The sequence below is a fragment of the Artemia franciscana genome, chromosome 9, assembly GCF_032884065.1.
Source record: "Artemia franciscana chromosome 9, ASM3288406v1, whole genome shotgun sequence".
Lineage (NCBI taxonomy): Eukaryota > Metazoa > Arthropoda > Branchiopoda > Anostraca > Artemiidae > Artemia > Artemia franciscana.
The window spans coordinates 2,707,938-2,992,965 of NC_088871.1; the positions used below are offsets into that span (position 1 = coordinate 2,707,938).

Consider the following 285,028-nt stretch of genomic DNA (forward strand, 5'->3'; position numbering starts at 1 on the left):
ACTGTGTTGCCACACTTGGCAAAATTTTACTAAACTTAGTAAAAAAAAGCGGACCCCAGTTAGTAAATTAAGTAAATCGAGGTCAGATTTAGTAAGTTTTTTTGCAAATTTGCCAGAAATACGAGAAAAAAAAAATGTCTGATAACTTTTGAGACAGGTTTTATTCTGTTTAACAGAATTTGAACATTTGTCTCTGTCTGAATTGATATGTTTATTCTATGGCTTCAGTTTCAGTCCCTTTTACCTCTTCATCAGCATCAGTTTATCGCGTGAAGCTTTGAAAATGTGAAGCGTGGATACAGCCAACAAATTTCGCTATTGTTGAGGAATCAATTCTGCAGTCAGTAATTCATTTTTAATGAGGTGGTCAAAAGTGGTGAAAAACTGAACAACAGAAACCGCAAACTATCGAGTCCTCCAGACAAATTTCGACTGATTTTTCCAAAGGCTGTTTCCTCCCAATGTAGGTAAAACGTACACTAGGCCGGCTATTGTGATGCGCATGGAAAAATGGTTCAAATATAGGGGATCAAGAAAGCCTATATTTCTAGTTGCCAATTGACATAAATACGTTTATTTTCAGGTCCTCTGTCGTCACGACACGTCTGTCTTATGCAATCTGAAAGCAGTTTCCAGTCCTATTGAATCTACTGATAGCGATTATACCCAGGAATAGGTAGCTCTAAGCGGTGCTTGACCCTTAAAAATGACTTGAAAGGTTAGAAAATACTGCCTGGAGGGTTTTCCATTATTATTATTTTTTTAAAAGAAAAGTATTGGCAATAAGTTATTAACTTATTGGTAAAAATCTGTATTGAAAACAATCGCTACATACTCAATGAACAGGTGCCTCACCTGTTTACCTTATACTGTTCTAGTCACTCTTTGGCACTTCTCTCCTCACGATTCCTGAAGACAGCTTTAGAGATTAAGAAAAAGCTTTCAGCACACATTTACCAAAGTGCCCAACAAATCTGCTACACTTTAGTTCTATAAAGGTTGCTTCATTTAATCTTGGCTGCAATACACTAATTTGTGAGATCTACAAAGGTTTGTGTATATTTTGCCAAGGGCTCAGCTGGTAAAATTTCATTTCTACAGTTTTGTTTACGTTTTTGACAAATTCACTGATATTGGTGACAACCCCGCGGTCAGTTCACTTTTAAGCTTCTTGGAGACTTTCCTGTCTCTGTCACATCCTCTGCAGCAGTGGAAAGAGGATTTTCGCTTCTGAGGTTGAATAAAGTACCACTGAGAGACAAGTCGGATCCTAGGACGGTATCGGCAATCATGAAGGGGAATGAGGATGTATTGGCCCAACATGTGTTCAGTGGCGGTTCTGGCCTCTCTTGTGCCATGGGGAAAATTTCCATTAGCCCCCGTCTCCTAAAAATTGTCAAGTCAAACATTAACAAAATTGTCATTTATAAAAAAAATTCTATATGCAAAATTATCAATTATTTCGTCCCAAATGATTGTTTATAATTAAGGATCAGTGTTCATGAGCATAGAACGCAATGCTCATTAACGCTAAATCCTTTAGTTGCTCCTTGACCATAGTCGATCTGAGGCACTACAAGTTTACTAAATATTAATTTAAGTTTACTAAACGACTATTCATTACCGGCCACCGAAACTGCAATCACTAATAATGCTTGAAAGGTAACTTTTACATTTGTAAAGACCACTTCATCTCCTTGTTGTACAATTATTTATAACAGTATTAAAATCAATTAATCTTCTTCTATTTGCTCTTTATTTTCAAGGAACGGTGATGAAGATATAGAAAAGATAAAAATTTTCGATTTAACTTGCTTATACTTGCTGCCAATTGCACCCTTTACTTTAATAAAAATTAAGTTTCAAAAATTACAGAATGATCACAACTGTTAGTTTATTTATCTGGAATTTTCTTTCCTACACCTTCTGCGTCCGGGGCAAGTGCCCCCTCTTCCCCTCTAAAACCACTTTTGTAGGAGTTATATATCCATGATTCGTCAAGGTGCCGGAAGTGAACATAAAGGGTGGTCAAAGAAAAAAAAAACTTTTTAGATTAGGCTGTGGTGAATTTTGAAGTTTTTGTTTTGTTTTGAGTCGTAAATTGTTCAGTGTTTGGGCTAGTCTATGCTAACTAGTGTCTTTTGTTGCTATTTGCTGTTCATACGAAACCGTACTTATTGTATCTTGGTATCGAATAACGCCTATAGCGAACTCATTTTTCTTAGCTTAGCTCAAAACCACGCCTTATAGCGCTTCGATGAGTTTTAAGCGGATTTCCTATTCTGATCTTGAGAAAAGGAGCTAAACGGCAAACGAAGAAATTAAACTGAGCTCTGAACTCATTTTATTGTCTAATGAAATAGGGGAGACTAACGAAAAAGGAAACGAACGGTTGATAAGGAAACAAATTAGACCTAGTTCTGGAGAGTTCGAAAACTCCTTAGGTAGTGAGAAGCGCCTTAGTCAATCAGGACATAGATACGAGATGCTGCATGTGTATCATTATTTTGACACACATGCGGTTCCGAAATAATGAATGCGCTTCAGTCTTCAAAAGTCAGGTTTGCTGGTCGAATCTGAACTTGCGACTTTGACGACAACGGATTTGTTGAAAAACTCGACGTACCTGGTATCCCGCACGATGCAGAGGGCTGCATCCACAGTATAAGCATATACCAGTAGCGAAATCTTTTCCAAACATGAAACACATTTCATAGTGCGTAAAATTAGACTCTGAGCACAAACGTCAGAACCATAGTTTCAGTTGGTACTTGGTTTTCCATCAGAAACATTTGCCATTGTGTGAAGGCGGGGTTATGAATCTTTTGTTGTTTTAGATCTGTGTCAAAAGTTTTCAAGGAGGAGTATAGGACTTTTTGCTTCTGTATATTACCTCCACTTAACCGCATACGTGTGTTTTTACGTAAAGAGGACTTGTTTGTTGAAAGGCAAAATTTTGTTCCCTTTAGCAGTATGTTTGCCATGGATAGTTTTCTTCATCTAGTTTCAATCTTCGGCAGGCCCCTCATATGCGTAATAATTTATGTTTCTATAAGTTCTAATGTTGCTTCTTCCTTTCAGTTGAAAACAGTTCTTTTTTGGTTTTGATTTCTGACCGTTTTTCCTTCCATTCTAGGAAATCTCTTTCGCCGTGTAAAATTTCCTTTGGAATTTTCCCTCCGCATAAAATATTCCCGGCGTACCCCGCCCCCTTCCCCAGAAGAAAATCTGTATATTTCCCAATAACAAATACCAGACTACATGCGAACAATGGACAAATTACGTAACTTGCAGCCCTTTCCCTGAGGACTGTGGGGATGCATCTCAATTCAAAAAAAAATTACTGGACAGTTCATCTATGCTGAATCAAATGGCTGTCTCAAAATTTTGATCCAAATGTCTTTGGCGAAAGAAAGGCGTGGTAGGATGCTAGTTGCCCTCCAATCCTTCTGGTAACTTGAAAAGGGCCCTAAAACTTAATTTCCGTTCAAACGGACCCTCTCCCGGTCATCTAGTACCATTGGTTCGATACGATCGATACCTGAAAAGTAAAATAAAACGAACGTGCAACCGTGATCTTTCTTCTGGTAAAAATACAAAATTCTGCATTTTCGTAGATAAGAGACCTCTACAGCATGGTTCTCTGATATGCTGAATCCAATGGTCTGATTTTCAATAAGATCTCGTAATTTTAGGGAATATCTCTACTCCTGTTTTGAAATTCAGGTGAATATTCTCTTGCTCATAGCGTTTGATGGGTAACATTAAACTTAATAAATTTTGTATATTTGGAATCAGCCTAAAAAACTAGTTGTTTTTAGGTATCTGTTGTTACCAAAGTTTTGTTTTTGTCACAATTTTCGTCTGTTAGGTCAAGTTGCCCCTTCCCTGCAGTCCGTTACCACGAACTGTTTGAAAATGCATAAAATATCCATCAACGAAAATATACTCTTTCTCCTAGTATACGAATGAAAAGAAACATTTTAAAAATTATTTTAAGATTAATGCTGCTTTTAGTTGATTGTTTTCCAGCGTTAATAGAGTACCAATCTAGGCTAAATATAAAATCCTGCTATAAATGCCATGTTTTTGGTATAAAGCGCGTTGAGGATGGCCTATTGGTCTTTAAAAATTCAAAACTATTACTTTTGTTTCCAACTACATAGAATTCGGATTAAAACGAAAGTCACAAAATTCAGCTAGACTTGACAGTCTTTATTTTATGTTGTGTTTTCTTCTTTTTTTTTACCTTTTTTGTGTGTTGTTCATTGAAGGTTTTTTTTTTTTTTTTTTTTTTTTTTTTTTTTTTTTTTTTTTTTTTTTTTTTTTAATGACCTAGCCCTTTCGTAATAAATCTTACCATTAATCTTGGTATGCTGTCCAGAAGGAAGAAATAATATTAATTCATTTTGACAGTTAAGAGGAGAAAAAATCATCTACAAGTACAAGCCTTAACTTACTACTATAGTACAAGACGAGTTAAAGGTGAGTCAGCAAGGTACTGCATGATTCAGTGGTAAGCTCTTGCTTTTATCTAGCCAATTTTAGTCCAGGGGTCAATTATTCTGTAACTACTAGCATAACCATTTGAAACCATAAGTGGAAATATAGTGAAAAATTTTACCAACTTATAACAATGGGTGCGTATCTGTCTTTTTTTTGCCTGACATTTAATAATTTCAATAGTGAAGAAATATATAGTATAGAACGTATATGCATATTTAGTATAGAACATGTATCTACAGCGTTGAATTAGATAACTTCGAAGACCACACTGCCTTTCCATGACGAAAGTAAAACAGTTCAAAATAGTGATGAATCCTTTTTATTGATAGTGAACAGACATAAAATTTAACTGGATATTTCATCATCAGCAGTAAAACTCTGCTGTTTTACTGCTGATGATGAAATATCCAGTTAATTTTTATGTCTGTTCACTATCAATAAAAAGGTTTCATCCCTATTTTGAACTGTTTTACTTTCAGCGTTGAATGTTTTATCAAGAGTCGGTTTATTAACGGTATTTCTCAAGCTTATGGTTTTTTCGTAGCATTTTGATAGCGACCAAGACACGTTATCCTAGTTATTTTCAAATGACGAACAACTGATATCAAGATTGAAAGATTCATTTATCTTTATAGTGGCTGTGGTTGTAGCGCAATTGAATACAGCGTGGCTTAAACAAGCGTCATGCCTTAAAACTTCAAGCAGAGATATATCTTCTGAAAGAGACGTATCTTTTTTATCCCTATAATTTTTGAGTTATCTTATTTACATGTATTTTATCTGTTTGTACTTTTATATCCGGAAATATGTTACAATTTATAATATAAAATTGCATGACTTATTATTATTGTTTTATATATATATATATATATATATATATATATATATATATATATATATATATATATATATATATATATATTATAACAACCGAAATTGCATTATTTTGATTACCATTTTTCAACGCAGTTAATTGCTGCAGGTGAATAATCCCCTACCAATAACAAGATAAGTGATACGTGATCAAGTTTAGTGAATATTGACTGAAGTGACACTCAAGCAACCTAGTGATTATATAAGGCACAATAAGAGAGAGAGAGAGAGAAAAGTAATTTATTAACAAAAATAGCACTTACATCATCTTTCAACAATTATTGGTGAAACCCACTGGGTTATGTATGATGGTTGTTTCCATTCGTATAATTAAATACTATTTATTCACACTTCAATTATAAATCAAAAATCGCAAAATAATTAATATAAAATAAAGATAATTAAAATAAAATCATTAAAAGCTTCCCAGGAGGTAGCGTTTCAACCCACTCTTGAACTTGCTAACATTATCTACCACCTTTATACCCTATGGGAGGAAATTCCACAGCTGTGGTCCTACAAAAGGCGAAAATAAACATCCTCGTTAAGTAATCTGAGACTCAGACCCTATCCCTGAAGAATATATAGTTTCATAACAACGAAAAAATTAGTTAAATTTAAAAATTTCTCAAAAGCACTCCGATGAACAACGATCCAAACATTGATAAACAAAAACAGTTAGTTGACAATCTCTTAACTTAAATACGTTTTGAATCTTTATTTCAGTGAAGTAACTCCAAATGCTATTTTCAAATCTCACGTAATCTCCTAACACATGAACAACTTTATTTTATAAAATTTGGACTCTTTTAAAAATTGACACAAAAGAACTAGTCTACAGCAAAAAACAACAAGAAGACAGATACCGATTGACATGAGAATGATAGATGATTGTTAGAATTCTTGGTGGAAGCTCATTCCTTAGCCTTATACGACCCAATTTTCTAGCCAATTTTGCTGCTATTACATTACAGTTTAGTTTCCAACTCAAATTGCAATCAACATAAGAACCTAAACATTTCACACTAAAAGCTTGATTTAAGAATGCACCATTCAGGCAAATTTTATCATTTAAAATAATGGGAGTACCAATTCTACAAAAAGTCTTGAAATTCATCTTAAAAACACTAACAGATAGACAGCTACATCTCGCAAAACGTGCCATTTCACTTAGAGCCTTATTGGCCTTATCAATTAAAATTTTTTCGCAAGATGATGTTACTGTAAACGTAGTGTCATCAGCAAATGACGTGATTAATGTCCCAGAAATATGAAATCGCATGTTATCTGCATAAATTAGGTGAAGTATGGGCCCGTGTACCGAGCCTTGTGAAACCCCTCGATGGACTCTATAACTTCTTGATTTGCAGCCATCAATATTTGCTTGCTTAAAAAATTGAATTTATTGAGTCTGATGCAAAAAAAGTGACAAACTACAAAGATTTTGGTAAATTTGAAATATAGGACCATAATGAGATAGCTAAGAAATGCAACTTTTGATGTGAACAGAGTCTGAAATTTCACTGTTGCGGCGCATAAAACCTACCGCATTGTGTTTTCCACAACTCACCTGTCTGTGTGACTAGTAGGTAAAATAATAGGTATAAATGAATTACTATACCAGTACCCGTTTTTTGGGTTACGCTGAAGCTCTTCTGAATGAATTTCTCATGCCTTAGCTGCGATACTTTCAACGTAGGGGGTGAATTGCTTTTGAGCTAATTTTTTGTAAAGGAAGACATACTCAGACTGAGGCTTGTTACAGTCTTTCTACGCTCGGCACCAAAATTTCTTGTGGTATTTTGAGCTTTAAATAGCAGGGTCATACCATCAAGGTTTTGTGGCTCTCGAAATAACGCAGATTATAGACAGATAACTTTTCTGGGCGAATGTTTCAACATGAATAAATTTGTATATGTAGATTTCTAGCCCAATTCTATCGTTGCTTGCACTGTGTGCTGGGAGAAGGAAATGAACCCCAATTTTGGCCAGTGGCTTATTAAGTAAAAAGTGCTAACACTCTTTAATCATGTCATCATATTCAGTGTACCGGAGAACCCTACTGTACAAGTTTTAAGCCTTTATCTGCAAAAAAGGAGAATTTTGCTATTTTTGCCAGAAGATCGATCACGGATGCGCGTTCATTTGTTGTTGTTTTTTCCTAGGGGGTGTTTGTATCGAAACAATGGTCCTAGGAGATCAGGAAAGGGGGCATTCGGACGGAAAATAAAAGTTCTAGTGCCCTTTTTATGTGGATAAAAAGATTGGAGGGCAACTGAGCCCTCACACGCCCATTCCCCCTCCCTAAACTTATCTGATTAAAACTTTGAGATACCGATTCTGTTCAGTATACTTAAAATATCAAATAACTATGTCCTTAGGTTGAAAACGACCCCCACAATCTGTGTGAAGGGGCCTGTAAGTTATTAAAGTTGCCCACTGTTTACGTATAGTATTTTCATTGGGAAGTATACAGACATTTTTAGGGGACAATTTTGTGATGGGGGTGGATTTTTATAAGGATAATATTCCTTGGGGTGGGAGATTTCTGGGGAGGTGAACAAAGATGACCCCCTTAAGATTAATGTGTGATCTTTCATATTCCAGGGAAACTGTTACACTGGGGGGATTTGACAGAACTACTATACGAAATTCTTTTACTTGTCTTACATTCCCTTTGCCAAATTTTTCATGTGAAGGTGTTCTGGGGGATTCGGGGACTATTTTTTGTGTGTTTTGATGTCCGGGAAATAATTTCCACGGAAGGGAGCGCTTCTGGAAGGATTGATTAGATTGAAGTCTTATTCAAATGAAAGAATGCCAAAGAAAATTTTTCGGGCGGAATCGTCCACAAGCATTTTTACACGGAGTGTGATTTTCAGCAAGGATAGAACTGTCGGAGTGGAATTTGGCAGGGGGTTTGGGGGTTGGCGTTCACTTTACGTTGGAGGAAATTTCCATGGAGGATGTTTCAATGAGGGAGAGGGGTACATTTCATAGAGGCTGATTCAGATTTATCGGCATCATTTAAAAAATGAACAGAAATTATTCCATATTTAAAGGGTTGCCCCCTCCTCAATACCTTGCTTTTGTACGTTATAGTTTGACTGTTTGTCCCAGTTTTGTAAGAGCAGCTGCAGAAACACGGGCCGTTTAACTAGAATAGGAAGCTTTTCAAAAATGCTAACAGGCTTAGCCTAAAAAACAAGGTATTTAGGAGGGGGTCAACCCATCATGTACGGAACAAATCTGCCAAAATATTATGCAAAATTCATTTTAGTTTTTCATGTACGGTGAGCCAAATTCAAACCTGCATTAGTTGAGATATGTTCAGAAACTAAATAAAAAACAAGTTTTTTTAACTGAAAGTAAGAAACAACATTTAAGTTTAAATCGAACAGAAGTTATTCCGTTTATTAATGGGGCTGTCCTTTCCTCAGCGCCTCGCTCTTTGCGCTAAAGTTTAACTCTTTACTATAACTCTTGTTTTTAAAACTAAAAAAACCTTAGCGTAAAGAGCGAGGCGTTGAGGAGGGGACAACCCCTTTCATATGCGGAATAATTTCTGTTGGTTTTAAGTTTTAATATCGTCCCTTACTTTCAGGAAAAAAATTGCTTTTTTTTACATAATTACATCTAAGACTAAGGTTATAAGAGTGAAAATTTCACCAAATTCTTGAGGGGGGAGTTGAACTGAATAAAATTGCGATCTACCAAAAATATCTTAAGGATGCCTGGAGTATGAAGTTGAAACTTACAGTTCTTTTTGTGAGGGATGTTGAACTAACCAAAAGACAATATTGGCATGGTACTGCTACTACTACTGCTACTGCTATTATTACTACTGCCAATATTACTACTGCTACTTATGCTAAGGCTGCTACTATATCATCTACTACTGCTACTGTTGCTACTGCTAATACTATTACTGCTGTTACTAAGTCTAAGGGAGAATTTCAGGGAATAGTGGGACAGTGTTGATAAAGCTCTCGTCAAACGAATGCATAAGTCATATCCCAGGGATTACTAACGGTGTTAAGTTGAAAGTTTCAGCGCGTGGTTCGGGTGCCATCTAGTATATCAATTTCGCATATTGGGGTTCCACAGGGGTCCACACTCAGCCTCTTTCTTTTAATAATAGTTTTATGTAAGCTCTTTCTACAACATCAAATCACTTAGAAAACCTTAACAATGTAGAAACTTAATATGTTGTAGGACACCAATTTCGAGCGGTACGTCTGGATCCAAGACTGGCTTTGCAAAATTAAATTAACTCTGCAAAAAAATAATGCATAGATTTATTTATCCATTATAAGCGAATTATTTATCCATTATAGACACAAGCGAAAGGACATACATAAGTGATTTTGAAACTTAATTTGACCAAATATTGTCACTTACAAAGTTTGGCATCTATGAGTCATGGGAAAATTAAACAAACATGTTCCGTCTCTGAAATTTGACTAATCCTGTTTTGGTTATTTTCCTCTCCCTCCAGAATGGTAAATGTGACTTTATTTACTGGGTTATTAACTGTGTCAATACAGTTAGTATCCTTACAAAAGACAAACTACCTGCCAATGGAAATTCAGGCACTTTTTCATGCAAAAATTATCCTTCTTTGTACAGAGTTTCACCAAATATATGCTAATGGTTTGTAAAAAGTATCGAGTGTCTCTCAGCGTCTTTTATCTTCAAGGATTCATTAAATTTATAACAAGACTTCCTGATAATACTTCTATCCTCAATGCTGGGCTGTCAGCCATAAAAAGGGCCTTAAAGGTTATTAATATTAATCCACCGGCCTCTAAAAGAGTATTTTTGCTGTCAGACTCCAAAGTTGCCCTCCTTCTCATTGGTAATGTCAACAGAAGTGCAACGAATAGATCAAATTGCAAATATTATGATGCCGTAGGAAAGCAAAATATTTCTGTATAGTCGTCTTCCAGTGATAGCTGGTTGAATTGAAAGCAGCCATACGTGGATGTCAGTCTGGAGGTTTGCATTATTGAATATTTTCTTAACATTAACTACTTCTTGCTGAAGAAATTGACATTCTAAAATAAAGCGGCCTGGGATCCTGGGATTGAGTCGCAAAATCTGCAGTATGGATCGGCTCGTTTATTACGAGTAAACTCTTGTTTTCTCAGGATTAAAGCCGTGCTTTTGATTCTATAAAAAAAAAAAAATTATCTGCCCCTGACGAAAATAAGGATGGGAACGGTACTTTTTTCTTTTTTTGAAGGATAATTTGTGTGTGGTTTATTTGTATTTTTCCACAAGTATTCTGCTATTGGCTGAACTTTGTGGCCTATCTTAAAATAGTTAAATAAGGCTCAAGTTTTTTTTCCGACAGCAAAAAGGCAACACAGCTAAGCGAGGAAAGCGTTCTTTTAAATTTCCGGAAAGCTTTATTAACTTCATTGATGCCGTCGGAGCACTGCAAGATTCAACATTAATGTGGGGCTCCCACGGCATCAATAATGCTAATACATTTTTTCATGAAAGTGCGAATCATAAAGTTTTTCCCATTCACACAAGGATTTCACCTTTTTGGCTTTACAGTAATTTTTCATAGAAAGTAACTGAAAAGACATGGAGCTAAGGAAACAATTATTTTAAGCATTTTTCCCTTTAATCTATATATATATAAATAAGTTGTTTGTCGACTGACGTCATGTTTGTCCACTGACGTCATTATAAAGATTGAGCATTATGACCTCATGTATGTATTTTGTATGTTTGTATATGACGTCAAAGTCTTTGTATAAGACGTCAAAGGCTTTGTATATGACGTCATTGTAAGTATATAAGAAGGCGTTTCAAAGAGAAATTTTTGGTTTAGATCTTAAAATGACAGAAGAAACAGCCGAGGATGCTGCTCAAATAGTTAATTCAAAGAGAAATTTTAGTATAAATCCTACAATTGCAGAAGAAACAGCCGAGGAAGCTGCTCAAAGAGTTAATGCCAAAAGGATTGCGGCTAAAGAACGCAAAACCTCGCAGTTAGATTAAAATCAACCTGGACAGCGAGAGGCAAAACGTATCAAAACTGAAAATGATAGCGATGATGATTGGGTTTGGGATTTTGACTTGGAAAAGGTCATCAATACCTGCCAGATTTTAGTTAAAAAAAACAAAGCTTTGGCGATATTTATTTCATACTGACGAAAGACAAGTCAAGGTAGACAGCTTGAAAGTGATACCGATGATAAAAAAAACAACGTTGAAAGGACTATCGTTTCCCAGTTGCAACATCTTTTCCACAAAAATAATAATTTACTGCTTCTGTTCAAAACAGCAATCGAATTGATGCCTACTGATAGGCAACTATCAACCAAGTGGCAATCGTTATGGTCGGTGATCAGTTCTTACCTCGAGATATTATTCTTTATAGGCGAAACAATCAGTTGACAAGAATTGCTTAAACTCATCGATGCTACGATGCCCTACAATATCCTTTTATTTTTTGGGATGGAGCCGACGGCTATCACTTTAATACTAAATTGATAAATCCAGCCACTAACAAAGAAATGGATAAGAAATGCAGCGCAATGAAATATTATGCATATAGATTAATGATTCGTCATTTATTACATTTACATATAATCCATTTTGGGATTAGATACAACAGCTTTTACATCCTGGATAATCACCGGTTCATAGACATGACATTACGGCCCGTGTCTTCCGGCAAAAGTTGCTCTCCTTCATCTCCTACAGAGTTATGGGAGAAATACAAATCGCAAATGACTAAGAATATACTCCACCGAATACGGCTAGAAAGGTCAAATATGACTTTGGACTTTACGACAGAAATTTATAACTGCACTTTAGTTATGAGTGAAGATTTGTGCTTATCTATTGCAAACAAATTTCTCAAGCATTTGGGAATGCCTTCACCTAATCGTACTGCTTCTATTTCTACATGTGTAGAATGGGATCGTGAACAAAGTTACAACACAATTGATCTATTGTCATATGTTACAGACCGGGACACCGGGACACAAGAAATATAAATGACGACCGGGACACTCAAAGAAAAATTACAGACCGGGACAAAAAACTTGACACTGCCCTCCATGCAATTTTACGAAGAGCCCTTGGTGGCCTGATATCTACTCCCATTGCAGCTACGTACTGTGAATTGGGGATACAGTCTCTTCACTCCAGAAGAAACTATCTCTTTGCAAGATATCTTGCAAAGAAGATGAGACTCTAGGACAACATTACTACAAAGGAATCATTAGCCACCATTACCCTGATGTTCGTTTTAAGCCAACAGAGATGCCCTCTTTCCAGAAATTCCTTTGCCTTCCTGGCATGAAAAAGTTCATGATAAATGGCAGGCTAACTACATTTGGATGAAGATTCTCCTAGCGCCTCCAAAGGAATTGAGGAATTGATTATTCCTAAGATCAGCATTGGAAAAAAGGAGGACCTTCCCCAGGCACTGGTGAAAATCATATTCCTGGGAAAGTTGGCAAAATATCAGGACTATATCCAAATTTACACAAATAGCTCATCTGTCATGAGCTGTCATTCGCAATTTGTTCCATTTTGGGACACTGCATGTCTCCTCCTTGAGCTAGACAGCTAAGCACAAGCCTTTTAGGTAGATTTGTTAAGACTAATGATTTGGTCCATTCTCTATAGTTTTTTTTTACTTTTGTAATAGTTGATTTTAGAGTTATCCTTTTTACGATTTCATTTATTTTTATCATCCTTATTTTATCTGGTTAAATTTTTATATCTAGAAGTATGTGACAGGTTATAATGTGTAAAAATGTATTATCTATTATAATTGTGCTGTATATGTATTTTAATTGCTGTATGACAATGCATAGTTGCATTATTTTGATTCCTGCTTTTCAAAGTAGGCAGTTGCTGCAGGTGAGTAGCCCCTTACTGATAGCAAGTGAAGTGCTAAATGATCTGGTTCAGTGAATATTGACTGAATTGACACCCTTCTGTAAGCTAGTGCTTACAGAAGGCACAGAATAATCGAGTGATACGAACGCATATGGACCTATTGGCTAGCGTGTCAAACCCCAAACAACAGCAACAAGGGATTAGAAAAGGGATTTCAAATTCTTGCATATGCAATATTTTTCATCATATTCATTAGTCACTTGTGTTTTAACTGTGAAATTGTGAAATAAAGGTTTGTGTAGGTTGATCTAATAGAGTGGAAGAAAACTAGCAAATCGTTTGGGTAAAATTGAAACTTTTAAAACAAAATTCACTCACTAAGGCAAAGGTAGGCTAGGAGTAGTCTTGTAAGGAAATGCTGCTACGTTAATTTAAGTGAAGAAAATGATGGTGAAGAGGTCATTCTTGTGTAATTTTGTTTAAAACCACAGTTGTTAGACAAACTATGGTTTTATTCAGTGGTTATCCACTTCAGAATGCAATGGTGTAAAATTTTAATCTCCCATTAATTTAGTGGTTATCTGTTTCTGAATGCAATGATGTAGGCTACAATTCCAAAATGCTCATAGCCTTAAAGTTTTAAAGCATGTTCCTTAACCCTCTTTGGTAAATGTTTACTTTCATTCCAAGTGCATATTAATGTATATAGCAAATCACATTGTTTCCTTGTCATTATTAGGGATGTGCATCCGTTTCTGTTTGACCCTCCTCAATGGGGCAGACTAAAATTGCATAAAGTGGGCTTGCTTGCAGGTAAGATTACCTGTAGAGCAAAGCATACTAGTCCATAAGCCCTACAGGCAGCTGGGTAAGGTCTGTATTCTATATTTATTCAACAAAGAGTGATAAAACTTGAAAAAACTCAAATAAGGTTTATTGAATAAATATAAAATACAGTCCTTGCCCTGCTTCCTGCAGGGCTTATGGACTTATATGCTTCTCTCTAGGTAATGTTACCTGTAAGCAAGCACACTTTGTGCATTTTTAGTTTGCCCTATGGAGGAGGAGGGTCAACCAGAAATGGATACACTTCTAGAATTAGCATTTCTAAGTGTTCTAGACAAGAACAGAAGTAAACATTCACCCCCTCTTCCTCTTATGGGTAAATTTGAAGCACCAATCTGTACTGGTTAAGGTCAACATTATGGGCTTATGGACTTATATGCTTCTCTCTAGGTAATGTTACCTGTAAGCAAGCACACTTTGTGCATTTTTAGTTTGCCCTATGGAGGAGGAGGGTCAACCAGAAATGGATACACTTCTAGAATTAGCATTCCTAAGTGTTCTAGACCAGAACAAAAGTAAACATTCACCCCCTCTTCCTCTCATGGGTAAATTTGAAGGACCAATCTGTACTGGTTAAGGTCAACATTATGGACTTATATGCTTCTCTCTAGGTAATGTTACCTGTAAGCAAGCACACTTTGTGCATTTTTGGTTTGCCCTATGGAGGAGGAGGGTCAACCAGAAATGGATACACTTCCAGAATTAGCATTTCTAAGTGTTCTAGACCAGAACAAAAGTAAACATTCACCCCCTCTTCCTCTTATGGGTAAATATGAAGCACCAATCTGTACTGGTTAAGGTCAACAGTATTTAGACAGCACATAATCTCTGTTAAATATATAACCTTAAATTGCAGCTGGGAGCAATATAAGGATTATCCATCCTTGTGATGCTCCATGAAAAAAAGAGTTCATTTGGTGTAGACTATGGCTGTTAGACTAGACTCTTGTGGAGGACTCTACAGCTTCCCAATTGTAAAGGAACTCCTGGCAGAGCCATTCCCCATCAAGGTGAGACTTGAACATGTCAGTTGAAGTAGCAGAAACTGTTTCTTCAGAGAGCTGGTTCCACATATTGATGATTCTTTGGCTGAAGAAGTGGCTTCTATGTCTACTTGTGGAATGTTGCATGGAGAGCTTCAATGAATGTCCTCTAGTACCTGGATTCAAGGGCTGTGCAAAGAGACTGGGAAGGGTGTTTTTAGAGAGGATTTTTTTGGTTAAAATAATGTCACCCCTTTTCCTTTGGTATGTCAGCACAGCTTCAAACAATGTAGTCTTTCTTCATATGGAAATTTATTCATGCTGCTAATCATCTTAGTGGCACAACAAGTGTAAAGTAGACCAATCAAATCCAATTGAAATAATAAGAATTAGGCTACATTAGGATATCAAAACCTTAAACTAGGCTAGGGTAATAGAACTGAAAATGGCTGCAAATAGCTTAAGGTGAAGAAGTCTTTGGTAAAATTCTAGTTAATTGACTTCTTGCTATCTACAGGCTACAGGCTAAAGTATATCCCAGGAAAGTGATTTAAAGTACCAACCTCTACTCCTTCTCCCTCTAGAGGGCCCTGGAATTTGCCTACATGACAGGTTTATACCTATTGAAATTTTGACAAAACAATATTTTATGTTAATTTTCAGTTACTAGTTGCTTTTTCCCTGCCCTTACTTCTTAAAATGCAATTCCTGTTATTTGTGTAGAATTTTGAGCCATATCAATGTTTTTTTTTCAAAATTTAGGAAATGTATTTGCATATTTTTAAAACCTTATAAAATTGAATTGAGCAAAGTTATGAAGATTTTTCTAACCTAGACCCTTTCTGAGATAGCAAGAAGTCAATGAACTAGAATTTTACTGAAGTCTTCTCCAAGAATGGTATTCTTTTAATTTTTTGCTGTTGTAAATATGCAGAAGATAACACCATGTTTCAGATAACAGGGGGAAAAACCATAATTTTGATTAGTATCAGAGATAAAAAGTGTTTTTTAGTTGAAAGAAGTAATTTCAGTGAATATCTTTAGGATACAAGAAAGTAAACTTTTGATCACTTACAGTCCCTAGTATGCTTCTTTTACAGATTGATGACATGCCAAATTTTGTACGATTTTAGGCTAGTTGGCTCAGTAAACATGTACTCTGCTTTGACTTTGTCAATGTCATCTTTTTTGGCCAGTCATATTAACAGTTGGCTAAGCTCAGGCAGCAAAGATATTTTAGACAAACAAAATTTTTGTCAGGAGAATCATACCAGCAATGTTGATCAGATTTGGTATTATATAATGCAGCATAGTGTGGTGTAGATAACATTCCAAGGGGGAACCATGTCCAGATATGTTCACAAACACTCTTGGACAGTGGCTTGAGTTAGTCCTTTTATGGGTGCTAAAATTCAATTTTTTGTCTACAGTCACTACAAAATCCCTACTTTCAGAAACTATAGAAAGTAGGTTGTCTTGGAGATAATATTGTTGATGTTATTTATGCTAGCCAAAATGTATAGCATGGCATTTATCAGCATTTAAGGTGAGAACTCATGTGCCAGTCCTACTACCAATGCTGTTGAGCAGCTATATCCATTAGTTTTTAATCTTCTGTATAGAGTGTAAGGAGATGCAAGTTTTATGATCAGGAACTCATGGCAAATTTACCCAAAACTTTTAATAAGTCTAATATTAGTTAGTGGACTTTAAACTTTATAATGAAAAAAGAAATCACCATTGCAACAGCACAAACACAGAAATAAACATACAAAAAAAAAAAAACAATAGAAACAAAAAAGAAAGACAGAAGGAGAAAGGAAGACTGTTTTCCTGCTTTAGTAATTAGTTTAGATCAGTACTTGAATGAAGCCTTAACCCTACTCATACAGCCATACACAATCAACCATAAAGAATAATCCATGCACAGGCAGTTTTGTTGTATCAGTTATACCAATGTTTTTTTTTGTTTAAAATCTCACTTTAGAAAATGGTAATAATCACATAAATCAAATCCAAATATTATGTTGAAAATCCAATTGTAGTGTTACAAGATATTTTAGATGATTTTTTTTTTATAAATGAATACTTATAAACTTTGAACAACAAAACATTTCAATTTCTTGTCTTGACTTGTGTCAGGGTTCATTGTGCTGGCAGGATGTGAGCCTTGTACCTATTTCATGTAGAGAGTTTAATGTTCATCAAACTAGATAATGTGTAATTTTTTCACTTTTCACTTCACTTTTTTTTCACCTCCCCCAGATTTTGAAACAAACTCGGTTTGGGGGTATTATGCTGTTTTGGTATTGTTATTTACAAACAAGAAAATTTAACCTATCTGTCTTGATTTAGAATTTTTTTTTTGACCCCTCTCCTGAATTTTTGTGAGTTGATCCATTGTGTAGTAGTCTTGTGACAACTATGTCTATTATCTTTAATTATACTTACTTAAACCATAATTATTATGAAAAAAACACTGTAAAGACAACAAAAGCTATATGTATTCTGAAATTGGGTGCTTACTATGTATTTTGCAAAGGTTTTTTTCTCAAAAACTTATAAATGCTGCAATATTTTCTTCATGTGCTTTTAGACATAGAATGACCACATTATTATTATTTTTATTTTTTTTGTTTTAGTTCCTGACATAGATCAACATGAAATATGATAGGAATAGCAGTTCCAGGGACTCAGAGCAGTTCAGGAAACTATTTATTGGAGGTCTTAACTACAAGACTACAGAAGAGACACTTAAGGCTCATTTTGAACAATGGGGCGAAATTGTAGATGTTGTGGTCATGAAAGATCCAGAAACAAAAAGGCAAGTTTCCATTTTGTATTTTATTTGGTCATTTATGTCTATGTTTGAAGGTTATTGTCTATGTTGAAAATAAACAATGCCAGTAGGACTTTGTCCTCCCGGTTGCAGTAGTTTCAAAGGCAGTATGTTACACAACACATGTTTTACAGGATAGTAAATGTTTGGGTTTTACAGAACATAAAAATGTGTTTAGTATTATTTTGACTATTATTTATAATTAGTAGTTTGTAAAATTATAGATTTTTTTTCTAGTAAAGTAAAAACAGGAAATAAAGTAAAAATAAATATTGATGTCATTAAATGAATAAAGTGTAATTAAAAAGTGTAGTAAATAAAGTAAAAATAAATATTGCTGTCCAAAGATCCAATACCTCTGATATTTGTATGTTCTATGATGTTGACTGTTTAATTTTTTACTGACTGTCAGTATTGTGCTTTTGTTGTCTAATCAAACAATTGACAAAAGTAAAACAGTTCAAAATAGGGATGATGCCTTTTTATTGACAGTGAATAGATATAAAATTATTTAACTGGATATTTCGAACACATATACAGTGTTCATCATCAGCAGTAAGACATGAATAAAAATAAACAAAATTTATACCTAATAAACTAATTACATATAGTTTATTGCTCTTATTTTTTTCAATGCAACAGCAGAAGCAAATCTCTTTGACCTTTTTGGTTCTGGTTCATTAGAATTATCTGACATATTACGTGGACAGAGGTCATAGCTCTTAGGTGAGGTGATATTTACTTTATTTGACCTCAGTAAATTATCATAAATTGAGTTCAATCCAAATTCACCTGTACCTCTGTTTATGGAATTATTCTTGAATAGAGTTCAAGAATATTGAATTATCCAGTATATTGAATATTGATTAATATCCAGTTAAATAATTTTATATCTATTCACTGTCAATGAAAAGGTATCATCCCTATTTTGAACTGTTTTACTTTCGTCATGGAAAGGCAGTGGGGTCTTCAAAGTTATCTACATCAAACAATTGTAGACAGCTGAGCTAAATGTGTCCTGAATCTTAGATCATTTGACCCTCTTCTTTCTTGGTTGGTTTGACAGTGTCCCAATCTTTAGTTCTTTCTTCTTTTTTTTTTGCAATAAATTTGAAAACTTCTTCTTTGGGCTATTGTGGCTGACGGCTAAAAACTGACTTATATGTCAGTTGCCATGGCATGCTATGTGGCATGCTGCCATGCCACATAGTTGCTATTTTGATGTAGTTTTGCATTAATATTATTCTAATTGCCTAAACACTGCTTATTAAACTGAATGTTCAAGATATGGATGATTATGTATAATAGGCAAATCAAGTAATAAAATTAATAGGTAACATTATGATGTTGGTTTACCCTTTTCATAATTGCTTAATCAATATAGACTTACTATATATGGTGCTAGTGTAAATCCATTAATAGGTTAAAAGAACTTATGAAAAATCTCCTTTTGGGGATTGGGCTAAGGTTTTTACATCCATCAGTGGGTTTGATTTCAGTCCTAGTTTAGTTTATAAATTAAAGAGATTAGCTTGTTTTCTTTTCAGTTTTCTACAATTAAGTAATATAAGTTCAGTAGTTTCTTCTTCATGCTTATAATACCTTCAAAGTGGGCTGTCTGCCACTTCTCCTTTTGGCTGCTTTATCTTATATGAAAAGGGAAGGTGCTTCAGGTTGGCTCTATTTGTACATGGGCAATGGAACAAGACTGATTGCGTCAGGGTTGGAAAGGGGGTTGGGTCTGGTGGCCTTAATTTAGGTAATATTTTCAGTTATAATCTGGTTATATTGCTTAGACTTAAGGGGTTCCATTTGGATTTTTGCTCTGTGTCTTATTATCCTATCTAATTTTTCATTTTCATCTAAACCTAGATGACTTGGTATATTGAAATTTGATAACACAGCCTACTTTTCCAGAGTAGTTTAGGGTTTTCTTTTGTTTGGGGTAGATCTATATGTAATGATTCAGAATTTGCGTCTCTTAGAATAATAAAGGCAGATATAGATTCAGAGAATTCCATTATACGTTTATTGCTCTGATTCAGTTTGATTAGGGTCTGTAAACCCAAGTTGATTGGAGCTACTACAGCTTTTAGTATGCTGGTCCCTGCTTTGTGTTTCTCCATAATGCCATAGACTCTGCTCTTTTAAAAACATCTACTTTCAGATCCCTCTTCACTTAAAGATTCATCTACACATAGTTGAGTATAGCCACTGTACTCTTTTTTAGAAGCTGTTTGAAATGTTGGATTGCAGTTTGAAATTCAACTTCTTTTTTTGGGAGGGGATATTCTAGCTTAACCCCTGGAGTGGTTGATGACCATGGTGGTTCTTTGCTCACCTTTGAAAAAAATAAATCCTTCTTTTTCTCTGTCACATCGAGAGCTATTTTTGTGAAAAAAAAAAAAACTATTTCTGAGCTAAAAACAAGAAATGGCACATTTTGAAAAAAGAAATGGCACATTTTGAAAAAAAGAGCTTCTTAATACAGATTTATAGAAAATGCTTTGTTACTGGTAATGTATATAAATTTCTCACTTACCTAACTCCCATCTGGCCAATTCAGGGCTTTTCTTCCTATGGCATCATAACAGTATTTTGGGAATGCCTCCTTGTTTGTCACAGTCTTCAGCATTAATGTAAAGCAATGAGCAGAAAACTTTCCTGCCAGTGCTTGAAAGGTTGTAATCTTGGGCAAGAGGGATCAATTTTCCCTTCAAAGAAGCATGCTGTGGCAAGAGGTAGGCATAGTTTGATTTCTTTGAGGAGTCATTTATGGTGTATTGAGGAGTCATTTATGGTGTATTGAGGAGTCATTTATGGTGTATTGCTGGCGTTTACCTTCATTCCAAAGGAATTAGCTGCATTGTCAATACAAAACTGTTTGCACTGGTTTGGAGCTCCTGTGTTTTTCCATTCAGAGAATCTCATTAGCATATGCAAGCAGATCCTAAAGGTATCCTTCTGAGGCTATTCATGTGCTTATTAGGGATAAGTACCAGTTTACTGTTTAGGATATGACATAAAAGAGTGGAGATAACTGTAGAGGTAGAAGATTTTAGTGATTCTTTCACTAGTCTGAACCATGCTTATTGCCTTCTCGTACATACTCCTTGTCATATAGAATTCTTTAATGAGCCAAGATGCGCCAGAGACCATCTCGCCGAGCCAGGTTCAAGGTGTGCTTGAAGTCAGTGAACAGTTGATATAGTTCTTTACCAAATTCCAAATATTGTTCTATCATTTGTTTATTGACAGATATTTAGTCTATGGTGGATCTCTTCTAATGGAATCCAGCTTGAACCTCAGGTATCTCATGTCTTGTCATGTTTGTTATGTGATCTAGGAATATTTTCATGAGGATGTTAGCTGGTTGGGAAGTAAGCAATATGGGTCTAAAGTTTTTTCTGTTTACTTTTGGATCCTTTCTTGTGCATGGGGACTATGACAGTAGTTGAAAATGATTGATGCATATATATTTACACATATCCTATATATTGAGAATGTATGTCAATGTTTAAAAAAAAATGCCACATAGCACCTTTGAAACTTTGTCATGCCTAGTCTCTCAGCACTTCAAAGATCTTACTAAATTTGTTTTCTGTACTAGAGACTGTCTTTCAAATATGAAACTAAAAAAGGGTATTCAATCAAAACTATCAACGTTTGAAGATGTCATACAGGATTTCAGAGTGTTGATACAGGGACTAATCCCTGTATCCCTAATGGCACTGAGGATCCCTAATGGCATTAGAGTGCCATTAATGGCACTTATTAGTCCCTAATGGCACTGAGGATCCTGTAAGTTAATGATTGTTTTTTTTTCTTTTGTTTGGGATAAAGAGTATTTGTGTCATATTTCGCAATTATCCCATGACTTGTTAAATATGCTTTCACACAGTATAATAGTAGTGTTGAAATAAAGCTGTCGAACAATCCTACTTTAGCCATTAAGGGATCTGCATAGATGAAAACAATATTTAAATCATCTGCATAGATTGAAATAACATTTAAGTCAGTAACTTTGAGCACAGTTTTTCATTTTGCTTCATGTCTAAAATTTTAAACCTTTTTTAATTCTCAGATTTATAAGTGTTAACTCCTTTGTTTTCCCCACCTCCTTTAATTGCTTATTTCTAAAAGTCAATTATTTATGAAATATTAACATCCTTACATTTACATTATTTCCCCTTTCCCCTGATATAAAAACTTCAAGTTTATGTTTGCCTGTGCAAGTTTTCAGTATGTTATTTTCTGTAGACATGTGGTTCTGATTTTTCAATGTTTTGCAGTTTTATGTTAGCTGAAATTGGGCTTGGTGCACCTATTTAATAAAATTATAATATTTTCTCCAAATATTCAGTCGAAAATTAATTGAAAATCATTGGAAAATGAAAAGTTTTCCTAATTCCTAAGCAAGTTAATTCGTTCCTATTGTAAAATTCTAAATAAAATAGTTATTGACAAACAAACGCCTCTAATGATGCAAGTATCTTGTCCTTTTGGTGAAAGTTTCAGGCATTGGCTTATCCTGAATTTGCATTTTCAGAAAGAAAATAAACAACATCTTTGATTTTCTGATTTCCTTTAACCTTTGATTTCTAGACATAGATTGTTTTGGATATTTTCATCATGCTAATAATTTAAATCCTTTTCTTTATTCTCTGGTTTCTAGCCTTTAACCCTTGTCCCTGTCCCATGTTCTTTTGATCTCTGTCCCTTTGATTTTCTGATTTCCCTTAAATTGAGCAAACTCTTAACTTAACCAGTTAACCCTAGCTTAGTCCATTGGTTGCTTGGTAGAAACTCAGAATATTGATGCTGTTCGTCTCTATCTAGAACTTCTCCCATCTTCAAGGCTATAGTGTAATATATGGAAAAAAAGATGAAATATAAACAGAATTATCAAATTTAAGTTAATGGGAAGAATTTGATCGTTTGGGGTTTGATGTCAGACAAGAGGAAATTGAGCCTCAGCATCTACTAATAAGAAAGATTGAAATTGACTATAAAATTATTACAATCACATTGGTACTTTTTGTATATTGGTATGACATTTTGTTGCAATTAAAAAAAAAACAATGTTATCTGAGCTTTTGTTGTGATCAATTTCAAGTTTATGCATGGTTGGCATATTTCTTGCACTACATCCCGTTTCTTCAGCTGATTTGGCGCATATTTTATTTTAGTTCTTTTTTGCCACTGCGATGTTTGAATTAAGTCCAAGTTCTTCACACTTATATCCTTCCTTAAATTGTTTTACTAACAAACGGCTTCAAAATTCTTTAATTACTTTTTTTTTTTGTGATTAATTACTCTATTTTCTGTTCAGATCTCGTGGTTTCGGATTTGTAACATATTCAAAGGCTGCTATGGTGGATGCTGCACAAGACGCTAGACCTCATAAAGTCGATGGTAGAGAAGTTGAACCAAAGAGAGCTGTTCCTAGAGAGGTATGATTGATAATGATCTACTTTGTTACAGATTGTGTAGTGTACTCATTGCTTTGGATTCTCTAGAGCAACTGATGGTGTATAGTGTATTTTTGAAGCCTCTCAACTCATCTCAAAGCTGCGCTGTAGCGGGAACATCTTCCTGTTCTGGTAATAACAGTATCTCAACCATCCTTCGATATTTTTCATAAATGAACTTGTAGATACACATAGATTCTCGTTGATGCAGATAATTTAGAACCTAGGACCTCCCTTACAGTATTCCTTTTTTCCCATAATTCAAGAAGTGGCTTCAAGAAACCACTTAGAGCCATATTTGAGTGAAACTTTCTCATAATCAAAGTTTGATTTGTTCTCAGGGGCCTTGTTGTTAATGCAGTAAACTTAAGCATATGGAAATTATCTTCCGTCACTGCCCTTGCAGGTAATTTAATAGAGCTAAACTGGGAGAATTTCTTTGTCAATGAAACAAGGAAATTTAAATCATTATTCAGAACCTTGGATTACCCTTACAGTATTCCTTTTTCCCCATAATTCACTTCGAGAAGTCACTTGAAGCGATGTTTGAGTGAAACTTTCTCATAATTAAAGTGTGATTTGTTCTCAGGGGCCTTGTTGTTACTGCAGTAAACTTAAGCTTATAGAAATTGTCTTCCGTCACTGTCCTTGCAGGCAATTTAATAGAGCTAGACTGGGGAGAATTTCTCTGTCAATGAAACAAAGAAATTTAAATCATTTCATGCTTAGTAGTGAAATTAATTGGCATATATCATCTAGTAATATAAGGCCTTAAGTTATTTCATGATATGACTCATAAACCAGTCCTGAATTGAATAATTCAGATCAAGTTTAGCTGAACTTTGTTTAAGTAAAAATTTAAAGGTATTCAGGCAATAGTGAGAGTGATTCGTCTTTTGTTTGATTATGGTTTGATTTAACGATGGACCTGCATTGCCAAGTAGAGTTCAATCCATTGTATGTCCACAAGCTAAACCCTGGGATAGATATCAGGACTTTGTTTTGCGAAGTGGAGTTTCTATTGTGTCTGTTGTCAAATTCAATCCATTATGGCGCCAAAAGCTAAATCCTGTATTGGGCACTGGCATCAATTTGACTCAGTTTAGGGTGGTTATGAGACTCCCTGGCTAATTTGAAAAATACTTTTTGTAGGTATTTTCGTTGAAAACACGTTTTTGGTGTCTTTTTTAATGAAAAAAGAAAAAACGGCAAATTTCCCCTCCTCCCTCCTCTTGATAGATCTCTCCTTCAAATTTTCGATAATTGATGCAATTAGTTGTGGCTCAATGAATTGATCTATGCTTAGCAATACAAAGCTTTGGGTTTTATCACAGTTGCCCCAGGGTCTGGAATTTCTTTGAGGTTATGCATTAGTGTCTCCAAATAATTAAGCAAGAACAAGAGCTACACTCACTATTGTGTGTGTGTGTGTGAGAGAGAGAGAGAGAGAGAGGAGAGGAGAGTTTTTTTTTGTTTTTTTTTTTTTTTACGAAATCATGCATTTAAACAAAATCACATACTACAACTCAGCATTAAAAATTGATGTGAAGAAAGGCACAAATGAGTTGGCGTAACGATTCAAGTCTAAATCAGTTCATTTTAACTTACAAGTAAGCTACTGTATCTATTAAAGCTGTTGTTGGATCTTATTAAAGTTTTTTTTCTTAGCTCAATGGGCAAGCTGAAGCTGCTGCTACTGTGAAAAAGATTTTCATTGGTGGATTGAAGGATGATGTTGAAGATGAGGACCTTCGGGACTATTTTGGAAAGTATGGCACAATTACTGATGCTGCTGTTGTTTTGGATAGAGACACTAAGAAGAAAAGAGGATTTGGTTTTGTTGAATTTGATGATTATGACCCTGTTGACAAAATTGTTCGTAAGTGCAGCCTTTTTGCTTTTTTCTTGTCTTATTTAGTTGCACCATTCTTTACCTTCTCTGCATATATATAGCTAAAAAGAGGTATTTGATTGAAGAAAGGAGAGATCCAGAAGACAAAGAAAGACGAGAGGTGTTTTCAGAGATACAGAGGACTCGGGGAGTTTTCAGAAAAAAAAACCCACAGAAATTAAGCTAAAGAAAAAAAAAATGTTGGCCCGTTATCGAAAATCAAACTAGCAACGTAGTACTTCATTATAGTCAAACCAGTGAAATGAGAACAGGACTTAATAGTATAAATTGGTAAATCGATGTCCCTAAATATAAGGAAAAGGAGCAGCTCTTCTCTGTTTTATTTTCTCTAATCTTATTTTTGTTCTTTTCTCTCTGATTGTTGTTTTAAATATTCAGATTTTAGTTTTAAAGATATTCAGAAAAACGCCTTTGAACGAAACTGAACAGCTTAGATGGCCTAAGTTTTCAAACTTTCTCATTTCGAATCCCTAATAGAACAGGTCTCACCCCTGCTTATAAAAATTTCAGTTTCTGCAACGTTTAGAATGAAATCATTGACCATTGCTTGTTTGAATTGAGAATTTGCTGAAACATAGTAGCCTTTTCAGAACAAAATGTTCAACTGCATCAGATTCTACAAAATGCCATATCAGTTAATTACATGGATGACCCCATTTAGTGCTGAACTCCAAATATTCAACTTTATAGTCCAGTGTCTGGAATCTGAAGGGCTATTGCATGAGCTGCAAGAAGTCTGCAGCTAATAGTCGCAATATAATGCTCCGCTTTAAGACAGAGAAACATGAACAGGGTCAAATAGTCCTGACTGAAAAGCTTAGAATAACCCTCATAGAAGAAGAAGAATCAGACTTAGCAACATTGAAAGACTGAAGAAGAAGAATCAGACTCAGCAACATTGAAAGACTGAAGAAGAAGAAGAGTAACTAAGATGTTTATTATAAAGTTCTTGTGAATATTTATCTCGATTAATAAGCAGTCAACCTAACCAATCGTGCACCAAACCATCTTCTGGACCAAACTGGTGGTTTTTGTGGATGGTGAAGTCCTCTCTTCATAGGAGTGTAGACGGTCTGGTATTATAATTGGTCCAGTCTGGTATATAAAATTTCTTGTGCATATTTATATCGATTTATCAGCAGTCAACCCAATCAATCGTGCACCAAACCATCTTATGGACCACACTGTGGTGGTTTTTTGTGGATGGTGAAGTCCTCCCTTCGCAAGAGTGCAGACGGCCAGGTATTACAATCTCCTTTTGCTAATATTAAAGCTTATTCCAATAGGCAATGCATAGAACATCCCCCAAAAAAGTCCTCCCGAACCCTTCCCCAAATACTACCGAAAATGTTGTACATCTTGGCTGGTCAAGCTCACTATCTCTAAGCTCACATAATGGGTCAAATTCAATGGATAACAACAATAGTAGAGGTGGGGGTGTTTGTCTATCAATAATGAAAATGAAAATGACTTTCAAGAGGTCCTTTCTAGGATATCCAAAAAAGGAAAAAAATTTCCCAATCAAAAATAATTCCCCTTCCCTTGACCCAGCTCCTCCTTCACAAAACCTCGGAATATACTTAAAAATTTCTCCTTATACCACTTTTGAGATCAATATGATAACTCTAATATGGGTTGCAGTCTTCAAATTCTTAAAATCGATGTTTTCTTTAAACATTAACCATGATGGATCTTTGCTAATAGCTCTTCAAGATTCTAAATCAGCAGACATACTACTTAACTTACAAATCCTTCATAACATCCCAATAAAGTCTGCTCTATGGACCCCAAACCACTACTCGACTAAAATAGTTGTGTATAACATCCCTTCAGAAATGCCCATTCAGGAGCTATAGGAAGGACTCTATGACCAGTAACCCAATCCCAGTTGCAAATGTCACCCAACTGGGCAAACCAGATGCTAATGGCCGAAAGTCAAGCAAGCCTTTCTTAAGAACACTCAGAGGAAAAAAAAATATCCCAGGCCAGATATTCCTCTTGGGACAAATGAAACCTCAAAAGCCCTACAAGCCAAAACCGATCGAGTGCCAAAAATGTCTATGACTTGGAGACACAACAAACAAATGCAGTGAAATCATACAAACTGGCAGTAAATGTAAAAGTTCCCATCCCAAAGGAATGGCCAATTGTAAAACGTTCAGCCTACATGTATAAACTACAAAGGCCCCCATGATTCTTCTAATATAACAATATGCCCTGCATATAAAAAAAACGAGCATTAAAACTCCAAATAACAACAAAGAAAGCTATACATTACCCATGTGCTCTGGAAGCAAAACGCAGCCCAATCACACCAAACTAAACCCTTTATGAAACCGCCCAATAGTTTCACTCACAGAACACCCAACCTATCCAAAGCAAGAAGTACCCCCATAAGATTCTTTCCTCAAAACACCCCAGCTTAATTCCTATCGGAGAGAATCGCCAAGACTGATCCAACTAACCTTCACATCCAATGATAAGAGGTTAGTCTGGCCACCCCTCCCAAGCAGAAATGAATCAAAAGTTAAGTAAATTACAAGCAGAGGCTAATCTCAAGAGGACTATAATAAATGCTTAATATAATTACTGGAATAATTTTGCAAATAGTCCTTCCATAGAAACACGTAAGCCAATTATGCATGAACTCATAAGCCACATCTCTGGGAAAAGAATATTGCCCAACCCAGTTCAGTATAAATCTCTATATAGTAATACCCATTATGGTAATGATAATGAAAAGGTAAAGTTATTTGTAACTCTTTCTCAAACAAGCTGACATCAAATAATAACAGCATCACCACCCAATCTCGACAAATCCGATATACCAGCCTCGCCCAGGATCAGAGTGTATAACCTGAACCTTCTCAATTCATAAACTGAATAATGCAATACAACATATTAGGGCTAACGCTATTAGTAGCTACGATAACATACACCCTACCTAGATAAAGAATCTCACCCCTTCTTATAAACAGGAACTCCTGAATTTCTATAATTATGCATGGGTTACATCCGCATTCCCCAATATTTGGAAATGTTCATCACTCCTACCAATATTAAAGAAAAATTAATGCAAATATGACCCTGAGTCTTGCAGACCTATAATGATTACTCCTGTACTGGGAAAAGTAATGGAGAAAATGATTTACCATCGACTCCTTTGGTTCGTTGAGAAGAATAACATGATACCTTATACTCAAACTGGTTTCAGGAGACACCACTTCTCAATAGACGGTTTTATATTGTTAACAAATGCAATAAATGAATCCCTATCTAAGAAAAATGTCCTAGTTGCTGCATTCTTAGACTTTGAAGGAGTATAGGACAATGTGAAGTAAGTTTCATTGTTTGTGTAGGTTCAGCCTCCTCACCTAAAACTACCATAACCAAAGGTCTTCTACAGGGTGCAGTCCTGAGCTGCCTCCTCTTCTCCCTATTTCTCTGGGACATGAGTATCCCACACACCAATTTACAATATGCTGATTATCTGGTATTATGAGCAACCGGCAACACCTTTGAGATTGTACATTCAAAGTTGCAAAAGTAAATTTTCCAACGTGAAAAGTTTTCTCAAAATTCTAGTTTACCCATTGCACCCACCAAGTCGAAAATCATCTAATTCCACTGTAAGCGAAATAAGTTCATGCAAGACTGACTCTAAATGGAATAATTGTTCCAGAGGACAGTCAAATTAATTACCTAGGTCTCATATTTGACCAAAAACTTGATTTCCACCTTCACATCACAAATACAATGAAAAAACGCCATAGAAAAATAAGACTAATAAAAAGACTACTATTCACACCCTGGGACTGTAATGAGAAAATTTTATTCCAATTTCATAAATCACATATAAGACCTCATATTGATTATGGGTTCATTTGTTTATGGTGCTTGTGTAAAGACCCTGATGCAAAAAGCTGAAACAACACAAAATGATATAATCCGTCTCATATTTGGTCTTAAGAAACTAACAAGTACTAAGTTTGTGCTTACTGAGAGTGGATTATCAACAATAAATGAAAGACGAATATATCTTTTGATAGTGTATCTGACAAAAATTGAAGCGAATAGCTCACATACCCTGCATAACCGGTTAAGAAATCCATCCATGTATAGAGGCATTGCAAATTAACATGCCAATACCCAGAAGAAATTCCCAGTGCCATTAAAGTCTATTGCACCTACATTCCTCCTCCCATGTAGTTGGTCAATCCCCACAATAAACACTTCCTTAAAGTGGACTAAATAACTTACCCGCATTGCTTTTATCCATAAAAAATTTGCTAGACTTAATACAATTACATGTAAAAACTATTTCCAAATTTTTGTTGATGGGTCCAAAATGAATGAGAAGGTGGCAAGTGGAACTTTTCTCCCCCCCTTAGTATTGCAATGGTGAGAGATTGTATAATAATGTGTCTGTAATGTCTGCAGAGTTAAGTGCTATAATCATGCCATTAGAGTACCGTTTGAATAATCAGCTTTGCTTGCCAATTTACAAAATATTATAGTTTAATCTGACTCTTTGTCAAGTCTTGAGCTGCTGTCTTCAGCTTCTCAGTTTAAGATGGACATAGACACATTTCATTGCACTAGCATTATTGATAATTTTGCTTCAAGAGGCATAAAAACTTCCTTCAGTATGTTCCAAGCCACTCAGATATAATTGGCAACCTTCAGGTGGATGAAATTGCAAAAAAAAATACTTTAAATATTGACCAGTCAAGTGGGAGACCAATCCCCATTAGTGACATACACCACTGGAGATAATCAGATGTATTGTTAAACAAGAATAATCCAATTTTTGCACCCTACATCAATAAGAACCTTTAAAAATTTATCATAGAATTTGGTCTGGCTCAAATAGGCTAAATTTTCAGGCGTTTTCATATCAGTTCCCCAATTCAAGAGGATCAGTTCCCTCTTCCCTCTTCCCAGTATTATAATTAAAAAAAATAAAACAATTGAATATTACCTGTTTGAATGTAATATTCTTACGTCTGCATAGTATATCCTGTAATGTAAATTGTTAAGAAGTGTTTCAAACACCACAAAATCTCACTATCTGCTAAGAGTCCATCTGACTATACCTGCACACAGAGCTGAGAACTCAATGTTTATCTTCTTAAATTTCAACTCCTAAAATCAAAGATTCACTTAAAGAAATCTGAGTAGATTCAAGACAAATAAGAAGCAACCAATTAAGTAGTCCCGTTTATCTCACAGAGTGAATCAAAAGGCTGAATAGTCTCGACTGAAAAACCCTCGTTTGCTTAAACAGAAGAAAAGAAGGAGACTATTCATTCATTTATATGTTTATTTGGAAGAACATTCCATCCAAAATTATATGCTAGAATTTTCTTTACTTCGTCTCCAATAATCAATACTGCAAGCCAAAAATAGTTGATTACAGTGTTGAGCCCGTAACCACGCAGTCCCTGGATCTCGCTTTATTGTTTTTTTTTTTTTGTGAATTGGTAAACACGCGTATAGTACAAAGCTAAGCTTCTTTCTATTTTTTTTTAAATAGATAATGATGATAAAAACGCCCCCAAAAGCAGTTTTTACCCCTACCTCAAACAATTTCTAACCTAATACCAATTTCACTTAGCTTTGACTGGTCAAATCAGTCTGTTACTTTCTAGATGAAACAACTTCATTAGATATAACTATGCTTAAGGTCTGTGAATCCATATATAAATATAATATATAATATTTAAACCTGAACAAGTTTTTGAGCTTCTTTCAAGGAGCCCAAAATAAAAGAAAAAACAATCTTACCTACTAAAATTATCCTTCCAGATCCAATAACCCTTCTCAATCAGCACCAGCTGTGTTCTCAACAATGGATTATTACTAATAGTCATCTAGAATATTGAAACTGGAGAAAACCTTATATTAAAATACACTATTAATCATACACCCAATTTCGCATGCTAGAGTCTCACTCACAGTCCCAACAAAATAGTTGCATTCAATATTTGTCTTGGAATACCCTATTATAAGGTAAAGGAAGGGCTCCTATAGAAATGAGATTCTGATCCCAGTTGCGTATGTCTTTCCTATGGGAAAACCAGATGCAAGTGGTTGAAATTTCTATTCAGTTTTAAAGAAACAATGCATACACAGATATTCTGAATAATGTCATAACCTGGATATGAAACATTTGCAGCAAAGTTGGAAATTAAACAAATCTAATTGTCAAATTACCTTAAAACAACGCCTTTTTAATAGAAGTCGAATCCAAAAAGTATACAGCAGCATTTATTGACGCTGCAACGAAAGAAGCTGCCACTTGTGAATTTTTCACAAGGGTATATATTAAACGTTACCCTCTAGGGCAAAAATAAAAGTAATGTTCTGATGGCTAAGTCACATATTTCGGATAAAGGATGATAGTCTGCCGGAAATTGTCGTCCCCAATTTGGGTGAGAAGAGTCTACATAGAAGGATTTAAAAGATGCTGAATATTCATGGTAGAGGGTAAAGAGTCAAGTTTTGATTAGATTGGGGTAACGGAGGAGCGTGCGTAACTGCGACGAAGGAGCGTGCGTAACTGCGATGACCTCAAAGGCTTGGTACTGTGCTGATTGTTCATTAGTAGTTGACTCAAAAAGATTGTTAAGTATATTTGATATCTTTGATTCTTCGAGTTGAATTATGGAATGTTGTAAAATTCTCAGTGGTGGGCTTGCAACAAACATGTACTTGAATGGGGCCTAGCCTTACATAATTGTCCCACACCCTAGAAGAGCATTCAAATATCAGTAGCCTACAGTATCCACAAAACAACCTTGTCTTTCAGATACTACAGGAATAGTCAAAGAAGCTCTCCGTCTCATTTACTTTTGCCCACGTTTATTTTTATTTTATTTCAGTCGAAGGTGATCACTACCTAAAAGGTCGTAATCTTGTCGTTAAGAAAGCCCTGAGCAAACAAAAAATGCTTGATCACAAACAAGGGCAAGATCGTTCCACCACAGGTGGTCGTCGTGGCTGGGATAGTCCAAGGACAAATGAGCAACCTAGTTGGAGTCGACGCAGTGCTGGAGGTGGTGGTTATAACCAAGGTCCTGCTGGCGGCTGGGGTGGTGGATATGGTGGAGGAGCACCTGCTCCACAGGTAAAATTTCTTCTAGTTCATCTTTCTAATTATGAAAGTAACATAACTATTATTTATATAGATAGTCGTTTAGTGAATTGGGGAAGCAGTTTGCATAGTTGTGTTGAAGTCAAGCGGTTTGGTGCTGCAGTGAGTTGTTAGTAGTAGTAGTAGTAGTACTATTATATTGAGGTGATCTGAAGGATGTCTTATTGAGCTGTTCGTGGTTAACATTTTTTTTTTGCAAATTGGGTTTTTGTTTTGTCTATATTGCTAAAGCTGAGAATTAATGTCGTGTTGGTGACACCTCCAAGTGTTGGTCAACGTTCCAGATAACAATTCTGTGCAGGTTTTACACTTAGAAAGGCATTAGCCTGACTGTGACCATATTTGTGTATTACTGACGCTAAGAAAGGAGATACCAAAGAAAAATGACCTAATTTCGTTGGAACATTAGAACTTTTGAGACTGTGCAGTCCACTGGCAACTCTTTCTTGAATGTCAGTTTGTAAGACAGAATTAGAATTTGGAATGTCTGAAATCTGATTTTATCACTGTAAAATATATATTTAAAAACATCTTGATGTCTGTATACAGTTTGGCATCAGGCATCAGGATTTGGGAAGCCGCAGTCCGGGAAGTGAAAATACTGAACCAGAAAATACTGTGCAAGAGGTGAACGAATTTCTAGGAATGGAATGGAACTTAACCCTAGGGTCTCCAAAATTTTTTCTTTATAAATTACGAGAGTTTTTTTTTTTTTTAATCATTGTAAAACAGACATTTAAAAACATCTTGATGTCTATATACTGTAAGGCATCTGATTCAAATTTTTTATCTTTTTTTGCTATCTTGTTTACTGTCAACACTTATGCTTCTGTGGCACTAATTTTATGTTTTAGTAAATAACGTTTCATGTTCCTAATTTCGTTTGAACATTAGAACTTCTCACTTGCTAAATAGCCGAACTTTTGAGACTGTGCAGTCCAGTGGCAACTCTTTTTTGAATGTCAGGTTGTAAGACAGAATTAGAATTTGGAATGTCTGATATCTGATTTTGTCCCAGTTGGCCTACTGGAACATTCGGTTAGGAACCTACTGAGGATTTGGAAAGCGGCAGTCCGGGAAATGAAAATACTGTGCCAGAGGTGAACGAATTTCTAGGAATGGAACTTAGCCCTAGCGTCCCCAAAATTTTTTCTTTATAAATTACGAGAGTTGTTTTTTTTTAATCATTGTAAAACATATATTTAAAAAAATCTTCATGTCTATATACAGTAAGGCATCTGATTAAAGAATGCTATCTTTTTTTTTGCTGTCTTATTTATTGTCAACACTTAGGCATCTATGGTACTAAATTTATGTTTTAACAAATAACATTTCATGCTTTCATCTTCTTCTTTTTTCTCTCATATTCTGTAATACTTTAGCCATTTAATTTCTCGCACTTCAAACGCTCACTTTTACCGTTCTCGATTGAGCTACAGACGTCTTTTCATAGCTACTGATGAGGATTGTATTTATGACCACCATTGAAACCCTATTAGTTCTACTTCTTCATTGTAATAACTTGTTTCACAGCTTTTTCAATCAATTCGTAAGCATTTCAGAAGTTTCGAAGGCGATGACGGAATTAGATGTCTAATCATCTGAAATTATATGAGTCCTACCGTTTGGAATTCGATTCCTGGGGGGATTCAAAGTGCGGTAAGTCTACCCCAATTCAAGGCACGCCTGAAGAAACATTTCTTGACAGACCAGCGTTGAAAAAAAGTGTTTGTTATAGTGATTGGAAGTTGTGAGACGACAGCATGTTTTTTTTTCTCAGTGTCCTTTTTTCTCTTTTTTTATAAGTAGTATAGATGAAGTTGATGTGAAGTAAGAAATCACTTTGATTGTCTTTACAGGCCCATTTGGGCTTTCCTACACTCGAAGGTAGTGTATGATTTATAGTAATTTTGTTTAATAAATTATTTATGAACTTTAATCATATTGTTTAATATGACTTCGTTTATTGCTAATCAATAATTAATCTAAGAAGAGCCTAAAAAACCTTCTAGGTGGGTTCAGGGGGTTAAAAAAAGCTTAAATTTTTTATGTCGTTGGTATTTAATACATTTGCAACGTCTTCTTTTATTAAATGATTCCAGTTGTCTTCAATGATATAAAGTATCGATAAATAGACAAATATTTCATGTTTTCCTTATAAAAATTGCAGAAAATCTCTCATTTTTAAGGTTTGCGATATAATAATATAAATATAAGTATATTATAATATAATAATAATAGTATAAGCGATATAATAGTTGAATGGCTCTTTTTTTTAATTTTGGAAAATAAATATTAAGATCTGAGAGATTAGACATCTGATGAGATGTTTAGGAATATACAAATTTTTAACGTATAGCTTTATTGCAATAAACAGAAGAGGACCTTAGCTCGTAGATTTAGTTGTATATGAGGATATTTTTAGTCAAGTTATAATTTTTAATTTATAGGGAGGCTACGGTGGTGCTCCGCAACAACAATGGGGTGGTCAACCTCAGCAGTGGGGATCCAACCCGCCCCCAACCACTTACCCTAATCAACCTTACGGCGGGGGTGGCTATACCACACAAGGTGGAGCAGTCGGAGGAGGCTATGGCTCAGGTTACGGTGGCCCACCCCAAACAGCAGCACCTCAAGGATGGAGTGGTCAACCATCACAACCAATCTTTGGTACTGGATATGGACAAGAGCCAGAATACGGAGGTGTAGGACCAATGCGAGGAGCTGGTTACCAGGGTGGCTCTCAAAGACCAGCTCCATATTCTGGTTAGTTGTTTTTAATTTTTTACTTTAATTAAAAAAAAAATTAATTTAAAAAAAAAAATTTATGATTTCTTTTGATTCTTTACAACTGAAAAGCTAAAATTGATTGGTAAGGGGAAGGAGCATCTTTGAGCTCTATCATAAGGAGATTCTAAACTATTGTATTTTTTTGGGGTGCTATATTGCTCGTCACTTGTGACTCACTCTATCCTTGAGTAATGATGAGCTGTCATGATTTTTTTTTCTTGGGGCTGGTCGATCATTGTAACAGTACGGCCTCATTTGCGTAAATGGTTGCTGTTGTATGAAATACAAGTTGGAGTTTTTCTATTTTTGTGTTTTCCTGTTGCTCTAAAAATTTATTTTATTGTATTTCCCTCTTTTAAACCTGAGGAGTAAGTTGATCTAAAATTTGTGAAACAACTGATAAACTACAAGATTAAAATTGATTGTGTCTTGGAACTATGTTTCTTGGAACAGTCTTGAAAAGTACAAATAAAATCGAATCGAATTATAAAGCTATTAATTATTGAAAGATCATCAGTTCAACATTTTATTTCACTTTAATTTTATTTTCTTTTTCAACGCTGTTATAACTGGAAAATAAAATATTTATAATATGATTCTATTCAGTGAACCACCAATGACATAGTAGGCTTTAGACTTTTACAGTTAAGGGGGCAGTATCCAAACTCTTGCTTGTATTAAAGCTATATTTGTCTTGATCAGTCTTGAAAGAACTAATAAAATTAAACTAAATGTTTGAAATATAATGATATTAATTGCTGAAAGTTCATCAAGTTAAAATTTAATTTTACTGTAATTTTTTATGTTTATTTTCAATGTTGTAATAAGTACGAAAGAAAATATTTGTAATATAATTCGTTTTCAGTAAAGCGTTAATGATGCAGTAGGTCTTAGACTTTCATTGTGAAAGGTGGTTAAACCCAAACTCTTCTTTGTAGAAATTTTGTTCGTTTAAGCTTGATTTGCATATTCAATTTAAGTTTCACTCGTTTTAAGATTTATTTACTCACTTATATTAGTAGCTATTGTTTGTTTGTGTGCTATGATTGTTTATTTAATTTCTGTTTGTTTTAGGTTTTATTTATGCCTCAATAGCAAAATATTTTTGTTCGTTTTGATCTTTCTTTGCATATTCAACGTAAGCTTTACTCATTTTGAGATATATTTAGTCATTTATATTTGTACCTGTAATATGTTTTTTTTGCTATGATTGTTTATTTTTTTCTGTTCGTTTTGGGTTTAATTTATTCTTTAACTGTAATTTCTGGTTGTTTTGAGTTTGAGTTATTGTAGCTTTATATTTCTTCTGATCGTAAGTTTAATATGACCTTTGCTTTTCTTTAAAAATTTCTTTTTCGGAAAGTATTTTTAAAAATTGATTACTATTCGTTTTTGATTGTCAAAGTTTAAGTTTTTCAAGATTCCCTATTTCAATTTTTTTTTCATTTCAAAATAAATTAACATTTTTGGTAAAAACTAATAAATTAAACTGAATATTTGTATACATAATAATATTGATTGCTGAAAGCTCACCAGCTCAAGATTTTGTTTCCCTTAGGTGGGATTTAAAGCTTTGACGCCCCTAGGTCCAAGCGTTTTTGCTGCTCTGTTTTTGCAAGATTTTCGGGGAAATCCCCGAAACTTTGGGAATAGTGAAAGCCGCAGGGGCTAGTGGGTCTATTGGTAAATACCGGTCTGGTTTCACTGTAACTATCATTTATTTTCAGTGTTGTAATAAGAACAAAAAAAAATGTTAGTAATATAATTTCTTTTAGTAACGCTCCAAATGCACAGTACTTTTACCATTAGAGAAACGGGCAGTAACCATATTCTTGTTGGTAGTGAAGACATCATAAGTAGATAACCCCTACTCCCACAAAACGACCGCGATCAAACATACCAATCCTTAATCAAATTCCCACTTGTGTTTGAATTCTGTTCTCCCAACTCTTATAATGAGTAAATATATAAAAAACTAGTTTTTTTTAACTGAAAGTAAGGAGCAACATTAAAACTTAAAACGAACAGAAATTACTCCGCATATGAAATGGGTTGTCCCCTCCGCAATCCCTTGAACTTTACGCTAAAGTTTTTAATTGTTTTAAAAAGTAGAATTGTGGCAAAGAGTCAAACTTTAGCGTAAAGAGCGAGGGATTGCGGAGGGGACAACTCATTTCATATGCGGAGTAATTTCTGTTCGTTTTAAGTTTTAATGTCGCTCCTTACTTTCAGTTAAAAAAACTATTTTTTATATATTTAATTTCTGAACGTTTTTGAATTAATGCATGTTTGATTTTGGCTCTCCGCACATAAATTATTAAAATGAAATTTGTATATTAATTCTTTTTTTTGGCTAAATGGCTTTCTCTTAGTAATGATCAGACAATTTTGAGAAATAAGGGGTGGGGAAGGAGGCGTAGTTGCCCTCCAATTTTTCGGTTACTTAAAAAGGCAACTAGAACTTTTAATTTTTAACGAACGTTTTTATTAGTAAAAAATATACTTAACTTGAGAATTGACTTACGTAACAAACTTTTATATTCTTATATTTTTATTATGTATATGAGGGGGTTTATCCCCTCGTTAATACCTCGCTCTTTACACTAAATCTTAAGTTTTGTCCCAATTCTTTAAGAATGACCCCTGAATCAGAAAGGCCGTAGAATAAATAGTTGAAATTACTAAAAATACTTTAGCATAAAGAGCGAGGTATTTATCTCCTCCTAAATACCTCGCTCTTTATGCTAAAGTATTTTTAGAACCCCTCATATGCTTAATAACCTCTGGTTTTTTCAAGTTTTATTGCTACTTCTTACTTTCAATTGAAAAAACTTTTTTATGTTTATTTTTCCGTTGTTTTTTTATAGCAATGCTAGAAAATACTGTGCCCTTTTCATTGAATTTCTCTTCCCCAATGACATATTCCTTCAAGGAAAGATCCTCCCACACAGTCCCCTCTCCTCAACCCCACCCCCCAAACCAAAAAAAATCCCCTAAAAACGTCTGTACACTTCCCAATAACCATTAGGGGAGAGGTGGGTACAGTGGCGCAGTCTGCTACAGTGGCGCACTTGATCCCACTGCCACCTGTAATTAGATTAAATTCAAAAAAAATACGCACTAGGAGGGCAGTCACATGGTCTATGATCGTCAGCCATTTTCAATTTTTTGGGGCGATTGCAGTTTTTGAGGTGTGTGATTAAGTGCTTTGAAAAATAAAATCTTGGACAAATGGAAAATATTTTTTGACTTTGCTAAGGTTTGTAGGCTACAAATAGTGTCGAATTCTGGCGAATATTAGTTCATCTGGAAGCTCCAACATTTTTAAACATAGTGCATCCATCTGTTTGTCTCTCGGTCATTATTTCAAATTTTGGTTCACAAAATGGATAAAAGAGGGCATTTCGGCTACAGTGGCGCATTTTGGTGGAGGGTATAGTGGCGCACCCCGAAATTTTTTAAATTCATAAACTTCACGCGGTAGGTAGCCTATATGATAGTTTTGACTTCTACTACTACTACTACAAACTCGTCGCAGCCTTAAGCCACATGAGACCGACACACTGGCGAACACTTCTCCTCCATACCACCCTGTTTAAGGCTTCTGCCCCCAAAGATTTTGGGTAATTTCTTATGATCTCGTCCCAGTCTAACGTGGGACATCCTGTCCCCCCCCTTCAGACCACTAAGTAGAACTAATCTAGGAATTCGATCGCCCAGGTTAGGCTGGGGTTCTAGGTTAAGCTCGGTTCAGGTTAGGCTACAAGTTCTAGAAGTTCAGTAACAAAGGCTACATCCCCCAAACATTAAATATTGGTCTTTCGCAGAATGCCTAATGGAGCAGAGCGTATGAAGCTTGCCGTGCACGCGGTACTGGAATTGAAGCTTTCACAACGGGCTGCTGCCAAAAAATACGAGATCCCAGAGACAACACTCCGTCGATATGTAAATAAGGCTCGCAACGCGTCGGACGATAAAAAGCTGACTTTAAAATTTGAGCCGAATTACCCAGTCGGTCAAGTGTTAAATGATGAACTTGAACAGCAACTTCACGATTATTTGATAAAGGCATGCAAAATGCACCATGGTTTGACACGGCTCAACGTCCGCCAATTCGCTTTCGAAATTGCAAAGATGAACCAATTGAAGGTGCCATCAACATGGCATGAGAAAAAGATGACGGGGAAAGACTGGTATTACAGTTACATGAAACGCTTCCCAGACCTGTTTATCCGCAAAGCGGAGGGAACAAGCTTGGCCAGAGCCACGGCATTCAACAGAACAACTGTAAACGAGTTCTATGACAACTTGGAGACTGTTATGAATAAGTTTAAGTTTCAGCCTAGTGATATTTATAACTTAGATGAGACGGGGGCAACAGCAGTGCAGAGACCACCAAATGTGATAGCACCCAGGGGGCACAAACAGGTGGGCCAAGTGACTTCTGCTGATCAAGGCGAACTGACCACAGTCTGCTGCACCATCAATGCTCAAGGTAATTTCTTGCCACCTTACTCCGTCTTCCCAAGGAAAAGATTTGGCTCCCAGTTGATGAATGGTGCACCACCAGGCAGTGGCGGTAGCGGTTCTGCCAAAGGATGGATGACATCTGACATCTTCCTGCTTGTCCTCGAACACGTTGTGAAACATGCCCGCTGTACAAAAGAGAGACCCATATTGCTGATAGAAGACAACCACTCTTCTCATGTGTCGATCCAGGCCATTCAGTACTGCAAAGATAACGGGATAGTGGTTCTGACTTTGCCATCCCACACCAGCGGAAAGCTACAGCCACTGGACAGAACAGTCTACAAATCATTCAAAAACTACTACAACATCGCCTGCAATGACTGGATGGTCAACAAACCCGGACAGACGATTGGCATCTCTATCATCGCTCAACTTGTTGGAAAGGCCTTCCAACTCTCCTTCACACAGAAAAACATAGTCAGTGGCTTTGCTGCTACTGGGATTTTCCCCTTCAACCGCCTACTTTTCACAGACGACGATTTTCTCGCATCAGCTGTGACCGACAGACCAGACCCTAATCCCAGCGCAGCTCCAGAGGCCGAAGAAGTCGAGCAAGAATTGAATAGTCATAACGAAGCGGGTCCAAGCTCTGCCTCCCCAAGCGCTGCCTCCCCTACCGCCGTTACACCCGAAGCTGTAAGGCCCTACCCAAGAGCGCCCCCCAGGAAGCTGCCAGAAGGAGCTCGGAAGAGGAAGAAAACTATCATTGCCACGGATACCCCAGTGAAAGATGCTTTAGAGAAAGAATTCATGGGAAGGGAAGCAAAGAAAAAGGCCAAGACTTCTAAGATTAACCCCAAGACAAAGAAAGCGGTTGTCCAAAAGCCAGTGCCAAAAAAACAGGATGTCTAACCTAAGAAAAAGGGCAGTGCTGTTGGATACTTTGGTGAATTTGACCGCAATTTCAAGAGAAATAGTCATGTAAAGACCCTGTTTTCTGATTCTTCGTCTGATGATGACTTTGGTGACTCTGCCACAAAAGGCAATAGTAGCTGTGATAATGATGAAAGCCTCCACTGTGGCCTAGAAGACCAAAACGATTTTTTGTGTGACGATGAAGTCCGTGTTGGAGATTATGTTCTTGTTTGCGAGGGGGAGATCAAAAAGAACAAAATTTACTCCGTGGGCGAAGTCCTCTCTGAGTCCAGCTTTGACATTGAGCTCATGTATATTAAGAGAATGGTGTCGAAACACGTCGAGTGTCGAAATGAAGGTACCTGCTCCGAATATTTCTGGTGGAACAGAAAGATAGGCGGAGCAACTGGTCTTCCCCATTGACCTGACTGCTTACAATATTAACTAGTGTGCCTTCTTCTTTTATTTTCAGTTTATTATTTTTTATTTCCTTATTCATTATACGAAGAATTCATCTTTTAGGTATTTTCAGTTCATTATTTTGTACTTCCTTACTCATTAAACGAAGTATTCATCTTAGCAGTTTGATTGCGCTACTGTTCCAGATGGGTGCGCCACTGTTCCAGATGGGGTGCGCCATAGTTCCCGCCTAGTCGGCAACAATGGCGCAAAAAGTGGCTGTCAGAAAACATGACTCCATCAAAAACTGGTTCAAAGAAGAAGTGTGAAATAAATCATCAGTGTAGAATAATAAACTGCTTGCACAACAGTTTAAAAATCGTCCAAAAATGTTAATATTTGCCAAAGTTACGATGCTTTGACCTGAAAGTGCGCCACTGTACCCACCTCTCCCCTACTGTGTGTAAACACTGGTCAAAGTTTATAACTTGCAGCCCCTCCCCCAGGGACTGTGGGGGAGTAAGTCATCCCCAAAGACATAGTTATTATGGTTTTCGACTATGCGGAACAAAATGGCTATCTAAAAATTTTGATCGGTTGACATTTGGAAAAAAATGAGCGTGGGAGGGGGCCTAGGTGCCCTCCAATTTTTTGGTCACTTAAAAAGGGCACTAGAACTTTTCATTTCCGTTAGAATGAGCCCTCTTGCGACATTCTAGGACCACTTGGTCGATACGATGACCCCTGAAAAAAAAAAAAAAAAAAAAAAAAAAACGCACCCGGGATCGGTCTTCTTGCAAAAAATACGAAATTCCACATTTTTGTAGATAGGAGCTTGAAATTTTTGCTGTAGGGTTCTCTGATGCGCTGAATGTGATGGTGTGATTTTCGTTAAGATTGTATGGCTTTTAGGGGGTGTTTCCTCCTATTTTCCAAAATAAAGTAAATTTTCTCAGGCTCGTAACTTCTGACGACAAAGACTAAATTTGATGAAACTTATATCAATCATGAAAATGTTTTGATGTATCTTTTAGCATCAAAATTCCGATTTTTAGAGTTTCGTTTACTATTGAGCCGGGTCGCTCCTTACTACAGTTCGTTACCATGAACTTTTTGAAAAGAAGATAAACTGATTTTGCAGAAATTTGTTGCCACTTAAGTAAGAGAATGATAATTCTAAGTAAGATAATTAGTTATTTAAGTAAGAGAATGATGCTTATACCGTTTGGGAAACGGGCAGTAGCCATACTCTTCTCGTAGTGAAGACACCATTCATTCGAAGTATATAACCCCGAATTCTTTTGGAAAGAATTGGGAAAAAAAACTTCCGGAAAGTTTTTTTAATTAATTTTTGTTCGTTTTTAATTGCGTAAGTTTCAACTTTTTCAAAAACTGTTTATTTCAAGGTAAGATTTGTTTTTTGAACATCAAACTTTCATCAAAGTATCAAAACTAGTACAAAGTAACGAAAGGATCAAAGTTAACACAGTATCAATGTAACAGTAAGCAACTTGCACAACTTACAACCCTCACGCCGTAAATCGAAATCGAAAAAAAAAAATCGAACTTTAGGGTAAAGAGTGAGGATCGAACCCCCTCATATACGTTATAATTTCTGTTCGTTTTAGTTTTTAATGCTGCTCCTTACTTTCAGTCGAAAAAACTTGTTTTTCATTTATTTAATATCATGAAGGAAGCAGTTAATTCTTCGAGAATCGATTAAACTCTATTAGAAGTACTAATTTGCTTGAGTTACCATTTTGAGAAGGGGAAAAAATAATTATTACTTTTATTTGCAGCACCAAGTGGTGGCGCTGGAGGGTATAGTTCTCAGCCCCCAGGTGGCAGAAGATACTAAAGTGGTAAGTTGCTAACACTATTTATTTATTTTCTGTCTCAAAATATTGATTTTTTCGCCATATATTGTTGATTCCTTCCCTGTTCTGACGAAACATTTTTTTTTACTGTTATGATGAATATATTTAGATATGCTTGTTTCGTAATTTTTCTAAGTGTAGATTCCAAATCATCCAACATTATTTTTCAATTTTTTTCTTTACTTCAGCGGTCGCAGTATCTGTTTTGACGTTTCATTTGGCAAGCGTGGTGGCGGAGTAGTTGTTTTTAATCATTTCTTTAAGTATTAGGGGGACTCAGCTGAAAAATAGTTTTTTAAAGCAGTTTTTAATTAATTCTTAGCAATGGAGGTGGCAGGATTTTTAGCTGTGTTTTTTTAACATGGTTTCGCATATCAGCTTTATTTTTATTTATTTTTAGTAGTTGTGAATAATTTATTTAGAAATCATATATTTTATTGTGTTGGAATAGTTTTCGGTTTGTTTGACATATTGAGGAAAAAGCGTCTAGATATCGTTTATCAAAAGGCTGGCAGACAGGAACAGGTCAAACACCCTTACTTCTTTTTTTTTGTTGTTTCCAGGCTACCCTGCCTGCTATTTTTCTCTCTCTGGGTGTTAAAATATCAAATTTGTTACGATCACTTACTAATGAGACAACTTTTTTCTTTGTGGTGAATAAGTTTCGAGTCTAAGGATTGTGTTTTATGGGAATCGTTTTCAGAATATCTGATATGCTTTTTAATTTTTTCATCTAGGTGTCGTTTATCAACAGTCAGGCAGGCAGGAGGCTTAGAAAGAGGATTTACGTCATCAAGTGACCCAAAAGTGCTGACATTAGCCATTTTCCCCTCCCCATTTTTATACTTAAATATTGTGGTAAAACAACTGTTGTAAAATGCTCTTTTTTAAAGAAATATATAGTCAGGAAAAATAAATTAATTGCATATGTTGAAAGAAAGGTGTTCTAAGTTTCAGATATTAGTGTGGAAGTGTATTGATTGAGGGTTGAGTTTCCCCTCGATTCAGGAAATCAGGAAAGTTTATGGAAGGACAATAGTCACTTTGAAAGGGAAATCTTCAACTCGTGAAAAAGACAACCGTTTATGATCAATCCTAGTTTCTTCATCCAAACAACAGGCTTGAAAGATTAGCAAAGTTAGAAGCAAAGGATCTTGTCGACATGACTGTATAGAAGCTCCAACCCTGAATGGAAGGGAGAGGGCTTAAAACCGAAAGCAACTCCATTGGCTTGAATACCCCCGCCCCAGCATATATGCTTGGTGGACATAGTTTTTTAGGTCACGACACAGCCTTTCTTATAGCAGGAAATATATCCAGAAAGATAACTAGGTATGATGTTGGCAAGGAGGATAAAATACAAGAATGGACTGTTGTCGCAATTTTTTTTTTTATAAATTGGTTATATTCTAAATTTAAAGTTTGTTTTCTTCTTCCTAATCAGAAGATGTGAGCTTCATGAACGCCAAGGGCAGGTTTTTTTTGTTACCGCTTTATTGAACTAGCCTCATCATTTGGACGTGATTCCGAGTTGTTAAATTAGGCAATTAAGGTGCCATAAACTTGGAGCAACATAGAGATCAATAGCATATTTGTCTCTTCTATAGTTTTTCAATGGATTAATTAGGGAGGCTATAATTCAGAGCTGCATTGAAAAAATCAAGTATTATAGCCATGGAGTAGTGGCGCTTGAGGGCAATGGTCTCCTCACAATGGGGCTGGTAATTTAAGCGGGACATGCTGGATTGTTTCGTCAGTTCTGAGGCAAATGGGACATGGTGGAGAACATCGATGGCTTCATTTCAGTGTGATACTATTAAGGCTAAGGGCAATAGATTTCAATCAGAAATATAGAATTGTATGATATCTTGAGTATAAGGGCGAGGGCATCTATTTAATGTGAGTTATTTGAATTCTTTGTCTAATTATATGACTTGTATTTAGACCCCGTGATTCTCAACGTGGGGCGTAAAGTCGACCTATGGAGTATGGCTAAATCTTAGAGCCTTAATTTTGAAAAACGAACATTGGTTTTATGAATGACTACACATTTCTATCCATTTAAACAGTAAAAAAGATTCATAATTGTACTGCAATGACATCATATATTGTAAAAAAAGGTGTTTTGTTGAGACAATAATTGTCATTAGTATAAAAACATTCCAGAGGGTGACAAATAAAGAGATACCAAGTTAGTTAAACAGAGGACATTTTCAGTCTTAATGCAATATCTAAGAGCTCATCCAAACCGAATGACACACAATTCAGTAGAGAAAATTGATGATCTATATGGGAGTAAAGTAAAGATCGAGGTTCAGAGAGTAGATATATGCAGATGTACCTGCTTTCTCACTATGTACAGACCCATCTGTATAAACTTTTATATGACTTGAGTAACTCTTAGAAGTCTGTTGAGCAAAAATAATCTACACAAATGGATTTTTTATCAAATTTATATTTGTAGGAATTATATCAGCTTTACAATATAGTGGTCCTTGGCGGTTTTATTTAAGGGATAAGCAAAGGGGGTTTGTTGATACAATCGCGGAACCTCTAATGGAAAGAGATTCCAAGATGAGTGAGTGTTGGGGCAATTTACTGTAGATGGCCATTTACTACATGCTCACTGCCTCCCTTCAGCTTTTTGGATATTTTGCCAAAATCAAAACTTTCGTTTTTGGACTTGTGAACGATTTCTCTTTGAACTTGACGATGAATAGATAAGTTTTCCTTTTTCTGAACGGAGTATTACGTAATCCAGAATATAGGTTAGATGGAAAAAAGAAGTTGCGAAAGGTTGAGATGGGTCAGAAGAAAGGTTACTTTTAAAGTGAGAAAACTAGCAAGGATTGTAAATGTAATGGAAGATTATTCAAATCGGAGGCAAGCTTTGGAACTATTTAATTAGAACAGAAAATAACTGAAATTGGAAGAAGAAGAAAAATGCAGGTATACATTCTCTCTACAAAATCCAGAAGGGTACGTAGCCAAATTAGATACTTGTTTTTTTTTCATCCCATATATAGACATTGAAATTTTTCCCTAATAGTAATATTTGGTTTTACTATATTCTTTGGACTGTAGGCTAACTTTGTCTTTAAAAAACTTGAAGTACCAATGGCAGTAAAAATAAAATCTGATTGTTTATTCTTTTGTGTAGACAAACAAATAAAAGTCCAAATGGGGATAAGTCCTTTTATTAGACAGTGATATTAGTGATACGAAAAAATCTGGATATTTCGACCAGATGAAACAGTGGTCGTCATCAGCAGTAAACCTATAGTATTACAGCTAAAACAAACGAGAACAAAATAATTACTTTTGGGTCAAAAATAACTTCCTTTTCATTCACTAGATTTGTATGAGAGGGTTCATTAAAAGTCTTGAGTCGTAATTTTTTTTTACCACAAGAAAATAGTCTGCTTTTTGAATGGAAATTTTTGCTAACATTTAAATCTTTAAAAAATTAGGGTAATTTTTCAACAGCCAAAAAGAATATTCTAGAAGACCATGGTTTCCAGATGTGATTTGACCTAAAATTAGTTTTTGGGCAAAAATTGCTTTAATCTTGATGTCCTTGCTACTTTAAATGTTTCTGTGGTTTGTGATGGATTTCCCCCAAAAAAACGAACTTTCCTTTTTGAAGAACGAGCTTCATATTTTTGTATCAATATTCAATTTGATGCTAGAATTGCTGACCTGAAGAATAAAAAATATTAGGCAAAACCCTACCTTTTTTATGGCACCTGGTATTTACCAAGTGACATATAACGATCGCAATTTCTGTCTGTCTGTTTGTCCTGGTTTTGCTAGTTCGGGCACTTCCAGATAAGCTAGGACGATGATATATAGCAGGCGTAACAGGGACCAGACCAGATTAAATTAAAAATAGTCGCTTCACGGGTTTGACCATCTTGGAGGGAGCGAACGAACGAGATAGTTAAGAAGAATTTTATTTGCCGATAAAGCAAATGATTGCTGTATTTTTAACTTATGAACGGGTGATTGGATCGTAATCAAATTTGATATTTAGAAGGACCTCGTGTCTCAGAGCTCTTATTTTAAATTTCGACCGGATCTGATGACATTGGGGGGAGTTGGAGGGGGAAACCGGAAATCTTGGAAAACGCTTAGAGTGGAGAGATTGGGATGAAACTTAATGGGAAGAATAACCACAAGTCCTAGATACAATTGGCTAAATCTGGACCAATTTACATAATCATTTGGGCTGTGATTGACCTAATTGGACCGGATCTGCTCTCCTTGAGGGAGTTTAGGGTGGTGGATCTCCAGTGCTTTGGCGAGTTTCGGTGCTTCTGGACGTGCTAGGACGATGAAAATTGGTATGCGTGTCAGGGGCGTGCACAAATAGACTTGATAACAGTTGTTTCCTAAATTTAACCACCGGGGGGAGCTGGAGGGAGAGGAAATCGTGAAAATTGAGGTATGTTTATCTCACGAATGGTTGATCGGATCTTAATGAAACTTTATAGATAGAAATATATCATGTCTCAGATGCTCATTTTCAGTTCGAATCGGATCCGTGGACATTGGGAAGGAGGGAAACGGAAATTTTGGAAAACGCTTAAAGGGGAGAGATCGGGATGAAACTTGATGGGAAGAATAAGCACAAGTTCCAGATACGTGATTGACATAACCGGACCAGATCCGATCTCTTTGGGAGAGTTGGTGGATTTTTAGTGCTCTGGCGAGTTCGAGAATAAGCACAAGTTCTAGATGCATGATTGACATAACCTGATCCGATCTTTCGTCACAAAAGTCATATGAGCTCTTAGCTCTTGTTAAATATTACATAAAGTATTTGTGAATGCATCTGAGATTGCATTAATTTGTCGGTTGTGCTGGAGAGTGAAAAGAAGGTTTTAAGCCTATCATGAGACCAGTCTTCTGTTATACATTTTTGACAAGAATAATAAATAGTAAAAATCATTCAAAATAATGTTATTTTTTCGTTTGGTAGGCTCTTTTATGACTCAAAATGGCGCTGTTTTTGGGGACAGTACGGGAACAAATTGACACAGTGTGGGAATAGTTTTTATTAAAGTACTAAGGACAGAGAAAAGATATGAAATTTGTTGATTGGGAACTTCCTCAACAATATACGTCTTAAAAAATTGTGAAACCCAGGAACTCAATTTCTAATTGAAAGATTCTTCTGTATGCAGTTGTGTTGTTTAACACTTACAGCTAGCACTACTTACAGCTAGACACTCTTACTGTCTAGCTTTTAAGTATTCCTACTAGCTATATTTGTTCAGTAGCCAACGGTTGTAACTTTCTATTGATGATTGTAATTTTTGACAATAAGATGGAGATAAATCGAGCCTTACGACCGTTTCGTTTGCCTTGTTTTGTAAGCAGTAAAATTTTCTGCTTATTCCTTCTTACGATTAAAAAAAAACAAGTTTTTTCAACTGAAAGTAAGAAGCGACATTAAAACTTAAAACGAACAGAAATTACTCCGTACATAAAAGGGGCTGTTCCTCCTAAACGCCCCGCTGTTTATGCTAAAGTTTGACCCTTTCTCACAACTCTACCTTTTTAAACAATAAAAAACTTTAGCGTAAAGAGCGGGGCGTTTAGGAGGAACAGCCCCTTTCATATACGGAGTAATTTCTGTTCGTTTTAAGTTTTAATGTAGCTCCTTACTTTCATTTAAGAAAACTTATTTTTTTATATTGAATTTCTGGACGCTTTTTAATTAATGCATGTTTTTATCTTGGCTCTCCGCACGTAAATAATTAAAACGAAATTTGCATATTAATTTATTTTTTTGGCTCAATGGCTTTCTCATAGTTTTAATCGGAAGATTTTGAGAAAGAAGGAGAGAGGGAGGAAGCCTAGTTGCCCTCCATTTTTTTTATTACTTAAAAAGGTAACTAGAACTTTTATTTTTTTTACGAACATTTTCATTAGTAAAAAAAATATACGTAATATACGGATTATCTTACGTAACAAACTTCTATATTCGTATGTTTTTATTGCGTATATGAGGGAATTCATCCCCCGTCAATACCTCGCTCTTTACACTAAAGCTAAATTCTGTCCCAATTCCTTAAGAATGACCCTTGAATTACAAAGGCCATAGAATAAATAGTTGAAATTACTAAAAATACTTTAGCGTAAAAAGCGAGGTATTACGAGGAGGTAAACCCCTCATATACGCAATAATTTCTGCTCGTTTTAAGTTTTAATGCTGCTCCTCACTTTCAGTAGAAAAAACTTCTCATATCTATTTTTCATTGTTTTTTTTTAAATAATGCCAAAAAATCCTACGCCCCCTTCATTGAAAGTCTCATTCCCCATGAGAAGTTTTTCCATGGAAAGATCCTCCCATGTACCCACCTCAACTCTCCCTCCCAAACCAAAAAAATCCCCCCGAAAACGTCCGTACACTTCCCAGTAACCATTACTATATGTAAACACAGTTCAAAGTTTGTAACTTGCAACCCATCCCACGAGGACTGCGGGGGAGTTAGTCGTCCCCAAAGACATAGTTATTAGGTTTTTCTACTATGGTGAATAAAATGGGTATCTCAGAATTTTGATCCGGTGACTTTGGGGAAAAATGAGCGTAGGAGGGGTCCTAGGTGCCCTCCAATTTTTTCAGTCACTTCAAAAGGGCACTAGAACATTTAATTTCCGTTAGAATGAGCCCTCTCGTGACATTCTAGGACCACTGGGTCGATATGATCACCCTTGGGGAAAAAACCCCAATAAAATAAATAAACACGCATCCGGGATTTGTCTTCTGGCAAAAAATGCGAAATTCTACATTTTTGTTGATAAGAGCTTGAAACTTTTACAATAAGGTTCTCTGATACGCTGAATCTGATGGTGTGATTTTCGTTAAGATTGAATGACTTTTAGGGAGTGTTTTCCCCTATTTTCTAAAATGAGGCAAATTTTCTCAGGCTCGTAACTTTTGATAGGTATGACTAGTCTTGATGAAAGTTATATATTTAAAGTCAGCATTAAAATGCGATTTTTTTATGTAACTATTGGTATAAAAATTCCATTTTTTAGAGCTTCAGTTACTACTGAGCCGGGTCGCTCCTTACTACAGTTCGTTACCACGAACTGTTTGATATCTTTGTTTTGGGTATCGTTTATTGATTTTTGGTGATTTATGGTTGTGTTCCTCTTTAATTGTCAATTAAATTTACTTCAGCTCATTCTGTTGTGGAATAAGTTTTTTTTTTAACTAATTTCTTTTCTAATCCATATAGTTTTTTATGGCACTTGGTTTTAACCAAGTGACATATAGAAATCGCCAATTCTGTCGGTCTGTCTGTTGGTCCCGGTTTTGCTACTTTAGGCACTTCCAGGTAAGATAGGACGATGAAATTTGGCAAGCGTATCAGGGACCGGACCAAATTAAATTAGAAATAGTCGTTTTCCCGATTTGACCATCTGGGGGGAGTGGGGGGCCGGTTAATTCGCAAAAAAATAGAAAAAATGAAGTATTTTTAACTTATGAGCGGGTGATTGGATCTTAATGAAATTTGATATTTGGAATGATATTGTGTATCAGAGCTCTTATTTTAAATCCCGACCGGATCTGATGACATTGGGGGGAGTTGGAGGGGGAAAACCTAAAGTCCCGGTTTTGCTACTTTAGGCACTTCCAGGTAAGCTAGGATGAAATTTGGCAAGCGTATCAGGGACCGGACTAGATTAAAATAGAAATAGTCGTTTTCCCGATTTGACCATCTGGGGGGGGGGGGGAATTCGGAAAAAATAGAAAAAATGAAGTATTTTTTAACTTATGAGCGGGTGATTGGATCTTAATGAAATTTGATGTTTGGAATAATATTGTGTCTCAGAGCTCTTATTTGAAATCCCGACCGGATCTGATGACATTGGGGGGAGTTGGAGGGGGGAAACCTAAAATCTTGGAGAACACTTAGAGTGGCGGGATCGGAATGAAACGTGTTGGGAAAAATAAGCACAACTCCCAGATACATGATTGACATAATCGGAACTGATTCGCTCTCTTTGGGGTATTTGGGGGGGGGGGGGGGTAATTCTTAAAAATTAGAAAAAATGATCTCAATAAAATTTGATATTTAGAAGGATATTGTGGCTCAGAGCTCTAATTTTAAACCCGACCGGATATGGTGATATTGGGGGGGGAAACCTAAAACTTGGAAAACACTTAGAGTGGAGGGATCGGGATGAAACTTGGTGGGAAAAAACACGAGTCCTAGATACATGATTGACATAACCAGAACGGATCCGCTCTCTTTGGGGTAGTTGGGGGGGGGGGGGGTTAATTCTGAAAAATTAGAAAAAATGAGGTATTTTTAACTTACGAACGGGTGATTGGATCTCCATGAAATTTGATATTTAGAAGGATATCGTGTCTCAAAGCTCTTATTTTAAATCCTGACCGGATCTGGTGACATTGGGGGGAGTTTGGGGCGGGGAAACCTAAAATGATGGAAAACGCTTAGATTGGAGGGATTGGGATGAAACTTGGTTGGAAAAATAAGCAGAAGTCTTGCATACATGATTTTCATAATTGGAACGGATCCGCGGAATTGAGTGGGGGGTTGGGGTTGGTTAATTCTGAAAAATAAGAAAAAATGACGTATTTTTAACTTACGAAGGAGTGATCGGATCTTCATGAAACTTCATAATTAGAAGGACCTCTTAACTCAGATTTCTTATTTTAAATCTCAACCGGATCAAGCGTAATTGGGGGGGCAGTTGGGGGGACCGGAAATCTTAGAAAATACTTAAAGCGGTGAGATCAGGATGAAAATGGATGGGAAGAATAGAAACCTGTCTAAGATACGTGACTGACATAACTGGACCGGATCTGCTCTCTTTGGTGGAATTGGGGGGGGGGCGTAACTTTGAAAATTGAGTTAGTTGTAACTTGCGAAAGGGTGACCAGATCTTAATGAAATTCGATATTTAGAAGGATCTTGTGCCTTAAAGTTCTAATTTCAAATTCCGACCAGATCCTGTGACATTCGGGGGAGTTGGAGGGGGAAACTGGAATTCTTGGAAAACATGAAAATTGGGGTATTTATATCTTACGAATAGATGATCGGATCGTAATGAAATTTGATTTTTAGAAGGAATTCATGTCTCAGAGCTCGTATTTCAAATCCCGACCAGGTCTTTGGACATTGGGGGGGAGTTGGAGGGGGAAATCTTGGAAAAGCACTTGGAGTGGAGGAATCGGGATGAAGCTTGGTGGATAGAATAAACAAATGTCCTTGATACGTGATTGACAGAATCGTACTGGATTCGCTCTCTTTGGGGGAGTTGGGGGGAGGGGTTCAGTGATTTGGCGAGTTCGGTGCTTCTGGACGTGCTAGGGCGATGAAAATTGGTAGGCGTGTTAGGGAGCTGCACAATTTGACTTGATAAAGTCGTTTTCCCAGATTCGACCATCTGGGGGGGGGGGCAAAAGGGAGAGGAAAAATTAGAAAAAATTAGGTTTTTATAACTTACGAGTGGGTGATTGGATCTTAATGAATTTTGATATTTAGAAGGACTTTGTGACTCAGAGCTCTTATTTTAAATCTTGACCGGCATTAAGCCTCTTATTTTCCTTTTTAAATCAATCTATTGATTCATAGAATTTTGTTAGAGCTCATACCATATAATCTCTTGGCTCTTAGCTCTTCTCGCCTCGTCACAAGTGCCATATGAGCTCTTAGCTCTTGTTTGTATTGGCTAATAAAATAATATTTTTAGATCTGTTTCTTGCTGTTCTCCATGAGAATCAAGAGTTTAGCTTACTATTTATATTTTTACCAAGATTTTGGCATAATAATAGTTGCACTATAGTGCTTTGGATGGATGGAAATCTGACCACATCATGTTACAACTTTTGAGTATAGACAAATACAAATCAACTACCCCCCTCAACATGCCCAGGATGCCTCAACTTTATTCACCTTGCCTTTCCTGAGATATCATAGATATTTTTTGATTCCCTTGGATGAACAGAGTATCGCTTGCTTTATTTCGATATCCCATTTAACATGCCCTGAAAGTTTTAACGTAAAATCCTTAGGCTGGATATTGCGGATACGCCCTTTTGTTAAATGTGGATGCACACAGTGTCTTGATTTAGCTCAACATACACTGAAAGTTCCCAACCTAGTAGCCTTTGCTTTTTCTCGGGTATTGCAACATACGCCCTTTTCACGATCGGAATGTACATTGCGCCTTTTGATTTCTTTTCATATTCCCTTGAACTTTTTTTTAAAGGTTCAATTAAACAACCAACCCTGTTCCTGGGGTATTGCATCTACACCAAGTAGTTGCAGTCACAGTCGCAAGTATTTTCTCACGCAGTCACAAGTAGTTGATGCTATCGGAGCCACAAATGGTTGAAATTGGGGTAATAAGTAGTCGCAACAGTATTATTAGTAAAAGTTTCAACTTAATACCCTCAACTGTTCCTGAGATATTGCTGATACACCCTTTGGACAACCTGCATGCACGTTGTATCTTTTTGGCTAGTTAAATATTCAACTCAACATTCTCTGAAATTTCCACCCTAAGAAGATACGGTGCCTTAAAGGATCAATACATCTCGTCCACTGTAAACTTTTTTAATAGGTATGGCAAAACTGTTCAAAACTGTTTAATGGTCGGTCTTGCCATAAGCGTAGAACTTGGGGAAGAGATCCGAATAAATGACGGGAAACTAAAAGCCGATCCCTAATTTTCTTTAAATATTAGAAAAACAATTTAGATTTGCACTTCTTATGCTAGAAATCAAGACATTCGGTTCTAATGAAACTGACATCATCAAAGAGAGTCAATTTTGTTTTTTTGATCAAATAGATCAGAAGTGTATATAGGAAGTTCAAGAAAGGGTAGTCGCTAAAAGTTGTTGAGTATACTATCTGGGAAAACACTAAAAATCAGGTCCAACGACTTAGCATTCGAGTAATTTGGTCACTTTGGGAGTTTTCTGTGGTATCACTCGCTTTGATTGACCAGCTCGCCGACAAAAGAGACGAAAATTTTCTTTATATTTTTAGCAATACCTACGATAGACGCTTGCTAATAGATTTTTGCTCCTCAATGTGAAATATTAAATGTTGTACCGTAGATGCTTTGCAAAACTTACAGAGTTGGATGTGTGACAGATCTTATTGGTATAATAAACGTGAAAGATATAGTAGTATTCGTATAGATCTAAAATATTTTATTTTTTTCCAGTCTTTCCACCCTTGTGGACTGTGAAGACCAAACTGTGATATTTAATTGTGATGATCTTTTGTATTCTAACTTCTATTGTACTTATTGACATTCGTGTAACTTTATGCCATTTTTTGACATTCGTGGTTGTTATAGTTTGTAATTTTGTCAATTTTAGCTTAATTTCAATATTTTAGCTGGATTTCTCTAAAAACTGTTTGGAGGTTGAAATTAAACGATTCGCTCAAGACATCTTTTATATTAAGTATTCACCAAGTTAGTTGTCAGTTTGTGTTGAGCATTGCAAATAGATGGATAATGCGATGTATTCGATGGTGATAACCACCGCCGGTACCCCTATTTGATATGGGAGATCTTGAGCCCATGCTATTTGCTCTCGAACGCCACACCAGTGCCGTCGGCGGTGTCGCTAGTCTGGTAACGCGATCGATAGATTAAAATGGTTTAGTAGTTTCTTCGGGCACTGATATTGCAACCAGTGTGCGTGTGAAACGTATACTATCTTTTCAAGGGCCAAACTATTGGGCCCAGGGTGCCACAGTATGTATAACCACTGAAAACTAACTATCTCTTTGAAGGGTAAATGGACCCTCCTTTCGCTATATTGATGACGGTACTTCTCGCCCCGCTTTTTCCTTCGCTGCCTGGGTTTCGGGAAAGAAAACAATCTTACATGGTTGGAGAAAAATAACCTGCTTGTAATCTCCAGAAGGTCAACTCCAACAAAACATGCACTCTGAACTTTATAACTTAGACTTTGCAGTCTAGGAACAAACTGACTACAAAATCACTATACTTACACAAAGAAACCTGGTGTAGGGGGCGCACCCTAGATTAGCCCAGGGCCATCCTATAAATAAGGGCTTCAAAAGCGAAATCTTTTTGAATAACATTAGTTTTCAATGGCCATATCCAGAAAGATAGAAATAAATTTTAGCCCGAAAGTTTATTTATTGCAACACCACTGGCTTAGCAGCGGGACTTTAAACTTGCAAATGAAAATTATATTCTGGGCAAATCTAAGCAAGTGCGATCACGAAAAGGAAAACAGGTCGCTTATCTGAAAAAAGTAAGAAAAGGGACAGGGAGCTCCAACACCTCCCCCTGTAAGATAAATGACCACCCTCCTGCCACCCTGGTCCAAACTTACAAACATAAAGACTGAACTTCAACTTTAAAATATCCATTTGCCATCTTTCTTCCACCAGCGTCTGTGCTGCTGCTTCCACAGCTTGACTGTTGGCTTTGTCGCCCTCCACACATCTCTATTGCAGAACAACTAGGGTCAGATCGTGTGGGCATTCGCATGAGGTTTCGAAAATTTAAGTCCACAAGATTAGCAGCAAATAATCGCGCCAATCCAGTCAAGCAGTATTCTGACCAAGCCAGGGTGTATTAAAACCACCCGATCCACAAATATTGTTGAACCATCCCGAACAGGATAATAAAATGAAAATGCACATTGATACTGTTTAAAGATGAAACTTGGATCCGTAGCTCGGGGGATAAGATTTGGGTAAAGTAAATGCTGATTTCAATCCAGAATAGTGAATTAGGCTACTGGACAAAGAATGGGGTTAAATATGAAGTGACTGGGAGAGAGTTTCTCCCAAGGACTCCAGATCAGAGACACAAAATCTCGGTAACACAATCACGACTGGCCAACCAGTTGTCCCATGATTCATGGATCCCCCAAAGGGCCCTCCGCTATAAAAGAGATATAACCCCTTGTTGAGCTGATAGAATCAATTCAAGGTTCCTTTCCAAGGTTTTCCAATCCCACCCAAAATACAATATCTAAGACCTGAAAGTAAGTTTACTTATTACAACACCGCTGGCCTGGCAACGGGACTTTAATTTATAATTGAAAGTTATATTGTAGGCAAATCTTAGCAAATAATTACGAAAAGGAAAACAGATCATTTCTAGAAAAAAGAAAGAAAAGGGGCAGGGAGCCCCAACAGGATCATTTCTACATCTTTAGGCAGATGTTTTTGAATGATTTGCTGTATCTTAGTTTCAAAAGGATGCCTATTAAGAAATCCTTTTCGTTCACCAAATGCTTCAAGCCTTGAAGATTCTTCAAGATTCTTGAGCTTGAGCTTGAAGATTTTTGAGCTTGAGCTTGAAGATTCTTCAAGATTCTGCTGAGTGAGTATGATTGCTTCCATTTAACCTTATAGAATTTGCTTGGCACAAGTGAAGATTACTTCGGATTTAACCCTGCAATGTGTCGTAGTCTTCCTTCTTGGGAAATAGAGGCTGAATGGACTTATCTGGTTGGAAGAGGTGTAAATTCAGGCCGTCTTTTAGTGTAACGCAAATGACACCAGCTTTAATGTAGGTTTGAGGGATTGGTATCCTAAGTATTAATAGCTACAATTTTTGTTTTTGTTCGTCTAAAGTATGAAACAATGTGGGTTAAGACGTCTCATCCCAAAACTAAAACATTATCTCAATAAAAACAATCGTTATGGGATTTTGACCTGTGTTTAGATGTCTCAATTTAGGAAGCTAATGGTATTTAATGAGTAATACCATATGAGGCAATACATTGGATGATTAAAAAAAAAGCTAAAAATATACATAAGATTTGGAAAGCGTAGGAATCTATGGATATTTAGAAGAGCAATCTGCCGGATATTACCTCCTCACGTTTTGAAACTCACTTTCAGACATAGTCTTTTCAAACCTTGTTTTTTTTCGAACGAGGAGAAGAGTTGCGTAAGATTAAATAAAAAACACTAAGTTTTGTCATCATGCATGACATCAATAAAAGGTTTTCGTTGTGGTATTTTGACCTGTGTTTATATGCCTCAATATTTGAAGATAATGTCTTATTGAAGAAAAACTTTGTTTTTTTCCGAACGAGGAAAAGAGTCGCATAAGAAAATTAAAGACAATAAAGATTTTGTCATCATGTATAAAAGATAATATAATTAGTGGGTTGCGATCTTCGTAAAGGGTCACCTATGTCTCAAGTTCCTGTCTCCCTCTTATTATGATTATTGTTAAAAGAACATCGTCAGAAATGCTACCCACGAGATATGTGGCCCAAAGCGTTGGTTTCTTTACCCCCACCCCCTTTGTGAAGTCCTCTGATTAAGTAATAAGGACAGTAAAAATGAAATGTGATTGTCGAGAAAGAGTTGTTACACTTCACTAATTAGTTTTCTTATTTATTTGTACGGTTCATCGTGTCAATACTGACGAAAATGTGATGCTTCATAATTCTGAAACAGCAGTACTACGGGGGCAAAATGTTTCTAACTTAGTGTTCTTGATATGTTACTCAATCCCCAGGAAGGAGATTCAGTTTAGTCCTTGCACTTTTGTCATTCTAGACCATTTTAGGGACAAGTGATGGTTTTTTTGCTAAGATTGCGCTATGTATATATAGTTCAAAGTAATCGTATGCACTATGTTTTGTTATTATTAAGCTCAGAATTGGTGCATAGTATCCTTATGCACTTGCGCCTATGGACTTGGTGTTCCTTTTTTCCAATTTGTGCATAAGGGAAGCAGGAGCGGATCTAGAGAAAAATCTTGGGGGGGTGGGCTCTGGACCAAGGGCGCCAATATGATTCGAGCGCAATGATAGGGGGTGTGTAGATAACGCTTTCGTCAGACCAGTTCGTTTGTGTGAATCTGGTTGGTGCTGATGTAAAATGACAAAGAAACCTCTTTGAAAGCCAATAATATTTTGCTATCAAACAGTTCGTGGTAACAAACTGTAGTAAGGAGTGACCTGGATTCAATAGTAACCGAAACTCTAAAAAACGGAATTTTTATAACAATAGTTACATCAAAAGAATTGCATTTTAATGCTGATTTCAAATATATAAATTTCATTAAGTTTAGACTTACCCATCAAAAGTTACGAGCCTGAGAAAATTTGCCTTATTTTAGAAAATAGGGGAAACACGCCTTAATAGTCATAGAATCTTAACGAAATCACACCATCAGATTCAACGTATCAGAGAACCCTACAGTAGAAGTTTCAGGCTGCTATCAACAAAAAAGTGGAATTTTGCATTTTTTTTGCCACAAGATAGATCACAGATGCGTGTTTATTTACTTTTTTTGTTGTTGTTTTTTCCCAGGCTATATAGTTAAAATAAATAGATACACAGATTTATCACACGAAAGCCCTATAAGGCTATCCGCTATTTAATTAGTTACAAAACTAAAATTAAGGATTCTTTGAGTGGGGAGTGGACAGAGGCAGTTCAAAAAAATTAATCTTAAAATAAATTAATGTTGTAAGTTGCCTTGTCATATCCCCATCATTGACGCCCAGACACCATACCCTAAATCGACGGACTCACAAGAAAGAGAACAAAACAAATCTACCAAAAAAAGAAAACATATTCTGAAGATGAAGATCTAGCAAGCAATTTTTATTATATGATTAATTTTTCCTGAAAACGAGGTTTATTTTATAATTTTATTACGAAATGATTCGTAAACTGATCGTGCAAGCAGTTTCATGTCTGAATCTCTAACAGATCAAGAGCAAAATCTTGGGTAAGGGGGCTACTGGACCGAGGGCGCGAATTTGACTCGAGGTGGGCTCCAAATTAAAAAGTTTATTTTAAAAAAGATACAAAAAAAGAAAAAAGAACGGAATAAGTGTACCAGAAGTGTCTTAGGAGGAGGGTCGCCCCTCCAACCCCATGTATCTTTTCCTGGCCTAAATCGCTTTCAATTCTTTCATTCATCTAATTTCAACCAAATTAGCTATATAGTTAAAATAAATAGATAGATAGATTTATTCACACGAAAGCCCTATTAGTCGCAAAACTAAAATTAAGGATTTTTTGATGGTGGAGGGGGTTTATTATTAGTCAAAACTTACCTTCCGATTTCTGGGTATTTTCGGATATTTTACCAAAATATCCGTAAATATCCTTCTATCCGCTTACACAATAGCTATCAGTCTTCGTCTCTTATCCATTCTATGCTCGTGTCCAGGTTTTTATTTTCAACCATTTTGAACTTTTGGCTACAAGGCTACTTTTCAATATGTCATTGTGAATAGACAAGTAGCTATAACTGTGTTACCACGCTTATGAAACGTGTTGAAGATACCACTTTAATCTTCAACGGGTGTTCCCATTTTCGTGAATTAGGGGAAAGTTCCATTTTCGCAGAAAAATTTTGCAGCAATCAAAGATCTTTTTTGCCGATTTTGCAGATATCCATACTGAACCGGCTGAAAATAAATAATTTGTGTTCGTTTTAAGTTTCAACTTTGCTCTTTACATTCATAGGAAAGATTTGCTTTTTGTCGTTAATTGGGTAAATCACCTACGAATAATTGATCAAATTGACAAGTTTATTAAAAAAAGAGTAAAAAAAAAAAAAAGAAGGGAATGCAAATGAGGGTGCCAAAAAAATCTTGGGGGCCTAAGGCCCCCCGCCCCTAGGATCCGCCCCTGGAGGGAAGAACAGTTTAAATGGAAGGGTAGCTGTGGTAGCACTCAAGAAATCATATTTAAAAGTAATTTGACTGTCAAAATTAATAGCTTTGTGGAGGTTTTATTTGTTGGCATATCTACTCTCTTTATAATAAGTTTTATTAGTAGGTCAACCAGATTGTGGTGTTCATGTGGGACCACCAAGTCATTAATGGCAGTAATACTTGACTTAGATCCTTTTCAGCTTTATATGGTGAATTATGCTTGAATTGGGAGTGGATATCTTGAGTATAGGTGTGAAAGAATCAGTATTCTTGAAACATATCTACAGGGACAAACCATGAAGCTAGTTGCATTTCACGCTCAGGGGCCTTCTTTTTCTGTAGGAAGAATTTTCTATGGGCTGTTCGTTTCGTCAATGTAAAGGACCAATTTGATAAGAAAACGCTTGGTCAAGTGTATAACTTCACTTACCTAGGTATAATATTTAGTGCAGACCATGGATCCAGTGAAGATGCTAAAAGTAGAATAGCCAAGATCCAGGGTATTTTTTCACAGTTGAAAAAACTGTGAAAGAATAGAAAAGTAATTCTGTAAACAAGATTGGAATATTGGAAGTCACAGTGATGACAGTGGTCAAATATGGTTCCGAAGTGTGTGCACTCAAAATACGCAGGAGCATTTCTTTGATGTTTTTCAGAAAAATTGTCTGGATTGTATTGGATTCCCTTCTAACTGACTCTATTTCAAACAGTAAGCTTCACTAAGAATGTGGCTCACTCTCGCTTTTTAGAGCTATAATGAAAGAGGGGCTGATTTGGATTGGACACGTTCTGCGCATCAAGGATGACATATTGCCAAATACCGTCTTATTTAGCCAACCATATTGGGCCGAACGAAAATCAGTTGGTCCCTGAGCCGGGTGGGAGGAGGTCGTAAAGAAAGACTTAAGGCAAATTGTAACTTCCTGAGGGGGGTATTAAGAGGCAGGTTTTAAATATTGGGATGGGAGAGGAGGGTGTTTAGCTGTGTTGGCTTCGGGCGTTTTGGTGGTGTAGTGAGTTCTTAGTTGTTGTTTTCATTTGCCATACGTTCCCTTTTGCTGCTCAATTTTACACATGGGAAGAACTTTTCGCAAGGGGAAGTGTCCAAAGAGGAGGGGGAGCAAACATCCAATAATCAATAGGTCGAAAAGCCCATTGTCTAAGTAAAGATTGAAGTAGAATCAATTTATTTGTTTTTTACCTGGCCCTTCGCAAAGAAGGAGTTGTTGTCGAAACTTCAGGTAGCTTGTTCAATTGGAAATTGAAATTTCTAGTGCCCTTCTAAAGAATCAAAAGTGGGTTACCCCATCCAACGCCCATTTTCCTGTCGTCTCCACAAGGAGATCGGATCAAAATATTGAGGTAGCCATTTTGTTCGGTATTGTTAGAACATCCAGTAACTGTATCTCCCCGGAGGACACGACCACACAGTTCTTAGGGCAAGGGATGGAAGTCTAAATGCAGTTAAATACAAATAACCGTAACTGCCATTTTTATTTTACTGAAAACAAAATATATTTTAAGCGTTTTCTCTTTATAGCGTTAATAAGTACAAAGCTGCCGAAACATTCAAGCATATATATTAAACTTCCAATCTTCATTTCCTTAAATCTGTTGAGTAATCTTGGTTAATATGATCTTTCCTTTTGTTAGTGCTATGACAAATAAAAGCTCACAGCTCGAAAAAAGAATTGATATCAGTAAAGCGCAAATGAAGCTTAGCTTGTTGCTTTTTCTTGGAAGACTTCTTTTGTGGGGAGATTTTTTATATTAATTATTAGGAAAGGACTGAACGATTGATCCTGGGTATGTCCGAAAGAGGTATTGAGGTGAAAATTGAATAAAAGTGGGGGGGGGGCATTGAACTAAACCAAAAGACAAAATGTACATCAAGGATATCAATAGGGATATGTGCAATTAGGAATGGCTATGGTTATGAACTAAAAACTGTCAGGCCTACTACTAGTAATACTCGACTGCATCTGCAACTTTGTGCAAATGCAAGTGTGACTATGCTTGCGACTATGACTAATTGTGGATGTGACTGCGACTACTTGTGTCTGGGATTACTTGCATCTGCAATTACGATTACACTTGTCACTACGACTATTTGAGACTGCGACTACTTCTCACAGCAAGTTCTTGCGACTATTTGCGACTGCAACTGTAACTCCTTGTGACTGTGACTGCAGCTACTTACAACTGCGATGGCTTGTAATTGCCACTGTTACCTCTTTTGTCTGTGACTACTTGGGACTACGTATGCGACTTCTTGCGTCTGTAACTACTTACAATTGTTACTGCCGTTACCTTTGACTACTACTGCTGCTCGACTACTACTACTTGTAACTGCGTCTATGACTACTTGCGTATACAACTGTGGCTGCAACGTTGATTTCTGATAATTTTGCTGCTACCACTACTACCACTACCTCTGATAGTTGTAAAACTTGCAATATGGATGGGTATGTTCACAATCCAGTCATGGGTATGTTCACAATAACAATCCCATCACAACCCAGTTTATGCCAAGTAAACTCTTCTTTTCTCAGGATCAATGAGTTGATTTTAGTTCTGTAATAAAGAATATTATCCACCCTTGATGGAAATAAGGATGGAATATGTGTTTTGTTTCTGAAGGAACTCTTCTTTTGAGTATGTCTCTGAAGGTCTGGGCCTTCAAATTGGGGTTGATTGAACTATACAAAGAGCTACCTGCTAGCTGGTCTTCAATCTCATTATATTTAATGCCTTGGTGGCTAGGGATTTGCTGGAACTTGACTTCAATAAGGCTATTTTGAAGACTGATTAAACGGTCTCTTGATTGTCCTTAGGTCTGTATCCATGGCAGTCCAAAGGATATTATCAATGAGCTGAAGGGTGCTTTTAAAATCGGAGAGCAATACTACTCTTTTGGAAGCCGGTGGGTTAATATTGATGACCTTTAAAGCCTCTTTTATTGCCGACAGCTATGCTGTAAGAATGGAAGTATTATCAGGAAGTCTTGTTTTTAAGTGAGTAATTTGGGATAACAGATGCAGAGCCGCATTTACTGACTTTAACTGATCCATCAGTGTAAATTTGGATAAAATCTGGACACAAAGTGGTCATTTTCTCATGATGAAGTGCCTGAATTTGGATTGGCAGGTAATTTATCTTTTGCAAGGTTATTAACTCTAGTGAAACACTTGGAGGTGACATTAGCCATCCTGGGGGACAAGATAATGACTGAAACAGGTTGAGTCAAGTTTCCAAGATGGGACAAGCTTGTTAAAAGTTTTCCATAAGCTTATAGATGCCAAACTATGCGAGATACTGTCTTTGGCAAAAGTGAGCGTAAAAATATCGTGCTTGTGACCAATAGCTTGTATCCTGCTGTAATATCTGATGATCAGCGTATTCCGTCGTTCTAAAATAGAGGGCAGACCGGTTAAGTGTTTCACTTTATTAGAGGGGCACTGAGCATGAAGCCCTAGGGCAATTTTGCTAGCCATATTTTGGATTGTTTCTAGTTTGGCAAAATTAGTCTTACTACATTCTCCCTATGATTCAATTGCATACTCAATCTTTGAACGAACAAATCTCTTGTAAAAGTAAAAGAGTAGGATTGGGAATCAACCCACTTTGACCCCGCCAGTCGCTTAAGGATGATCAACCTTCGCAGACATGAATTTTTTGCACCGTTGATTTGATTTTGCCAAGTCAGTCTTTGATGGAGGTATACTTCTAGAAATTTGGGTATTACAGAATATTCTATTTCCTCATTGTTGACAAATAGTTTTGGTGGTGTGACGGACTTTTTGTTACGAAATATGATTGTATTTGTCTTATCCTTGGTGATAGGTTGGGAGAATGCAGCAGAAAAGGCTTCTAACTCCTCTAGTGCTAAATTAGTATTGTTGGCAACAATATTTATATCTCCACCTGCGGATCAGATAACTAAATCATCTGCAAACTCAAGCTTGGACATTAAATCGCTGCTGAACTGAAGCTCCCTTAAAACTAATAAAAAAAGTAGGGGACTCAGTATGGACCCCTGTGGGAGCCTAAAATGCGATGCTGAAATGCTGGATAGCTCACTTTGTAGCATCTATCAGATAGATAATTGAAGGGGAACTTAATGACTGCATCCGGGAAATTCGGGAAATTTGTAGAAACTCTTGTGCCTTTTTCGAAAAGTTTGCCACACAATGCTGTTGTAGAAAAGATCAGGTCGGGCAAGTAGAATGTGACAAACATGTCTCATGCCTTTAGGACCATAATACAATGAAATTTTGTGTGATCAGTTGATAGTGACTCCTTTTTCTCTTATTATTGACGGTAGAACTGATGTGGCTGTCAAAAATCCACTAAAAACTGTTGCAGTTTTGTTCGGCAATAAGGAGTTCGTAATACAATTAGACCTAGATGGTTGATTGTTGTTATGGGAAAGCGGAAACCATTTTCAACCTTATTTGTAATGTTCTTCAAGATAAAAATATACCTACAGAGAACAGGGTTTGATTCTGTATGGATACATGTAAAACTGTGTTTTGGTGTGACAACATTGTAAGCAGAATCAAAGAAATTTCGTCAGTGATATACCAGGTGCAGCAGTCATTCAATTCATTCGGTTGTTTCTCATTCTTGCAAACAGTTGCCAAAGCAATTGGAAGATAATTGTCGCATTGTATATAATCTCTTCAGCATGAGGGCTGAAAAACGCTCTGAGTTCAGATCGCATCAGAAGTTCAGGGACACCCCAGTCCTGAATGTCCTTGCTCAAGGTAAGACACGTTGGCTGTCTCTTTGGATGTGCGTTGAGTGACTATTGCATAATTGGGATGCGCTTAGTCGCTACTTTCAGAAAGTAGCCAGAGGATCCAACTCACGCAAATGACAGGGCATCCCAAGCCCTAAAGAATCCATTGCTTTTTGAGTGAACTTGAGTTCCAGCTCTATGTGCTGGAGCTGTTTACAGTTTTCAATATTATTTTCCGAAAAAAGATTATATTTCACAAAATACAGTTAGAGCTGGAGATACTTCCGAGAAAACTAACCACGGGTTTCATTAGATTAACCTTACCTTTGAATCTCAACCGACAAACCAAGTGAATTCCTTCCAGCTGTAGATGTGTACTTGGGAATGGCTGCTCGCAAGTCTTAGAACCTTGCAGTTAAATCCGAGGACAAAAGCAGAAGAACGCGAAGTGAAGATAATCTACGAATGCGCTCGTAAGGTATGTGTGGAGGCGATGAAGTGAATCAAGCATTGATTCTCGTTTTTAGGAGGAACTGTTTATGTTGTGTGAAATCTGTAACCCTTCGAAAGCTTTGGATATAGGTGTAATTGGTCTTCTGCATAAGATCCTATTGAGATATGGTGCACCGTCTTAGGATGGAAGAAAAATAGTAGACGAATTGCGAAGTTGACTGCTTTTGATCTTCCAAATGTGACATGTCTATGATTTTTTACGTCACGTGGCTTTTATAAATACTACAAATGGTGCTCAGAGGCTCCCTAGCATAGTTGGAATTGTTTAGTATTCGACTTTGCTATTTTCAAACGTCATTATGGAGTGGTCCTTTTAACTTTCAAAGATGTTAAAAGATATCGTAGAAACTCAATCTAAAGTGTGACCCTTACCTCAATTATACACGCTAAGTCTAGCATTAAAAGAGAGACATGTTTCCCATGATTAAGAAGTCGATGCTCCACTCTTAAAACTACTCAAAACAGTAAAAACTAATGTGACGGCAGACGAGTGTGTTTAGTGTAGTAAAAAACAATTTAGTTAAAAGAGCGCAGAAAAAGAAAAAAAAGATGACAATTTGTTTTGTATTTGAGAAAAATAGATTTTATATCAATTTTTTAAAATATAGGAATTGAAGGAACAAAAGTGAGTGCGAATAAGGTGCATTTTTTTAGAATGGTAGATATTTATGTTACAGTTGACGAAGGAGGGGTCGTAGGACAGGCTAGTGCGAAGCATGTCTGGAGAAAAGAAATCAATTCCTATATGACTGAATAATTGTCAGATTTTTAGGTTATACTCGGAAATTTGTTGGATTTTGGGCAAGCATGGTGTCGAAAGTCCGACTTTCTTTTATCGGGTCTCGGACTTTTCAGGATTGTTCAATATACACAACAGTGATCCGATAGGAACAAAGGGGAAGCACTGCCTGATTACAATCGTGGTCATATTCATCATTCCACCATATTCAGCTCTCAGGATTTATTTATTAGTGGTGGAATAGCCTATTTTAAAAGGTAACGACTCGTAGAATAAATGAACGACTCATCTAAGAAAAATTTGAGGTTAGAAAAACATATGATAAAATTTTGAGATTTAGTGGTTTTTCCTGAAGAGGAAAATCCTGAATAGCCTACTTGCTTTTACCATTGACGGAAGTAGCCTGCTTTACTTTATCACCACGTGACCCCCTCTTTGCTTTTACTGATAAAGCATATAGCTCAAATTATATAGGCCTATTCTGTGCGTTCCTGGATGCTTGATGTGGTTGACACTGCTTGTTTGCCATTAGGCCTAATGTGAGGAAAGTAATATCCCAGTAGCTTAAGGTATTTTTAAGTACCTACCAAGAGTAATGCTATGTTTTCTCAGTGCCATCATTTCTCTGTCATATTTGAAAAAATAATGCTACATTTTTTCAGTGCTAAAATTAGGATTTATTATAAGGTTAGGTTAAAAAGTGCTTATATTTGAATTTGTGGTAGAACCAATTATTATTTTTAATAAGAACTTAAAAAAAGGCACTGAGTGGTATGTTCACTTTATTGGTAAGTCAGTTATATGAACTGTCATAAATTTACAAGCCTAGCTACCTCCACTCCTTCCTCTAGAGGGCTGGATCTTTGACAACTTTAAAAAAAAATTGTTATATAGCCTAATAGTGAAACCTTGCAAAATAGATCTTCCACTGGAATTAATTACCATAAAATTGTTTCCAACTTCACAACTTTGCTCAGTCTCAATTTATGAGCTTTCAATGATCTGTATGTAGGCTGCTTTTCCTAAATTAGGAAAATAACCTTTGATATGGCTTAAGATTCTACTCAAATAACAGAAATTGAATTATAAGAACTAAAACCAGAGAAGAAGAAACTGATGACTAGAAATTAAGGTAAAATGTTGTTTTGTCCAATTTTCAATAGATAGTCCTATAGACCTGTTAAGCATTCAAATTTCTAAGACTTAGAAATCAGAAGAGAGATAACTTAGATGCTTGGCAATACTGTTTCAGAGTATGCTTTTCACCCTGAATTCGTTACTGAAACTTGCATTTTTCTAACCTAACTCCTTTCCAAGGTAGTAAAAAGTAGCCAAACTAGAATTTTACCCCAGCATCCACCCCTTCTCTCTTTAGAGGGTACTGACCTTTGATGGCCTAAAGAAACCTTGATGTTATTAAAGTAAAACCTTTCAGAATGGATCTTCTGCCTAAAAGAAATACAAGAAAAGTATGGTACTTGTGTATTATTCAGAACACACTCAATAAGTGAAGAGGTGGTTAGGTTGGGTTAAGTTAGATATTTGATATAATGCACCCCATCCCCCCTAATGTGCAAATATATAGCTTTTCCTTTTGACTCTGTGCAATGTTCAGAGCTACTGAATAGGTTATTTTTTATTTATCTTGAATCTGTTCTGATTTCTTTCAGGAGAACTTTTAATTCTAGGAGTAGAAATATAAGATGATAATTAGTGATTTCTAAGCTCTGTGTGCAGGTATTACCAGCTAGACTCTTGGCTAATAGTGAGATTTTGTGGTGTTTGAAGCATTCTAACAGTTTATATTGCAGGGTAAACTGCAGACATCGGCATATTATATTCAAATAGGTAATGGTCAATTGTTTCATTTTTAACATTACAAGACCTACAAAGAGGGGAAGAGGGAACTTTGCCACTTGAATTAAGGAACTGATATGAAAACACCTGAAAATTTAGCCTATTTGAGCCAGACCAAATTCAGTGATTAATCTTAGAAAGCTACTTTTTTGGGAAAGGCAATAGGATTTGATTACTCTTATTTAACAGTACCTCTGGTAGTGTCCAGTGGCAGATATCTCTAATGGCAATTGGTTTCTCACTTGGTTGGTCAATATTTAGTTCATTTTTGCAATTTCATCTGCCTTATGGTTACTACTTATACCAGAGTGGCTTAGAACATAATGGAAATAAGCTTCTATTCCATTTGAAGCAAGATTATCAATAATCCTAAGACAATGAAATGTGTCTGTGTCCATCTTATACTGAGAAGCTGAAGGAAGCAGCTCTAGGCTTGATAAAGAGCCAAAATAAACTATAATATTTTGTAAATTAACAATCATAAGTTCATTATTGATAAGGTACTCTAATGCCATGATTATGGCATTTAGCTCAGCGGACATTACAGACGTGTTGTATTGCAATCTCTTGAACAAAGCAATATCATTGGTTGGGATAAGCATTCCACTTGCCACTTTGTCATTCATTTTGGGCCCATCAACAAAAATTTGGAAATTGTTTTTATATGCAATTGTATTAAACTCATCAATTTTTTTCTGTATAAAAGGAATGGGGGTCAGTTCTTTAGTCCACTTTGAGAAATAAGTATTCATTATGGTGATTGAACAACTCCATGGAGGGGGGGGGGGGGTTGGAAGAAACTGGGTGCAATAGATTTTACTGGCACTGGGAATTTCTTCTGGGTATTGGCATAATCATTTGCAATGCCTCTATACATAGATAGATTTATTAACCATTCATGCAGGGTATGAGAGCTATTGGCTTCAATTTTGTAAGATAATTAATTAAAAGAAATCTTCTTCGTTCATTTTTGTTGATAGTCCACTCTCTGTAAGCAGAAACTTGGTGTTTGTTGGTTTCCTAAGACCAAATATTAGATGGATTACATCATTTTGTGTTGTTTCAATTATTTGCATATGGGTCTTTGCACAAGCACCATAAACAATGAGCCCATAATCGATATGGGGTCTTATATATGTGATTTATAAAATTGGAGTAATGTTTTCTCATTACAGCCCCAAGTTTTGGCTAGTAGTCTTTTTATTATTCTTTTTTTTCTAGCTTTTTTTTATTGTGTTTCTGATGTGAAGGTGGAAATTAAGTTTTTGGTCAAGTGTGAGGCCTAGGTAATTGATTTGATTGTCCTCTAGAATAATTATTCCACTTAGAGTTAGCCTTGCATCAATATTATTTTGCTTGTGGTGGAATTGGATCATTTTCAACTTGATGGGAGCAATAGGTAAATCAGAATTTTGAGAAAACTTTTCAAATTGGAAAAAGTGATTTTTGCCACTTTGAATGTACAATCTCAAAGGTGTTACCAGTTGCGCATAAAACCAGATCATCAGCATATTGTAAAGTGGTGTGTGGGAGGTTCATGTCCCAGAGAAACAGGGGAAAGAGGAGGCAGCTGAGGACTGCACCCTGTGGAAGACATTTAGTTATTGTAGTTATGGGTGAGGAGGCTGAACCTACATGAACAATGAAACTTCGATTTTCTATGAAAGATTTTATAAAGGATACAAGTTAGGGTAAACCAAGATTTGCAAGTTTAACTAAAAGAGTGTGGTGGTTAACATTGTCATATTCCCCTTCAATGTCTAGGAATGCAGCTACTAGGACATTTTTTTTTTGGATAGGGATTCATTTATTGCATTTGTTAACAATATAAGAGTATCTGTTGAGGAATGGTCTTTCATGAAGCTGGTTTGAATTTGAGGTATCATTATTATTCTTAACAAGCCATAGCAGCTAATTATAAATCACTTTCTTCATTACTTTTCCTAGCATAGGAGTAATCATTATAGGTCCGTATGACTCAGGGTCATGTTTAGGTTTATTTTCCTTTAAAATCAAACAGTTTGTGGTAACAAACTGTAGTAAGGAGCAACCCGGCTCAATAGTAACTGAAACTAAAAAAAAATGGAATTTTGATACCAATAGTTACATCAAAAGAATTGCATTTTAATGTTGATTTTAAATATATAAGTTTCATCAAGATTAGTCTTACCCATCAAAAGTTACAAGCCTGAGAAAATTTGCCTCATTTTAGGAAATAGGGAGAAACACCCCCTAAAAGTCACACGATCTTAACAAAAATCACACCATCAGATTCAGCGTATGAGAGAACCCTATTGTTGAAGTTTCAAGCCCCTATCTACAAAAATGTGGAATTTCGCATTTTTTGCCAGAAGACTAATCATGGATGTGTGTTTATTTATTTATTTTTTTCCAGGGGTGATCATATCAACTCAGTGGTCCTAGAATGTCACGAAAGGGCTCATTCTAACGGAAATTAAAAGTTCTAGTGCCCTTTTTAAGTGACCAAAAAATTGCAGGGCACTTAGGCCCCCTCCCACGCTCATTTTTCCCCAAAGTCACTGGATCAAAATTCTGAGACGTTTTCAGGGTTTTTTTTTTGGCTGGGGGGGGAGAGTTGAGGGGAGAGGTTACATGGGAGGATCTTTCCATGTGGGAAGAGACTTTCAATGGAGAGGGTGCAGCATTTTTTAGCATTATTTAAAAAACAATGAAAAAATAAATATTTATGTGCGGAGAGCCAAGATCAAAACATGCATTAATTCAAAAATGTCCAAAAAATTAAAAAAAAAACAAGTTTTTTTAACTGAAAGTAAGGAGCAACATTAAAACTTAAAACGAACAGAAATTACTTTGTATATGAAAGGGACTTTTCCTCCTCAACGCCCCGCTCTTTACGCTAAAGTTTTTTACTGTTTTAAAAAGTAGAGTTAAGAGAAAGAGTCAAACTTTAGCGTAAAGAGCGGGGCGTTGAGGAGGAAAAGTCCCTTTCATATATGGAGTATTTCTGTTCGTTTTAAGTTTTAATGTCATTCCTTACTTTCATTTAAAAAAACTTGTTTTTTTTTGTTTTTGGTAAAAGAGATGAACATTTCCAAACATTGGGGAATGTGGGTGTGGCCCATGCATGGTTATAGCAACTTAGGAGTTCCTGTTTGTATAAAGGGGTAAGATTCTTTATCCATGTAGGGTGTATATTATCATAAAACTACTTGTAGCATTGGCCCTAATATCTTGTATTGCATTGTTCAGTTCATGGATTAAGAATGGACAGTTTATATACTCTGATCCTTGCTGGGGCTGGTAGATTGGATTTATCAAAATTTGAGTGGTGATACTTTTATTTAGCTTTTTTGAGAAAAGGGTTGCAAATAGTTTTGTCTTTTCAATATCATTGTCATAATGGGTATTATCATATAGTTCAAACTGGAGTGGATTGGGGGATATTTTTTTCCACATAGTTTGCTTATAAATTTATGTATAATTGGCTCACATGTTTCTCTTGAAAGACTATTTGCAAAAATTATTCCAGTAATTGTATTTAGCATTTATTATTGTTCTCTTGAGATTAGCCTCTGCTTGTAATTTATTTAAATATGTGACAGGAGCTGTTTTTTTAGGTATGTTCCCCTAGCTGCATTTTTTGTTCTCCAATTAATTTGGCATTCTTTTGTCCACCATGCTTTAGGAGTTTAGAGATTCTTTTCCTGGGTGTTAGCATGGTTAGCTGTATTAGTTAGTATGAATGTCATTACTTCAGCATGGGTGTCAGCTGTTACAACTGAGATATGTGATTCCTGGGTGCAACTTAAAATGTCATCATTAAGCTTATTTTTAAACATAGACCAAGTTTCTTTAGAGTTCATATATTTAGGGATATGTGGCAGAATTTTAGCTCATTTAATGAGGAAACTGTAGTGAAATGGTTAGAACAGAGGTTATCAATTTTCTTTGTATAAATTTTGTTCAAAATATTTATTGACACAATTTGTAGGTCAATAGTTGAGAATTTGTCACTTTTGGGGTTAAAATATGCACTTAGATTTGGAGGGGTAGCAACTGCTAATTCAGTATTATTTGATATCAAGCTTTCAATAAGCTTACCAGCTTTATTAGCTGGCTAATAAATAATTAGGTTTTTTAACATATGACAATTAGTTATAAATACGTTCTGAGACCATACTGGCTATGCATGACGTATGAAAACAAAAAAAGGAAATAATAAATGAAAAAAGAAAAAACAAATAGGTAAAAAATGAGGATTTTATCAGCCAGTAGCAAAATATGAAAAACAAGCAAATATTTCAACAAGGACCTCCGCCAGTGCTAAAAAAAATCATCCTCAGTGCTCAAAAAAAAGAAAGAGGAAAAAAAGAAACAAAGAAGAAACAACAGCAAATTCTAACCTTTTTGAGTGAACTGCACAAGAGGAAAAAAGACACTGAATGAAACAACAAAAACCAACTTGAAATCAACGAAAGAAAAGTTACCAATTAGATTGAATAAGTATCCTTTGCCTTGCAACAGATTTCGCCTGTCTACAATTTCGGTTTTCTCCAGACAGGTTGTCTTAAATTAGACTGGGCGAAAAGTCTTTTAATATTAAATTATTATAAATTGGGCCTAAGGAAATATCTCCCATGTCTCTATTTATAGCCAAATTTCTATTTATATGTTTTATTTATCTCAATTGCCCCTTTAAAAGATTGCGGTAGGCCATTTATGGTGGATATTAAAGTTGCCTCTTCAAAAAGAACTAAATAATCAGGATTTTCGTGTATATGCTGGGCCAGAGCTGAATCAAAGTTGTCATTTTTATTTTCCAATCTCAGGGACTTATCTATTGGAATTTTGTGTTCTTGTAACACAAATTGTAGACAGGCAAAATCTGTTGCAAGGCAAAGGATACTTATTCAATCTAATTAGTAACTTCTCTTTCATTGATTTCAAGTTGGTTTTTGTTGCTTGATTCAGTGTCTTTTTTCATCTGGTGCAGTTCACTTAAAAAGGTTAGATTTTGCTGTTGTTTCTTGTTTGTTTCTTTTTTTTCTTTTTTTTTGAGCATTGAGGACGACTTGGCGGAAGTCCTTGTCGAAATATTTGCTTGTTTTTCATATTTTGCTACTGGCTGATAAAATCCTCGTTTTTCACCTATTTGTTTTTTCTCTTTTCATTTATTATTTCCTTTCTTTGTTTTCATACGTACAATTAGTTATATAACTGAAGAAATCCATGGCATCTGTAGTCTGGCCATTAGGGTTATAAAAACTTAATATGTAAGTTTTGGTATTATTTAACCAAACATTGATTCCAATTGCATCAACATCAGTTATTGCCACAAAATTTGATGTTGTTATTTATTATTAAAGGTACATCACCTTCTTTTCTCTCTGAAGACCTATCCTTTCTCAGGATAGTATATCTTGGAGACTTTGTTTGCTGGTTTTTAGTCAAATGGTTTTGTGAAGACAAGCAAAATCAATGGAATGATTATTCACAAAATATATGAGTTCATTCAACTTATTTTCTGAGAGTGATCTTACATTCCACTGAAGTATTGAGATATGCTGCTTTGTTGTTTTAATTTTCATATTGCTGTATGTCAATGTTTAGCTTTGCTAGGAGCAGAGCAAGATCTTTTTTTGTCTTGGATATGCATGTGATTAGGTAGGTACAATTTTGGCAATTCATTTTTGATTTTTGCTTTTTGTGGCTGTTCTAGGTTTGTTGACTAGACTGCATTAGAATTTAGTATAAAGAGGCATATATTAGGTGTTAGTTTGTTTAGATTTTCATCTGGCTTTTTGTTGATTAGGTGATCAATTCCTGGTAATGCTTCTGATTCAGTTCTGCTTCAGAGGGGGTTGCCAGTCTAATCTTCTATCATTATTTGTAGAGGCTAGTTGGTTTGTCCTTGTTGATTCTCTCTGATAGGAAGGTGAGCTGGGGTGTTTTGATGAAGGCGTCTTGTGGGGGGTGCTTGATGCTTTTGGTAGAATGGACTTTCAATAGGTGATAGTGTTGGGTGGTTTCATTGAGTGTTTGGTGTGGTGTGATTGAGCTGCATTTGCTTCCATTGCTGCAAATGGGTAAGGTTTGTCTTTTTCTATTTGGAGTGTTAGTGCTATTTGGAGTGTTAGTGACCTACAAATAAAGTGCACGCAGCACTAATTGCCGTTTTTACGCTCCTTCTGAATATAATAATCACTTCTCTTGGAAATTCAGTTTTGAGCCTTTTTTGGACCCTTAAAGATAATAACTTCTTTCTGTTTTTGGTTTAAAAAGGGTTAAAACATTGGTTTCAAGCTTTCTCTTTCATCATAAAGTCCATTTTTTTAGAGCATTGATTTGTCACAATTATAATGAATAAAAAAATTCAAAAAGTTTTGTAATTTTTCCATCCACCATGTTTGTTCTATTGGCTTTATTATTTTTCAACATATAGGTGAAACTGCAGTTCTTAAGCAGCCTAACAGAATAGAAGAAAACATTTCGTTTTTTTTTTTTTTTTTTTTTTTTTTTTTTTTTTTTTTTTTTTTTTTTTTTTTTTTTTTTTTTTAATGGGACTTAATTTTTTAGTTAGTATAGACTAAGTGCTCCTGACCAAACCAGTTTTTTTTTAAGATCTTACTTTAGAAAATATTATTAATTTCTTAAATATAATCCAAATTCTTTGCTAAAAATATAGTTATGGTGTTAATTAAGGCAAGGTAGTAAATTTTTTTATTATTTTTTTTTATATAGAAATATGATCCAATAATGTTTTATGTAAGGCTATTTAAATTTTGGACATTTTGAATAGTAAGAAATTTCAGATTCTGCTCTAATTGGTGGCAGTGTGCTCAGTGCAGGGAGCAAGTGAGCCTTGAATCTGCTTCACAAATAGGGTTTGATTCTCACCAAGGTTAGCATTGAAGGGTTTCTTAATTTTGAACATAAAAAATTCTGAATCTAATTGTTGGTGGTAACTATTAAGAAAAGCCCCCCAAAAAGTCTGGACTAGAATGCACCAAAAACGTAAATTTTGGACACAAAAATTGAGTTTCTGTTACAACAATGATTTCAACTGCAGGAGAGGGGCTGTCCTCTGAGATTTTTTTGTCTTCCCTACATTTGCCTCCCTGCCTGGACTTAAAAAAATATTTTTTGCACCCTCACCCTCCTCCCTAAATTCCTGTGAAGTAGTGCCACTGTGTTACAGGTTGCCTCAAAACAGCTTGGCCCATTTTCTTTAAGTATTCTTAGTTAAAGCTGAGGTATTGTCTTAAAAAAAATCAACTGAATACTGTAAACATTTTAAAAATCTTATGCATTCTGAAATGGGAGGCTTCTTATGTCTTTTGGAAATGAATTTTCTGAAAAGCTTACAAATACTATAATTTTTCTCTTTTGTGCTTTTGTAAATAGAATCAATTTGCAGTTTTCTTTTCCTGTTTTAGTTCCTGACATAAGTCACCATGAAGTATGATGGAAATCGCGATCACAGGGAGTCAGAGCAGTTTAGAAAACTGTTCATTGGAGGTCTTGACCAGAAGACTACAGAAGATAGTCTTAGATCTCATTTTGGACAATGGGGTGAAATTGTAGATGCTGTAGTCATGAGAGATCCAGAAACAAAGAGGCAAGTATTAGTTTATATTTTGTTTGTTTATTTCCCAGTGGTTGTTTTTTGATTTTTTGAAAGTATAAGATATTGTGATGACCCTGTGCTCCCAGTTGCAGTGATGTAAAAGGCAGTTTGGTATACAGCACAAGTTTTCCTGGAATTTAGGAAACTAAAAAATGTATGTTAATATGTTTTGGATATTATCAATAAGCAGTCATTTGTAAAAAGGGGATTTCATATTGCTGTTCAAGCTACAATAAGAAACTCTAATGCAGAGCAATTTTTGAGCAAGGACGTCAGAGAGAATGCATTTTGAAAAATTAGAGAGCTTCTAAGCATTTATGAATGGAATGCAGGAGCTGTCCTAGTCGAGTGATCAGTGCCCCAGGCATAAAATCCCGAGGTCAGGAATTCAAGCTTTGTTGTTGGCTATGGTTTGGAATGGGGACCAATGGTGTGACCCTGTAGGCTCAGCCAGTGTTGGCCCAACTCCAAATGGGTACCTAGAGACCGAATGGGTACGTTGAGAAACCCGGGAGAAAAACACAGGAAGAGTTGGGTGATTGCCCCCAACCGCACGTTGCACTCCTGGCAAATGATATCAAATCACGAGATTGATACCTGTGGAATGCAAATCATTAGTCAGCATGCGAAGAAGTTTTTTAAGCAAAACGCATAATCGCAAGGAAAAGAAGAACGAGGACGATTAACAGCCAGTGAAAAAAATCGAAAATTATGCAAATATTTCGGTCAAGACCTCCGCTTGGCCTCAGTGAAGAGCCCCCCCCCCATTAAAGGCCTCGTTCAAGTTTTCAGGGAAGCAGTTGAGATAAAAAAGCACATACATGAAAAGGTAGCTCTCAATAGAGACACGGGAGAAACTCCTAAAGTTCCATTTATGACAAAATTATTAATTCTGATTGTTTCATATAAATCCACAAATTTTTGTTGCACAATCAAATAAAATATCTGATAATAATCTACCTGGAAAGTGATTTGCCTTTAAGAGTGCTGTAAGTAAGATGAAATTGTGAAATGTCATTTAGACTTGTGGTTTTTATTCAGTTATCCTTTCACCATTACTGAGAAAGGGTTGTCATATTTTAGTCCTTGTTCTTCTTTTCTTTGCGATTTTGTGTTTTGTCATGATTGGCCAGTGTGGTCTCAGAAATTATTTATTTTTTAAGCGAGTTAACACAATTATAGAAAGGGTTTTGTTACTGTCCATGCTTGTAAATATAAGTTTTATATATGTTACATACCACTTTTGATTTATCTCAATTTCTCTGTTAACCTTCAAAAGAGCTTATTAAACATGGTTTTGTACTAGTGGATAGCTTTGAAATTTGATACTTGAAAAGGTATTCTACCGCAAGTATAAATTGAAACATAAATGTTTTGTATGATTTCTTTAATTTTAGAGGAAGAGTCTGTGCTTTTCGTGTCATGATTACAATCTATTTATTTCCGTTTGTATTTGCTACTTTTTGGGCTGATGCCAATGAGTCTTGACAGGGGTCAAATTATAGGACTTGTTAAATATGCTTTCAATTAATTATAAGTATGATATTAAATGAAGCTGTTACAATGCCTCCGTAGTCAATAGGCTTTAGCATAACTTGAAATTTCCCATAAATTGGTAAATTTAAATATAGGTTGTCATTTTGGTATACGTCTGAAATTCACAGTCGCTTGTTAATTCCTAGGTTTATAACATTCAACCTGTTTGATTATCTTACTAGCCGAATTCTAAAAGAAAGTTACTTTGGAAAAAATTTGCATCCTTTGTTCTTTTCTCCAATTTCTAACCTTTAAATTCTTTGTTTTCCTTTCCTTTAACCTCTGATTTCTAGAAGTAGATTTTTTTTTAAGTCTTTACGTCATATAATTTACATCTTCTATGGGGAGGAAGAACGCTCCTGGACTTAGATTATGCTGATGATTTAAGCATATTAGATGAAATTGTGAGCAAAATGAATGAATTTTTAGAGGTTTTGCGAGTTCAGGGTGCTAGAATAGGCTAGAAAATTAATGTTAAGAAGACTAAGTCACTAAGGCTAGGAATAAGTGAAGATGAACAGGTGAAATTAGGTAACGAAAAAAGATTGATGAGTTTGAGAGCTTCAGTTGCCTTGGTAGTATTATTAGTGAAGATGGTGGGAGCAGTGAAGATGTTAAAAGTAGAATAGCTAAGGCTCAGGATGTTTTTTAACAGTTAAAAAAAGTTTAGAAGAATAAAAAGATAAGTCTGCAAACCAAGATTAGAATATTGGAAGCTACAGTGATGACAGTGGTCAAATATGGCTCTGAAGCATGGGCACTCCAAAGAGCAGATGAAAATTTACTAGATGTTTTCCAGAGAAATTGCCTACGGATCTGACCGTGTTCTGGGAGTGTTCTGGGTACCCGGCTGACTGACTGTATTTCAAACTGGAGGTTGTACGAAAAATGTGGTTCAATCCCGCTTTCTAGGGCTATAGTGAAAGAAAGGTTGAGATGGCTAGGCCACGTTCTACGGATGAAGGATGACAGATTACCGAAGGTTGTCCTTTTTGGCCAACCGTCTGGGGCTTCACGGAAAGCAGGTCGTCCTTGTCTGGGTTGGGAGGATGCCATAAATAAAGATTTAAAGGAAATGGGAACTTCCTGGGAGGGTGTAAAGAGGGAGGCTTTAAATAGATTAGGTTGGAGGAGGAGCGTGCGTAGCTGTGTTGGCCTCAGGCGGCTTGGTGCTGCAGTGAGTTATTAATAGTAGTAGTAGTTTCAATTCTTCAGTTTCTAGCCTTGAACCTCTTTGAAATCCTTTCTATTCTGATCTCCCTAAAATGGGCAAATTCTAGGTTTATTTGGCTAACCCTAGCTTTAGTTATTGATGGTTTGGTGGATAATATGCCTTTTGTGCATATCTAGCTCATCTCCCATCTTTAGGTTTATGTAGTAATATATGTTAAGAACAAGAACTGAAAATATGTGAATAGAATTAAAAAAATTGCGCTAGTGCTAATGAGAAGGAGGCCAAGCTGGCGAGGTCGTCGTGGTGAACCACTGTTGCTGCCTTATGCGCCTTCAGGCGTGGGAGGACCTAAGTCTAAGTAAATAAGTGCTAATGAGAAAACTTTCTTTGGTTAGTTTGATATTGGAGAAAACAAAATCAAGCCTCAATGTCTACTAGTGAGAACAGGTGGGGTTTGACCATAAAGTTATGATAATCTATGTGATGCTTTTTGCATGACATTGGTGGTCTATTAAATGTATGGAAAACGTAAAAACAGTGTTATCTGATCTCTACCGTAATTGATTTTAAGTTTAGTCATGATTGGCTTATTTCCTGTACAAAAAAGGGTTTTCAGGCTGGTTTGACTGACTTTTGATTTCAATTTTTGTCCCCACTCTGAAGTTTGATTTTGGTTCGAATCCTTCACAGTGGAATTCTTTTTTAAATATCTTCATTAATAGACGGTTTCAAAATTCTATGAATTTTTTTTATTTAGTTATTTAATTTTTCTGTTCAGATCTCGTGGTTTTGGATTTGTAACATATTCAAGAGCTGCAATGGTTGATGATGCACAAGACGCTAGACCTCACAGAGTTGACGGTAGAGAAGTCCAACCAAAGAGAGCTGTTCCTCGACAGGTATGATTGATAATGACCTGCTTTAATAACAGATTTTACATTTACTCATTAGCATAGATCCTCCAGTGCCATTGATGGCACATAGGTCATTGATGAATCATCTTCCTTATCTCGAAGCTGTGCTGCAGGAGTGACGTCTTTTGATTCTGGTTCTGACGATGTCTCAGCCATCCTTAGATTTCAGTCATATGTTCACTTTTAAATGCAGGGACACCCATTGATCTGAATAACTCATACATTTGAACAGCCCCTAGTCCTTATTTGCACTACTCCTCCGCTCCAAGAGCCACTTCGAGCCAGTTACCACTCTAAACTTGAGCTTGTGAAAATTTCCTTTTGTCATTTTTGTATTTTGCATATAAATATTTCAAGGGATGTATAAAAAAGTTTGCAATTGATGGTGGGCATGCAGACCCAAGTTATTTGTGCGTTATTACTATGATTAATTAGTAAAATAAAAAATGTATAATTAATTATTTTGGAAGTAAAAAATGTATAATTAATTATTTTGGGATTCTTTACAGTCTTTAATTTGTAAAAGCGTAATGTTTTGAGTAACAAGACGATGGAGCCAAAATGAGCCCTGATCAGTATCTGAAATATGTTTTACAAAAAAATGTTTCTGCTGACTTTCCATGCAAATTATTTTAGCCTATTTGTATTGATAGATACAATTTGAAGGGTGTTCTTTAACTAAAATAGGTTTCTTTCTAAAAGAGTTTTTTTCTCTGGTACTCATATGACACCTGGAATCAAGGTATCCTAACGTTGCCCTGAACCCTTTAATAGCACAATGGATTGATTAGAGGGACCAGGGTTCAATCCCAGTTGCTACAAGTGTGAGCGACAGTCTTGCTGTCTTACAGGAAAAGAAAACACCAATAACTAAAAGTTGACGTTTATTGATATCCTGTGCATCATCAGTAATGTGTCCTATAAATACACCTTAATCAGCAATTTGGAAAATCCGTCCTAGCCAATAAGAGCCACCGACCACCGATCACCAGCCCCTCCCAATAGTCGAACTCGGTTACAAAATAAACTTCTACCCCCTAAACTACGAACTAATAGTCACGCCAGCTCATTTGTGCCTTTCTTCACATCAATTTTCAATGCCGATTTGTAGTGTGTGATTTTTATTTAAATATATGATTTTGTAAAAAATGAATTTAGCTGTGCTACAATAGTTTTTAAATATACCAATCCCTCTCTCTCTCTCTCTCTCTCTCTCTCTCTCTCTCTTCTCTCTCTCTCTCTCTCTCTCTCTCTCTCTCTCTCTCTCTCTCTCTCTCTCTCTCTCTTTCTCTCTCTCTGAGAATATTGAAAAATATAAACAAAGATATTTTCTATGCACCTCCAAATATAGCATGATAAGAGACATTAATGACAAATGAAACAAAAGTGACGACACTTGTTTTTCATGCTTCACTTTTTTTTTTAAATGCTTTGCTGCAACCCTGATCTGAAGCTTCAGTGAAATTGCAATATCAAGGTAAATTACCAATGTTACAAATTCATAGAACTAATACGTTTGTAAAATAGTTCGCATTCATCTCCCTATTTAAATCCTGTCATTTGGCCACTTCCATAGATGCCTCCAAATTTGTAAAGCGGTTTTGGTTGTAATGCCATTAAAACCTAATTTGTGGTGTCTATTCTCTTTCTCGTCCTTTGTGGGCGATCTAGTAGAGTTATATTAGGCAAAAATCATTGTCAGTGTATTAAGAGGTAATAGAAGAGGTCACCCCCTTCTACTAATGCAAAATTTATTGACCTTATAGTTGTTTATCTACACATTTTTTCAAATTTTTCTCTTTCTTGTAAAGAAATTGTCAAAAAGAAGTATTGTTTAGTCAAATAATAGTTAACTACATTAAAAACTTTTGGAGCGCCTTCCCTTTTAAGTATCTATCCCAAGATCAATACGTGTTGAAAGAGTTCAAAGAATTTGCATACCATCTGTTTTCTTTTCCTTTCTTTCATTCTCATTTGTTGTCAAAATTACACCCATATAAATTCCACACTGGGGAAATTTGAATCATCACACCTTTCTCTGTAAAATTAATTGACATGTGTAGTGTAGTAATATAAGGTCTTTGGTTATTTCATAAAATAGTTCATAAACCAGTTCACGAATTAAAATTCTACTGAACTTCTTTGTAGTCGAAACTTAAGGGTATGGGTATTCAGTAGTGAGTGTAACTCTTCTTCTTCTTCTTCTGGTTTGATTGTATTTTCTTCTTCTGCAGATGCAAATCCATAATCTCCATGACATTCCAGGTCCTGCGGTAGCTTGCATTTAATTCTAGATCCCATATTGCCAAGCTCAGGTCAACTCACTGTGTCATCACAAGCTAAACCTTGGGGCAGCCAGTAGCGCTAATAGAGGAGGGGGGCGTGCTTCCGCCTGGAATTTTGGACCAGTTCTCCTAGATTTTGAAAAATAACTGTTCTTGGAGGGTTTTCGTTAAAAATTGTTTTTTTTTGGTATTTTTTGTTTAAAAAACTGAAAACGAAAAACCTGTCCCCTTGAGATTTTGGAAAATACATTTATACTTTTCCTCCCCTCCCAAAAAACAAAACAAAAAACGTTGAGTTGATGCAACTTATGGTGGCCCCATAGGTTGATCTGCTTTGCAATACGAAAGCGAGGATTGATCTAAGCTGCCGCAGGGTTTGGAATTGCTTAGGGATTATACATGAGCGTCTCTAAATAATCAAAGAACAAGAAGAAAAGCTACACTCACTACTAATGAAGTTCGACATAACCTTATTTGAAGGGCTCAGTTAAAAAATTAATTCGTTTTTACTTCAACACATTAAAAGATATAAAGAACCTTATTATTCATAAATTTTTAAAAAAGCTTTTTAATTTTCTTGGTATCAAACCTGTTGTTAAATTTTGTAAAAAAAATTTCTTGTTTAGCTTTCTGGAAAAGCAGATGCTGGTGCCTCTGTGAAAAAGATTTTCCTTGGTGGACTGAAGGAAGACGTCGAGGATGAGGACCTTAGAGAATACTTTGGAAAATATGGCACCATCACTGATGCTGAAGTAGTTATAGATAAAGACACAAAGAGGAAAAGGGGGTTTGGTTTTGTTGAATTTGACGATTATGATCCAGTCGACAAAATTATTCGTAAGTCAATTTGTTTTAGCTTTAACTTGTGTTACGTTTGTTATGTTCACTTGTATTTATATAGTCTTTAACGCATATATAACTATAGAACTGATATTTCAGTAAAGAAAGAAGTATAGGGAGTTTTCAGAAAACAAAACAAACAAACACATAAACCAAACGGAGAAAAATAATGTTAGGCATGTTTTGAAAATCAAACTAGGAGCCTAGTGCCTCACTGCAGTAGGAAGTAAGAGGAGGACTAAGTAATATGAACTTGCAAATCCCTTAATACAAGTAAAATAAATAGCTCTCCTGACTTTTGTTCTCATCTCTGATTGTAGCCTTTAGTGCTGGTATCAAATTAGGAGCCCAGTGCTTCACTGCAGTAAAGTCAGGGAAATAAGAAGAGGACTAAGTAATATAAACTTGCAAATCCCTTAACACAAGTAAAATAAATAGCTTTCCTGACTTTTTTTTCTCCTTTCTCTGATTGTAGCCTTTAGTACTAGGATCTTAGTTCTTCGGGTTTTCAGTTAAAATCTTGTAAACTAAACGGAAGGGGAAGAAAAATATTGTGCCCTTTTTTGCTTGATAATTTTTGTTTAATATCAGCTGAAATTAGTGCTATTCCAATTGTGTATTAACTTTCACCTGTGTCAACACCTAGGGTTATAAAGATTTACTTTTATCATATTGCCAGCGAGTCATGTAGTATGGATAAGCATCGCGCAGACGAATTATTTTCTTTATCCCCTGAATATTGATCAGCCAAATGGGTGACCCATCCCCTTAAAAGTTGCTTCTCAGTGGAAGTTATTGAAGGTTTTTGTAACAAATAAACCTAATGTATCCCCATTCCCCTCTAAAATGTTTCATAGAATCTGTGGAGGCTTAAATGATCTCACTCCTGCGCATTGTAGGTTCTGTAGCATTAAGAATAAAAGTATTGACTATTTGAATTGTGAATGTGTCGAAACTGTCACAATGGGTTCTTCCCAATAAAGCAATAAACTACCTCAAAGCCTACAAACTCACACTTCTAGTTAATACCTTGGTTGACCGTACTCTAACAGTGAGTGTTCAACTCGAAATATTCAACTTATAATCCAATGCCTAGAATCTAAAGACCTAGTGCAAGAGCTGCAAGCAGTCGCAGTAGAATGTACCACTTTAAGACAGAGAAACTAGAACACGTAAATTGTTTTGACTGGAAAGTTCATAAACCATAATAGAAGAAGGAGAAGAATCGGGCTCAGAAATATTGGAAAGCTAGGTTGTGTTATTAAATGTTACAGTTTTCATAGCCATCTAGGCACAGAAAGAAAGGAATAAGTAGATAGAACAGCGAAATAAGGTATATAAGTATCAGTCTTCTAAATACCAATACAGCCAACCTTAGCCATCCTTTCTTTTCATACCAGTTGGAGGAACTTAATGAGAGAAGCAGCTAGTAGTCCATTGTACAAATATTTTAAACTTAAAGAAGAAAATACTACCCATATACTACTTTACTGTAAAAAATGAGAAAGCAAAGGAGTCAACCCCTCAACTAAACACTAGCTCAACTATAATACAGTATCAATAAAATCCCAACTAAGCAGGGATTAAAATAAACCTTTTGATAGCATTAAAAACCCGGACACAGTCTTCAAAAAAGGAATCTTATGTATTTTTTAGTTTTTTGATGATTAGACCTGCAAGTATATGTTATGTCTATACTTGAGAAAAACCTAGAAAAGATTTTCTAGGTGAATGCTAACAACCTATTTGCTCTGCTGATCAATTTCCATCATGCTGTTACCAAAGATTGGGACGCTCAACTAAATCCAGAAGGAAGAGGGGAAATATTCCTGGCTTCAGGACGCACGCATCGATTGTCTGTAGCTGGTTCAAGCTGATCCTCTCTGATTTTCATTTTGAATCTTAAAACTTAGCTCGCTGGTATTAACACAAAAAGATGTCAACAATCAGGCGATCGCTAGCATAAGCTAAACTAGTATCTCTTTGGCTAATACGGAACAACTGAAGAGAACTTAGATAATGTTTGATCAGAGGACAGGTAAATTACCCAAAAGTGTGCCTCCGCACGCTGTAGTAAGAACTTACTAGCGTAACTAGACAAAACGTTTCCTGGTGTTCAATGATAATTTTAGACATAACAGTTAGTGAGGCATAAAAGCAGCATTGTTGAGCAGCACTGCTTTATGACAAACATGTACTTGTCTAGTCTTGATGCTGTCACAATCAGGCTGCTCTTATTTCAGCATCAATTCTCAATGCTCTTCAAGCGTCTTAGAAAATATAAATTTTTCATATAATGTCATGGTTTCACCCAAAGAGTTTGTGTAACTTATAAGAGTGTGAACTGGCGCTATTGTCTGCCAAAAAGGCATCAACACCATCTAGCATAGGGCGATACTTGGTATTTTAAGCTTTGAAGTCGTTTTTCTGTTGGAAACTGGTATTAGGCATTTATTACAACTCTATCGCAAAAACTGGATCAATAGTTCTTACTATTTCACTGAAAAAAATGCCAAGTGTTTCCAAATGCTAGAGGTTGTTGAGGGTATTTTTTTGTCGTCACTAGTGCCAGTTCCCATTCTTTTAAGTTACCCATACTCTTTGGTTTCACCATAAATTGACCATGAGTTTTATTTTGACAAGGATAGTGTCCAGGTGGCAAATCTTATCAGAATCGCTTTGATTAGGTCTCAATCATTTTTTTTTTATTTCATTCATTTTTTTTTCTATTTCAAGCTTCAATTGCTATTTGCTGATCAGCGATCAGACAGTTCAAAATGGATCATGTAATAGTATCAAGAAAAACTAACGACGAAACAATAAACTAGTCACCCTGTCGACGAATATTCAGCTTCTTTGGAGGTATAATGTATTAGCATGACAAATATATTTAGAGTTTGTAAATAAATAAAAAATTCCAACTTCTCAGTCTCAAATAAGCTTATCAAATCCCTAGTCCAAGTCTATTAATGATATTTTTTCCTGTTTTGCATTGGTTTGCTATCTAGCCCATTGAGATCCCCTTTTTTGGAAAGTGGTAAACGTGTCGCATGGAAAAAAAATAAAAAAAATAAGTGAGGAAAAATTTCAACGAATAAAAATAATTCAAGATTTTATCACTAAAAAGAAGGAAGATATAAGTAAAATCCGCGAAACGAAATAGAAATACGGACTTAAAAAGGTGAAGTAAAAGACACTTGATAAGAGGATTAATAATGGTTTCATTTTGTTCTATGTTGCTTATTATATTTACTTGTTTCTTGTTTTCTCATTAAGGGTGGCCGGGCAGGGTTCTTGGTGCTGCAGTGAGTTGTAAGTAGTAGATACCCTCCAACAGTACATTGAGTATTGACTGTTATTTAAAATCTCAAAATTCGTTCCATGCTAATTATGGGGTATTGGTTAAATTCTCAGCTGCAGCCCTGTAAAAAAATATGTACTTAAATGAAGATGCACCTTTGAACAATTGCCCCCCTTTTGCTTAGGGAAGACATTCAATAATGAGCACAATATCCAGAAAAGAACCATGTTTTTCAGGTACCACATGAAAATAGTCAAAAGAGCCCTCTATATCATTTGTTGTTCCTTACATTTATTTTTGTTTTCTTTCAGTCGAAGGCAATCACTATTTAAAGGGGCGTGATGTTGATGTTAAGAAAGCTGTGAGCAAACGAGAAATGTTTGATCACAAACAAAAACAAGATCGCCCTGCCAGAGGTGGTCGTGGTGACTGGGATGGTCCAAGGACAAATGAGCAACCTAGCTGGAATCGAGGCAGTGTTGGAGACGGTGGCTATAACCAGGGACCTGGCTGGGGAGGTGGATATGGTGGACCAGGACCTGCCCCACAGGTAAAGAATTTCCCATTTCATCTTTCTAAGTGTAAAAATAGCATCATTCTCATTATTAGCTGACTGGGGTGGAGAAGGAGTGTTTGTGGCTATGTCGGGCTTCAAGTGGCTTGACGCTGTTGTGAGTTACTAGTAATGGAAGTGGTTTTATTTAGAGATGCAGTCGAAAATGGTGTCTTATTTAGCTTTTCAATGTTGACGTTCTTTCTTGCATATAAAAGTTTATCTTTTCTCTATTAATCCTCAACTGTCCAACACGGAAAATCCTATAAAAATTGTGTGTAGCTTTTGCACTTAAATTCTATGCAGCATTTGCACTACTACTACATTTATTTGTTACTGACGCTAAGAAAAGAGATGCCTAAACAAAATAGATAATTTCGTTGAAATATTGCAACTTTTTCCTCTTGTTAATACACTAATTCTTAAGACTGTGTTGACTGCTGTCCACTGACAACTTTCTAAAATGTCACTTGGTAAGACAGAAACAGGATTTGGAACCTTGACGAATGCCCTGACGAGAATAGACTTGGTATAAAAGATTGGATATGTTCCGGCATTGTGAGATGGTTTTTGGTATCTGCTCCGTCATAAGCTCCTTTCTCAGTCCCTATTAGCGACAGAGAAATCCTTCTTGTATGGCATCATAGTGGCACGAGGGTGGATCCTTTACCAGTATTCCTTACCGAAGCTGTGATTGCTAACAGCGCTGCGGGGCGACCTTGAGAAGTGGCACCCCTGGAGGAAATTATAGCTAGTAAACGACACTGAATTTGCACTGGATTCGGACGATCGAATATTTTTTCTGGATTTGGTTTGATTTGAATGGACTTTTTTTGGCTAAAGAACCTCTTGCTAGCTAAGTTATCGATTATGAGTTGCCTTCCCGTAATAGCATAATATTTTTAGGCATGAATATATGATTAGTTAGAGGTAATAGGCATGAGATTGTCTGTGCAGGATTTAGACTTTTGTTTGTAGAGGATCATCGCCAAGCGTGAAAAGCCATGTTGTGAACAAGATGGCCCTAGGACTGCACTAAGTCTACGTTCAACTGGAGATCCTAGGGACTTCCTGTTGCCCGGTTCCAAGCCTGGCCTAAGCGTTTCATATTGATTTGAGAATATATGTTAGTTTCCGTCCGGCAGTGGTTCTTGGACCATGGCTTTTCCTGAGGCAATAATAATTTCAGTTATTTAAACAATATAAAAATTGCAACTTGGAATGTTACGACGTCAAAAACCGACGTTCATATCGAAATTTTGACTGACGAATTCAGACGTTTCGAACTGAACTTATTAGGGGTGTCAGAAACTCATATCCCAGATGTAGGAAACATAAAATTAGGTGATGTATAATTTGTTTACTCAGGGAGGAAGGATGCGGTGCATCGGCTGGGAGTTGGGTCCCTATTGTATAAGAAATATGTCAAGTCATGTTTAGTTTGGGATGGTATTGATAATAAAATGCTAGTCGCTCATTTTATGACTAAAAACTGCAGGGTAGTAGTCATAGCAGTATTTGCCCCAGTAGAACTTACTGATGGAGTTAGTAGTGACTCGGATAAATTTTATGTTCTGCTAAACGAACGAATGGACAGGGTCCCAGGTAGAAATATGGTATTTTTATTTGGTGATATTAATGGCTAGGTTGGTAGAAATGGGAATAGGTGATATCCCAACATAGGTAAATCTGATGTAGAAAAAGAAAACAGTAATGGTTACACTCTTGTAATTGTAAGTAGCTATAGCAATATATTTATAGCCAACACAATATTTGTTCACAAAATGGCCGACATGTTATCATGGTATTCATATACCATGCCGTAAGACATGGCAGCCATAAGACAGCTAATCACATTTATTGTGTTATTGTTAAACAAAGACTGGCTGGATCAATACGTGATACAATGGTATATAGGAGTGCTGTTATTGGTGTTGAAAGTAAACATCAAAATGTATGTTAAAAGTAAGTGAGTTGTTAGTAGTAGTATTAGTAGAAAGATGAGAGCGGCCAAAGAACGTCTAAAAACTGATCTGGCACCGGTTGTTGGACTGGAACGCTTTCGTTCAGAGTCTGCGCAGGACTTGGAAAAGGTGGCAGCTGTGAAAATACAAATGAAGAGTCGAGCACTGGTGATGGACCAATTTTAGGAATTGAGCTCACCACTGGCGTCCTGAAAAATCTTTGTTTTTTATATATAAATTATGAGATATTCTTGCTGTGTAATTTGTAGATCACATAAATTTAAGCACTTTCCTCCTCCATCCGAATCTCATATTCAAAAACCTTCCTGTTTACATTCGCCCAAGAGGTTTACCCTAGACGGTTGGTTGACAAGGATGTTCTTTGGCAAATTGTCATCCTTCATCCGCAGAACGTGTCTTAGCCATCTCAACTTTCCTCTCATTATAGCCCTAGAAAGCGGGATTAAACCACATTTTTGTACAGGTTATTGCTTGAAATACGGTCAGTCAGTCGACTACCCGAAACAATCCTTTGGCAAGTGGGCAAGTTTGTGCAAACAAAATATTTTTTTTTGGAATATGCTCTGTTTTGAAGTTTTCTTCTACTCTGTCGTTTTTATGGCACTTGGTATTAACCAAGTGACATATAGCAATCGCCGATTATGTCGGTCTGTCTGTCTGTCGGTCCCGGTTTTGCTACTTTAGGCACTTCCAGGTAAGCTAAGACGATGAAATTTGACAGGCGTATCAGGGACGGGACCAGCTTAAATTAGAAATAGTCGTTTGCCCAATTTGACCATCTGGGGGAGAGTGGGGGGCCGGTTAATTCGGAAAAAATAGAAAAAATGAAGTATTTTTAACTTATGAATGGGTCATGGGATCTTAATGAAATTTGATGTTTGGAATGATATTGTGTCTCAGAGCTCTTATTTTAAATCCCGACCGGATCTGATGACATGTGGGGGAGTTGGAGGGGGGGAAACCTAAAATCTTGGAAAACACTTGGAGTGGAGGGATCGGGATGAAACTTGATGGGGGAAATAAGCAGAAGTCCCAGATACATGATTGGCATAATTGGAACGGATCCGCTCTCTTTGGGGTAGTTGGGGGGGGGGGGGGTAATTCTGAAAAATTAGAAAAAATGAGGTATTTTTAACTTACGAACGGGTAATCGGATCTCAATGAAATTTGATGTTTGGAAGGATATCGTGTCTTAGAGCTCTTATTTTAAATTCCGACCGGATCTGGTGACATTGGGGGGAGTTGGGAGGGGGAAACCTAAAACTTGGAAAACACTTAGAGTGGAGGGATCGGGATGAAACTTGGTGGGAAAAATAAACACAAGTGCTAGATACATGATTGACATAAACGGAACGGATCCGCTCTCTTTGGGATAGTTGGGGGGGGGGGCTATTTCTGAAAAATTAGAAAAAATGAGGTATTTTTAACTTACGAACGGGTTATCGGATCTCAATGAAATTTGATATTTAGAAGGATATCGTGTCTCAAAGCTCTTATTTTAAATCCTGACTGGATCTGGTGACGTTGGGGGAAGTTTGGGGCGGGGGAACCTAAAATCATGGTAAACGCTTAGACTGGAGGGATCGGGATGAAACTTGGTGGGAAAAATAAGCAGAAGTCTTACATACGTGATTTACATAATTGGAACGGATCCGATCTATTGGGGGGGGGGGTGGTTAATTCTGAAAAATAAGAAAAAATGACGTATTTTTAACTTACGAAGGAGTGATCGGATCTTCATGAAACTTCATATTTAGAAGGACCTCGTAACTCAGATCTCTTATTTTAAATCTAAACCGGATCAAGCGTAATTGGGGGGGGGCGGAAATCTTAGAAATTACTTAAAGCGGTGAGATCAGGATGAAACTGAATGGGAAGAATAAAAACCTGTCTAAGATACGTGACTGACATAACCGGACCGGATCTGCTCTCTTTGGTGGAATTGGAGGTGGGTGATTTTGAAAATTGAGGTATTTGTAATTTACGAAAGGGTGACCAGATCTTAATGAAATTTGATATTTAGAAGGATCTTGTGCTTTAAAGTTCTTATTTAAATTCCGACCAGATCCTGTGACGTTGGGGGGAGTTGGAGGGGGAAATCGGAATTCTTGGAAAACGTGAAAATTTTGGTATTTTTATCTTACGAAATTATGATCGGATCTTAATGAAATTTGATTTTTAGAAAGAATTCATGTATCAGAGCTCTTATTTCAAATCCCGACCAGATCGTTAGACATTGGGGGGAGTTGGAGGGGGAAATCTTGGAAAAACACTTGGAGTGTAGGAATCGGGATGGAGCTTGGTGGATAGAATAAACAAATGTCCTTGATACGTGATTGACAGAATCGTACTGGATCCGCTCTCTTTGGGGGAGTTGGGGGGAGGGGTTCAGTGATTTGGCGAGTTTGGTGCTTCTGGACGTGCTAGGACGATGAAAATTGATAGGCGTGTCAGGGAGCTTCACAATTTGACTTGATAAAGTCATTTTCCCAGATTCGACCATCTGGAGGGCTAAAGGGAGAGGAAAAATTAGAAAAAATTAGGTATTTATAACTTACGAGTGGGTGATCGGATCTTAATGAATTTTGATATTTAAAAGGACATCGTGACTCAGAGCTCTTATTTTAAATCCTGACCGGCATTAAGCCTCTTATTTTCCTTTTTAAATCAATCTATTGATTCATAGAATTTTGTTGGAGCTCATACCGTATGATCTCTTGGCTCTTAGCTCTTCTCGCCTCGTCACAAGTGCCATATGAGCTCTTAGCTCTTGTTATTCCCGTGATCATCCAAGTCAATCAGCATTCTAATTCTAGCTCTTGCATCCAAAAAATCGTTACCTTTATAAATTATGAGAAAGTCTTGTAAATGTTTTTTGAGGATTGTAAAAAATACTTTTACAAATATTTCTTGTGCTGAAGTAAATAATCCGTAAGGTATTCAATTCAAACTTTAAATTCTGTTTTTTACTGTCTTTGATATTGTCAAAACGTATCCCTCTTTGGTATAAAGCTGTGTTTAAAAAAAAAATGGGATTTTTTAGGAACGTTGCTAGGCAGGAATTGCAAACCCCTATTGTATCCGTTAATTTTCTCTTTAGTGAGTATCCTTTTCTTCTTCATAAAGCAATATTATTGAAAAAACGGTAAATAACATACGTAAAGAGTTTTAATTTTTTTTTTACCTTTATTATTAAATAATTTAAGTATTTTGGTCTTGACCGAAGTATTTGCATAGGTTTTTAATTTTTTCACTGGCTATTATTGTCCTCATGTCCTGTTCTTCGCAATTTTTCGTTTGACCTTTCTTCTTTTTTAATCTTTTCTTATGCATGTTTAAATATAGATCCTATACTAATATCATTGTCACATTCCGATTTTTAAAAGTTACATTGTGCCCACACCGTTCTTTAACTAGTAAGCGCTATGCGTTGCCTATGATAACAGTTTCTGCTTCAATCTTGTTTTTTCTCTCCCGTAATTGCCCATAGTGCCACGAACAAATTAGACTTTAGAAGTTCATTTTTACTGTTTTGCTAACGTCTTTTGAAAACTATTTACCAACTTCGAGTTCAGGTTCTCATTTCGAGTCCCGCTAATTCTGCTTCCTCATTATTATCACTATTTTTATTATCAGTTTATTTGACAGAAGACGGAATACACCTCTAAATGGTTATTAATCAATCTTTCCTAGAATACTGATTAATTTCCTCCTCATTATTAGGTATAAAGTACAAAACTTTGTTACAAGTGTCTTAAGAATTCTACTACGGATTTGATTGTAAGCATTTCAGAGGTTTCGATGTCGGTGACGTTATGAGAGGACTTGTCTGTTAGCAATGCTGAATCTGTTTATTGCAAATTATTAAATAATCTAAGAAAATCTTAAAGAATCGTAGTGTTTTTTTTTTGGTATGAATAGATCTAAGATAGGCCTAGGGAAAAGGGAACGGGAATAGAAAATGTTTTTATTTAATATATTAGTGACGTGTACTTTTATCAGACGCTTCTAGGAACTCGCAGTGATTTAAAAGATATATAAAAATAGACAAAGGCTTCGGCCCTGTCCCTGTAGGAATTGAAGTTGGTTGCGTGTATTCTAACAAACAACAGAGAGAGATAAAACTCCAAAAAAAACCTCAAAAACAAACTAAACTAAGAACAAATGAAACTCACCACCAGTAATAATGAATACAATTGTCGCTAGTGATCCACGTAGGGAAAAGAAGCTACTAGAGTTACTTCAATGAGAACACCAAAGCAACTGTGCAATGCACTGTATTTTAAGCTGTGCAATGCAAGTTAGTACTCTTCTTTTAATTGAGGAGTGTGAATACAAAGATTTGAAAAATGTGACTTCTCTTAGGCTGTTAAAAATTAGTATATTTATAACATACATGTTCATCGAAATAAACAGAAGAGCACCTTTAGAGTTCATATGCTTGTTAGTATAGTGAAAATATTTTTGGTTAAGTCTAAATTTTGAATCTATAGGGAGGCTATGGTGGTGCTCCACCACAGCAATGGAGTGGTCCACAACCACAATGGGGTGGTCCACAGCCACAATGGGGTGGCCAACAACAGCAATGGGGACCTTACCCACCTTCAAGTGCTTACCCTAATCAGCCATATGGTGGGGGTGGATATCCCCCACAAGGTGGACCAGCTGGAGGAGGTTATAGCTCAGGCTACGGTGGGCCACCACAAGCAGCAGCACCTCAAGGATGGGGTGGTCAGCCATCACAACCACCTTATGGTATTGGATATGGGCCGGAGCCAGTCTACGGTGACGGTGGACCAATGAGAGGTGGTGGTTATCAGGGTGGCTACCAAAGACCAGCTCCGTATTCTCGTAAGTGGCTACTAATCTTTCTTTTATGTAAAGTTTTCCGTTTTAGTTCTCCTTTTTCTACGCCCTCCTAAAGAAAACTCTAACCCGTTTAGAACCCTGGATTTAGTAGCGATCAAAGTAATTCGAGGCAGATTTTATTTGGGGAATTTATGATTGGTTTGCCATTATGGTTGAAAACGAGAAAATGTTTAAATAACTCTTATAAATTCTCTGAATTTGAAACTTCATTAGCCTCCTTGTATGCTCTTTGGGGCTTCTTTTTGGTCAATTTTATAATAAGCACTATCTCTTGTTATACTATCCATGGTTTTTCATCTAATATTTGCGCAATTATGTGTTAGAAATTTCTCTTGTGCTTGTATATAGGTTTCACCGTTCGCCTGCGAGTCCAGGGGACTTGCTCGTCATGTGTCAATCCGATGACACAGTATTCCACCATTAGACTACAAGCGACCAAGCCTATTAGGCTTAGGTTCACTAGTTCGCCCTTAAGTCCAAGCAAATTCAGTTCCAAATTTTGCAAACAAGTCCAGTGGACATTGTCCGTCACAAGTCAACCCAAAATCAATCCAATCTTTCATCCCTTAGTTCTATGACTATCTACCTTAATTCTGCCCTAGGAATGATGTATCGACGGATAGATGATAGAGTTATCTATCATCAAGTGAAATGGCGTCATTTTTATAAAATCCTTTAAAGGGCTTATGCCGGATTTGCCTCTCACTCATTTAGACTATCTCTCTTGGCCTTTTCTACAGTTAGCCATGGCTTGACGCCAGCAACTACTTGATTTTAATAAAGAAATATAATTGTTCAGTGATTAGTATGATTAAGGTTGATCTATTCCTTGCGATAAATGTCTGCCCTCATTATACCAAAGTTGCGATTTTATGGAATGCCCAGAAGTTAGTGGGTAAAACCATATGTAACAAGAAGAATTTTTTCTCACTGATCATGCTACCCCTCCCCAACCCATCTAATCGTTTCTTTAGAGAGAAATAACATGTGAAAAGTCTACAGCTTATTGCTATGGGTATTTCAGCTTCGGTTTCAAGTTCGGTCCCACCCAACATCAAGGCTGATCTTGTTAGTGGAAATCCATTTAAATTATGGTGTTAATGATCTCATTACGGAACTTACTAGTGAGCCTCCATCGTCTCATTTTTTCCCTTCCTTTCTTCTTATTTTAATTGAACTATTTTTGTTAGCGTTGCATTTTGTTTAGTCTCTTACAGGCTATAATCCTTGTGCACTGTTTTGATGTAGATATTGTTTTCACGAATAAACCCATTTATCACTAATAAACAAATTAGATTTCAACTGTTTTCGTAATATAATATTACCTATAGTATTTCAAATAGTATTGAAATCTAAATAAATTAAGAAATATTAATTTTGAATTTATGAAACACTAATTTTTATAACGAATATATTTTTTCAAGGAAGAATCTTTCACTAGATACTATCTGAGGCTCGGGCAGGGACATCTGTTTTGCAGGGAGGAAGATCTGAGGCTCGGGCGTGTTCTGTAAAAGAAAGAGAAAAGAAAATCAACCGTAACTAGAATATTAGAGGAAAAATACTACTGTGATATTTTTTTGCAATGCCTAAGCTATTGGGTACATACCTTAAAAGACTTAAATTTTGAATAAAGGTGTTGTACTAACGGGTGCAATTTTAGTTAATTGTTTTTTTGTGTGATTTTTCCTAGCTTATGTCTTTATTTACTTTTTTATCTATAGTTTAGTCCACTATTTATCTTTTTGATGCATCTGGTTGATGAGTAATCAATATATATTCATAGCATTGGGAAATTTAGTAATATTTCTCTCTAAGAAAATCGTTTCTATGTTTCAAAAAGTGCAAATTTACTTAGATCGTCCATTTGGACCAGTGGGGAGAAAATAATTCTTGCTTTTTTTTCAGCACCAAGAGGTGGACCTGGAGGATATAATTCTTATCCTGCTGGTGGCAGAAGATACTAAAGTGGTAAGTCCATTTGCTTATATTCTTTACAGGATTATTTTATATTGGCCTATTAATTTATTTGTATCCTTTGCCATCGTAGGCCAGAGCCGTCCTGGCCGAGTGGGTTGGTGCGCTGGATTCAGGATCCATTGTCAGAGAGGGTCAAGGTTCGAATCCTAGTTTAACCAATTATTTAGTTTGGGACGGGGGTCAGTGGCGTGACTCGGTAAGCTCAGCCTGGGTAGACCCATCTCTAAATGGGTACCTGGAGAAATCTGGGGAAGGTAGACAGAAAGGGTGTGCGAAAGCACAGGATGGTTGGCCCCTAGCCCCCCATTGCACTTCCTGGCTGAAGGGCCAAGAAACAGAGATCAGCACCGGCGGTAGGGACTGTAAAGTCTAATGCCGTATTCTTTACCTTTTTACCATTATATCTCATTTTCCTCATTGTAAGTTGATTTCCTGTGCTGACAAGACATTTTCTTTTTCCTTCTTTTTTTAATTCTTACGTGGCACACGTTTAGACGTTTCATCTTAGTTTCGTAACACCCATCTTTTACAGTTTTTTTTACAGTGCCAAGTGGTGGCCCTGGAGGGTATAATATATCCCACTCTTCTCGTTATGGTTCTTTTGGCGGACCTAGCAGCATAGTAGTTTTTTTAAGCATATCTTTAAGTAGTTCTTAGAAGCAGAGTAACAACAATTTAAAAAGAAGATTTTTATTTTTAGTGTATTTTTCAATTATCTACACTTTTTCTCAGTCTTGTTGTTACAATATATATAATTTTTTTTTTTGTTTGGCGAAATCTAAGATCCAAGGAAGGCAGGGATCCAAGATCCGTGTTGAGCGAAACAGTTTTGTTTTACTAATATATGTCAAGAATATATTTAGCGATCTAGTATTTTATTTTGTTGGAATAGTTTTCAGTATATCTCATATACTTTTGTATTTTTTCTCCTCTTTGTGTCGTTTATTAACAGTCAGGCAGGCAGGGATAGTTCAAATATAATAGTTTTTAATTTGTTTGTTTTTTCTTTTTTTTATTGTATAGTTTCCAAGTTGCCTGCGCCAATTTTCCCTGTCTAGGTCTTGCCATATCAAATTTGGTGTGATCAGTGGTGATTTGGTGGTGAAGCAACTTTGTTTCGTCACTAATTGTGAAGAGTATATTTTAATCTTAGTACTGTATTCTATGGGAATAGTTTTCAGGATTTCTGATACAATTTTAATTTTTTTTTCGTCTAGGTGTCGATTATCAACTATCAGGCAGGCAGGAGGTTTAGAATGAGAATAGACATCGTCAAGTGACCAAATAGCGCTGACACCAGTCACTTTTCCCCTCCCCATTTTGTACTTTTACGTGTATTGTGGTAGACCAATTATTGTAAAGTGTTCTTTTTCAAAGAAATAGATATTCAGGAAAGTCTTTTCAAATAAAGCTTTTAAATTTCGGACATTAGAATTGAAGTATATAGGTTGGGGATAATGAAAGAAAACCCTGAAAGGGAAACCTTTGATTCGTTCGAAAAAGACGTTAAGTGTGTGATCAACTCTGATATCTTAATCCAAACATGACTGGTTTGAGGGCTTGACAGAATTAGAAGTAAATAAACTTTTTAGAATGATTGTATCAAACTCTAAATATAGAGCTAATATAGAGGGTATATAGATGTTATTTGGGGCAAGACAACTAGACATGATGTAGACAAGGAGCAGAAGACTAAAAGATAGAAGATTCATAAACCTAAATTCTTCTTCTTGATAAGGTGTGAGGTCTATGAACACCAAGGGAAAGTTATTTTACTTCTTTATTGAACTGGCTACAACACTGGGCCATGTTCGTAAGCGATTAAACTAGGATATTCAGGAACAATTAAATTAAGCAACATTGGGATGACTAGTAGTTTTGCCTCTCCTTTTTTACATCAAGGGATGATTTAAATTTCATTTTATTAAGATGAAGAAGGAGGCTTGGATTCTAAATTGCATTGAATGAATCAGGTATTTTATTAGCCATGGAGCAGTGGCGCTTGAGGGCAATGGTCTCCTCACGACGGGGCTCGTAATCTAAACGAGACATGCTGGATTGTTTCGTTGGACGGTAGGCAAGTGCAGCATAATAGGGAATGGTATAACCCATATTCCAAATTGTACACTATTAAGAATAAGGACTCGAGATGTTAGCCTTAAGTATAGAACTACATGACGTCTTGAACGGAAGGGTTCACCGGCGGATACATCCAAGTTTTTTTCTGGTGACCTCTTTCGATGTTTTTTTCATTCTTTTTTATTTAGAATAAATTTGTCAATTTGGTCAACTATTGGCGCCTTTGTCAAATTCCCCCCCCCCCCCGAAGATTTTGTTCATTGGCGCCTTTGTCACATTGCCCCCCCAAGATTTTGCTCGTTGGTGCCCTTGTCACATTGCCCCCCAAGTTTTGCTCATTGGCACCCTTGTCATATTGCCCCCCCCCAAGTTTTGCTCATTGCACCCTTGTCACATTGCCCCCCCCCCCAAGATTTTGCTCATTGGCGCCCTTGTCACATTGCCCCCTCCTCCCACCCCCTAAGATTTTGCACTAGATCCACCCCTGGTAGGGTAAAGCGATCTGTTCGCTGAGACTTTTTTGAATTCTTGGCCTAATTATATTTCTTGTATTTAGGTTGATGGAAGAGCTTGGGGTCTAATAGATAGTCTTGGCAGCTAGGAGATAAGCTGTTTCGTTATGCTTTATGACTTTGGGCACTCTGGAATATATCTGATTATCTTTTGAATGAAGACTCTGTGGCTGCGTTCTGTTATTATTTAGATCTTTTTCATCAACAACTTAATTAATACTTTTGAGCAAGTGTATAGCAGATTGGGGATCAATTAAACAGAGGTATCCTCAGTTTCTATGCCAGATATTACAAGCTTATCTAAGACAAGGTGAATTATACACAATTCAGTAGATAAAATAGAAGTTCCAAGCCAAAGGGAGATCAAAGATTGAGCTTCAGGGAGGGGGGTGCATACAGTTGCACCTGCTTTCTCACCATGTACTGACCCTTCTGTGTAAATATTTATATTATTAGGGTAATGTATAGAAATTTGTTCAACAAGAAAACTCTGCACCAATGGATGTGGTACTACATTTTTATTTGAATAAATTAGATCAGCTTGACAATATGGTTGGCCCTTTGGGTCCCTAAAGAGGGATTTAGGGAAATGGATAGGCATAAGGGGTTTGTTGATGCCAATTAGGGACTTCCGGTAGAAAAAGATTCAAGACGAGTAGGTGTTGGGGCAAACTGACTTTATCTGAAAAATATACCTATACAATACATGTATTGTATCGGATTAACGACGCTTCTTGACTACTAAGGTCCCTGCGTCGGCCCTGCAGTGCATTGCTGCAGCATGATTCGATCTTTGGGCCCCGTATTACCAAGCTAAGGTCAAACCCACTGCGCCACCACAGGACTATACAATACATGCTTTCGTCCTCGCCCCAGCTCTTTGAATATTTTGGAAAATCAAATGGTTGTGATTTGCGCGTGTGAAAGATTTCCTTTTCAACTTGATAGGTTATGCATATGTACCCTAAGTCTCAACAAAGTACTAAGTAATCAGAAGTATGAGTTTTGGTGTAAAAAGGAGCTGGGAAAGATTGTAGCGAGTTAAAAGCAAAGTTGTTTGAAAGTGGGAATACGAGGGAGGATTTTAAATGTAGTTGAATATTGTTCAAATCCAAGGGCAAGCTTTAGACCAATACAATTAGAGCAGAAAGTAGCTGAAGTTGGCCGAAGAACAAAAATGCAAGTCGAAACACGGCAGGTATAACATTTTCTTCTGAAAATTCAGATAGGTATGTAGCCAAATTAGATTATTTTTGTTTTTTATCTCTCATATTGGCATTTAAATTGTTTGCTTACAATAATGTTTGATTTTTACTATAACCTGGAGGCTAACTCAACTTCAATACCAAGTACCAATATCAGTACAAATGAATTCCGAGTATTTCTATTAATAAGCTGGAAATTCTTACATCCAATCGAGAATAAAAGTTTTTATGGAAAAGACCTCCTTATGCAGTTATGAAGTGTTTGGTAGTAATGGTGACTGTAGTAAAAGAAGTAGTTGGAGTCAACTGCGCAACTAAAGTAGTAGTAGTTTCAGTTTTGTAGTTGTAAGAAGTCAGAGTCACAAGAAGTCGTAATCGCGGTTGGAAGTAGTTGAGGCATTCGTAGTTTTCAATGTACTCATATTATTATTATTAGTAGTAGTAGAATGGACATAGTGCCCTCGGTTGTTTCAACATCCTGCTGAATATGCTCTGAAATATTTTTGCTTAATACCTTAAGTCATTCCTGAGATAGTGCTGATACGCCCTTTTAAAACATAAATGTGCATAGTGGGTCCTGATTTAGTTTAACATCCCTGAAAGTTTCGGTTTAATGCACTCCGTCTTTTTATAGGCATAGTATCAAACAAGCCCTCCCCCTCTTTTCCAATTACAAAACCTATATGTAAACAATGCCCTTGCCTCAAAGGCTGTGGAGGTCATTTGCCTCCAGAAGCTTAGTTATTGGATCTTTCAGTTACTTTGAACAAAATGGCTATCTTCAAATCTTTATCGGATATGTTCGCGGGAAGGGTAGCTAAAAGGGAAGTGACAGTAGGACTAGTTGCCCTCTAATCCCTTGCCATTGGAGTCGTACTCACTTTTGCAATTAATTGCTTTTGATAATGCTGCTATTAAGTCCCAAGTAAGTAGAGTCGCAGTTGTGAATAGTCATAATTGCAGTCGCATTCGGTAAGTAGCAGTAGCAGAAGTAGCAGTGATTGTAATAACGCTAGTTGTAATAGAACAAGCAGTAGCACTAATAGTAATACGCCTAAGAGCTTCAACTTAACAATCTCAGCCGTTCCTTAGATATTGCTAATACTCTTATTGGAATCATTATAGCCGAAACCCCATTACGGAAAATTACAGCCCCCACCTTGAACATCAATTAAAATCATTTTTTTGGATTGGTAGCACTGATGTGTTCCTTTTTTTATTGCTTCTTTTTTTTCTTCGCCACTAGTCGCAAGTAGTCCGAGTCGCAGTTGTAAATAGTCACAATATCAGTCACAGGCGCGGTCGCACTTGCAAGTAGCCGTAAAAGAAATAGCAGTAGCACTATTAGTAGTAGTGGTAGAACAAGTTGTAGAACTAGTAGTAGTAGTATGCTTAAAAGTTTCAACTTAATACCCTTACATTCCTGAAATATTGGTCACATTCCTTCTTGACAACCTGGAAGCACATAGTTTCTTTGGTATTGTTCAGTATCTCCAATAGCATGCTCATAAAGTTCCAATTTAATAGTCGTAACTGTTTCGGGGATATTCTTCAGCCGCCCTTTTGACAATCTGAATGCGCGTAGTGCCATTTGATTTCTTTTTACACCCCCTCAACTTTTCCTAAAAATTTTGCTTAGTAACCTATTCTGTTCCTGGGTTACTCTATGTATGTCATTCTCAAAACCTTGCCATACTTAAAGTAATTTGATTTTTTATCAGTAGTAGTAGTAGTTCTAGCCTTGAGAGTTTCAACTAAATACCATCAGTCGTTCCTGAGACATTACTTTTGACAAATCGTACCCACATAGTGCCTTTTGATTTATTTGCACTTAGCCTCTTTGGTTTAGTTGAACATACCCCTTAACACGCCTTGAAAGTTTTAATCCAATACCCTTAGGATGTCCTGGGATGTCAAAGATACACTCTTTTGACAACTTCGCATGTACATAGTGTCTTTTGGTTCAGTTTAACGTCCCAAAAATCATGCCCAGAAAGTTCTAATGTAATAACCTTGTTGTTGGGATATTACTCACATGCCCTTTTGATAATCTGAATACAAATGCCTTTTGATATCGTTTTACACTCCCATAAACTTTACCTGAAAGTTACAACTTAAATTACTATTTTATTCCTGACATATTGTGCTTATGCCATTTTGATATCCTGGAAGTACTTAAACTCCTCTGATTTAGTACGATAGTAATAGGAGTAGTTATCGTAGTAATAGCAGTAGTTGAGGTAGCAGTATAGTACCCCTGAAATTTTCAACCGAATACCCTCAGGCTTTCCTAAGGTATTACTGGTACAACCTATTGACAACTTACATGCACATGGTGTGTTTTGATTTAGTAATTCCCATCAATATCCCCTGAAAATTTCGGCTTAATACCGGTAGGTTTCATGGAGACAGGATCAGACCTTCCCCCCTTTCCCAATAGCAAAATCTGTATGATAACAATATAAAACATGGTAACTACGTGAAACTTGCATAACTTGGGTAATGGATGTTTTTTTTTTCCCTTTCAGTCATAGAGGCCATGTCTTGGCTACAAAATGGGTTTTCTCCATAAAAAGTTCACAGAAATAGCAAAAAACATAACCTTTCACTTTGTTTTGCAACGAAATGCGAAGCAAGAGACATTACCCCGGCTATTGGGGCATGACATCCCCAGAGGCATAATTATTGAATTTTTCAATTATTTTGAAGCACATGGCTATCTCAAAATTTGGATCGTGTTTCTTTGGGGGAGGGCGGCTAAAATGGGCGTGTGAGTGAGCCTGGTAGCCCTCCAATCACTTCTGATTGGAGCCGTAATCGATTTCGCGATTAGTTTCTTCGTATAATCCTAATGGCGTGTGAGTGAGGCTAGTAGCCCTCCTATCACTTCTGATAGGAGCCGTAATCGATTTTGCGATTAGTTTCTTCGTATAATCCTAATGGCGTGTGAGTGAGGCTAGTAGCCCTCCTATCACTTCTGATTGGAGCCGTAATCGATTTTGCGATTAGGTTCTTCGTATAATCCTACTAATTAAGTAACAAGTAGTCGTAGTCTCAAGCAGTCGTTGTCACAATCGGAAGCAGTCACAATTCGTCGCAGTTTCAAGTAGTCACAGTTGCAAGAAGTTGCAGTCGGAAGTAGTCATAGTCACAGTAGCAAGTACTTACAGTTGCCTGTAGTCGTAAGTAGCCGCAGACGCAGCCGTAAGCAATCACAATCTCAGGGTAAGTAACAGAATCAATAGTAGTATTAGTAGTAGCCCCAAAAATTTAGCCTAATACCCTCAACTGTTCCTGAAATATTACTAATATACCTTTTTGACAACCTGCATCTACTGCTGTGTCTTGATTTAGTTCAACATCCCACTCAACATTCCCTTAAAATTTAGCCTTCATATCCCCAGCCATTCCAGACACATTACATGTACGTCCTTTTGACAACTTAGATGCACATAGTATTTAGTTAAAAATGTCCTGAAAATTATAACTACCCTTAGTCGTTCCTTAGATAATGCTGATACGTCCTTTTGACAACCTTGGATGTACACAATGTCTTTCAATTTAGTTCAACATGACCAACAACGTTCTCTGAAAGTTCCAGCGTGATGCCGTTGACTGTTCTTGGGTTGGGATATTACAAATATGCCTTTTTACAATTTGGATACACATGTTTCCTTACGTTTTTGTTTAACATCCCCCTCAACTTTCCCTTGAGATATCCACTTAATACCCTATTCTGTTCTTGGAATATTGGATTTTTGCAACCTAGATTTACTTATGCTCTTTTGATTTAATACAGTAGCAGTTGTAGTTGTAGAGGTAGTCTTACATCCTTATCAACTTATCCTGAAGATTTCAAATTAAATCCCTATTCTGTTTCTGAGATATTAAATCTGTGCCATTTTCATAACCTATATGCACTTAAACTCTTTTGATTCTCTACAATATTAGTAGTAGCGGTAGCATCTATAGCCCTGAAGGTTTCAACTTAATACCCTCATCTGTTCCCGCGATATTGCTGGTATGCTCTTTTGACAACCTGTATACACATAGTGTATTTTGGTTTAGTTCAACAATCCCTGAAAATTTTGCTTAAATGCCTTAAGCCTTATTCGAGACATTACCAAATATGCCCTCCTTTTCCAATAACAAAATCTATGTGTAAGTAATGGGCAACTAGCATAGCTTAACACTCTTGTCTCAAGGACTGCAGGGGTTGTGTCATCCCCGGAGGCATACTTGGTGGACCTTTCAACTCTTTTATAACACGATGGTCAATTCAAAATTTTGATCGAATGTCGGGGGAGGGCAGCTAAAAGGGACTGATAGCCCCCCATTACTTTTGACTCGTAAAAAAGACCCTTGAACTGTCAATTTCGAATAGAATGATTCCCCCCCTCGGAGCTTCTACGACATCTCGTTTCATACGAAGTGGTCTGGTAAAAAAAAAACGGTTCGTCGTAGCGAACGGTGATTAAAGCGAAGCGGCTTAGTAGTAGCCGACACTTTAAGAGAAAGATTCTTGATAACAATGGATGCACTACAACAATCAAATAATTTTGATGTTATTCAAAATGTAAAAAAAATTATCCAGATTAGTGCTACCCATCAGCTTCAGTATATCAGAGAACCCTACTGCAAAGGTTTATAAATCCTATGTGCAAAATTGTGGAGTTATGCATTTTTGGCCAAAAGCAAGATCCCAGATGTGTTTTCTTTCCAGTGGTAAATGTATTGAACAAGTGATCCTAGAATGTCGACAGAGGGCTCATTTGATAAGAAATTAAAAGTTCTAGTTCCCTTTTTAAGTGACCAAAAATATTGGAGGGTAGCTAAACCCCCTCCTATGCCCTTTTTTCCCAAAGTCATCTTATCAAAAATGTGAGATAACCATTTTGTTCAGCATAGTCGAAAGATCTAATTAATATGTCTGTGGGTGACTTGACCCCTGACAGCCATGGGGGAAGGGCTGTAAGCTATGAATTTTACCCGCTGTTTGCACATAGTATTGGCTATTGCGAAGGGATATTTCTCAGGAGGGGGAGGTGACGTGGCAGGATCTTTTCTTTCCATGCTATGAGAGCTGGATTTCAGACAATATTTAAAAAAAGAACTGAAATTAGATAATAATGAAAAAATCAACTGAAATCGAGGAACAACATTAAAACTTGTAATGAACAGAAATTATTACATATGTGAGGGGATTGCCCCTCCCCAATTCCTCGCTCTTTACGGTAAATTTTATTTTGAAACTTCCTAAAAGCTTGATATTCTTGTGAAATTACTCATGTGTTTCAGGACCATCCTTAAATAATTGTAACAAAAAGTATAATTTAGTGTAAAGAGTGAGGTATTGAGGAGGGGGTGGTCCCCTCATATTCGAAATGATTTATGTTTGTTTTAAGTTTTGATGTTGTTTTCAGTTGAATAAAAACTGTTTATTTTTTATACATAGCCCACTTTGCTCTTCTTGGGCAGGGCTATTGAGCTACCTATGTCTTGGAGATTTAAATAGGTGACATATATGTTTGGAATAATAGTCGTAAAAAATATAGTAGTATGTGTATTCCTGTAAGTCTAATGTCCTTTTTTTTCTAGTTTTTCCCAGTTGATTGTGAAGACCAAACTGTGATATTGGACTGTGATGACCTTTTATATGCCAGCTTTTATTGGAATTATTAAAAATATCGTTTGAAAAACCTACTGCTTAAATTTTTTATAGACTTCTTCAAAGGTCTGCTGCTTTCTTCGCCCTCACTTTGCATTACAAGTAAAAAGGTTGAGCCATAAAGTACACACAGAAATAAATACTTTTCCGAGGCTGATCGCAGCTCTCTAAAATCAAGGAACAGGTCGTAGCCTCCTCCGTTTGACAGCCTCAAAGTATCACCACCTCCTGAGTACGTGATTTTAGTACATGTTATGTATTATTGCCATTCTTTGGGTTTTATTTTGAATACCATTAAACTTCTTATAAAAGACGTTGAGTCTGGTATTTTTGTCATTTTTTAATGGCACTTGGTATTAAACAAGTGTCATATAGCGATCGCAAATTCTGTCGGTCTGTCGGTCCCGGTTTTGCTACTTTAGGCACTTCCAGGTAAGCTAGGACGATGAAATTCGGCAGGCGTTTCAGGGACTGGACCAGATTAAATTAGAAATAGTCGTTTTCCTGATTTGACAATCTGAGGGGGGAGTGGGGGGCCGGTTAATTCGGAAAAAATAGAAAAATGAAGTATTTTTAACTTACGAATGGGTGATGGGATCTTAGTGAAATTTGATGTTTGGAAGGACATCGTGTCTCAGAGCTTTTATTTTAAATCCCGACACGATCCGGTGACATTGCGGGGAGTTGGATGGGAGGAACCTAAAATCTGGGATGAAACTTGGTGAAAAAATAAGCAGAAGTCCTAGGTACGTGATTGACTTAACCGGAACGGATCTGCTGTGTTTGGGGGAGTTGGGGGGGGGGGTATTTCTGAAAATTAGAAAAAAATAAGGTATTTTTAACTTACGATGGAGTGATCGGATCTTAATGAAATTTTATATTTAGAAGGACCTCGTAACTCAGATCTCTTGCTTTAAATCCCGGCCGGATCCAGAGTCATCAAGGAGGGGGGGGGGTTGGGGGGAACCGGAAATGTTGGAAAACACTTAAAGCGGAAAGATCAGGATGAAACTTGGTTGGGAGAATAAAAACAAGTCCAAGATACGTGACTAACATTACCGGAATGGATCTGATCTGGATCCGGTGACATATGGGGGAGTTGGGGGAGGGGACCTAAAATCTTGGAAAACGCTTAGAGTGGAGGGATCGGGATGAAACTTGGTGGGAAAAATAAGCAGAAGCCCTAGATATGTGATTGATGGATACGGATCCGCTCTATTTGGGGGAGTTGGGGGGGGGTAATTCTGAAAAATTAGAAAAAATGAGGTATTTTTAACTTACGAAGGAGTGATCGTATCTTAATGAAATTTCCTATTTAGAAGGACCTCATAACTCAGATCTCTCATTTTAAATCCCAGGAATAAAAACATGTCCAAGATACGTGACTGACATAACCGGACTGGATCCGCCCTCTTTGGTGGAGCTGGGGGGAGGGAGTAATTCGGAAAAATTAGAAAAAATTATGTATATGTAACTTACGAACGGGTGATTAGATCTTAATGAAATTTGAAATTTAGAAGGATTTTGTGCTTTAGAGCTCTTATTTCAAATCCTGACCAGATCTGGTGACATTGGGGGGAGTTGGAGGGGGAAACCGGAATTCTTGGAAAACGTGAAAATTGAGGTATCTATATCTTACGAATGGGTAATCGGATCTTAATGAAACTTGATATATAGAAGGATCTTGTGTCTCAGATGCTCCATTTTCAATTCGAATTGGATCTGGGGACATAGGGGGTTGAAGGGGGAAACCGAAATCTTTGAAAAGGTTTAGAGTGGAGAGATCGAGAGGAAAACTTGATGGGAAGAATAAGCACAAGTCATAGATACGTGATTGACGTAATTGGAACGGATCTGTTCACTTTGGAGGAGCTGGGGGGGTGTTGATTTGGAAAAATTGAAAAAATTGAGGAATTATTAACTTAAGAACGGGTGACCGGATCTTAATGAAATTTGATACTTAGAAGGAACTCATGTCTCAGAGCTCTTATTTCAAATCCCGACTAGATCTGTTGGAGTTAGAGGGGGAAACCGGAAATCTTGGAAAACGGTTCGAGTAGAGAAATTGGGATGAAACTTGGTGGGTAGAATAAGCATATGTCGTAGATACTTAATTGACGTAACCTTACGGGATCCATTCTCTTTGGGGGAGTTAGGGGGTGGGGTTCAGTGCTTTGGTGAGTTTGGTGCTTTTGGACGTGCTAGGACGATGGAAATTGGTAGGCGTGTCCGGGAGCTGCACAAACTGACTTGATAAAGTTTTTTTACCCGATTAAACCATCTGGGGGGCTGAAGGGAGAGGAAAAAGTAGAAAAAAGGAGTTATTTATAACATACGAGTGGGTGATCGGATCTTAATGAATTTTGATATTTAGAAGGACCTCGTGACTCAGAGCTCTTATTTTAAATCCCGACCGGCATTAAGCCTCCGATTCTCCTTTTAAATTAATCTATTGTTTCTTAGAATTTCGCTAGAGCTCATACCATATGAGCTCTTGGCTCGTCCGGCCTCGTCACAAGTACCAAATGAGCTCTTAGCTCTTGTTTTAAAGCTAATAAGATTAGGATATATTTATTGCCTGTCTCATCTGTGACAGTTCTAATTTTATTAATGGACTGCTCAAACTTAGTTTTAGAAATGTATGAATGGTTCGACGGTCAATGGCTCTAATCAGTGGTTAGAATTACACCAACCGTGTAGGGCTACATGAAAAGCAGGTTGTCCTTGGTTGGGATGGGAGGATCTCGTGTATGGAAAGATTTAAGGGAGATGCAAACTTTCTGAGAGGTGTGAAGAGGAAATCCTTGAGTAGATTGAGATGGAGAAGGAGCGTACGTAGCTCTGTTGGCCTCAAGCGGCTTGGTGTTTCAGTGAGCTATTTAGTATTCATGGTACTTTTTTCACAGTATTTTTCACGGTGTGTTTTTCCTTTAAATCTAAGAAGTATTTGAAAATACAAAGTATAAATTTCATTACAAAGTATTCATTATATTCGCCGAACATCATGCATATTATTTGATATTCGTTGTTGGTTTAGCAAGGCCTACTCTTCTTCCGCTTGAAAAGAAAACGTCATTTTCATAGTCGTTATTTGATATTCGTTGTTGGTTTTGCAAGGCTTGCTCTTCTTCCTCTTGAAAAGAAGACGTCATATTCTGATTAAACTTTGGACTTCAATGTATTTACTCAACACGCCTTCGTCTTCTCTCTAAAAAGAAAATTCCCTTAACCAAAAGCCATCCAAGAAGCAGCGAGTAAGAAGACAGGAACTCTTTTGCACCCTATTTTATTGCAAATTTTAGCAAGTAAATTATTTGATTTTTATCGCTATTTAAACTGCCTTGTTCGAAAACCGTTGGCAGTTGGGATTCAATGATTCTGTTTTGGCATCTCTTAAAGCCTTGATCAAATTTGGCATCTTTTTGTGTTGAGCATTGTAAATATGTCGATAATGGGACCAGAGCCGTTCCTAGGATTCGCTGTGCCGAGGGATGAATTAATTACATCGCCCCTTCTCGAAAATGTAAGTTAAATAAAAGCCGAAACAAAATGAAAAACGTGATGAAAGTGGGCAGCACCCCAACCTCGGTGTCCCCTCGCAACAGAGCCCTGGGCAACTGACTCGGTTGCCCCACCTCTTTGAACGTCTCTGAATGGGACGAATATTCTCCTTTTTTCTTCATCACTGATTTTCTTGGATGATTTGCTGTGATAAGGTGAGATTTATTTTTGAACAATGACTATCAAAATCCCGGGTGGGCCAAATTCGTACTTTAGACTAAAAAAGCACTTACAAAGAAATCTGAGCTTCTTTTTATCAAAGGGTCAAAATATTGTAAAAAAGACAAAAAAACAAACAATTGAAGCTCCTAAAATTGAAAGGGAATAAACTAAAGAAAAAACAAAGGACAATTTAGTCTGAAAAAGGCTCAAAATTAGCAAAAACAAAACACTAAGCAATTGTAAAAATAACGACGAAGACCACACTGCCTTTCCATATCAAACAAACATAAAGTTCCTGGTTGAACTTCGTTGAAGTAAGGATTCTAGGGCTATTTTAAAAGTTTTTTAATAAATATTATTAGTTTTAATGTATATATATATATATATATATATATATATATATATATATATATATATATATATATATATATATATGTATTTATCACTTATTGTGCTGAAGACGGCCCTTGGACATAGGGCGAAATGTCAACTGAATTAAATTCTACTGTCTTGAAAAAACTTTCCCTATTGTTTCTACTTTGTGTTTGTTTGATAACCAATTGTAGCCTAGAAAAGAGGGGAACCATTTGTTTAACACATTCGCTATCTATGGGACAAAAGTTCTTCCAGATCTCTTCAGTCGACAATTTTATTGGGGTAAGATAGGAGATATTTGTTGTAGCAGAAAAAAAAGGCGAGATCGAAGGGGGGAAAATTGACTTGAGAAACGGTAATTGTGCCGGGTGCGAATAGCGTCGTTGGCGAAACGCAGAGAAATTTGTGTTCTCCTTTCCTTGAGGGTGACTAGATTGGCTCTCAGAAGAAGGGAAATGTAAGGGCCTTCACACTCATGGAAAATTTTTCTCATGCACTATTTGACTGGCTCTATTGCTTCTGACAATTCATTTGAGATACCAGGATCCCAAACAGGACAGATGTACTAAGGATTGGGTATGCATATGAAAAATAAGAGAGAAAAACGGGTGAAATTTAAACAAAGCAGTCTCAACGAAGTAAAAAAATCAAACAGAATAATTAATTAATAAAAAATATACGAGTATTTCAACTCCACTCACGGGAACCTTTATCAACTGGAAAAAAAGACATAATGAGATCATTTTTTTACTTGAATCATCTGAAGAAAAGAACTGAAATATAGCATACAAGAAAAAAAAGACCAACAGATAAATAAAACTCACTTCTTAATAAACTCCCAAAATACGGCAAAAATTGTAATCACAGAAAAGACATCGGAAAGTTGGCAACAGGTCAATGAAACCCATGCATTATAAAATAAGTGGACTTTTTTTCATTTGCAAGTTTAGCTAAAGTCCCTTGGGTCTTGCCAGCTTTAACCTCGATTTCACTTACAAGAATCATGACTCATTCAGTCGACTATAAGTTAAGGAATCAGCTAAAAGGAATTTCTGTCGACCTCTAACAAAGTAAGTAATTTGTTTGCAAGGAATTTGTAAGCATAAAATGTTGTTTTAAATTGTAATTTCAAATTTTAAAGAAGCGTGGCTACACATTTTTATGGCACTTGGTATTAACCAATGTCAGGGAGGCGTATCAGGGACCGGACCAGATTAAATTAGAGATAGTCGTTTTCCCGATTTAACCATCTGGGCGGAGTGGGGGTGCCCGTTAATTCGGAAAAAATAGAAGTATTTTTAACTTACGAACGGTTGATCAGATCTTAATGAAATTTGAGGTCTGGAAGGATATCGTGTCTCAGAGCTGTTATTTTAAATTCTGACCGGATCTGGTGACATTGGGGGGGGGGGGATTTGGGAGGGGGAAACCTAAAATCTTGGAAAACACTTAGAGTGGAGGGATCGGGATAAAACTTGGTGGCAAAAATAAGCACTAGTCCTAGATACATGATTGACATAACCGGAACGGATCCGCTCTCTTTGAGGTAGTTGGGGGGAGGAGGTTAATTCTAAAAAATTAGAAAAAATGAGGTATTTTTAACTTACGAACGGGTGATTAGATCTTAATGAAATTTGATATTTAGAAGGATATCGTGTCTCAAAGCTCTTATTTAAATCTCAACCGGATCTGGTGACATTTGGGGGAGTTTAGGGTGGGTGAACCTAAAATCATGGAAAACGCTTAGATTGGAGGGATCGAGATGAAACTTGGTGGTAAAAATAAGCAGCTGTCTTAGATACGTGATTTACATTATTGGAACGGATCCACTCTATTGAGAGGGGGGGGTTTAATTCTGAAAAATTAGAAAAAATGACGTATTTTTAACTTACGAAGGAGTGATCGGATCTTCATGAAACTTCATATTTAGAAGGACCTCGTAACTCAGATCTCTTATTTAAATCTCAACCGGATCCAGCGTCATGGAGGGGGAGGGACCGGAAATCTTAGAAAATACTTAAAGCGGAGAGATCAGGATGAAACTGGATATGAAGAATAAAAACCTGTCTCAGATACATGATTGACATAACCGAATCGGATCTGCTCTCTTTGGTGGAGTTGGGGGGGAGGTAATTTTGAAAATTGAGGTATTTGTAACTTACGAAAGGGTGACCAGATCTTAATGAAATTTGATATTTAGAAGGATCTTGTGCTTTAAAGCTCTAATTTTAAATTCAGACCAGATCCTGTGACATTTGGGGGAGTTGGAGGGGGAAACCGGAATTCTCGGAAAATGTGAAAATTGGGGTATTTTTGCTTCCGAATAGGTGATCGGATCTTAATGAAAGTTGATATTTAGAATGAATTCATGTCTCAGAGCTCTTATTTCAAATCCTGACCAGATCTTTTGACAGTGGGGGGGTTGTAGGGGGAAATCTTGGAAAACACTTGGAGTGGAGGAATCGGGATGAAACTTGGTGGATAGAATAATCAATGTCCTTGATACGTGATTGACGTAACCGTACTGGACTCGCTCTCTTTGGGGGGGGGGGGGGGTCAGTGATTTGGCGAGTTTGGTGCTTCTGGACGTGCTAGGACGATGAAGATTGGTAGGCGTGTCAGGGAGCTGCACATATTGACTTGATAAAGTCGTTTTCCCAGATTCGACCATTTGGAGGGCTAAAGGGAGAGGAACAATTAGAAAAAATTGGGTATTTATAACTCACGAGTGGGTGATCGGATCTAATGAATTTTGATATTTAGAAGGACATCGTGACTCAGAGCTCTTATTTTAAATCCTGACCGGCATTAAGCCTCTGATTTTCCTTTTAAATCAATCTATTGATTTTTAGGATTTTGTAAGAGCTCATACCATATGAGCTCTTGGCTCTTAGCTCTTCTTTTCTCGTCACAAGTTGCATATGAGCTCTTAGCTCTTGTTATTATAGAGAAGCGTGGTCAGCTTCTTCTTCAATTTATTTGCATAAATACAGTAGCGCAAATTTATAACAACCCTGGGGGGAGGGATGTGCATTTTTCTTATATTTACACTAGTGAAATAACGGTTGATCTAGAGTTTCTAGGAGGGGGGGCTTGGCTTTGAGATTAGACCATGAAAACATACCCCCAACCAGTTGAAAATATTAATGAAAATCTTACCATCAAATTCAGTGTATCACAGAAGCCTATTGCAGAGGTTTCTAGTTCCCATCCGCAAAATCAAGGAATTTTGTAATTTTGGTCAGAAGTAGACTCACAGATGCGTGTTTATATGTTTTGTTTTGTTTTGTTTTTTCACCAGGAAAATCGTATGGAACCAGTGGTGCTGGAACATCGGGAGAAAGCTCATTGAGAAATAAAAATTAAATGTTCTAGTACCCAAAAAGATTGAAATGACCCAAAAGATTGGAGGTAACTATCCTCCCCCCTCCCATGTCCTTTTTCCCCAAAGTTGTTATAAATTTGATCACTGTTTATGCATAGTATTTGTTCAATTTTACGTATAGTATTTGTATCAATTTTGCATTTGGAGATGCTGCGGGAAAATTTCCCAGGGGAATTTTGAGTGTGTTAGGATTTTCGGAAAATAATTTCCACGGAACGGGGGATTTCTATAGTAATAAAAAAAAAACAAAAAACAATTAGAACTTATTCTTGTTCAAATGAAAGTATGCTAAGGCGAACTTTTTAGGCTGAATCTTTTGCGCAATTTTTTTGTGGAAAATGCGGATTTCAGCGAGGATGAAATTATCTGGAAGGAATTTCAGGGGGGGCTTATTTTATTTGGGCAGAACTTTCCATGGGGGAACTTCCCGTAAGGGGAGGGAATCTATTATAAAGGATGAGCCAGATTTACTGATCAGAGATTTACCGATTCAGATTTAAAAATGATCAGATATTAATGCCTTTTATTAGTGTTAAGAACTTTAGTGTGAAGAGCAAGGTATTGAGGAGGGGGCAACCCCTTCATATGCGGAGTGATTTCTGTTCATTTTGAGTTTTAATCTTGGTCCTCTCTTTCAGTGGAAGAAAACTTTATTTTTAAATTGATTTAATCTATATGAAAGCAAGTGCTTAAAGCGAGGGCAAGTGCACTCGTATTCTTAAAACAAGAGTTTGAAGTGTTGAAAATATCAAACACATATATCAATTTAAATATATAAGATTCATTGAGCGCAGTGTTACCCATGCAAGTTTACCAGCCTCAGAAAATATGCTTGGTTTTCGAAAAAGGAGGGCACACCCCCAACCAGTCAAAAATGTTAATGAAAATCACACCATCAAATTCAGCGCATCAGAGAAGCCTACTGTAGAGGTTTCAAGTTTCCATCTCATAATTGTAGAATTTCGTAATTTTTGTCAGAAGTAGACTTACAGATGCGTGTCTATATAATGTTTTTTGTTTTTTTTTTTTTCACCAGGAAAGTCATATGAAACCAGTGGTGCTGGAACATCGGGAGAGAGCTCATTGAGAAATGAAAATTAAATGCTCTAGTGCCCAAAAAGATTTAAGCGACCAAAAAGATTGGAGGCAACTATCTCCCCCCTCCCGTATACATTTCCCCCCAAATTGCTATAAAATTTTATCACTTTTTATGTATAGTATTTGTTCAATTTTACGCATAGTATTTGGAGGTGTTGCGGGAAAATTTTCCAGGGATAATTTCCAGGGATAAGAGCGTGTTTGGATTTTCGGAAAATAATTTCCATGAAACGGGGGATTTCGGTAGTGATAAAATAAAAAACGGTTAGAACTTAGTCTTTTTCAAATGAAAGTATGCTAATGTGAACTTTTCAGGCTGAATCTTTTGCACAAATCTTTTGTGAAAAGGGGGGATTTCAGTGAGGATGAAAATATCCGGAAGGAATTCAAGGGGAGGGGCTATTTTATGTGGGATGAACTTTCCACGGAGGAATTTCACGTAAGGGGGGGGGGTATTTCTTATTAAGGATGAGCCAGATTTACCGATCAGAGATTTACCGATTTATATTTAAAAGTGATCAGAAATTAAATATAAGAAAACAAGTTTTTTCCAATGAAAGTAAGGAGCCACATTATAACAAAACGAACTATTTCGTATATGAAGAGGTTGTCCCCTCCTCAATACCTTGCTCTTTACACTTAAATTTGACTATTGTCCCAATTTTTATGGCACTTGGTATTAACCAAGTGACATATAGCGATCACAAATTCTGTCGGTCTGTTTGTCTGTCTGTCGGTCTGTCTGTCTGTCCTGGGTTTGCTACTTCAGGCACTTCCAGGCAAGCTAGGCCAATGAAAATTAGCAGGCGCATCAGGAACCGGACCAGACTAAATTAGAAATAGTCGTTCTCCCAATTTGACCATCTGGGGTGGGGGATTAGGGGGCCGCTAATTCGGAAAAAATAGAAAAAATGAGGTATTTTTAACTTACGAAGGAGTGATCAGATGTTAATGAAATTTAAAGTTTGGAAGGATATTGTGTCTCAGAGCTCTTATTCTAAATCCGACTGGATCAGGTGACATACGGGGGAATTGAGGGGGGAAACCTGAAATCTTGGATAACGCTTAGAGTGAAGGGATCGGGATGAAACTTGGTGGGAAAAATAAGCACAAGTCCTAGATACATGATTGAACGGATCCAATCTCTTTGGGGGGGGGGGGTAATTCTGAAAAATTAGAAAATGAGCTATTTTTAACTTACGAAGGAGTGATTGGATCTTAATGAAACTTGAAGTTTGGAAGGATATCGTGGCTCAGAGCTCTTATTTTAAATTCGGACTGGATCCGGTGTTAATGGAGGGAATTGAGGGGATCGGGATGAAACTTGGTGGGAAAAATAAGCACAAGTCCTAGATACGTGATTGACATAATTAGAATGGATCCGCTCTCTTTGGGGAAGTGGGGGCTTGTAATTCTGAAAAATTAGAAAATGAGGTAATTTTTAACTTACGAAGGAGTGATCGGATCTTAATGAAATTTGAAGTTTGGAAGGATATCGTGTCTCAGAGCTCTTATTTTAAATTGCGACTGGATCCGGTGACATTGGGGGGAATTGAGAGGGAAACCTAAAATCTTGGAAAACGCTTAGAGTGGAGGGATCGGGATGAAACTTGGTGGGAAAAATAAGGACAAGTCCTAGATATGTGATTGACATAACCGGGACGGATCTGCTCTCTTTGTGGGAGTGGGGGGGAGGGTTAATTCTGAAAAATTGGAAAAATGAGGTATTTTTAACTTCCGAAGGAGTGATCGAATCTTAATGAAATTTGGCGTTTGGAAGGATATCATGCCTCAGAGCTCTTATATTAAATGTCAACCTTATCCGGTGATGGAGATGTGGGGGGGGGGAACCTAAACTCTTATAAAGTGCCTAAAGTCCTAGATACGGGATTGACATAATCGGGACGGATCTGCTCTCTTTGGGGGAGTTGAGGGGGGAGGTTAATTATAAAATTAGAAAAAATGAGGTATTTTTAACTTGCGAAAGAGTGATCATATCTTAATGAAATTTCATATCTAGGACCTCAAAAATTAGATCTTTTATTTTTTATCTCGACTGGGTCCAGTGTCATTAGGGGGGGGGGGGGCCAAAATCTTGAAAAACGCTTAAAGCGGAGAGATCAGGATGAAACTTGGTGGAAAGAATAAGCACAAGTCTGAGATAGGTGAATGACATAACTGGACCGGATCCGCTCTCTTTGGTGGAGTCGGGGGGGGGGGGAGTAATTCGAGAAACTAGAAAAAATGAGGTATTTTTAACATACGAACGGGTGATCAGATCTTAGTGAAATTTGAGGTCTAGAAGGATCTTGTGCTTTAAAACTCTAATTTCAAATCCTGACCAGATCCGATGACATTGAATGGAGTTGGAGGGGGAAGCCGGAATTCGTGGAAAACGTGAAATCGAGGTATCTTACGAATGGGTGATCGGATGTCAATGAAATTTGATATATGGAAGAATCTTATGTCTCAGATACTCATTTTCAATTCGAATCGGATCCGGGGACAAAGAGGGCTGGAGGGGGGAAACAAAAATCTTGGAAAACACTTAGAGTGGAGATACCGGAATGAAACTTGATGGGAAGAATAAGCACAAGTTATAGATACGAGATTGACATAATTGGTACGGATTCGTTCTCTTTGGGGGAGCTGGGGGTTGTTAATTTGGAAAAGTTAGAAAAATTGAGGTATTTTTAACTTAAGAACGGGTGATCGGATCTTAATGAAATTAGAAGGAACTTATGTCGCAGAGCTCTTATTTTAAATTCCGACCAGATCTGTTGACATTGGAGGGAGCTGGAGGGGGAAACCAGAAATCTTGGAAAATGCTTATAAATGTCGTAGATACGTGACTGACGTAACCAGACTGGATCCGCTCTCTTTGGGGGAGTTAGATGGTGGGGTTCAGTGCTTCGGCAAGTTTGGTGCTTCTGGACGTGCTAGGACGATGAAAATTGGTAGGCGTGTCAGAGAGCTGTACAAATTGACTTGATAAAGTCGTTTTCACCGATTCGAACATTTGGGGGCTGAAGGGAGAGGAAAAATTAGAAAATTGAGGTATTTTTAACTTGCGAGTGGGTGATCGGATCTTAATGAATTTTGATATTTAGAAGGACCTCGTGACTCAGAGCTCTTATTTTAAATCCCGACCGGCAGTAAGCCTCTGATTTTCCTTTTAAAGCAATCTATTGATTCTTAGAATTTTGCTAGAGCTCATACCATATGAGCTCTTGGCTCATATGTCTCTTCCGACCTCGTCACAAGTGCCATATGAGCTCTTAGCTCTTGTTTAAGAACGACTTCTGAAACACAAGGGCTGTTTAGTTAAAAGTGGATGCTTTTTTTATAAGTGTTAAGAACTTTAGCGTGAAGAGCAAGGTATTGAGGAGGGGCATATGCGAAATGATTTCTGTTCGTTCTAAATTTTAATGTTGCTCCTCACTTTCAGTTGAAAAAAAACTTTTTTTGAAATTTATTTAATTTATATTCGAGCAAGTGCATGGGCTGGAGAAAGCATTTTCTCCCGGATAGTAACCAAAATTTTCGAAAAAAGCTATCAAAAATTGAATTTTCCTTATCTTTGCATCTTTTTGAAAACCTATTCAAGAGAAGAGAATACTTAAAGAAAGTATTATGTCGCAAAGGGTCTAAGTCTCTTTGAAATTCAGAATTCGAGAAATTTTATTTTACTTATTTGACAAGTAAATGATTTAATCAATGGATTAATACGGTAGATTATTCATTGAATAATCTACTTCAGTGATTATTCAATAATCATTGAATAATGTTTTTTTTTGCCTAGAACATTGTTCTAGGCAATGTTCTAGATTGCCTAGAACAGTATTTTCTGGCAAGAAGTACCGTCAAAGTATGAGATCTATCCTCAAACCCTGCTTTTTTCATTTCCTTTCACACATAAATTTTCTAGGAAATAATTAATCTAAAAGGCTGTTTTAAGCCACGAGGCAACCAAAAATTATGAATTGGAAGCAAGAAGTGTCTTTTTCCCGTGCATATTTTTTCTTTCATACTTTTGTTTTGAGATTGCTTCCAAATATCAAGATGGGGGAAAGGGAGAAGCATGGAGGAGAATACCCCCTCCCAAAATAACTCAGGCGCTGGTTAAAAACTAATGATTTTTAGCTGATAGTTTATAAAATAATAGTTTATTATTTATAAAATAATGTAAGATAATAAAATAATGGAAGAAAACAACCTTAAAGAAAAAAAAGGAGGATCATGTATTTGTGCACAGAAAGTTTTTCACCCCTTTATTAGAAAAACTGTTCTTTTTTGCTTAAAAAGTGCTGCATTAGCACTACGCTTTCTCAAAAGTGACACTTATAGAGAAAGATACTACCTGTGGCAAGTCGCAACCCTGATAAGAACCTAATGATGTGTTTTCGGATTGGAGACACATTTATTTTATGGACTCAAACAAAATAAATCTTTTCGGAACTGCATTATATCGCTCTAAGACATCTTAACGTACGTGCTACGTGCTACCAGTGTGTCGAGCGAACCAGCGTTTTTGATCGCCGATTATTTTACGCGAAAGCAGTAAGCTCAGATAATGTCCTAAGCCCTGGAAACGTCCATATTTTTAAATTATCAAACAAGTTCGTGGTAACGAACTGTAGTAAGGAGCGACCCGGCTCAATAGTTACCGAAACTCTAAAAAATGGAATTTTGATACCAATAGTTACATCATAAGAATTGCATTTAAATGCTGATTTTAAATATATGAGTTTCATCAAGTTTAATGTTACCCATCAAAAGTTACGAGCCTGAGAAAATTTGTTTTATGTTAGAAAATAGGGGAAACACCCCCTAAAAGTCACAGAATCTTAACGAAAATCCCACCAGAGAACCTTATTGTATAAGTTTCAAGCTGCTATCTATAAAAATGTGGAATTTCGTATTTTTTGCCAGAAGACAGATCACGGATGCATGTATTTTTTTTTCTAGGGGTGATCGAATCGATTCAGTGGTCCTAGAATGTCGCAAAAGGCTCATTCTAACGGAAATTAAAAGTTCTAGTACTCTTTTTAAGTGACCAAAAAATGGAGTGCACCTAGGCCCCCTCCCACGCTCATTTTTCCAAGTCAACGGATCAAAATTCCAAGATAGCCATTTTATTCACCATAGTCGAAAAACCTAATAACTATGTCTTTGGGGACGGCTTACTTCCCCACAGTCCCTGTGGGAGGGGTTGCAAGTTACAAACTTTGACCAGTGTTTACATAAAGTAATGATTATTGGTCCCTTCGTTGTCAAAGACCTTTGGTCCTCAGTTTTATCGATTATGAGCAAGCTTTCGACTCTGTTGATAGAAGAGCGTTAACAAAGGTCTTATCGTTATATGGTATACCAGAAAAATACATTAAAGTGATTTGTGCTATGTACGAGAATAATACTGCTGTGGTTAAGGTAGGAAATGAAGTTAGCAACTGGTTCTGTATTAAATCAGGAGTTAAGCAGGGTTGTGCTCTATCCCCCTTTATATGGATCATTTTGATGGACTTAGTCTTAAGGAGCACAGGAAAGGCAATGGGAGACCACGGATTCAAATGGGGAGGAAAAACACTCCTGGACTTTGATTATGCTGATGATTTAATCATATTAAATGAAAGTGTGAGCAAAATGAATGAATTTTTAGAGGTTTTGCGAGTTCAGGGTGCTAGAATAGGCTTTAAAATTAAAATCAAGAAGACTAAGTCACTAAGGCTTAGAACAAGTGATGATGAAAAGGTGCCATTGGGTAATGAAAAGATTGATCAGGTTGGCAGCTTCACTTACCTTGGTAGTATTATTAGTAAAGACGGTGGGAGCAGTGAAGATGTTAAAAGTAGAATAGCTAAGGTTCACGATTTTTTTTTTCACAGTTAAAAAAAGTTCGGAAGAATAGGAAGATAAGTCTGCAAACCAAGATTAGAATATTGGAAGCTACAGTGATGACAGTGGTCAAATATGGCTCTGAAGCATGGGCACTCCGAAAAGCAGACGAAAATTTACTAGATGTTTTCCAGAGAAATTGCCCACGGATTGTTTGGGGTACCCGGCTGACTGACCGTATTTCAAACAGTAGGTTGTACGAAAAATGTGGTTCAATCCCGCTTTCTAGGGCTATAATGAAAGAAAGGTGGAGATGGCTAGGCCACGTTCTGCGGATGAAGATTGCCGAAGATTGTCCTTTTTGGCCAACCGTCTGGTGTTACACGGAAAGCAGGTCGTTCTCGTCTGGGTTGGGATGATGTCATAAATAAAGATTCAAAGGAAATGGGAACTTCCTGGGAGGGTGTAAAGAGGGAGGCCTTGAATAGATTAGGTTGGAGGAGGAGCGTGCGTAGCTGTGTTGGCCTCCGGCGGCTTGGTGCTGCGGTGAGTTATTAGTAGTATTAGTATTAGGAAGTGTACGACCGTTTTCAGGGGGACTTTTTTTTGGGGGGAAGTTGAGGAGTGGGGAGGGGGTTACGTTGGAGGATCTTATCATGGAATTGGAGTTTAAGTTAGAGGATCTTTCCATGCAGAATTTTCTAGTATTATTTAAAGAAACAATGAAAAATAAATATGAAATTTTTTTTAGCTGAAAGAAAGGAGCAGCATTAAAACTTAAAACGAACAGAAATTATTACGCAAATAAGGGGTTCACCTCGTAATACATCGGTCTTCACGCCAAAGTATTTTTAGTAGTTTCAACTGTTTATTCTACGGCGTTTTTTTTTTATCCTTGGGTCATTCTTAAGGAATTGGGACAAAATTTAAGCTTTAGTGTAAAGAACGAGGTATTGACGAGGGGGTGAACTCCCTCATATATATAATAAAAACATACGAATATAGAAGTTCGTTACGTAAGATAATTTGTAAGTTACGTATATTTTTTACTAATGAAAACGTTCGTAAAAAATTAAAAGTTCTAGTTTCCTTTTAAGTAATCAAAAATTTGGAGGGCAAATAGGCCTCCTCCCCCGCTTCTTTTTTCTAACAATCCTCTGATTAAAGCTATGAGAAAGCCATTTAACAAGCTTTATTAAATGAAAGTGAGGCGTGACATTAAAACTTAAAACGAACAGGAATAATTCCGTATACGAAATGGGATTTTCCTCCTCAACGCCCCACTCTTTACGCTAAGGTTTTTACTGTTTTAAAAAGTAGAGTTAAGAGAAAGAGTCAAACTAGACTAACTCAAAAAGAGTCAAACTTATATACAATCAATTTCAGTATGTTCTTTAAACCTTAAATTACTGTTTATTTTCTTGAGACTATAACTCTAATCGTTTAATAAGACTTGGGCTATTCTTCTAGAGTTGCCACTAATTCTATAATTTCGAGACATTGTCTGTATATAGGTAGAATATTCTAAATTCCTTCTTTTCTTCACTATTTTTGTTTGTCGAACTCCTTCTTTAACTCTTCTTTTTTGAATATAAGAAATATATCCTGGGGGTGGATATTACGACGGGGGAATTTTTTGAGGGAATACGCCTAGACTATTGTTAATCATCTGAAATTTCAGAAAAAGTTGATAAACTGTAGTTTATTTTCTAGAGTAAATCAGAATGAAATTTCAATTTTCCGCTCAAAGTTAAAAGTTAAAAAGTTTTGTTGCTGACTATCCTAGAGTATGAGGAATATGTTGAAGAGTTGGTCAGCAAAACCTTGGCTTTCTCCACTACGATAAATTTTACATTTGCCGATAAATTTACTGCGTACCACAAACAATATCATTCAGCTTTAGTCATTCGTAAGAATTTACTTAATTATTAAGGTTAAACTGGTGCCTCAAAGTTAAGCCACCGCACTGTGCTAAAAATAAAATTGGTTTAAACTCAAGAAATATTTATGTGAAAAATATAACCAAGCTAAATCTCTTGGGACCAGCAACTTGTATTATAAAATCATCTTCCAGGGATCTATTGTGAACTTTTCGTTTGTCTTTAAGTTCAAATTCAGATGAGCCTTTACAAAAAAAAACGTAGTTGAAGTTTAGTCTCTTAGGTGGAATACATGCATATGCCACGAAACTAATAAGTGACTTTTGAACATTCCTGGTGGTAGTGAGTATTGTGAATTTATTCTTTATGCAGTCAAGCAAGTGAAACTGCCATAATTATCTTGACAATTATTTATGTATTAGAAATATTTTCGTTTTTCACTAATTTTTAGTCTCATACGGGTCTAGGTATTTAGCTCATCCCCAGCTGCAAGTGCCCCGCGTAGAAAATGCCCTCCCTCACGGTTGGTTGGTCTTTAATTACTTTTGAACTATGAAAAAAGGACTAGAACTCTTAATTTCTGCAACTATGATGTGGAGATGCGGATGAGAAAGGGGCAATCCCCTTCCTATACGGAATAGATTGTGTTTATACTCCCCGAAGTCAAGAATGATTAAACTTCAATTTTATATTTTCGAATATTTTTTAAATTTATGTTTGTACCAGCTACCCCGTCGAAATTAATGCAACCCTGAGGGTTATACATCAACCTCCACATCCAACATCTCCTTGTAGGCGGATTCAGGTCATTTTTTTTTTAATTGTGTACTGTGAATCATAAATTCGATTGATCGGTCATGAAGGAGTGTTAGTTGGCGCAGAGAAGCAGAGGGGAAGGGTGCCTGAAACTGCTCGAGGGGAGCTGAATTCCCTGAAGTGTCGTATAGATATATAGGTAGATCGATAGATAAGCGTAATTGAAAGCCAAATATACAGCCATGAACACAGTACAATAACATGAACGAAAGACACAAATAACATAAACTGTGATCAGCGATCATCATAAAACGCTTAAACGAAACACTGAATTAACCTAACATTAGTACTTAATACCTGAAAAATCGGTCATTTAAAAGAACGCTTAACACTCGGAAAAAGATATAAATAAAACATTATATTTACTTTATACTGAGATTTTATTTATTTATTATTTTTTTTATTTAACAAAATTTCCAGATACCTTGCTACTCTACAAATAAACTGAGGCGACGTACAATTTAATACACCTGGAAGTATCAACTTATTATTTCCAAATATCCCTTCTCTTATCGTAGAGAGCTCCTGGCACCGGCTTAAACAATGCACTAAATAATCCTCTTTGACTCTGCAAAGGGGGCAAGTATAAATGTCTTCATTGGAACATCTTTCTTTAGAATATTTTATAAATCTTGCACTAGTTGGCAGGCAGTTAGCCCTGAGCTGCATCCACAACATCAAATATCTAGCTGGTAAATTCAGCTTAAAGTAGAACTCCTGCCCATACCACCATAACCACCAACCATAACCACCTTAACATCCTTATAAAACTTTAATGTTTCTGATTTTTTTATCTCCTCACTCCATTTTTGAATCATTTGATTCTCTAGTACTATCTTAATCTCATTCTCCCAATTTGTATTTATATCCGTTGGTCCTCTACCTTCTTTCCGAACAAAGGAAAACCTTGTTTTGTCTAAAATGTCTTTTGTTTTTAGTGGCCATGATCTTTTTTTTCCCTGCGATCTTCACAGGCTGCCTTAACCAATCTGTCACTTGATAACTGGACGACTTTCAACTAAAATTTAATCGTTGAGAGTAGTCTGTAATTTATTATTGGCCATATACCTATATCGCCATTTAAAACTGGGAATGAATTGTACTATGCAGCCCAAACAATCTCTTAAAGTACCCTAATTGAATACTCTCTAGCTGAACCGCTCTTTCATACCCTCAAATCTCTGCTCCGTAGTGAAGAATGGGCATTATTCTCGATAAAAAGACCCTTTTATGTAACAACAAATTTTTTATTCCCATTATATTATTCCGGAAAATTGCAAACATTGCTACTCTTCCCGGGTTTAAAGTTTCCTTTATATGAGAATTCCACCTTCCATCACTTTGAAAAATATATCCAAGATGCTTAATTTTATCCACAACTTGTGTCTCCTCTCCCTTAAACCAAAATTTACTTTCACATTTATAATTCCTCTAGTTAAATATAATCACTTTTGATTTCTGAATATTTACCTGCAGGCACTTCATCTTTAGATAATCATCTGTTATAAACTTTGGATTAACGACCAGAAATTAAAATGTAAAAACAGCATTTTTGTTGCAACTAAAAGCATGGAACAAGGTAGGGAAACGCAAAAATTATTCTAAGTACGAAGGGACTATCCCCTCCCCAATTCCTTACTCGTTAATAGTAACAGTAAATGTAGTGATAGCATTCATAACATGCACATACTGCCTTCTGGCTAGTTCAAAATCTGCCGATACCGATACTTAAAGGCATAACTTAATAATGTAAGCCGTTCTTGAGATGCTGCTCTGTCACCTTACATAGTTTAATTTGATTTACTTCAATATCCACCAAAATATTCCTTTAAAATTTGACCTTAATACCGTAAGTTTAGGTAGTGGCCATAGTTATAATAATAATAGCATTTATTGCAGTATGCGTATAGTACCTTTGGTGAAAAGAGGGACGGGAGAGGGGGCTATTTGGTCTTTATTCTATTGTGTTCTTTAAAGAGGAACTTAAACTTTGAATTTTGGCTCCAACGAGCCCTCTCATAATATTGAAGAACCCTTGGTTTGGTAGAAATACAAAAATCTATATTTTCGTAGATAAGAGTCAAACATCTGCTTTGGGGTATTCTGACACGTTGAATCTGGTGGTGGGATTTTTATTAAGAATTTTTAGGGGTGTTTCCTCCTTTTTTCAAAAATCAGGCAAATTTTCTTAGGCTCGTGGTCTTTGATGGATGTTACTATACTTAATGAATCTTGTATGTTTGGAATCAGCATAATAAGTTGATTCATTTGATACATTAATTAAAAAATACTTTCCAAAACAGAAGCTTTTCTAAGAAAAGTAAAGGCCATATTAAAATTAAGATCAGAAGAAGTAAAACCTTCAGTAACTCAAATTCAAATCAACCAGAAAGTACTATTAAAGAATAAAAAATGCTCAAGAACGAACATAAATTAAATAGACATTCATAGCAAACAAACATACAACTTGTTCTAATATAAATGAATAAATAAATCTTAAAACGAGTCAAAACTTAAGTTGCAAATCAAGCTTAAAATGAATAAAATCACTACAAATAAGAGTTAGGGTACTTCCTCTTTCCCTAACTGTGGAAGTTTAACAACTTCTGCGTCATTAGTGCTTTATTGACAAGTATATGTGTCTTGAACAGTCTTGAAAATAACTAATATTCGATGCATAATGATGTATAATGATATATAATGATATTCAATACATAATGATATTAATTGTTGAAAGCTCCTCAGTTCAAAATTTTATTTCACTATGTTTTTTTATTTTCATTTTCAATGCTGTAATAACAGAGAAAGAAAATGTTGAAATACAATTTGTTTTCAGTGAAGCGCCAGTGGCGCAATAGGGTTTAATTTTTTTACAGTTAAGAAAGGGGGCAATATCCAAACTCTTGTTTGTAGTGAAACTATATTTGTGTTGAAAATTCATGAAAAGAACTAACTAAACTAAATTGAATATTTAATATATAATTATATTAATTGCAGAAAGTTTATCGGTTAAAATTTAACTATGCTGTAACTTTTAGGTTTATTTTCAATGTTGCATTAAGTTAAAAAGAAAATATTTTGAATATAGCTTGTTTTCAGTAAAGCGGCAATTAGACAGTGGGTTTTAGACTTTTACAGTTAGGTAAATACCCAAACTTTTGTTTATGGTGACTTTTGTTTATCTTAAGCTTGATTTGCATAGTCAGTTTAAGTTTCACTCGTTTTAAGATTTATTTATTCATTTATATTAGTACCGGTTTTATGTTTGTTTGATATGACTATATATTTAATTTATGTTCGCTTTTGGTTTCATTTATACTTTAATAGTAAATATTTTTTGTTTGTTTTAAGCTTGATTTGTATGTTCAATTTAAGCTTTGCTTGTTGTAAGATTTATTTATTCACTTATATTAGAACCCGTTGCATATTTTTTTGCTATGATTGTTTATTTGATTTCGGTTTGTTTCGGGTTTCAATTATATTTAAAATCAATTTCTGGTCGTTTTGAGTTTGAATTTTTGTAGATGTTTATTTCTTTTATTTTATTTTTGTTCCTTTTTGACTACTAAAGTTTTTCAAAATATTTCATAATTGTTTTTTTTTATATATTCAGATATTTAGATATTAAAAACCTAATGATAGTATTCCAGTGAGTAATTTAGTCTTGGATTAAAATATCGTAATTTTTCGGGGATAGGTAGGGGATTAGGCCACAAAATTCCAGGGATCAGGTCCCATGAGTTTTAGAGCAAAATATCGTTATAGTTTTTGGAACAAAATATCGTGAATAAGTTTTTTTTTGTGGAGGACGGTGTGAGGCTAAGGAGGCAGAAACAAGGGTCAGCTCCCATGATTTTGGAGTAAACAGTTAGTAAAAAGGAATTTTGGGAGGGGACTTTGGGCCATGAAGGTAGGGCCAAGTGTCCTCAGCCATGGCTTTTGAAATAAAATATCTTATTTTGTATTATTAAGTTAATTAGTATTTTTTTCGTGGGGGGGGGGGCTTTGAGTCACGGATGAAGGGCCATGAGTCAGGTACCATTATTTTTATACTAAAATACTGTTAATAAGTTTTCGTCTGGAAAGATTAGGCCATAGAGGCAGGGCCAGGGGTCAGCTCCGATGATTTTTAGAATAAAATACTATTCATAAGTTTTTTTTCACAGGGTGAAATCATCGCAGGAGGACCTTGGAGGGAGAGCCAGAATTTGGATCCATTTTTGAAAAAAATATTTTTAATAGTTTGCTTTATGGGGGGAGATGCCATAAAAGGGGGGCTGGATGTCAGTTCCCATGGTTTTTATAAAAAAATATTTCATAAATAAGTTCAATTTTTGTCTGGGAGTTGAGCCATTGAGGCAGAACCAAGGACCATCTCCCATGGTTTTGGAATAAAATATAGTAAATATTTTGTTTTTTTTTGGGGGGGGGATTTGGTCTATAAATTGTTTAATTAAGGTTTTTCACAAATCGTTGTATACTTCGCCTTTTTCAAAAATTATATTCATAATCGTCAGTAACTTATTTCTAGCCTCAGAGCCACCATATTTATGAAACTCATTTACCACATTATCAGCACCTAGAGACTCATTACTTTTGAATTCCTTTTAATACTGTCACCAATTCTTCCTCACAAAAAAACAATCTTGCTTCACATCGAAGGTATCACAAACTTTTTTATGTTCCTTTATATTAATACCATACAATGTATGTATTACATATTTTCCTAAATAATATATTTTCCTCTAAATATACCTATGCTGATATTTACTCCTCAAAATTTTAATTGATTTTTCATATTTCATATTTATAAAAGTAACAACAGCGAAAAGAATCTTTTCGGTCAAGTGTATATTATATTCTGACCTTTAGAAAGCATAGGGGATTGATTCCCACTCATGTTAATTTCTACTTGTTTTGAGTTTGACTGAGTTATTTATTGTTAATTTCGGTTCGTTTCGGGTTTTCTTTTTTTTCTTGATGCTGATTTGTGATATTTGCATGGTTGGTAGATTATTTCATTCTTTTTGGTTCATTTTTGGTTTAATGAAGTTCATTGCTTTTCTTGAAAAACTTATTTTGTAGAAAACAATTTTTAAACTAATTTTTGTTCGTTTGATGTTGGCATAGTCTTTTACGAGGAAAAAATTGAATAATAGTTTTCATCTTTCTGGTTTTCCTTAAAAATTTTTTAGTTTTGCATTCTATATGATGAATGCCAAACTATAGCAGCATATGGTGACATATCTGAAATTGTTAGTAATAATAATCAAATTGATATTCTAGCGCTGACAGAAACGTTCTTTACAGAGAGTACGGATAAGAAAATGATTGATGTTACGAATTTCTCATTAGAAGTATTAAACTGTGAAAAGCTAAGAAAAGGTGGCCTAGCGTATTATGTGCGACAAGGACTTGATTATTCGCTAATACCTGATTTTAATATTCGTGTTGAAGGAATATTTGAGTCATTCTGTCTCAAGGTAAAATTAAATCATCAGGAAATTCTAATGGTGTTGGTATATCATAGTCCGTCAGGCGATACGGAAATATTTATGGATGAGCTAGAAAAGCTTTTTCAAAGTTGAAGTGTCATCAGTACCCGATAATAAGTCTTGGGGATTTTAATATGGATGTACTATTATTACAAAATAAAAAAAATCCGTTATTTCTTCAAAACTGTATGTCATATGGTTACCTGCCTATAGTCGGAATACCCACAAGGGTAACCCCAACGTCCGCAACTCTGATTGATAATATATTTGTATCTCACCAAAATATTGTTAGAAATTTCGTAGAAGTGTTATTATTTCAAACATCAGATCATTTTGCTACTTTCACTGATGTAGTGATCGGTAAAAATAAGATAAAGCCAGAGCCGAAGTACAGACTGAATCTTCGAGATGAGTCAGAAAAAAATACTGCGGATCTAGTATTAAGCTTAAATTGTATTCAGTGGGAGGAATTTTTCAAGCCCACGTTGATTCAGATTCAGTGTATTCGGCATTTATTGATTTGATTACTAGCAGTTATAATTACCACTGCCCTGTGTTGAAAGAGCCACAGCTTAAGCATTTGCCCAGAAAACCATGGATGACACGGGGACTTCTCGTGTCTACTAACAACCGGTAAATTCTTTATAGACAATATTTGAATAATGCGTCGAAAGAGAATTTTCACCGGTTTAAAGAATATAAAAATAAGTTAAACCAGCTAAAAAGAAATGCAAAGGAAATATATTTTACAGCCTGTTCACTAGTAGTAGTAATTTTTTTTAAGGGATTAAAAGAACTTACGTTCCATGGAAGCCAACCTCCAAGCCACTAATTCGCAAAATTTGTGTTAGAAAGTTGTTAAGTTTTAATTCGTGTTTGTTGGGCAGGAAGAGGTGAAACTGCAGTTTCTACTGTAAAAAACGCAGTTTCTGCTATAAAGAGGCAGTGTTGACGATTTTCAGATTTCAAGCGTCAGGAAATGTTTACCCAACTTGGTTCTTCAAAAATAATCCTCCCTTGTTTTTCAGAAGCTATGTTAAAGGATTCTAAAAAAGAGAAAAAAAATGGCAGCAATGGTGTTCCTACGCCGTCGGGTGGCACTCAGCCTCATATCAAATCCGAATGTCCAACCCCTGATCCGTTAGCGGCTAATGCTGGAATTACTGTGCCGTCCGTAACAGTGAAAGACGAACCCAGTACACCGAACGGTGGTGAATCAATGAATAACTGTGAAAATAGTGGTAGTAATAATTGTGCAACCCTTAGTGGTCAAAGTGGTAATACGTCTAGTGGCCCTCAGCCTACAAGTGGCCCTGATATTAAGCCTAATGTGTGTGGACCTGGTGGTGGAATTAATCCAATGATGGGACCAAATAATGTTGGGAGTAATCCTATGGATAATTTTTTGAATGATCCCCCAATGGACAGTAAGTTATTATTTGTAGGTTTTATTCTAAGTTATTGCTAATTTTGGTTTGCCATTTTTGGATTTGGCTTTCCTCTAGTTTGAGTTTGTTTTCCCTAATAAGTGATTTTACTGTTTAAACACGCAATCAAGTGATCAGTAAGTCAAGCAATCAGTAAGGTAATAGTTAAGTAAGACCAAGAAAAGAATAATTGGTATCTTGGCAACTAGGGAAGAGACTTTTTTGGCTAATTGATGACATACTGGCGGATTCCAAACGCAGTTTTGGTGCTTTATCTGGACTTTCAAGCGTGTTTTATCAGAGACAACACTTGAAGGTACACTTAGTAAAGAGCTATGGGTGGACTTAACAGCCTGAGTCGAAGCTTTTATCCCGTTGCTCTAGCCCCCCCTCCCATAAAAAGCAATAACAACAGTTTGGGGATCGAAAGGTAATGCCTCCATCCCTACCATACATCTTGCCAGGTGTCCGACTCCACCCTCTGTAACCATATCCTCCTCCAGCCTAACATTCAATTTATGGAATGGGTTCAGCCGGTGTCTAATACCGGTCAGACCTTTGCCTATTAGTTGCCTTCTTGTATCCATGTCGTCTGACATTTTTGGTAAATCGGGGAAGAATTCTTCCAATTCATGTGGGATTATTCTGAAAATTTCCAAATCCTTCAATGGCTTCTATAACGCTTTGTCTTTCAGACCTTTCAAGTCGAAGAAGATATTTGGTCAGCGTGGGATTAAACTTTGGAATCATAGTATTTCCTTTGTTTCTGTACTTCCTACCTTTCTGTGCCACTTTTGTTCCACCATCTCCTTATAGCCGCTCTCCAGCTATTCAAAGGGATGTGAATGAAAAGTCCGGACCCATAACAAGTCATTGAGGCCCCTGTCTTAGCTGCTTCATCTGCCGATTCGTCACCTATGATCTCAGGATGTCCCGAGGTCCATATCAGTGTAATACGGCTACTGTTGGTCTACCATTGGATGCTAGTCTGTTTAAAACTTCCTAGTTTTTAAGTTCTGTTTAAAACTAGGTCGCTTTTTTGTCATGAATATTCTCAAGAGCCTTAAGGCATGTTTGATTATCAGATGATGTCCCTACCGGTACCTTTTGATTCCTCCAGTTTATTAGCTGCTTATTCCATTCCATACATTTTAGCCTGGTTCCAAAATCCTAATTCAGACCAGGGGCAGGTCACTACTCCAGTTCCTGACGCTGCGTGGGTTCATGATCAATCTGTATAACAGATTTTTGCGATATTTTGGTGAGCAGTGCAATTTCCTGCTCCATATAATTTTTTTTTGTGTTTATCACAATCTGAAATTACCTTGCCGATTTTATTAGTGTGACTATATTGTCCTTGTGCATCTGTAGCTTCCCGCACATAAGCAGCAGCGAGTTGCATTGGTCTACGCGGCTTTTAATCCACTATATCTGCTTTCTCTGAGTCCATTGATCAACAATCTTAAGCCTGATATTACTTTCTATTGCCTCATTTTTATAAAAGTTTTCTATAGGCGATCGTCATACACATATTTCCATGAATGTCGTGGCAGTCAAGTTTGAAGCTGGTGTGATTGTTTGGCAGTTAAGTCTTTGTGTCCTTATTGAAGGTGTCCTCATTGCCCGAATTTGAGTTCAGTTTACTCAGACCACTTTCACCACCATATGACATTAATGGTCGAATTACTCTCCTATATAGATGTATGGCCATTTTTGGTACTAATCCCCACCTTTTCCCTGTCATATGCCTTCAATGTATTGGTTCTTAATTTTTTTTTTTCCGAAACCCCTTCGTGTAGAAGGGGTAATCGTAAAAACGTCAGAGGGGGCCCATTCGATTGAAACTTGTAAGTTATAGGACTTTTTTAAGGATCAAATGTAACTGGAGGGCAATTAGCCCCCTCCCATGTCCTTTTTGCTACACAACCCCACTTAATCCCCCTCCCAAAATCGGATCAAAATTTCTAGATGTGGTTTTGTTCAGGATATTCAAAAAGCCCAATAAATATACCTCCAGAGATGGCATGACCCCACAACCCCTGGGGAAAAAGCTATAAATTATGCAAATTTGTCATTGTTATGTTTGGTATCACATGTCCTATTGGCTCCATACTTTCAGGAAACATTGTCTGGACCAACAGGGAAAACATATTCTCTTAGGAGGGAAGGGACTCGGAAACGGCAAAAGAACAAACTATACGTCCGTAATCAGTTTGAAACTCAGAGCAGCTGCTTCTTTTGCCAAGATGAAAAGTGTACACAAAATTGCTGGGGGCATGGTCCCTACTAAGGCACAGGAAAGGTCAAAACAATTTTTTCTCCAATCAGGTCCAAACTTCTGTCTTTAAGTCCTTGGGCTAAGGGGACAGCAGTGTGCAAGAAAAAATAGAAAAGAATATACCCAAGCAAATAATTTTAGATTGTAGTTTTTTCTTATTGGAATAAAATTCTCTTCTTTTAGTCTTTCGGCCATGAAGACCCCAAATACACAAGGAAAAGTTGAAAATAAAATTTGATTCCTCTTGAGAATTACAAACGGTCAGCATTTTTAATTATTTATTTACTTTTATTTATTTTTTTTTATTAGGAGTCAGGCCAACCAAATATTTGACTGGAAAGGGACCCAAAAAATTCTCCCATGGCAATAACTCTTTCAAGATTTCTTGCCCTGGTTAAAGTTCGTTACCCTGAATAAATGTTTTGCTGTGAGGGAGAAACGGGTAATGGGGGCCAAGGAACTTATTGTTCCAGCTAAGGAGCTTAGCAGTAACAGTAAGGAGCGACCCGGCTCAATAGTAAACGAAACTCTAAAACACGGAATTTTGATGCTAAAAGATACATCAAAAGAAGTGTATTTTCATGTTGATTCTAAATATATAAGTTTCAGAAAATTTAGTCTTTGTCATCAAAAGTTACGAGCCTGAGAAAATTTGCCATATTTTGGAAAATAGGCAAAAACACACCCTAAAAGTCATTGAATCTTAAAGAAATCTTAAATTATACCATCGCATTTGGCGTATCAGAGAACCCTATAGAAAAATTTTCAAGCTCCTATCTACAAAAATGTGGAATTTCATATTTTTTCCCAGAAGACAAATCACGGGTGCGTGTTTATTTGTTTTTTTTTCTTTTCCCCAGGGGTCATCGTATCGACCAAGTGGTCCTAGAATGTTGCAAGAGGGGTCATTCTAACGGAAATGAAAAGTTCTAGTGCCCTTTTTGAGTGACCAAAAAAAATGGAGCGCACCTAGACCCCCTCCCACGCTCATTTTTTTCCAAAGTCAACGGATCTTCATTTTGAGACAGCCATTTTGTTCCGCATAGTCAAAAACCATAATAAATATGTGTTTAGGAATGCCTTACTCCCCCATAATCTCTGGGGGAGGGGCTGCAAGTTACAAACTTTGACCAGTGTTTACGCACAGTAATGGTTATTGGGAAATGTACAGACGTTTTCAGGTTTTTTTTTTGTTTGGGCTGTGGGGTTGAGAGGAAGGGGCTACATGGGAGGATCTTTCAATGGATGAATATGTCATGGGGAAAGAAAAATTCAATGAAAAGGGCGCAGGATTTTCTAACATTACTATAAAAAAACAATGAAAAAATAAACATGAAAACGTTTTTTCAATTGAAAGTAAGGAGTAGCATTGAAACTTAAAACGAACAGAGATTATTACGCATATGAGGGGTTCTAGAAATACTTACGCATAAAGAGCAAGGTATTTAGGAGGAGATGAATACATCGCTCTTTATGCAAAAGTATTTTTAGTAATTTTAACTATTTATTCTACGGCCTTTCTGCTGTCTAGGTAGTTATTATAATCAAGTCCACAGTATTATTTTGTTTTTTTTTCAATTAATGTATCTCTATAAATTGAGTAAATGCATCTGGTCGTAGATTTTCATGCAATAGTCCAATGATGAAGACTCATTTCTCATTATATCGTTAAGAATTCTTTGAAAAAGCATTTTCAAGTCATTTTTAATCCTGACATTTTCACTACCGACTATAGACTAATAAAAGATCTTACTAATAGGAAACACACACATTTTCGACAGATTCAGAATGTTGTCTTCAATATATTTCATTAATACATTTAATCCGTCTTGTAATCTTTGTATAAGTATTATATTCACTTTTGTCGAAAAGCATGACTGTTCTTCCAGCTTGAATTTGCTTAGTCATATAACATATCGCAGAAGCATCTCATCCCATTCTAGGGTTAGCCGGAAACCCCTTTTAATTTTTACCGTAACATTAGGCACTATAGGTTTTATTTTGCCAATGTTAGTGCCTTCAATATCCAATAGAAAAAACCCATCCATTTTAAGGTATCCCTGATGTTGACACACTGAACTCTTTTTCAATACCGAATCAAAGTCACGGAAGATTGTGTCAACCTCAAAATCAAAATCAAATAGTCCCTATGACGCACACGGGCTTGCTGTTTTGGTATGACGGGATAGGGCTCTTGGAAATATTGGAAATATTTAAATACTGGGATAAAGATGTGTTTAAAAGCAGGGCTGTCGTGAAGTCCATGGTTACGGCTGTAATGGATTGCTTTATAGCGATACTAATGCAGTAGTAGTAGTAATACCATTACAATCCATCATAGTAGCCTAAGTTTTGGTGGGCACAGGATGGTTGGCCCCAATCCCCCCATTGCACTTCCTAGCTGAAGGACCATAAAACGGAGATCAGTACCGCGGGTTTGGACCTTAAGGGTCTAGTACCACCTTACTTACTTACTAATACTACTGCTAAGTTTTAGTGGCAGAAGTAGTAATAATATTAAAAGTAGTAGTAGAATGAGTAAAGACAGAAGCATTAGGATAATTAAGATACAAGTACTTTCTTTTGGTTAGTTCAACATTCCTCACAACAAGCCCAGTTAATTTCAACTTTACACAGAAAACTTTTCCTAAGATATTGCTGCTACACCCTTTTTACAACCTACATATAGACGGCATGTTGTGATTCTGTTTACGTTCTCCCCTGAAAACCCCTTGAAAACTTCACCTTCACACCCTTAGGTGTCGCTGTAATAGAGTCAAAATATTAGTATGTAATAATACAATAGTAGTAACAGTAGTATCAGCCGTCCTAGCTAAGTGGTTGGTATGCTGGCTTGGGAATTCTTTGTCCAAGAGGCACGGGTTCAAACCCAGTTGTGACCAGTTATTTAGTTTGGGACGGGGGTCAGTGACTTTACTCTGTAAGCTCAGCCAGAGTTGACCCAGTTCTAAATGGATACCTGGAGAAATCTGGGGAAAGTAAGCAGGAAGGGTGTGTGAAAACACAGAGCCATGAAATAAAGATGAGCACTGCCAGTTTGGACCCTAAGGGTCTAGTGCCGTCTTACTTACTTAAAAAAAATGCTATATATAGCATTATATAGCAGTAATGCTGCTAGCAGCAGTAGTATTAACCCTTTTAGTCAGTAGAACATCCTTTTCATCAAGTCCTAGAAGTTTCAACTTAATAAAATTAGCTGTTACTATAACATTGCTGATATATTACTACTAACAACTCACCGCGTCACCAAGCCACCTGAGGTCAACACAGCTACATACACTCCCCTTCCATCTCAATATGTCATAAACCTCCCTCTTTCCAACCTCCCACAAAGATCCCATTTCCTTAAAATCATTCTTTATAAGATCCTCCCACCCCAGACGAGGACAACCTGCTTTCCGTTTAGTCCTTGACGGTTGGCTAAAAAGGGAAAATCTTTGACAATCTGTCATCTTTCGTCACAAAACATGCCCTAGCCATCTGAACCTTTTTTTTCATTATAGCCCTGGAAAGCAGTATTGAACCACATTTTTTGTACAGCCTACTGTTTGTAATACAGTCAGTCAGCCGGGTACCCAGAATAATCCGTAGGCAATTTCTCTGAAAAACATCTAGCAAATCTTCATCCGCTTTTCGGGGCGGCCATGCTTCAGATTCATATTTCACCACTATCATCACTGTAGCTTCCAATGTTCTAATCTTGGTATGCAGACTTATATTCCTATTCTTTTAACCTGATTTTAACTGAGAAATAGCATCCTGAGCTTGGCTATTCTACTTGTAAAATATTTGCTGCTCCCATCATCTTTACCAATAATATACCAAGGTAAGTGAAGCTCAATCAATCTGTTTGTTACCCAACGTCACCTTTTCATCTTCACTTATTCCCAGCCTTAGAGACTTAGTCTTCTTAACTTTAATTCTTAAACCAATTCTAGCACCTTCAACTCAAAAAACCTCTTAAAATTGATTCATTTTGCTCATCTAGGATGCTTAAATCATCGGTATAATCTAAGTCATTGCTAATATGCCTTTTTAATCACCTCTATGCTCATATATTTCTTGAATTTTTTGTCTCAGTACTATTAGCCTTACAAGTAGCTGCAATAGTAATAGTAGTAGTAGTAGTAGCAGTAGTGGTAAATGTATCAGTACAATAGTATTAGCTGTAATTTGCCCATAGTACCTTTTGGTGGGATGATCTTATCCTTTAAGCATTCTCTGAAAGTTCCAACTTAATAACCATAACAATTCTTGAGATACTCCATTTTGAGAATGTGTATGCACATAGTGTCTTTTGAATTATTTCAAATTTGCCCTCAATACTGTAAATAGATTAGTGGGGTAGTTGCAGTAGTAGCTGTAGTAGTATTAGTAGCTTACCAATATTGCCTTTTCGATCATCTCTCTTATCATTTTCTGAATTGTCCTTGATATACTCAGTTATTCCTGTGTTACACCCTTTTGACAATCTATGTACAAATAAAGTGTTTTGATTTATTTCAACACTTCTGTCAAAATTCTCTGAATGGCTAACCTGAATACCCGTCGTCCTCTTGGAAAGTGAAGTTCAAACATACATAACTTTCACAAAAACATATACTATGTGTAAACAACGAGTGAATTGCCTAACTTAAAGTCCTTCTCATGAAGACTGTTGGAATCGCCAAAGACATAATTACTGTACCTTTCAACAATGCTAGATAAAACAGCTATTTAAAAAATTTGGTTTGGAAGAGTTTTAGGCAATGTTAGGCTTTAGGAGTGGGGGTCTGTTTACCTCCATTCCCTTTTGACTCTTAAAATGGACACTAACACTTCAGACTTTTATTCAAAAGGGCCCCATCCGATCCAAAGTTTATACCACCACCCGTTCCATATTAACCTCATTTGCCCCTTGGCATAACTTTCAACCCTTGCCTATGTGCTATGGGGGAACTGTTTCAACCCTCAAGACATTATTATAAGATTTTTGGATTATTGATAATAAACTGACTGTCTCACAATTTCATTTGGACGCATTTCAGAAAAATAAATATAAGGTTGCCGGAAGAAGGGGGGTTGTTTGTCTCCATCATGTTTGACTCTTAAAAGGGAACTAGAAATATATATTTACAATCAAATGAACCTCTTCAAAAATATATACGACCACCCCTTCCATAAGATTCTGGGAAATTTTTTCCACCTTGTTATATGATCTTTGGATTATTTTTGAACAAATGGTTATATACCCTCGGGCATAACCTGTAACCCTTGGACTGAGGCCAGTGTGTTTAACTGGGGGGGGGGGTTGTAATCCTCAAAGACATAATTTCTAAACCTTTCAACTATGCTGAACAAAATGCCTTTTTCAAAATTTTGAATAGATGTGTTTTAGGAATTGAGGGACAGGGAGGGAGGTTTAAATATCATTCAATCAATTTTTACCATCATAAAGGACATTTAATTTTTCAATGTCCAATCGAATGAGCCTTTTTCCAATTTTTTACGATAAAAACAACCATCTTAAAATCAGGCCCTAAAAGTTACGCCCTCGGGACATATCCTACAGCCGTTGCGCTGAAGCCTGTATGGCGGTGGCTTTATCCTCAATGACATGATTTTTTTTCTTTTTCAAGTACGCTTACCAAAATCGTTATCTCAAAATTTTGATTAGAAGTGTTTTAGGAATTGATAGTCGTGGAGGGGAGATAGTTACCCTCCAATCACTTTTGATTATTATAAAGTGCCCAGGCTTTAAAAAAATAATAAATTCTATCCACATTACTCTTTACTTAGGGACTGCTATTGCGCTGCTTATGATTTCCCCTCAATAGTGTAAATGGAGTAGTTACCTGAGTAGTAGCGATAGGTGTAGTAGCATTGGTAGCATGCAAATATTGCCTTTTTGGTTATATCCCTTATCATTTCCTGAATTTTCCAAACTATTATACTCAGTTATTCCTGTGTTGCATCTTTTTGACAATCCTTATAAACATAACATGTCTTGATCTAGTTCAAAACTCCCCTAAATGTCCTTTGTTTTTTTGAATAGTAAAGTTCAAACATTAATACTTTTGCCAATAACAAATACTATGTGTAAACGATAAACGATTTGCCTACCTTACAGTCCTTGTCCTGAGGACTTTGGGAAGGTTGACATCCCCAAAGACATAATTACAAAGACATAATAGACATAAGTCTGAACAAAATACATCTATTAAAATTTCGATTGGATAGGTTTGAGGGGAATAATAGGCTTGAGGGGTTGATTGCCCTCCATTCACCTTTGACACTTAAAAAGGCCACTAAAACTGACGACTTCCAATCAAATAAGCTCCATATGATCCAAAGCTTTTACGACCACCCGTTCCATTAAAACCGTATATGCCCCAGGGTAAAACTTACAACCCTTGTCCATGGGCTTTGGGGTATTGTTTTCACCCTAAAGATATTAATACATTATTTTTGGACTATTGGTAACGAAATGGCTTTCTCACAATGTCAATATTTATAGTTTTGTGAAAAGATGATGTCAGGAAGGGAGGGTTAATTCCTTTCAATCATATATGACTCTTAAAAAGGGACTAGAACTTTACATTTCCAATCAAATGAGCTTCTTTTAAAGTTCACATGACCACCCACCCATAAAAAACTTATATGTACCTAACTACATATAAAAACATATACATTTAACTAGGAAATAACTTAAAACCCTTACCCCTGGACTTCGGGGAATTCTGTCAACCCCAAAGACCTTATTGCATGAACTTCGAATCATTTTTAAACAATTGGCTATCTTAAGATTTCTGTCAGATGCATTTGTGTAAAATGCTGTGTGGGAGGTGGCTGCCCTCAGATCACTTAGACTCATAAAAAGGAAACTAGAACATCTGATTTCAAATAAAATCAGCTCATGCCTGAGTTCTTACGTCCAACCTTTCCATAAGAATACTATATGCCTTTAGACTGTTTTTTTTTTTACCAATTCACTAGAGATAGCCTTTTTGTTCAGCGTAGTTGAAAGGTCTGGAAATTATGTACTTGAGAATGACCTTTCCCCCATATCTTTCAGCGCAAGGGTTGTAAGTTATACCCCGATAACTTACTAAAAAAAAAAATAAAAAATACTTTGCGCCCAAATCGCTCTTTACTTAGGCAGCGCTATTCCGCTGCCAATGGCACATTTTTTTTCTCGGTTGTTTATATTTCAAATGCATGTTTAAACTTGAAAAGCCGACTCCTAACATACTATGAGCATATTTCGAGCCATTATATGCTATTCATGCATTATATTACTATGCTATGCATTATATTACTTTCGGTTCGCTTTTTCAAGTAATTCTTTCTCTTTCAGAAACACATCAGATAAATAGAAATCAAAAGTATATATGTTCTGTATGCAATAAGACATATATAAGTAGGACCAGTCTCGACTCTCATCTGAAGAGCGTATATCATATGCAAAAGATTCGTAAAAATGACGGTGAGTTGCATTTATATAACAATGGGAACAATTTATATGACAATGATAATCCATATATTGAAGTCTCTACCCAACTATATATATATATATATATATATATATATATATATATATATATATATATATATATATATATATATATATATATATATATATATATATATATATATATATATATATATATATATATATATATATACATATATATATATAAATATATACATATATATATATATATATATATATATATATATATATATATATATATATATATATATATATAAATATATAATTATATATATACCTTCCTGTCTCGTCTTACATATATATATATATATATATATATATATATATATATATATATATATATATATATATATATATATATATATATATATATATATATGTAAGACGAGACAGGAAGGTATATATATATAATTATATATTTATATATATATATATATATATATATATATATATATATATATATATATATATATATATATATATATATATATATATATATATATATATAATATATACATATATATATATATATATATATATATATATATATATATATATATATATAAATATATACATATATATATATATATATATATATATATATATATATATATATATATATATATATATATATATATATATATATATATATATATATATATATATATATAAATATATAATTATATATATATACCTTCCTGTCTCGTCTTACATATATATATATATATATAATTATATATATATATACCTTCCTGTCTCGTCTTCTGTACATATTGTATCTTCGAATTGTCACCAAACCCGCCAGGAAACTCAAGAGCCTAAATTTCGTCTTGATTGGCTTAAGGCTGATAAGCAACTATTTGCTCTGGCGACAGAAGAAATTCTTAATAAAATCCGTATTCCCTTTAATCTCCTCCAAAAACCGAAAGATCTCTCTAAAGGAGAAGTCCGAATTTGTCTCAATATTTATTGTACAGAAGTTTGTCACGCTCTCCTTCATGCTGAGAGGTTAGCGGTACCTAAAGTAAAAGTCCGTAATGGGATTGTGCAAAAAACTCCCGAAAATCATTCGCTGGTAGCCACTTGTCATCGAGCGAAATTCTGATTTTCGGTATGGAAAGACTGTGGGCGCCCAAGATCTGGTATCATTAATAGCATCAGACTGACTACGAAGCGTGGGTTCTCGATGGAGCTCTCTCTCCACCGCAAATCTCTCGTTGATAGCTATTCCGCCCGTGCAAAATAGGATCGAAATTTTCTTTTCAAGTCTGTATCTATGGCAAAGCCTACCCCTCTGTTGTCAGCGTCTGAAATCCCTGTCGAGGACTGGTATTCTTATTATGCGATTGAATTTGCTGCTCCTAACCCCCAGCTAGAAGAAATGTACGAGAGAGAATTGGATGAGTTCCTTGATAAGCTTCCGCACGGTGATTTTGTTGTCAGTTTAGAGTCGGTTATTCAAGCAATTCGTCGGTTGAAAAATAAGTCTTCTTGCGGAGTTGACCGTGTTAGCGCTATCCATATTAAACATGGTGGTCCGGTTCTCGCTATGCATCTTTCGCTTTTTATGCAGATGATCTTCACGCAAGGTGTTGTTCCCTCCTCCTTCTGCGTAGGGGATCTTACCCCCATTCCGAAGAAAGGGAAAAATGACATCAAATGCTCGTCTTTCCGCCCCATTACAGTCGCCACATCTTTATGTAAACTATTCGAGCTTCTATTCATTAATGAACTGGAAACTAAATGCTACACTCCGCCACGTCCATTCGGATTTAAGCGCCGCACTGGTTGTGCCGATGCTTTGACGGCTGTAGTGAGTGTGCTACTCGATGCGGATTTTTTTGGAGAGAGCATAGCCTTGGCTAGTCATGACATCAGCCGTGCATTCGATTCACTCATACACGCTGCAATGTTATTAAAGGCTTCACAACGAGGTCTGAATCCCTGCATAGTTCGATCCCTACGTGATATGTACTCAAGGCTGTCTATCCGCCTAAAGCTTCCTCCCGAGAAAAATTTACCTCCCCGGCCTCATGAAAAATTGATCCCCATTTTGAAAGATGCCCACCAGGGAGCTGTCTCCTCCCCTCATTTGTTCAATAATTATGTTCTTCAAGCACAAGATAAATGCCCAACCTCATACATTCTTTCCTCTACAGACGCCTCCTTAGTATGATACGCCGACAACGTCTTGAACTTAAGTAGAACATTGCAAAAAGCTTCTGACATTTTTGAAACGCTTAAAACCGAATATCTAAAACTTAACCTCAGTTTTAACATTGAGAAAACCGAGATGGTCCTCTTCAATTGGCAAAAAACACCACACGTGTCTTCACTGCATTTTGGTGAAAATCTCGTGAATACTGCTGACCACATAAAATACCTCGGAGCCCCTATTTGCTCTTCTCTAAGGCATACACGTCTTCTACTGATCAAACACCTCGATTGACGAATCTCCGGCTCGTATACTTCCATAGTTTCTGCTAAATTCCGTTTTAGCCGCCCCCTCCTTGCCAGCCTATACAACGCTACTGTTTTACCATCTTGGAAACTCTTCTCGAAGGCTGGACCGTCTAAAATCCGTGCGCTTTTCTTCCGTTTTGCTAAATACCTCCTGCGTTTTCCTCCCTGGTACAGAAACTCAGTCCCCATTAAAAAGTATCCCATAACCGACCCTCATGTTGCAGTTGAAAATTTAATCAAAAGACAAAATACTAAAATAGTAGATCACGATTGGTATAATCTCCTTTTACATTATATCTGTTTTCGTTCATTCATTTTAGTGCTATTTTGTTTGCCCTTTTATTATCGAGTCTTTTTCTAGTTATGTCTCTTCTGATATGTTCTTATATATCTTCTTATATTTATATGTTTGTGCTCCGTCTTTTTTATTTTGTATGATTGACGGGTTTTCAAATAAATAAATATATATATATATATATATATATATATATATATATATATATATATATATATATATATATATATATATATATATATATATATATATATATATATATATATATATATATATATATATTATACTAGCTGGGTCCTAGCAGCTTCGTCGCTCTGACCTAAAACGTCACGCGGCAGGCTTCTTTATATGGATTCTCACTGTTCCATGTGTTATATTACAATTTTTTCAAAGATGTTTGATTATTAAAGCAAGTCCAATTTCTAACAATGATATCTACAAGTTTTGGTTTTCTTTTTTAAGGTTTTTGAATTCTTGTAATCCCTTGTTTTTAATTTTTTTTTTAATTTTCTTTTTTTTCTTTTTTAGGATTTTAGCTTTTTTTAGTTTTTTTTCTTTTTAGTTTTTTTTAAGTTGGTTACCTTTTTTCTTTTTCGTTCTTTTTTTTAGTTCTTTTTTCCAGAAAGTGCCCCAGCAACACGTGTGCAAGGTGCTAATTTTTAACTGCGTAAAACTTGCGGATATACAACTGGTAATTCTTCTGATATATTTTGGTAATTCCTCGACACGCATTCTCTTTTTACTCTCTCTTTTAGCCACAAGCCAAGTTTCGTGTTGCTCTTGTAGTACACCGATTCGGTTTCTTTTGGTAATTTCTCTCTGTGTCGAAGACCTAAACCCCTCCCCTCAAGCAACACGTATGCAAGGTGCTAATTTATAACCGCGTAACATTTGTTGATATACAACATTCTTCGAAGTCCCATTGTCTGTGTATATAAATAGATTGTCCGGTTTACTGACTTTTGAACATGTAACATATAATTGTCCGTGGGAAAAAGAATCCGTATTAAGATCTATACCACATTTTTATAATGATTGCCTTTCAGCTTTGTTGATGGTGATTGCAAATGCTAATCAAGTTGGGAATTGCAATTTTTTAAATTGAAAAGGCAGATCTTTTGGAATCATGGGAATGCGAGGAATAAGAACAGCCTCATCCTCGGAAGGCCCTGTCAAGATTGTTGCCTCTATTAAGTTTTCTATTGTTTTTTTTTATGGAAAATCGCGTGCCATTGCAAAGCTTTAGTGGGTTAATATTTTGCAACAGTATTATAGATACGCCTATTTTTAGTTGTAGCGTGTGTGATGCAAACCCTTGGAGTTCCAGTGAATTTAAAAATTCTGATGGATAGTTAACCGCTTCATTTGATTCCAGTGTGTCGAAAGACTTGTAAATGAATGCCTGGTCGCAAATCTTGGTCAGAATAATATTGTTGATTTCGTGGACGTCTTTGTCCACGAGACAGATTTAATTCAGCCTATATTAATAAACATTTAGCTTTCTTAATGCATGACACGTTTAACTTAGACTTTGTTAAGTGGTTTCGATTTTGGCTTGTGGCGCCATCTGTAAGTTCTGAGGCGTAGGTGAGGTTTTAGGCTTTTTCTTTCAGGTGGGGCTGGTTTGGACAACTACAGTGGGGTGCATTCGGACATTGTCCGAACCAACCCCACAATCCCCTAATTAGCGATTGAACTGTTATTTTTTTTTTTTTTTGTAAAGAGAGTTTTGTCCTTCCACAGCAAAATAGAATTATCCTTGATATTAGGGCGTTTATCCACCCTTTTCAGGATAAAGTACAGCTTTTAGTAGATCAATTTTGGAAACTATCATTTTCCCCACCTAGTTTCGCTTGTGTGAAACTAGGTGGGTCGAAAGACATGATGCTATTCAGATCTCAAAACAGTTGATTGTGCCTATCTTTAAGGCCCTAGAGGAGATAGAGACAGACGGGGACTCGGTAACGTTGTCGAGAGCAAGAAGTCTGCTCAATAACATCCTGAGTTCGGACTACGTAGTGACCCACATTGTGATGGATTTTTTTCTTGGGTATACATTGAATCTATATAAGCTGCTGCAGTCTGAAAACATAGATATGGTTATGTGCATTCAGTGCGTCGAAAGGGTAACAGAAATGTTCAAAGAAATCCAAAATAGTGCCGAGGGAAGGTTTCATCAGCTGTTTCTGGAAGCAACTACGTTATGCAGAGAACTAGAAGTTATTCTTTTCATGCCACGAAAGAGGAACCTTTTCAAAATGCCAAGTGATATCCCGGCAGAAAAAAATATAGAATTTTACTATCGCGTCTGCATTTTCCTCCCATTTGTAGATCAGCTAATACAATCACTTGAATCTCGATTCACAAAGCACAAGATCACGCTGAAAGGCCTCAGCGGAATACTGCCATCTTTTGTTGTGAAACAGCCTAGCAGCGATCTCAAAGAACTGATCAAATTATATGCCTCAGATCTAACGAGTTCAGACTCCACTGTGATGGCTGAGCTTGAACTATGGCGAGCTAAGTGGCTAAAAGTAGTACCCAGTCTTTTCCCGAAGACAGCAGTGCAGAGCTTGGCTGAGTGCGAACGTGGAATATTTCCGAATATTCACAAGTTACTGAGCATCTTTTGTGTCATTCCCACGTCAACAGCATGTGTTGAGAGGTCATTTTCTTCGATGAAAAGGATCAAAATGTATCTTCGCAGTCGGATGAGTGAAGACCGACTGAATGGCTTGGCACTCTTGAATGTCCACAGAGATGTTCTCGTATCAGTCGATGAAATTTTGGAAAAATTTGCTATTAGCTCTGCTCGAAGGTTAAGATTTAAAGTATAGATAAAGTTAATCTGTATTTTCTGACATACGGGCTTTTTGCCTTTATTTAGTTACTAAATAAAAAAGTGCTACTTTCTATCTGCTGTTTTGAAGGTTTTGGCCCCCCCCCCGACAAAAATTCCTGCCTACGTGCCTGATATATATATATATATATATATATATATATATATATATATATATATATATATATATATATATATATATATATATATATATATATATATATATATATATATATATATATATATATATATATATATATATCTATATATATATATATATATATATATATATATATATATATATATATATATATATATATATATATATATATATATATATATATATATATATATATATATATATATATATATATATATATATATATATATATATGTAGCATCTGTCGGTTACGCTATCTTCTTTCTGTCCGTCTGTTATACTATCTTCTATAAAAAAATAATAATAAAAATAATAAAACTAAAAGAAAACTTAAAAAAAGGGAAAAAACTTAAAAAAAGCTAAAAAAAAAATTAAAGAAAAAATATTTTGGTTAAAGAAATCAATGTTATAAATTGGACCTGATTCAATATTAATGCTTACGGGTCAAATAGAAAGTATAACTAATTTTATAATGTCACAAAAAATGGAACACCATGAGGGAACACCTGAGCAACGCAAAACTGCACTATTATACGAAATGCGACACCGAGCATGTGAGCGAGTCAAAAATTAAAATGATATTAAATTATATTAAACTGTTTAAAGAGGGAATATATTTTGACAATGGATTGAAGCAATTCGAAAACCATAAAAAAGGTTTTTGCATCAAAACCAAAAGTTTGAATCTTAGTAGAAATTATTGTTATAAATTGGATTTGCTTTAATAATCAAATACCTTTGAAAAAACTGCAATATGAAAAGACAGCAAATTGTCTGCAGTTAGAATACAAGGGACAATGAGATTCCAAATATGAAGCCGCGTGGCAAACAGCTAATATTATATATGTATATATATATATATATATATATATACATATTTATATATATTTATATATATATATATATATATATATATACTAGCTGGGGACAGTTGGGTGCAGCAATAATTTCATAATTTTATAAATGTAAAAGGATAACATTCGCCGTGAAACTTTTTTAGCTGGTTAGGTGGTGGATATATTGAATGTCTTTATTGTGTTTCTAGATGGCAAGATATCACAACACAGGCACTACATGACTCAATAAAGGATTACCCAGGATAATTTTCAATTGTGACTGTTTAGCTTACGGCTTTATCCGAGCTAATAAATCGCTTCGTGTTTTTACGTTTTACCCGTGGAATGACTTGGACAAAGCTTGGGACGAAACGTCGATATAATTTTTTGGATACGAAGGTAATGATAGTAAAGTAGCTGCCTTCTGGGTGTTCACCGGTCTTCTAAATGAACCCCCCCCTATCCGAATAAAACCCTTAGCCCTAGAGAATGCCAAACGTGGACCATATGGTGTACATCTCAGAACGCCACGTTGTGTCAAAAAATTCCGCCGCACTTGGCACAGTTTCCACCACGCTTGGAATGCGTCACCTGGTGTACGTGATATCTGAAAGTACATACCTGCTCTGTGTTTACTTTGATTGTAACATCACGCGTATACTGCAGAAGCTGGAAATTGAGATTGTAAGATTTTTGTTCAAAAATCTTGTAATGCAACTAAAATATTCCCAGTTATTGTTTATTAATATTATCTGTACTTTTTGCCAGACCCCTCTTACAGAGATGAAAACTGCTGTCCCAATTTTCCATTCTTTCTAATTTAAAAATTTTGCTTCAATTTTTTTTTCCTGATTGGACAATCGCAAATTTTATTATTTAAATTCAAATAATGTTCAACTGTAAAATTTACGACTGGGATAAGTAATTGGCACTGTGTTCGTGTGTATAGGGTCATATCCAGAATATGATTTTCGGGGAGAGGGTTAAAAAAAACTATAGAACTGTACATTTTTGTTACATTCTTACGATCGAAGAATCATTTTCTTTGGGAAGAGGAGGGGAGAGTTCCGACCCTTTGGATACGGCCATACGTGCGTGATTTGGATTTTATTAACAAGTCTTACCCAACAGTCTGATAGTCCTATCCATCAATGGCTAAGATGATAGTCCTACCCATCAAAGGCTAAGATCCCGAGAACATTTGCCTATATGCACAAAAAGGGGGGACTTCTAAAAGTTCGAGAAACATAATGAAAGATTTAACCATCAGGGCCAGTGTATCAGGAAACCGTGTTGTAGAGGTTTTAAATTGAGAAATTTGTATTTTTTTTTTGCCAGAAGAAAGATTACGGATGCGTGATTTTTGTTTTTGGGAAGTATTTCTACATGGCATTTGTTATTGGGAAGTATGCATACATTATTTGGGGGGAGAAGTTAAATTTTATTCTGGAGGTAATTTTTATTGGGAGGGAAGTTTCCTAGAGATATGTTTTGCATGTGAAATTTTACAGTGGGGATATTTGTAAAAATTCCTATATGAAACTCTTCTCGTGTCTTGTTTTCTCTTTGGTGACTCAATTTCACACGTAAAGATGTTAAGGGCGATTTTCCTGGGTAGATTTTAACCAGTATTGAATTAGCTAGAGAATATATCCGTAGGGAGGATGCATTTTTATGTGGAGGTGGAGCCAAATTTATTTGCATAATTAAAAAGAAAACGATAAGAAATAAAATAAAAAAAAAAAGTTTTTTCAACTGAAAGTAAGGTACCACTTAAGCGTAAAACGAGCATAAATCATTACGTATATAAGGAGGGTTTCCCCTCCTCAGCACCTTGTTCTTTACGCCAAAGTTTCAATTTCGTCCCAATTCTATAAGAATAAATCCTAAAAACAAGGTTCATTTAATTAGAACAATCAGAGGCGCCATTTGGGGGGGGGGGGGGAGCAAATAACCACCCCAGATTTTCCAGGGGGGCCAAGCCTCCACCACAAAGGGCCCTTTTCCGGCCATAATTATCCATTATGTCCAACATAATCCATTCTGTTCAAATGATTTGAACTAACTGCACGCCTATTAGCCAAAGAGCGTAAATACCTGACAACCCTTGGGGTAATTACGCTATTTGTTATTAATCATTGTAAACTTTGAAAACATAATAAAAGTCTCAAGTTCTGTCAAATGCCCCATGCCCACCCCAAGATTTGGCCCAAATGGTGCCTCTGAGAACAATATGAAGCTTCTTTAAGAATACTGAGAAAAACTTAAGCGTAAACCGTGAGGTTTTGAGGGGATTTCCTGTTGTTACTTGAAAAATACATTGGAAATATATTTTTTTCACCATATTAAAAAGCTTCTTATTTTAACTAATGGACCTTTTTGATTCAGGAATCACTCTTAAAAGGTTGTAACAATTCAAACTTTAGTTTAAAGAACAAGGTATTGAGTAGAGGGTAGCCCCATTAGGTTGTTGGTATTTAACTGCCCCCCTCCACAGACTTGGTAAATAATCCCCTAGTAAATACATCCTCGCAGAAAGTAAATTGTTCTCGAAAATTTACTCTCTGTTGAAAATTCCTCAGACCCTCCATGGCAGAAAACTCCCCCGTAAAAAATATCCCAATGTTTCCCAATAACAAATACGATCTGTAAGTAGTGGACAAATTACAAAACTTAAAATAGAACTTAAGCTTCTACAGCGGGGCTCTATGACTATTTTGTAGTTTGAGAGGAAGAGAGATACATCCATGGGTGCACTTTAATGTCGAAACATCCCAGATCTCATTGAGCCATCAGATAAATAAAGAATTAGGTCTAAGTTTGAGATGACAAAAAGGAGGAGGTAGAAATTTTATATATATTCCACAGGATTATAAGTTGTAACCAGAGTTTTTTAAGGGTAGGAGGGAATATAAGAAGGTTTTCAAACGCAACATAAATATAAAATTTACAAGGGTGACATTAAACCCCAAAACGAGCAGATTGTATTCCATTTAGGAGGGGGACTGTCCCTATTTCATCCACACCTCCACTTCATGGTCAAAGAAACCTCAGAGAATGCTCATTAGATCAAGAATTAAGACTTAAAGCTCTAATTTTTATAAGTCGATAGTGAATGGAGACCAACCAGCTTTGGGAGGGGGGAAATATTTTCTGGGGGACGAAGATTTTCAGAGGAAAGCTGTTTTCCATGGGTGGCGATGTATTTTCTATGGAAGTTTAGTTTTAGGATAGCATGTTTTTTTTTGAGGGGGGATACTCCAGCCACCCCCCCCCTTCATATACGGAATAATTTATGTTCATTTTCAGTTTAAATGTTGTTTCTTACTTTCAGTTGAAAAAATATGTTTTCTTTTATTTAATTCTAACAAAAGTCTCCAAACGCGAAATTTAATGGTTGTTGATATTGTAATGGGACAATGGGGAGAGATATCCTGGGAAGTAACAATTCCAAGGGACTTCAACTAAAGGGCCTCAGGAGTCAGTTTTAAAGAATCTTAATAAAAAGATAAAACTTTAGTGTACGGAAGGAGGTACTGAGGAAAGGGCACTCTTCTTTGGTTCTAATGGGAACTTCCTTGGAGGGTGTAAAGAGGGATGCCTAGAATAGATTGGAATGAGGGATTGCATTGATGTATTGGCCCCAGATGGCTTGGTGCTGTGGTGAGTAGTTTTTAGTGGTATATACACGAAAAAATTCTTTATTTGGAACCCGTCGACCTATTTCTTGGGGGAACTAGAGAAAGGAAATGTTTAGCTAATGCAAAGCCAAAGTGAGGATTTTAACAAAGCTTTTAAAAGCCAATTATGATGAATTTCTCAATCTGAATATAAATATTCGCAGTCCTTTTGTGTAGTTAATAATTTTGAACTTCGACTAATCAACTTCAATTTTGAGCCTCGATGTTTTCAAGTTCATTTAATCACAGCTTTATGTCTAAGAAACTCTGATTTAATAGGAATAAATCGTATAAACATCAATACAGACCAAAAATATACATAATTAATGAGCATAAGAGGACATCCTGTTATTAATTAAGGACATCAAATTCAGTGACCTAATAACAAAAGAAACCAATTATCAATTCTATTAAAAAAAGTTAGCTCCACATCTACAGTTTTAACGCTAAATTAGTTCAAATCTGTCTGTCGAGGAAACACTATCAATAAATGGATCCTTCAACGTTACAAACTTCAGATGGTGTGGAGGGTGCAGCAACGCTGAAGCCTTCAGTGAGCATGGGCACACAATCAAGAGCTTTAGTTTCACTTGGGGCAAATAGAGCAGGTTCTATGATGTCTCCTGCCGGTGGCTCAGTTTCATTTCCTCTAGAAGGATGCCCAACTGGTACAGATCCGTTAAATGGAGCATTTCCATTATTTGGTTTGCAGTTTTCGCCCCCTCAGGATTTATTAAAAAAGGGGGAAGAAGAAATTATTCTTACTAAAGTGAACAATGATTTTTCACGTTTGCAGTTGGGTGAGTCTTTAGTTATTTGTTAAAACTTTTTCTTTTTTATGGCATAAGTAGCCTCCTATCGGAAGAAACATGTGTGCAAATTTTTGCATCAAAATTGACTTCTCCAAAGCAAATCTAACTCCTTGTAGTTTCCAAAAAATAGTACATAGAGTCTTGACTTAATTCTCAATCAAAAATCTTATGCTTGAAAGTTGAACATTGCCCTACTCAAAAAAATATGAAAATGCTACTTAATTGAGACTAGTCGTGCATAGTTTCAACTTTATCGATAAATCTGATAAATTGCGGCTTACGCTTTAGTACGAGTGGCGAAGCCTAACAGCTTTTTATTCGAATTCTTTAAAGGTATTAAATAAATAAATATAAATTTTTAGCTGAAAGTAAGGAGTGACATTAAAACTTAAAACGAGCAAAAACTACTCCATAAATGAAAGGCGCTGCTCCCTCCTCAACGCCCCGACTTTTACCATTAAGTTTGACTCTTTCTTCCAACTCTACTTTTTAAATCAGTAAAAAACTTTAGCTTAAAGAGTGGGGAGTTGAGGAGGGAACAGCCCCTTTCACATACAGAGTAATTTCAGTTCGTTTCAAGTTTTAATGTCGCTCCTTGCTTTCAGTTAAAAAAAAAAACTTATTTGTTCTATTTAATTTCTGAACATTTATGAATTAATGCACATGTTTTCGTTTTGGCTTTCTGCACATGAATAATTAAAGCGGAATTTGCATATTAATTTATTTTTGGGTAAATCTCTTCTCATAGTTTTGATCGGACTATTTTGGGAAAAAAAGAAGCAGAGGAGTAGGCCTAGTTACCCTTCAATATCTGATTACTTAAAAAGGCAACTAGAACTTTTAATTTTATGAACGTTTTTATAAGTAAAAATATACGTAACTAACGAATTAACTTACAGAACGAACTTCTTATTTCGTTTTTTTTTACTATATGAGGGGGTTCGCCCCCTCGTCTATATCTGACTCTTTACAGTAAAGCTTTAATTTTGTCCCAATTCCTTAAAATTGACCCATGAATCACAAAGGCAGTAGAAAAAAAAGTTCAAACTAACAAAATTACTTTAGCGTAAAGAGCAAGGTGTCAGGAGGAGGTGAACCCCTCATATGCGTCAAAATTTCTGTTCGTTTTAAGTTTTAATGCTGCTACTTACTTTCAGTTGAAGGAACTTTTTCATATTTATTTTTTCATTGCTCTCTAAAAAATGCTTAAGAATTCTGTGCCCCCTTCATGGAAACTTGCCCCATGACAAATTGACTAATCCCAACATAACATCCTCCCTTTAATCCTTTCCCTAGCGAAAAAATCCGCCTGAAAGTGTCTGTACACTTCCCAATAGCCAATACTTTGTGTAAACACTGGTCAAAGTTTGTACTTGCAGCCCATCCAAAGGGTACTGTGGGAGAGGAAATCGTCCCCAAAGACATAATTTTTAGATTTTATGACTATGCTGAATGATATGGCTATCTAAGAGTTTTGATCCAGTGACTTTGGAGAAAAATGAGCGTGGAAGGGAGTCTAGGTGCCCTCCAATTTTTCGTCATTTTGAAAGGGCACTAGAACTTTTAATTTCCGTTACAATGAGCCCTCTCGCAAAATTCTAGGACCACTGGGTTGATACAATCCCCCTGGGAAAAAACAACAACAAGAAAGCAACTAAACACACATCCGTGATCTGTCTTGTGCCAAAAAATACAAAATTCCACGTTTTTGTAGGGTCCTCTGATACACTGAACCTGATAGTGTGATTTTTGTTAAGATTTTATGATTTTTCTGAAATAAGGCAAACTTTCTCAGGGTCGTAACTTTTGATGGATAAGACTTGATGAAGCTTGATATAACTTGATGAAACTTATATATTTAAAATCAGCATTAAAATGTATATAAAGACCTTTTTTGTGATATTTTTCCTGTTTTTTTTAACTTTTTTGAGCAAAGATGCCCGTGGTTAAAATGACTAAAAATCAAACAGTTCGTGGTTACGAACTGTATCAAGCAGCGACCCGGCTCAACAGTAAGCGAAACTCTACAAAAACAGAATTTTGATACTAATAGATACATCAAAGAATCTGATTTTTATTATGATCTTAAATATATAAGTTAAATCAACTTTAGTCTTACCCATCTAAAGTTAGAAGCCTGAGAAAATTTGTTTTATTTTGGAAAATAGGGGGAAACACTCCGTAACAAACATAAAATTTTAACGAAAATAATACCATCGCAATCAGAGTATCAGAAAACCCTACTGTAGAAGTTTAAAGCTCCTATCTACGAAAATCTGAAATTTCGTATTTTTTACCAGAAGACCGATCACGGTTGCGTCTTTATTTGTTGTTTTTTTTCCCCAGGGGTGATCGTATTGACCCACTGGTGCTAGAATTTTGCGAAAGGGCTCATTCTAACGGGAATTAAAAGTTTAAATGACCAAATAAATGAGAGGGCACCTACGTCCCCTTCCACACTATTTTTTTCTCCCAAAGGCAACGGATCAAAATTTTGAGATAGCCATTTTGTTCATCATAGTGAAAAAGCCGAATAACAATGTCTTTTGGGACGAGACTTACTCCCTCACAGTCCAAAAAGGAGGGGCTGTAAGTCACAAAATTTGACCAGTGTTTAGGTATAGTGTTAGGTTATTGGGAAGTGTACAGATGTTTTCAGGGTTTTTTTTTTGGGAGGAGGGTTGAGGAAGGGGCTTACATGGGATGATCTTTTCATGGAGAAATTTGTCATGGGAGGAGATAATTTCAAAGGAAGGGGTGCTGAATATTCTGGCACTATTTTAAACAAAACAATTAAAAAAATAGATATGGAAAAAATTTTCAACCGAAAGTAAGGAACAGCAAAACATAAAATGAACAGAAATTGTTACGCATATGTGGGGTCCATCTCCTCCTAAATACCTCACTCTTTACACTAAAGTATTTGATACACTTTAGTGATACAAAAAAGTATCGATCTTTACACTAAAGTATACTATTTACACTAAAGACCTCTTATTTCAAATCTCAACTAGATCTGTTGACATGGGGGGGAGTTGGAGGGGGAAACTGGAAATCTTGGAAAACGCTTAGAGTGGATAGATGAAACTTGGTGGGTAGAATAAGCAAATGTCTTAGATACTTGATTGACGTAACCGTACTGGATCTGATCTCTTTGGGGGAGTTCGGGGGTGGGGTTCAGTGCTTTGCCGAGTTTGGTGCTTCTGGACGTGCTAGGACGATGAAAATTGGTAGACATGTCATGGAGGTGCACAAATTGACTTGATAAAGTCATTTTCCCTGATTTGACCATTTGTAGGGCTGAAGAGAGAGGATAAAGTTAAAAAAGAGGTATTTTTAATTTACGTGTGGGTATCTTTACACTCGGTATCTGAAGTTTACAAATTAACTTAATCAGGTCGTTCAAGTCTAACACCAAAGATAAAACAAATGAGTCACATTTCGTTTAAAATGATGTCTTCAAAATAAAGAAATTGTTGAACTTATCGAATTAGCCCTCCATTACTGAGGAGGAAAACCAGACTTATAAATAAAATTAGAAACTCTCCAATAATATAAACATTTCTTACCAAAAGTATGCAGTTTGTATTCACTTGCAGAAATCATAACCGAACAAATACTTGTGGCAATTTCTCGAGTCTATGCATATGAAAAACGATAAGACACAAGATTTATCTTTTATGAGTCCTTAAACAGCTCCCTATGATCTTGTGCCTCAATAGCATTGAAGAAAAATAAGAGGACATATCACTAGTGCTCATGTATTTTTTTTTTCTTGTTGTTCAATCAGGGGAGTTACACACGTCTTTTTCAAATCACATTGTAACAGAATGACGCGATGCACGGGGCTGCTGGAATAGTGTGCAGTTTGACTTTGAGATTTTGTCTTCTATGATGGGAGCGGGAGTTGAGGGAAGTGAAAGGGGGAAATGCACTTTAATATTAACGATAGAGCTGGCAAAGAATCCGAGCTTATTAAATTCACAATTAATCATCCCAAGTTACTCATCTCATCACACCAACTCGTTGCTGACAGCCTTAATAATAGCTGAGTCCAATGCTTAATTTATGATTGTTCCATGTTTGTGCATTGTTTATTTATGTGTTCTTTAGTGTTTTTAAACTTAACCAAGTACAATTTATTTGCTAAATTTTAACTTCTTTTTCGTTATTGCTTGAAGAAATATATCCTACTGAAGACTTAGGGAAGGAACGGGCTACTATTTAACCACTTGTTACACCCATCCCCACCAGGTGGAAGAGTGCACATATGGTACTGGGATCGGGAAACGCATTTAGTCTTGTGTTTTTCACAAGTGTTCTAACATCCCTTTCCCACAGGCGTCTTTGGAGGAGAGGGATTGGTGGGGTACTCACATCTGGTGCAAAAATTCTAGGGGTGGAAATTTGTAATAAAACAATGTAACATTTATCATCATTTTACAGTTATTAAGATTTTGTCTTTATAAAAACGAACCTTTTGGTTCAGGAGTCTTTCCTAATTATTGGAATAAAAAATCAAACCCGGGCGTTAAGAGCTAGGTACTGAAGAAGAGCTGATCCCCCTTTATATACGTGGTAGTTTTTGCTAGTTCTTTAATTAATTGCGATATACTGTAATTCAAATTAGAGCCGAAATCAAGAAGGTATTATCATGGATCATGAAATCACGTGCATAGGTTATATATAACATTAAATTTAGTATAGGTCATAATCGCAATTTCGTTTAAAAGAAGACACTCAGAGCTATAGCTCATAACTCATAATATTTATGAGTCATATTGCCTTCATTATAGCCCTGATGTCTTTCAAGTATCTTACCTAAATAGCTTATTCTTGTTTCTTTTCTTTAATAAATAGCTAAAATATTATTTTTGTTCATGATGTTCAATAGAAAAAGAGGTAAAACTAGTTTGTTTCTCTCCCCTGATCAAATATTTTTCTTCCCTTTTCAGGATCAAAGATGGATGTTCATTGCTGGGTATACATCAAAAAGTACTGCAACATTTGCAAAAAATCTTCTAGAGAATTTGGATTGTAAAGCTTGGGGAGTGCCTGGTAAACGACTGGTAGCAAAATACCATGCTTGAAGAAATGATAATTTGACATATTTAAAGTTTTTATTTATTTTATGACTTTTCTAGTGGACAGTTTTAAAAAATATAGAACCATTGTGCAGAACAGTATGTATTTCTATAAATAAAAATAATTGCTCGTTTAGAGAAAGTAGTCAAAAGGACCTCTTCACAATATTTTGAGTGATTCCACTTATTCTGCTCTTATTGGTGTTGGAATTTTCATTTTCGTCGTTAGTGGTCTTATTTGAAAATTCTTAGCTGTTCTAAATCTCTATCAGAACCAACGCTGGTAGATTCGTAGGCTATCAGACTGTAGGTGATGTTACTTAGTTGAAGATCCCCATTAAATGGATTAAATAAAAAAAAACTAATTTTTTTAGCTGAAAGTAAGGAGCGACATTAAAACTTAAAACGAACAGAAATTACTCCGTATATGAAATGAGTTGTCCCCTCCACAATCCCTCGCTCTTTACGTTAAAGCTTTTAATTTTTTTAAAAAGTAAAATTGTGGCAAAGAGTCAAACTTTAGCGTAAAGAGCGAAGGATTGTGGACGGGACAACTCATTTCATATACGGAGTAATTTCTGTTCGTTTTAAGTTTTAATGTCGCTCCTTACTTTCAGCTAAAAAAATTAGTTTTTTTTTATTTAATTTCTGAACGTTTTTGAATTAATGCATGTTTGGTTTTGGCTCTCCGCACATAAATTATTAAAATGAAATTTGTATATTAATTCTTTTTTTGGCTAAATGGCTTTCTCTTAGTTTACTCCGTATATGAAATGAGTTGTCCCCTCCACAATCCCTCGCTCTTTACGCTAAAGCTTTTAATTGTTTTAAAAAGTAGAATTGTGGCAAAGAGTCAAACTTTAGCGTAAAGAGCGAGGGATTGTGAAGGGGACAACTCATTTCATTCACGCTCTTTACACTAAATCGTAAGTTTTGTCACAATTCTTTAAGAATGACCCCTGAATCAGAAATGCCGTATAATAAATAGTTGAAATTACTAAAAATACTTTAGCATAGAGAGCAAGGTATTTATCTCCTCCTAAATACCTCGCTCTTTATGCTAAAGTATTTTTAGAACCCCTCATATGCGTAACAATCTCTGTTCGTTTTAAGTTTCAATGCTACTTCTTCCTTTCATTTGAAAAAACGTTTTCATGTTTATTTTTCATTGTTTTCTTATAGTAATGCTAGAGAATCCTGCGCCCTTGTCATTGAATTTCTCTTCCCCCATGACAGATTCCTCCAAGGAAAGATCCTCCAACATATCCCCCCCCCCCTCAGCCCCCCCCCCCAAACAAAATAAAATCCCCCTGAAAACGTCTGTACACTTCCTAATAACCATTACTATATGTAAACACTGGTCAAAGTTTGAAACTTGCAGCCCCTCCCCCAGGGATTGTAGGGGAGTAAGTCATCCCCAAAGACATAGTTATTATGGTTTTCGACTATGCTGAACAAAATGGCTATCTCAAAATTTTGATCCGTTGACTTTGGAAAAAAATGAGCGTGGGAGGGGGCCTAGATGCCCTCCAATTTTTTTGGTCACTTAAAAAGGGCACTAGAACTTTTCATTTCCGTTAGAATGAGCCCTCTTGCGACATTCTAGGACCACTTGGTCGATACGATGACCCCTGGGGAAAAGAAAAAAAAAACAAAAAAACAAATAAACACGCACCCGTGATTTGTCTTCTGGCAAAAAATACAAAATTCCACATTTTTGTAGATAGGAGCTTGAAACTTCTACAGCAGGGTTCTCTGATACGCTGAATCTGATGGTGTCATTTTCGTCAAGATCCTATGACTTTTAGGGGGTGTTTCCCCCTATTTTCCTAAATAAGGCAAATTTCCTCAGGCTCGTAACTTTTGATGGGTAAGACTAAACTTGATGAAACTTATATATTTAAAATCAGCATTAAAATGCAATTCTTTTGATGTAGATATTGATATCAAAGTTCAATTTTTTAGAGTTTTGGTTACTATTGAGCCGGGTCGCTCCTTACTACAGTTCGTTACCACGAACTGTTTGATATCCTTTTTCTAGGTAATCAATAACGATCTGGGTGTCTTTATGCGGCATGGAAATTTCCTTGTGTTGTTCCCTTGTTCCCTAAAAAGCAGGTTTTTGAGTCCAAATACTTTAACGTGCTGCAGAATTGATTTTGCAGCACAAGAACTTCTTTGAGCGAGACCTCGCAAAGCGGAATAGCATATAGCATAGCGAAAACCAACAATTGGCCTTGTATTGCCCTGGTGATTTCTTTCCCACTGAGAAGATGAAAGGCGGTCAGTGTTAGGTACATAGACAAGTTCAAGAACATCTCTAGGCCCTGAACCCTCCGTTATGTAGCCAACTGATCCAAGGAAGCTTGTTCTGGTGTAGAATCCTCCCTGTTTTGGAACAATATTTGAGAGCTTACTTCCTGGAGTGCAGCAATAATTTTATAAATGGGAAAGAATAACATTTGCCGTGAAACTTTTTTAGCTTGTTAGGTGGTGGATATATTGAATGACTTTTTCGTATTTATAGATGACAAGATATCAAACACAGGCACTATATGACTTAATAAATGATTACCCAGGGTAATTTTCAATTGTGACTGTTCAGCTTAGGGTTTTATCCGAGCTAATAAGTCGCTTCGTGATTTTATGTTTAATCCGAGGAATAAATTGGACAAAGCGTGGGACCAAACTTAAATATTATTTATTGGATACGAAGGTAATGATAGTGACGTAGCCGCCTTCTGGGTGTTCACCGGTCTTCTAAACGAGCCCCCTCTCCTCATATCCAAATAAAACTCTTAGCCATAGGGAATGCCAAATTTCCACCATTTGGTGTACATCTCAGAACGCCACGTGTGTCAAAATTCCGCCGCACTAGGCACAGTTTCCACTACGCTTAGAACGCACCACCTGGTGTACACGATATCTGAAAATACATACCTCCTAGGTGTTTCCTTTGATTGTAACATCACCTGTGTACTGCAGAAGTGGAAATTTGACATGGTGGGATTTTTTTTTTGTAAATCTTGCAATGCAACTAAAATGTTCCCAGTTATCGTCTATTAATGTTATCTGTAATTTTCGACAGACCCATCTTACATACAGGAAAACTGCAATTTATTTATTATTTTCCTGATTGGACAATCGCAAATTGATGATTTAAATTCAAATAATGTTCAACTGTGAAATTTACGACTGGGATAAGTAATTGGCGCTGTTTCCGTGTGTACAGGTTCGTACCCAGGATATTATTTTTGGGTGGAGGGGGGGGGTGCAGAGAACCGTATTGTAGAGGTTTCAAATGATGAATTTTGTATATTTTTTCCAGAGAAAAGATAACAGATGCGTGATTTTTGTTTTTGGGAAGTATTTCTAATGGCATTTGTTATTAGGAAGTGTATATATACATTTTTCAGGGAGAGGATTGGATTTTATTCTGGAGGAATTATCCATTGGGAGGGAAGTTTCCTAGGGAGATATTTACAGGAGAAATTTTACACTGGGGATATTTGCCAAAATTTGTATACGAAATTCTTCTTTTGTCTTGCTTTCTTTTTGGAGACTCAATTTCACGTGGAAAGATGTTAAGGGTGATTTTCCGGTGTAAATTTTAACCAGTGTTGTATTGTCTAGAGAGTATGTCCTTAGCGAGGAGGGATTTTTCTGTGGAGGTGGAGCCAAAATTTTTGGTATAATTAAAAAAAACGATCAGAAAATAAATAGAAAAACAAGTTTTTTGAACTGAAAGTAAGGTACCACTAAAGGGTAAAACGAGCACAAATTATTACGCATATAATGGGGGTTTCCCCCTCCTCAATACCCTGCTCTTTACGCTAAATTTTGAAATTCATCCCAATTCTTTAGGAACTAATCCTGAAACACAAGGTTCATTTAATTAGAACGATTAATTAGATCGATGCTGTAGAGAACCACTTACAAGTATCAAGAACATTTACTCGTCTTTTTTGGCATCTAATTAAACGTGTTCCAATTTCTAGCACCTGATGTAAAACCTTCTTTGCCTTTAGAATGTTATCATGACTGAAAAATCTTGTCGACGTAGTAATTATTGTCTCAACTTTGATACCATCGATCATCGATCGAGAAATAAAATTCAAAATTGGATTTAAAATAATTTTCGAGTCGTTTATTATTTCATAATTGCACTTACGGTAGTAATATTCAATAGATAAAAATCCATTCCAAATGAGTGCCATGATCCGTCACAAATATAGATACAGTCAATCACCACAGTCGGGCAATTACCACAAATTTTAAATTCAAATGACATAACAGAAAGTCAGCAAGGAAAAACAAATCATCCGCACAAGTTCTGAGTAATTATCCAGAATTATTACTCTGCACAGCATGAATGCGAATGAAAACAAAACTAAATAGATTAAATATATTAAATTAATTAGGTAAATTAAATAGAATCAAAAAAAAATAATAAAAAGAATAAATAAATTAATAGATAAAAATCATAGGTAGCGATGCCTAATGAAAGAACTACGTTGGCACAATGTTTTATTTATGTTTTGTTTAGACCAGCCCTTCGTATGGAAAGCGTTGTTGTAGAAACTTCAAAAAGACCTCATTAAATTGGAAATTGAAAGGCCCTATTTAACAGTAAAAAATGACTTTTTAGGGCAACTAACCTCCTCCCACAACCACCATTTCTCCAAATACATTCAATGAAAATTCTGAGAGCCATTTTCTCTAACATAATTGAAAAATCTGGAAATTATATTTTTGAGGATAACACACCCCACCCCCGGAGCCCTCATGGCAAGGGTTTTGAATTATTTTCTGGGGGTATATAAGGTTTTAATAGAAGGTTTTGTTTTAGAAACCACATAAAGACCTCATTCACTTAGAAATTGGGAGGGCTAGTTTCCTTTTTAATAGACGAAAGTGTTTGGAGGGCAACTAACCCCCCTCCCATTCCCACCATTTCCCAAAACACATCCAATCAAAACTCTGAGATAGCTATTTTGTTAAACAAAGTTGAATGGTCTGGAAATTATGTCTTTGAGGATGACACCCCCTCCCACAGTCTTCAATGGCAAAGGTAGTAATTAATACCCTGGGGATATATAAGGTATTTATACAAAGAGTTGTCGTGGAAACCTCATTAGCGCTCATTTAATTGAAAGTTGGGATGGCTAGTGCCCTTATTAATAGTCAAAGGTTTTTCGAAAGCGAATGCTGCCTTCTCCACGCGCACAATTTCCCCAAACACATCCAATGAAATTTTGATATAGGTTTGGTTCTTATAGACAGTGATGTCATAGAAACTTCAAAAAGGGCTCATTCGGTTTAAGATTGAAAGGGCTAGTGTCCATTTCAATAGTCTAAAATGGTTGGAGAGCAGCTCAGCCCCCCCCCCTCCTTGCGTCCTTGATTTCCTCAGTCACTTTCTATCAAATTTTGATATAGCCATTTTGTTTAACGTAGTTGAAGGGTTTGGAAATTATGGCTTTTGAAGCCGGCATCATGAGCCTGGCTTGTATTTTCCGGTTTTCTAATGGACAAACTGGCATTACGCTTCATAAATCCTTTAAACATGTCGTCTCCTGTTCTTTCATTCAGCTCCCAACTTGGTGCTTGAGAGTTGAGCTTCACAGTTATTGCGAGTTCTCTCTCTTGTTTGGGAGTAAAAACGAACTTAAAACTCTCCTGAAAACTATCTTTATCATTGTATGCACTTGGGTTACCCTTCTCAAGATCTTGCATTTTACTCTTGGACGCGTTTCACGGCATCCACAAGGGTAGACTTCTTCAAAGAAGATTCTTCCGCGGCTGATCGGAAAGATGAATTCTCATTTACGACTTGTCTCATAGCACGCTTCAGTAATTCCGGATCTGGGGGGCACCCCCTTTTTGAATATAGGTGCGAACCATCTGTAAAAGAAAAGTCTAAAATGTCAAGGACGGAGAGAAGCCTATATGTCCTCATATTGTAAATAAACTTAACTTAGTAGAAATATCCCAAAATTTCATGAGCTGATTTTCTTGGAAAAAACATACTTCAAAAATAGTTCTTTGCCCGGGTGTCTGGATTGATGAATAATAGATTTTAATATATATTATGTTGCGGCGTTCTTGCGCGGGGGTGACATCCTCTGTTATCTCCTATCTTGTATGTTATTTTATGACGAGTTGTTGTGTTTTTTCTATGCATTTGTACTGTCCCAGCCTTATGAGCTCTGTTCTTTGTTGGGGCATAACATTGTTTTGTTTTTTGAAAGTTGAATTTAATAAATTCCTATTCCTAGTCTATAATAAAACTGAAATACTTGTTAATTTCCTAGCTCTAGCTACTTCCAATTCCAGACTCGGAGATACTTCCATCAGCATGGGGCGAAACCGGACACCTCAAAATATGTCCGGAGTCACCCCCAAAAAATTATCTGGAGTCGCCCCTTATTGACGCCATATTGAAAATTTACCTTTTTTTGGAAACCGCCAGATATTTATTGATGAAAATTACGAGGAAAATACCGGAAATATACCTCTTATGATCCTTCTAACTTACGACCCTATAGCTACAATAACTTGGAAAATATTCGACGAGGACTACAGGTGTCAAAATTTCCAGGGAGTATATAAAAACTTCTTTACCTCTTATCTCAGTTGTATTTGGCATCAAATATTTAAAACTTCCGCCTAGTTTGCGCTGCATGAATGCCATCTAGCGGCGATTTTTTGAATGGATTAGTTCAAAGACTTTAGATGAGAGGTCTAAAGGACGGTCTCCCCTATAGCAATATTCATGTTTTTTTTTCAAAAGTGCTTACTCAAGGGATTTTGTTGTTTCAAAAGCTATACGACATTCTCAGCCTCAGCCGAACCATTTCTGGTATTGAGGAAAACTTAAAGAATTAATATTCCAAATATAGGAAAATAGGACTTGAATTTAATGCCGAAAAGTGTGAAGTTGTGTCAATTAGTATGTCACGCAATTGGCACATTCTTGATATCGTTTGCTTTGATGGTCATCATGTTAAGCTGTCGTCAAGAATAAATTAGATTGGATTGCCCATTGGAAGTGAATTATATCATACTAGAGCAGTTTTATTATAATTTTTAGGTGCAAAACTTCGCAAGGCATTCGGCCTTGTATGCTTGTTCCTTGCAAAGCACGCTATAAAAGAAAAGCACTTTCTAAGTTTTATAATGCGTTTTATGTGCCCCATTTGTTAGCTTTGTCACCTTTTTGGAATTTTTTAGTACGTCAGATAAAGGAGCTTGTCGGTCAAATTATTTTCGTTACGCTAAGTTCCTACTGTTTGTACCTCTGTGGATTTCTGTGCGTGTGGTGTCTGTATATGGAGTTGTCAATCTGTTTGCTGTTGTCGCGGAGCGTAGGTTACGCTTTTAACAGAATTTGGAAGCCTTACATAATCTATTTTAGGCCTTTTTATAAAAAGTTTTTCCAACTGAAGTTGAATTTTGTTTCCTTCTTTTTTCTACTTCTATGCTCTATTTTGATACTATTGCGTGTTTATTGGGTTAATAAAGTTTCATTCATCCATTCATTCATAACAAGGCTTTTGGGGTTGATAAAACCACTTGAGTCTAGACGTGAGTTTTGTAAGGTATGCCACAGGGCACGTAAGGCGTCAAAAGTGATGAAGGGCAAGTAGCTTCCCCTTTCCCTGACAACCAATCTTTTTACCAGACGCATCTGATTGAAATTATGAGATAGCGATTATGTTAAAAATAGTTCAAAGAACATATAATGATGTCTCTAGGAGTGAAGCAGTCCCCTCCAGTGCCCTGTGGATAGTGTTGTAATTTATGCCATTATACGCATATAAGGTTTTTGCGGAGATGGAGCTTATTTGATATGGAATTAGAGAGCAATTAGTCCATCCCTTATTTTAATAATTTTTCTCAACACCACCAATGAAAATTTGGATAGAACAATTTTGCTCATCATAGTTAAAGGTTTCAGAAATTGTGTCTGTTAGGAAGACCCTCCCCCCCCCTACTATCTCAGGGAGTGGGTTGTAAGTTATGTCCTGGAGACATATAAGGTGTTTATAGAAAGTGTGGCCGTATATACTTTGGACTGGACTCTTTAGATTGGTAAACAGAAGTTCTAGTGCCTTTATTAAGAGACAAATTGATCAGAGCGCGGCTACTCCTTCCCCCAAACACAAAAACACTTCATTTGCATTCAATAGATATTTTAAAACATTCATTTTATTCAAAATAGTCCAAATATCATATAACAAGGCTTTTGGGTGATACAAACCACCAGAGCCTGAGGGTGAGTGTTATAGGTTATGCACCTGGGGTATTCAAGGTTCTTATCGAAGGGATTGCTGCATAAATTTTAGAGGTGTCTCAATTTGTTGAAATTGGAAGTTCTACTTCTCTTATAAGGTGATGGAGTAATGGAGGTCAGGAGCCCCCCCCCCCACCCAACTACCCCAATTTTTGCCAAATGTGTCTGATTGAAATTTTGCGACGATGGTTTTGTTTAAAATAGTCAAAAGAACATATAATAACGCCTCCAGGGCTGGTGTAACCCCCCAGAGCCCTTAGGCAAAGGCTTGAAGTTTTGCCCTGGGAACATACAGGCTTTTTATGGAATGGGTTGTCTCATTTGACTTTAAATTAGAAGGTATAGTGCCTTTTTAAGAGTCAAAATGATTCGAGAGGCCCCCCCCGTGCCCATCATTTCCCACAACAAACATCCAAACAAAGTTTTCAATTTCAACGATCCCTCAAAATTTAAGTTTCGTAATATATTACCCATCCTCTCATCTTTCAACAGTATCAAAACCAATCACCAAATACAGCTTTTATAGTATCTGGTGCTTTATTTATCTGACTGTAATTTTTATGTATTATATGTTTTTATTTTATTTTAAAGGTACTGTGAACGTAGAATCAAGTATTGTTTCGAGTGGTGCTGCCGCTGCCGATTGCAGTGACCTATCCTTACCTGTTCCCAGTGCTAAGCCTGATCACATTTCGGTAGAACAATCTATATCCCCAAATAAGAAAAAAGATAAGTTTGAAAATTAATATGGGCTTCCATGGTTCGCATCCCCCCATCCAGAGCTTTGTGTCAAGGGTTTTAATTATTGTCCTGGGGGCAAATATGGTTTTTATTGAATGGGTGGTCGTATTAAATTCAAATAGGTCTCAATTAATCATATATTGGACATTATAGTGCCTTTCTTAAGAGTCAAAGTGATTTGAGGGATTCCCTCATGCCTATCATTTCCCATAGTAAAGATGATTTGATACATCAATTTTTGTCATCGTTGTTGAAAGATTCAGTAATTATGCTTAGTAATAATTGTAGTAGCAGTAGTAACTGTATGCAAATAGCACCTTTTTATCAACATCACCTACAATACACGAAGAGATTTTCAAATTGATACCATCAACCAGTCCTAAAGTGCTACTGATACGGCCTCTTAACAAACCCAATGGGTATAGCGTGTATTGATTTATTTCAATACACTTACATTATTGCCCAAAATTTTGCCTTAATACCCTTAAGTCTATTAATAGTAGCCCTAGCATCAGTAGTTACAGAAGTAACATTAGGAGTACAGTTATCATTAGTAGTCTTAGCTTTAGTAGCAATAGTAGTAGTAGCAGTAGTAGCTGCAGGAGTAGAGGCATTAGTATTATAATGCAAATATTGTCTTTTGGTTAGTCCAATATCCCCACAAAAAGCGTAGTAAATTTAATTTCTCACACGAAACTGTTCCTAAGATATAGCATCCATACATCCATACAACAGAAATATTCTCTGAAAATTTCACCTTCATATCTTCATAGGTTATGGAGTTTAACTACCCAGAAGACACTGTGTATACATTTAATTATGCTTCTACGGTCACTTTAATTGACGCAACGAATCGCATTAAGTCGAAACTTTTAGAGAACATTTAGGGTGAGTTTCTATTAAACGAAAAAGGTACATGCATGAAGGTATTAAAAGGGCATGTAAGTAATATAGGGCATATAAGGAAAAAGGTAACGATGCTCTATAATAGCTAGTAATATCATTCGTATTTTATAGGAGTTAATTTGATATAAAGTTAAAAGTTCTATTGCTCTTTTACCAGTCAAAAGTGATAAGAGTGCAATCAGCCCTTCTCTTTAGCTCAAAATTTTTCAGACACTTCCAATCAAAATTTTAAAACAGCCATTTTGTTGCATAGCTGAGCAGGCTATCAACTATGTATCTGGGGCTATTGGGTAGGTCAATTCCCCACAATAATGTAATTTGCTCATTATGCTTAAAAACTAAATGCATAAATCAAAACTTACTGTTTGTAGGTTGGATGTCAATAAGACATCTCAGCAATATACCAAGAACGACTGAGAGTATTAAGCTTAAACTTTTGGGGCCACTTCTGTTACTAATTCAGCTCGTAATATTTTAATAAACAAAAAGAGTGTAAGCGTATCCAGGCAGTGAAAGAACATAGACATAATTTTGTAAGGAATATTATTAAGTTTTATTTATCAGGTCAACTAGAGGATGCATATGACTAAATTAAACACTACTATTTGTGTCATGATCTTCAGAACGGTTTATATTGTTAAAAACTACTGCAAAAGTTTCTACAGAATGCAAATAGAATTCAATTTCAATTCAATTCAATTCGATTATTAACAGAAAACAAATCACAGACTGTAAACTAACTACACCCAATGAGAGCACTGCCCATAAAGACTTCTAACAATTTCTAACAATGATATCTACTAAACTTCAAAGTTTTGGTTTTCTTTTTTAAGGTTTTTGAATTCTTGTAATTCCTTGTTTTTAATTTTCTTTTTTTTTCTTTTTTTAGGTTTTTAGTTTTTTTCTGTGTAGTTTTTTTTAGTTGGTTACCTTTTTTCTATTTTTTTATTTTTTATTTTTTATTTCTTTTTTCCAGAACGTGCCCCAGAAACACGTGTGCAAGGTGCTAATTTTTAACTGCGTAAAACTTGTGGATATACAACTGGTAATTCTTCTGATATACTCTGGTAATTCCTCGACACGCATTCTCTTTTTACTCTCTCTTTTAGCCACAAGTCAGGTTTCGTGTTGCTCTTGTAGTACATCGACTCGGTTTCTTTTTGTAATTTCTCTCTATGTCGTAGACCTAAACCCCCCTTCAAGCAACACGTATGCAAGGTGCTAATTTATAACCGCGTAACATTTGTTGATATACAACATTCTTCGAAGTCCCATTGTCTGTGTATATAAATAGATTGTCCGGTTTACTGACTTTGGAACATGTAACATATAATTGTCTGTGGGAAAAAGAATCCGTATTAAGATCTATACCACATTTTTATAATGATTGCCCTTCAGCTTTGTTGATGGTGATTGCAAATGCTAATCAAGTTGGGAATTGCAATTTTTCAAATTGAAAAGGCAGATCTTTTGGAATCATGGGAATGCGAGGAATAAGAACAGCCTCATCCTCGGAAGGCCCTGTCAAGATTGTTGCCTCTATTAAGTTTTCCATTGTTTTTTTTTTACGGAAAATCACGTGCAATTGCAAAACTTTAGTGGGTTAATATTTTGCAACAGTATTATAGGTACGCCTATTTTTAGTTGTAGCATGTGTGGTGCAAACCCTAGGAGATCCAGTGAATTTAAAAATCTTGATGGATGGTTAACCGCTTCATTTGATTCCAGTGTGTCGAAACACTTGTAAATGAATGCCTGGTTGCAAATCTTGGTCAGAATAATATTGTTGATTTCGTGGACGTCTTTGTTTTTGGCTGCCAGAATTTCTCGTTCACTTAGCCGTTTATGATTTTTATAATCGGTTAGAATATTCGGAAACACTTTTTCAACCAAATCATTTTTTGACGTCACTAAATTAATGAATTCAGGAGGCTGTCGTATACGTCCTGGAGTTGAGTCAACTGGAAAAATTCTGTTTCCAATTGCCAGCAATTGATCTCAAAAATGTTAACCAGAGTGATTATTTTGTAATCGGGCACGCATATTTATAGTTAATTTTTATACATTTACCAGTGCCCATAAATAAGAATTTTTCAGCAAGCATTAATTTCATCTGCAAATGTCGATCTAGGAATAATAGGCAATGTTTGTTTGAATTCTCCCGCAAGCAATATTAATGTGCTGCCAAAGAGTTTAGAGTCTCCTCGTAAATCTTGCAATGATCGCTCGATAGCCTCGAGTGATTTTTTTGTGTGCCATTGTGCACTCGTCCCAAACAATAAGTTTGCATTGCTGCAATACTTGCAGTCCGGAATCAGTTATATCGATGAGGTAGTACAATATCAAGCTGGGAGATACACAAGCAGTAATGAAGCTGTGTGGTGTATTGTTTCATTTCCGATACATGAACGAATTCCAGCTGTTGTTCACTTAGTGGTACATTTACAAAATGGTCAACGTGTTTTTTTTTGGAATCCAACGTCCACAAAAAGCCCTGAATACACCGGATACAACGTTAACTGCTTTCTTCGCGTTATGTCAAAATGATTCTTTTGCAAAGAAACTGCTGTATTCTGAAGTGCCTACGCAGTACACGTGGAATGCTAATAAAAAATCATTTGAACGTCGAAAAGGGGTGAGTCAGTCGACGGCCAACCTAACATCTTCAAAGAAAATACGATAGGAATAATTTATACCATTCAACCCAATCGAGATAAATGCTTCTTTCTCCGCCTGCTTTTGGTTAATGTACCCGACCCGACGTCCTTTGAGCATTTGAGAACTGTAAACAGGACTATGCATGACACTTGTCGTAGTACATGCCAAGCTCTGAATTTATTGGAGAACAACCAGCACTGGGAAGATTTCATCAATGACACATGCGAAAAGTCAACTCCTAGTCAAATTGGTGTATTGTTTGGAATCATATTAAAAACTCACTCTCCTTCATCTCCTATGGAGAAATACAAATCGCAAATGGCCGAGGATATACTCCACCGAATAAGGCTAGAGAGGTCAGATATGAAATTGGACTTTACGACAGATATTTATAACTGCACTTCAGTTATGATTGAAGATTTGTGCTTATCTATGCCAAACTTCTCAAGTATTTTGGAATGCCTTCACCTAATCGTCCTGCTGCTATTTCTACATTTGTAGAATTCGATCATGAACAAAGTTACAACACGATTGATCTATTGTTGTATGTACAGAAAAATTTTCTACGTTAACGTCTAAACAAAAAAGCATTTATGATCAGATAATGCATTGTGTCGATAACCAAGTTTGAAAAATTTTCTTCTTGGATGCACCAGGAGATACTGGTAAAAAGTTTCTAATTAGATTGCTTCTGGCATCAGTTCGATCCCAAAATGACATATCTTTGGCCCTTGCGTCGTCCAGAATAGCCGCAACGTCGCTGTATGGTGGGAGAACTGCTCATTCCGCTTTGAAATTACCTCTGAATATGCAATCTACAGAAACTCTAACTACTTTAAGGGAACAAGTAAACACATTAAAATTATCCATAAATATGCGCGTGCAGTTGCAAAGCAATAACTCTGGTGAAATATTTTAAGATCAATTGCTAACAATTGGAAACAGAATGTTCCCAGTTGACTCAATTTCAGAACGTATACAATTGCCTCCTAAATTCTGTAATTTAGTGACGCCAAGAAACGATTTGGTTGAAAAGGTATTTGCTAATATTCTAACCAATTATAAAAATCATAAATGGCTAACTGAACAAGCGATTCTGGCAGCCAAGAACAAAGACGTCCACGAAATCAACAATATTATTCTGACCAAGATTCGAGACCAGGCAGTTATTTACAATCAATCGACACAATTCTGGAATTAAATGAAGCGGTTAACTATTCATCAGAATTTTTCAATTCCCTGGATCTCCCAAGGTTTCTACCACAAGCACTGCAACTAAAAATAAGCCTACCGATAATACTGTTGCGAAATTTTAACCCACCAAAGCTTTGCAAAGACACGCAACTTGACGAAAAAAAACCGGAAAACGTAATAGAGGTAACAATCTTGACAGGACCTTTCAGGTTGACAGGTTGAGGCTGTTCTTATTCGTTGCATTCCCATGATTCCAACTGATCTGCCTAATCAATTTAAAAGATTGCAATTCCCAATTCAATTAGTATTTGCAATCACAATCAGCAAGGCTCAAGGGCAATCATTAGAAAGATGTGGTGTACATCTTAATGTGGGTTGTTTTTCCCATGGACAATTATATGTTGCATGTTCAAGAGTTGGTAAACCCGAGAATCTAATTATATGCACAGACAATGGGATAGCGAAAAATGTTGTATATCCACAAGTTTTGCGCAGTCAAAAATTAGAACCTTGCATACGTATTGCTTTAAGGGGGGGGGAATTTAGGCTTGCGCCTCAGAGAGAAATTACCAAAAGAAAGCGTGTCAATTTATCACAAGAGCAACGCAAAGCCTGGCTTGTGGCTGAAAGAGAAAGTAAAAAAAGAATACGTATCGAGAAATTACAAGAGTATATCAGAAGAATTACCAGTTTTGTATCCGCAAGTTTTACGCAGTTAAAAATTAGCACCTTGCACACGTGTTGCTGGGGGACGTTCGGGAAAGAAATTTAGAAAAATAAAGAAGAAAAATAAAATAAGAAAAAAACTAAAAAGGTGAACAATTAAAAAAAAATTAAAAAGAAAAAAGCTAAAAAAACAAAAAAATAAAAAAGACAAAAACAAAAAGAAAAAAAATTCATTAAAAAACAAGGCATTCTCTTTGCGTATGTAGTTTTGTTACCCCTCGTGCAGTCGTATTTGAAATATTTGAAAAAAAACTGAAAAAAAACAAGAAAAGGCATCTTGTATCTTCTTTAATTTGAGATTTAATTCAGCCTATATTAATAAACATTTAGCTTTCTTAATGCATGACACGTTGTAACTTAGACTTTGTTAACTTTTACAACATTGTTTAACAACTTTTTGGTTTGTGGCGCCATCTGTAAGTTCTGAGGCGTAGGTGAGGTTTCAGGCTTTTTCTTTCAGGTGGGGTTGATTTGGACAACTACAGTGGGGTGCATTCGGACATTGTCCGAACCAACCCCACAATCCCCTAATTGGCGATTGTACTGTTATTTTTTTTTGTAAAGAGAGTTTTGTCTTTCCACAGCAAAATAGAATTATCCTTGATATTAGGGCGTTTATCCCCCCTTTTCAGGATAAAGTACAGCTTTTAGTGGATCAATTTTGGAAACTATCGTTTTTCATTAAAATCAACGTTTTCGCAATAGAAGAACCACCCCCACATCACCCGTATTGAACTGTTAACCCTAAAATTTCCCTTTCAGTTGGACTCAATAGATTAATCACTGGTTCTAAATCCCTATGAACATAGCTTGAGCCTAAAACGTACTTTTGAGACTTCAGTCTTCTTGCCCCCAACCGAACTCTTTTCCTAGTTCCTTTTTCTGGCTAAAAACGATTGGAGAACAGATCGACCAACAACAAATGTGCCTTAAGGGTCCTTATATACCCAATTTCCACTGAATCAGCGTTTTAAAATCGTCAGTTTGTTTAAAATACTTGAAAGATCGGATACAATGGCACCCATAGTCCCGGGAGCAACAGCTCTAAATTATGCCTTAATACTCTTAAAGAGCTAACAACACATGTTGAAATGAGATTCCTCCAGAATTTCTACGATTGCTTGTTTGATACACTATAAAAAAAAAAATAATAATAAACAATATAACATCAGAAATTTCGCATTTCTTAGTTAGGGACTTGGAAATTCTGCTTAGAGAACGATAGGAGTATATAATTAGACAGTGCAGTTTCCGTTAAGATCAGATCAAAATAGCTGAAATCAAATTAAAGAAAAAATATTTTGGTTAAAGAAATTAATGTTATAAATTGGACCTGATTCAATATTAATGCTTACGGGTCAAAGAGAAAGTATAATTAATTTTATAATGTCACAAAAAATGGAACGCCATGAGAGAACACCTGAGCAACGCAAAACTGCGCTATTATACGAAATGCGACACCGAGCATGTGAGCGAGTCAAAAATTAAAATGATATTAAATTATATTAAACTGTTTAAAGAGGGAATATATTTTGACAATGGATTGAAGCAATTCGAAAACCATAAAAAAGAAAACCAAAAGTTTGAATCTTAGTAGAAATTATTGTTATAAATTGGATTTGCTTTAATAATCAAATACCTTTGAAAAAACTGCAATATGAAAAGACAGCAAATTGTCTGCAGTTAGAATACAAGGGACAATGAGATTCCAAATATAGAAGCCTGCCGCATGCCGCTAACTGGGGCCAGGCGGTGAAGCCGCGTGGCAACAGCTAATATTATATATATATATATATATATATATATATATATATATATATATATATATATATATATATATATATATATATATATATATATATATATATATATATATATATATATATATATATATATATATATATATATATATTTATATATATATATATATATTTACATATATATATATATATATATATATATATATATATATATATATATATATATATATATATATATATATATATATATATATATATATATATATATAAATATATATTTATATATATATATACTAGCTGGGGACAGTTGGGTGCAGCAATAATTTCATAATTTTATAAATGTGAAAGGATAACATTCGCTGTGAAACTTTTTTAGCTGGTTAGGTGGTGGATATATTGAATGTCTTTATTGTGTTTATAGATGGCAAGATATCACAACATAGGCACTACATGACTCGATAAAGGATTACCCGGGGTAATTTTCAATTGTGACTGTTTAGCTTACGGCTTTATCCGAGTTAATAAATAGCTTCGTGTTTCTACGTTTTGCCCTTGGAATATATTGGAAAAAGCTTAGGACGAAACATCGATATAATTTATTGGATACGAAGGTAATGATAGTAAAGTAGCTGTCTTCTGGGTGTTCACCGGTCTTCTAAATGAACCCCCCCGCTATCCGAATAAAACCCTTAGCCCTAGGGAATGCCAAACTTGGACCATGTGGTGTACATCTCAGAACGCCACGTTGTGTCAAAAAATTCCGCCGCACTTGGCACATTTTCCACCAAGCTTGGAATGCATCAATACAGACCAAAAATGTACATAATTAATGAGCATAAGAGGACATCCTGTTATTAATTAAGGACATCAAATTCAGTGACCTAATAACAAAAGAAACCAATTATCAATTCTATTAAAAAAAGTTAGCTCCACATCTACAGTTTTAACGCTAAATTAGTTCAAATCTGTCTGTCGAGGAAACACTATCAATAAATGGATCTTTCAACGTTACAAACTTCAGATGGTGTGGAGGGTGCAGCAACGCTGAAGCCTTCAGTAAGCATGGGCGCACAATCAAGAGCTTTAGTTTCACTTGGGGCAAATAGAGCAGGTTCTATGATGTCTCCTGCCGGTGGCTTAGTTGCATTTCCTCTAGAAAGATGCCCAACTGGTCGAGACCCGTTAAATGGAGCATTTCCATTATTTGGTTTGCAGTTTTCACCCCCTCAGGATTTATTAAAAAAGGGGGAAGAAGAAATTATTCTTACTAAAGTGAACAATGATTTTTCACGTTTGCAGTTGGGTGAGTCTTTAGTTATTTGTTAAAACTTTTTCTTTTTTATGGCATAAGTAGCCTCCTATCGGAAGAAACATGTGTGCAAATTTTTGCATCAAAATTGACTTCTCCAAGGCAACTCTAACTCCTTGTAGTTTCCAAAAAATAGCACATAGAGTCTTGACTTAATTCTCAATCAACAATCATATGCTTGAAAGTTGAACATTGCCCTACTCAAAAAAAATATGACAATGCTACTTAATTGAGACTAGTCGTGTATAGTTTCAACTTTATCGATAAATCTGATAAATTGCGGCTTACGCTTTAGTACGAGTGGCGAAGCCTAACAGCTTTTTATTCGAATTCTTTAAAGGTATTAAATAAATAAATATAAATTTTTAGCTGAAAGTAAGGAGTGACATTAAAACTTAAAACGAGCAAAAACTACTCCATAAATGAAAGGCGCTGCTCCCTCCTTAACGCCCCGATTTTTACCATTAAGTTTGACTCTTTCTTCCAACTCTACTTTTTAAATCAGTAAAAAACTTTAGCTTAAAGAGTGGGGAGTTGAAAAGGGAACAGCCCCTTTCACATACAGAGTAATTTCAGTTCGCTTCAAGTTTTAATGTCGCTCCTTGCTTTCAGTTGAAAAAAAAACTTATTTGTTCTATTTAATTTCTGAACATTTTTGAATTAATGCACATGTTTTCATTTTGGCTCTCTGCACATGAATAATTAAAGCGGAATTTGCATATTAATTTATCTTGGGTAAATCTCTTCTCATAGTTTTGATCGGACTATTTTGGGAAAAAAAGAAGCAGAGGAGTAGGCCTAGTTACCCTTCAATATCTGATTACTTAAAAAGGCAACTAGAACTTTTAATTTTACGAACGTTTTTATTAGTAAAAATATATGTAACTAACGAATTAACTTACAGAACGAACTTCTTATTTCGTTTTTTTTTTACTATATGAGGGGGTTCGCCCCCTCGTCTATATCTGACTCTTTACAGTAAAGCTTTAATTTTGTCCCAATTCCTTAAAATTGACCCCTGAATCACAAAGGCAGTAGAAAAAAATAGTTCAAACTAATAAAATTACTTTAGCGTAAAGAGCAAGGTATCAGGAGGAGGTGAACCCCTCATAGTCACAAAATTTGACCAGAGTTTAGGTATAGTGTTAGGTTATTGGGAAGTGTACAGATGTTTTCAGGGTTTTTTTTTGGGGGGGAGGGTTGAGGAAGGGGCTTACATGGGATGATCTTTTCATGGAGAAATTTGTCTTGGGAGGAGATAATTTCAAAGGAAGGGGTGCTGAATATTCTGGCACTATTTTAAACAAAACAATTAAAAAAATAGATATGGAAAAAATTTTCAACCGAAAGTAAGGAACAGCAAAACATAAAATGAACAGAAATTGTTACGCATATGTGGGGTCCATCTCCTCCTACTACCTCACTCTTTACACTTAAGTATGTGATACACTTTAGTGATACAAAAAAGTATCACTCTTTACACTAAAGAATACTATTTACACTAAAGACCTGTTATTTCAAATCTCAACTAGATCTGTTGACATTGGGGGGACTTGGAGGGGGAAACTGGAAATCTTGGAAAACGCTTAGAGTGGAGAGATGAAACTTGGTGGGTAGAATAAGCAAATGTCTTAGATACTTGATTGACGTAACCGTACTGGATCTGATCTCTTTGGGGGAGTTCGTGGGTGGGGTTCGGTGCTTTGCCGAGTTAGGTGCTTCTGGACGTGCTAGGACGATGAAAATTGGTAGACATGTCATGGAGGTGCACAAATTGACTTGATAAAGTCGTTTTCCCTGATTCGACCATTTGTAGGGCTGAAGAGAGAGTAAAAAGTTAAAAAAGAGGTATTTTTAATTTACGAGTGGTTATCTTTACACTCGGTATCTGAAGTTGACAAATTAACTTAATCAGGTCGTTCAAGTCTAACACCAAAGATAAAACAAATGAGTCACAATTAGGAATACATTTCGTTTAAAATGATGTCTTCAAAATAAAGAAATTGTTGAACTTATCGAATTAGCCCTCCATTACTGAGGGAGGAAAACCAAGCTTATAAAAAAACTCTCCAAAAATATAAACATTTCTTACCAAAAGTATGCAGTTTGTATTCACTTGCAGAAATCATAACCGAACAAATACTTTATTTAGCTCAAGTTCTTTTTCCTTTTTTTTCACCTTCTTTTTCATTTCCTTTTAACATATTTTGCATTTCTTTTGCCGTTTGATTTATCATTCCAATTTTTTTAGATGACGAGCCCAGTTGCCATTTACTAATAATCCATCCCCCAGAAGTCAAACAAGAGGATGTCCAGTACCTATGCAATTTGTATCCTGGCTTAGAGTTCTGTCGTAATTTTGACGACCGCTCAAGATCGTCGATTGTAAGTTTTCTTTATTATGTCAAATTTTCTTGCACATAAAATGAAAAACATATAATTTAACCTATTTTGAAAGGACGGTATATGCATAACAAACTTGAATTAAGAAAAATAGATTGCAGTTTCTTTTTTGATCAACCCTGTAAGCACTTGCAAGGGACAGCTTTGCATTATCCTAATTTTTCTTATATAAAGTCCGAAATATGTAAGTCTAAGTAGTTCTAATTTTTTAATGGAATTCAAATTAGTTATGCAAAAATTCAACATATTAAATTCATTTTTACTTTTGAAGATTATAGCATTTTTAGATAAAAAAAAAACATTGTTAAGTTACAAAGATTTCGTTTAAAGCAAAATCATTTTAAAAAGTTCATTCAAAATAAGTAAAATTCATGACGTTTGATGCCACCCATTAAAAGCTACGACCCAGAAAATTAACCCAATTTTTTATAATAAGGGGAGAAACCCTCAAAATACCAGGGCATGTTTAAAAAAAACATCATTGGATTTAGCATATAAGAGCCATACAGTAAAGGTTTCAAGCTCCTATATACAAAAATGATGAATTGTAATTTTTTTTTTTTGCGTTAAGCAAGATCATTTATTTGGTCTAGTCCACCCTGTTGTTCCCTGCTTCCATCTGTCTGTCCCCCCGTCTATGTGCCTGGCCCAGTCTTTCCATTCCAAAATTATTGCCCAAATTTGCATTTTTAGCCTTTTTAAATTGCGAATGTGGCAATTTCTCGAGTCTATGTATATGAAAAATGATAAGACATAAGATTTATCTTTTCTGTATCCTTAAACAGCTCCCCATGATGTTCCTGTGCCTCAATAGCAACGAAGAAAAATAATAGAACATATCACTAGTGCTCATATAATTTTTTTTCTTGTTGTTCAATCAGGGGAGTTACAGACGTCTTTTTCAAATCACATTGCAACAGAATGACGCAATCCACGGGGCTGCTAGAATAGTGTGCAGTTTGACTTTGAGATTTTGTCTTCTATGATGGGAGCGGGAGTTGAGGGAAGTGAAAGGGGGAAATGCACTTTAATATTAACGATAGAGCTGGCAAAGAATCCGAGGTTATTAAATTCACAATTACCCACCCCAAGTATTTACAGAACACCACTGTCGTCAGCACCAACTCGTTGCTGACAGCCTTAGTAATAGCTGAGTCCAATGCTTCATTTATGATTGTTCCATGTTTGCGCATTGTTTATTTATGTGTTCTTTAGTGTTTTTAAACTTAACCGAGTAAGGTTTATTTTCTAAATTTTAACATTTTTTCGTTATTGCTTGAAGAAAAATATCCTACTGAAGACTTAGGGAAGGAACGGGCTACTATTTAACCACTTGTTACACCCATCCCCACCAGGTGGAAGAGTGCACATGTGGTCACGGGATCGGGAAACACATTAAGTTTTTTAACATCCCTTTCCCACAGGCGTCTTTAGAGGAGAGTGATTGGTGGGGCACTCGTATCTGGTGCAGAAATTTTAGGGGTGGAAATTTGTAATAAAGCGATCTAACATTTATCATCATTTTACAGTTATTAAAATTTTGTCTTTATAAAAACGACCCTTTTGGTTCAGGAGTCTTTCCTAATTATTGCAATAAAAAATCAAACCTGGGCGTTAAGAGCTAGGTACTGAGGAAGAGCTGACCCCCTTTATGTACATGGTAGTTTTTGCTAGTTTTTTAATTAATTCCAATATACTGTAATTCAAATTAGAGCCGATATCAAGAAGGTATTATCATGGATCATGAAATCACGTGCATAGGTTATATATAACATTAAATTTAGTATAGGTCATAATGGCAATTTTGTTTAAAAGAAGACACTCAGATCTATAGCTCATAATTCATAATATTTATGAGTCATATTGCCTTCATTATGGCCCTGATGTCTCTCAAGTATCTTACCTAAATTGCTTATTCTTATTTCCTTTTTTTAAATAAATAGCTTTTAATTAAAATTCAATAATTTTTTTTTCATTATGTTCAATAGAAAAAGAGGTAAAACTAGTTTGGTTCTCTCCCCTGATCAAATATTTTTCTTCCCTTTTCAGGATCAAAGAGGGATGTTCATTGCTGAGTTTAGATCAAAAAGTACTGCAACATTTGCAAAGAATATTCTAGACAATTTGGATTGTAAAGCTTGGGGAGTGCCTGGTGAACGACTGGTAGCAAAATACCATTCTTGAAGAAATGATAATTTGACATATTTTAAGTTTTTATTTATTTTATGACTTTTCTAGTGGACAGTTTAAAAAAATATAGAACCATTTTGCAGAACAGTACATATTTCTATAAATAAAAATAATTGTTCGTTTAGAGAAAGTAGTCAAAAGGACCTCTTGACAATATTTTGAGTGATTCCACTTATTCTGCTCTTATTAGTGTTGGAATTTTCATTTTCGTCTTTAGTGGTCTTAGTTGAAAATTCTTAGCTGTTCTAAATCTGTATCAGAACCAACACTGGTAGATTCGTAGGCTATCAGACCGTAGGTGATGTTACTTAGTTGAAGATCCCAATTAAATGGAGATCCTTTTTCTAGGTAATCAATAACGATCTGGGTGTCTTTATAGTTTCTCGCCTTGGAAATTTCCTTATGTTGTTCACTTGTTCCCTAAAGAATCTGTGACAGAAAATATGGAAAGCAGAATAGCATATAGCATAGCGTCAACCAAAAAACGGCCATCTATTGCCCTGGTGATTTCTTTCCCACTGAGAAGATGGGGGGGGGCAGTTTTAGGTACATAGACAAGTTCAAGAACATCTCTAGGCCCTGAACCCTCCGTTATGTAGCCTACTGATCCAAGGAAGCTCGTCCTGGTGTAGATTCCTCCCTGTTTTGGAACAATATTTGAGAGCTCACTTGCTGGAGTGCAGAAATAATTTTATAAATGGGAAAGAAGAACATTTGTCGTGAAACTTTTTTAGCTTGTTAGGTGGTGGATATATTGAATGACTTTTTCGTATTTATAGATGACAAGATATCAAACACAGGCACTATATGACTTAATAAATGATTACCCAGGGTAATTTTCAATTGTGAGGTTGTGAGGTTGTCAACCTCAATTGTGAGGTTGTCAATTGTGATATTTGCCAAAATTTGTATACGAAATTCTTCTTTTGTCTTGCTTTCTTTTTGGAGACTCAATTTCACGTGGAAAGATGTTAAGGTTGATTTTCCGGTGTAAATTTTAACCAGTGTTGTATTGTCTAGAGAATATGTCCTTAGCGAGGAGGGATTTTTCTGTGGAGGTGGAGCCAAAATTTTTGGTATAATTTAAAAAAAAAACGATCAGAAAATAAATAAAAAAAAACAAGTTTTTTGAACTGAAAGTAAGGTACCACTAAAGGGTAAAACGAGCATAAATTATTAAGCATATAATGGGGGTTTCCCCCTCCTCAATACCCTGCTCTTTACGCTAAATTTTGAAATTCATCCCAATTCTTTAGGAACTAATCCTGAAACACAAGGTTCATTTAATTAGAACGATTAATTAGATCGATGCTGTAGAGAACCACTTACAAGTATCAAGAACATTTACTCGTCTTTTTTGGCATCTAATTAAACGTGTTCCAATTTCTAGCACCTGATGTAAAACCTTCTTCGCCTTTAGAATGGTATCATGACTGAAAAATCTTGTCGACGTAGTAATTATTGTCTCAACTTTGATACCATCGATCGAGAAATAAAATTCAAAATTGGATTTAAAATAATTTTCGAGTCGTTTATTATTTCATAATTGCACTTACGGTAGTAATATTCAATAGATAAAAATCCATTCCAAATGAGTGCCATGGTCCGTCACCAATATAGATACAGTCAATCACCACAGTCGGGCAATTACCACAAATTTTAAATTCAAATGACATAACAGAAAGTCAGCAAGGAAAAACAAATCATCCGCACAAGTTCTGAGTAATTATCCAGAATTATTACTCTGCACAGCATGAATGCGAATGAAAACAAAACTAAATAGATTAAATATATTAAATTAATTAGGTAAATTAAATAGAATCCAAAAAAAATAATAAAAAGAATAAATAAATTAATAGATAAAAATCATAGGTAGCGATGCCTAATGAAAGAACTACGTTGGCACAATGTTTTATTTATGTTTTGTTTAGACCAGCCCTTCGTATGGAAAGCGTTGTTGTAGAAACTTCAAAAAGACTCATTAAATTGGAAATTGAAAGGCCCTATTTAATAGTAAAAAATGACTTTTTAGGGCAACTAACCTCCTCCCACAACCACCATTTCTCCAAATACATTCAATCAAAATTCTGAGAGCCATTTTCTTTAACATAATTGAAAAATCTGGAAATTATATTTTTGAGGATAACACACCCCACCCCCGGAGCCCTCATGGCAAGGGTTTTGAATTATTTTCTGGGGGTATATAAGGTTTTAATAGAAGGTTTTGTTTTAGAAACCACATAAAGACCTCATTCACTTAGAAATTGGGAGGGCTAGTTTCCTTTTTAATAGACGAAAGTGTTTGGAGGGCAACTAACCCCCCTCCCATTCCCACCATTTCCCAAAACACATCCAATCAAAACTCTGAGATAGCTATTTTGTTAGACAAAGTTGAATGGTCTGGAAATTATGTCTTTGAGGATGACACCCCCTCCCACAGTCTTCAATGGCAAAGGTTGTAATTAATACCCTGGGGATATATAAGGTATTTATACAAAGAGTTGTCGTGGAAACCTCATTAGCGCTCATTTAATTGAAAGTTGGGATGGCTAGTGCCCTTATTAATAGTCAAAGGTTTTTCGAAAGCGAATGCTGCCTTCTCCACGCGCAAAATTTCCCCAAACACATCCGATAAAATTTTGATATAGGTTTGGTTCTTATAGACAGTGATGTCATAGAAACTTCAAAAAGGGCTCATTCGGTTTAAAATTGAAAGGGCTAGTGTCCATTTCAATAGTCTAAAATGGTTGGAGAGCAGCTCAGCCCCCCCCTCCTTGCGTCCTTGATTTCCTCAGTCACTTTCTATCAAATTTTGATATAGCCATTTTGTTTAACGTAGTTGAAGGGTTTGGAAATTATGGCTTTTGAAGCTGGCAGCATGAGCCTGGCTTGTATTTTCCGGTTTTCTAATGGACAAACTGGCATTACGCTTCATAAATCCTTTAAACATGTCGTCTCCTGTTCTTTCATTCAGCTCCCAACTTGGTGCTTGGGAGTTGAGCTTCACAGTTATTGCGAGTTCTCTCTCTTGTTTGGGAGTAAAAACAAACTTAAAAGTCTCCTGAAAACTATCTTTATCATTGTATGCACTTGGGTTACCCTTCTCAAGATCTTGCATTTTACTCTTGGACGCGTTTCACGGCATCCACAAGGGTAGACTTCTTCAAAGAAGATTCTTCCGCGGCTGATCGGAAAGATGAATTCTCATTTACAACTTGTCTCATAGCACGCTTCAGTAATTCCGGATCTGGGGGGCACCCCCTTTCTGAATATAGGTGCGAACCATCTGTAAAAGAAAAGTCTAAAATGTCAAGGACGGAGAGAAGTCTATATGTCCTCATATTGTAAATAAACTTAACTTAGTAGAAATATCCCAAAATTTCATGAGCTGATTTTCTTGGAAAAAACATACTTCAAAAATAGTTCTTTGCCCGGGTGTCTGGATTGATGAATAATAGATTTTAATATATATTATGTTGTGGCGTTCTTGCGCGGGGGTGACATCCTCTGTTATCTCCTATCTTGTATGTTTTTTTATGACGAGTTGTTGTGTTTTTTCTATGCATTTGTACTGTCCCAGCCTTATGAGCTCTGTTCTTTGTTGGGGCATAACATTGTTTTGTTTTTTGAAAGTTGAATTTAATAAATTCCTATTCCTAGTCTATAATAAAACTGAAATACTTGGTAATTTCCTAGCTCTAGCTACTTCCAATTCCAGACTCGGAGATACTTCCATCAGCATGGGGCGAAACCGAACACCTCAAAATATGTCCGGAGTCACCCCCAAAAAATTATCTGGAGTCACCCAGATAATTTTATCATCACCCTTATTGACGCCATATTGAAAATTTACCTTTTTTTGGAAACCGACAGATATTTATTGATGAAAATTACGAGGAAAATACCGGAAACATACCTCTTATGATCCTTCTAACTTACGACCCTATAGCTACAATAACTTGGAAAATATTCGACGAGGACTACAGGTGTCAAAATTTCCAGGGAGTATATAAAAACTTCTTTACCTCTTATCTCAGTTGTATTTGGCATCAAATATTTAAAACTTCCGCCTAGTTTGCGCTGCATGAATTTTTGAATTCATTCTAGCGGCGATTTTTTGAATGGATTAGTTCAAAGACTTTAGATGAGAGGTCTAAAGGACGGTCTCCCCTATAACAATATTCATGTTTTTTTTTTTTCAAAAGTGCTTACTCAAGGGATTTTGTTGTTTCAAAAGCTATACGACGTTCTCAGCCTCAGCCGGACCATTTCTGGTATTGAGGAAAACTTGAAGAATTAATATTCCAAATATAGGAAAATAGGACTTGAATTTAATGCCGAAAAGTGTGAAGTTGTGTCAATTAGTATGTCACGCAATTGGCACATTCTCGATATCGTTTGCTTTGATGGTCATCATGTTAAGCTGTCGTCAAGAATAAATTAGATTGGATTGCCCATTGGAAGTGAATTATATCATACTAGAGCAGTTTTATTATAATTTTTAGGTGCAAAACTTCGCAAGGGATTCGGCCTTGTATGCTTGTTCCTTGCAAAGCACGCTATAAAAGAAAAGCACTTTCTAAGTTTTATAATGCGTTTTATGTGCCCCATTTGTTAGCTTTGTCACCTTTTTGGAATTTTTTAGTACGTCAGATAAAGGAGCTTGTCGGTCAAATTATTTTCGTTACGCTAAGTTCCTACTGTTTGTACCTCTGTGGATTTCTGTGCGTGTGGTGTCTGTATATGGAGTTGTCAATCTGTTTGCTGTTGTCGCGGAGCGTAGGTTACGCTTTAAACAGAATTTGGAAGCTTTACATAATCTATTTTAGGCCTTTTTATAAAAAGTTTTTCCAACTGAAGTTGAATTTTGTTTCCTTCTTTTTTCTACTTCTATGCTCTATTTTGATACTATTGCGTGTTTATTGGGTTAATAAAGTTTCATTAATCCATTCATTCATAACAAGGCTTTTGGGGTTGATAAAAACACTTGAGTCTAGACGTGAGTTTTGTAAGGTATGCCACAGGGCACGTAAGGCGTCAAAAGTGATGGAGGGCATTTAGCTTCCCCTCTCCCTGACAACCAATCTTTTTGGTTCTGACACAAATCTTAAGGTTTTTGCGGAATGGAAGGCCGCATAAACTTCAGATGGAGCTTATTTGATTTGGAATTAGAGAGCAATTAGTCCATCCCTTATTTTAATAATTTTTCTCAACACCACCAATGAAAATTTGGATAGAACAATTTTGCTCATCATAGTTAAAGGTTTCAGAAATTGTGTCTGTTAGGAAGACCCTCCCCCCTCTACTATCTCAGGGAGTGGGTTGTAAGTTATGTCCTGGCGACATATAAGGTGTTTATAAAAAGTGTGGCCGTATATACTTTGGACAGGACTCTTTAGATTGGTAAACAGAAGTTCTAGTGCCTTTATTAAGAGACAAATTGATCAGAGCGTGGCTACTCCTTCCCCCAAACACACAAACACTTCATTTGCATTAAATAGGTATTTTAAAACATTCATTTTATTCAAAATAGTCCAAATATCATATAACAAGGCTTTTGGGGGATACAAACCACCAGAGCCTGAGGGTGAGTGTTATAGGTTATGCACCTGGGGTATTCAAGGTTCTTATCGAAGGGATTGCTGCATAAATTTTAGAGGTGTCTCAATTTGTTGAAATTGGAAGTTCTACTTCTCTTATAAGGTGATGGAGTAATGGAGGTCAGGAAGCCCCCCCCACCCAACTACCCCAATTTTTGCCAAATGTGTCTGATTGAAATTTTGCGACGATGATTTTGTTTAAAATAGTCAAAAGAACATATAATAATGCCTCCAGGGCTGGTGTAACCCCCCAGAGCCCTTAGGCAAAGGCTTGAAGTTTTGCCCTGGGAACATATAGGCTTTTTATGGAATGGGTTGTCTCATTTGACTTTAAATTAGAAGGTATAGTGCCTTTTTAAGAGTCAAAATGATTCGAGAGGCCCCCCCCCGTGCCCATCATTTCCCACAACAAACATCCAAACAAAGTTTTCAATTTCAACGATCCCTCAAAATTTAAGTTTCGTAATATATTACCAATCATCTCATCTTCCAACTGTATCAAAACCAATCACCAAATACAGCTTTTATAGTATCTGGTGCTTTATTTATCTGACTGTAATTTTTATGTATTATATGTTTTTATTTTATTTTAAAGGTACTGTGAACGTAGAATCAAGTATTGTTTCGAGTGATGCTGCCGCTGCCGATTGCAGTGACCTATCCTTACCTGTTCCCAGTGCTAAGCCTGATCACAATTCGGTAGAACAATCTATATCCCCAAATAAGAAAAAAGATAAGTTTGAAAATTAATATGGGCTTCCATGGTTCGCATCCCCCCATCCAGAGCTTTGAGTCAAGGGTTTTAATTATTGTCCTGGGGGCAAATATGGTTTTTATTGAATGGGTGGTCGTATTAAATTCAAATAGGTCTCAATTAATCATATATTGGACATTACAGTGCCTTTCTTAAGAGTGAAAGTGATTTGAGGGATTCCCTCATGCCTATCATTTCCCATAGTAAAGATGATTTGATACATCAATTTTTGTCATCGTTGTTGAAAGATTCAGTAATTATGCTTAGTAATAATTGTAGTAGCAGTAGTAACTGTATGTAAATAGCACCTTTTTATCAACATCACCTACAATACACGAAGAGATTTTCAAATTGATACCATCAACCAGTCCTAAAGTGCTACTGATACGGCCTCTTAACAAACCCAATGGGTATGCGAAAGCACAGGTTGGCTGGCCCCCAGCCCCCCATTGCACTTCCTGGCTGAAGGGCCAAGAAACGGAGATCAGCACCGCCGGTACGGACTGTAAAGTCTAAATGCCGCATCCTTTACCTTTTTTTTACCAATGGGTATAGCGTGTATTGATTTATTTCAATACACTTACATTATTGCCCAAAATTTTGCCTTAATACCCTTAAGTCTATTAGTAGTAGCCCTAGCATCAGTAGTTACAGAAGTAACATTAGGAGTACAGTTATTATTAGCAGTCTTAGCTTTAGTAGCAATAGTAGTAGTAGCAGTAGTAGCTGCAGGAGTAGAGGCATTAGTATTATAATGCAAATATTGTCTTTTGGTTAATCCAATATCCCCACAAAAAGCGTAGTAAATTTAATTTCTCACACGAAACTGTTCCTAAGATATAGCATCCGTACATCCATACAACAGAAATATTCTCTGAAAATTTCACCTTCATATCTTCATAGGTTATGGAGTTTAACTACCCAGAAGACACTGTGTATACATTTAATGCTGCTTCTACGGTCACTTTAATTGACGCAACAAATCGCATTAAGTCGAAACTTTTAGAGAACATTTAGGGTGAGTTAGGGTTTTAACTCAACCATGTAAGGATCCTTGCCTCACAGAGGTCGGGGGAGCATGACGGTCCCAAGTCCGCAAATGAGGAGGGTTGGGCTGTGGGCTTGCAACCCACACCCGGGACCTTGAGGGGCAACCTTCAGGGGAAAAACAACTGCAACTGAAACGTCTACAACAGCCTCGGATACATCACCTCCCCAAATAACGACCCCTGCATGCCCCCGGAACCGATTTTTGACTGCGAAACAGAATCTAAAGATGGGTTTTTGGAACGTGAGAACGATGAACCAGTTATCCAAGACAGAGCAAGTTCTTAAAGAGATGAGACAATACCTCATCGATATACTCGTTCTCAGTGAAATAAGGTGGACTGAAAATGGATTAGAGAAGTTCAGTGATGGATATGTCATGGCATTTAGTGGTCACCCTTCCATCCACCGCGCTGGTGTAGGACTTCTGATGTCGCCACTTGCACACAAAGCAATGACAAACTGGAACCCAGTTAACGAACGTATAATGACAGCTCGCTTCGTATCAAATCACACAAAAATGACTATCATCGCATGCTACGCTCCAACAAACGAAGCTGATGAAGAGGAGAAAGATGCTTTCTATAACATGCTACACTCGGTCACCAAAGACGTTCCCAGGCATGATGTACTCTGCGTGGTTGGCGATCTAAATGCTAAGGTTTGTGCAGATCGCCAGTACTGCCCTGAAGTTCTGGGCCCACATGGCATGGGAGAGATAAATGAGAATGGCACACTGCTAATCGATTATGCACTAAGCAACGATTTGATAATAGGTGGTAGTATGTTCGACCATAAAACGATTCACAAGTACACATGGGTGTCCCCTGACGGCCGAACGAAGAATCAAATCGACCATTTCCTCATGTCAAGACGTTGGAGAAGTAGCCTATGTGACGTGAGGGGTTTTCGAGGAGCGGATGTTAATTCAGATCACATCCTGATGATAGCCGAAGTAAGAATCAAACTGAAAGCTCAGAAGCGAAAAACTAACACTACAACACATAAACAATTTGACACCGATAAGCTGAAAGATCCTGACATCCGAAAAAACTTCTGCATATCTCTACATAACATATTTGAAGCGTTAAATCTGCTCGACGAAACCAATGACTTTGATGTTGAGAATACATGGACCTCAGTCAAGAGTGTGTACCATGACGTTGCGAAGGCCAACCTTGGCTTCAAGAAAAGAAAGAAAGAAGAATGGATATCGGATGACACCTGGAAATACATCAGTAAACGCAAGGAGACCCGAACGCTTATCCTGAATACATCAAGCCCAGAGAAAAAAGCCCAATTACAGCTCCGCTACAAAAAAGAGGATAAAGCAGTGAAAAGAAGTGCCAGGAAAGACAAAAGAATTGCCATTGAGAGAAAAGCAGCCTTTGCAGAAGAAGCTGCAAAGAAAGGAGACTCAAAAATGGTTTATCGACTAACAAACGAGATAGTTGGAAAGAAAACAAATCGTACATCCCTTGTAAAAGATGAAAATGGAGACATTATTTCGGATCCACAGAAAGCTGACGAGATATGGGCCTCACATTTCGAGAAAGTCTTAAATAGGCCCAGACCTGATGATCCAGAAACAGTACCGGATACGCCATTTTTACAAATTGACGTAAGTGCTGACCCACTCAGCACGGTAGAAGTGACGACAGCTGTGAAAAAGCTGAAAAATGGACGTGCACCTGGAGTCGATGGGATCACGGCAGAGATGCTGAAAGCGTCCCTTCGAGCCTGCATGTTCGTATGGACTGCTCTTCTAGTGGCCATCTGGAACAACGAAAAAGTCCCAAAAGATTGGACCAGAGGTATACTGGTCAAACTCTTCAAGAAAGGCGATGCACAAATTTGTGACAATTGGAGGGGCATCAATTTGACGTCTGTGCCTAGTAAAATACTAGCCTCAGTAATACTACAACGCCTAAGAGCAGCCCTGGACTCACATCTCAGGGAAGAGCAGCATGGGTTCCGACCTGGTAGGTCTTGCTCTGATCTTATTTTCATTCTTAGACTGATGGTGGAAGAGTCCGGAGAATGGAACAAAAAGCTGTACCTGCTCTTCATTGATTTTGAAAAGGTGTTCGATTCTGTTGACCGAGACACTTTATGGAAGATTTTGAAATATTACGGAGTACCTGATAAACTAGTCAAAATGATAATCGCACTATATGAGGATAGTGAATGCTGTGTACGCACAGAAAATGGGGACACGCGTTTCCTCAAGATAATGTCTGGCGTCAAACAAGGGTGTGTCCTATCCCCGTTTCTCTTTGTCATTGTAATGGACTATATTCTACGGCTGTCTTCAGGCATTGGAGTGAAGATTAGCAGCCGACTGATCTCCGATTTGGACTTCGCAGATGACGTTGTTCTTCTTGAAGAAGCGAAACTGCGACTGCAGCTGCTACTCGACGCCATAGACGAAAAGGCCGAGAAAATGGGACTTGCAGTAAATGTCAGTAAAACAAAGAGTATGGCCACATCTGACTCCCCACTCATATTAAAATGCAAAAATAAAACAATTGAGCAGGTCAAGGAATTTAAATATCTTGGGAGTTGGATCGAATACGATGGTGAAATAGCCAACGAAATCAAGAGGAAAATTGGACAACCGACATCGGCTTTTAGCAAGTTGAAACCAGTCTGGCGCAGTAGTAAATACTCTATGCGCTTGAAGCTCCGCCTCCTGAATAGCAATGTGATGTTCATCCTCCTCTATGCTAGTGAATGCTGGAAACAAAACACCCAGCTAGAGAAACGTGTCCTAGCCTTTGAAAACATGTGCCTTAGGAGAATCCTGAACATATCGTGGCAGGAAAAGGTCACCAACATAGAAGTTCGCCGGCAAACCGGTCAGCCATTAGTTACTGACCTTCTGAAACATAGGAGATGGACATACCTTGGCCACGTCCTCCGTATGCCAGAGGATCGACTCCCGAATACAGTATATGATTGGCGTCCCGAGGGGAGGCGAAAAAGAGGTCGACCAAGACACACCTTACGACGACAGTACGACGGAGACCTGAGAAATGCGGAGTTGTCTCTTCAACCACAGTGGGAGGACGTCATGGCTGCAGCTCAGCTCCGAGATGTCTGGCGAGGTTTCGTAGACGCCCTATGAGCCATCCCTGGCTCTGGAGGATCTAAGGTCTAAGGTTAGGGTGAGTTTCTATTAAACGAAAAAGGTACATGCATGAAGGTATTAAAAGGGCATGTAAGCAAGATAGGGCATATAAGGAAAAAGGTAACGATGCTCTATAATAGCTAGTAATATCATTCGTATTTTATAGGAGTTAATTTGATATAAAGTTAAAAGTTCTATTGCTCTTTTACCAGTCAAAAGTGATTAGAGTGCAATCAGCCCTTCTCTTTAGCTCAAAATTTTTCAGACACTTCCAATCAAAATTTTAAAACAGCCATTTTGTTGCATAGCTGAGCAGGCTATCAACTATGTATCTGGGGCTATTGGGTAGGTCAATTCCCCACAATAATGTAATTTGCTCATTATGCTTAAAAACTAAATGCATAAATCAAAACTTACTGTTTGTAGGTTGGATGTCAATAAGACATCTCAGCAATATACCAAGAACGACTGAGAGTATTAAGCTTAAACTTTTGGGGCCACTTCTATTACTAATTCAGCTCTTAATATTTTAATAAACAAAAAGAGTGTAAGCGTATCCAGGCAGTGAAAGAGCATAGACATAATTTTGTAAGGAATATTATTAAGTTTTATTTGTCAGGTCAACTAGAGGATGCATATGACTAAATTAAACACTACTATTTGTGTCATGATCTTCAGAACGGTTTATATTGTTAAAAACTACTGCAAAAGTTTCTACAGAATGCAAATAGAATTCAATTCAATTCGTTTATTAACAGAAAAAAAATCACAGACTTTAAACTAACTACACCCAATGAGAGCACTGCCCATAACGACTTCTAACAATTTCTAACAATGATATCTACTAAGCTTCAAAGTTTTGGTTTTCTTTTTTAAGGTTTTTGAATTCTTGTAATTCCTTGTTTTTAATTTTCTTTTTTTTTCTTTTTTTAGGTTTTTAGTTTTTTTCTGTGTAGTTTTTTTTTTTAGTTGGTTACCTTTTTTCTATTTTTTATTTTTTATTTCTTTTTTCCAGAACGTGCCCCAGAAACACCTGTGCAAGGTGCTAATTTTTAACTGCGTAAAACTTGTGGATATACAACTGGTAATTCTTCTGATATACTCTGGTAATTCCTCGACACGCATTCTCTTTTTACTCTCTCTTTTCGCCACAAGTCAGGTTTTGTGTTGCTCTTGTAGTACATCGACTCGGTTTCTTTTTGTAATTTCTCTCTATGTCGTAGACCTAAACCCCCCCTCAAGCAACACGTATGCAAGGTACTAATTTATAACCGCGTAACATTTGTTGATATAAAACATTCTTCGAAGTCCCATTGTCTGTGTATATAAATAGATTGTCCGGTTTACTGACTTTGGAACATGTAACATATAATTGTCTGTGGGAAAAAGAATCCGTATTAAGATCTATACCACACTTTTATAATGATTGCCCTTCAGCTTTGTTGATGGTGATTGCAAATGCTAATCAAGTTGGGAATTGCAATTTTTCAAATTGAAAAGGCAGATCTTTTGGAATCATGGGAATGCGAGGAATAAGAACAGATTCATCCTCGGAAGGCCCTGTCAAGATTGTTGCCTCTATTAAGTTTTCCATTGTTTTTTTTACGGAAAATCATGTGCAATTGCAAAACTTTAGTGGGTTAATATTTTGCAACAGTATTATAGGTACGCCTATTTTTAGTTGTAGCATGTGTGGTGCAAACCCTAGGAGATCCAGTGAATTTAAAAATCTTGATGGATGGTTAACCGCTTCATTTGATTCCAGTGTGTCGAAACACTTGTAAATGAATGCCTGGTCGCAAATCTTGGTCAGAATAATATTGTTGATTTCGTGGACGTCTTTGTTTTTGGCTGCCAGAATTTCTCGTTCACTTAGCCATTTATGATTTTTATAATCGGTTAGAATATTCGGAAACACTTTTTCAACCAAATCATTTTTTGACGTCACTAAATTAATGAATTCAGTAGGCTGTCGTATACGTCCTGGAGTTGAGTCAACTGGAAAAATTCTGTTTCCAATTGCCAGCAATTGATCTCAAAAATGTTCACCAGAGTGATTATTTTGTAATCGGGCACGCATATTTATAGTTAATTTTTATACATTTACCAGTGCCCATAAATAAGAATTTTTCAGCAAGCATTAATTTCATCTGCAAATGTCGATCTAGGAATAATAGGCAATGTTTGTTTGAATTCTCCCGCAAGCAATATTAATGTGCTGCCAAAGAGTTTAGAGTCTCCTCGTAAATCTTGCAATGATCGCTCGATAGCCTCGAGTGATTTTTTTGTGCGCCATTGTGCACTCGTCCCAAACAATAAGTTTGCATTGCTGCAATACTTGCAGTCCGGAATCAGTTATATCGATGAGGTAGTACAATATCAGGCTGGGAGATACACAAGCAGTAATGAAGCTGTGTGGTGTATTGTTTCATTTCCGATACATGAACGAATTCCAGCTGTTGTTCACTTAGTGGTACATTTAGAGAATGGTCAACGCGCTTTTTTTTGGAATCCAACGTCCACAAAAAGCCCTGAATACACCGGATACAACGTTAACTGCTTTCTTCGCGTTATGTCAAAATGATTCTTTTGCAAAGAAACTGCTGTATTCTGAAGTGCCTACGCATTACACGTAGAATGCTAATAAAAAATCATTTGAACGTCGAAAAGGGGTGAGTTAGTTGACGGCCAACCTAACATCTTCAAAGAAACTGCGATAGGAATAATTTATACCATTCAACCCAAACGAGATAAATGCTTCTTTCTCCGCCTGCTTTTGGTTAATGTACCCGACCCGACGTCCTTTGAGCATTTGAGAACTGTAAACAGGACTATGCATGACACTTGTCGTAGTACATGCCAAGCTCTGGAATTTATTGGAGAACAACCAGCACTGGGAAGATTTCATCAATGACACATGCGAAAAGTCAACTCCTAGTCAAATTGGTGTATTGTTTGGAATCATATTAAAAACTCACTCTCCTTCATCTCCTATGGAGAAATACAAATCGCAAATGGCCGAGGATATACTCCACCGAATAAGGCTAGAGAGGTCAGATATGAAATTGGACTTTACGACAGATATTTATAACTGCACTTCAGTTATGATTGAAGATTTGTGCTTATCTATGCCAAACTTCTCAAGTATTTTGGAATGCCTTCACCTAATCATCCTGCTGCTATTTCTACATTTGTAGAATTCGATCATGAACAAAGTTACAAGACGATTGATCTTTTGTTGTATGTACAAAAAAAAATTCTACGTTAACGTCTAAACAAAAAAGCATTTATGATCAGATAATGCATTATGTCGATAACCAAGTTTGAAAAATTTTCTTCTTGGATGCACCAGGAGATACTGGTAAAAAGTTTCTAATTAGATTGCTTCTGGCATCAATTCGATCCCAAAATGACATATCTTTGGCCCTTGCGTCGTCCAGAATAGCCGCAACGTCGCTGTATGGTGGGAGAACTGCTCATTCCGCTTTGAAATTACCTCTGAATATGCAATCTACAGAAACTCTAACTACTTTAAGGGAACAAGTAAATACATTAAAATTATCCATAAATATGCGCGTGCAGTTGCAAAGCAATAACTCTGGTGAAATATTTTAAGATCAATTGCTAACAATTGGAAACAGAATGTTCCCAGTTGACTCAATTTCAGAACGTATACAATTGCCTCCTAAATTCTGTAATTTAGTGACGCCAAAAAATGATTTGGTTGAAAAGGTATTTGCTAATATTCTAAGCAATTATAAAAATCATAAATGGCTAACTGAACAAGCGATTCTGGCAGCCAAGAACAAAGACGTCCACGAAATCAACAATATTATTCTGACCAAGATTCGAGACCAGGCAGTTATTTACAATCAATCGACACAATTCTGGAATTAAATGAAGCGGTTAATTATTCAGCAGAATTTTTCAATTCCCTGGATCTCCCAAGGTTTCTACCACAAGCACTGCAACTAAAAATAAGCCTACCAATAATACTGTTGCGAAATTTTAACCCACCAAAGCTTTGCAAAGACATGCAACTTGACGAAAAAAAAAAAACGGAAAACGTAATAGAGGTAACAATCTTGACAGGACCTTTCAGGTTGACAGGTTGAGGCTGTTCTTATTCGTTACATTCCCATGATTCCAACTGATCTGCCTAATCAATTTAAAAGATTGCAATTCCCAATTCAATTAGGATTTGCAATCACAATCAGCAAGGCTCAAGGGCAATCATTAGAAAGATGTGGTGTACATCTTAATGTGGGTTGTTTTTCCCATGGACAATTATATGTTGCATGTTCAAGAGCTGGTAAACCCGAGAATCTAATTATATGCACAGACAATGGGATAGCGAAAAATGTTGTATATCCACAAGTTTTGCGCAGTCAAAAATTAGAACCTTGCATACGTATTGCTTTAAGGGGGGGAATTTAGGCTTGCGCCTCAGAGAGAAATTACCAAAAGAAAGCGTGTCAATTTATCCCAAGAGCAACGCAAAGCCTGGCTTGTGGCTGAAAGAGAAAGTAAAAAAAGAATACGTATCGAGAAATTACAAGAGTATATCAGAAGAATTACCAGTGTTGTATCCGCAAGTTTTACGCAGTTAAAAATTAGCACCTTGCACACGTGTTGCTGGGGGACGTTCGGGAAAGAAATTTAGAAAAATAAAATAAGAAAAAAACTAAAAAAAAACTAAAAAAGGTGAACAATTAAAAAAAAATTAAAAAGAAAAAAGCTAAAAAAACAAAAAAATAAAAAAGACAAAAACAAAAAAGAAAAAATTCATTAAAAAACAAGGCATTCTATTTGCGTATGTAGTTTTGTTACCCCTCGTGCAGTCGTTTTGGAAATATTTGAAAAAAAACTTAAAAAAAAACAAGAAAAGGCATCTTGTATCTTCTTTAATTTGAGATTTAATTCAGCCTATATTAATAAACATTTAGCTTTCTTAATGCATGACACGTTGTAACTTAGACTTTGTTAAGTTGTTTCGATTTTGGTTTGTGGCGCCATCTGTAAGTTCTGAGGCGTAGGTGAGGTTTCAGGCTTTTTCTTTCAGGTGGGGTTGATTTGGACAACTACAGTGGGGTGCATTCGGACATTGTCCGAACCAACCCCACAATCCCCTAATTAGCGATTGTACTGTTATTTTTTTTTTGTAAAGAGAGTTTTGTCTTTCCACAGCAAAATAGAATTATCCTTGATATTAGGGCGTTTATCCCCCCTTTTCAGGATAAAGTACTGCTTTTAGTGGATCAATTTTGGAAACTATCGTTTTTCATTAAAATCAACGTTTTCGCAATAGAAGAACCACCCTCACATCACCCGTATTGAACTATTAACCCTAAAATTTCCCTTTCAGTGGGACATAATAGATTAATCACTGGTTCTAAATCGCTATGAACATAGCTTGAGCCTAAAACGTACTTTTGAGGCTTCAGTCTTCTTGCCCCCAACCGAACTCTTTTCCTAGTTCCTTTTTCTGGCTAAAAACGATTGGAGAACAGATCGACCAACAACAAATGTGCCTTAGGGGTCCTTATATACCCAATTTCCACTGAATCAGCGTTTTAAAATCGTCAGTTTGTTTAAAATACTTGAAAGATCGGATACAATGGCACCCATAGTCCCGGGAGCAACAGCTCTAAATTATGCCTTAATACTCTTAAAGAGCTAACAACACATGTTGAAATGAGATTCCTCCAGAATTTCTACGATTGCTTGTTTGATACACTAGCAAAAAAAAAATAATAATAAAAAACAATATAACATCAGAAATTTCGCATTTCTTAGTTAGGGACTTGGAAATTCTGCTTAGAGAACGATAGGAGTATATAATTAGACAGTGCAGTTTCCGTTAAGATCAGATCAAAATAGCTGAAATCAAATTAAAGAAAAAATATTTTGGTTAAAGAAATTAATGTTATAAATTGGACCTGATTCAATATTAATGCTTACGGGTCAAAGAGAAAGTATACTTAATTTTATAATGTCACAAAAAATGGAACACCATGAGAGAACACCTGAGCAACGCAAAACTGCGCTATTATACGAAATGCGACACCGAGCATGTGAGCGAGTCAAAAATTAAAATGATATTAAATTATATTAAACTGTTTAAAGAGGGAATATATTTTGACAATAGATTGAAGCAATTCGAAAACCATAAAAAAGAAAACCAAAAGTTTGAATCTTAGTAGAAATTATTGTTATAAATTGGATTTGCTTTAATAATCAAATACCTTAGAAAAAACTGCAATATGAAAAGACAGCAAGTTGTCTGCAGTTAGAATACAAGGGACAATGAGATTCAAAATATAGAAGCCTGCCGCATGGAAATAGCTGGGGCCAGGTGGTGAAGCCTGGTGGTGATTAGCGTGACAACAGCTAATATATATATATATATATATATATATATATATATATATATATATATATATATATATATATATATATATATATATATATATATATATACTAGCTGGGGACAGTTGGGTGCAGCAATAATTTCATAATTTTATAAATGTGAAAGGATAACATTCGCCGTGAAACTTTTTTAGCTGGTTAGGTGGTGGATATATTGAATGTCTTCATTGTGTTTATAGATGGCAAGATATCACAACACAGGCACTACATGACTCGATAAAGGATTAGCCAGGGTAATTTTCAATTGTGACTGTTTAGCTTACGGCTTTATCCGAGCTAATAAATCGCTTGGTGTTTTTACGTTTTACCCTTGGACAAAGCTTGGGACGAAACGTCGATATAATTTATTGGATACGAAGGTAATGATAGTAAAGTAGCTGCCTTCTGGGTGTTCACCGGTCTTCTAAATGAACCCCCCCCCCCTATCCGAATAAAACCCTTAGCCCTAGGGAATGCCAAACTTGGACCATGTGGTGTACATCTCAGAACGCCACGTGTGTCAAATAATTCCGCCGCACTTGGCACAGTTTCCACCAAGCTTGGAATGCGTCACCTGGTGTACGTGATATCTGAAAGTACATACCTGCTCTGTGTGTCCTTTGATTGTAACATCACGCGTATACTGCAGAAGCTGAAAATTGAGATGGTAAGATTTTTGTTCAAAAATATTGCAATGCAACTAAAATATTCCCAGTTATTGTTTTTTAATATTATCTGTACTTTTTGCCAGACCCCTCTTACAGAGATGAAAACAGCTGTCCAAATTCTCCATTCTTTCTAATTTAAAAATTTTGCTTCAATTTTTTTTCCTGATTTGACAATCGCAAATTTTATTATTTAAATTCAAATAATGTTCAACTGTAAAATTTACGACTGGGATAAGTAATTGTCACTGTGTTCGTGTGTATAGTGTCGTATCCAGAATATTATTTTCGGGGAGAGGGTTAAAAAAAACTATAGAACTGTACATTTTTGTTACATTCTTACGATCGAAGAATCATTTTCTTTGGGGAGAGGAGGGGGAGAGGTTCGACCCTTTGGATACGGCCATACGTGCGTGATTTGGATTTTATTAACAAGTCTTACCCATCAGTCTGATAGTCCTATCCATAAATGGCTAAGATGATAGTCCTACCCATCAAAGGCTAAGATCCTGAGATCATTTGCCTATATGCACAAAAAGGGGGGACTTCTAAAAGTTGGAGAAACATGATAAAAGATTTAACCATCAGGGCCAGTGTATCAGGAAACCGTGTTGTAGAGGTTTTAAATTGAGAAATTTGTATTTTTTTTGCCAGAAGAAAGATTGCGGATGCGTGAATTTTGTTTTTGGGAAGTATTTCTACATGTCATTTGTTATTGGGAAGTATGCATACATTTTTGGGGGGGAGGAGTTGAATTTTATTCTGGAGGGAATTTTTATTGGGTGGGAAGTTTCCTAGAGATATGTTTTTCATGTGAAATTTTACACTGGGGATATTTGTAAAAATTCCTATATGAAATTCTTCTCATGTCTTGTTTTCTCTTTGGTAACTCAATTTCACACGTAAAGATGTTAAAGGCGATTTTCCAGGGTAGATTTTAACCAGTATTGAATTAGCTAGAGAATATATCCGTAGGGAGGAGGTATTTTTATGTAGAGGTTGAGCCAAATTTCATTGCATAATTAAAAAGAAAACGATCAGAAATAAAATAAAAAAACAAGTGTTTTCAACTGAAATTAAGGTACCACATAAGCGTAAAACGAGCATAAATAATTACGTATATAAGGAGGGTTTCCCCTCCTCAGCACCTTGTTCTTTACGCCAAAGTTTAAATTTCGTCCCAATTCTATAGGAATGAATCCTAAAAACAAGGTTCATTTAATTAGAACAATCAGAGGTGCCATTTGGGGGGGGCAGGAGGGGGGGCAAATGCCCACCCAAGATTTTCCAGGGGGCCAAGCTTCCACCACAAAGGGCCCTTTTCCGGCCATAATTATCCATTATGTCCAACATAATCCATTCTGTTCAAATGATTTGAACTAACTGCACGCCTATTAGCCAAAGAGCGTAAATACCTGACAACCCTTGGGGTAATTACGCTATTTGTTATTAATCATTGTAAACTTTGAAAACATAATAAAAGTTTCAAGTTCTGTCAAAGGCCCCATGCCCACCCCAAGATTTGGCCCAAATGGCGCCTCTGAGAACAATATGAAGCTTCTTTAAGAATACTGAGAAAAACTTAAGCGTAAACCGTGAGGTTTTGAGGGGATATCCTGTTGTTACTTGAAAAATACATTGAAAATGTATTTGTTTCACCATATTAAAAAGTTTCTTATTTTAAGTAATGGACCTTTTTGATTCAGGAATCATTCTTAAAAGGTTGTAACAATTCAAACTTTAGTTTAAAGAACAAGGTATTGAGTAGAGGGTAGCCCCATTAGGTTGTTGGTGTTTAAGTGCCCCCCCCCCCTCCACAGAATTTGTAAATAATCCCCTAGTAAATAAATCCTCGCAGAAGGTAAATTGTTCTCGAAAATTTACTCTCCGTTGAAAATTCCTCTGACCCTCCATGGCAGAAAACTCCCCCGTAAAAAATATCCCAATGTTTCCCAATAACAAATACGATCTGTAAGTAGTGGACAAATTAGAAAACTTAAAATAGAACTTAAACTTCTACTACAGGGTTCTATGACTATTTTGTAGTTTGAGAGGGAGAGAGATTCATCCAAGGGTGCACTTTAATGTCGAAACATCCCAGATCTCATTGAGCCATCAGATAAATAAAGAATTAGGTCTAAGTTTGAGATGAAAAAAGGAGGAGGTAGAAATTTTATATATGTTCCACAGGATTATAGGTTGTAACCAGAGTTTTTTAAGAGTAGGAGGGAATATAAGAAGGTTTTCAAACGCAACATAAATATAAAATTTACAAGGGTGACAATAAACCCCAACACAGGCAGATTGTATTCCATTTAGGAGGGGGACTGTCCCTATCTCATCCACACCTCCACTTCATGGTCAAAGAAACCTCAGAGAATGCTCATTAGATCAAGAATTAAGACTTTAAGCTCTAATTTTTATAAGTCGATAGTGAATGGAGACCAACCAGCTTTGGGAGGGGGGAAGTATTTTCTGGGGGACGAAGATTTTCAGAGGAAAGCTGTTTTCCATGGGTGGCAATGTATTTTCTATGGAAGTCTAGTTTTAGGATAGCAGGTTTTTTTGGAGGGGGGGATACTCCAGCCACCCCCCCCCCTTCATATACGGAATAATTTATGTTCATTTTAAGTTTAAATTTGTTTCTTACTTTCAGTTGAAAAAATATGTTTTCTTTTATTTAATTCTAACAAAAGTCTCCAAACGCGGAATTTAATGGTTGCTGTTATTGTAATAGGACAATGGGGAGAGATATCCTGGGAAGTAACAATTCAAAGGGACTTTAACTAAAGGGCCTCAGGAGTCAGTTTTAAAGAATATTAATAAAAAGATAAGACTTTAGTGTACGGAAGGAGGTACTGAGGAAAGGGCACTCTTCTTTGGTTCTTAGAGGGTGTAAAGAGGGATGCCTAGAATAGATTGGGATGAGGGATTGCATTGATGTATTGGCCCCAGATGGCTTGGTGCTGTGGTGAGTAGTTTTTAATAGTATATATACGAAAAATTCTTTATTTGGAACCCGTCGACCTATTTCTTGGGGGAACTAGAGAAATGTAATGTTTAGCTAATGCAAAGCCAAAGTGAGGATTTTGATAAAGCTTTTAAAAGCCAATTATGATGAATTTCTCAATCTGAATATAAATATTCGCAGTCCTTTTGTGTAGTTAATAATTTTGAACCTCGACTAATCTACTTCAATTTTGAGCCTCGATGTTTTCAAGTTCATTTAATCACAGCTTTATGTCTAAGAAACTGAATAAATCGTATAAACATCAGTACAGACCAAAATGTATATAATTAATGAGCATAAGGGGACATCCTGTTATTAATTAAGGACATCAAATTCAGTGACCTAATAACCAAAGAAACCAATTATCAATTCTATTAAAAAAAGTTAACTCCACATCTACAGTTTTAAGGCTAAATTAGTTCAAATCTGTCTGTCGAGGAGACACTATCAATAAATGGATCCTTCAATGTTACAAACTTCAGATGGTGCGGAGGGTGCAGCAACGCTGAATGCTTCAGTGAGCATGGGCGCACAATCAAGAGCTTTAGTTTCACTTGGGGCAAATAGAGCAGGTTCTATGATGTCTCCTGCTGGTGGCTTAGTTTCATTTCCTCTAGAAGGATGCCCAACTGGTACAGATCCGTTAAATGGAGCGTTTCCATTGTTTGGTTTGCAGTTTTCGCCCCCTCAGGATTTATTAAAAAAGGGGGAAGAAGAAATTATTCTTACTAAAGTGAACAATGATTTTTCACGTTTGCAGTTGGGTGAGTCTTTAGTTATGTGTTAAAACTTTTTCTTTTTTATGCCATAAGTAGCCTCCTGTCGGAAGAAACATGTGTGCAAATTTTCGCATCAAAATTAACTTCTCCAAGTCTAACTCCTTGTAGTTTCCAAAAAATAGCACATAGAGTCTTGACTTAATTCTCAATCAAAAATCTTATGCTTGAAAGTTGAACATTGCCCTAATCAAAAAAATACGAAAATGCTACTTAATTGAGACAAGTCGTGCATAGTTTCAACTTTGTCGATAAATCTGATAAATTGCGGCTTACGCTTTAGTACGAGTGGCGAAGCCTAAAAGCTTTTTATTCGAATTCTTTAAAGGTATTACATAAATAAATATAAATTTTTAGCTGAAAGTAAGATTGACATTAAAACTTAAAACGAGCAAAAATTACTCCATAAATGAAAGGCGCTGCTCCCTCCTCAACGCCCCGATTTTTACCATTAAGTTTGACTCTTTCTTCCAACTCTACATTTTAAAACAGTAAAAAGCTTTAGCTTAAAGTGTGGGGGGTTTAGGAGGGAACAGCCCCTTTCATATTCAGAGTAATTTCAGTTGGTTTCAAGTTTTAATGTCGCTCCTTGCTTTCAGTAAAAAAAAAACTTATTTGTTCTATTTAATTTCTGAACATTTTTGAATTAATGCACATGTTTTCATTTTGGCTCTCTGCACATGAATAATTAAAGCGGAATTTGTATATTAATTTATTTTTGGATAAATGGCTTCTCATAGTTTTGATCGGACGATTTTGAGAAAAAAAAGAAGCAGAGGAGTAGGCCTAGTTACCCTTCAATATCTGATTACTTAAAAAGGCAACTAGAACTTTTAATTTTACGAACGTTTTTATTACGTTTATTACTTTTAAGGTTTATACGTAACTAACAAATTAACTTACAGAATGAACATCTTATTTCGTTTTTTTTTACTATATGAGGGGGTTCGCCCCCTCGTCTATATATGACTCTTTACAGTAAAGCTTTAATTTTGTCTCAATTCCTTAAAAATGACCCCTGAATCACAAAGGCAGTAGAAAAAAATAGTTCAAACTAATAAAATTACTTTAGCGTAAAGAGCAAGGTGTAAGGAGGAGGTGAACCCCTCATATGCGTAGAAAATTCTGTTCGTTTTAAGTTTTAATGCTGCTACTTACTTTCAGTTGAAGGAACTTCTTCATATTTATTTTTTCATTGCTCTGTAAAAAAATGCTTAAGAATCCTGCGCCCCCTTAATGGAAATCCTCACGGAAATCCCCCCCTTCATGGAAATCCTTTAAAGGTATTAGATAAAAAAAATTAGCTGAAAGTAAGGAGCGACTTTAAAACCTAAAACGAACAGAAATTACTCCCTATTCGAAGGGACTGTTCCCTCCTCAACGCCCGCTCTTTGCCATTCAGTTTGACTCTTTCTCACAACTCTGCTTTTTAAAACAGTAAAAACTTTAGCGTAAAGAGCGGGGCGTTTATTCCCTAAATCAAAACATACTATGTGTATAAAGATTGCTGACATGGGCATATCACTAATATTTTTTGAACAGCTTATCATACCAAGAGGAAACTTCAGGGGCATCATGACTGGCATGTTCAGTTGACCAACAGGCAAAATGTAGCCAAACTGTTACTTCTGCTATTAATGCTGCTGTTACTACTAATAATTATACGCTATTACTGCTACTGCTGATCCCACTACTACCATGCTACCACATGATGCTAGTAAAATTAGGCCTATACATATGAAGGTGAAAATTTGACAGAATATTGAGGGGAAATTTGAACTAAATCAAAACAAAGCATGCATAAGTAGATTGTCCAAAGGGTATATCCCAAGAATTGATTTGGGTATCATGTTGAATCTTTTGAAGAATACTTAAAGGGTAAGAATACTTACATGTAAGAATACTTACATCAATTGACAAAAAGTTGTAAACTTCAAATTTAACCCTCTCTGTTTGTTCTAGCTTGTCAGAACTGTTCTGAAGAGCCAGGGCTCTTAACGTTTACCAAAACATAGCCTACTTCTACTCAAAACAGAAATTTGTTTATATTCATTTTTCAACATTTTCCCTCCTCTGGTCTAATATTTCGCAACAGTATTATTGGTATTCCTAGAGATCCGCTGGAGATCCAGGGAATTTAAAAATTATGATGGATAGTTAACCGCTTCGTTTGATTCCTGAACTGTGTCGACTGAATTGTCAATGACTGCCTGGTCTCGAATCTTGGTCAGAATAATGCTGTTGATTTCGTGGACGTTATTGTTCTTGGCTGCCAGAATCGCTCGTTCACTTAGCCATTTATGATTTTTATAATTGGTTAGAGTATTCGGAAATACCTTTTCAACAAAATCATTTTTTAATGTCACTAAATTACAGGATTCAGGAGGGAGTTTTTTATATTCATTTTTCATTATTTTCCCTCCTAAGGCCTAGTTACCCTCCAATTTTTTGATTACTTAAAAAGGCAACTAGAACTTTTAGTTTTACAAACGTTTTATTAGTAAGAATATACATAACCTAAGTAACGAACTTCTAAATTCGTATGTTTTTATTACGTATCTGACGGGGTTCGCCCCCTCGTCAACACCTCACTCTTTACACTAAAGCTTGAATTTCGTTCCAAATCTTTACTAATGACCATTGAATTACAAAAGGCCATATAATAAGTAGTTGAAATTACTAAAAATACTTTAGTGTAAAGAGCGAGGTATTGTGGATGAGACGAACCCCCTCATATACATAATAGTTTGTGTTCGATTTAAGTTTTAATGCTGCTCACTACTTCCAGTTGAAAAAAAAACTGTTGTTTCACTTTTAGCTTCAAACCAGCCTTGGCTAAATGTTACAATGATACAATGGCTGTTTGCACTTAGATCAGTGTAGTATAAAACGAATTTAATATGAACAGTTTTTTTTTCAGCTGAAAGTAAGGAGCAGCATAAAACTCAAAACCAACAGACATTATTCTCCATATGAAGGGGTTGACCCCCTATTCCATACTTTGCTCATTGCGGTAAAGTTTCAAGCAGTTTTAAAAAAAGCACTATTTTCTAATTAAACGTCCTTTTTGTTTCAGGCATCGTTCTTAGAAGCTGGGACAAGTAATGAAATTTTAGCACAAGTCTGCTGGGTTTTTAGACTGCTTAGGGCATTTCATTCACTTATTTTATTTTTTTTTTGCCGTGTGATATATTATTTCACTCTTTTTCAGATGACAAGCATTCCTGTAAGCTATTGGTAGTAGCTCCATCCACAATCAAACAAAATTATCTTGTGAATCTTTTCAATCTTTTACCTGGGTTAGTCCGTTTTGACAAAACCACAGACTGCTCAAGATTACCAACGGTAAGGTTTCTAAATTATGCTAGTTTTTTGAGTTCGTATAAAATCAACAATATGTAATATCCACTTATGAAAGGACGTTTTTCGCGTAATATACTCGAATAAAAAAAAAGCTCCCAGTTCCTTTTTATCTAATTTATCTAGTTCCTAGTTTATCTAGCCCTTAGGCAGTGGTAAGTTCTTTAAAATTTGTTATGTAAAAATTTACCGATTAATTTCCTTATTACTAATATTAACAACTCATCGCAACAACACTTCACGCTAAAGCATGACTCATTCTCACAACTCTACTTTTTAAAACAATAAAAAACTTTAGCGTAAAGAGCGAGGCGTTTAGAAGGGGGTAAGCCTTTTCATACATGGAACAAATTCTGTTCGTTATAAATCTTAATGTTTCCCCTTACTTGAAGATAAGAAACTTGTTTTTTATTTAGTTTATGAACGTTTTTGAATTAATGCATGTTATGTTTTTGGCTCACCACATATAATTAATTAAAACAAAATTTGCATAATTTTTTAGGCTAAATAGATTTCTTATGATTTTAAATCGGACAATTTTGATGAAAAAAGGGTTGGTGGAGGAGGCCTAGCTGCCCTTCAATTTTTGGTTACTCAAAAAGGAAACTCGAGTCTTTAATTTTTTTTACCAAAAATTTTTTTATTAGTAATAAATATACATAACTTAAGAATTAACTTACGCAAAAATTTTATATATTTAAATGTTTGTATTACATATATGAGGGGTTAAGCGCCTTTGTCAATACCTCACTCTTTACAGTAAAGCTTGAATATTGTCCCAATTCTTTAAGAATGGCCCCTAAATCACAAAGGCCATAAAATAAATAGTTGAAATTACTAAAATACTTTAACGTAAAGAGCAAGGTATATTGGAGGAGACGAACTCCCTTGTAAACGTAATAATTTCTGTTCGTTTTAGGTTTTAATGCTGCTCCTTTCTTCTAGCTGGAATTTTTCCTTTTTTTTCTGATTGTTCTTTAAATAATACTAAAAATGTTAGGGCTAATTCAAGGAAATTCTCTTCCCTCGTGATAAATTCTAATATGGAAAGATCTTCCCATGTAACTCCCCCTACAATGTGATATTAAACTTGGTGAAACTTAAAATCAGAATAAAAATGCAATTCTTTTGATATAACTATTTTTATCAGAATTTCATTTTTTAGTGTTTTGGTTATTATTGAGCCGGGTCGCTCTTTACTATAGTTCGTTACCACGAACTGTTTGATTCTACCGCAATCAACAAATCTCTCTGTAAAATACGCTGTTTTAGATTTGCGGATAATTGATGTCAGAATCTTGCGGTACTGCTTAAATGCTTCTAGCTTAGCATCATTTGGTCTGTTCTTGTCTTCTTTCCAAAGGGTTTGCTTTCTCTTCATTTACTTGAGGATTCCATATGCCAGATTACATTAAGATACGTGATTTATATTAACATTCTCGCATGTGCAAGGTTTGTATAGGTTTCTCTCTAGTATCTAAAATTACTTATTATTTTCTCTTTTTTCAAGATTTAGCAAAATTATGTGTTTCTTCTCCCCTAAAAATATGTTTTATTTTTATTTTCAGGAAGAAATTTATTTGGCAGTTTATAATACAAGAAGCGAAGCAACATACGTTAGAGAAAAACTTGATGGGTATCATTTTCACGATGGTGAACGACTCATTGTCAAATTCGATGGTGATAAGAAATAGATGTGTTAACTTATGGAATATTTTAAGTCAATTGTTGTTTTTTACATGTCAGTAGGTTTGAAGTATTTTAGTTTATAACATTTTAAGCAACCTTCCCTTCTTTTTTTCATTTTTTAGCTAACTCTTTTAATGTGTTAGAACGAAGAAAGTATATTTTTCAACGGTGTAACGATGAATGTTAACATATCTTGCTGCTAGGGCCAGCTATACTAGCACTACCTATCCCCCCTTAACACATTTGTCCTTTTTTTCATTAATATCATATTTTGGTCCTGAGTCAGTTCTCTTTTAGTCTCATAGAGAAAAATTTTGGACAAAATATCAAATTGGCTCAAGAGTTTTAAAGGGACATATATATATAAAGGGACATCCTGTTATTAGGTGAGGAGATAAAAATCAGTGACCTAATTACCAAAAAAACTAATTATGATTTCTATTACACAGAAAATCAGCTTCATATCTATAGCTTTGAAGCCAAATCAAGTTAAATTTTTCTGTTGAGCCAACACTTTCAATAAATGGATCCTTCGATGTTACAAACTTCAAATAGTGCAGGGGGTGCTACAGGGCTCGATGATTCAGCAGGTATGGGGTCATAAGCGGGGAGTTTAGAATCACTTGGCGCAAATAGAGCAAGTTCTATGATGACTCCAGCTCGGGTCTTAGTTCTGTTTCCTATGGGAAGATTCCCGACTAGTATAGATCCGTTTAATGGAGCATTTCAAGGATTCGGTTCGCAGTTTCGCCCTCCCGCCCCCGAGATTTATTCGAATAGGAGAAAGAAGAGCTTTTTTTTACGAAAGTCTACAATGATTTTTCACTTTTGCAGGTCATTGACGTTGTAGTTTCTTGTTAACATTTTTTCCGCTATAAGTAACTTTCCCGAGGAAATAACTTTGCAAATTTTGCATCAAATTGGTTATTTCTCCCCCTCCCACTTCAAAAAGCTTAAAAAATTAAGAGGGTTTAATTTCTGTTGATCTCGTCACCTGATAGTAGGTGGCGTTCAAGGGTCTGAATTTTCTGTATCTACAAATGAAATTATGACCTATGTTTAAGGTTGGCTGAGACATCGTTAGCACTGGAATCGAAATATATTGCCACAGCACTACAGTTTCAGGACAAGTTTGCCGTTTTGCAAACAAATACAATAAAATATCCCACTAGTTTCTCCCTTTTTTAATAGTTGATGGTGCTGCCCAGGTTCTTCAACTTCTTTCTTCCCCCCCCCAGTCTTTTCTTAGTTTCCCTTTTAATTTTCATATACTTTATATTTCGTTTTCGTTTTTTTGTGGAGGTGGAGCCAAAATTTTTGGTATAATTAAAAAAAACGATCAGAAAATAAATAGAAAAACAAGTTTTTTGAACTGAAAGTAAGGTACCACTAAAGGGTAAAACGAGCACAAATTATTACGCATATAATGGGGGTTTCCCCCTCCTCAACACCCTGCTCTTTATGCTAAATTTTGAAATTCATCCCAATTCTTTAGGAACTAATCCTGAAACACAAGGTTCATTTAATTAGAACGATTAATTAGATCGATGCTGTAGAGAACCACTTACAAGTATCAAGAACATTTACTCGTCTTTTTTGGCATCTAATTAAACGTGTTCCAATTTCTAGCACCTGATGTAAAACCTTCTTTGCCTTTAGAATGGTATCATGACTGAAAAATCTTGTCGACGTAGTAATTATTGTCTCAACTTTGATATCATCGATCGAGAAATAAAATTCAAAATTGGATTTAAAATAATTTTCGAGTCGTTTATTATTTCATAATTGCACTTACGGTAGTAATATTCAATAGATAAAAATCCATTCCAAATGAGTGCCATGGTCCGTCACCAATATAGATACAGTCAATCACCACAGTCGGGCAATTGCCACGAATTTTAAATTCAAATGACGTAACAGAAAGTCAGCAAGGAAAAACAAATCATCCTCACAAGTTCTGAGTAATTATCCAGAATTATTACTCTGCACAGCATGAATGCGAATGAAAACAAAACTAAATAGATTAAATATATTAAATTAATTAGGTAAATTAAATAGAATCCAAAAAAAATAATAAAAAGAATAAATAAATTAATAGATAAAAATCATAGGTAGCGATGCCTAATGAAAGAACTACGTTGGCACAATGTTTTATTTATGTTTTGTTTAGACCAGCCCTTCGTATGGAAAGCGTTGTTGTAGAAACTTCAAAAAGACCTCATTAAATTGGAAATTGAAAGGCCCTATTTAATAGTAAAAAATGACTTTTTAGGGCAACTAACCTCCTCCCACAACCACCATTTCTCCAAATACATTCAATCAAAATTCTGAGAGCCATTTTCTCTAACATAATTGAAAAATCTAGAAATTATATTAAATTATAATTAATTATAATTATAATTAAATTATAATTAAATTAGATTGGATTGCCCATTGGAAGTGAATTATATCATACTAGAGCAGTTTTATTATAATTTTTAGGTGCAAAACTTCGCAAGGGATTCGGCCTTGTATGCTTGCTCCTTGCAAAGCACGCTATAAAAGAAAAGCACTTTCTAAGTTTTATAATGCGTTTTATGTGCCCCATTTGTTAGCTTTGTCACCTTTTTGGAATTTTTTAGTACGTCAGATAAAGGAGCTTGTCGGTCAAATTATTTTCGTTACGCTAAGTTCCTACTGTTTGTACCTCTGTGGATTTCTGTGCGTGTGGTGTCTGTATATAGAGTTGTCAATCTGTTTGCTGTTGTCGCGGAGCGTAGGTTACGCTTTTAACAGAATTTGGAAGCTTTACATAATCTATTTTAGGCCTTTTTATAAAAAGTTTTTCCAACTGAAGTTGAATTTTGTTTCCTTCTTTTTTCTACTTCTATGCTCTATTTTGATACTATTGCGTGTTTATTGGGTTAATAAAGTTTCATTCATCCATTCATTCATAACAAGGCTTTTGGGGTTGATAAAACCACTTGAGTCTAGACGTGAGTTTTGTAAGGTATGTCACAGGGCACGTAAGGCGTCAAAAGTGATGAAGGGCATTTAGCTTCCCCTTTCCCTGACAACCAATCTTTTTACCAGACGCATCTGATTGAAATTATGAGATAGCGATTATGTTAAAAATAGTTCAAAGAACATATAATGATGTCTCTAGGAGTGAAGCAGTCCCCTCCAGTGCCCTTTGGATAGTGTTGTAATTTATGCCATTATACGCATATAAGGTTTTTGCGGAATGGACGGCCGCATAAACTTCAGATGGAGCTTATTTGATTTGGAATTAGAGAGCAATTAGTCCATCCCTTATTTTAATAATTTTTCTCAACACCACCAATGAAAATTTGGATAGAACAATTTTGCTCATCATAGTTAAAGGTTTCAGAAATTGTGTCTGTTAGGAAGACCCCCCCCCCTACTATCTCAGGGAGTGGGTTGTAAGTTATGTCCTGGAGACATATAAGGTGTTTATAGAAAGTGTGGCCGTATATACTTTAGACAGGACTATTTAGATTGGTAAACAGAAGTTCTAGTGCCTTTATTAAGAGACAAATTGATCAGAGCGCGGCTACTCCTTCCTCCAAACACACAAACACTTCATTTGCATTCAATAGATATTTTAAAACATTCATTTTATTCAAAATAGTCCAAATATCATATAACAAGGCTTTTGGGTGATACAAACCACCAGAGCCCGAGGGTGAGTGTTATAGGTTATGCACCTGGGGTATTCAAGGTTCTTATCGAAGGGATTGCTGCATAACTTTTAGAGGTGTCTCAATTTGTTGAAATTGGAAGTTCTACTTCTCTTATAAGGTGATGGAGTAATGGAGGTCAGGAAGCCCCCCCCCCACCCAACTACCCCAATTTTTGCCAAATGTGTCTGATTGAAATTTTGCGACGATGGTTTTGTTTAAAATAGTCAAAAGAACATATAATAATGCCTCCAGGGCTGGTGTAACCCCCGAGAGCCCTTAGGCAAAGGCTTGAAGTTTTGCCCTGGGAACATATAGGCTTTTTATGGAATGGGTTGTCTCATTTGACTTTAAATTAGAAGGTATAGTGCCTTTTTAAGAGTCAAAATGATTCGAGAGGCCCCCCCGTGCCCATCATTTCCCACAACAAACATCCAAACAAAGTTTTCAATTTCAACGATCCCTCAAAATTTAAGTTTTGTAATATATTACCAATCCTCTCATCTTTCAACTGTATCAAAACCAATCACCAAATACAGTTTTTATAGTATCTGGTGCTTTATTTATCTGACTGTAATTTTTATGTATTATATGTTTTTATTTTATTTTAAAGGTACAGTGAACGTAGAATCAAGTATTGTTTCGAGTGGTGCTGCCGCTGCCGATTGCAGTGACCTATCCTTACCTGTTCCCAGTGCTAAGCCTGATCACAATTCGGTAGAACAATCTATATCCCCAAATAAGAAAAAAGATAAGTTTGAAAATTAATATGGGCTTCCATGGTTCGCATCCCCCCATCCAGAGCTTTGAGTCAAGGGTTTTAATTATTGTCCTGGGGGCAAATATGGTTTTTATTGAATGGGTGGTCGTATTAAATTCAAATAGGTCTCAATTAATCATATATTGGACATTATGGTGCCTTTCTTAAGAGTCAAAGTGATTTGAGGGATTCCCTCATGCCTATCATTTCCCATAGTAAAGATGATTTGATACATCAATTTTTGTCATCGTTGTTGAAAGATTCAGTAATTATGCTTAGTAATAATTGTAGTAGCAGTAGTAACTGTATGCAAATAGCACCTTTTTATCAACATCACCTACAATACACGAAGAGATTTTCAAATTGATACCATCAACCAGTCCTAAAGTGCTACTGATACGGCCTCTTAACAAACCCAATGGGTATAGCGTGTATTGATTTATTTCAATACACTTACATTATTGCCCAAAATTTTGCCTTAATACCCTTAAGTCTATTAGTAGTAGCCCTAGCATCAGTAGTTACAGAAGTAACATTAGGAGTACAGTTATCATTAGTAGTCTTAGCTTTAGTAGCAATAGTAGTAGTAGCTGCAGGAGTAGAGGCATTAGTATTATAATGCAAATATTGTCTTTTGGTTAGTCCAATATCCCCACAAAAAGCGTAGTAAATTTAATTTCTCACACGAAACTGTTCCTAAGATATAGCATCCATACATCCATACAACAGAAATATTCTCTGAAAATTTCACCTTCATATCTTCATAGGTTATGGAGTTTAACTACCCAGAAGACACTGTGTATACATTTAATTATGCTTCTACGGTCACTTTAATTGAAGCAACGAATCGCATTAAGTCGAAACTTTTAGAGAACATTTAAGGTGAGTTTCTATTAAACGAAAAAGGTACATGCATGAAGGTATTAAAAGGGCATGTAAGCAATATAGGGCATATAAGGAAAAAGGTAACGATGCTCTATAATAGCTAGTAATATCATTCGTATTTTATAGGAGTTAATTTGATATAAAGTTAAAAGTTCTATTGCTCTTTTACCAGTCAAAAGTGATTAGAGTGCAATCAGCCCTTCTCTTTAGCTCAAAATTTTTCAGACACTTCCAATCAAAATTTTAAAACAGCCATTTTGTTGCATAGCTGAGCAGGCTATCAACTATGTATCTGGGGCTATTGGGTAGGTCAATTCCCCACAATAATGTAATTTGCTCATTATGCTTAAAAACTAAATGCATAAATCAAAACTTACTGTTTGTAGGTTGGATGTCAATAAGACATCTCAGCAATATACCAAGAACGACTGAGAGTATTAAGCTTAAACTTTTGGGGCCACTTCTATTACTAATTCAGCTCTTAATATTTTAATAAACAAAAAGAGTGTAAGCGTATCCAGGCAGTGAAAGAGCATAGACATAATTTTGTAAGGAATATTATTAAGTTTTATTTATCAGGTCAACTAGAGGATGCATATGACTAAATTAAACACTACTATTTGTGTCATGATCTTCAGAACGGTTTATATTGTTAAAAACTACTGCAAAAGTTTCTACAGAATGCAAATAGAATTCAAGTTCAATTCAATTCAATTCGTTTATTAACAGAAAACAAATCACAGACTGTAAACTAACTACACCCAATGAGAGCACTGCCCATAACGACTTCTAACAATGATATCTACTAAGCTTCAAAGTTTTGGTTTTCTTTTTTAAGGTTTTTGAATTCTTGTAATTCCTTGTTTTTAATTTTCTTTTTTTTTTCTTTTTTTAGATTTTTAATTTTTTTCTGTGTAATTTTTTTTTAGTTGGTTACCTTTTTTCTATTTTTTTATTTTTTATTTTTTATTTCTTTTTTCCAGAACGTGCCCCAGAAACACGTGTGCAAGGTGCTAATTTTTAACTGCGTAAAACTTGTGGATATACAACTGGTAATTCTTCTGATATACTCTGGTAATTCCTCGACACGCATTCTCTTTTTACTCTTTCTTTTAGCCACAAGTCAGGTTTCGTGTTGCTCTTGTAGTACATCGACTCGGTTTCTTTTTGTAATTTCTCTCTATGTCGTAGACCTAAACCCCCCCCCCCCCTCAAGCAACACGTATGCAAGGTGCTAATTTATAACCGCGTAACATTTGTTGATATACAACATTCTTCGAAGTCCCATTGTCTGTGTATATAAATAGATTGTCCGGTTTACTGACTTTGGAACATGTAACATATAATTGTCTGTGGGAAAAAGAATCCGTATTAAGATCTATACCACATTTTTATAATGATTGCCCTTCAGCTTTGTTGATGGTGATTGCAAATGCTAATCAAGTTAGGAATTGCAATTTTTCAAATTGAAAAGGCAGATCTTTTGGAATCACGGGAATGCGAGGAATAAGAACAGCCTCATCCTCGGAAGGCCCTGTCAAGATTGTTGCCTCTATTAAGTTTTCCATTGTTTTTTTTTTACGGAAAATCACGTGCAATTGCAAAACTTTAGTGGGTTAATATTTTGCAACAGTATTATAGGTACGCCTATTTTTAGTTGTAGCATGTGTGGTGCAAACCCTAGGATATCCAGTGAATTTAAAAATCTTGATGGATGGTTAACCGCTTCATTTGATTCCAGTGTGTCGAAACACTTGTAAATGAATGTCTGGTCGCAAATCTTGGTAAGAATAATATTGTTGATTTCGTGGACGTCTTTGTTTTTGGCTGCCAGAATTTCTCGTTCACTTAGCCATTTATGATTTTTATAATCGGTTAGAATATTCGGAAACACTTTTTCAACCAAATCATTTTTTGACGTCACTAAATTAATGAATTCAGGAGGCTGTCGTATACGTCCTGGAGTTGAGTCAACTGGAAAAATTCTGTTTCCAATTGCCAGGAATTGATCTCAAAAATGTTCACCAGAGTGATTATTTTGTAATCGGGCACGCATATTTATAGTTAATTTTTATACATTTACCAGTGCCCATAAATAAGAATTTTTCAGCAAGCATTAATATCATCTGCAAATGTCGATCTAGGAATAATAGGCAATGTTTGTTTGAATTCTCCCGCAAGCAATATTAATGTGCTGCCAAAGAGTTTAGAGTCTCCTCGTAAATCTTGCAATGATCGCTCGATAGCCTCGAGTGATTTTTGTGTGTGCCATTGTGCACTCGTCCCAAACAATAAGTTTGCATTGCTGCAATACTTGCAGTCCGGAATCAGTTATATCGATGAGGTAGTACAATATCAGGCTGGGAGATACACACGCAGTAATGAAGCTGTGTGGTGTATTGTTTCATTTCCGATACATGAACGAATTCCAGCTGTTGTTCACTTAGTGGTACATTTAGAGAATGGTCAACGTGTTTTTTTTTAGAATCCAACGTCCACAAAAAGCCCTGAATACACCGGATACAACGTTAACTGCTTTCTTCGCGTTATGTCAAAATGATTCTTTTGCAAAGAAACTGCTGTATTCTGAAGTGCCTACGTTCAAAAATCATTTGAACGTCGAAAAGGGGTGAGTCAGTCGACGGCCAACCTAACATCTTCAAAGAAACTGCAATAGGAATAATTTATACCATTCAACCCAATCAAGATAAATGCTTCTTTCTCCGCCTGCTTTTGGTTAATGTACCCGACCCGACGTCCTTTGAGCATTTGAGAACTGTAAACAGGACTATGCATGACACTTGTCGTAGTACATGCCAAGCTCTGAATTTATTGGAGAATAACCAGCACTGGGAAGATTTCATCAATGACACATGCGAAAAGTCAACTCCTAGTCAAATTGGTGTATTGTTTGGAATCATATTAAAAACTCACTCTCCTTCATCTCCTATGGAGAAATACAAATCGCAAATGGCCGAGGATATACTCCACCGAATAAGGCTAGAGAGGTCAGATATGAAATTGGACTTTACGACAGATATTTATAACTGCACTTCAGTTATGATTGAAGATTTGTGCTTATCTATGCCAAACTTCTCAAGTATTTTGGAATGCCTTCACCTAATCGTCCTGCTGCAATTCTACATTTGTAGATTTCGATCATGAACAAAGTTACAACACGATTGATCTATTGTTGTATGTACAAAAAAATTTTCTACGTTAACGTCTAAACAAAAAAGCATTTATGATCAGATAATGCATTGTGTCGATAACCAAGTTTGAAAAATTTTCTTCTTGGATGCACCAGGAGATACTGGTAAAAAGTTTCTAATTAGATTGCTTCTGGCATCAATTCGATCCCAAAATGACATATCTTTGGCCCTTGCGTCGTCCAGAATAGCCGCAACGTCGCTGCATGGTGAAAGAACAACTCATTCCGCTTTGAAATTACCTCTGAATATGCAATCTACAGAAACTCTAACTACTTTAAGGGAACAAGTAAATACATTAAAATTATCCATAAATACGCGCGTGCAGTTGCAAAGCAATAACTCTGGTGAAATATTTTAAGATCAATTGCTAATAATTGGAAACAGAATGTTCCCAGTTGACTCAATTTCAGAACGTATACAATTGCCTCCTAAATTCTGTAATTTAGTGACGCCAAAAAACGATTTGGTTGAAAAGGTATTTGCTAATATTCTAACCAATTATAAAAATCATAAATGGCTAACTGAACAAGCGATTCTGGCAGCCAAGAACAAAGACGTCCACGAAATCAACAATATTATTCTGACCAAGATTCGAGACCAGGCAGTTATTTACAATCAATCGACACAATTCTGGAATTAAATGAAGCGGTTAACTATTCATCAGAATTTTTCAATTCCCTGGATCTCCCAAGGTTTCTACCACAAGCACTGCAACTAAAAATAAGCCTACCAATAATACTGTTGCGAAATTTTAACCCACCAAAGCTTTGCAAAGACACGCAACTTGACGAAAAGAAAAACGGAAAACGTAATAGAGGTAACAATCTTGACAGGACCTTTCAGGTTGACAGGTTGACAGGTTGAGGCTGTTCTTATTCGTTGCATTCCCATGATTCCAACTGATCTGCCTAATCAATTTAAAAGATTGCAATTTCCAATTCAATTAGGATTTGCAATCACAATCAGCAAGGCTCAAGGGCAATCATTAGAAAGATGTGGTGTACATCTTAATGTGGGTTGTTTTTCCCATGGACAATTATATGTTGCATGTTCAAGAACTGGTAAACCCGAGAATCTAATTATATGCACAGACAATGGGATAGCGAAAAATGTTGTATATCCACAAGTTTTGCGCAGTCAAAAATTAGAACCTTGCATACGTATTGCTTTAAGGGGGGGGGGGGGGGGATTTAGGCTTGCGCCTCAGAGAGAAATTACCAAAAGAAAGCGTGTCAATTTATCACAAGAGCAACGCAAAGCCTGGCTTGTGGCTGAAAGAGAAAGTAAAAAAAGAATACGTATCGAGAAATTACAAGAGTATATCAGAAGAATTACCAGTGTTGTATCCGCAAGTTTTACGCAGTTAAAAATTAGCACCTTGCACACGTGTTGCTGGGGGACGTTCGGGAAAGAAATTTAGAAAAATAAAGAAGAAAAATAAAATAAGAAAAAAACTAAAAAAGGTGAACAATTAAAAAAAAATTAAAAAGAAAAAAGCTAAAAAAACAAAAAATAAAAAAGACAAAAACAAAAAAGAAAAAAAATTCATTAAAAAACAAGGCATTCTATTTGCGTATGTAGTTTTGTTACCCCTCGTGCAGTCGTTTTTGAAATATTTGAAAAAAAACTGAAAAAAAAACAAGAAAAGGCATCTTGTATCTTCTTTAATTTGAGATTTAATTCAGCCTATATTAATAAACATTTAGCTTTCTTAATGCATGACACGTTGTAACTTAGACTTTGTTAAGTTGTTTCGATTTTGGTTTGTGGCGCCATCTGTAAGTTCTGAGGCGTAGGTGAGGTTTCAGGCTTTTTCTTTCAGGTGGGGTTGATTTGGACAACTACAGTGGGGTGCATTCGGACATTGTCCGAACCAACTACAGAGGGGTGCATTCGGACATTGTCCGAACCAACCCCACAATCCCCTAATTGGCGATTGTACTGTTATTTTTTTTTTTGTAAAGAGAGTTTTGTCTTTCCACAGCAAAATAGAATTATCCTTGATATTAGGGCGTTTATCCCCCCTTTTCAGGATAAAGTACAGCTTTTAGTGGATCAATTTTGGAAACTATCGTTTTTGATTAAAATCAACGGTTTCGCAATAGAAGAACCACCCTCACATCACCCGTATTGAACTGTTAACCCTAAAATTTCCCTTTCAGTGGGACATAATAGATTAATCACTGGTTCTAAATCGCTATGAACATAGCTTGAGCCTAAAACGTACTTTTGAGGCTTCAGTCTTCTTGCCCCCAACCGAACTCTTTTCCTAGTTCCTTTTTCTGGCTAAAAACGATTGGAGAACAGATCGACCAACAACAAATGTGCCTTAGGGGTCCTTATATACCCAATTTCCGCTGAATCAGCGTTTTAAAATCGTCAGTTTGTTTAAAATACTTGAAAGATCGGATACAATGGCACCCATAGTCCCGGGAGCAACAGCTCTAAATTATGCCTTAATACTCTTAAAGAGCTAACAACACATGTTGAAATGAGATTCCTCCAGAATTTCTACGATTGCTTGTTTGATACGCTATCAAAAAAAAATAATAATAAAAAACAATATAACATCAGAAATTTCGCATTTCTTAGTTAGGGACTTGGAAATTCTGCTTAGAGAACGACAGGAGTATATAATTAGACAGTGCAGTTTCCGTTAAGATCAGATCAAAATAGCTGAAATCAAATTAAAGAAAAAATATTTTGGTTAAAGAAATTAATGTTATAAATTGGACCTGATTCAATATTAATGCTTACGGGTCAAATAGAAAGTATAATTAATTTTATAATGTCACAAAAAATGGAACACCATGAGGGAACACCTGAGCAACGCAAAACTGCGCTATTATACGACACCGTATAATACGGTGCGACACATGCGACACCGAGCATGTGAGCGAGTCAAAAATTAAAATGATATTAAGTATAATTAATTTTATAATGTCACAAAAAATGGAACACCATGAGGGAACACCTGAGCAACGCAAAACTGCGCTATTATACGACACCGTATAATACGGTGCGACACATGCGACACCGAGCATGTGAGCGAGTCAAAAATTAAAATGATATTAAATTATATTAAACTGTTTAAAGAGGGAATATATTTTGACAATGGATTGAAGCAATTCGAAAACCATAAAAAAGAAAACCAAAAGTTTGAATCTTAGTAGAAATTATTGTTATAAATTGAATTTGCTTTAATAATCAAATACCTTTGAAAAAACTGCAATATGAAAAGACAGCAAGTTGTCTGCAGTTAGAATACAAGGGACAATGAGATTCAAAATATAGAAGCCTGCCGCATGGGAATAGCTGGGGCCAGGTGTTGAAGCCGCGTGGCAACAGCTATATATATATATATATATATATATATATATATATATATATATATATATATATATATATATATATATATATATATATATATATATATATATATATATATATATATATATATATATATATATATATATATTTATATATATATATATATATATATACTAGCTGGGGACAGTTGGGTGCAGCAATAATTTCATAGTTTTATAAATGTGAAAGGATAACATTCGCCGTGAAACTTTTTTAGCTGGTTAGGTGGTGGATATATTGAATGTCTTCATTGTGTTTATAGATGGCAAGATATCACAACACAGGCACTACATGACTCGATAAAGGATTAGCCAGGGTAATTTTCAATTGTGACTGTTTAGCTTACGGCTTTATCCGAGCTAATAAATCGCTTCGTGTTTTTACGTTTTACCCTTGGACAAAGCTTGGGACGAAACGTCGATATAATTTATTGGATACGAAGGTAATGATAGTAAAGTAGCTGTCTTCTGGGTGTTCACCGGTCTTCTAAATGACCCCCCCCCCTATCCAAATAAAACCCTTAGCCCTAGGGAATGCCAAACTTGGACCATGTGGTGTACATCTCAGAGCACCATGTTATGTCAAAAAATTCCGCCGCACTTGGCACAGTTTCCACCAAGCTTGGAATGCGTCACCTGGTGTACGTGATATCTGAAAGTACATACCTGCTCTGTGTGTCCTTTGATTGTAACATCACGCGTATACTGCAGAAGCTGGAAATTGAGATGGTAAGATTTTTGTTCAAAAATCTTGTAATGCAACTAAAATATTCCCAGTTATTGTTTATTAATATTATCTGTACTTTTTGCCTGACCACTCTTACAGAGATGAAAACTGCTGTCCCGATTTTCCATTCTTTCTAATTTAAAAATTTTGCTTTAATTTTTTTTTCCTGATTGGACAATCGCAAATTTTGTTATTTAAATTCAAATAATGTTCAACTGTAAATTTACGACTGGGATAAGTATTTGGCACTGTGTTCGTGTGTATAGGGTCATATCCAGAATATTATTTTCGGGGAGAGGGTTAAAAAAAACTATAGAACTGTACATTTTTGTTACATTCTTACGATCGAAGAATCATTTTCTTTGGGGAGAGGAGGGGGAGAGTTCCGACCCTTTGGATACGGCCATACGTGCGTGATTTGGATTTTATTAACAAGTCTTACCCATCAGTCTGATAGTCCTATCCATCAATGGCTAAGATGATAGTCCTACCCATCAAAGGCTAAGATCCCGAGAACATTTGCCTATATGCACAAAAAGGGGGGACTTCAAAAAGTTGGAGAAACATAATGAAAGATTTAACCATCAGGGCCAGTGTATCAGGAAACCGTGTTGTAGAGGTTTTAAATTGAGAAATTTGTACTTTTTTTGCCAGAAGAAAGATTACGGATGCGTGATTTTTGTTTTTGGGAAGTATTTCTACATGGCATTTGTTATTGGGAAGTATGCATACATTTTTTGGGGGCAGGAGTTGAATTTTATCATGGAGGGAATTTTTATTGGGGGGGAAGTTTCCTAGAGATATGTTTTGCATGTGGAATTTTACAGTGGGGATATTTGTAAAAATTCCTATATGAAATTCTTCTCATGTCTTGTTTTCTCTTTGGTTACTCAATTTCACACGTAAAGGTGTTAAGGGCGATTTTCCTGGGTAGATTTTAACCAATATTGAATTAGCTAGAGAATATATCCGTAGGGAGGATGCATTTTTATGTGGAGGTGGAGCCAAATTTCTTTGCATAATTAAAAAGAAAACGATCAGAAATAAAATAAAAAAAAAACAAGTTTTTTCAACTGAAAGTAAGGTACCACTTAAGCGTAAAACGAGCATAAATCATTACGTATATAAGGAGGGTTTCCCCTCCTCAGCACCTTGTTCTTTACGCCAAAGTTTCAATTTCGTCCCAATTCTATAAGAATAAATCCTAAAAACAAGGTTCATTTAATTAGAACAATCAGAGGCGCCATTTGGGGAGGGGGGGGGCAAATGCCCACCCCAGATTTTCCAGGGGGGCCAAGCTTCCACCGCAAAGGGTCCTTTTCCGGCCATAATTATCCATTATGTCCAACAAAATCCGTTGTGTTCAAATGATTTGAACTAACTGCACGCCTATTAGCCAAAGAGCGTAAATACCTGAAAACCCTTGGGGTAATTATGTTATTTGTTATTAATCATTGTAAACTTTGAAAACATAATAAAAGTCTCAAGTTCTGTCAAATGCCCCATGCACACTCCAAGATTTGGCCCAAATGGCGCATCTGAGAACAATATAAAGCTTCTTTAAGAATACTGAGAAAAACTTAAGCGTAAACCGTGAGGTTTTGAGGGGATTTCCTGTTGTTATTTGAAAAATACATTGGAAATATATTTTTTTCACCATATTAAAAAGCTTCTTATTTTAACTAATGGACCTTTTTGATTCAGGAATCACTCTTAAAAGGTTGTAACAACTCGAACTTTAGTTTAAAGAACAAGGTATTGAGTAGAGGGTAGCCCCATTAGGTTGTTGGTGTTTAACTGCCCCCCCCCCCCCCCTCCACAGACTTGGTAAATAATCCCCTAGTAAATACATCCTCGCAGAAAGTAAATTGTTCTCGAAAATTTACTCTCCATTGAAAATTCCTCAGACCCCCCATGGCAGAAAACTCCCTCGTAAAAAATATCCCAATGTTTCCCAATAACAAATAGGATCTGTAAGTAGAGGACAGATTAGAAAACTTAAAATAGAACTTAAACTTCTACTACAGGGTTCTATGACTATTTTGTTTTTTGAGAGGGAGAGAGATTCGTCCAAGGGTGCACTTTAATGTCGAAACATCCCAGATCTCATAGAGCCATCAGATAAGTAAAGAATTAGGTCTAAGTTTGAGATGAAAAAATGAGGAGGTAGAAATTTTATAAAAGGTTCCACAGGATTATAAGTTGTTACCGGAGTTTTTTAAGGGTAGGAGGGAATATAAGAAGGTTTTCAAACGCAACATAAATATAAAATATACAAGGGTGACATTAAACCCCAAAACGAGCAGATTGTATTCCATTTAGGAGGGGGACTGTCCCTATTTCATCCACACCTCCACTTCATGGTCAAAGAAACCTCAGAGAATGCTCATTAGATCAAGAATTAAGACTTTAAGCTCTAATTTTTATAAGTCGATAGTGAATGGAGACCAGCCAGCTTTGGGAGGGGGGAAGTATTTTCTGGGGGACGAAGATTTTCAGAAGAAAGCTGTTTTCCATGGGTGGCAATGTATTTTCTATGGAAATTTAGTTTTAGGATAGCAGGGTTTTTTTGGAGGGGGGAAACTCCAGCCACCCCCCTTCATATACGGAATAATTTATGTTCATTTTAAGTTTAAATTTGTTTCTTACTTTCAGTTGAAAAAATATGTTTTCTTTTATTTAATTCTAACAAAAGTCTCCAAACACGGAATTTAATGGTTGTTTATATTGTAATAGGACAATGAATTCCAAGGGGAAGTAACAATTCCAAGGGACTTTAACTAAAGGGCCTCAGGAGTCAGTTTTAAAGAATATTAATAAAAAGATAAAACTTTAGTGTATGGAAGGAGGTACTGAGGAAAGGGCACTCTTCTTTGGTTCTAATGGGAACTTCCTTGGAGGGTGTAAAGAGGGATGCCTAGAATAGATTGGGATGAGGGATTGCATTGATGTATTGACCCCAGATGGCTTGGTGCTGTGGTGAGTAGTTTTTAGTAGTATATACACGAAAAATTCTTTATTTGGAACCCGTCGACCTATTTCTTGGGGGAACTAGAGAAAGGTAATGTTTAGCTAATGCAAAGCCAAAGTGAGGATTTTAACAAAGCTTTTAAAAGCCAATTATGATGAATTTCTCAATCTGAATATAAATATTCGCAGTCCTTTTGTGTAATTAATAATTTTGAACCTCGACTAATCAACTTCAATTTTGAGCCTCGATGTTTTCAAGTTCATTTAATTACAGCTTTATGTCTAAGAAACTCTGATTTAATAGGAATAAATCGTATAAACATCAATACAGACCAAAATGTACATAATTAATGAGCATAAGAGGACATCCTGTTATTAATTAAGGACATAAAATTCAGTGACCTAATAACCAAAGAAACCAATTATCAATTCTATTAAAAAAAGTTAGCTCCACATCTACAGTTTTAACGCTAAATTAGTTCAAATCTGTCTGTCGAGGAAACACTATCAATAAATGGATCCTTCAATGTTACAAACTTCAGATGGTGTGGAGGGTGCAGCAACGCTGAATGCTTCAGTGAGCATGGGCGCACAATCAAGAGCTTTAGTTTCACTTGGGGCAAATAGAGCAGGTTCTATGATGTCTCCTGCTGGTGGCTTAGTTTCATTTCCTCTAGAAGGATGCCCAGCTGGTACAGATCCGTTAAATGGAGCATTTCCATTATTTGGTTTGCAGTTTTCGCCCCCTCAGGATTTATTAAAAAAGGGTGAAGAAGAAATTATTCTTACTAAAGTGAACAATGATTTTTCACGTTTGCAGTTGGGTGAGTCTTTAGTTATTTGTTAAAACGTTTTCTTTTTTCTGCCATAAGTAGCCTCCTGTCGGAAGAAACATGTGTGCAAATTTTCGCATCAAAATTGGCTTCTCTAAGGCAACTCCAACTCCTTGAAGTTTCCAAAAAATAGCATATAGAGTAAAGCAATCTGATAAATTGCGGCTTACTTTTTAGTACAAGTGGTGAAGCCTAACAGCTTTTTATTCGAATTCTTTAAAGGTATTAAATAAATAAAAAAAATTAGCTGAAAGTAAGGAGTGACATTAAAACTTAAAACGAACAAAAATTACTCCATAAATGAAAGGCGCAGCTCCCTCCTCAACGCCCCGATTTTTACCATCAAGTTTGACTCTTTCTTCCAACTCTACTTTTTTAAAAAGTAAAAATATTTAGCTTAAAGAGCGGGGCGTTGAGGAGGGAACAGCCCCTTTCATATACAGAGTAATTTCAGTTCGTTTCAAGTTTTAATGTCGCTCCTTGCTTTCAGTTAAAAAAACTTATTTGTTCTATTTAATTTCTGAACATTTTTAAATGAATGCATGTATTCATTTACGCTCTATGCACATGAATAATTAAAGCGAAATTTGCATATTAATTTATTTTTGGATAAATGGCTTTCTCAGAGTTTTGATCGGACGATTTTGAGAAAAAAAGGAAGCAGAGGAGTAGGCCTAATTACCCTTCAATTTCTGATTACTTAAAGAGGCAACTAGAACCTTTAAGTTTACGAACGTTTTTATTAGTAAAAATATACGTAACTAACGATTTAACTTACAGAACGAACTTCTTAATTCGTATTTTTTTTACTATATGAGGGGGTTCGCCCCCTCGTATATCTGATATATATCTGACTCCTTACAGTAAAGCTTAAATTTTGTCCAAATTCCTTAAAAATTTCCTTAAAAAGGCAGTAGAAAAAAATAGTTCAAACTAATTTTCGCATCAATTTTCAAATTTTCGCATCAAAATTGGCTTCTCCAAGGCAACTCCAACTCCTTGTAGTTTCCAAAAAATAGCTTATAGAGTCTTGACTTAATTCTCAATCAAAAATCTTATGCTTGAAAATTGAACATTGCCCTACTCAAAAAATTATGAAAATGCTACTTAATTGACACTAGTCGTGCATAGTTTCAACTTTATCGATAAATCTTATAAATTGTGGCTTACGCTTTAGCACGAGTAGCGAAGCCTATCAGCTTTTTGTTCGAATTATTTAAAGGTATTAAATAAATAAAAAGGTTTTTTTAACTGAAAGTAAGGAGTGGCATTAAAACTTAAAACGAACAAAAATTACTCCATATATGAAAGGTGCTGCTCCCTCTTCAACGCCCCAATTATTACCATTAATTTTGACTCTTTCTTCGAACTCTAATTTTTAAAACAGTAAAAAACTTTAGCTAGGGGGTTCGCCCCATCATCTATATCGGACTCTTTACAGTAAAGCTTAAATTTTGTCCCAATTCCTTAAAAATGACCCCTGAATCACAAAGGCAGTAGAAAAAAATAGTTCAAACCAATAAAATTACTTCAGCCTAAAGAGCAAGGTGTCAAGAGGAGGTGCACCCCTCATATGTGTAAAAATTCTATTCGTTTTAGTTTTAATGCTGCTACTTACTTTCAGTTGAAGGAACTTTTTCATATTTATTTCTTCTTTGCTCTGAAAAAAAATGCTTAAGAATCCTGTGCCCCCTTCATGGAAATTATCTTGCTCCATGACAAATTCCTCCATGGGAAATTCCTCCCACATAACCTCCTCCATTCAATCCCTTCCCCAGCAAAAAAATCCACCTGAAAGTGTCTGTACACTTCCCAATAGCCATTACTTTGTGTAAACACTGGTCAAAGTTGTACTTGCAGCCCATCCAAAGGGTATTGTGGGAGAGGAAATCGTCCCGAAAGACATAGTTTTTAGATTTTTATGACAATGCTGAATGATATGGCTATCTCAGAATTTTGATCCGGTGACTTTGAAGAAAAAATGAGCATGGAAGGGAGTCTAGGTGCCCTCCATTTTTTTCATTTTGAAAGGGCACTAGAACTTTTAATTTCCGTCATAATGAGCCCTCTCGCAAAATTCTTGGACCACTGGGTCTATACAATCCCCCCTGGGAAAAAACAACAACAAGAAAACAAATAAACACACACCCATGATCTGTCTTGTGGCAAAAAATACAAAATTCCACTTTTTTGTAGATAGGAGCTTGAAACTTCTACTGTAGGGTTGTCTGATGCACTGAATCTGATGGTGTGATTTTTGTTAAGATTCTATGTTTTTTTTCTTTGACCATTTTTCTAAAATAAGGCAAACTTTCTCAATGTCTTAACTTTTGATGGATAAGACTTGATGAAGTTTGATATAACTCGTTGAAACTTATATATTTAAATTCAGCATTAAAATGTATATAAAGACCTTTTTTGTGATCTTTTTCCTGTTTTTTTTTTAACTTTTTTTGAGCAAAGATGCCCTTGGTTAAAATGACTAAAAATCAAACAGTTCGTGGTTACGAACTTTATCAAGCAGCGACCCGGCTCAACAGTAAGCGAACCTCTACAAAAACGGAATTTTGATACTAATAGATACATCCAAGAATCGGATTTTTATTATAATCTTAGGTACATAAGTTAAATAAACTTTAGTCTTACCCATCTAAAGTTAGAAGCCTGAGAAAAATTGTTTTATTTTGGAAAATAGGGGAAAACACCCCCTAAAAACATAAAATTTTAACGAAAATAACATCATCGCAATCAGAGTATCAGAAAACCCTACAGTAGAAGTTTAAAGCTCCTATCTACGAAAATATGAAATTTCGTATTTTTTAACCAGAAGACCGATCACGGTTGCATGTTTATTTGTTGTTGTTTTTTTCCCAGGGGTGATCATATTGACCCACTGGTGCTAGAATTTCGCAAAAGGGCTCATTCTAACGGAAATTAAAAGTTTGAGTGACCGAAAAAATGGGAGGGCACCTACGTCCCCTTCGACACTAATTTTTTCTCCCAAAGGCAACGAATCAAAATTTTGAGATATCCATTTTGTTCACCATAGTCAAAAAACCAATCTTTTAATAATTTCAACTATTTATTCTACGACCTTTGTGATTCAGGGGTCATTCTTACAGAATTGGGATAAAATCAAAGCTCTAGTGTAAAGAACAAGGTATTAGCGAGGGGAAAACCCTCGTTGAAAACGACTAATGAAAACGCTCGTATAAAATTAAAAATTCTAGTGGTCTTTTTTAGTAACCAAAAGATTGGAGGGCAACTAAGCCTCCTCCCTCAGTCCTTTTTTCTCAAATCTTCCTTTCAAAACCAAGAGAAAATCATTTAGTATAAAACCTCCAGACAAAGCCAAAACCCCAGTTGAATTTGGGTTTAATTTATGATCGGTATCTAAAGTTGACATATTGACTTAATCAGATTGTTCAAGTCTAACACCAAAGGTAAAATAAATGGGTCACAATTAAGAATACATTTCGTTTAAAATGATGTCTTCAAAATAAAGAAATTGTTGACTTTAGCAAATTAGCCCTCCATTACTGAGGGAGGAAAACCAGAATTATAAATAAAATTAGAAACTCTCCAATAATATCAACATTTCTTACTAAGAGTGTGCAGTTTGTGTTCACTTGCAGAAATCATAACCGAACAAATACTTTATTTAACTCAAGTTCTTTTTCCTTTCTTTTCACCTTCTTTTTCATTTCTTTCTAACATGTTTTACGTTTCTTTTGCCGTTTGATTTATCATTTCAATTTTTTAAGCTGACGAGCCCAGTTGCCATTTACTAATAATCCATCCCCCAGAAGTCAAACAAGAGGAAGTGCGGCAATTTACGGCTTTGCTTGACTTAGAGTGCTGTCGTAATTTTGACGACCACTCAAGATCGTCGATTGTAAGTTTTCTTTATTATGTTAAATTTTCTTGCACATAAAATAAAAAACATATAATTTAACCTATTTTGAAAGGACGGTATATGCATAACAAACTTGAATTAAGAAAAATAGATTGCAGTTTCTTTTTTGATCAACCCTGTAGGCACTTGCAAGCAGGGTTGCTACCTGCTCCTGTCGAAAGTGTGCTAATTTTCTCGAGAATAGGGTGCTACATAAGTGCTACACAAAATTGTTGCTAAATATGCAATTTTCGCATAATACTGCTTGGTGTTGATCAATTAAAACTTTTAGTCGTGTTTTCAATCATACAAAGATTACAGCATTTCTACGAATACCTTTGTTATTTTCACTAAAGCATTGTACGCACATGCGTAATAAGCTGTGTGGTGCTTTGAGTTGCCAGCGATAGAAAAATTGTGAGTAGTGAGTTGGTAGTACATTTGAAAAAAGTTGTACTTTTGCAGTACATTTTAAGAAAAGCAGTACTTTTTGAAAACAAATGTACTCTTTCTTCCAAGGGTGATCTAGTTGTATTTTGTCATAAATATGTTATCAGATTACCTTAAATTTAGTATTTGAGCTATTCAAATGAAGACAGCTATACAAAATTACGAAACATCTAAATGTCTAAAAACAATTGTTTTTGATATGTTATTAAAAACTTCTAAAAATTATTTCAAGGTGTTTCAAGCGGGATCACACGAGGTTAAAATAAATTATTGTTAGTAAGAATCTTCAAGCCCGGCTTCATTTTCCAGACGCCTGGGACTTCCGGACAGTCAAGCCAACCCTTCCGTATTTTCATCATAATTATGACAGTTAATGTCACTGTCTACCAGTGTTTCCTAGATGTCCCTTTCAAATATCTATCTTTGCTTCACAGTCGCAACTGTCAATCAAAGCCAGGCTTCACCTTTCGGATTCCAGACAGCCGTTTTTGTTAAGATCTATTTTTCCTTGCGCAGACACGCGGCGCGTTTCGAGTACAAACTACGGCTGCGGCAGTGCAGAACGTGTTCTTGCACCTTCTTACTCATATTTGAACTATGTTTTCGAACCAGTTTTACTATAGCTGTCCAGTTTATCAAGTTGCAGTTGCATTGCATTACACCATGCAAACAATTCGAGAGTAGTTTACGCTAGTTTCGAAAAGTCTTTATCTTTCAGTGAACTGAGGTAGTTTTTAGAGGCAAAGATTTCCGAGGCTAATGGTTTTTTCTAGCGGAAAAACAAGAGAAAAATACACTCGGATTTAAGCAATGCGTGAAGCATGTGGTCGAAAGCAGGACTATTATTCGACTCATCTAGCAAAACTAGGCAGTAAAGAGGCTTTAAAGGCACAGTAAACTTGACTAGGCAACTTTTGGCCATCAAACCGGCCTGGGGGGCTTAGATGAATGTACAGGGACTTATTGTCGACAGGACCCCCCTTCTTTGTTATCTCGAAACCCCTCCTTATTGTTCCCAGAGCTAGCTGGCAGGCCCTTCCCCCTTATGCAATGTAATTATGCACTCATGTACTGTGAAAGTTCGCCTTTTTATGTGTAGACCATAGTCAAACGTCACACCGGTAAAACGGCGTGGGTTCGATTCCTATTTGCAGCACACAAACCTTTTGATTTTTTTTTCTTCTAAACCAAAAATCGAATTTTCGGAAACTGCCTGGAAACTGCAATGGTCGTAACTAGAATTTTTCTTACTCTCAATATCGACTCAGGGCACATTCTTGATATGTCAGCTAGCTCCCCGAGTCAACTTTGAGTCAAGTTTACTGTTCCTTTATGGATGCCCAGCTTTTTTTTATCCAAATCACTGGTTTATTAGAAATCATTTTCTATTGTACTACAGATCATTTTCGAAAAAATAAGAATGAATCTTGAATCAGTCGCAAAAATCTATTTCCTCTTCCTCATTTTGATCGACGCCAGTTGCGTTGCTACAAATGAGATTAACTTTCGTGGATCTCGATGCTCCCTTCCACTTCTGGAATGAAAGACGAAGACTGTCATCTATTTTCCAGGAGTTGCTGCTTCCAGCATCGGTGGAGCATCTGATCACATATTGCTTTGCAAACATCAGTGCACTCACAGTTTCAGTTTGGAGACGATTTCTAATTTTTGTTTTCAAATTGTTCAAAATAGAAAATTGCCTTTCTGCGCTTGCGCTGGAATGAGGAAGAGCACACAAAGTCAACAGGAACTTGGAAATTTTCAAATATACTGGCCTAGATATGCAGTCCTTGACGTCACTCAGCTGCTTCCAAAAGATTCCAGGATCATCGCTGGGTTCAAATTTCGGGAGATCCTCTTTACTGTCGGCCAGCTTAGTCCACTGAACTTTTAGTCCAGCTTATCTCGTAGAGTGTCACTTTCACCTTCGCTGTCGCCAAGCAGGTTCGGGAAACGGATCATGAGTGGAACAATAGTATTCACTTCCAGAAACGGCCACGGTAGGATCTATACAACGAAGGTTCACCAATGTTTCATCTATGTAATCAATTCTTGTTGATACCTGCAAGCATATTTCGACGAGAAAGCTCAAACAGTTTGCATGGATTGTTTGCACTTGCTGTCTATTCAGCTGACCTGCGCTACACGATGTAGCGATATAGTTCAGGGTGTTCGGCCCAAGCTTGAGCTCCTACAGTTTTAGGAAATTTGGTGGAATTAGTTTGACCCTGAATGGATCTCCTACGATTGCTATTGCTTCTTTTATCACAAAGCATCTCAAAAGAGCAAGATAAGTCACTCTGGAACTCTGCAAGAGCCTATGAATGTGAGTTTTACTGCTCTGGAACTCTATATTCGGTTCGTTTACCTTTTCAAGGACAAAGGCAATAAAGTACAGGCAACCTTTAATCTTTGGGTCCTTCATACAAGCCAAAATCCGACTTGGCTTTTCTTTCGAAGATTTATCTACTGCTGCATCACCTTCTCCGTGGCTTGCGAAGAACCGCATCAGTGCACTCCAGGGTTCTAGGATTCTCTTGACAGAGGCTTCCAATGATAGCCATCTTGTGTTTGCCACTTGAAGTAGGCAGTGGCTCTCTACACGTGCAAATTCTTGACACTTTTTCAACTCGTCCTGGCGCTTTGGGCTGCTTGCAATATAGTTTACAATGTCGTGAATGAATACTTCCAAACCCCTGGTAGCTTTTTGGCGGCGTATGTTGCACATAACGTGAGCGAGTGACTTATACAACCAAGAATGAACAAATTTGGTACTTCCTCTTTAAGCAGCGCCCTAGTCCTTTCACAGACCCAGTATTCATAACTAGCATTATCGAAGCCTATACCCATTAAATTTTGTTTAGGTATACCAAGGTCCGAAAGACATTTCATAATCAGGTTCTTCTGGCAGGCACTTGACGCGTCGTGCACGTCAACAAGACCCAAAAAATCTTCACGAACATTGTAATTAGCATCCACATACTTTGCAATGATGACCAAAACTTTGGCCCATGACTTGTCCGTATATTCATCTACAATAATGGCGAGGTTCTCGACGAGGCTAATGCTTGGCAAACAGCATCATTTGGGAAACATGATTTCATGACTTGTAGCAATGAGTCAGTTTTTCTTAAAGAAATATCCTCTTTAGCAACCCAACCGGCCAGGCGTAACTCAGCATCTTTAACTGAATCGTCAAAAAGCTGCTTCTTCTGCACTTCCGGTGTTTGCACTAACTGGTCAACAGGCACTGTGCATTTCATAGCCTGCACGTTTTGCTTGTGAAATGTAGACTTGACATGTCTTTTGACATTGTAGATACTTCCTCGAATATCTTTCTTGCATAAATTACAATGAGCATGCTGACTGTTTATATCAGATTTACTAATAAACCCACATAGTTCAGGATCCATTTTCCACTTATCACAGAATTTATTTCGATTTTTGATTTTTCTGGGCATTATTGCAGTAAGCTGTCAGTAAGTCTGACCCGTCTACCTCCATTAAAATCCACACCTCAAGCACAATTTGAAATTGGCGCCAAGCGAGTTTTCTTTTCCTGAGGGAAAATCAAGTTGCTTCAACAGAAGTTGAAATTCCCACTTAAGAGAACTTATCAAACTAGAAAGCTCAGCAGAAGATCCTCCTCCAGTCTTTTTAAATCCCCTCACTTGCTGACACTGGTCCTAATATTTTTTTCCCGAAAATTGTAGCACTAAGCGCTAAGGTGCTACATTTTTCCAGACTTTCCGAAATAGTGCTACATTTTACCCAGATCGTGCTACGGTGCTACTTAGGCGAAAATAGTGCTACAATTAGCACTATAGTGGTACAGGTGGCAACCCTGCTTGCAAGGGACCGCTTTGCATTATCCTAATTTTTCTTATATAAAGACCGAAATATGTAAGTCTAAGTAGTTCTAATTTTTTAACGGAATTCAAATTAGTTATACAAAAATTCAACATATTAAATTCATTTTTACTTTTGAAGATTATAGCATTTTTAGATTAAAAAAAAACATTGTTAAGTTACAAAGATTTCGTTTAAAGCAAAATCATTTTAAAAAGTTCATTCAAAATAAGTAAAATTCATGACGTTTGATGCCACCCATTAAAAGCTACGACCCAGAAAATTAACCCAATTTTTTATAATAAGGGGAGAAACCCTCAAAATACCAGGGCATCTTAAAAAAAACATCATTGGATTTAGCATATAAGAGCCATACAGTAAAGGTTTCAAGCTCCTATATACAAAAATGATGAATTGTAATTTTTTTTTTGCGTTGAGCAAGATAATTTATTTGGTCTAGTCCACCCTGTTGTTCCCTGCTTCCATCTGTCTGTCCCCCCGTCTATGTGCCTGGCCCAGTCTTTCCATTCCAAAATTATTGCCCAAAGTTGCATTTTTAGCCTTTTTAAATTGCGAATGTGACAATTTCTCGAGTCTATGTATATGAAAAATGATAAGACATAAGATTTATCTTTTATGTATCCTTAAACAGCTCCCTATGATGTTCCTGTGCCTCAATAGCAACGAAGAAAAATAATAGAACATATCACTAGTGCTCATATAATTTTTTTTTCTTGTTGTTCAATCAGGGGAGTTACAGACGTCTTTTTCAAATCACATTGCAACAGAATGACGCAATCCACGGGGCTGCTAGAATAGTGTGCAGTTTGACTTTGAGATTTTGTCTTCTATGATGGGAGCGGGAGTTGAGGGAAGTGAAAGGGGGAAATGCACTTTAATATTAACGATAGAGCTGGCAAAGAATCCGAGGTTATTAAATTCACAATTACCCACCCCAAGTGTTTACAGAACACCACTGTCGTCAGCACCAACTCGTTGCTGACAGCCTTAGTAATAGCTGAGTCCAATGCTTGATGTATGATTGTTCCATGTTTGTGCATTGTTTATTTATGTGTTCTTTAGTGTTTTTAAACTTAACCGAGTAAGATTTATTTTCGAAATTTTAACATTTTTTCGTTATTGCTTGAAGAAATATATCCTACTGAAGACTTAGGGAAGGAACGGGCTACTATTTAACCACTTGTTACACCCATCCCCACCAGGTGGAAGAGTGCACATGTGGTCCCAGGATCGGGAAACACATTTAGTCTTGAGTTTTTCACAAGTTTTTTAACATCCCTTTCCCACAGGCGTCTTTAGAGGAGAGTTATTGGTGGGGCACTCGCATCTGGTGCAGAAATTCTAGGGGTGGAAATTTGTAATAAAGCGATCTAACATTTATCATCATTTTACAGTTATTAAAATTTTGTCTTTATAAAAACGACCCTTTTGGTTCAGGAGTCTTTCCTAATTATTGCAATAAAAAATCAAACCTGGGCGTTAAGAGCTAGGTACTGAGGAAGAGCTGACCCCCTTTATGTACATGGTAGTTTTTGCTAGTTTTTTAATTAATTCCAATATACTGTAATTCAAATTAGAGCCGATATCAAGAAGGTATTATCATGGATCATGAAATCACGTGCATAGGTTATATATAACATTAAATTTAGTATAGGTCATAATGGCAATTTTGTTTAAAAGAAGACACTCAGATCTATAGCTCATAATTCATAATATTTATGAGTCATATTGCCTTCATTATGGCCCTGATGTCTCTCAAGTATCTTACCTAAATTGCTTATTCTTATTTCCTTTTTTTAAATAAATAGCTTTTAATTAAAATTTAATAATTTTTTTTCATTATGTTCAATAGAAAAAGAGGTAAAACTAGTTTGGTTCTCTCCCCTGATCAAATATTTTTCTTCCCTTTTCAGGATCAAAGAGGGATGTTCATTGCTGAGTTTAGATCAAAAAGTACTGCAACATTTGCAAAGAATATTCTAGACAATTTGGATTGTAAAGCTTGGGGAGTGCCTGGTGAACGACTGGTAGCAATACCAGGGTAGTGAACGACTACCCATCAAAGGCTAAGATCCTGAGATCATTTGCCTATATGCACAAAAAGGGGGGACTTCTAAAAGTTGGAGAAACATGATGAAAGATTTAACCATCAGGGCCAGTGTATCAGGAAATCGTGTTGTAGAGGTTTTAAATTGAGAAATTTGTATTTTTTTTGCCAGAAGAAAGATTGCGGATGCGTGAATTTTGTTTTTGGGAAGTATTTCTAAATGTCATTTGTTATTGGGAAGTATGCATACATTTTTTGGGGGGAGGAGTTGAATTTTATTCTGGAGGGAATTTTTATTGGGTGGGAAGTTTCCTAGAGATATGTTTTTCATGTGAAATTTTACACTGGGGATATTTGTAAAAATTCCTATATGAAATTCTTCTCATGTCTTGTTTTCTCTTTGGTAACTCAATTTCACACGTAAAGATGTTAAAGGCGATTTTCCAGGGTAGATTTTAACCAGTATTGAATTAGCTAGAGAATATATCCGTAGGGAGGAGGTATTTTTATGTGGAGGTTGAGCCAAATTTCTTTGCATAATTAAAAAGAAAACGATCAGAAATAAAATAAAAAAACAAGTTTTTTCAACTGAAATTAAGGTACCACATAAGCGTAAAACGAGCATAAATAATTACGTATATAAGGAGGGTTTCCCCTCCTCAGCACCTTGTTCTTTACGCCAAAGTTTAAATTTCGTCCCCAATTCTATAAGAATGAATCCTAAAAACAAGGTTCATTTAATTAGAACAATCAGAGGCGCCATTTGGGGGGGCAGGGGGGGGGCAAATGCCCACCCAAGATTTTCCAGGGGGCCAAGCTTCCACCACAAAGGGCCCTTTTCCGGCCATAATTATCCATTATGTCCAACATAATCCATTCTGTTCAAATGATTTGAAATAACTGCACGCCTATTAGCCAAAGAGCGTAAATACCTGACAACCCTTGGGGTAATTACGCTATTTGTTATTAATCATTGTAAACTTTGAAAACATAATAAAAGTTTCAAGTTCTGTCAAAGGCCCCATGCCCACCCCAAGATTTGGCCCAAATGGCACCTCTGAGAACAATATGAAGCTTCTTTAAGAATACTGAGAAAAACTTAAGCGTAAACCGTGAGGTTTTGAGGGGATATCCTGTTGTTATTTGAAAAATACATTGGAAGTGTATTTTTTTTCACCATATTAAAAAGTTTCTTATTTTAACTAATGGACCTTTTTGATTCAGGAATCATTCTTAAAAGGTTGTAACAATTCAAACTTTAGTTTAAAGAACAAGGTATTGAGTAGAGGGTAGCCCCATTAGGTTGTTGGTGTTTAAGTGCCCCCCCCCCCTCCACAGAATTGGTAAATAATCCCCTAGTAAATAAATCCTCGCAGAAGGTAAATTGTTCTCGAAAATTTACTCTCCGTTGAAAATTCCTCTGACCCTCCATGGCAGAAAACTCCCCCGTAAAATATATCCCAATGTTTCCCAATAACAAATACGCTCTGTAAGTAGTGGACAAATTAGAAAACTTAAAATAGAACTTAAACTTCTACTACATGGTTCTATGACTATTTTGTAGTTTGAGAGGGAGAGAGATTCATCCAAGGGTGCACTTTAATGTCGAAACATCCCAGATCTCATTGAGCCATCAGATAAATAAAGAATTAGGTCTAAGTTTGAGATGAAAAAAGGAGGAGGTAGAAATTTTATATATGTTCCACAGGATTATAAGTTGTAACCAGAGTTTTTTAAGGGTAGGAGGGAATATAAGAAGGTTTTCAAACGCAACATAAATATAAAATTTACAAGGGTGACAATAAACCCCAACACAGGCAGATTGTATTCCATTTAGGAGGGGGACTGTCCCTATCTCATCCACACCTCCACTTCATGGTCAAAGGAACCTCAGAGAATGCTCATTAGATCAAGAATTAAGACTTTAAGCTCTAATTTTTATAAGTCGTTTAGTGAATGGAGACCAACCAGCTTTGGGAGGGGGGAAGTATTTTCTGGGGGACGAAGATTTTCAGAGGAAAGCTGTTTTCCATGGGTGGCAATGTATTTTCTATGGAAGTCTAGTTTTAGAATAGCAGGGTTTTTTTTGGAGGGAGGGATACTCCAGCCACCCCCCCTTCATATACGGAATAATTTATGTTCATTTTAAGTTTAAATTTGTTTCTTACTTTCAGTTGAAAAAATATGTTTTCTTTTATTTAATTCTAACAAAAGTCTCCAAACGCGGAATTTAATGGTTGCTATTATTGTAATAGGACAATGGGGAGAGATATCCTGGGAAGTAACAATTCAAAGGGACTTTAACTAAAGGGCCTCAGGAGTCAGTTTTAAAGAATATTAATAAAAAGATAAGACTTTAGTGTACGGAAGGAGGTACTGAGGAAAGGGCACTCTTCTTTGGTTCTAACGGGAACTTCCTTAGAGGGTGTAAAGAGGGATGCCTAGAATAGATTTGGATGAGGGATTGCATTGATGTATTGGCCCCAGATGGCTTCGTCTATATCCCCTCGTCTATATCTGACTCTTTACAGTAAAGCTTTAATTTTGTCCCAATTCCTTAAAATTGACCCCTGAATCACAAAGGCAATAGAAAAATTAGTTCAAACTAATTAAATTACTTTAGCGTAAAGAGCAAGGTGTCAAGAGGAGGTGAACCCCTCATATGCGTAAAAATTTCTGCTCGTTTTAAGTTTTAATGCTGCTACTTACTTTCAGTTGAAGGAACTTTTTCATATTTATTTTTTCATTGCTCTGTAAAAAATGCTTAAGAATCTTGCGCCCCCTTCATGGAAATTTTCTTGCCCCATGACAAATTGACTAATCCCAACATAACCTCCTTCCTTTAATCCTTTCCCCAGCGCAAAAATCCGCCTGAAAGTGTCTGTACACTTCCCAATAGCCAATACTTTGTGTAAACACTGGTCAAAGTTTGTACTTGCAGCCCATCCAAAGGGTACTGTGGGAGAGGAAATCGTCCCCAAAGACATAATTTTTAGATTTTATGACTATGCTGAATGATGTGGCTATCTCAGAATTTTGATCCAGTGAATTTGGAGAAAAATGAGCGTGGAAGGGAGTCTAGGTGCCCTCCAATTTTTTGTCATTTTGAAAGGGCACTAGAACTTTTAATTTCCGTTACAATGAGCCCTCTCGCAAAATTCTAGGACCACTGGGTTGATGCAATCCCCCTGGGAAAAAAACAACAACAAGAAAACAAATAAACACACATCCGTGATCTGTCTTGTGGCAAAAAATACAAAATTCTACATTTTTGTAGATAAGAGCTTGGACCTTCTACTGTAGGGTTCTCTGATACACTGAATCTGATAGTTTGATTTTTGTTAAGATTTTATGATTATTCTTAAATAAGGCAAGCTTTCTCAGGGTCGTAATTTTTGATGGATAAGACTTGATGAAACTTGATATAACTTGACGAAACTTATATATTTTATTCAGCATTAAGATGTATATAAAGACCTTTTTTGTGATATTTTTCCTGTTTTTTTTTTAAACTTTTTTTGTGCAAAGATGCCCGTGGTAAAAATGACTAAAAATGAAACAGTTCGTGGTTACGAACTGTATGAAGCAGCGACCCGGCTCAACAGCAAGCGAAACTCTACAAAAACAGAATTTTGATACTAATAGATACATCAAAGAATTTGATTTTTATTATGATCTTAAATATATAAGTTAAATCAACTTTAGTTTTACCCATCTAAAGTTAGAAGCCTGAGAAAATTTGTTTTATTTTGGAAAATAGGGGGATACATCCCCGTAACAAACATAAAATCTTAACGAAAATAACACCATCGCAATCAGAGTATCAGAAAACCCTACTGTAGAAGTTTAAAGCTCCTATCTACGAAAATCTGAAATTTCGTATTTTTTACCAGAAGACCGATCACGGTTGCGTGTTTATTTGTTGTTTTTGTATTTTGTATTTGTTGATCGTATTGACCCACTGGTGCTAGAATTTTGCGGAAAGGGCTCATTCTAACGGGAATTAAAAGTCCAAGTGACCAAAAAAATGAGAGGGCACCTACGTCCCCTTCCACACTATTTTTTTCTCCCAAAGGCAACGGATCAAATTTTGAGATAACCATTTTGTTCATCATAGTGAAAAAGCCGAATAACAATGTCTTTTTGGACGAGATTTACTCCCTCACAGTCCAAAAAGAAGGGGCTGTAAGTCACAAAATTTGACCAGAGTTTAGGTATAGTGTTAGGTTATTGGGAAGTGTACAGACGTTTTCAGGTTTTTTTTTGGGAGGAGGGCTGAGGAGGGGGCTTACATGGGATGATCTTTTCATGGAGAAATTTTTCATGGGAGGAGATAATTTCAAAGGAAGGGGTGCTGGATATTCTGGTACTATTTTAAACAAAACAATTAAAAAAATAGATATGGACAAATTTTTCAACCGAAAGTAAGGAACAGCAAAACTTAAAATGAACAGAAATTGTTACGCATATGTGGGGCCCATCTCCTCCTAAATATCTCACTCTTTACACTTAAGTATGTGATACACTTTAGTGATACAAAAAAGTATCACTCTTTACACTAAAGTATACTATTTACGCTACAGAACTCTTATTTCAAATCTCAACTAGATCTGTTGACATTGGGGGGAGTTGGAGGGGGAAACCGGAAATCTTGGAAAACGCTCAGAGTGGAGAGATGAAACTTGGTGGGTAGAATAAGCGAATGTCTTAGATACTTGATTGACGTAACCGTACTGGATCTGCTCTCTTTGGGGGAGTTCGGGGGTGGGGTTCGGTGCTTTGCCGAGTTTGGTGCTTTTGGACGTGCTAGGACGATGAAAATTGGTACCCGTGTCATGGAGGTGCACAAATTGACTTGATAAAGTCGTTTTCCCTGATTCGACCATTTGTAGGGCTGAAGAGAGAGGAAAAAGTTAAAAAAGAGGTATTTTTAATTTACGAGTGGGTATCTTTACACTCGGTATCTGAAGTTGACAAATTAACTTAATCAGGTTGTTCAAGTCTAACACCAAAGATAAAACAAATGAGTCACAATTAGGAATACATTTCGTTTAAAATGATGTCTTCAAAATAAAGAAATTGTTGAATTTATCGAATTAGCCCTCCATTACTGAGGGAGGAAAACCAGACTTATAAATAAAATTAGAAACGCTCCAGTAATATAAACATTTCTTACTAAAAGTATGCAGTTTGTATTCACTTGCAGAAATCATAACCGAACAAATACTTTATTTAACTCAAGTTCTTTTTCCTTTCTTTTCACCTTCTTTTTCATTTCTTTTTAACATATTTTGCATTTCTTTTGCCGTTTGATTTATCATTCCAATTTTTTTAGATGACGAGCCCAGTTGCCATTTACTAATAATCCATCCCCCAGAAGTCAAACAAGAGGATGTCCAGTACCTATGCAATTTGTATCCTGGCTTAGAGTTCTGTCGTAATTTTGACGACCGCTCAAGATCGTCGATTGTAAGTTTTCTTTATTTTGTTAAATTTTCTTGCAAATAAAATGAAAAACATATAATTTAAGCTATTTTGAAAGGACGGTATATGCATAACAAACTTGAATTAAGAAAAATAGACTGCAGTTTCTTTTTTGATCAAGCCTGTAAGCACTTGCAAGGGACCGCTTAGAATTATCCTAATTTTTCTTATATAAAGTCCGAAATATGTGAGTCTTTAATTAGTTCTAATTTTTAAAAGGAATTCAAATTAGTTATGCAAAAATTCAACATATTAAATTCATTTTTACTTTTGAAGATTATAGCATTTTTAGATAAAAAAAAAAACATTGTAAAGTTACAAAGATTTCGTTTAAAGTGAAATCACTCAAAAAAGTTCATTCAAAATAAATAAAATTCCTGAAGTTTGATGCCACCCATTAAAAGCTAAGACCCATAAAATTAACCCAATGTTTTAAAATAAGGGGGGGAAACCATCAAAATACCAGGGCATCTTCAACAACAAAAACATCATTGGATTTAGCATATAAGAGTCATACAGTAGAGGTTTCAAGCTCCTATATACAAAAATGATGAATTTTAATTTTTTTGCGTGAAGCAAGATCATGATTTTAGTCTAGTCCACCCTATTGTCCCCTGCCTCCATCTGTCTGTCCCCTCTGTCTATATGCCTGACCCAGTCTGTCCATTCCAAAAATAGTGTCCAAATTTGCATTTTTAGCCTTTTTAAATTGCGAATGTGGCAATTTCTCGAGTCTATGCATATGAAAAACGATAAGACATACGATTTATCTTTTATGAGTCCTTAAACAGCTCCCTATGATCTTGTGCCTCAATAGCATTGAAGAAAAATAAGAGGACATAATCACTAGTGGTCATATAATTTTTTTTTTCTTGTTGTTCGATCAGGGGAGTTACAGACGTCTTTTTCAAATCACATTGCAACATAATGACGCAATCCACGGGGCTGCTGGAATAGTTTGCAGTTCGACTTTGAGATTTTGTTTTCTATGATGGGAGCGGGAGTTAAAGGAAGTGAAAGGGGGAAATATATTCTTTTAAGTTAAAGGAAGTGGAAGGGGGAAAAATATATTCATATAAGAGTCATACAGTAGAGGTTTCAAGCTTCTATATACAAAAATGATGAATTTTAATTTTTTTTGCGTGGAGCAAGATCATGAATTTGGTCTAGTCCACTCTACTGTCCCTTGCTTCCATCTGTTTGTCCCCTCTGTCTATATGCCTGGCCCAGTCTGTCCATTCCCAAAATATTGCCCAAATTTGCATTTTTAGCCTTTTTAAATTGCGAATGTGGCAATTTCTCGAGTCTATGCATATGAAAAACGATAAGACATAAGATTTATCTTTTATGAGTCCTTAAACAGCTCCCTATGATGTTTCTGTGCCTCAATAACAACGAAGAAAAATAAGAGGACATATCACTAGTGCTCATGTAATTTTTTTTTTCTTGTTGTTCAATCAGGGGAGTTACACACGTCTTTTTCAAATCACATATCAACATAATGACGCGATGCAAGGGGCTGCTGGAATAAAGTGCAATTTGACTTTGAGATTTTGTCTTCTATGATGGGAGCGGGAGTTGAAAGAAGTGAAAGGGGGAAATGCACTTTAATATTAACGATAGAGCTGGCAAAGAATCCGAGGTTATTAAATTCACAATTACCCACCCCAAGTATTTACAGAACACCACTGTCGTCAGCACCAACTCGTTGCTGACAGCCTTAGTAATAGCTGAGTCCAATGCTTGATGTATGATTGTTCCATGTTTGTGCATTGTTTATTTATGTGTTCTTTAGTGTTTTTAAGCTTAACCAAGTAAAGTTTTTTTGCTAAATTTTAACTTCTTTTTCGTTATTGCTTGAAGAAATATATCCTACTGAAGACTTAGGGAAGGAACGGGCTACTATTTAACCACTTGTTACACCCATCCCCATCAGGTGAAAGAGTGCACATGTGCTCCTGGGATCGGGAAACGCATTTAGTCTTGTGTTTTTCACAAGTGTTCTAACATCCCTTTCCCACAGGCGTCTTTGGAGGAGAGGGATTGGTGGGGCACTCACATCTGGTGCAGAAATTGTAGGGGCGGAAATTTGTAATAAAATAATCTAACATTTATCATCATTTTACAGTTATTAAAATTTTGTCTTTATAAAAACGACGCTTTTGGTTCAGGAGTCTTTCCTAATTATTGGAATAAAAAATCAAACCTGGGCGTTAAGAGCTAGGTACTGAGGAAGAGCTGACCCCCTTTATATACGTGGTAGTTTCTGCTAGTTTTTTAATTAATTCCCATATACTGTAATTCAAATTGGAGCCGAAATCAAGAAGGTATTATCATGGATCATGAAATCACGTGCATAGGCTATATATAACATTAAATTTAGTATAGGTCATAATGGCAATTTTGTTAAAAAGAAGACACTCAGAGCTATAGCTCATAATTCATAATATTTATGAGTCATATTGCCTTCATTATAGCCCTGATGTCTCTCAAGTATCTTACCTAAATAGCTTATTCTTATTTCTTTTTTTTTAAATAAATAGCTAAAATATTATTTTTGTTCATGATGTTCAATGAAAAAGAGGTAAAACTAGTTTGTTTCTCTCCCATGATCAAATATTTTTCTTCCCTTTTCAGGATCAAAGAGGGATGTTCATTGCTGAGTATAGATCAAAAAGTACTGCAACATTTATAAAAAATCTTCTAGACAATTTGGATTGTAAAGCTTGGGGAGTGCCTGGTGAACGACTGGTGGCAAAATACCACGCTTGAAGAAATGATAATTTGACATATTTTATTAATTATTAAGTTTTTATTAATTTTATGACTTTTCTAGTGGACAGTTTTAACAAATATAGAACCATTTTGCAGAACAGTATGTATTTCTATAAATAAAAATAATTGCTCGTTTAGAGAAAGTAGTCAAAAGGGCCTCTTGACAGTATTTTGAGTGCTTTCACTCATTCTGCTCTTATTAGTGTTGGAATTTTCATTTTCGTCATTAGTGGTCTTAGTTGAAAATTCTTAGCTGTTCTAAATCTCTATCAGAACCAACGCTGGTAGATTCGTAGGCTAGCAGACCGTATGTGATGTTACTTAGTTGAAGATCCCCATTAAATGGAGATCCTTTTTCTAGGTAATCAATAACGATCTGGGTGTCTTTATGCGGCTTGGACATTTCCTTGTGTTGTTCCCTTGTTCCCTAAAAAACCTGTGACATACCCTCAATCAGAAGATTTTATGCAGAGCAGACAGGTTAAAACAGAACCCATAGAGACCTTTGAACCTTTGTCCTACCATTTCCATCGGTGAGGACATTTTACGTTTTGAGACAACGCATGATATCCTGTTCATTTGAGGCTTCTTTGTTCATAAGCTTTGTGTACAGGTTTTTGAGTTCAAATATTTTAACGTGCTGCAGAATTGATTTTGCAGCACAGGAACTTCTTTGAGCGAGACCTCGGAAAGCGGAATAGCATATAGCATAGCGACAACCAACAATTGGCCATGTATTGCCCTGGTGATTTCTTTCCCACTGAGAAGATGGGGGGCGGTCAGTGTTAGGTACACAGACAAGTTCAAGAGCATCTCTAGGCCCTGAACCCTCCGTTATGTAGCCAACTAATCCAAGGAAGCTCGTCCTGGTGTAGAATCCTCCCTGTTTTGGAACACTATCTGAGAGCTTACTTCCTGGAGTGCAGCAATAATTTTATAAATGGGAAAGAATAACATTTGCCGTGAAACTTTTTTAGCTTGTTAGGTGGTGGATATATTGAATGATTTTTTCGTATTTATAGATGACAAGATATCAAACACAGACACTATATGTTTTAATAAATGATTACCCGGGGTAATTTCCAATTGTGACTGTTCAGCTTACGGTTCTATCCGAGCTAATAAGTCGCTTCGTGATGTTATGTTTTATCCGAGGAATAAATTGGACAAAGCGTGGGACCAAACTTCTATATTATTTATTGGATAAGAAGGTAATGATAGTGACGTAGCTGCCTTCTGGGTGTTCACCGCTCTTCTTAACAAGCCCCCTCTCCTCATATCCAAATAAAACCCTTAGCCATAGGGAATGCCAAATTTCCAACATTTGGTGTACATCTCAGAACGCCACGTGTGTCAAAATTCCGCCGCACTAGGCACAGTTTCCACTACGCTTGGAACGCAGCATCTGGTGTACGCGATATCTGAAACTACATACCTCCTAGGTGTTTTCTTTGATTGTAATATCACCTGTGTACTGCAGAAGCAGAAAATTTACATGTTGGGATTTTTTTTGAAAATCTTGCAGTGCAACTAAAATGTTCCCAGTTATTGTCTATTAATGTTATCTGTAATTTTCGCCAGACCCATCATACATATAGCAAAACTGCAATTTATTTATTATTTTCCTGATTGGACAATCGGAAATTTGATGATTTAAATTCAAATAATGTTCAAAAGTGAAATTTACGACTGGGATAAGTAATTGGCACTGTTTCCGTGTGTACAGGTTCATATCCAGGATATTATTTTTGGGCGGAGGGGGGGGGTTGCAGAGAACCGTATTGTAGAGGTTTCAAATGAGGAATTTCGTATATTTTTTCCAGAGAACAGATTACAGATGTGTGATTTTTTTTTGGGAAGTATTTCTACATGGCATTTGTTATTAGGAAGTATATATTATACATTTTTCAGGGAGAGGATTGGATTTTATTCTGGGGGAATTTTCTATTGGGAGGGAAGTTTCCTAGGGAGATGTTTACAGGAGAAATTTTACACTGGGGATATTTGCCAAAATTTGTATACGAAATTCTCCTTATGTCTTGCTTTTTTTTGGTGACTCAATTTCACGCGGAAAGATGTTAAGAGTAATTGTCCGGTGTAAATTTTAACCAGTATTGTATTGTCTAGAGAATATGTCTTTAGCGAGGAGGGATTTTTCTGTGGAGGTGGAGCCAAAATTCTTGGTATAATTAAAAAAAACGATCAGAAATTAAATAAAAAAACAAGTTTCTTCAACTGAAAGTAAAGTACCACTAAAGGGTAAAACGAGCATAAATTATTACGTATACAAGGGGGGTTTCCCCCTCCTCAACACCCTGCTCTTTACGCTAAATTCTGAATTTTCCTCCCAATTCTTTAGGAACTAATCCTGAAACACAAGGTTCGTTTAATTAGAACGATAAGAAGCTTCTTAAGAGTATTAAAGAAAACTTAAGCTTGAGTTGTTGAGGGGATTTCCTGGTACTATTTTGAAAAACCATCAGAAATTAATTTTCTTTTTTCACTTATACTTAAAAAGATATATATTATATATAGAATATATATTAAAAAGCTTCTTATTTTAACTGACGGGCCGTTTTGCTTCAGGAGTCATTCTTAAAAAATAGTAACAAGTCAAACTTTAGTGTAAAGAACAAGGAATTGAGTAGAGGGTAGTCCCATTTGATTTTGGGTATTTACCCCCCCCCCCTCCTTTACAGACTTGGAAAATATTCCCCTGGTAAATCCCTCTCTGAAATGAAATTTTTCTCAAAAATTTATTTCCTGCTGAAAGCTCCCTGGACCCCCCCCCCCCCCCAAGGCAGAAAACTCCCAAGCAAAAACAAAAAACACCCCAATTTTTCCCAATAACATATACTATCTGTAAGTAATGGACAAATTACAAAACTTAGAATGGAATTTAAACTTCTACAATAGAGTTCTATGCATATTTTGTAGATTGAGAGGGAGAGAGATACATCAAAGGGTGCACTTTAATATCCCGTCAGATAAATAAAGAATTGGGTCTAAGGGACAGATGAGAAAGACGAGGAGATGGAAATTTTATTTTGCTAGGGTAGGAGGGAATAAAAGAAACGTTTCAAACGCAACAGAAATACGAAATTTACATATAATCCCTTATTATTCGGAATTGTGTCAATTCCAGAATTGTGTCGACTGACTTAAATGAATACTTGCCTTAAAAATTCTAATTTATGGGTACACGTAGAGACATAAAAATTAACTATAAATATGCGCGTTCGATTGCTAAATGATCACTCTGCTGAAATATTTTCAGATAAATTGCTGTCAATTGGAAACGGAAAGCTCCAAGTTGACTCAGTTTCAGGACGTATACAACTGTCTCCTGAATTATGTAATTTAGTGACGTCAAAAAGCTAAGTGAATAAGCGATTCTGGCAGCCAAGAAAAAAGACGTCCACGAAATCGACAATATTATCAAACAGTTCGTGGTAACGAACTGTAGTAAGGAGCGATCCGGCTCAATAGTAACCAAAACTCTAAAAAATTGAATTTTGATATCAATAGCTACATCAAAAGAATCGCATTTTAATGCTGATTTTAAATATATAAGTTTTATCAAGTTTAGTCTTAGCCATCAAAAGTTACGAGCCTGAGAAAATTTGCCTTATTTAGGAAAATAGGGGGAAACACACCCTAAAAGTCGTAGGATCTTAACGAAAATGACACCATCAGATTCAGCGTATTAGAGAACCATACTGTAGAAGTTTCAAGCTCCTATCTACAAAAATGTGGAATTTTGCATTTTTGCCAGAAGACAAATCACGGGTGCGTGTTTATTTGTTTTTTTTTTTTTTTTTGTTTTTTTTTTTCCCAGGGGTCATCGTATCGACCAAGTGGTCCTAGAATGTCGCAAGAGGGCTCATTCTAACGGAAATGAAAAGTTCTAGTTCCCTTTTTAAGTGACCAGAAAAATTGGAGGGCATCTAGGCCCCCTCCCACGCTCATTTTTTTCCCAAAGTCAACGGATCAAAATTTTGAGATAGCCATTTTGTTTAGCATAGTCAAAAATCATAATAACTATGTTTTTGGGGATGACTTACTCCCCCACAGTCCCTGGGGGAGGGGTTGCAAGTTACAAACTTCAACCAGTGTTTACATATAATAATGGTTATTGGGAAGTGTACAGACGTTTTCAGGGGGATTTTTTTGGTTTTGGGGGTAGGGTTGAGGGAGGGGGCTCTGTGGGAGGATCTTTTCTTGGAGAAATATGCCATGGGGGAAAAAAATTCAATGAAAAGGGCGCAGGACGAATCTGGTCACGTTAGAAAAAAACGTCAAATTAAGAGCTTAATATACAATGCTGGGTGTTCGGAGCCTCTCTATTATGGAGTATAATTTGAAAATAACACAACTATACGAGCGATAAAACATATATACCACAACCATAACTCAACTAACGAAAGAACTGCTAAGAGATAACACAACTATAAAGCGAAAACAGGTGAAAACTAACGGGAAAATAAACGAACTAAGAGGTGGAAGGGGCCCAGAGAAAAAATATAATCCTTTTTCAATTTTGAGCCTAACTTCCGCAAAGGAGTAATAATGTCAGAAGCCCCGAAATACCGAATTATTTTCTTTTCTAACAGTTCGTGGTAAGGAACTGTAGTAAGGGGCGACCCGGCTCAATAGTAAACGAAACTCTAAAAAACGGAATTTTGATGCTAAAAGATACATCAAAAGAATCGAATTTTTACGCTGATTTTAAATATATAAGTTACAATTAATTTAGTCTTTGTCATCAAAAGTTGCGAGCCTGAGAAAATTTGCCCTATTTTGGAAAAAAGGGGGAAACATCCCCTAAAAGTCATAGAATCTTAACGAAAATCACACTATCGCATTCGGTATATCAGAGAACTCTATAGCAAAAATTTCAAGCTCGTACCTAAAAAATGTGGAATTTTGTATTTTTTGCCAGAAGACAAATCACGGGTGCGTGTTTATTTGTTTGTTTGTTTTTTTTTTTTGTTTTTTTTCCCAGGGGTTATCTTATCAACCAAGTGGTCCTAGAATGTCGCAAGAGGGCTCATTCTAACGGAAATGAAAAGTTCTAGTGCCCTTTTTAAGTGACCAAAAAAATTGGAGGGCAAATAGGCCCCCTCCCATGCTCATTTTTTTCCAAAAGTCAACAGATTAAAATTTTAAGATAGCCATTTTGTTCAGCATAGTCGAAAACCATAAAAACTATGTCTTTGGGAATGACTTACTCCCCCACAATCCCTGATGGAGGGGCTGCAAGTTACAAACTTTGACCAGTGTTTACATATAGTAATGGTTATTGGGAAGTGTACAGACGTTTTCATGGGGATTTTTTGGTTTGGGGGTGGGGTTGATGGGAGAGGGCTTTGTGGGAGGATCTTTCCTTTGAGGAATATGTCACGGGGGAAGAAAAATTCAATGAAAAGGGCACAGGATTTTCTAGCATTACTATAAAAAAAACAATGAAAAAATAAACATGAAAACGTTTTTTCAAATGAAAGTAAGGAATAGCATTGAAACTTAAAACGAACAGAGATTATGACGCATATGAGGGGTTCTAAAAATACTTTAGCATAAAGAGCGAGGTATTTAGGAGGAGATAAATACCTCGCTCTTTATGCTAAAATATTTTTAGTGATTTCAACTATTTATTCTACGGCCTTTTTGATTCAGGGGTCATTCTTAAAGAATTGGGACAAAACTTACGATTTAGTGTAAAGAGCGAGGTATTAATGAGGGTACAAACCCCCTCGTACACATAATAAAAATATAAGAATATAAAAGTTTGTTACGTAAGTTAATTCTTAAGTTACGTATATTTTTTACTAATAAAAACGTTCGTTGAATATTAAAAGTTCTGGTAGCCTTTTTAAGTAACAGAAAAATTGGAGGGCAGCTAGGCCTCCTTCCCCACCCCTTATTTCTCAAAATCGTCTGATCAAAACTAAGAGAAAGCCATTTAGCCAAAAAAAAATTAATATACTAATTTCATTTCAATAATTTATATGCGGAGAGCCAAAATCAAACATGCATTAATTCAAAAATGTTCAGAAATTAAATAAAAAAACTAGTTTTTTAACTGAAAATAAGGAGCGACATTAAAACTTAAAACGAACAGAAATTACTCCGTATATGAAATGGGTGTCCCCTCCGCAGTCCCACGCTCTTTACGCTAAAGTTTTTAATTGTTTTAAAAAGTAGAATTGTGGCAAAGAGTCAAACTTTAGCGTAAAGAGCGAGGGACTGCGGAGGGGACAACCCATTTCATATACGGAGTAATTTCTGTTCGTTTTAAGTTTTAATGTCGCTCCTTACTTTCAGTTAAAAAAACTAGTTTTTTTATTTAATTCTTACCAAGATTCGAGACCAGGCAGTCATTTACAAGTCAGTCGACATAGTTCTTGAATCAAAGGAAGCGGTTAACTATCCATCTGAATTTATAAATTCCCTGGATCACCTGGAGATCCCTAGGCGTTTAAATTTTCTATTTTACTACCTTAAATATTCAACTGCATTTCATGGCCAGACTCGAAAAACGTTTCACATAAAACAAAAATAACAGGCTGTCCATCTGAAACAATATGTCTTAAACTATCAATTGACGAGGAGTGACCCTAAATATAAAGCTGGAGGGCAGTTAGAGAACAATTTCCTTTGGTGATCTCCACTCCCCCTAAATCTGAAACATATTTACTGTTACAAATAAGGCTTATTTTAACTGGATTTTGATTAGCCTGACTGAGAGAATTATTTACGATACAAATTTACATTCAAAGGACTATTTTCGTGTTCACAAAGAGGCCTTGTCGCAGCTTGAATTATATTAACAAAGCATATTTTACTTTTAGTCCATTTACATCATCGGCTGAACAAAAAAGAATTCTTTACTTAAATCCATTGCAAAAGAAAAACGTGTCAAAGGATTATAAACACATAAATAACTGATTGTACAGCATGTATAATAAGAATGAACCATGAGCACAAAATAAACCAAATGAAAAAGAAATTGGGGGTTACAAATTAAAACTAATAATAAAGAAAATGCGGGATACCCAAAAATTTAATTATTCAAAATCTAGGGGAAGGGGCTAGATCCTTGATTTTGACGCCTAAAACGATAGTTTCTGTGGAAACTACTGGCTCTTGATCAACGTGCTTCAATATAAACGATCCATCTAAATTCAGGTTTCGTAACGTATTGCTAATCATACCAACTTTAAAATATATCAAAACTTATCACCAAATGCAGCTTTTATAGCATGAAGCCTGATATTAGCAAAAGATGGGGAAGTTGAAGGTTCTTTAGGCCAATTGAGTAAAGTAGTATCTTCAGTGGAGCAAAGGGTTACAAATGGGAGAGGCTGGTCTCTTGACAGCAATTGTCGAGCTAGGATAAATATATTGGATAGTTTAATTATATTAGTAAAAGAGTATAGAGGGTAGGAGGTTTGACGAGTTTTATGAATAATATAAGATGGAGATGGGAGAGTAAAAAATGTTTATAAGGGAGATAAGAGGTCATTTAAATATCAGAAGAGTAAAAAACTACAGAAGCATTTACTCAAAGTTACTGAAAAGTTCGTTATGGTGGAGGAATAAAAAAAGAGGATTCCACCAGCTCCCAGCTGGTCAGACTATTTAAAGAAATTAGAGAGGTAAGGGAATAGTCGATTAGATGAAAATGTAGATTTTAGGAACATATATGGAAGTACTATAATAAATCGGGTGTCTGAGTCACCTAAACCACCCGAACAAATTAAATCATTTTCAATCCATTTTACATCATTTTAACATCAAATATTGCTTATTTTGAACATTTTCCATACCTAAATTTATAATTAAAACAGGTCATTGGAAATCCAATTTGGTTTCATTTTTATGCTTATCACAATGTAAACATGAGTTTTAGAACCCACCAAGATCGCCCCATAGATTTATCCATTTTTAATTGAGTTCACACCATTTTAAATGAAGATTTCCGACATTTTTACAATTTACCATCCTGAGCCTTAAGATCAAAACAGGTCTTGTGAAACTTTAATTGTATTCAATTTTTCCTATACTACCGATAAAATGTAATAATTTAATATTAAATAGATAGTTCGACATCAATATCTAAGTAATTTATGTTATAATTATTTTTTCTTTCAAGAACCTTGGAATCAAGAAGCTTTGGAATTAAAACGCTTAGGCACAAATAGATCTACCATTTCACCTTTAAAATCAATAATATTAACGATTATCTTTGCATATTTAGTTGTAACACATCTCATACATTTAATGGTGTACTCTATTGCAATGTCTAAATCTTCTTTCCTAATATTCTGATTATATTCATTTTCCGATTTTATTTTACTTAAAAGCTGCTACATTTGTTAGTAAATAATCTTATCAAACAAATTTCCAAATAGCAAATAATTTATATATTCATATCATTTACTGTAAATGACTTCATTGATTGCTTTTCTTTCTGAAAATATAACGCAGTAAGTATTATAAGGATAAGGAAGTACTTGATCTAATAAAAGTTATATTTGTATATTAGCAGTTGATCCGCTTCGATATATATTCGATTCATGCTTAGAAACATCAAAACAAAATAAAGGATTACTTGTTTCAAAATCATTGTAACTTACAAAAGCTCCACTGTCAGCATTTTATGTTTATAACCTAACTGCAAAAATCGTTGATAAGCTTTAGAATAATCTTCATTAGCAATACTAAAATCACAACTCAAATCTTCTTGTGAATAATTGAATCTATTTACTCTCACTTCAATTCTATCAGTGTTCTTAAGGTCAAATATTGTAGCATTCACTGATTATCCTCCATGTTAATTCCTTATCCCTTTTATCATCACTTTTATAGGTATTACACGCTTCCCATCTTAATTCAAATGAGCAGCTCTTTCCTAATCCAACTTTTAGTTGCTCCAACTTCTTTGTTAATCCAACTTGTAGTTGCGTCGCTGTGTGTAAACTGGGATGTCATACTGTTAATATCCATGATAAAGGCATTACATCTACTTTAAAGTTTTGACCTCCAGATTTTATAATCATATTGGAAAAATTGATTATTTTTTATATAATTTAATGTTTAACACATCTAAAACACGATTAATGTCTTGAAAATAAAACAAAATAACATGATGATGCTAGATACATACTAACCACGTGACTTTTTTGGTTTTATTCCATCCTTCAAATAGACCACTTTTAAAAGCGTTATTTGGTTTTATTGTAATGGTTCCACCACCTGCTGCAGCAGGTCTAAAAATGCTTTCTAACTCATTTTCTTCTTTAAGGGAATCAAGGGATAGGGTTTTATATTTATACCAAAATATTATAGTAGCTGTACTCCGAGTATAGTCATGTGAAAATTCTAATGAAATTTCGACAGTAGTAGATATAGCTATATAATTAGAATTTTCAATACATTATCCATTGATAAATCCAGCATTCATGAAAAAATGATATCCGATATTTATTTTTAAGTAGCTTCATCATTATTTCGCATACTTGTTCCATCCAATCATATTATTTTAACTTTTGCATAAAGGTAACTATTACTTGGAAGAATTCAAGATTCAACATCTTTTAAAATAAAATTATAATTTAATTGTTGAGATACATTCATATTGTTTTTTCTAATTTCTGTATATTCATATTTGGTTATAGAATCATCAATAATATGCTTTTTAAAAATTTCCCAATGAGGAGCAATAATTATATATATTATTGTATATATATTACTGTATATATATTATATACAGAAAAAACTTTTAAATAAACTTTAAATTATTTTCAAACAGTAGAGGTGGATCTTCGATTGTTACTGAGGGTGTCCAGAAAAGCATCACCGAGGATGTAGTTTAAGTCCCTTGCCTAAAATCATTGCATCAAATAAGCCTTTAATCTGTTCATCAAGATTTGTATTGAAAAATCTCTTATTATTTGAAACTTTTAGATATTTGAATATCTTTTAGAGATCTCATATTATATAGCTCTCTTTGATTATAATCAATGCAATCTTATCCATATTCAGTCGCTTTGTTTTTAAATAGTTTAAGTCGAGGTTTCATCATATTGTTATACATGGAAGGAGCTTCATCTCTTATATTTTCTTTCGGACGTCTTGAATAATTAAGAATTGACGATATTTTTAAAGAAACTACCAATCCCATTAGCATATTGTCTTGTATACAATAATTGTTTCTTATTCATAAATATTTATTATAGATAAACTTTATTAAATAATTTCATTAAATTTTTTTGAAATCCAAAACATATTCAAAATTTTCTCAATTCAGATCAATTAATCTACCTAATCGATCATTCATAGTCATTTTAGTGTGCTGACATATTCGCTTTGGAGGAAAACTCCTGATCAGATCAGAGGTTGTATTCCCATTCACAATTGAACCATCTACTATTGAGCATTGAATATGTAATTTATCAACATTTCTTGCAATATTAGAACATTCATTATATTTAATACTTAGTTCAGCTTCATTTTCAAATCGTAAAATAAAACATAAATTACTATTAAACCGAAATTTATTATTCTCTTTCAAAATAATAACAAATTTTATTGTTGCTAGAATGGATTGTAAACTGATTGGGTATCGATCTAAGGATGAAGCGAAATAACCAATTAAGAAATAATTCAAACCCTCTTTATCTCACAACCCATTCAATATATTGACGTTAACCCATTTATCCTTATTTTTTCCTTGTTTTCAAACGTGTTGTTTTTTACTTAATCACTAATATTATACCATGAGTACCATAACGTACATTGAGTTAAAGCTTTTTTATAATCAGTCTTTTTATCTAACACGATCGGATTACTTGTATAAGACTGTTCCATATCACTTTTGTTACCACTAATAATAATCAAAACCATTTATTAGTAAAGTATTTTTCTTCATAAAATTCGAATTCTTAGATAGTTGTTGTAAATAATATTAGAGTAACTTTTCTTAATAATTTTGTTTTTGAATAATGAATTGAATAGGTCAATATTCTCATTTCTAACTTAATCAGATGTATTTACAACAGCTCTGCTACCTGGCAAACTATATAATTTTTCATTCTTATTATTTACATTCATATAAATCAAAGTTTCTTGCTGAGGACCTTTTGATAATATTTTGTCACTTATTCATCTCTTATTAGTGTTGGAATTTTCATTTCGTCGTTACTGTTCTTATTTGAAAATTCTTAACTGTTTCAAATCTCTATCAGAATCAGTACTGGTAGATTCGTAGGCTATCAGACCGTAGGTGATGTTACTTACTTGAGAAACCCCATTAAATGGGGATCCTTTTTCTAGGAAATCTATAACAATCTGGTGGTCTTTAGTCTCTCGGCTTAGAGGTTTCCTTATTTTGTTCACTAGCTCACTAGAAAACCAATGACATATCCTCAATCAGAAGATTTAATGCAAAGCAGACTGGTTAAGACAGAACCCATAGAGACCTTTGAACCTTTGTCATACCATTTCCATCGGTGAGGACATTTGACGTTTTGAGACAACGCATGATCTGCTGCTCATTTGAGGCTTCTTTGTTCATAAGCTTTGTGTACAGTTTTTTTTTATTTCAAATATTTTAACGTGCTGCAGAATTGATTCAGCAGCACTGGAACTTTCATCGAGAGAGACTTCGGAAATAAGAATAGCATGTAGCACAGAGTCAACCAACAAATGGCCATGTATTGCCCTGGTGATTTCTTTCCTGCTGAGAGGATGGAGGGGGGTCAGTGTTAGGTGCATCGACAGGTTCAAGAACGTGTCTAAGCCCTGAGCCTCCATTATATAGGCAACTCTACCAAGGAAGCTCGTCATGGTGTAGAATCCTCCGTGTTTTGGAACACTATTTGAGAGCTTACTTCCTAGAGTGCAGCAATAATTTCATAATTTTAAAAATGTGAAAGGATAGCATCCGCCGTGAAAGTTTTTTAGCTTGTTAGGTGGTGGATATATTGAATGTCTTTATTGTGTTTATAGATGGCAAGATATCAAACACGGGCACTACATGACTCGATAAATGATTACCCGGGGTAATTTTCAATTGTGACTGTTTAGCTGACGGCTTTATCCGAGTTAATAAATCGCTTCGTGTTTCTACGTTTTATCCGTGGAATCACTTGGACAAAGCTTGGGACGAAACTTCGATATAATTTATTGGATACGAAGGTACAGAAATGAAAACTGCTGTCCCAATTTTCCATTCTTTCTAATTTAAAATTTTTGCTTCAATTTATTTTTTTCCTGATTGGACAATCACAAATTTTATTATTTAAATTCAAATAATGTTCAACTGTAAAATTTACGACTGGGATAAGTAATTGGCACTGTGTTCGTGTGCACAGGGTCGTATCCAGAATATTATTTTCGGGGGAGGGGATTAAAAAACTATAGAAATGTACATTTTTGTTACATTCTTACGATCGAACAATCATTTTCTTTGGGGAGAGGAGGGGGAGAGTTCCAACCCCTTGGAAACGGCCATACGTGCGTGATTTGGATTTTATTAAGAAGTATTACCCATCGGTCTGATAGTCCTATCCATCAATGACTAAGATGATAGTCTTACCCATCAAAGGCTAAGATCCTGAGAACATTTGCCTATATGCACAAAAGGGGGGACCTCTAAAAGTTAGAGAAACATAATGAAAGATGTAACCATAAGGGCCAGCGTATCAGGAAACCGTGTTGCACAGGTTTTAAATGGGGGAATTTTGTATTTGTTTTTGCCAGAAGAAAGATTACGGATGCGTGATTTTTGTTTTTGGGAAGTATTTCTACATGGCATTTGTTACTGGGAAGTATGCATACATTTTTGGGGGGGAGGAGTTGAATTTTATTCTGGAGGGAATTTTTATTGCGAGGAACGTTTCCTAGAGATATGTTTTTCAGGAGAAATTTTACACTGGGGATATTTGTAAAATTTCCTATATGAAATTCATCTTATGTCTTGTTTTCTCTTTGGAAACACAATTTCACACGTAAAGATGTTAAGGATGATTGTCCAGGGCAGATTTTAACCAGTATTGAATTAGCTAGAGAATATATCCGTAGGGAGGAGGGATTTTTATGTGGAGGTGGAGCCACATTCCTTGGCATAATTTAAGAAAAAACGATCAGAAATTAAATAAAAAAAAGTTTTTTTCAACTGAAAGTAAGGTACCACTAAAACGTAAAACGAACATAAATCATTACGTATATGAGGAGGGTTTCCCCCTCCTCAGCACCTTGTTCTTTACGCCAAAGTTTGAATTTCTTCCCAAATCTATAAGAATGAATCCGAAAAAACAAGGTTCATTTAATTAGAACAATATGAAGGTTCTTTAAGAATACTGAGAAAAACTTAAGCGTAAACCGTGAGGTTTTGAGGGGATTTCCTGTTGTTACTTAAAAAAACCATCGGAAATTAATTTTTTTACCATATTAAAAAGCTTCTTATTTTAACTAATGGACGTTTTTGATTCAGGAATAACTCTTAAAAGGTTGTAACAATTCAAACTTTAGTTTAAAGAACAAGGTATTGAGTAGACGGTAGCCCAATTAGGTTGTTGGTGTTTAACTGCCCCCCCCTCCACAGACTTTGTAAATATTCCCCTAGTAAATACATCCTCGCGAAAAGTAAATTGTTCTCAAAAATTTACTCTCCATTGAAAATTCCTCAGACCCCCCATGGCAGAAAGCTCCCCCGTAAAAAATATCCCAATGTTTCCCAATAACAAATACGATCAGTAAGTACTGGACAAATTAGAAAACTTAAAATAGAACTTAAACTTCTACAACGGGGTTCTATGACTATTTTGTAGTTTGAGAGGGAGAGAGATTCATCCAAGGGTGCAAAACATCCCAGATCTCATTGAGCATCAGATAAATAAAGAATTAGGTCTAAGTTTGAGATGACAAAAAGGAGGAGGTAGAAATTTTTATATATAATCCACAGGGTTGTAACCGGAGTTTCTTTGAGGGTAGGAGGGAATATAAGAAGGTTTTCAAACGCAACAGAAATATAAAATTTACAAGAGTGACATTAAACCCCAAAATGAGCAGATTGTATTCCATTTAAGAGGGGGACTGTCCCTATTTCATCCACACCTCCCCTTCATGGTCAAAGAAACCTTAGAGAATGCTCATTAGATCAAGAATTAAGACTTTAAGCTCTTATTTTTATAAACCGATAGTGAATGGAGACCAACCAGCTTTGGGAGGGGGGAGGTATTTTCTGGGGGACAACGATTTTCAGAGGAAATCTTTTTTCCATGGGCTGCGATATATTTTCTATGGAAGTTTAGTTTTGGGATAGCATGTTTTTTGGGAGGGGGGATACTCCAGCCACCCCCCCCCCTTCATATACGGAATAATTTATGTTCATTTTAAGTTTAAATTTTGTTTCTTACTTTCAGTTGAGAAAATATGTTTTCTTTTATTTAATTCCAACAAAAGTCTCCAAACGCGGAATTTAATGGTTGTTGATATTGTAATGGGACAATGGGGAGAGATAGCCTGGGAAGTAACAATTCCAAGGGACTTTAACTAAAAGGCCCTTATGTTTCAGGAGTCAGTTTTAAAGAATATTAATACAAAAATAAAACTTTAGCGTAAGGAAGAAAGTACTGAGGAAAGGGCACTCTTCTTTGGTTCTAATGGGAACTTCCTTGGAGGGTGTAAAGAGGGATGCCTTGAATAGATTGGAATGTAGGATTGCATAGATGTGTTGGCCCCAGGTGGCTTGGTGCTGCGGTGAGTAGTTTTTAGTAGTATATACACGAAAAATTCTTTATTTGGAACCGTTCGACCAATATCCTGGGGGAACTAGAGAAAGGTAATGTTTAGCTAATGCAAAGCCAAAGTGGGGATTTTAACAAAGCTTTCAAATTAAAAGCTTTCAAGCATAAAAGCCAATTATGATGAATTTCTCAATCTGAATATAAATATTCGCAGTCCTTTATTGTAGTTAATAATTTTGAACCTTGACTAAATCAACTTCAATTTTGAGCCTCGATGTTTTCAAGTTCATTTAATCAAGGCTTTATGTCTAAGAAACTCTTATCTAATAGGAATAAATTGTATAAATATCAATACAGACCAAAAATGTACATAGTTAATGAGCATAAGAGGACATCCTGTTATTAATTAAGGACATAAAATTCAGTGACCTAATAACCAAAGACACCAATTATCAATTCTATTAAAAAAAAGTTAGCTCCATATCTATAGTTTTAACTCCAAATTAGTTCAAATCTGTCTGTTGAGAAAAACACTATCAATAAATGGATCCTTCAATGTTACAAACTTCAGATAGTGTGGAGGGTGCAGCAACGCTGAATGCTTCAGTGAGCATGGGCGCACAATCAAGAGCTTTAGTGTCACTTGGGGCAAATAGAGCAGGTTCTATGATGTCTCCTGCTGGTGGCTTAGTTTCATTTCCTCTTGAAGGATGCCCAACTGGTACAGATCCGTTAAATGGAGCATTTCCATTATTTGGTTTGCAGTTTTCACCCCCTCAGGATTTATTAAAAAAGGGGGAAGAAGAAATTATTCTTACTAAAGTGAACAATGATTTTTCACGTTTGCAGTTGGGTGAGTCTTTAGTTATTTGTTAAAACTTTTTCTTTTTTATGCCATAAGTAGCCTCCTATCGGAAGAAACATGTGTGCAAATTTTCGCATCAAAATTGGCTTCTCCAAGGCAACTCTAACTCCTTGTAGTTTCCAAAAAATAGCACATAGAGTCTTGACTTAATTCTCAATCAAAAATCTTATGCTTGAAAGTTGAACATTGCCCTACTTAAAAAAATATGAAAATGCTACTTAATTGACACTAGTCGTGCATAGTTTCAACTTTATTGATAAATCTGATAAATTGCGGCTTACGCCTTATAGTACGAGTGGCGAAGCCTAACAGCTTTTTATTCGAATTCTTTAAAGGTATTAAATAAATAAATATAAATTTTTAGCTGAAAATAAGGAGTGACATTAAAACTTAAAACAAGCAAAAATTAATCCATAAATTAAAGGCGCTGCTCCCTTTTCAACGCCCCGATATTTACCATCAAGTTTGACTCTTTCTTCCAACTCTACTTTTTAAAACAGTAAAAAACTTTAGCTTAAAGAGTGGGGAGCTGAGGAGGGAACAGCCCCTTTCACATACAGAGTAATTTCAGTTCGTTTCAAGTTTTAATGTCGCTCCTTGCTTTCAGTTAAAAAAAAACTTATTTGTTCTATTTAATTTCTGAACATTTTTGAATTAATGCATATGTTTTCATTTTGGCTCTCTGCACATGAATAATTAAAGCGGAATTTGCATATTAATTTATTTTTGGGTAAATCTCTTCTCATAGTTTTGATCGGACTATTTTGAGAAAAAAAGAAGCAGAGGAGTAGGCCTAGTTACCCTTCAATATCTGATTACTTAAAAACGCAACTAGAACTTTTAATTTTACGAACGTTTTTATTAGTAAAAATATACGTAACTAACGAATTAACTTACAGAACGAACTTCTTATTTCGTTTTTTTTCTACTATATGAGGGGGTTCGCCCCCTCGTCTTTATCTGACTCTTTACAGTAAAGCTTTAATTTTGTCCCAATTCCTTAAGAATGACCCCTGAATCACAAAGGCAGTAGAAAAAAATAGTTCAAACTAATAAAATTACTTTAGCGTAAAGAGCAAGGTGTCAGGAGGAGGTGAACCCCTCATATGCGTAAAATTTCTGTTCGTTTTATGTTTTAATGCTGCTACTTACTTTCAGTTGAAGGAACTTTTTCATATTTATTTTTTCATTGCTCTGTAAAAATGCTTAAGAATCCTGCGCCCCCTTCATGGAAATTTTCTTGCCCCATGACAAATTGACAAATCCCAACATAACCTCCTCCCTTCAATCCTTTCCCCAGCGAAAAAATCCACCTGAAAGTGTCTGTACACTTCCCAATAGCCCATACTATATGTAAACACTGGTCAAAGTTTGTACTTGCAGCCCATCCAAAGGGTACTGTTGGAGAGGAAATCGTCCCAAAAGACATAATTTATAGATTTTATGACTATGCTGAATGATATGGCTATCTCAGAATTTTGATCCGGTGACTTTGAAGAAAAAATGAGCGTGGAAGGGAGTCTAGGTGCCCTCCCGTTTTTGTCATTTTGAAAGGGCACTAGAACTTTTAATTTCAGTTACAATGAGCCCTCTCACAAAATTCTAGGACCACTGGGTTGATACAATCCCCCTGGGAAAAACAATAATAAGAAAACAAATAAACACACATCCGTGATCTGTCTTGTGGCAAAAAATACAAAATTCCACATTTTTGTAGATAAGAGCATGGAACTTCTACTGTAGGGTTGTCTGATACACTGAATCTGATAGTGTGATTTTTGTTAAGATTCTATGATTTTTCTGAAATAAGGCAAACTTTCTCAGGGTCGTAACTTTTGATGGATAAGACTTGATGAAACTTATACATTTAAAATCAGCATTAAAATGTATATAAAGACCTTTTTTGTGATATTTTTCCTGTTTTTTTTTACTTTTTTTTAGCAAAGATACCCGAGGCTAAAATGACTAAAAATCAAACAGCTTGTGGTTACGAACTGTATCAAGCAGTGACCCGGCTCAACAGCAAGCGAAACTCTACAAAAACAGAATTTTGATACTAATAGATACATCAAAGAATCTGATTTTTATTATGATTTTCAATATATAAGTTAAATCAACTTTAGTCTTACCCATCTAAAGTTAGAAGCCTGAGAATTTTTTTTTTTATTTTGGAAAATAGGGGAAAACACCCCGTCACAAACATAAAATTTTAACGAAAATAAAACCATCGCAATCAGGGTATCAGAAAACCCTACTGTAGAAGTTTAGAGCTCCCATCTACGAAAATCTGAAATTTCGTATTTTTTACCAGAAGACCGATCACGGTTGCGTGTTAATTTGTTGTTTTTTTTTCCCAGGGGTGATCGTATTGACCCACTTATGCTAGAATTTCGCGAAAGGGCTCATTCTAAAGGGAATTAAAAGTTCAAGTGACCGAAAAAATGAGAGGACACCTACGTCCCCTACCACACTAATTTTTTCTCCCAAAGGCAACGGATCAAATTTTGAAATAGCCATTTTGTTCATCATAGTCAAAAAGCCGAATAACAATGTCTTTTGGGACGAGATTTACTCCCTCACGGTCCAAAAAGGAGGGGCTGTAAGTCACAAAATTTGACCAGTGTTAGGTATAGTGTTAGGTTATTGGGAAGTGTACAGACGTTTTCAGGTTTTTTTGGTTGGGAGGAGGGTTGAGGAAGGGGCTTACATGGGATGATCTATTCATGGAGAAATTTGTCATGGGAGGAGATAATTTCCATGAAGGGCCGCGGGATATTCTGGCACTATTTTAAACAAAACAATTAACAAAAACAGATATGGAAAAATTTTTCAACCGAAATTAAGGAACATCAAAACTTAAAATTAACAGAAATTATTACGCATATGTGGGGTCCATCTGCTCCTAAATACCTCACTCTTTACACTAAAGTATGTGATACACTTTAGTGATACAAAAAAGTATCACTCTTTACACTAAAGTATACTATTTACACTGAAGAACTCTTATTCCAAATCTCAACTAGATCTGTTGACATTGGGGGGAGTTGGAGGGGGAAACCGGAAATCTTGGAAAACGCTTAGAGTGGAGAGATGAAACTTGGTGGGTAGAATAAGCAAATGTCTTAGATACTTGATTGACGTAACCGTACTGGATCTGGTCTCTTTGGGGGAGTTCGGGGGTGGGGTTCGGTGCTTTGCCGAGTTTGGTGCTTCTGGACGTGCTAGGACCATGAAAATTGGTAGACGTGTCATGGAGGTGCACAAATTGACTTGATAAAGTCGTTTTCCCTGATTCGACCATTTGTAGGGCTGAAGAGAGAGGAAAAAGTTAAAAAGAGGTATTTTTAATTTACGAGTGGGTATCTTTACACTCGGTATCTGAAGTTGACAAATTAACTTAATCAGGTCGTTCAAGTCTAACCATTTAGACTTAACTAATTAGGAATACATTTTGTTTAAAGTGATGTCTTCAAAATAAAGAAATTGTTGAATTTATCGAATTAGTCCTCCATTACTCAGGGAGGAAATCCAGAATTATAAATAAAATTAGAAACTCTCCAATAATATCAACATTTCTTACTTAAAATATGCAGTTTGTGTTCACTTGCAGAAATCATAACCGAACAAATACTTTATTTAACTCAAGTTCTTAATCCGACCACTCAAGATCGTCGATTGTAAGTTTTCTTTATTATGTTTTGGGCATTTATTATCTACTAATGAAAACGCTCGTATAAAATTAAAAGTTCTAGTGGTCTTTTTTAGTAACCAAAAGATTGGAGGGCAACTAAGCCTCCTCCCTCAGCCCTTTTTTCTCAAATCTTCCAATCAAAACCAAGAGAAAATAATTTAGTCTAAAACCTCCAGACAAAGCCAAAACCCCAGTTGAATTTGGCTATAATTTAGGATCGGTATCTAAAGTTGACATATTAACTTAATCAGATCGTTCAAGTCTAACACCAAAGGTAAGATAAATGGGTCACAATTAGGAATACATTTCGTTTAAAATGATGTCTTCAACATAAATAAATTGTTGAATTTATCGAATTAGCCCTCCATTACTGAGGGAGGAAAACCAGAATTATAAATAAAATTAGAAACTTTCCAATAATATCAACATTTCTTACTAAAGGTATGCAGTTTGTGTTCACTTGCAGAAACCATAACCGAACAAATACTTTATTTAACTCAAGTTCTTTTTCCTTTCTTTTACCTTCTTTTTCATTTCTTTCTAACATATTTTACATTTCTTTTGCCGTTTGATTTATCATTTCAATTTTTTTAGATGACGAGTCCAGTTGCCATTTACTAATAATCCATCCCACAGAAGTCAAACAAGAGGAAGTGCGGCACCTCTGCCATTCGTTGCCTGACTTAGAGTGCTGTCGTAATTTTGACGACCACTCAAGATCATCGATTGTAAGTTTTCTTTTTCTAATTCGCTAATTTTCTTACCCTAAATTATTCAAAATCCAATTTTTTTATATCTTCGCATGTTTCTCAGATTTATCCCAAGTTATCAGAAATTCATCAGCCAGATGGGATAATTCACAGATCTAAAGATCGATATGTTCGTTTTTTGGGCATTCTTGTTGATGAAAACTTGTCTTTCAAGCGTCACATTGAATTGGTTAAAATCAAGATATGCAGGAGTCTCGGTATTTTAAGGAAACTCAAACATATTTTTCCTGGATCAATTTTGGAAATCCTTTTTCACTCCTTGATCCGGTCTTACGTTTCCTACTGTCCAATAGTATGGATGTCAACCTTTCCTTCACTGTTAAAACCACTTTCTAAGGTTTATAATAAAGCTAGAAACCTCATTAAGGAAACTAACTGTTCAAGAGTTATCCCATTACTTGATCTCGAGTCACTGTATATTCTTTCGTGTGCATGTTTTACTTTTTCTCAGCTTCATGGTGACCTCCCCCGTCCCCTAAGTGTTCAGCCATCTTTCACCTCTGATCAGAATAATTATAATCTTCGCAATACCGAAAATCATATTCATGTTTCTTTTACTCCTTGTGTAAGGTCAGACTTTAATCCTTTAATTGCGAGTTATATTGTATGGAATAAGTTGCCCGAATCAGCTCGAAGGTGCCACTCATTCGGTTTGTTCAAAAAAAACTATTAAAAATTCATGGGCTTCTTAGAAATTATTTTATCTCTTTTTATATGTGTATATGCGTGTATGTATGCATATATATTTCCTTATTATTTCATTGGAGTCCATTTTATCTACAGATCTACATAATTAATTTAGTCAGTTCAATCTATTAGTCTATTTAGTTTTGTTTCCTACAATTTTTCATTTTATTTATACTTTCCTCTCTTCTCCTTTTTGCTCTTCTCTCTGTGAGTAAGTGATTATTTTTTTCTTCTCTGAGCAAGTGGCTCGTTCATTTTCCCCTTTTTTACAGGTCAAAGAGCCTTTGGGGAAATAGTAAAATGTAATATTATATGTGTGTTTCGTGATGAATAAATTTTATCTTATCTTATCTTATCTTTATTATGTTAAATTGTCTTCCACACAAAATGAAAAACATGTAATTTAACCTATTTTGATAGGATGGTATATGCATAACAAACTTGATTTAAGAAAAATAGATTGCAGTTCCTTTTTTTATCAAGCCTGTAAGCACTTGCAAGGGACCGCTTTGAATTATCCTAATTTTTCTTATATAAAGTCCGAAATATGTAAGTCTTTAAGTAGTTCTAATTTTTTAACGGAATTCAAATTAGTTATGCAAAAATTCAACATATTAAATTCGTTTTTACTTTTGAAGATTATAGCATTTTTAGATAAAAAAAAACATTGTAAAGTTACAAAGATTTCGTTTAAAGTGAAACCATTCAAAAAAGTTAATTCACAATAAATAAAATTCATGAAGTTTGATGCCACCGATTAAAAGCTATGACCCAGAAAATTAGTCCAATTTTTTAAAATAAGGGGGGAACCCTCAAAATACCAGGGCATCTTTAAAGAAAACATCATTGGATTTAGCATATAAGAGTCATACAGTAGAGGTTTCAAGCTTCTATATACAAAAATGATGAATTTTAATTTTTTTTTGCGTGGAGCAAGATCATGAATTTGGTCTAGTCCACTCTATTGTCCCTTGCTTCCATCTGTCTGTCCGCTCTGTCTATATGCCTGGCTCAGTCTGTTCATTCCCAAAATATTGCCCAAATTTGCATTTTTAGCCTTTTTAAATTGCGAATGTGGCAATTTCTCGAGTCTATGCATATGAAAAACGATAAGACATAAGATTTATCTTTTATGAGTCCTTAAACAGCTCCCTATGATGTTTCTGTGCCTCAATAACAACGAAGAAAAATAAGAGGACATATCACTAGTGCTTATATAATTTTTTTTTCTTGTTGTTCAATCAGGGGAGTTACGTGTTGTTCAATCAGGGGAGTTACAGACGTCTTTTTCAAATCACGTTGCAACAGAATGACGCAATCCACGGGGCTGCTAGAATAGTGTGCAGTTTGACTTTGAGATTTTGTCTTCTATGATGGGAGCGGGAGTTGAGGGAAGGGAAAGGGGGAAATGCACTTTAATATTAACGATAGAGCTGGCAAAGAATCCGAGGTTATTAAATTCACAATTACCCACCCCAAGTGTTTACAGAACACCACTGTCGTCAGCACCAACTCGTTGCTGACAGCCTTAGTAATAGCTGAGTCCAATGCTTGATGTATGATTGTTCCATGTTTGTGCATTGTTTATTTATGTGTTCTTTAGTGTTTTTAAACTTAACTGAGTAAGGTTTATTTGCTAAATTTTAACGTTTTTTTCGTTATTGCTTGAAGAAAAACATCCTATTGAAGACTTAGGGAAGGAACGGGCTACTATTTAACCACTTGTTACACCCATCCCCACCAGGTGGAAGAGTCCACATGTTGTTCCAGGATCTGGAAACACATTTAGTCTTGTGTTTTTCACAAGTTTTCTAACATCCCTTTCCCATAGGCGTCTTTAGAGGAGAGGGATTGGTGGGGCACTCGCATCTGGTGCAGAAAATCTAGGGGTGGAAATTTGAAATAAAATAATCTGACATTTATAATCATTTTACAGTTATTAAAATTTTATCTTTATAAAAACAACCCTTATGGTTCAGGAGTCTTTCCTAATTATTGGAATAGAAAATCAAACCTGGGCGTTAAGAGCTAGGTACTGAGGAAGAGCTGACCCCCTTTATATAAATGGTAGTTTCTGCTAATCTTTTAATTAATTCCGATATACTGTAATTCAAATTGGAGCCGAAATCAAGAAGGTATTATCATGGATCATGAAATCACGTGCATAGGTTATATATAAAATTAAATTTAGTATAGGTCATAATGGCAATTTTGTTTAAAATAAGACACTCAGAGCTACAGCTCATAATTCATAATATTTATGAGTCATATTGCTTTCATTATAGCCCTGATGTCTCTTAAGAATCTCACCTAAATAGCTTATTCTTATTTCTTTCTTTTTTTAAATAAATAGCTAAAATACTATTATTTTTTCATCATTTTCAATAGAAAAAGAGGTAAAACTAATTTGTTTCTCTCCCCTGATCAAATATTTTTCTTCCCTTTTCAGGATCAAAGAGGGATGTTCATTGCTGAGTATAGATCAAAAAGTACAGCAACATTTGCAAAAAATATTCTAGAAAATTTGGATTGTAATGCTTTTGGGCTGCCTGGTGAACGACTGGTAGTAAAATACCATGCATGAAGAAATGATAATTTGACGTATTTTAAGTTTTTAATATTTTTATGATTTTTCTAGTGGACAGTTTTAACAATCATGAAAAGAGAAATCACCAATGCAACAGCACAAACACATGAGACAGAAGGAGAAAAGGAAGACTGTTTTCCTAAATTAGTGATTAATATAGACCAGCACTTGAATGAGGCATAATTATTTTGCAGAACAGTATGTATTTCTATAAATAAAAATAATTGCTCGTTTAGAGAAAGTAGTCAAAAGGACCTCTTGACAATATTTTGAATGTTTCCACTTATTCTGCTCTTATTAGTGTTGGAATACTCATTTTCGTCGTTAGTGGTCTTAGTTGAAAATTCTTAGCTGTTCTAAATCTCTATGAGAACCAACACTGGTAGATTCGCAGGCTTTCAGACCGTAGGTGATGTTAGTTAGTTGAGGATCCCCATTAAATGGAGATCCTTTTTCTAGGTAATCAATAACGATCTGGGTATCTTTATAGTCTCTCGGCTTGAACATTTCCTTATGTTGTTCACTTGTTCCCTAAAAAACCTGTGACATACCCTCAATCAGAAGATTTAATGCAGAGCAGACAGGTTAAGACAGAACCCATAGAGACCTTTGAACCTTTGTCATACCATTTCAATCGGTGAGGACGTTTTGAGACAACGCATGATCTCCTGTTCATTTGAGGCTTCTTTTTTCATAAGCTTTGTGTACAGTTTTTTAGTTCAAATATTTTAACGTGCTGCAGAATTGATTCAGCAGCACTGGAACTTTCTTCGAGAGAGACTTCGGAAATAAGAATAGCATTTAGCACAGAGTCAACCAACAAATGGCCATGTATTGCCCTGGTGATTTCTTTCCCACTGAGAAGATGGGGGGGGGGGGGTCAGTGTTAGGTACATAGACAAGTTCAAGTACATCTCTATACCCTGAAACCTCCAGTATGTAGCCAACTGATCCAAGGAAGCTCGTCCTAGTGTAGAATCCTCCCTGTTTTGTAACAACATTTGAGAGCTTACTTCCTGGAGTGTGGCAATAATTTCACAATTTTATAAATGGGAAAGGAGAACATTCGAAGGGGAACTTTTTTAGCTTGTTACGTGGTGGATATATTGAATGACTTTTTCATATTTATAGATGGCAAGATATCAAACGCAGGCACTATAAAACTTAATAAATGAATACCCATGGTAAGTTTCAATTGTGACTGTTCAGCTTACGGCTTTATCCGAGCTAATAAGTCGCTTCGTGATTTTATGTTTTATCCGAGGAATAAATTGGACAAAGCGTGGGACCAAACTTCTATATTATTTGTTGGATACGAAGATAATGATAGTGACGTAGCTGGCTTCTGGGTGTTCACCGGTCTTCTAAACGAGCCCCCTCTCCTCCCATCCGAATAAAACCCTTAGCCTTAGGGAATGCCAAATTTCCACCATTGGGTGTACATCTCAGAACGCTATGTGTGTCAAAATTCCGCTGCACTAGGCACAGTTTCCACTACGCTTGGAACGCAAAACCTGGTGTACGCGATATCTGAAACTATATACCTGTGATTTTAACATCACCTGTGTACTGCAGAAGCGGAAAATTGACATGGTGGGATTTTTGTTTGAAAATCTTGCAATGCAACTAAAATCTTCCCAGTTATTGTCTATTAATGTTATCTGTATTTTTCGTCAGACCCGTCTTACATACAGGAAAACTGCAATTTTTTTTTTATTATTTTTCTGATTGGACAATCGCAAATTTGATGATTTAAATTCAAATAGTGTTCAACTGTGAAATTTACGACTGGGATAAGTAATTGGCACTGTTTCCGTGTGTACAGTTTCGTATCCAGGATATTATTTTCGGGTGGAGGGGGGGGGGTGCAGAGAACCGTATTGTAAAGGTTTCAAATGAGGAATTTTGTTGTTTTTTCCAGAGAAAAGATTACAGCTGCGTGATTTTTGTTTTTAGGAAGTATTTCTACATGGCATTTGCTATTAGGAAGTATATATACATTTTTCAGGGAGAGGAGTGGATTTTATTCTAGAGGAATTTTCCAATGGGAGGGAAGTTTCCTAGAGAGATGTTTACAGGATAAATTTTACACTGGGGATATTTGCCAAAATTTCTATACGAAATTCTTCTTATGTCTTTCTTTCTTTTTGGTGACTCAATTTCACGCGTAAAGAAGTTAGGGGGGATTGCTCCGGTGTAAATTTTAACCAGTATTGAATTGTCTAGAGAATATGTCCGTAGCGAGGAGGGATTTTTCTGTGGAAGTGGAGCCAATTTTTTTTATATTCTTACGTATATAGGGGGGGGGGGGTTTCCCCCTCCTCAACACCCTGCTCTTTACGCTAAATTTAGAATTTTGTCCCAATTCTTTAGGAACTAATTCTGAAACACAAGGTTCGTTTAATTAGAACGATAAGAAACTTTTTACGAGTATTACAAAAAACTTAAGTGTGGGTTGTTGAGGGGATTTGCTGGTACTATTTTAAAAAACCATCAGAAATTAATTTTCTTTTTTCACTTATTTTTAAAAAGTTATATATTATATATAGAATATACATTTATATATTAAAAAGCTTCTTATTTTAACTAGTGGGCCCTTTTGCTTCAGGAGTCATTCTTAAAAAATTGTAACATGTCAAACTTTAGCGTAAAGAACAAGGAATTGAGTAGAGGGTGGCCCCATTTGATTTTGGATATTTAACCCCCCCCCCTCCTTCACAGACTTGAAAATATTCCCCTGGTAAATACAACCTTGCTGAAATAAAAATTTTCTCAAAAATTTACTTCCTGCTGAAAATTCCCTGGACCCCCCCCCCATGGCAGAAATTTCCCCAGCAAAAACATCCCAATATTTCCCAATAACAAATACTATCTGTAAGTAATGGAGAAATTACAAAACACAGAATGGAACTTAAACTTCTACAATAGGGTTCTATGACTATTTTGTAGATTGAGAGGGAGAGAGATACATCAAAGGGTGCACTTTAATATCCCATCAGATAAATAAAGATTTGGGTCTAAGAAACAGATGAGAAAGAGGAGGAGATGGAAATTTTATTTTTTTAGGGTAGGAGGGAATAGAAGAAACGTTTCAAACGCAACAGAAATACGAAATTTACATCTAATCCCTTTTGATTCCTAGGAATATTTATGGTATACACTGCTATCGTGAAACTATGGAAGTGTTAGGTGCATAAACAAGTTCAAGAACGTCTTTAAGCCCTCAACCCTCTGTTATGTAGCCAACTGATCCAAGGAAGCTCGTCCTGGTGTAGAATCCTCCCTGTTTTGGGACAATATTTGAGAGTTTACTTCCTGGAGTGCAGCAATAATTTCATAATTTCATAAATGGCAAAGGAGAACATTCGAAGTGAAACTTTTTTAGCTTGTTAGGTGGTGGATATATTGACTGACTTTTGAATTTATAGATGGCAAGATATCAAACACAGGCACTACATGACTTAATGAATTATTACGCGGGGTAATTTTCAATTGTGACTGTTTATCTTATGGCTTTATCCGAGCTAATTATAGCTTCTTGAATTTATGTCTTATCCCAGGAATAAATTGGACAAAACGTGGGACGAAACGTCGATACAATTTATTGGATACGATGGTAGTGATAGTGAAGTAGCTGCCTTCTGGGTGCTCAGCAGTCTTCTAAACAAGCCCCCCCCCCTATCCGAACAAAACCCTTAGCCCAAGGGAATGCCAAATTTCCACGATATGCATCTCAGAACGCCATGTGTTTCAAAAAATTCCACCACACTTGGCACAGTTCCCACCACGCTGGGAACGCAATCCTGGTATACGTGATATTTGAAAGCGCTTACCTCCTAGGTGTTTCCTTTGATTGTTGCATCACGCATGTATTGCAGAAGCGAAAAATTGAGATAGTGGGATTTTTGTCTATAAATCTTGTAATGCAACTAAAATGTTCACAGTTATTGTTTATTAATGTTATCTGTATTTTTCGTCAGACCCATCTTACAGACATGAAAACTGATGTCCCAAGCTTCCATCTTTTCTAATTTAAAAGCTTTCAATTTTTTTTTGCAGCTTCAATTTAGTTTTTTTCTGATAACGTTTGAACATATCTGTTTTAAGATCTATACCGCATTTTTTTAATGATTGCCCTTGAGCTTTGTGGATGGTGATTGCAAATGCTAATCGAATTGGGAATTGCAATCTTTTAAATTGAAAAGGCAGATCTGTTGGAATCATGGGAATGTGAGGAATAAGAACAGCCTCACCCTCGGAAGGCCCTGTCAAGATTGTTACCTCTATTATGTTTTCCTTTATTTATTTTTTTATAGCAAGTCGTGTGCCGTTGCAAAGCTTTGGTGGGTTCATATTTCGCAACAGTATTATTGATACACCTAATTCTAGTTGTGGCACATGTGGTGGAAACCGTGGTACATCTATGGAACTTGAAAATTTTATTGGATAATTAACCGCTTCATTTATTTATTTTCTTTATTTCCCTTAATAAATGAGGAGTAGGCTACAATATAATATAAAGAAAAGACAAATGATAACACTTACAATCAGAACATATCAAATATTGATCAAACACTTAAAAAGAGAAGAAAAAAAATACAAAAACACTTGCTAAATAATTTAGCCTATAAATCATCAAGAGCCAGAACTGTTACTAAAAAAACGGAAATAAATTGTGGCCTAAAAGGTTAATTTTCGCCTTATCTTCAAATGTTTTATATTTTTTCTTTATACACACTGCAGGATCCTTCACTTTAAGCTTTAAAACAATCTCAGTGTTACTAAAAGAAAGGGGAAAACCAGGTAAAAATTTACAAAATTTAAAATAAGAAACTTTAATGGGCGAAAGATCAGAAGGTCTGAAATTACGGAAGAGGAGGGACGGGAACAATGCGTGAGGCAGAGCAGCTGCGCTATACATACGACCAAGGACGTCCCGACGGTAAACATCCCGAAAACGAATTGAAAGACCAAATGCCTTGCGTAGTTTCATCTGAACATGCTGAATCAGGACTGGTTTAAAATCTCTTTTCGAAGCAGCATAAGGTAGTCCCAAAATAGTGACTATTGGTGACGACTGAAAAATAACACCATTGCCGCAATCGAGAGTCGCCCTGACATTATTCTCTAAACAATTTACAACAAAAATTGACATTTTTCGAAACTGATAGAAAGGCCCAAACCTTTTAAACAATTAATTAAAATTAAAAACAAGACTAGACTTGGACCGGCTTAGAAGGTTAATGACAATGTAAGACAGATTTCGAGATAATGAAACAAAAGAGCAGGAAAGAGAATTAAGGGCAGTAGCTAAGCATGATTTGAATACATAAGGAGAAATAATTCATCCTTGTCTAATTCCTCTACCCACTTGAATTGATTTGGAATGAGATGAAGACAGACTTGGACAAATACGGATCTTTAATCCGGAATACCAAAACCGAAGGACTCGAATGACAGCTTGGGGCAATCCAGCATGAATTAAAGCGAGCAGTGCAGATGCATGAGAAACATTATGAAATGCCCCTTTGATATCAACCAAGAGGGCGTATAGCGGTTGACCAGAGATTCTCACTTCTTCAATAACTTTGCTGAAAGATGCATAGGTGTGGTCACATCCCAAACCTCTCTTGAAACCAACATGATTAGAACCAGCGTCAAGAATTTCAAGAAGATCCTTCAAACACAACTCAGACACTTTCCCAATAATAGAGCCCCTAGTAATTGGCCTCCAGGAACTACAAGATGACAAGTCTCATTTCCCGCTCTTAGGAATAGGCGTAACTATGTCAATATAGAATGACGATGGTACTAAACCAGTAATGAGTAAAAGGTTGAAAAATGCCAGTAGAGTAATAAAAAAAGAAGAAGGAGCAAGTTTAAGGTGATTAGCAAATACGCCATCAAGATCCTTAGCCGACTGCGCCTTTAACGATTTGATTTCTCTACGTAACATATCCTCAGAAATCCTGTAATCAGTTGAAAAATTCTTCAACCTTTCATCTAATTGCAACACAACACTGTTAGAATCGTGCGAAGTCGAAGACTTTCCCACTCTTTTAGCGATGGTGTGGAATTAGTATCAGGCATGTTGGTCCACCTATTGCCTCGGGAAACATTGCAAAGGAGATTATTGTCCTTGTCGTTATCAATGGTTGAAGAAGCTTCTTCTATGATCAGTTATTATGACGACGGAGCTCCGCTTGGAATTTGGCCTATCCCTTTTTCATTAGCAAAAAAGTTGGATGCGAGTCTATGCTTACCAAGCGCCCGCCATTCCCAATACGCTTGTTTTGCCACCTTACTAAAATTTACCAAAAAAGGATTGAGGCTCCAAAAAGATTTCTGTGCGCCCAATCTTATCCTATTAGTAGGAAAAACTGCCGCAGCACTTTACTTTAAGCAATGGATTGATTCAAAATAAAGACAATTAACAGTAAAAAAGGGATTACTGTCCATTGAATCCAAACTATCAATTAAACTCCCACCTCTTTCTTGGTAAAGTGATTTAAAATTTGGATTCCAATTAACCCGATCAAAAAATTTAGGAAGCTTATTGCCTGAAAAACGAACCGGGGAAGGACGAGAAAGCAAATGGGGTAAAAGGAACTGAAGCGGCATGTGGTCACTAACGGGGAAATCTGCGATTACAATAACCACAGGCAAAGGAACACTTGGGTTAGAAGAAAAAACATGATCAATATTAGTTGTACTACCACCCTAATGAATATAATTAAAATCCTGGGACTTCGGCAAAGTAGAAAAATTAGGAAGACAAGATGATAAAATTGTACCCCTTTCATTCGCTATCTTTGGATCACAGTTAAAATCACCTAAAATATAAGTACGCAAATTCGATTGTAAACTAGAGACAAAACGACTAAGATTAAAACAGCATTGAGTAAACACATCAAAAGAAATATCATCACGGTAATCAGTCGGAAAATAACAATTAATTAAAACTACGTTTGAAAAACTACAAGCTAAAAAATTTGTTTCAATCGCTGGAATAGTTGCATTAAGAGACTTGGGTAAAATAGTAGCTAAGCCACCGGAAGGACACCCACCAGTCGGTGTAGCGGGAACAGCAAAAATATCATGCTAAGTAGACAAACTATAAAGCAGATTCAACAAATGATCAAGGAGGTTGTGTTCTTGAAGACATAATAACGATAATTTTTCATTAAAAAAAAAACTATGAAGTAAAGGTAATTTCCCTAACACACCATTTGAATTAAAGGACGTAACATGAAGTAATACATTCATTTACAAAACTTCTTTAAAATCGGAAACCTAAAGCTGTAAACTGGGTGATCATTCGAGCCAAAACTGGCGCATTTAACTGGCCCTTGGCATGGGAAGTCTTTAGTCGAAATGTGATTACCGCTACATCGGGCACATTTGAAACATTTAGATTTACATTAATCTTGAACATGGTTAAAACTTTGACATTTAAAACAACGCCTAGGCTGAATACGATCACTCTCCACTCGGAAAAGCTCATAACCAAATTTGATGCCATGTGTGATGTAAAAATGCAGGTATTTTTCTGTTTGAAAAATAATTTTTACTGTTCGCGATTTTCCTAGCCGATTAAACTCGATTATACCCGGAAAGTCGAATGCGTAGGCACTAACATCAAACTCAGAGTCCACGCTCCTAATAATTCCAAAAAATCGCCGAGGGTTGGAAGCTATTTTGCTTTCAGGAAAATTACCCTTTAGATTACAACTGAGCTCCGATGCATCTTGACATGGTACCGATACCATAACACTATCCTTAGTCACTTTAACATAACGAGTATTTGCACACCCTGTCTTATCAAATTCTTTCTTGCGGCAGACAGGATCCTTCAGTAGGAGAGCGGATGGGTTTTTTTAATCACTATGGTCTCTAATAGGACAGTCTTTAGTGGGAGAGGTGGCCATTTATGGTGGGGGACAGTTGGGGATTGAGATCAAGATCATTGCCAGGCGTTATTTTTTTCTCCAATTTAAATTCGATACGCTCAATAGAAGACAGTGTCTTGTCAAGCTTTCGGGAATAGTCATAAACAAGTTTATCAAGCCGGACGTCGATGTCAGGCTTTAATACTGGACATTCATTAAAGCTCCGTGGGACGATTACAGGCCATATGAACTGTTTCGAATCAAGTTCTACGATAAAACGCATTATGTCCGAGGCAGTAGTCTTTTCAGCTGTTTTTCCTCTCCTTTCTTGCAATCTACTATCTTTACGACACAGACATGCGAGCCACGTTTTTGCTACATTCAACTCCTCTAAACGATAGAATCCAGCCATTGCGTTAGATATTTCATCAACATTTATTCTGGCTTTCAACGAATCAAGAGCGGAGAAGAATATCGAATAGACCACGAGATGCGAAATTCCTGTCTCTGACACAAAAGTCTTATCAAAATCGCATGCATTGAGTGGCTGGTTTGTGACGTCAGATATATTGTCACTTGGAATTACTTCAGTGGAATGGTTATTTTGTCTTGAAATAGACTGGACTGACAGGTCCTCGCTTCGGCTGCATGAATTTTCAGCTACAAAATTGTTATTAGCAGGAATGGATTTTTGACTGCTGATTATCAGGAATATACAGGGATTATTATTAGAGATGCAATATTGGTGAACTTCATCGTTATTTTAACAGATTAAGCAAATCCAATTCAGTTTTTCTTTACGCTCAGTTGGGGAAATGCCTGCACACTGTGGGTAAGCATCTCGAGACATTTTGTGCATTGCAGGGTTATCCCCTTGCTACAAGATCGACCACAACCAGACCAAATAAATATTGAAATTTCTCACTCCTTAGGTCTGAGGTTAAATAGGCAACGCCAAAAAAAGTAAAATCGCCTTTAGCACTCCATTAAGCTTATAATGCAATAAAATCCTTCAGGTTAAACTTGTAACTACGTCTATGCGGTACGGAAACTCAGATCTTCAAAGCCAAAGGGGTGTGTGACTATCCCCCGCTAACAGAATATAGTCCAGCGGAAAATGAATTTATTCAATTCAGATCAAATACACTAATCTGCTCATATAGTTATATAAATTTAGGCACACTAAAGTAGACTGGTTTTACTGACAGTTCATAAATATCCAATTCAAACCAAATCCTTTTACTTTGAACTCTGAATCAATATAATCCAATTATATGAGATGTTTTCACTTTGAAAGCTAGTTCAGTACTGTCGAATTGTGTCGATTCCAGAATTGTGTCGACTGACTATAATGAATACTTGCCTTAAAAATTCCAATTTATGGGTACACGCAAAGACATTAAAATTAACTATAAATATGCGTGTTCGATTGCTAAATGATCACTCTGCTGAAATATTTTCAGATAAATTGCTGGCAATTGGAAACGGAAAGCTCCCAGTTGACTCAATTTCAGGACGTATACAACTGCCTCCTGAATTATACAATTTAGTGACGTCAAAAAATGATTTGGTTGAAAAGGTAATTCCAAATATTCTTACCAATTACATAAATCATAAATGGCTAAGTGAACGAGCGATTCTGGCAGCCAAGAACAAAGACGTCCACGTAATCAACAATATTATTCTTACCAAGATTCAAGACCAGGCAGTAATTTACAAGTCAGTCGACATAGTTCTTGAATCAAAGGAAGCAATTAACTAACCATCAGAATTTGTAAGTTCCCTGGATCACCGGGGAATCTCTAGGCGTTACAATGTATATTGAATTATTCTCCTATACGTAGGAGTACATCCTACTATAAGTAGAAGATATTGAATTAAGAAGGGCTATACAGGTATGTTCAGTGGAGTGCTTGATTCGTAAATAGGAAAGAAACGAGACTAGAAAACATAGCCATTTAAAAGATTTAACTCAGTGCTGTTAAAATTAAAATGGGTCAATAATTTGCTGAATCAATTCTTGGTCCACTTTCATACAAACAATAATCCAAGAAAACTTGAGAGCATCCAGAAAACCTCCATATTCAATTGAAAGATTAACAAGTTTTGTAAGAGGCAAAACTATTAAAGAAAGAACGGATTTTTTACTACCTTAGTAGGAACAGAATCTGGCCGAGATGAGCATGACTCTTTCCAACCCTTACCAATTTTCTAAATTTCACTTATTTTTACTGGCTCTAGAAGCATAGACTTTAGTCACGACGGCCTGAGGTAAGTTCTGAAGTCCGGCAAAGGCCTTGACAATTTAGCTGTAGAAGCAATATTTTTACCAATGTTAGTGAATAAAGAAGTGAATGATTCTTAGATATATAAACTCACCCTCTACAGCTTCATCAACAATGACCAGACTTGTAGGTACAGAGGTAAACTGAGAACCGGGTTTAAGTACAGAATTTATTATCCTCCGAGTTATAAACTAGCAAGTAAAAATACAAATTGCAAGATATATACACGGCAAGACCTCCTTTAGCTATCTTGCATCGGTTTAAATGTTCTATTTTACTACCTTAGATATTCAACTGCATTTGATTGTCAGAATCGAAAAACTTTTCACATAAGCCAATTGTTTCAGATGGCTGTCCATCTGAAACAATTTGTCTTAAACTATCTATTGACGAGGAGAGACCCCAAATATGAAGCTGGAGGGCAGTTAGAGAACAATGTCCTTTGGCGATATCCACTCCCCCTAAATCTGAAACATATTTACTGTTACAAATAAGGCTTATTTTAACTGGATTTTGATTAGCCTGACTGAGAGAATTATTTACGATACAAATTTACATTCAAAGGACTATTTTTGTGTTCACAAATAGGCCTTGTCGCAGCTTGAATTATATTAACAAAGCATATTTTACTTTTAGTCCATTTACATCATCGGCTGAACAAAAAAGAATTCTTTACTTAAATCCATTGCGAAAGAAAAACGTGTCAAAGGATTATAAACACATAAATAACTGATTGTACAGCATGTATAATAAGAATGAACCATGAGCACAAAATAAACCAAAGGAAATAGAAATTGGGGGTTACAAATTAAAACTAATGATAAAAAAAATGCGGGATACCCAAAAATTTTATTTTTCAAAATCTAGGGTAAGGGGCTAGATCCTTGATTTTGACGCCTAAAACGATAGTTTCTGTGGAAACTACTGGCTCTTGATCAACGTGCTTCAACACAAACCATCCATCAAAATTCAGGTTTCGTAACGTATTGCTAATCATACCAACTTTAAAATATATCAAAACCTATCACCAAATGCAGCTTTTATAGTATGAAGCCTGATATTAGTGAAAGATGGGGAAGTTGAAGGTACTTTAGGCCTATTGAGTAAAGTAGTATCTTCAGTGGAACAAAGGGTTGCAAATGGGAGAAACTGGTCTCTTGACAGCGATTGTCGAGCTAGGATAAATATATTGGATAGTTTAATTATATTAGTAAAAGAGTATAGAGGGTAGGAGGTTTGATGAGTTTTATGAATAATATAAGATAGAGATGGGAGGGTAAAAAAAGTTCATAAGGGAGATAAAGAGGTCATTTGAATATCAAAAGAGTAAAAAAACTATAGAAGCATTTATACGTAGCAATAGTGGAGAATTTCGTAAGTTACTGAAAAGTTCGTTATGGTGAGGAATAAAAAAGAGGATTTCACCAGCTCCCAGCTGGTCAGACTATTTATAGGAAATAGAGAGGTAAGGGAATAGTCGATTAGATGAAAATGTAGATTTTAGGAACATATATGGAAGTACTAAAATAAATCGGGTTTCTGAGTCACCTAATCCACCCGAACAAATTACATCATTTTAACATCAAATATTGCATATTTTGAACATTTTCCATACCTAAATTTAATTAAAACAGGTCATTTGAAATCCAATTTGGTTTTATTTTTATGCTTATCACAATGTAAACATGAGTTTTAGAACCCACCTAGATCGCCCCATAGATTTATCTATTTTAATTGAGTTCGCACAATTTTAAATGAAGATTTCCGACGTTTTTACAATTTCCCATCCTGAGCTTTAAGATCAAAATAGGTCTTGTGAAACTTTAATTGTATTCAATTTTTCCTTTACTACCGATAAAATGTAATAATTTAATATTAAATAGATAGTTCGACATCAATATCTAAGTAATTTATGTTATATTTATTTTTTCTTACAAGAACCTTTAAAATTGTACCGTCAGCTAAGTTTTTTTTAATTTTTTTCAAGATCAGCTGCTTTCGAATCAAAACGCTTAGGCACAAATAAATCTACCATTTCACCTTTAAAATCAATAATATTAACGAATTTCTTTGCATATTTAGTTGTAACACATTTCATACATTTAATGGTGTATTCTATTACAATGTCTAAATCTTCTTTCCTAATAGTCTGATTAAATTCATTTTCCGATTTTATCTTACTTAAAAGCTGCTACATTTGATAGTAAATAATCTTATCAAACAAATTTCCAAAAAGCAAATAATTTATATATTAACATATCATTTACTATAAATGACTTCTTTGATTGCTTTTCTTTCTGAAAATATAACGCAGTAAGTATTCAAAGGATAAGGAAGTACTTGATCTAATAAAAGTTATATTTGTATATTAGCAGTTGATACACCTCGATATATATTCGATTCATGCTTAGAAACATCAAAACAAAATAAAGGATTACTTGTTTCAAAATCATTGTAACTTACAAAAGCTCCACTGTCAGCATTTTATGTTTACATCCTAACTGCAAAAATCGTTGATAAGCTTTAGTATAATCTTCATTAGCAATACTAAAATCACAACTCAAATCTTCTTGTGAATAATTAAATCTATTTACTCTCACTTCAATTCTATCAGTGTTCTTAAGGTCAAATATTGTACCGTTCACTGATTATCCTCCATGTTAATTCCTTATCCCTTTTATCTTCACTTTTATAGGTATTACACGCTTCCCATCTTATTTCAAATGAGCAGCTCTTTCCTAATCCAACTTTTAGTTGCTCCATCTTCTTTGTTAATCCGACTTATAGTTGCGTCGCTGGGTGTAAACTGGGATGTCATATTGTTAATATCCATGATAAAGGCATTACATCTACTTTAAAGTAATGACCTCAAGATTTTATAATCATTTTGGAAAAATTGATTATTTTTTATATAATTTAATGTTTAACGCCTCTAAAGCACGATTAATGTCTTGAAAATATAACAAAAAAACATGATGATGCTAGATACATACTAACCACGTGACTTTTTTGGTTTTATTCAATCTTTCAAATAGACCACTTTTAAAAGCGTTATTTGGTTTTATTGTAATGGTTCCACCACCTGCTGCAGCAGGTCTAAAAATGCTTTCTAACTCATTTTCTTCTTTAAGGGAGTCAAGGGATAGGGTTTTATATTTATACCAAAATATCATAGTAGCTGTACTCCGAGTATAGTCATGTGAAAATTCTAATTAAATTTTGACAGTAGTAGTTATGTCTATATAATTAGAATTTTCAATACATTATCCATTGATAACAAATCCAGCATTCATGAAGAAATGATATCCGTTATTTTTTTTCAGTAGCTTCATCATTATATCTTTCCATCCAATCATATTATTTTTCATACTTGTTCCTATTATACTATCATATTATATATCATATTATACTTGTTCCATCAAATCATATTATTTTAATTTTTGCATAAAGGTAACTATTACTTAGAAGAATTCAAGATTCAACATCTTTTAAAATAAAATTATAATTTATTTGTTGAGATACATTCACGTTGTTTTTTCTAATTTCTGTATATTCATATTTGGTTATAGAATCATCAATAATAGGCTTTTTAAAAATTTCCAAATAAGGAGCAATAATTATATATATTACTGTATATATATTATATACAGAAAAAACTATTTAATAAATAATATGAATAATATGAATAATGAATTGAACAGGTCAATATTCTCATTTCTCACTTAATCAGATGTATTTACAACAGCTCTGCTACCTGGCAAACTATATAATTTTTCATTCTTATTATTTACATTCATATAAATCAAAGTTTCTTGCTGAGGACCTTTTGATAATATATTGTCACTTATGCTTCCACTTATTCATCTTTTATTAGTGTTGGAATTTTCATTTTTGTCGTTAGTGTTCTTATTTGAAAATTCTTAACTGTTTCAAATCTGTATCAGAATCAGCACTGGTAGATTCGTAGGCTATCAGACCGTAGGTGATAATACTTAAATGAGAAACCCCATAAAATGGGGATCCTTTTTCTAGGAAATCTATAACGATCTGGTGGTCTTTAGTCTCTCGGCTCGGAGGTTTCCTTATTTTGTTCACTAGCTCACTAGAAAACCAATGACATATCCTCAATCAGAAGATTTAATGCAAAGCAGACTGGTTAAGACAGAACCCATAGAGACCTTTGAACCTTCGTCATACCATTTCCATCGGTGAGGACACTTGACGTTTTGAGACAACGCATGATCTCCTGTTCATTTGAGCCTTCTTTGTTCATAAGCTTTGTGTACAGTTTTTTTAGTTCAAATATTTTAACATGCTGCAGAATTGATTCAGCAGCACTGGAACTTTCTTCGAGAGAGACTTCGGAAATAAGAATAGCATGTAGCACAGAGTCAACCAAAAAATGGCCAGGTATTGCCCTGGTGATTTCTTTCCTGCTAAGGGAAGACAGGTTTGCATCGACAGGCTTAAGAACGAGTCTAAGCCCTGAAACCTCCATTATATAGGCAACTAAACCAAGGAAGCTCGTCATGGTGTAGAATCCTCCCTGTTTTGGAACACTATTTGAGAGCTTACTTCCTAGAGTGCTGCAATAATTTCATAATTTTATAAATGTGAAAGGATAACATGGGAAAGGGAAAAATATAGAATGGGCAAGGAGAACACTCGCCGTGAAATTTTTTTAGCTTGTTAGGTGGTGGATATATTGAATGTATTTATTGTATTTATAGATGGCAAGATATCAAACTCAGGCACTATATGACTCGATAAATGATTACCCGGGGTAATTTTCAATTGTGACTGTTTAGCTTACGGCTTTATCCAAGCTAATAAATCGCTTCGTATTTTATGTTTTATCCGAGGAATCACTTGGACAAAGCTTGGGACGAGACGTCGATATAATTTATCCGATACGACCGGTCTTCTAAACGTTCACCGGTCTTCTAAACGAACCCCCCCCCCCTATACGAATAAAACCCTGAGCCCTAGGGAATGCCAAATTCGGACCATATGGTGTACATCTCAGAGCACCACGTATGTCAAAAAATTCCGCCGCACTTGGCACAGTTTCCACCACGCTTGGAATGCGTCACCTGGTGTACGTGGTATCTGAAAGTGCATACCTGCTCTGTGTTTCCTTTGATTGTAACATCACGCGCATACTGCAGAATTGGAAAATTGAGATGGTAAGATTTTGTTTGAAAATTTTGCAATGCAACTAAAATATTCCCAGCTATTGTTTATTAATGTTATCTGTACTTTTCGCCAGACCCCTCTTACCGAGATGAAAACTGCTGTCCCAATTTTCCATTCTTTCTAATTTAAAAATTTTGCTTCAATTTATTTTTTTCCTGATTGGACAATCGCAAATTTTATCATTTAAATTCAAATAATGTTCAACTGTAAAATTTACGACTGGGATAAGTAATTTGCACTGTGTTCGTGTGTACAGGGTCGTATCCAGAATATTATTTTCTGGGGAGGGTTAAAAAAAACAATAGAAATGTACATTTTTGTTATATTCTTACGATCGAAGAATCATTTTCTTTGGGGAAAGGAGGGGGAGAGTTCCAACCCCTTGGATACGGCCATACGTTGGTGATTTGGATTTTATTAACAAGTCATACCCATCGGTCTGATAGTCCATTCCATCAATGGCTAAGATGATAGTCTTACCCATCAAAGGCTAAGATCCTGAGAACATTTGCCTAAATGCACAAAAGGGGGGACCTCTAAAAGTTGGAGAAACATAATGAAAGATTTAACCATCAGGGCCAGCGTATCAGGAAACTGTGTTGTAGAGGTTTCAAATGGGGAATTTGTATTTTTTTTCTAGAAGAAAGATTATGGATGCGTGATTTTTGTTTATGGGAAGTATTTCTACATGACATTTGTTATTGGGAATTATGCATACATTTTTTGGGAGGAGGAGTTGAATTTTATTCTGGAGGGAATTTATATTGGGAGGGAAGTTTTCTAGAGATATGTTTTTCAGGTGAAATTTTACACTGGGGATATTTGTAAAAATTCCTATATGAAATTCATCTTATGTCTTAATTCTCTTTGGTGACTCAATTCCACACGTGAAGATGTCAAGGGTGATTGTAAAGGGCAGATTTTAACCAGTATTGAATCAGATAGAGAATATATCCGTAGGGAGGAGGGATTTTTAGGAGGAGGTGGAGCCAAATTTCTTGGCATAATTTAAGAAAAAACGATCAGAAATTAATTAAAAAAACAAGTTTTTTCAACTGAAAGTAAGGTACCACTGAAACGTAAAACGAGCATAAATCATTACATATATACGGAGGGTTTCCCCTTCCTAAGCCAGAGGTGCCATTCGGAGGGGGGGGTCAGGGGTGGGAAAATGCCCACCCCAGATTTTCCAGGGAGCCCAAGCTTCCACCACAAAGGGCCCTTTTCCGGCCATAATAATCCATTATGTCCAACATAATCCATTCTGTCCAATTGATTTGAAATTACTGCACGCCTATTAACCAAAGAGCGTACTTGACGATCCTTGGGGTAATTACACTATTTGCTATTAATCATTATAAACTTTGAAAGTAGGTAAGATACATAATAAAATTCTCGAGTTCTGTCAAATGCCCATTTCCTAGATGATTCCGCGACACGAAGTGAGCCAGAGGGGGGGAGCAAGATGGAGCTCACGCCCACCCCAAGATTTAATCCAAATGGCGCCTCTGTCCTCAGCACCTTGTTCTTTACGCCAAAGTTTGAATTTCGTCCCAATTCTATAAGGATGAATCCTAAAAAACAAGGTTCATTTAATTAGAACAATATGAAGCTTCTTTAAGAATACTAAGAAAAACTTATGTATATGAAAAACTAATTATAAATAATTTATGTTCATTTTAAGTTTAAATTTTGTTTCTTACTTTCAGTTGAGAAAATATGTTTTCTTTTATTTAATTCTAACAAAAGTCTCTATACGCGGTATTTAATTGTTGTTGATATTTTAGTGGGGGGTACCAATGAAGAGAGATATTCTGGGAAGTAACAATTCCAAGAGACTTTAACGAAAGGGCCCTTATGCTTCAGGAGTCAGTTTTAAAGAATATTAATAAAGAGATAGATTTCAAGGAGGCACACTCGTGCCTCTATAAAGAGGCGAACCACGACAATGTTAAGCGATCTTAAGTCACAGAGGGATGCATTTCGTAGCCCGAGCTCCAACTAAGAAACCTGCCAAATTTCATCCCCCTCCGACTTTTCCTTCGTGGGGAAAATCTGGCCGAAAGTTTCGACCCACCAACCCCAGCCCCCCTTTAACGATGTCCGGGCTGAAATTCACAAGTTAAGGTCCCCTAGGGCCCAGGAGCTTATCCGCGAAATTTCAGCTCGATCCGATAACTCCTTCCCTGTTTTCCAGGAACCACTCATAGCCACTTAATTTTCATATTCTTTTTTTTCTCGACGCCTACAAGTCACAGCCGACATCGGATCTGGGTGTATGAAGACTCATTCGATGCGGAATTCTCCGAGTAAGTGCCCTTGAAAGTTTCGTAGGAAAATCTTAACCCCCCGAAAGTTTCGACCCCCCTACCCCACCCCACCCCCTTTAACGTTGTCCGATCGGGCTGAAATTTACAAGTTAAGGTCCCCTTAGGCCCAGGAGCTTATCCGCGTAATTTCAGCTCAATCCGATAACTCCTTCCCCGTTTTCCAGAAACCACGCATTAGCCACTTAATTAACCCATTTCTCCATAAGAGCCCATTTTAATTTGAAATTTTTAAAAGCTATTTAAAAGTTATATTTATAGACATGCAGGTGGTTAGCTCAGTCGGTAGAGCGTGGGACTTTTAATCCTCGGGTCAAGGGTTCAAGTCCCTTATCGGGCGGTTTTTTTTCACAAAAAAAAATTATTATTAAATTACATCCACCATGGATTGTAGAAAAACGTACAGAAATAATATGAAAAAACTTCGTTTTCTTAGAGTTAAAGAGGCTGCGTCCCAAAGTCGAACCTTAAAACGTACAGGAATTAGGAGAGGCAGTGGGGGGGCTGCCGCCCCCCAGACCCCCCGCTTTTAAAGACTATTTTGTACAGGTTTTTTGTTGAAGGGGGCTGCCGCCCCCCTAACCCCCCGCTCTTGGCTTCGGAAAGGCCCTCTTTTAATTAACAAAAAATTGAAATGAATGAATAATGGAATATCTTCGAAAAATGTTAAACACAAGAGGACAGGAGAACCATTGTGCCGAAACTAGTAATTAGTAACAATGAAGTCCCCCCACAACAAAAAACCTGTACAAAAGAGTCTTTAAAAGCGGGGGGTTTGGGGGGCGGCAGCCCCCCAACTGCCTCTCCTAATTCCTGTACGTTTTAAGGTTCGACTTTGGGACGCAGCCTCTATAACACTTTAAGAAAACGAAGTTTTTTTCATATTATTTAGCGTAAGGAAGAAGGTATTGAAGAAAGGGCACTCTTCTTTAGTTCTAATGGGAACTAATTATTGGAATACAAAATCAAACCTGGGCGTTAAGAGCTAGGTACTGAAAAAGAGCTGACCCCCTTTATGTACGTGGTAGTTTCTGCTAGTTTTTTTAATTAATTCCGATATACTGTAACTCAAATTAGAGCCAAAATCAAGAAGTTATTATCATGGATCATTAAATCACGTACATAGGTTATATATAACATTAAATTTAGTATACGTTATAATGGCAATTTTTTTTAAAAGAAGACACTCAGAGCTATAGCTCATAATTCATAATATTTATGAGTCATATTGCCTTTATAGTCCTGATGTCTCTGAAGTATCTTACCTAAATATTTTATTCTTATTTCTTCTTTTTTTTAAATAAATAGCTAAAATATTATTTTTTTTCATCATGTTCAATAGAAAAAGAGGTAAAACTAGTTTGTTTCTCTCCCCTGATCAAATATTTTTCTCCCCTTTTCAGGATCAAAGAGGGATGTTCATTGCTGAGTATAGATCAAAAAGTACTGCAACATTTGCAAAAAATATTCTAGAAAATTTGGATTGTAAAGCTTGGGGAGTGCCTGGTGAACGACTGGTAGTAAAATACCATGCTTGAAGAAATGATAATTTGACATATTTTAATTTTTTAATATTTTTATGACTTTTCTAGCGGACAGTTTTAACCAATATAGATTCATTTTGCAGAACAGTACATATTTCTATAAATGAAAATAATTGCTCGTTTTGAGAAAGTAGTCAAAAGGACCTCTTGACAATATTTTGAGTGTTTCCACTTATTCTGCTCTTATTAGTGTTGGAATTCTCATTTTTGTCGTTAGTGGTCTTAGTTGAAAATTCTTAGCTGTTCTAAATCTCTATCAGAACCAACGCTGGTAGATTCGTAGGCTTTCAGACCGTAGGTGATGTTATTTAGTTGAAGATCCCCATTAAACGGAGATCCTTTTTCTAGGTAATCAATAACGATATGGGTGTCTTTATAGTCTCTCGGCTTGAACATTTCCTTATGTTGTTCACTTGTTCCCTAGAAAACCTGTGACATACCCTCAATCAGAAGATTTAATGCAGAGCAGACAGGTTAAGACATAACCCATAGAGACCTTTGAACCTTTGTCATACCATTTCCATCGGTGAGTACATTTGACGTTTTGAGACAACGCATGATCTCCTGCTCATTTGAGGCTTCTTTTTTCATAAGCTTTGTGTACAGTTTTTTAGTTCAAATATTTTAACGTGCTGTAGAATTGATTCAGCAGCACTGGAACTTTCTTCGAGAGATACTTCGGAAATAAGAACAGCATGTAGCACAGAGTCAACCAACAAATGGCCATGTATTGCTCTGGTGATTTCTTTCCCACTGAGAAGATGGGGGGGGGCGGTCAGTGTTAGGTATGTAGACAAGTTCAAGTACATCTCTACGCCCTGAACCCTCCAGTATGTAGCCAAGTGATCCAAGGAAGCTCGTCCTAGTGTAGAATCCTCCCTGTTTTGTAAAAACATTTGAGAGCTTACTTCCTGGAGTGCGGCAATAATTTCATAATTTTTTAATGGGAAAGGAGAACATTCGAAGGGGAACTTTTATAGCTTGTTACGTGGTGGATATATTGAATGACTTTTTCGTATTTATAGATGGCAAGATATCAAACGCAGGCACTAAATGACTTAATAAATGATTACCCAGGGTAAGTTTTAATTGTGACTGTTCAGCTTAGGGCTTTATCTGAGCTAATAGGTCGCTTCCTGATTGTATGCTTTATCCGAGGAATAAATTGGACAAAACGTGGGACGAAACGTCGATACTATTTATTGGATACGAAGGTAATGATAGTGACGTAGCTGCTTTCTGTGTGCTCACCAGTCTTCTAAACGAGCCCCCCCCCCCTATCCGAATAAAACCCTTAGCCCTAGGGAATGCCAAATTTCCACGATATGGTGTACATCTCAGAACGCCATGTTTGGCACAGTTTCCACCACGCTTGGAACGCAACCCCTTGTATACGTGATGTCTGCAAGCGCATGCCTCGTGGGTGTTTCCTTTGATTGTAACATCACTTGTGTACTGCAGAAGCGGAAAATTGAGATGGTAAGATTTTTGTTTGAAAATCTTGCAATGCAACTAAAATATTCCCAGTTATTGTTTATTAATGTTATCTGTACTTTTCGCCAGACCCCTCTTACAGAGATGAAAACTGCTGTCCCAATTTTCCATTCTTTCTAATTAAAAAATTCTGCTTCAATTCATTTTTTCCTGATTGGACAATCGCAAATTTTATTATTTAAATTCAAATAATGTTCAAATGTAAAATTTACGACTGGGATCAATAATTGGCACTGTGTTCATGTGTACAGGGTCGTATCCAGGACATTATTTTCGGGGGAGGGTTAAACAAAACCTTAGAAATATACTTTTTTGTTACATTTTCACAATTGGACAAGCAGTTTTGGGGGAGGGGGAGAGCATCAGCCCCTTGGATTTGGCCACAAGTGTGTGATTTGGATTTTATTAACAACTATTACCCATCGGTCTGATAATCTTGCCCTTCAAAGGCTAAGATGATGGTCTTACCCACCAAAGGCTAAGAGCCTGAGAACATTTGCCTATTTTCATAAAAAGGGGGGCCCCTAAAAGTTGGAGTATCATAATGAACTGTTTAACCATCATGGCCAACGTATCAGAAAAACGTGTTGTAGAGGTTTCGAGTGGGGATTTTTTTCTTTTTTTTTTTTTTTGCCAGAAGAAATATTACGGATGCGTGATTTTTGTTTGTGGGAAGTATTTCTACATGGTATTTGTTATTGGGAAGTATACATACATTTTTCTGGGGGAGGAGGTGAATTTTATTCTGGAGGGAAGTTTCCTAGGGATACGTTTTTCAAGTGAAATTTTACACTGGGAATATTTGTAAAAATTCCTATACGAAATACTTCTTATGTCTTGTTTTCTCTTTGGTGACCCAATTTCACACGTAAAGATGTTAAGGGTGATTGTCCAGGGTAAATTTTAACCAGTATTGAATTATCTAAAGAATATATCCGTAGGGAGGAGGGATTTTTATGTGGTGGTGAAGCCGAACGTCTTGGTGTAATTAAAAAAAAACTATCAGAAATTGAGTAGGAAACAAGTTTTTACAGCTGAAAGTAAGGTAACACTAAAACGTAAAACGAACACAAATTATTAAGTATATCATGAGGGTTTCTCCCTCCTCAACACCTTACTTTGAATTTTTGAATTTCGAAAGTTTGAATTTCGTCCCAATTCAATAAGAACGAATCCTGAAAAACAAGCTTCATTTAATTAGAACAATAAGAAGATTTTTTAAGAATGCTAAGAAAAACTTAAGCGTAAAGCGTAAGGTTTTGAGGGGATTTACTGTTATTACTTGAAAAAAAACAATGGAAATTAATTTTTTTCATTATATTAAAAAGTTTCTTCATTTAAATAATGAGCCCTTTTGATTCAGGAATCACTCTTAAAAGATGGTAACAAGTCAAACTTTAGCGTAAAGAACAAGGTATTGAGCAGAGGGTAGCACCATTAGGTTGTTGGTGTTTAAACTTAAGCATAAACCGTGAGGTTTTGAGGGGATTTCTTGTTGTTACTTGAAAAAAAACATTGGAAATTAATTTTTATCCCCACATTAAAATGCTTCTTATTTTAACTAATGGACCTTTTTGATTCAGGAATCACTCTTAAAAGGTTGTAAGAATTCAAACTTTAGTTTAAAGAACAAGGTATTGAGTAGAGGGTAGCCCCATTAATTTTTTGGTGTTTAAACCCCCTCCCCTTCCCTCCCTCCTGAGAGTTGGTAAATATTCCCCTAGTAAATATATCCTCTCAGAATTTAAATTGTTCTCAAAAATTTACTCTCCGTTCAAAATTCTTCACACCCCCCATGGCAGAAAACTCCCCCGCAAAAAATATCCCAATGTTTCCCAATAACAAATACGATCTGTAGGTAATGGACAAATTACAAAACTTAAAATGGAACTTAAACTTCTACAACGGTGTTCTATGACTATTTTGTAGTTTGAGAGGGAGAGAGATACGTCAAAAGGGGCGTTGTAATGTCGAAACATCCCAGATCTCATGAGCCATTAGATAAATAAAGAATTAGGTCTAAGTTAGAGATGAGTAAAAGGAGGAGGTAGAAATTTTATATATGATCTACAGGGTTGTAACCAGAATTTAAAATTAATTTCTTAATTAATTATACCAGAAACACATTACTGTTATGAAAGTAAAGGGTAACATTAATCCCCAAATAGATCAGATTTTATTCAATTTAGGAGGGGCACAGTCTCTATTTCATCAACTCCTCCAAGTCATGGTCAAAGAAACCACGGAGAATGCTCATTCGATCATGAAATGAGTCCCCTTTCATATACGGAATAATTTATGTTCATTTTAATATTAAATGTTGTGTTTTACTTTCAGTTGAGAAAATATGTTTTCTTTTATTTAATTCTAACAAAAGTCTCCAAACGCGGAATTTAATGATTGTTGATATTGTAATGGGGATACCAATGGGAGAGATATCCAGGGAAGTTGGATTTCCAAGGGACTTTAACTAAAGGGCCCTTATGCTTCATGAGTCAGTTTTAAAGAACATTAATAAAAAGATAAATCTTTAGCGCAAGGAAAAGGGTATTGAAGAAAGGGCACTCTTCTTTAGTTCTAATGGGAACTTCCTTGGAGGGTGTAAATAGAGTGGCTTTGAATAGATTGGGATGTAGTATTGCATAGATTTGTTGGCCCCAGATGGCTTGGTGCTACCGTGAGTACTTTGTAGCAGTATATAAACGAAAAATTCTTTATTTGGAACGGTTCGACCTATTTCTCGGGGGAACTAGAAAAAGGAAATGTTTAGCTATTACAAAGCCATATTGGGGATTTTAACAAAGCTTTTAAAAGCCAATTATGAAAAATCTTAATACAAACATTCGCTGTCCTTTGATATATTTATCATAAATCAATTATCACCATTATCATATATTAATGGTGGAACCGATGAATTGGTACGGAGGATCCTTGTATCAACGTCTCCTAGATGTGTAGTGGCAAAATACAATTTTAATTTAAAGGGTTTTAAGGATCGAAAGTGATATCCTTTGATTTATTTGTATGTGCTTATTTGTGTATGGCTGTGTGTATTTCAAAGCTGTTAAAGCATATAAAAACTGCCACAAATAAACAAATAAAAATAACATAAAACATAATTCTTATTTTTCAACGTTACAACTCTTTAAAACAAAATTGCCGTTGGCCATTATGTCTAAGAGACTCTCATTTAATAGGAATAAATCGTATAAATCCATTCTTTCTAATTGAAAAATTTTGCTTCAATTTTTTTTTTCCTGATTGGACAATCACAAATTTTATTATTTAAATTCAAATAATGTTCAACTGTAAAATTTACGACTGGTATAAGTAATTGGCACTGTGTTCGTGTGTATAGGGTCGTATCCAGAATATTATTTTCGGGGGGAGGGTTAAAAAAAACTAAAGAAATGTACAT

At 36.0% G+C, this 285,028-nt stretch overlaps 4 protein-coding genes across 11 annotated transcripts; all 4 read left to right on the forward strand.

Moving 5' to 3' along the window:
* Positions 1-13,393: 13,393 nt before the first annotated feature.
* Positions 13,394-54,355, forward strand: LOC136030881 (heterogeneous nuclear ribonucleoprotein A1, A2/B1 homolog). Of its 3 annotated transcripts, none has more exons than XM_065709967.1 (8): positions 13,394-13,543; positions 17,723-17,904; positions 23,252-23,372; positions 25,059-25,269; positions 32,187-32,431; positions 34,909-35,224; positions 42,832-42,894; positions 54,127-54,355. In XM_065709967.1, the coding sequence occupies exons 2-7, from the start codon at positions 17,741-17,743 to the stop codon at positions 42,888-42,890; spliced, it is 1,116 nt and encodes a 371-aa protein (XP_065566039.1). In that variant the 5' UTR covers positions 13,394-13,543; positions 17,723-17,740; the 3' UTR covers positions 42,891-42,894; positions 54,127-54,355. The 3 variants fall into 3 exon arrangements, with proteins under 3 accessions (XP_065566039.1, XP_065566037.1, XP_065566038.1); XM_065709965.1 differs by lacking the exon at positions 54,127-54,355 and adding an exon at positions 43,647-43,826; XM_065709966.1 differs by lacking the exon at positions 54,127-54,355 and adding an exon at positions 43,647-43,826 and having other exon boundaries at positions 13,501-13,594.
* Positions 54,356-65,693: 11,338 nt separating this feature from the next.
* LOC136030880 (heterogeneous nuclear ribonucleoprotein A1, A2/B1 homolog) lies at positions 65,694-104,263 on the forward strand. Of its 3 annotated transcripts, none has more exons than XM_065709963.1 (8): positions 65,694-65,840; positions 74,859-75,040; positions 78,538-78,658; positions 81,585-81,795; positions 85,411-85,649; positions 92,131-92,488; positions 94,415-94,477; positions 103,881-104,263. In XM_065709963.1, the coding sequence occupies exons 2-7, from the start codon at positions 74,877-74,879 to the stop codon at positions 94,471-94,473; spliced, it is 1,152 nt and encodes a 383-aa protein (XP_065566035.1). In that variant the 5' UTR covers positions 65,694-65,840; positions 74,859-74,876; the 3' UTR covers positions 94,474-94,477; positions 103,881-104,263. The 3 variants fall into 3 exon arrangements, with proteins under 3 accessions (XP_065566035.1, XP_065566033.1, XP_065566034.1); XM_065709961.1 differs by lacking the exon at positions 103,881-104,263 and adding an exon at positions 95,704-95,881; XM_065709962.1 differs by lacking the exon at positions 103,881-104,263 and adding an exon at positions 95,704-95,881 and having other exon boundaries at positions 65,763-65,888.
* Positions 104,264-109,013: 4,750 nt separating this feature from the next.
* On the forward strand, positions 109,014-237,542 carry LOC136030883 (uncharacterized). Of its 4 annotated transcripts, XR_010618376.1 has the most exons (6): positions 120,450-120,588; positions 127,586-127,984; positions 137,620-137,748; positions 222,766-222,896; positions 234,599-234,732; positions 237,385-237,542. XR_010618376.1 is itself a non-coding variant. In XM_065709970.1 (5 exons), exons 2-5 carry the CDS (start codon positions 127,591-127,593, stop codon positions 202,569-202,571), a joined length of 783 nt encoding a protein of 260 aa, XP_065566042.1. In that variant the 5' UTR covers positions 109,014-109,118; positions 127,586-127,590; the 3' UTR covers positions 202,572-203,857. The 4 variants fall into 4 exon arrangements, 3 of the variants coding, with proteins under 3 accessions (XP_065566042.1, XP_065566041.1, XP_065566043.1); XM_065709970.1 differs by lacking the exons at positions 120,450-120,588; positions 222,766-222,896; positions 234,599-234,732; positions 237,385-237,542 and adding exons at positions 109,014-109,118; positions 200,729-200,862; positions 202,446-203,857; XM_065709969.1 differs by lacking the exons at positions 222,766-222,896; positions 234,599-234,732; positions 237,385-237,542 and adding exons at positions 200,729-200,862; positions 202,446-203,857.
* On the forward strand, positions 171,208-176,195 carry LOC136030882 (uncharacterized). The gene is made up of 3 exons (XM_065709968.1): positions 171,208-171,528; positions 173,786-173,919; positions 175,987-176,195. The coding sequence occupies exons 1-3, from the start codon at positions 171,219-171,221 to the stop codon at positions 176,119-176,121; spliced, it is 579 nt and encodes a 192-aa protein (XP_065566040.1). The 5' UTR covers positions 171,208-171,218; the 3' UTR covers positions 176,122-176,195.
* Positions 237,543-285,028: the final 47,486 nt, after the last annotated feature.

What these genes read in the sequence shown, in the direction of transcription:
- LOC136030881 (XM_065709967.1), top strand. Translation starts at nt 17,741, where the DNA reads ATGAAATATGATAGGAATAGCAGTTCCAGGGACTCAGAGCAGTTCAGG. An exon ending in AAAGATCCAGAAACAAAAAG is followed by an intron (nt 17,905 to 23,251) that starts GCAAGTTTCCAT and finishes TTTTCTGTTCAG; the next exon opens with ATCTCGTGGTTTCGGATTTG. An exon ending in AAGACCAGCTCCATATTCTG is followed by an intron (nt 35,225 to 42,831) that starts GTTAGTTGTTTT and finishes TTTTATTTGCAG; the next exon opens with CACCAAGTGGTGGCGCTGGA.
- LOC136030880 (XM_065709963.1), top strand. Translation starts at nt 74,877, where the DNA reads ATGAAGTATGATGGAAATCGCGATCACAGGGAGTCAGAGCAGTTTAGA. An exon ending in AGAGATCCAGAAACAAAGAG is followed by an intron (nt 75,041 to 78,537) that starts GCAAGTATTAGT and finishes TTTTCTGTTCAG; the next exon opens with ATCTCGTGGTTTTGGATTTG. An exon ending in TCCAGTCGACAAAATTATTC is followed by an intron (nt 81,796 to 85,410) that starts GTAAGTCAATTT and finishes GTTTTCTTTCAG; the next exon opens with TCGAAGGCAATCACTATTTA.
- LOC136030883 (XM_065709970.1), top strand. Translation starts at nt 127,591, where the DNA reads ATGTTAAAGGATTCTAAAAAAGAGAAAAAAAATGGCAGCAATGGTGTT. An exon ending in AAAGATTCGTAAAAATGACG is followed by an intron (nt 137,749 to 200,728) that starts GTGAGTTGCATT and finishes ACTCTTTTTCAG; the next exon opens with ATGACAAGCATTCCTGTAAG. An exon ending in ACTGCTCAAGATTACCAACG is followed by an intron (nt 200,863 to 202,445) that starts GTAAGGTTTCTA and finishes TTTTATTTTCAG; the next exon opens with GAAGAAATTTATTTGGCAGT.
- LOC136030882 (XM_065709968.1), top strand. Translation starts at nt 171,219, where the DNA reads ATGGATCTTTCAACGTTACAAACTTCAGATGGTGTGGAGGGTGCAGCA. An exon ending in TTTTTCACGTTTGCAGTTGG is followed by an intron (nt 171,529 to 173,785) that starts GTGAGTCTTTAG and finishes CAATTTTTTTAG; the next exon opens with ATGACGAGCCCAGTTGCCAT. An exon ending in ACCGCTCAAGATCGTCGATT is followed by an intron (nt 173,920 to 175,986) that starts GTAAGTTTTCTT and finishes TTCCCTTTTCAG; the next exon opens with GATCAAAGAGGGATGTTCAT.